This window comes from Paralichthys olivaceus, chromosome 15 (genome assembly GCF_024713975.1).
Source record: "Paralichthys olivaceus isolate ysfri-2021 chromosome 15, ASM2471397v2, whole genome shotgun sequence".
NCBI lineage: Eukaryota > Metazoa > Chordata > Actinopteri > Pleuronectiformes > Paralichthyidae > Paralichthys > Paralichthys olivaceus.
The window spans coordinates 19999596-20251360 of NC_091107.1; the positions used below are offsets into that span (position 1 = coordinate 19999596).

Consider the following 251765-nt stretch of genomic DNA (forward strand, 5'->3'; position numbering starts at 1 on the left):
TGCCTGTCAGATAGTCGGTAATCCAGGAGACGGTGGATGTGTCTCCTCCCATAGCTCGAAGCTTCTCCCTCATAAGAACTGGCTGGATGGTGTTGAACAGTGATTCTCACTGTGCGGCCAGCCTGGTCCAGATGTGAGTGGGCTCGCTGCAGCAGGTAGATAATTGCTTCATCCACTCCCAGATGAGGCTGGTAGGTGAACTATAGAGGGTCCAGTGATGATTTCACCTGTGGTCTGAGGTGGGCCAGGACCAACCTCTGCAGAAGTTTCATCACACGAGAAACAGGGCAGCTGGTCGGTAGTCATTGAGGCCAGATGGAGTCCAGGCAGGACGTTTTCCACAGCAACGGTATCCTCTCCTGATGAGGGCTCAGATTGAAGAGATGCTGGAGGATAGCAGCTAGCTGGTTGGCACAGGACCTCAGAACACTTGGGCTTATACCGTCTGGTCCTGGGGCCTTGCTTTGATGAAGCCTCTCCAGCTCTCTCTTCACCTGGCCAGTTGTCACGGATAGGTGGGGGAGGTGGAAGGAGCAGCACTTTGAAGGTGGGGGGTTTCTGTCCAATGAGCACACCAGGGGGGGGTGCACAAGCTTTGGAAGCAGTGAGGGTGTGTGGAAGTCTGGCAGTGTGGTGGGGAGGACAGATGAGGGCAGTGTACTGAACCTATTGAAGAACAGATTTAGTTCATTTGCCCTCTCCAGGCTGCCTCCTGGCTGTCTGCTTGAACCCAGTTATTTCCTCATTTCAGACCACACATCCCTCACATCGCTCTGCTGGAGTTTGGCCTCCAGTTTCGTCCTGTAGGAGTGTTTGCACTCCCTCAGCTTTCCCGTCAGGTCATGGTGTATGACCCTCTGTTCTTGTCTGTCCCCAGACCCGAAGGCTTTCTTCTTCTTGTTGAGAAGAACTTTCGGCACAGTGGTGATCCAGGGCTGGTTATTCAGAAAGCAGTTTACAGGCTGGGCTGGCGAGGTGGTTTGTTCACAGAATTGTATGTATTCTGTTGTTGTCCTCCCTCCATGTGGCTCACAGAGCAAATCCCAGTCAGTGGACTCGAAGCACTATTGATGAGGACTTATAATTTAGATTGCTGCACAAGCTGAATACTAATCTATTATTAAAATAAACAGTTTATTCTTCATCATCATCATCATCATCATCATCATCAGACCGTACAGGTTCCTGTTGGTTTGAAATCTGTCATTGTGTCATTTCTGAGTTTTCCTTTTGTGATTTACAGTATGTTTGCAACTTTGTGTCTCTGTGGTGGAGGAAGTAATCGACATTGTACTGAGGTAAAAGCATTAATTAAAAGAAACATGTACATGTATCACATTAACTTTCCTTCTTAAGTGAAAGTAAGTATTTGCTTTTAAATATACTTAATCAAAAGTAAAAATAATTGCTGAGTGTAGCCTTTTCCCTAAGGGCTGCTGCACACTAGAGGATTTTCACCTTGACAGATTTTAAAAACATGCAGGACCACAGTAGTCACATAATCTTTGAATCTTCAGAACGTACACATTGGACAATTTGGCCAGAACATCAGCCCACACAGTTTTCAAAGTGGTGATTTCCAGAGACTTGAAACCAGTGATATCTTCTTCTTCAGTTTATTTATGGTGGTTGGCAGTAAGTGTGGATGTAAACGTGACTTCAGAAGAAAAACAAACATGTTTTGCTACAAAGAAACAAACTAGTTACAGCTGTAGAAGTACGCAATCGCTCTCTCTCTGTCTGCGGGTTCTGATGGAGCCGATATTTACGATTTGAGATCGGGGAGGCTCCGCCTCAATCGGTAGCATTATTATTTAATTATTTGAATATTTTGTAAACCCACCACACTTCAGGATTATTTATCTCCAGTTTGGAATGCCCCTGTAATTTTTGGAAGGGGCAAATCGGGTCTAAAATCTGCCTGATTATCCTTTAGTGTGCAGCAGCCTCAATGGTCTATTACATCATCGAGGCCTCCTCACTTTCTTCACCAGTGATGCTGCTGCTGCAGATCTGCATTGCTGAGTTGAAGGAAGTGGGCTCTACCTGCCCACTCTGATTGGATCATTGGACCTGTCCCCCTCTCATTATTGATTACTTAGTGCCTGGATATAAATCTACTTAAGTAAAGTACAGATACAGATGGACAAATACTTCATCACATCCCACCACTGCTAAACACTTCTCTACTTTATCAAAAGTATGGGTGGCAGACACTGCTCTGCTCTCTATGTTGGTGTTAGTGGGATTGTTTCTTTCTGCAGACTCACACTTAGTGTCAGGGAGAGAGTGACGTTACCCTTGGACTATGTTTGTGTTTCGCTTATCACTGAATGTGATAAGCGAAACACACAAAGATATGTTACATCGACTTTTTAAAAGTACACAGCACCTAATGTGAACCAATTCATAAAACAGGTATTTGTGCAATGCAGTGAAGTCAAACCCTGTGCACCCTCTATTCTTATTCACTGCCCATAGGTTTGCACTGAGAGGAGACATTAAAATATTCATGATATCCTTGGTGCAGGTTCTTTTGTTAACCTTCAAATTTCCGCCGGTTTTGTTTATTTGCAGGTAGAGCATTGTTTCTTGGTTGCCTGATCCACTACTCTGCAAATCACAGTCCCATCAGACTGAGCTGTACTTTGTGTTTAGTGCCAAATACAAAATCGTATCACAGAAATAACCTTTTGTACAAGGATCAATAAAAATACTGGATGTAAGTCATAAGTCAAATCATTTTCTGTTGACTTCTCTTGAAAACTCTTGTTCATGATTTATTTATAGCTGTTCTTTGTTATGGAGGCGTCCTGTACATGAGGCTCAGCTCTGTCTCATCCAGTTCTGCGTTTTGTTTGAAATGTTGCATCACAATGTCATTACTGTTATTTATATATGTGTCATATCACAGGACATCACTGGGAGTGTGGAGGAGCATGAAGCCTTACATATCTCCACATTTCCCCACATATATATATATATATATATATATATAGCTCAGCGTTTTAATTACCTGAATACCTTGCAATATAAATCTCATCATCTGAAGTGGTTCCATACAGTATGGGTAAATTTGGGCACATACACCAAAGTTGATTATTTTTCAATCATATTTCACTTTTGCATGCCTTGCATTTCATGAATGCACCTTATATGAATTATGCACAAAAATCTCCTCAATAATACATGTAAAATGGACAGCATTAAATATAAAGAATACTTAAGAGAGGTGTTGTCACTGCTTTGCATGAACTTCATAAATACTTGATGTTGTGCAGCCCCTGAACCTCACCACCTTCCCCTTAGATCCTAGTCATTGGTCATACCTTTTGAAAACAACCTGCAGTTCTACTCCTTCTTTTGGAAAATGATGATGGATTAAATATATTTGGTTAATAAAGGGGCTGCTGTTACTGCAGTATAACACTGCACTGGATTATAGTTTCTTGTCAGATAAGTGGCCCAGTGGAATGCCGTATATCTAATACTATAAATAATTAATCTGAAAAAAAGCACAACACTGAAAATACTCTGTCAGTTTTGGTTTGTTGGCATAAATGTGATATAACTTCACTGTAAACACATATTAGATTGATTTTCCTGCAGACATAGGGACTTTTGTATTCCTTCAAGTCCAACACAATCTCCAAGATATCTTGGATGGTGCTGGATTCAGCAAATGTAATCTCATACATAAGCAAACAAAACCAGTAATGTTTGAGCCGGTATGAGTCTTCTATTCACCGTTACACTCATTCCTGAGGAAGGCTGGTAGTATTAGGGCCTGGTGATACAAATGCCCCCTCGCTTACACAGAGATTGGAAGAGAACGGGAGGCGAAGGTTCACCACTGATATATTTGGGCATGTGTGACCGAGCCCCTATTGCCTAAAAGTCCACTGTGAACTTGTCACGCCCTGACAGGGAACCAAACCTCGGCTCCACCAGATTCCATGAACAACATGTGAGATCTCTGTCCAGAGGAGTGTAATCCTAAAACCGGCATCCCACTAACTGCACTTCATCACAGGTGAAACTTGTCTCATCATTTCATCTCACATGAAAATGTCGGATGGTCCTTAACAAACTGTAGAGAGCAGCATTGAGATGAGATGAGTATTTATATGGCTGTTCTGCAAAATCTACACAGTAACCTCTGTTCTCTGGTTACTTTTAAAAACACAACTTACAACGTCACAGGATCTTTTAACATTCACTGAACCTCTCGGTCGAACTGAACTTGGAAAAACTGCATTCAGATAGAATGTGTCACTGAAACATTTGAAAAGGTTACACTTGTTTATGTTACATCACACAAGTTTTCTTAAACGTGAACATGTATAAAGTATGTTTGTGAATTATCTGCGTTTCAGTCCGTGTTTAAACTTTATTTATTGGCTTTTTTTAAATCTTATTATCTGTCTGTCTCAGTTTTTTGGTGGTTTGTCCTTTTCAGGCCACAGGTGTAACCACATGATGACAAACGGTGCACGGATTGTAAAGCAGTTTGAACTTTGTAAAACTAACTTGAGCTGCGTCAGTCCCCAACGTTTCTACTGTGACGTGTTTGAAACCAGCAGAAATCAGGTCCAGTCATTGCTTCTCCACATGATGGATAACACTTGTCCCATATGCAGCTCGGAATAATCAAACGAACAGCAACAGACTTAGTCACTTAAGAATAGAACTACTGAGACTGCAGTGCATAATGTTGTTGGCCACAGTTTATTATTAATAATTGTGTCACATAATTATAACATTGTGTTACTCATGCAAGTCTGTGTTTACTCGTGGTACCCGCAAGAGCAATGCAAGAAAATACAATTCACGACTATTCCCCTGTTCTCTGACAGAGGAGAGGAGGACTACTGAGTGAAGTGACTACAAGTGACTGTTGTGGAAACGCAAGAGAAGCTTGGGGAATTTCCCAGTGTTCTCCAGGAGGTGCTTCAGGATGTCGTTTCCAGTGCTAGACTGACCAGTGGCCGGTTTGATCACCTGCATGATCCATTTCGTCAAAGTTTTTATGAGTGAAAATATTTCAACTCAAGCGGGTGAAGGGAATTACCCGAATTTCACGTTTATTGCACCGTAACATTCTTACTGTTCACAGCCTTCACAATGTTCACATCACAAGGCACGAGTGATGCAAAATTTGCATCTTTGCATTGACTTTGTAGGTAATCTCATCGAGCAGAAAATTTGCTTCACGTTTGGTGTGATTGCACCACACCATGTAACAATTTACACCCCCTGCACTCCTCTAAATGCAACAACTCATGTCAACATATTTTGTTATTGGGTTTTTTAAAGGCTGATATAAACTTTATCCCTAAAATATGACAGACTGTGGCAGGGTAGATGAGAGAACAGGCAGCATTAATTGTATTTTCATTTTTATACACAATTTGTTTCACAGGCAGTTTGACAATAGTGCAGTTGTGTTTAAATCTGCTTACATTGCAGCTTTAGTGCACCAGCCTCATGTCACCCTTTGTTACCAGTCAACAAAAACATACACACCTTGCAAACGCCTGTCCACCAGTCTTTGTCAGCCTGTCACAGATATAAGGGTGTCTGCCTATATAATGTTTGATGTGAAAATATAAGGTGATCAGAAAAATGGTGAAGATACAAGATACAATAGTTCCACATGAGGCTAAGACCCGAACAGATGGTCGGGTGAAGAGAAATGATAAAACACAAAGCAAAATCTCCAAAAATCATCACTACACAACTGGATGAACGTCCAACAACCTCGACCAGAGTGAATCTTTTTAGACTCCGATGTCAGCGACCGCCTCAAACATCCAGTATCAGCCAGGCTCAACTCCAAACTGTCCTAAGTTACGCACGTGCACAAAATGAAGAAGCGCCACATCAAAACAGACCCTCTGCTTTTATTTCCACGTCCTCCCACAACATGAGGAGACAAACAACCTTGTTTTTAATAATGTGAGCCTGAGCGAGAAGACCTTTATCTCTGGAGGAGACTGCAGAAATAATGGCAGTAATTAACTGAGCGTTACTCCTCACTGAGACCTCCCAAGAACCCCCACAGTCCTTCCAGCGCCACATGTGCCACCTCCTCCTCCGCCTAAATTGACACTGCTGCCTGGTTTGACATGCTTGCTCACACAACAGTTTTCACATCGGTGAACAGGAAACTGTTTTTTTACAGAGAGCTGAGACTGCACTCTTCACGCAGTCAAGGATCCAATACAGATGCAAGTCAGCCATAAAGAATGCATTTTTTAAATTATGATCACAATAATCATTAGCATGAAAAGAAACAGATCGGTCGTCACTGTGGGATCATAACCGATCATTTAGTGCTGTAACTTTGCAACGTGCTCATCTGCATGAAGCGCATTTGTTCCAGGGGTTGCTGCTGCACACTTGGTGCCACTGTGACAGCCTGCAATAAATCACTATGCCTTGATAATTTATGAACACGAGCAAAAAGAAAGGGAGGCGTGATCATTATGCTCTGACGGCTCGTACAGTGACTTTGCACATGCAGCACAGAAAGTGTATTACCTCAGCCAGGTTACCACACTGCACCCAGGCCCTTTGCAATGACAAACTGCAGTGCACAGCCGCATGCAGGGCCCCCCAACAAGGAGGATTCAACAACAGTTTTATCTTCTTTGTTTGTTTTAATAACACCTGCCCACATGCTCAACTAGAATATCACTCAATAGAGCACATTCCTCTGCAGGGGCCCAACAGTCCCTTTAAATTCAATTAAGCTGCACCAAGCTACCAATTATAGTCTGGTATGTGATCCATGGATTGTTCCCCTATCTGATAATGTCAAAGAAAGTGATAAGAATTCTTGGATCAGCCCCTTGATCTGAGTCCGTTCCTCCCCCGACCCATAATGCATCCTTCCACCAAGTCTCATGTATATTTCTGTTCTGGTTTTTGTAGAGCCCATATCTGCCAAGACCCAACCGTCCCATTATGAAAACACATTTAAATTCACTGGATCCAGGATTTGAGTTGGACACGCTCACAAAAATCAGTCTGCTGAACATGTCTGATATTGTAAATCACGATCCATGAATTACTGCCTGGACGATGTTGAATAACATTCTGTCATGTTCCTCAGCTCATGTCCCATTCGTCCATCGAGTTTTGTCTGCCCAGTGGTTTTTGTTATCACAAACAAACAAACGGACAGAAAATCATCAAGCACGGGCAGAATGTCTCAGGGAGAAAGCAGAACAGGTCCACACCAATGGGTTCTGCCGTGGGTCATGGCCCACACCTCCACACAATTGAATGGAAATCAGTTGAGTAGTGTTTGCGTAAAAAGCTAACAGACAAACAAATGCATCACTTCCTTGCCAAAGGTAAACTAGCACAGTAACCTGCATGATATATTTCTCCTCTGAGCATTTAATATTTAACTTGGACAGTCTTTACCAAAAGGCTGCAGTATTTTGACAGGTTTAAATCAGCTGTTGAGAAGCAGGTTATTTTTGAAAGGACAAGCATCTCCTGCTGTTTCATAAATCCCTCTGCTATCGATGGTGGAAACAGATTCTGCTGAAAAAGACACATCGTCACTGTCTTTCCTGGAAACTGTTGACGCTGTCGAGCAGCAAGCACAGCTCGCACTGTTCTGTCTTTTCAATAACATCCTCTCATCGGTTTGGATGATTCAAGCAACAATCATGTTGTTGTGAGTCATTGTGTTGTGACAATCATCTTTTAATTTGAGCTTTGAGACTGACAGAGTCTTTTAATTTGAGAAAATGATTTTCTCTAATACAAACAAGCTCGCTGTGCTGAGTGTAATCAGTCGATTGAAACCAAAGAACCAGAGAAGCTGACAGGCGTCACATCAGCAGCTCGACAACAGACGGGTACGGCTGGTGTGACGACTATTACCCCCCCCCCCCCCCCCCCCACACACACACACACACACCCCTCCTTTTTTTCCTCCAGAAATCACACAGGAATGATTTTTTTTTTAAATAGTACAATTATCACTTTGCTGTGAAAATGGTAAGATAAGAACTGATGCTGGATTTGTTTAGATTTTGCGACAGTGATGCACTTGTGATTATGTTCTCATCATGTGCTCATGATTTCACAAACGTCTGTGTGGCTCTGGGGTCTCCCCAAAACAGCCAGACACCAACCATTCACTTCTCAACCTTTATTTTCCAAGCAAATATAAATTCAGACTGGTAGTTTCTGCTAACATGGCAGCTCAGCTCAGCCTCTTGCTCCTCATGTCTCCTTGTGTCTCTTTCCTCATGTCTCTCTCCTCATGTTTCTCCTAATGTCTCTCCTTGTCTCTCTCCTCATGTCTCCTTGTGTCTCTTTCCTCATGTCTCTCTCCTCATGTCTCTCCTCATGTCTCTCTCCTTGTCTCTCTCCTCATGTCCCTCCTGATGTCTCTCCTCATGTGTCTCCTTGTCTCTCTCCTCATGTCTCTCTCCTTGTCTCTCTCCTCATGTCTCTCCTCATGTCTCTCTCCTCATGTCTCTCCTCATGTCTCTCTCCTCATGTCTCTCTCCTCATGTCTCTCTCCTCATGTCTCTCTCCTCATGTCTCTCCTCATGTCCCTCTCCTCACGTCTCTCCTCATGTCTCTCTCCTCATGTCTCTCCTCATGTCTCTCTCCTCATGTCTCTCCTAACATTTCTCGTTGTCACTCTCCTTGTCTCTCTCCTCATGTCTCTCCTCATGTCTCTCCTCATGTCTCTCTCCTCATGTCTCTCCTCATGTCTCTCCTCATGTCTCTCCTCATGTCTCTCCTCAGCTCAGCTGCTGTCTTTTGAATCCAGGGACAGTTGATTGGCCAACTAGTCTCTGCTGCACCAATCCTGTCCCCCTGTTCCCCTGGAGGTTCTCTGAGCTCCTCCACAAACCATCATGAAGTCAGGTGATGGGGGTTCACCACAGGCCCGTGGCTCAGGACGTTGCCACCGGGGTCTCCCCACAACATCCCAGAGAAGAACCAGTTGCTTTTCAGCATCTTTTTATTCTCAGACACAGGTGAATAAATAAATACTCTTAAATTCTCCAGCAGTTTCTCCATCTAATTCTGACGGAGCTCCGGAGCATCAACACAGACCAAGTAACAGAACATTGTACACAGGCACAGCATTAGTTTACTACATGTTAGAAAATATGTACAAATTCTGGTCTGAGCAACATCAATCCTCCTTTGTTGGTGGCTTCAGCTATGAATTCTGCCCTCATTTATATTTATGATACAACTGTTTGTTTTAAATATTCTTTACAATATATTGGGTGTTTTTTTGGCGGGTTATAATTCTTGAGGTCATGTTGTGAACTGCTTTCATTCAGGTAAACCAAAGCTCATATATTCAGGTTTCTGGGGCAATAGATTATTCACAGGCCTCACACGTGTGATCCATTCCTCTGACTGTGCCCACATGACAAATGACATTACAGCCCTGGGCTCCATGGAAACATGAAAACCCATCTAACAAGACAAAGCGGTTAAGCAACAGGGCTGAAGGACTCATTCTTACCTGACAGTGATAGTGACTCACTGTCAGAAAGGCTGTGCTATAAATCACGCCCAGGGTTTCACATTTTCCACAGGAAGAGGTTTTCTGTCTGGTTAACAAGATGCTGCATGTGGTGGAGACACAGCAGCAGCAGCATATCATCCTGTTACTACCAGTGGCAGCATCAATATGAGATGTGCACTTTATACAGTATGTGCACAAGAATGTAAACCAGACACTGGCTGGGTACAGATGACAGTTTCTCTTGTCGTTTGTCATAACACAATCACTTACGACAGCGCCGAGTGTCAGTTATAAAGTGTATGTTGACAGCAACATGGCCCCTAAAGACATTTTGTTATATGTAGGTAACATTTAATGATTTTATATTTAGGAATAGAAAGACAAGACAGGCATGGACAGTTGTATTTTTTGTATCTCGTGTAACTTGTTAATGCATCGCACAAATGAAAAATATATAACAACAAAATAAATAAGTTGTCAGTTTACACTAACAGAAGTTGGATGCAAAGTGTCTGATGTCCTCTCTGCTAGCATCTTTCTGAAATTTGAACATACAATTTTTGAATGGGTCCTGCATGAAAAACTGCAGCCCACTCATTCACCAGTTCTCAAAACAACAGTGATGTTAAGGCTCCACTAAAAAAAACAAAGGGTCATCAACCAAAATAGTCAAACAAAGCTCAAACCTTCATCCAGTAAAACACAACTAAGTGCATATGTAGTAATACTAAAGGCCATATTTCCGCTGTTTATCGCTGAGTTGGTTACAAAACATTAAATATTTTGTCACTTTACACAGTTGTATAAACTTGTGCCAGACTATGATTTATTCATGTATTCTTTTTTGTATTAATGTTCTGCAGATCACAGGCTCAGAGACAGATGCAGCTTTGGGATGTTTATTTCTACAGACTGGTTTCACAGAGGCTCTGGACTGGAGACTGTGCTCTGACTGAAGAGCTGGGCAGGTGGACAATGTCTCAACTGAGGTTTATAAACCAGGCAGGATTTGAGTCTCTGTGAGACCGACAGAGACTCCAAATGGGACAGGCGGGAAAAGATTGTGGCTGGTAACTGATGGATAATGAACATGAGGTGCAGGCAAACAAGTGTTAAACCGACGCAACCCATAGCTCACATCAAAATGTCAAACCAAAGGTAAATGTGGCCGAAATGTTTGAAGGAACAACCCGAGGTTTGAATACTGCAGCTGTTGAGAGGTTGATGGAATCCACGCTCAGCTTATCCACAACAGCAGGATGGCAACTCTGAACACAAAACATGAAGTAACTAATCTAGCATGTTCCAGCAGAGGCCTTCAGTCTGCTTAGGTCAACCATCTGTGAAACAGCATTTAGGTCAAGCATCATATAAGTGTGTTTTACTAACATATTCCCTGATAGCAACAATCAAGGTGTGAATGAGAAATCCCAGGTAGTGTAGAATAGATTTAGCCCCACAGCAAATGTCTGGATCATCTGAAAGCTGCTAATAGAAGGGATGGGGTGGCTTTAATCACAAATGATCCTTCCATCCATCCATCGTGCACCTGCAGGAATGTCCGTTGTACTGGTGGCCATGTTTGCCAGCTTCAGTACAATTAACTGATGCCTGGTGTGAACAATGCGACCATGGAATGAAAGCATTCAAAAAGCTAAATGAATGAAAGAAGTTTACAGATGACACAGCTTGAATTAGTTAGTTCTATAAAGTGTAGGAGGCTGCATGGTCGGTGATAAGGACCAGGCTCACGGACAACAGGTGGCAGGGATGGGAGTCCACAGCTTGAGCAACACAATGCGACACACAAATCACCTGGCAACTGACTGGAGAAACTGAGGTGGTGTAATGAGGGAAATGAAGAACAGGGAAGGAGGAGGAGAACAATCTGGAAAGAAGCCCGGGGACATCTGGGGCTGGGAGAATGACAGGAGGCCAATGCACAGGACTAAAACAGAAATCACAACAATACCAAACAAAATCTCCTGATGTGTGGTTTCCATTTTCAATTTCTTAAAGGAAACTACTCAGTGTGATTTAATACTGTACTGTGGAACTGTGTACCACCTGCTTTAAAGCACATGGCTGTGGTGCTTTAATGGAGGTGGAAGAGTGAAGGTTGTCATAAACAGTCTATGGGTGGAAGACAATGTTCCAGTATGAATCAGTCCAACATTTGTAAAGACTGGATCACAGCAAGTTATTTCTGAGACGACAAAGAGCCAAAAAAAGACAAGTTATGATATTTTGATTTTAAAATGCTCTTGACGACGAAACAGGTCCCTCCAAGCTTCTATCACTGACAGGTGTCCAGGAACTAAAATAGTCCTGAGATTGTCTGGTGTTATTTCTCTCCCCCTGCTGTCATTCATGCAGGAGCAGCTTGTTTTCAGTCTGTACTTTTCCATTGGAACACTCTGCAACTGCTCTGATTGCAGTGTCCTTAATGGTGAATGAGGAAACACAGACATGGCTTTGGATTCAACTTTTCATTTATTGGTAATAACCAAAGGCCTTGCAGGGAGGCATTAGAGCTTTTATTAGAGTAAGATGGTAAAAAAGAGCGAGGAGACTCAGGACGGGAGCAGAAAGGCCTCACACCATTAGAACACGTCATGGGCACAGTGTTATATTGGTTATGGTTACGTGTTGTGTTGATTGTAATGTCTGCAGGGTTTATAGCAGGTCTTGGACTTGCAGACTACAGTCTATGCAGCAGTGAGGTAGAATACAGATGGTCTGGAGAAAAATAAATATTCTGCCACTGGTCTCCCAGCTCTGATACAGCTGAATGAATCATAGTGAAGCATGACAGCTCAACAACCGATTCAGACCCTCCACAAAATGATATCACTGTCTGGATGTTGCAGATCGGAACTGATTTCAACAACAACAAAGCTTTTTTCAGTATTAATTGATTTCGTGCAATAAATTTTGACATCATACCATGAAAATGTGGTAACCTGGAAAAAACCTCAAAAGTGTTTATGAATGTGGGTATGAACTTTTTCTTTTACAAAAACTCTCTCCTCGTTTCCTTTTCAATTTGTAGGAGGCTCTTCTTTGTATAATCCAACTCAAACAAGTAGGAAGTGAAATGCATCATCAACAAAAATATTCAGCTGTAATAGTTTCTCTCAGTAAAATCTAAACTCCTCTCTCCACCTCTCTCTATCAATCACGTTTCCACCTCTGTCTCCCTGCAACAACCCAAGCGTCACAAGACTTGAGAGTGAGTTTCACTCCAGGTCTTGTGATACTTGGGTTGTTGAGGACAGAGGTGGAAATATGAGTGAGAGTCGGAGGCAAGAAGCAGTGGAGGGACAACAAGCTGCTGTACGGTAGAGAGTGAGACATCTCACTGAATGAGACGTGGGCATTGCTGTCAGACTCTTGACCCAGAATAACAATTTGAGCCTTTTATTGGTGAAAATGTTTAGTGAATATTTTCTGAACTGTCGCAGTTGCCTCTTAAGATGACATTATAGCCGATGTAATTGCTGTGTCTGCCCGTGGAGACCATCTGCTGGACTGACTGAAGTTGTTGTGAGTACCATTCATTTACACATCCTCATTTTAAAACACAGGACCCAGGATAAAGAATATCATGATTCCCCTTCAATTGCTTTTATGCACCAGACTAACTATGACATCATGTAGTTCACAAATAGCTTTAGCAAAACATTCCCATGACTATTACAAGTGTTTGTGAGAATTTACATTTCAGTGCTTTGTTTAAAATCAAAGCCTAATGATTAAATGGGGTTCACGTCATTAACTGCTGTGAACACCTGCACATTGCTACACAAACAGAAATACAATGCACCTCCAAACACTATTAAAAGTGAAGGATCAGTGAAGGATGATCTTTTTTTTACTGGTGGTATTTGAAAGAAAAGATAGATTTCTTTGGCTTCCAATAATTCAGATATTTTTTATGTGTACTCCTGTTTCCATTTTGTGAATTTCCATTAAAATCTGCAGTGGTGTTTTTGCATTGCTGCAGAAAGACAGAAATGCTGCAGCCTCAGCTTCTGTCTTAGCTTCAGTGACCAAGCTGCTGACAACAATCAGTTACTCTTAAGCTTAATGTTAAAGTTGTGATGGGACCTCTCCCAAGTACATTATTGGCATCGGCAAGCATTTAGCCTGTGTTTACATTCAAACATGTATGTATTCAGAAAATGCAGGTTTTTATGTCCATGGAAATAGTTTGGGCTAGTGTTTTCAGGACGGCTAACATGTGTTGTGCTCATACAGTATGTTGAGCTGACACCTGACACTAATGCTGTAAATGTCAATAGTAATTAATGTGAACTACCCCTCTAAATATACTTGTAAATGATACTGGAGAAGGTCTGGCAGCTGAGTCCTTTCAACAGGACTAGAAAGAATGAAATGTTCAAATGTTCCACACATGTCAGTGTGATTAAAATGACCGTCTTTCACGAACATTCAAAGATAAATATATATTTGCATGGGCTTTTAACATATACACAGGATATGTATCTCGTGCTAGAACTGAAATGATAGACTCACAGTAACAGAGTCTTCAGCATCATCAGGGGAATTCAATTATGGTAAATATAAAAGAACCAAACGATCCTTTATGACATTTAGTATATACAGTATTTTTAGGGATGCGATAATTAATCAGACTGTCTTAAGGTTAGACAGTCAGTCAAAGGGTCAGTCGGTCAGCCAGACAATCAATCAGTTAGTTGGTTGGTTAGTAGGACTTCATTTTTTCAGATGGTATGTGAACAGCAACCCTGCCATGAGTTTATTAACAAATAATGAATATTAATGATTCACTTTATTCCAGATTTGATGGTAAACCTGTTGATGTATCTCTGTCCTTTTTCGTCTCCTAGGCCTAATAGAAGACACAATGATCAATACACTTTAAAGTCCATTCATCCATCACCTATACCACTTCTCCTTTGAGGGTTGGAGCTGGAGCTCATCCCAGTGGTCGCCATCCCATCACAGGGCCAACATGAGATATACAGAGATATATAACCATTCACACCCACTTAAATTTAAATGTATTATTATTATTATTATTTCTGCTCTCTTTTGGACCCACTCTAATCTTCACAATGTTCTTTTTTATTGACGGCCTGAGATACAATGCTATAAATAAATGGCATTAAATTGGTTATCTTCATTTACTATTCATGATATAGATAGACTGTAATTCCAACAGATACTCAAGTTCACCCTTAATATTCATTAAAATTTACTTTGTGAGATAAGTTGGAATCCTGTGATTATTTCAAACGGGGTGATTTCTTCTTTTTCTTCCTTTGGTAGAATTGAAATGATTACATTCATCTCTTAATTTAATTGCGTATTTGTCTTGGAAAGCATACTTCACTAGGGACCAGCCTCTTTAATGATGTGTAATTATATAGAATGTACATAATGGCACTGGCAAGCATAGACTGTGTAGTAAAGCAGAGAAGAAGCTCTCACAATGCACACAGGGCCACAGCTCCAGTGTATGGTTAACTTTTGTTCTTGTCCATAGAAGAGAAGCATCTTATCACCTGAACAGTGAAGCAGAGCAAAGAGTGAGAGAGCAGAGTGAAGCAAACACATCGCAGGGCTGTGATGTGTGTGGAAAACGACTGACCATCAGTCTGCTGGCCTGTGAATATTGCTCCTGATTCCTGCTGCCTGCAGACAGACTGCCGCAGTTTGGTTAAATTATGCAAGATGTGAAGAGATGACTGGGATTAATGTGAATAGTGCAGCCAACAACAACAACATGGCTGTGTGTGAGAACTGTAATCTGGTTTACTCACATCAAATCCAGGAAAAGTTGATCAATATCTGTTGGTCATCCCAGTCTGAGCATTTCATCTATATACAGGCACCCTCTACTATCTGCTACTGCAAAATTACAGATCACCTTAGCTTGTAAATAAATAAATAAGACCGAGCTGTCTTTTACAGGATGTTCACCTCTTGTGAGTGAATAGAGCAGCGAGAGTTCTTACAAAAACTTGAGAGTATGAACACATCTCCCCCATCCCAGTCACGCTCTGAATTGATTTTAAAATTGTATTGCTAGCTTTTAAATCTCTTAGCGGCTCTTATATCACTTCTTTATCTCTTCCTATTTTTAATGCTGAGCCCAGACATCTGGCAAAGAGAACTGTAGTCTCATTAAATCAGTCATACACACAGTAATATCCAACTTCCTTCTCGGCACATGTATCTACAGTCTTCGTACATGCAAAACAAGCAATGTGTCATTCAGCAACTATTGCTGGCAAGAAGTAGGACGACAAAAGTGTTCTTGGTTTTCCAACTTGCTGAACATGAATGCATTCGATTCGGGTGGCATCGCGACTTCTGCGTTAAATGGAGCACGTCAGCTTCATCGAGCTGCTGCATAATGGAACCCGTTAAAAAAAGGTTTAAATACAGATTTCTAACCTGACCTACTTTTCACATCCACGTTTCAAAGTGTGACAGTGTAGGAGGGGGGAAACTTTTCTTTTGTATAAATGTCAGCTCACAGCTGCTGGACTGGGAGCGACAGGTTTAATATTTCAGTTTGTCCAAAATATTAGTGAGTCGGTTGGAATAAATACTCCTGGCATGACATGCCACGCTCTCCAATGACATTATTGTTTGATCAGTGTAATGGGGAAAGACTCTGACTTCACATGATAATTATATGTCAATATAATTTCTCTCAGCACACAATGATTCCGTGCTTTATGATTATTAAACTGGGAACAAGCTCCTTTTGTATAGATTTGACTGAGACTGATTGTTTCAGAAATGGTAAACCACAGCATGCAATAAAAAGAGCAGCCCAAAATTGTGAGATTGTGGGATAATAGCTTGAGGGTCAGAAAAGAAGGTGGGCAGGCGAAACAAAATTTTAAAAAAGGAAGAAAAAAAATACATGCTGGTGGCAACATAGTTTCTCCTCACCTCTTACTTAAAGTATGCTGAACTTAAAGGTTCAGTGTGTAGAATTTACCGAGATCTAGTGGTTGCATGTTTCAGCTGAATACCCCTCACCTTCCAAACATGAAAGAGAACCTGTGGTAGTCTTCAGTTTTCATAAAAACTCAAAAGTTGTTTAGTTTGTCCGGAGTATTCAAATGTAAAGGGCCCATTCTAGGGTAAATAAAACCCTAACCCCTTACAATTATTACAATTTAGACGAAACACACTAATGAAAACATCACTGGGATTATTTTATATTCAATTTCTGACAACTAAAACTAAATTAGTGTTGTGTGCTGCTCTACATTACTCATAGATCAATGTGAACTGTAAAGTCTTGCCCAGACACTCCAACCTGAGCTATATAGTAATGATGCAATGTTGCAAAATGGTAAATTATAGTATAATGAACTTATGGAGAAACTAATGAGTGCACTGTGTAATGTGGTCAAAAGATGCCAGGGACAAATAGTGAGTAAAAAGGACTTCTCACCCACTTTGTCACAGAAATGATTATGAATTATGCTGTGTGAGCGTTTGGAAAAAGTCTTAAGTAAAATCTACTTTGAGAAATCGAGAAAAGCTATAGCTCCTACCTCTTTCCATATTATTGTTCACAGTTCACCAGTCCACCTTCAGTCATTTTCTCATTAGTTTTTCTGTTGAAATATACATCACTCTTGTTGTAGTCTGTGATATTTCTGCATGATTTAACCATGGAAGCCAATGATGGTGCAGCTATCCAGTTATTAAGGTCTAATCATAATAGTTCTGCTTCCTGTTTATCATTACACTTTGCATATAGAGAAGTAATTTATCGACTGTCCAGCACATGTCTAATCAGTCTTTGATTACGAGTGACAGGCCAACTCAGTGTATTTTACACAATGTACACATCACAGTATTATAAGTGCTGCACTGATGTGACCATCCGTCCCCATGTAATCATTGCTTCTGGTGGCGTGTTCACAACCAACACACCAGGGTTTTAATAGCTCAGGAGGCTAATACCGAGACGCTCTGCCTCAATAAACAATCACCTTCAGCCCATCAGCGTGCTTATCCCGTCCAATTATCCAAATGTTGCACTGCAGATTCTCATATTGCTTCTTATAACTCTTGAGAGAAATTTACATTTTTATTAAATTTCCATCTTTTTTTCCATTACAGCACCTGTGATCTGCCTTCCTCACCTCTCATTGGTCTGTGCCCCGCAGCTTCAGGTGGTACAGAGAGCCGGATAAACCTCATGTAGAGTCGCTCAGTGTGTCCATCGGCCTTTGATGTAGAAGAGAGAGGCTTCACTTTCAAAATTTTATAAATACTGACAACCCATGTATTTGTTGCTATGAACCTTCAATGAAACACACATGAACCCACGGACCCCCACAACAAACACTTTTCATGTAGGAGAGCATCATGTGTATTTTCACATATTTTCTATGTAGGCTACATAGATTCTAATTTCAGCTCGCAGGGTTTCATTAATTCCCCTTCCTCCCCAACACGATTAAATTGAATTACCGCCTCTCAGCACGATTTCAGAAATACTGTACATGGATTTTCACCTTGCAGTGTATCAGCTTGAGCCTCTTTTCTTTTCCTCTTACTCTCATCTCACCTCATCTGTTAACTCTCTCTTTGCAAATCTGATCTTTGATTTTTGCCTTTGTTGGACTACATCCGCACTTATACGTTTTAGACGTAGACTTTTTCTACATTAAAATCTCTGAGCCCCTAAAATGGAGAAATATTGAAATGTTGTTGGCCTTGTTTTAGTTGTGAAATTCTGGGGCTGCTTTTAGTTTGGATGTATGTTTTGTTTTTTGGTGTTTTTGCTCATCCAGTCTAAAACTATCTGTCAAAAAATCTTACTATGGTATTTTTTTGCAAATTTGTTGAGAGTAACAACTTAACAATTCAATTCCTTGTATGTGTTCACACTGGGCCAATAAAGCTCATAGAGAATGCAAAGTTTTGACATGACAGTAGACGATGCTTCAAAAGTAAATGTTGCTGTGAAGAATCTAAAACTTCTCAAATATGGACGCCTGACACACATCTTCAACCCTGCAACACAGCAGTTTCAGTTTCAAGGTGAGCACCCAACATTTGTGTCACCCATTATCTGAATATTTCAGAAGTGAACCTTCTCCTTCCAATCTGTGAAAGCGAGGAGGCAAATAATAAATTCTCTTCCTGGGGCAAGGCAAATCGTGTTTCGAGAGGAATTCAACTTCGGGGAAGAAATTCACTAAAAAATTCAAGACGTTCCTGAGATATTGTGTCCACGACAATGGGATGAATGGGCCACCGGTGCAGAGGGATGAAGAAAAAAAAAAGGGTGAGCACAAATGACATTTCCTTGACAGCATGACTGACACAGCTGCACGCAGGTGAAATTGGATGTGCAGGAAATATGTGTAACTGCAGGGAGCAGTTTGTCACCTTAAACAGACAGGCAAGGAGGAGGGGATGGGTTGGGAGCCATAATGGCTCTGCCAAGTCTCCAGCATCAGGGGATGAGCTTGATGCATTAATTGTGAAGTGAAGCTGGTTCCTGCTCCGTGTCTCTCCTGCTGTGAAACTGAAATCACTGCTGGTAACAGTCAAATCAACAAAACTTTGTCTCTTCCCTTTTCGTCGCTCATCTGGACAGATGTGACAGTCCTATTATTTCTCTGCTGATGTGCCATTTGAAGTGTCAGTGCAGAGAGTGTATACACAGAACAGCAGTTGTGAAGTTGTGTAATTGAGTGTTATTTAATCTGGAAACCTCAATGTTATTAACATGTGTTCAACATGAGGACCAGATGAGAGAAAATACTATGGACATCACATAAGCATTTATGATTTCATTATTGTGTGTGTTTGTGTGACTGAACTAGGATTGTGATGTGCTATAGATTATGTATAAAGATGCAACTATGCTGGATATAGGTGCCATCATCCACGATGTTATTTGAAGCCAGAGTCTTTTCAGTAGTGATCCTGGAGTTGAGCCATGGTATCTAGGACCAATCGCAGTCAGTCTTATGCGATTAAAACCAAACTTGTCAGAAACAGTTAGATGACATCAGTGTGATAAGAACTACCTGAATTAGAAAAAGAAAAATGTATGTGACACGCATTTGACACTTTGGTTTGCTCCTTGTCCCATCTGCTAAAATGGAGGAGGTGGGATTTATGAGCAATATTGCAGTCAGCCACCAGGGGACAACCAAGATGATTGGGCTTCACTTTTGGGGAGCTGTCATGTTGTCCATCTTTACATTGTCTATGGGTACATCAGAACGAGAGTTCATTTAATTTCAGTTTTTGCAGTGCAAACTGTAATCTTGTCCCCTATAGTTCTCATGTCCTGACCATAAGGCTTTATGAATGTCAGTGTCTGGTCGATTCCAGAACTCATGGTGTGACAGATGTCTGCAGTAATGAATCGAATGGCACACTGTGGTGAATGGTGTCCATGGTTTTGAGGGTTGTGTCAGCAGGGAGGCTGTACACAATATTTCCATAATTATGTGTAGATAGATAGACGGATAGACAAATAGATAGATAGATGGATACGTGGATGGATGGGTGGATGGAAAGGGGGGATGGATAGATAGATTGAAGTTTGATTCCTAAGCCTATAGTAAAACACACAAACACATATAACATTCTTTTTTGCCATTTGGGAATAAATTAATCTTTAATTCATCCCCAACAGTTACATAGAGACAGTCTCCTCAATCATTTAAAAGCAGGTTGAGGTATGTGTTGCGTTATTGCATTTGAACATGGTCTCCTCCCCAATGACCAGCATAAAAATAGTACGAGAACCTTGTTGTTATTTGATGCAGTGCAGTAAAGTCCCCCTCTCTCGCTCTCTCTGGGTCGCCTACTGCAGACTGTCTCTAATAATCAATACGGGCGTTGTGCAGGTTACAGAGTAGAGAGACAAGTGAAAAATGGTTTGCAAGCTAGTGCATATCAGCAGTGAATGAATACTGACAAAGACAATGTAGGTCAAAACATCAGTCATTAGGGGTGGCTGTGGCTCACGAGGTGAATGGAGCGGGTTGTCCACTAACCAGAAGGTCAGAGGTTCAGGCTCCCCCGTTGTGCGTGCCTATGTTGGGCAACATATTGAACTCCAAAGTGCCCCTGAAGGCTGTGTGAGTGATGCGTAATAGAGAAACATAGAATACATAGCTGCACTGTATGGATGTGTGTGTGAGTACTTTGGATAAATACAATCCATTTACCACTGATGATATGGATCTTACCACAAATTGTCAAAGGATTTGTATTACCTCCACAGATTACGATTTCGATTAAGATTATGGTCCAAATGAAAAATATGGCCGTGTATATTACAAGCCTGCAGGGACCACAGACACTGGCTTTATCGAGAGGAATCCAGCAAATAAGATCAAAAAGTGTTTCAGAAACAATTTAAAAACTCGACCTGTAGATATGAAACACTTCTTTGTTACAACTCTTTAAATCTGCTCTTTAAGCTTTGCTTGTTGGGATTGAGAAATTGTGTTGTGCAAATTTGACTGTGTGAGGAATAATATAATAATCTATGCTCAGCTATTCATCTACAGCCTTTATATATACGTAGAAGTTATGTGATGATATATTTCTATTGAGGGGATTCTGAATAAAGCTACAACTTACAAAGAGTCATATAAGGGGGGGGGGGGGGGGGGGGGGGTGACACTTTGTGCTTCAGTATACAAGCAAGACATTTATCAGTCTTTATTATTATTATTTTGTTTATTGGGTTCAAGAGCTATTAATTGACAATAACTATTCTTTATTTTTATTGTGAAAACTGACTTTACTTTATCAAGAAATGTGGGGATGTTTTAAAAACGAAGCACAAAGAGAAACAGTTTATGTCTACCAATATATCATACTGACTAAAGCCTATTAGTCAGTGCACCGCTGTTTCCTGGGATCTAGACATTTTTCTGGCATACAATACTGCTGAAGTCACTACACTGACACCTCACCACAAACATCCGGAGTGAATTACATTATGAATTTTTATATGAAGAGTAAATACACAGAGGTCATGTTTAGGTATAAATCATCCCTGGAAGAATCCTTCACAACTACCTTGAGGTTTGCTGTGATATGTTGAAGGCTCTTGTTGTTATATGAGCTTTCAGTCTGTCAGCGTCAATAGATGAAATGGTTACAAAATTACACACTGTAACATTTGTCCTTTTACAAACTATGCAACGTGAATTAGAAAAAACTTTGATAAGAAATGTGAAGTGCCCATGACTCAATCCTTTGGTTTTCATTTGTTTTTTTGTTTTTCTTCAGTTTACCAGTCAGTTCTTCTTCTGTGCCTCTCAGTCTGTGCGTGTGGTCATTCCAGTAAATGGAGAAACTCTTTCTTCTGCTTTTCTATTGGTTCAATAAATTGTAAACAGTCATCCTGCAGTGAACTCTGGAAGGTGACCACAGACAAGCCCTTGGAACATCTGTCCAATTACTGTGATGATTGAACACAGGAAGTCACACACACACACACACACACACACACACACAAATTGTGTCCGGAAAAACCAACTAAATCCAAACCCAGGCAGTAAAAGCTTTCAAAATAATTTCAAATTCATACATCACATTGTATCTCTATTTTCATGCTGAGGCAGATTCACAATCAAGCGTTTAGTTTAACGACAGATAGAAAATGTTTTAAATGAATGTACCCATGTCACCCATGACTGTTAGGTTCTTCAGCTCCAGGTTACACGCTGTTATAGCGCCATCTGTTGGCAAGAAACGACACAAACAAGTGTAAAGGAAATGATAAAGAGATGATAGGAAAATAATCCTTAGCAGCTCTCTACCCACATGAGAAGACAACTGTGCCCTCTCTTGTAATGTGGCTGTAATTCATAGTTTGTAATTCTTTGTAATTCATAGTAGCTGATGGAGGCTCTAAAGCACAAGTCCATTTGTGTTGCACTAATGCTTGTGCTGGCCAAACTGTAACATTTTACCCCTATGTGGATAAAAACATGTTTTACAGAACATTTTAAAAACATGCATAGGCATTATTCACTGACCAGTAGGTCAGTGGTTCGATCCCTGTCTCCTCCAGTACGCATTCTGAATTGTCCTTGGACAAGATACCGAACCCCAAATGAGACAGGTGACAGGTGTGTGATAGAAAAAGCACTACATATAGAAAAGCTGTATGAAAGGGTGATCGTGACTTGTACCCTCAAGTACTTGCTCACTAACTTGAGTGATAGGACTGGAAAAGTGCAAAAATAAATACAGTGCGTTTACCACCATGATCAAAAAAGACTGAAAAAGGAAAGAGTATCTGGCACCGATATCAGATATCAGTTAAGAGAGTAACACTAGAGGTCAAACTAGTAGAAATGACCTTTACCACAGCAGATCATTTTACATGTCACAGTGGGTGTGACTGATGACATTAACCATGGCTCTGTTCTGCTCAAGTGTTTCAGTGAAACATGAACATGTGACAGAGCCAGCATGAACAACACCAGGCCCTGAAACTGAGCAGAAGTCAGCCACCTTTCATTTCTAGCTTACTTTATTCAGTTGCTGATGATCTTCTACACTCAAGCTTCATATTTAACTAATATGAGATTGTGAAATATGAAGCTTATATAAGTTGGGGCATGAGAGTAAATTAGTTTCTTTCCCAAAATGTCAAACAGTTTTTTTTAAATTATTGAAATATAAGCAGTTTTCGGATATGACCTCTGGAGGATTTCCAGGAAAATTAGGTCTGGGTGTCTGACCGTTTTTTGTCTTTTACATATAAACAACCCAGCAGGAGAATCTCTGCTCAGACACGTTCACAACAACACAGAAACTCTGGAGCGTTCAGGTGAGGGGTGGAGCAGCAGCCAGAGGCAGGATGTAACATCAGCATAGACTCTTATCACCAAAAGCTCTCTTGACATGTTTGTTCATGTCTTCTACGTGTGTTTGTGTGTGTGTGTGTGTGTGTGTGTGTGTGTGTGTGTGTGTGTGTGTGTGTGTGTGTGTGTGGACCAGCTTTTTCATTCTGAGATATTTATTTTCAACCTGACCACTCACTCGCAATGAATCTTGCAGAGGATTTCCTGCTGTGGTCTCACATAAGCCCTGCAGACTTTATACTAGGGGGGCTGGCCTGAGAAAATCTACAGGAAGTCTCAATTGGACATTTGCGTTCACACATATTGCCCCTTCTGTGCATGTCTAAAGCAGTGAGTAGATCTTCCAAAACACAAGGACTGTTGTATCTTACCATATAGGAGCTTCTGTCTCCTCTGGATTGTCTTTTGCTGCCACCACTGTTTCACATGAGGTCAAATCTCCTGAGCTATTTTACAAAAGCTCTATGGATTCAGCTGGATATACTGCATTTATAAATCCCCCAGCAGTTTTTCATTCAGTTCACTGTCATTTTGGTTTTAGCTTTGTGTTTGCCCTCAGCACCATGACCCATCTGAGTTCATTAATCCTGCTTTGTGAGTCAACCCCAGATGTTATGTGTGAGGTCATCTCACTTTGAGGCCTTACAAACATATACAGGAGACAGGCTTGGCTCAGAGTGACTTCAGCTTTGAATGTGACTGGCAGTATTATGAGTAAAGTGAACCTTAACCCTAGAGTCACTTATACACTGCACTTAATAAACAGACATGCAACAGGATTATATGATTACTGCCAATTAGTGGAGTCAGTGGAGCATGCAATGTTTCACTGCAATGAGTATGTTAGAGAATGAGAAAAGCTAAAGAGGGAAATTACAAAGCATGGAGTGGAAGAACTGGGAATAATGTTTACCACTGGAATAGGGAGTATGCTCCATTGTCTGAGAGAGACAGGATTGGACAATATTGAACAGTTACACTTTCACACTTCTCAGTCAGTGCGTTGCATGTGTTGATTCAATGGACACAGGGAGGCGACAGTGAGCTGTGTGAGCTAATGTTAAGACCTCATTGCGCCGGGTTTGGCCGAATTAAACTACAGGCCCGCGTGACCCCTGAACAGCACGTGGACGAGTTTTAAATCCTACTATGAGATGTTACAAATGTAAAATCGTAGAAATCCAAATGGAGTTTGGCGGCGTGAGAGACGTTTTTAACCGAGGGCTAATATTAGACGCACTCGTGCAAACTACACCCTGCTGCAACGTGCGTGTGCGTGTGATTGCCACGGTGGCTCGCTGTTGTGTCACGGTCACGCGCTCAAAGAGCTGCAGACTCGTGGACGCGCCTCGCCCTCTCGCATGGATGGCAGCAGCAGCGGGGACGCGAATGAAAGGTAACAGCGGCTTTCCTCTGTCCTCCACACCGCGGCACCAGGCGGCGTCGAGCCCCGGACAGCGTCGCCCTTTGTCGGGGTGTTGTTTGAATGTAGACCCGTGGGGACATCCACGTCCGCGGAGCTCGCTCGCCAGCAAGTAACCGGGGGAGTAGTGAGTTTGAGGCGATGAGTTTGAGTGAATCTCAGTCTGCTGTGGTTTGTTGATGGATGCTTTGTCCAACAACAGGCCTCTGGTCAGTGCTGCTGTGGTCATAGCCTGTGACATGTCAGTGTCAGAGCCGAACAACCCTCTGCAAAAGATCTGCATGCACGAACTACTCACGAGCATGATCGTTGTGTTTTAATCTCAGTTCTGTTTCCTTAAAGACATGGCCACACTTGGTCACTGGGTCTGCTGAGCTGAACTTGTGTAACAGCGGCTATTTTGAGGGTTGCTGACTGGACACCTCAAGACCTCCTGCAGCAGCTTCGGTATTTACATGACCAGTGGAGTTACAGAAGGAGCTGAGGTCACAGTGTACGATATGTGAACCTGGTGGTGTTTGATGACTTGTTCAGCTGATCATCACACAACATCACAGCCAACAACACTTGTAGGAACATGCATGCTCAATTCCTTACGTCACTGTTTTCTCGAGAGATTTGACCGAAAGCACATACTTTAAAAAAGTTTAGAAAATAAATATTCTTAACACATTGTCACGAAATAATTTTTATCTGACTTTTAAAAGTGAAAGTATATCTTGAGTGACTAGTTGTATTTGCTTTTGTCTTAAATCTCATTTTTTTGATTTCCAGGCTGGTGCAACTTCTCCTTCATTTGTCCTTGCCCCTGCACGCAGCAGCCTCACAGATAGACAGAGCAACCAGTCTGCAAGAAGAGTGCTGCCAGGACTGTTTCCTCATGGAATATATTTAATCAGTGCCACCCAGCCAATGCTACGCATTGTTTCTCCATTGTGCCGGTCCAAACACCTATTTGATAACATCGTCCTGAGAACAGTCCTCAAAACAGCGCCGCTCCACTCAGCTAGATTTCTTATAATCTAGAAGCCAGAGGACCCAAATAAGAGACGCTGCTGAAGAGAAGTCAGAGGACATAATTATTGTTTTTCCTCATCATCCTTGAAGTTCGGACAAAGTGCAATCATGGGGGCCACGGGCTATGGCTACTATCGTGTAGTCATCTTCCTGTGCATGTTCATCGGCTACTCGCTGTACTTCTTCAACAGGAAGACCTTCTCCTTCGTCATGCCCTCTGTGATGGAGGAGATTGAACTGGACAAAGATGACTTGGGTAAGGAGGTATAACTGTGCTTTCTGAGTTTTCTGGCTCTGTTGAGGCCCATAATGACGTTGCCAGCCAGATACACACAGTGTAAAAGTATTACTATACTTTTTACTAATGACAAACTGAAAACTACTGGACACAGGTGACACTGCGTCGAGTCATAAACTATTTATTCAGGGGTGCTACATTTTCAGCTACACCCTCCAACTTCTGACTGCACAGAAAATGTATTATGTCTTATTCAGCACCTTGCTATTGCAATTGTTCTCATTACTTATAGAGTTATAACACTTTAAGAGAAATAATAGAACAGTCAAGGCCGTTGGATGGAATCTACTCGTGAGCAACTGAGAATCTGCCGCCATGCACCTCTGAAGCTGTGCACAGTGACGTTTGTTGCCAATGTCATCATATTTAATAGTGAAGCATGCAACTGCTTCTAATACTACTGAAGATTAAACTTTTATATTGCATGGACTCTTTCTGCTCAAAAGTAACCCTCATGGTGTGTCTGCAGGTCTGATCACCAGCAGCCAGACAATGGCCTATGCCATCAGTAAGTTCATCAGCGGCGTGCTGTCTGATCAGATCAGCGCCCGCTGGCTGTTCTCCATCGGCCTCTTCCTGGTGGGGGGGATCAACATCGCCTTCTCCTGGTCCTCCACTGTATCCATGTTCTCACTGCTCTGGTTCATCAACGGCCTGGGACAGGGCTGTGGCTGGCCCCCCTGTGGGAAAGTGCTGCGAAAGGTAATAACAACTGTGAAAGCGACATGGGAGGGAGATTTTTCTCTCCACAGTCGACAAAGTGTTTGCTCGTATTGGGAACTGTTGGGTTTCTCTAAAATGCTTAAGGTCTCCACCTTACTATCTAAAGTGCATTGAGATAATGTATAATATGATTTGACTCTATGCAAATAGAACTTAATTGCATTGAACAACTAAAGACCTGCTTCTGGACTCGGTCCACAGAACCCTGAAGCACAATTTGTACAATTCAATGTTTATTAATATTGAACATATCACACCAACTTGACTCTGCACTTCTTTGGGCCATAAACAAACCACACGCCAAGTGTGAAGCTGATAGGAGGAACAGGTCTGGAGGTCAGCTTTCCACATACAGACAGAGATTTGGGGAATTAGTAGATAGATTAGCAGATGCTCAGAGACAAGAGAAGTCCCAGTGTGTGTGTTTGCACCCTGTAGTCCGAGAGAGAAAGTGGAACTGTCTGCTACAAGGTGGAAATAGTTTGTCAGGCAGCACAGTCTTCTTTGAGAAGATGTCAGTTGTGAGAGGCACTGATAGTTTAAAGTAACTTCAGCAGAGTTAATGTTAAAATCCAAAAGATTTTCAGTCTGCTATTAGTATGTTCAACTTGAAACACTTCATTCATTTCACATTGCAGTGGAATTTATGCATTATTGGCAGGACTGTAAAAGTACATATTCTTTAAGCAAAGCCTGATGCATTCTGCCATCCAGCACTTTTTGTCTCACAAGAAGCTGCTTTAAAAGCAGCAGTGTTCAAAAGGTGGGGAATAAATAGGCTTTGGCATGTGCTCAGTGTGCGGTGGGGGATCAGATTACAGGAGAATGTATTTTTAGTAGATCCTCAGTAGATCTTTCCAAAAGAAAAAAACACTTTAACCAAAGGTGTTTTCCTTCTTCAAGGAGAGGAAACACCTTTAATCTGGGAACTTTAAGCATGTTGCTGCAGCTCCTGTTCCCCAGCTGAGCTAACAGCTACACACTGGATCTAACTGTGCTTCCAGCCTGACTGGCTGTTTTAAGTGTTTAAGAGTTTGCTCAGTGGTTTGTCAAGTTATTAATTGCTCTGTGACTCTGTTGCGTGTGCTGACTGTGAGGAATGTTTATGGTCGCCCTCAGCTGTCATGATGTAATGACAGGGTCAGACAGTCATTCTAAATGTTTGTAATGTTTCTGCTATTTTTTCTGGTCACTGTAAATAAATTGTGTGAATCATGAAAGTAACCAGTAATACAACACATGATAGTTGTAAACATGCATATGAGGGAAAAAATAATTCAGCTTTCTTTGACTCAGTCTGTAGTGTATGATTTTGGAAATCTGACCGTTCTCTGCTCTCTCTCCTGTGCGTCTCCCTTCCATCAGTGGTTTGACCCCTCTCAGTTTGGAACATGGTGGTCGGTGCTGTCCTGCAGTATGAACCTGGCCGGGAGCCTGGGTCCAATCCTGGTCACGGTGCTCCTGCACTACTATGACTGGAGGACTATCCTGACCATGTCGGGAATTTTCTGTGCCTCCTTCTCGTTTGTTTGTCTGGTGTTTGTAAAGAATGAGCCAAAGGATGTGGGCCTTCCCAGCATCCAGCCCGCGGCCAAGAAGGGGGCGAAGGGAGGTAAGCAATGAAAAGCGGTGCTGGCTAGAATTATTACGAGTAACTTCTTCCAGTGTAGCTAAAGATTGTTACCTCAATCAGACAGGAATTATTGATTATGATCAAAAATAAAAAAAACATAGGAACTTAGAGGTGTAGGTCACTCAATGATGCAATTAAAGAAAGCATGATTATATTAAATGGTTTCTGTCTGGTAAATATTAAGGGAAATAAAGGAGTTTAATTAGGCCTTCAATTTTTTGTTGAGAACCCAATTTGTTGATTAACAGAACATTTGGATTTCTGGTTCCATCGTGTGATTGTTTGCTGCTTTCTTCATGTTTACAGGATACACATCTAAATTTATTTTGGTTTTGATTCCTGATAGGACATTCAAATTGTTGGTTGGGGAAATTAGATTGCAAGTGTAGTGGGTCAGACGCAGCAGCGTGTATGATAATCACTTTATCCCACTAGTGATATACTTTTCATCTCACTGGAGAACCTGCTGGAGCTCAGTTAAATCTTTGTGCTATGAAGAAGATTTTATGCATCAACTAGAAAAGGCAATATTCTGATCTGTCAGTCTGAAATGATGTCCAAGAACTGCAAACTAAAAGTCATATTATTAGCAGTATTATTTAGACTTTGTTATTCCCCAATCAACCACAATGATCACTACTTTAACGATCTCAGTGAGGAAAAGACACAGTCATGAATGCAGCCCCAAACCTGTTGTCACCATGGATGTTATAATGATGACCCACATTAGACAGAGTTCTTTTTGTTTTGTCTGGATTCTCTCTTATATCATAGCTAAAATACATTCCCCAAGAAACGCTGTGACATATATTTTTATTTTGTGACCCCAAACCTACACTTCAGTGTTTCCCATCAATTATCTAGACTGTGGCATCCCACCATATAAGACCTTTTAAGTCTTAATATATATATCTGACTCTTTGTCGAAGATTTGGATGTTGAAAAACTGATGTAGTATAATCAGTCTGACTCCTATAACCAAACCCCAGGACACACTTCAAAGATACAGTACATCTACTGATTTATGTTGGACTAGCCTGCACCATGTGACGGCCATACAGTGTGCTGAATGATTATCGAACAATGATCTCTTTTGTGAATGACTGTACCAATTGTGGCTGTACTTTCTTCACCAGGCAGCAACGAGAGCACCCTGAGTGAATTCCTCCTCTCCCCCTTCCTATGGGTGCTGTCTCTGGGCTACTTGGTGGTGTTTGGGGTGAAGACAGCTGCCACCGACTGGGGACAGCTGTTCCTCATGCAGGAGAAAGGCCAGACCGTTCTTATGGGTACACGTCCAACTGGTTTGCTCTCATTGGTTTGCATGTAATCTGACCGGTTAAGGGTACTGACCTTGTCTGTGCTGCTTTACAGGCAGCACCTACATGAGTGCCTTGGAGGTGGGAGGATTTGTGGGCAGTCTCGCATCAGGCTTCCTCTCAGACAGAGCAGTGGCTCGGGTGAGTAATGGACGCAGATCAAATCAAAGATTTAATCGATCGATTTGTTATTATCGCTATAAATGTCCCCACGTTTGATTTTTCTCCAGAAAGGCTTGGGCACCCATGGAAACCCCCGACATGGCCTGCTCCTTTTCATGATGGCTGGCATGTATGTGTCCATGTACCTCTTCAGAGTCACCATCACACCTGAAATCCCAAAGGTAATTCACCATCCTGTTCTCTACAATCATTGTGTACAATATTTCCATGATTACAAGAGTTTCTTTTCTCTGCTCAGGAGGCTCCTCTTTGGGTTCAAGTCATTCATCCCTTGTCTGTCCTCATCGGGGTGTCAGAAAAAGAGGTATGTTAAAAAATTCTTAAATTCATGGGGTGAATGCAGGAAACTTTGAAGAGCACAGTTTATGTATTTTTTGTCGTTCACAGATCTGGATCCTCTTCCTTGGTGCCATGTTTGGATTTTCTTCTTACGGACCAATTTCCTTGTTTGGGGTGATAGCCAGTGAAAGTGCTCCTTCAAACTTCTGTGGAACCTCTCATGCTGTTGTGGCCCTGATGGCCAATGGTAAGCTTCTGGTTCACGTGACCAACTTCACATCAGTATTATTTAAGTGTACCATGTGTTATTTGTGCTGAACAAACTTTAAAACATATTTTTAACTAGAACATGCTGTATCCTTTAGGACTAACAAACAACAGGGAGGCCTCTTTTAAAACACTAGTGCAGTACCTGTTCTAGACACGCCTGTTTGGAATGGCCTGTAATGATGTTGGTTGCAGCTTTGTTTCTGAAAGTGTAAAAGTCATCTGCAGTGATTGAGCTGCCGCAAGTGAAGACCGGCTGTAACACTAAAGTTAAGCCGCTGCTGCTGCACAAAGCTCGACTCAGTACGCTTTGAATATATAACATGTTTAAATCATACCAAAGACATTGCACTTCCTTGGGCCCTCAACAATACACATACCAAGTGTGAGGAATGTTGAGATATGCGTTCCACATACAGACAGACAGAGATTTCTGGAAGTAGTAGATTGACCCACAGCTCCATAGGTGTCCTCATCTTTAATTTGATGTTCCAGCATTGCCCATAATTCATTTTCCTTGTGTTGCAGTGGGCGCTTTTATGGCGGGGCTTCCCTTCAGCACCATTGCCAAAAAGCACAGCTGGGACATGGCTTTCTGGGTAGCCGAGGTGACGATGGGCATCGCAACCATCGGTTTCTTCCTGGTGCGTAACATGCGCACCAAAATGGGACGGATCACGGAGAAAATGGACTAATGTACCTGCCTGAGCCAACGTCAAAGTTCTTTGGTGTTAATATAGAGAGACTGAGTTTATGCACTGTTGAGTGCTCTGTATACAGAATACAGCGCATTTATACAACTCCTATCTGACCAACACATGTAGATACTCAGGGTGGGTGGAGGTTGTCAAATAACTTTTAATTCACAATCAGGCATTAGATCATCATTGTTAATCACATGCTTACATTTTAGTGCTTCCACGTGATCGAGAAGCCATTTTCATGAACTGTAGAGATATTTCAAAGTTGCTTTATGACATCTGTGTGCTGAAGAGAACAAGTTAAGTCTTTAAATGTTGGGTGGATTCAGTCGAGATTGTGTGCCGCTCAGTGCATACCCTGCCTTCAGTGGAGGTATTTAACTTATTGAATGTTTACTGATGGTTCTGTATATTATAGACTTCTATTTGCACAGATGTAGCATACATCATGGTCATCGATCATTTTACTAATACCTCAAGTATTTGTAAACATGTAATAGGTTCATTATGTCACTGAAGTTAAGTAACTGGAGATCATGTGATTTTTATATTAATGCTACAGAAAGAACTTTGAAGCAATATTCTGAGGCCATGTCCACTTTTTTATGTGACTTGTTTGTAAGGATCTATATACATAAGACATGAAACCTTTGCTACAGGTGTTTAGTCACTGCCGTTGTGGTTGTGCACTGCACTAACAACTTCTATATTCACAACTTTCTCATGTCTAGAATCTGAGTCGTGTCAAGTCCAGTAATAAAGTGGTCAAACAGAACCACTCGGGCAAATCTATATATTACTGAATTTGTACAAAGGCCTTGAAATGGTGAAAGAAATCTGATATTAAATGTGAAATTAAATCAAACTATATATTGCCAGTGGTTCATCTTTCCACCTACACCCTTACTGTGAGAGGTTATTTACTTTATTCTCTGAATATACCGAAAAATGCAGTTCATGTGTGAAACCCTCCACATGCAGAAAAAATCGCATACGCCTTCTTTTTCCCTCTTTGTCCAGTTTAAAGGTTCAGTGTGTAGAATTTAGTGTCATCCAGTGGAGATGTTGCATATTGCAGCTGAATGCACCTCACCTCACCCTCCCCTTCCAAACATCGGTAGCCTTCAGAGGTCTGTACTAAAAATCGAGTTCAACATACCTTGGAAATATTTTGCGAGATCCGAACGTAACCTAACAATCGCAGTCTGGAGGAGGTGTTTACTGCACATGACCAATCACAGACATGGACAAGTGTACTGACAGCAGAGCCGCATATTTCACAACGAGGACCAAACTGTTATATTAGATATATCTTAGGAGAACAAACACATTATCCAGGCTAGAAGAAACACAGTTACAGCTGCTGAATGCAGAGAGAACAGCTGGTAAGACGTCTCTGATAGTGTGAATGTGTAAGGAGATGAGACATTTGGGAAAAATATATTACGTGCCCACGACATAATGTGTGGGAACGAGATACATAACTTGAAGCCGCAAATAATTAATCTGCTCATTACTAACAAGACCTGTCAAATTGAAGAGAATAAGGGATGAGCGATGAAACGTTTCACTTAATCACATGATAGCGTCTATAATGAGCTTTAGTTAGATACACACTGACTTTGAGGACACGCTGTAGTGGAAACATTTGCAATTACCAGTCAATAAAAACCCATAGACCTATTATATGTGCCATGGCACACGCCACATGACTGTGTGCATTTGGTGTGGTTACAGGGTGCATCTGGAAACAGGGAGAGATTGAGATGTACTGGGTGTGTTAGCAGTGGAGATCGACTTAACCAACCAGACACTCTTTTAGACTTCCCTTATCTTTGGTTTTAAGGAGAGTGTGCACCACAGAACAGTGTAGTGTCACTTTGGTGAGGGCTGAGAGAGAGAGAGAGAGAGTGGAGAGGGAGGAATGAGGGCTGTCAGAAGGTACATCTGGTAACTATCTATCCCCCATTCCAAATAAATATTTAATTTCACAGGATAAAACTACTTTAAGGGAAGGATAGAAGTATTAAACTATGTTTAGTTATCCTGCAACTAACCCACCCAGACTTCAATATCAGTAACTTCAATAAAGAAGCGTAGAGTGTTGCAGACAGTCTGTGTCCCCGTGAGCACATTGCTCCTACGTGTCAGGTTGGTAAAGTTCGGTTCCAGCAGCTGAAAAAGTTTTATCATTCCCTCCGATGAGAATCTACATCTTTCATAAGACACTCATCAGAGTTTGTAAAAATGATTTTAAGACCATTGTCCTCCTCAGAGACTCTAACAATCCACACCCAGCTCCACAGGATCCTCTAGGAATGCTGATGTTTCAAAAAAAAAGATTGGTCAGTGGGTGGAGCCTTTATACTGCTTGATCTCTTAACTCCAATTTAACTCTGCCCCAGAGCAGGTTAGCCGTTCAGCATTAGTTACCATGGTGATTTACCCCGATAAGACGTGAACAAGCTTCGTAGGATCAGAAAATACAGATATGAACCAGTTCAGCATTATTGTGATTGGTGTGATATGTCTTTACCATTTGTTACATCATATTATGTGTCAAAAAAGGCAGACATGCACATCACAACATGAATCCTATTATTTTCTCTGGATATGAGTTAGATATAAACTGTTTGCTCTGTTGAAACACAGTTAAAAAGAGATATTTTGGACATCCAATATGGTCCAAGTCTCTGCATTACTGATATTTTTGTACAACGTATAGGCCTTTGGCTTCATTTCACCATGCTTTCAAGAGAAGACTTCTGCTGTGCTAAGAATGATGAAGATCAGTTTCATTAAGAATGCTTAATCAAACAACTGTAAATTACTACGACTGGTGAGGGGGGTCAATTAGGAACTGTAGGCTGATGACAAATCCTGAGCAAAACCTTGTGGTTACAATCATGTTCCTGGGGTCCTCACCCTTAAATAAATTCAAGTGAAGCCTTTGAAAACATTTTAAAATGTCATTAACCCTTGTGTGGTGTTCATGTTTTTGTCACTCAGCCAATGTTCGCGGGTCTGGTGGACCCACCACATTATTGGGTCTTTCAATCAATACAGCTATTACAATTTAGGTAAAAATATTTAACAAATGTAGGTCAAGGGGACCTGTAAAAATCAACACGAGGTCAGACTTAAAGAAAAGTTTGAGACAAAAAAATCATTCAATCAACCAATCAAATTTTATTATTATAAAAAAAACCTAGAAATGTCAGAGTCACAAATAAGGGATTCCTCTCCAGGGAAGGTGGGAAGTTCAATAGATGCCACGTGTAGCAGAGCACATCAACATAATAAATATATTTCCGGCATTCATGACAAAAAGGTTGACTTGCTGGTAAATAAGTCACCTTTGAACCTCTTGAAGTTGAAGGGCAATTGTCAGCTAATCAGGGACTCACATCCGCCAACCAACCTGCAGCTGCAATGAGGAGGGGCTTGATGCAGCTCCACAAAGAGTTCCCCTCATCAAAATCATATTGTCCTGCATCAATGAGCGGCAAAGCGTGCTGCTACGATCACCCTAAGACCATCAACGGTGACAGGAAGACTGTCAACATGCTGATGACCGAGGCTGATTCAACATCCACTCCTGAGGTTTTTTAACAAACAAATTTGATCTATTTGACAAAGTTCACTTCACCCAGGAAGGAAACCGTGTGTTTCTGTCCTAAAGAAGATGATCCCCCAAAATAACTCACTTGACTTCTCCCTGTGAGAAAGTTGTTGAATGTAACTTGATGTATATAAAGCAAACTTCCTGATCAGTCAGGAAGCAGTGAACTGATAACACTTTGTCAGAGTCCTTCTGTTGAGATGACTTGTAACCTGGATCACAGGATGTTGATGACAGCATGTGCTTCACACCCTGAGGATGATGTAAGTGTAGAATGTCCACCGTGTTAAATGAACTGTATTCATTAAGCATTTTTCCAGTCAAAAAAAAATTACAGTACATTCACCATTTCACACACAGTCATCTAGGCAGCTTTTTTTCAATCACACAACACTATCGACACAGGGGCAATTTGGGGTTTAGTACCTTGCCCAAGGAATGTAGGTTCCCCTCTACATATACTAACAAAATAGCAATATTTGTAACACTGTTGAGAAGAGACAGGGCCTTACAGAAAAGGAGAGGTTTATCGATGTATAAGTATTTTTACAAAAGAAATGCATTTACAATTGCAATGATAGTGGTATTGTCTGAGATAGTTGATGGTCTAATAACCATCTTTAACTATAGTGTTTATATCTAAAATAATAATTAAAAAGCATAGGCAATAGGCTAGAACAATGTAAGATAAAGCATAAATGGAAATATTCAATGAAAAGCAGCTTTATAGTAGTCTTAAGTACAGTGGGCTGCTTGTATTTGTCACATGAGACCAGTTTAGATGCAGAAGTGTACATGCCTACATTATGGGGAAAGTCAATGCTCTTACACGGTTTAACCATTCCCTGTAAACAACTGAGTGTATGTCTTAATATGTAATCCTGGGAGGTTACACGGTGACACATTTGACAGAAGATTGGACTAAAGCTGCTCAGGTGAATCTCCCATGTACCTTTCTCCTCACGTGTCCTCTCGACCAATCACAGCTCGTGTAGGTAGGACGAGGAGCCGTGGGTGCGGAAGAGAACGTGCTGCCGATCGGAAGTGCATCAAGGACGTACGACGTCACAGGTCTGTTTACTAACAAGGAAGCTCCATGTAATGTAATGTGATGTAATGAGTAGTGATGAGATTGAGACGACGATCGATGGGAGAAGACAACAACAACAACCTGCAGGTCTGTGTGAAGCTGTCCATGGTGCTGAAGAGAGCACTGTCACTATAACAGTGGGCTATTTAACAGGCATGATTCATCATAGATGTTTCTCTGTTATTGACATGTTAAATCACAGACTGGACTTATTAAACTAAATCGAACCAGTCTTGAGTTTGTGTGTAAAAATCAATTAAGGTTAGGGTTATATGTCTGTGTCATAGATATGGTTGCAGCACTTCATTTTTCTGAATATTTGATTCCCACCTCCTTATTCTTGTTACACTGCTCTACTGTGATCTTGGATTCTGAGTACTAGTGTATCTGGCATGCTTTCATAACTTTATGATTGAATTTAATGTTATCTGCTTGAGTTTATAACAGAGCCTTATTTTTTTTACTTGTACATTTCCAGTCTTGTATCAGAAACCCAATTCAGTGACATTCCAGAATGAAACAGCGTAACAACTACCAACTGAGTTTTATTGGTTTGTTGATAACAATCATTACACAGGTACATCTATAAACAGATAAAAAGAAACTGCACACTTGTACTTGATACAGATACCTAAAACCCACATGAATATTGCTACTGCTGGTATGCATTTGACATCTCAAATAAATGTACAGTTTGACTGCTGGCCTAAAAATCCAGTCTCAACAGTGTTTTTTTATGGTTACACATCTCATTAGCTTTGCTAAGAAAACAAATTCCATTTTTACCATCCTTACAATGTACCATTACACACTGCATATAGAAAGATCAGAAACCCTTTTCACAGCAGCTATACAAATTTATTGCGATGCTATCACAGGACAGAGACACAACCAACACACGCGATGCACAGTTCTGATAAGGAGAGCTCCAGTACTAGGAATTTTAGGTTTATTGATCAGGTTCGTTAAGAAAAACTGCATGATTACAAGAGTTAACATATAGGAACAAAGCTTACAAACATTCTAAAACAGTTCTTCGTTATAAACAATAAAACAAGTTGCCCTGTGACTTTGTCCATCCCCACCCCAGCACAGATTACATACGCTGTCCCTTATAAAGCATATGGAATGTAATCCACGCAGACAAGTTCTTCCTGATGTTGCCCCAGCTCCTGGTGAACATCGTGCTTGCGTGTTGACATGGTAACCTGTCCTGCACCCTCCCTGCCTTCACATTTAAAACTGAAATGAAACCCACTGACAGCAACAACAATGACCGCAATATTCATGGCAATGCAAAATTGTGGGATGTGATGAAATTCCCGTCTCCAAATTGACTTTTTTTTCATTAAAAAAAAGTGTTCTCTACAATCAAACTACTAAAAAACCTGCATTTAGAAAATAGTTGATAAAAATATTCCCCTGAATTGTACAAGAAAAGAGGTACAGGGAGCACTGGTAAAAGACGTGTTTTGAGAAATGTTATTCTGCGTCATTTTTTTCTTCAGCTGCGTCTGTAGCTGGTGCCTGTAAGACAAAAGTTAACAGTGTCACTTTCACACCACGTGGGATATATTAACTTTATGATGCACAATTATATTTGACAACGTAACACTTGCCTCTTCCTCAGCTTTGGCTTCGCCATTCTCAGCAGGGGCTTCTGGTGCTTTCTCCTCAGGCTTGGCCTTCTCCACCTCCTTGGCTTTCTTAGGCTTAGCAGGTGCCTTCTGCAAACACATTTTTTTAATGTTTATTATTATGTTTAACAGAATCATCAATCCAGAGAGTAAGAAATGAGTAGATTTAGAAGAAATCAACGCGAGGTCCCACCTTTGGCTTTGGTTTGGACTCTGGCTTTGCAGATCCAGGTCTCTGTAGGGGAGAGTAACATTCATGTAAGCGCTTAAGACATTCTGAAAACATGCATATTTTTTGAGACTGCTTTTTATGGATGCTTACCTCTACCAACCTGGGAGATCTCCTTTTGGCCTGCAGAATGACACAAGAGATAACAGAGGGATTAACTCCAACAGACAGTATCAGCCAACAGCTCTCACTTTATGGGGCTTTACTGACCCCTGGTGGGTGAATTATATCCTTTATATTGAGGGTGAATCAAACTAGAAGAAATCTAAAAGAAATGAAACGTGTGTTAATGTGTTTATTACTCACCACTAAATCACCTGCAGATGTTGCCTTTGGAAAAAAAAGAGAAAATCAGGTTAGTGATTTAATGGATTCTTTGGGGGGAGGGCTTCAACTGTTTGTTATGTAATTCAAAAGTGGGCGTTTCCTTTCTGAGAATAAGCCCGTGGCAGCACGTTCAGAATGTATGTTCTCAAATCTCATCTGCATAACAAGCGATCGCACGTGTATGGAAGAGAGTCCGTGGACGTACGAACAGAATCATGTAGTTTGAGCGGCATCGTGATGCTCGTGCTCCTCCTGCTCCTGTAAGTCACTTCCCTACAGTAACACTCCGCCGGAGCAGGAGGAGGAGGAGGAGGGGGCGGGCTCCGCCTCCATTCTCTTGTAATGAATGAGGATCGCCAGCGAGCGGAGAAAACCGAGCCGTGCAGGCAGCCTTCCCGCCATTAGTTTGAAACCGAGTGTCGGTGTGGAGGCAGCAGAATCTACCACAGCCCCCAGCAACAGGAGCTGCGCTGACGGAGGCCATTGCATAACCTGACAATACTCAGAGAGACAGGGGGCAGCTGACACGACGGAGACAGCTCACAGCGACGGAAGCCGCGCAGTCACAAACAAAGCACATATGCACGATAGGTTAGAGAACGAGTGGCTGAGAACGTCGTGTTTAATGTGGATCTGCTGCACACGAACACACAGGACCAATAAATAACACCCGTAACACCGCCGCTCCAACTTCCACCGAATAAACTCGCCATTACCGAGATCCACGCTCCTTCGTTTCCCTCCATTTTCCCCGCGAGAAACTTTAGCATCCAGCGTGACGACTCGCCCCGCCGCTCGAAACGATCGATACGCCGCCAACTTTCTCAGCGGAGCGGCGACCCCCCATCGCCGGGAGAGCCGACCCCCGCTTTGTCCCGCACGCTGCGAGGAGACGTGTGTACACAAACACGCATGCAGCCGTGCACCGCACCGAGGAAAATCCCGACACAGGAAAAAAAAATAATCTGCACACGAGCGATAAGAACCGAGACCCGAGTTTGAGGAGGAAATCCACACAGACGGTAGATCCTCTTTAAACCGAGCTGCACCGTGCTCCACTGTTGATAAACACCAGCTACACAAAACCGACATTTGTACCCACATCTCAACAACTCCGATCGCAACAAGAGCACTGCTGCACTTGTGTGGTATAAAGCCTGGATTATTACTGAATGCATGAAAGATATATCGGTGTACTCACTTGTCTCCTTTTAGGCATGGTTGGTTAGTGTGTGGTGTTTTGAAAAGCTTACAGACTGGAACACACAGTGGTATATTCTGGATAAAGCTGTGCCAGTACAATCTAACACAGCGCTGAGACTTAATGTTCCATTGGAAGAGAAACTAGCTCAAACCGGATTGGATTCTCCCTCCCCATTCAAACCGTTATCGTCCCTCAGTGACTGACGGCGCTCTGGCCCGCCCCCGCCGCGCGCCGATTGGACGAGGCGCTGGTCAGCGAGACGATTTCAAATCCAGCCTCCTCTCTGTGTGGCCGCGTCGCACGTCACTCAACCGACGTGGCGAGCCATTTGTCTGTCTGTGCAGCCATCTGCTGCAACAAGGCGAGATTGTCATGGAGTCGTCCCGCTCACCTCGCCTGTTAATGCTTTTATTTCCCTGCAACGTGTCGCACCGTGACTGAAACAAGCGCAGCTTCAGAAACAAAGCCGCGGTGCGTCCTCGGCGCTGCAGGGAAAAGACAATGTGGCGTGTACGTCAGGGGCAGGATGGAGAGAGAGAGAGGGGTGTGTTCTGCAGCCCGGCTCTATTGTAGTTCAGCTCGGGAAAATGGCGACAGGATACTTGTGGTTGCAGCTCTTAGCGTGTCTGTGCTTCTTGTGCAACCGCGGCCCCGGTGTTGTCACCGTCGGTTTTGCGCCATTTGTGAGCGTGCAGCGCTGAACGCGACTGCAGTGGAGAGAGCTGCAGCAGCCTTGTGTTGGAAGACATTTCATTCATTTCCCCCGAGTGGACAGAACCAGTGATCGTCTTATCCCTCCTCTGTCCTTAAGCACAAATAAAACTGAGCATTTTGTGGTGTATGGAGGTAAACTGCACAGAAAACATGAAATATTCATGTTTTTGAATCTATTTTGCTTTTAAAGAGCACTTTTCTGCAAAAAGTGCGGCTCAACATAAAACAACATCATGGATAAAAACATGGAATTATGCTGTATGTGTAACTGACACACACCAATAGCGGGAACTGACTTGAATGGCTGCAACACTCTTGTGGCAACATACTGTTTATTTTGCAAGACAAGAATTAAAGTTGCATATTTGTTATTTTCACCCAGGTTTGTATTTGACATTATAGCAGTGAGCCAAGTCAAGCCTAATTGACTGAACATCAAATGTAAAAAAAACAAGCTGAAGAAAATCCCTTTAAATCAAACCATGTGTCATTATAATGTTATAATAGAAATGATTTGTGGTAGTTTTAGGCTTAATTGCATTTTAGTAGTGGAGAGGTTCTGTACCAAAAGTTTTATAATAATCCTGTGTGATTTTGGCTGAGCACTGTATAAAAAAAACAACATAACAGTACAAATGGCTTTGAGTCACCACAGACAGGTCATTATTGTCTTATAGATTCAATGTATTTTTTGTAATTTTCTAAAAAAATTATAATCTGTATTGTTTGATATTTGAATGCAGTATATCACTCTATGTCTTGAGGTCAGTTTCTTTGAAGGCGTCTGTGAACCGCTCTGCTGCTACTAGAACTTGCAGGCTCCTTTATCTGGTGTGAACAGCATTACAGACCTGACTTCACAGTGCAGTGGTATTTCCTGCAGGATTGCATTCAACAACCGCCTGCGAACACACCAAATATGATTTTGTTTGGGGAGCCCTCCCAACTCATCTGTGACACCTTGCTACTAACAAATGTTGCAAAAAACATGGAGATCTGATGTTTTGATAAGACTTTTGAGGCTTTTCCTCTTGGTAAGTAATCCAGGTACATTGTGTAATGCTGATGCTGATTCATCTTTCCAAAAATAAATTGCAACCCATTTGCTGTTGTTGATTTGATCAAACAGTGAACAAGGGCCCAAAAAGCATTTCTGCTCCTAGTGATTATTTTATTGTCGGAAACACACACACACACACACACTTATTTTCATTTAATAAGAGTTATAACCTTTGATGTCATAGTGAATTCCAATTACAGTGAAAGATTCATAGAGGTGCTCATATGTTGGTGCTGTGCTCATGCATCTGAGTTTCTAATTTTCTTTTCCTGCATGGCCACAGTAGCAAAATATCACACTATGTCACAGGTAAACCAACAATATACAAGATGAAACTATATGACCCAGACTGCACGTTACAATAGTCAATAAATACTGTATAAAGGTACTTATATTTTCTAAAAGTGTGTTGCAAGTTTGCAGTAGAGACAATCAGTCCCTCCCCCCGTGTGACACCCTGTAGATTCACCCACTTTGTCCAAACAAAAGCTTTGTGCCTGATGCCTGATGCCTGCGGGCAGAGAGGTGTTAACAATTAGACCAAGTCTATGCTGATGCTTGCTCGTATTATAATGGTAATGACAACAGAACTTTACTTCACCCCACTGCCCCATTCATCAACAAGGGACAGGGGGGTGCGATGCATAAATTAGGTACCTGTATCTCTTGTTGCCACTTAAAACAAACAGCTCTTAAGCAGCGTCAACAGTTTGCAAACGAATCACACTCGGTAGTAAAAGTAACCAGTTCTACAAGATTCTTCTGAGCTGAGGAGCAAATACATCCAGAAGAGTATTGAGATACACAGTTTCTAGTTAAGAGCTGCAGGGGAAATACAGTGCTGGAGTCCTGTCCTTCACATTTTTACATGATGTCCGAAATTATGACCTTTCTTTCACAACACAAATGTGGTCAGTGATGCAGATATAGATGTAGGCCCTGGTGTATCATATATTATATGATGTGAGGAGCTGCTTCATGATATAGATATGTTCTAATCAGTTGGGCCTTCACATTCAATTCACAAGGCAGTGTTACTGTGTCACAGGTATTTTGTGAGTCTCTTTTATGGTTTTTTCATGTTTTGTCTACGCTGTGTCCAGCATAACAGATTTAAACAAGTAGACAGCTGATATTCTAAAATAAGAATCCAACTATAATATGTGTGCTGCTAAAAAGCAACTAAGAGGAATGAAGAAGATGAATTACTACAAGTGAGATGGAAGTATGATGCTTCAATAAAACAAAATGTGCTCTCATAGGACCTATCATATAATAAACTCTTACAAAATAATTTCACTATTATTACATTCAAGGACATTACAATGTGTTGTAAACCATTGGTCATATGTATACTTATGAAAAAGTGTTACCTGTTTTATGTAGTAAAATATTTTATGTGTAAAATATGATTCAATCTTAAAGATCAAACTACTCAACAGTATGTAAAAGTACTTTTACTCATAAGTAAAGTCAGTCTGATTACTTCCTCCACCACTGATTATATAGTGCTGTATATTGACCCATAGATGTTCTTTTTTTAACAGGAGTTAATCTGGATTGTAACACAGTAGCAACATAGTGATCTGCTTTCACTTTAGAGACTGTTTTTTTTTGCTTTCTTTGGAGACTGCCTACTCTGTTTTTCCTTTGTGGCAAAAACTTTTCTAAATGAAAGGACACTGCAGGGAGGTTGCTTAGATAAACACATGATCGACTGCAGCAAAAACATGATTACATGATCATGGGGGGTTCTAAACGACATGCTAAACTGTGGTGTGACTCTATATTTCTACATGTAGATGTATGTGTATGACCGAGGAGGGCAAAAATGACGGAAGGGCAGAAAGAGGGTAAAAGCCATTAAGTAGGTGTCGGATAACAATGCTGTTGTTGTGTTAAGCATGGAGGAACCCTTCCATCACAGCTGCTGCCTGTTGCTGCTGCTGCGGTTCCCTCCATTTTTCACTCGTCCTCCCACATGAGTCGTCACAGTGCAGAGGGGACTGTTGCTCCGCCTACTAATTCTCTGAGAAAAGACTGTTTCGACCCACATGGAGAGGTAATGAACCTCCTGTTCATTGTGGATTTTTGTTGTTGTGGCAGAAGTAATTGAGTTCTTAAAAGAAAGAATAAAAGGAGCGGTGAGCTGCCTCAGAGGTAACTGGACAGAGACATTGGCATAATCCCCAGGGGAAGGTGACAGGATGAGGGTAAAGGTGACCTCATCCAAAGCCTCTTTGATGGACGGCAACTTGTTCATCTGCAGTGTCTTCTACACTCCCACTTGTACACACACACACACACACACACACAATTGCCACTTGTCAGTAGCTGCTGGTTTTACGTCTTGTGGACCAGGAACAGGTGAGGCCGAGCAACTGTGGCGTGCAGAGCCACACTTGTATTTCACCACAGTGTCACCTCTCCAGACAATCAGTCGTTGGAGAGGTCACAAAGATGACTGTGAATGGATCAGCTGCACGTAAGGAAAAGCCGAGTCTCTCTCTCTCTCTCACTAAGTGGATTTCTCCCGCCCAGCGGATGGTGGCCTTCCCATATGGAGCAGTATGGGTAAAACCAGATTACACCAGTTTGTGTTAGAGGGGCTGCGGCACCACCAGAACTCACAGCATGAATCAACACGGACATTAAGGCCTGATACTACAGTTCGGCAACTGTCTGGGCCTTTAGTGCAACCACTTGAGAGGAAGCGATCTGTATGTTATCAGTGTTTATTGACAAGACAATTGAAAAGGAAGTCAATAACAAAGATGAACTTGATGCTACACAGAAATCAAATGGTTTTCTCACAAAGATAACAAATGAAAACTTGTGTTACGCTACCACAGCTGATGATGTACATGAGCCTGCTGAGACACTTGTTATGAATATTTAATGATGATACATTAACTGTGACATACAGTAGAAACACAGTGTCCAATGTCTTTCTAAAAATAACATTAAGGGTTGTTTTTGTCCACTCAGCCTTGTGAGGAATGTGTTGCCGTCTCAGGAGGGAAGTGCCCATTACCTGCCTTCACACAGTATTTTAAATGTGAAAGAGGGCGGAGACTTGCCCCGATGGCAACAAGGCCTAATAAGCTCAGTAACAATAAACCTGAGTCGGCTTTAACCATTGATTAGCCAACTGCTGACCCCACAAAAACAAATCCCACAATAGTGATGAATGCATGCTCTGAAGGCGTGCCCTTTTCTCAGGGAGGTATTGTGCATTCATATCTTATTCATTCAAATAAAAGGGGCAATTAAATGGAACTAATCTGTGGTCTGCAAACAATGACATTAAACAATGGGAAGGTTTAGTCAAGAGGCCAACACGAGGACAAGCATGATGAGTTATGACTGATGATCCCTGACACAGTGTCTGTCGTGGCAGAGGAGGAGGAGGCCTCTGAATCACTTCCATCGCAGGGCCACATGCAGGGGATCAGAGCGCTGACCCTCCCCCCACTATCTACTTCCTGTTTTTCATGGTTGTCTGCCTGTTTCTGCCTATACAATACCAGCTGTGTCTGGAGACATTCCAGCTCCTACTATACTGCTGCCCTCATCAAGCCATGAGTGTGGGCCAGAGCAGCTTATAAGCAGAACAGTGGAGAGGCGGATCACATTGCCAGCTTCTCTGCTGCATTATATGAGACCTGCTAATCAGGAGACTGTTCCACTGAAGGCCGTCTCTGACACGCTTTGGCTGCCAATTAGTTCTCCCGCCTCAGCTTCAGTACACTGTTGTTCTTGTCAGGTTTTTACACAACACGCTAACGTAGAACCATGTGACGTAAATTGTGTTGGAATAGCTGCACTGTAATTTATACAATGGAACATATTGGTCATTTTGTCTGATAATCCACATTTAAAGTGTGAAACATGTGCTCTTAGGATATGCATGTGTTTTGGACACAGCAAAAAAAAAAAAAAGGTTTCAATGCTTACATTGGATAATTGTTTTCTTGCTTTTTCAACTCATGTATGTGCAAAGTGTCCATTTTTACCACTTCGTCTCCAAACTATGTTTTCATAAACATGAGTAATTGTTAACAATGTATTATCCTGCTCCCAAAATAAATAAATAAAGTATTTAAATATAAAGGGCCCATTCTAGGGTAAAGACAACAACAATTCATACAATTTAGATGAAACACACTCGTGAATACATCAGTAGGATTATTTTATATTCAATCTCTGCCAATAGATCCCTTTCACTTAAATCAAGTGAAAAATCTTTGGCACCACATTATAACAGAGTTACTTCATAGAAACTTCAGCTATACGTGATACAAACTATCACATGGTAAAGTTGCACAAGTGTGCTAATAGACAAAACAATTGAAATAAAATGTAAGAGCATTTAAAATGAACAAATTCTCTAAATAAAATTTGCATATCTGTATGAATAGAACGCTGCATTATGTATGTACTCAACATAGTCCTACAGTGACATCTATTGGTCAAAATGTAAAGCATCACTCAGTTTTTTGGGTATTGGATTTGGAGCAGTCTGTATGAAACTCAACAGTGGAGAGGAACTTGATGGTGAATATGTTGTTGCAGTGATCCCAAAGATCCAAAGTCCACAGCTGGAGTCTTGTTCCCTCTTTGTTCATCAACCAGCTGCAGGTCAACTGACCGATAGATGTATTTCCAATGTGTGTGGTAGTGAAGACGACACAGGATGTTTCTGATCAGTGCTCAGAGAAGCAATGTAAATGAGAAGCTGAGTAAATTATTAATATTGGTGATCATGCACGTTAAACGTAATCACATTGAAGCTGGAGGCTCTTTCTTCTTTTCTACCTCCAGCAGGGTCAGAGGTCAGAACTCACTTTGAGAAAGATGCTGTTATTATGACTATATCTAAAAAATAAAAACAGTTTACACTTTTATTTAAGCCTGGTGTGAGGACGGATTTTTTGGCCAGAAATTTAACAACTGGAGTGTAAGAGTGTAATTCAACTGCTGTGCACATTGTACCAGTGCACTGGTGTATTTAACACAAACTTTTTTTTGGTAATCACTACCGTACAGTAGAATACCATGTGTGTGTTGCGTTTTTTGCACTCTTTCATTCAATATTCAGAGTATATTTTTGTTTGATGATGAACAAACTATTACAAACATTTGATTCAGATAAAACAAATGTGAAAGTGATTGTTTGTGCTGCCAAAGCTGAGGAGAGAAGATGAGTTGTTAATTTGTGCTCAGTCCATCTGAAATGCTCATTTATGTGAATCTCTTTTCATGTTGCTCTGATGTGCAGTGATGGAATGAGGGATCAATTAACACTGTTGGAACCCAAAGGGTCTTTCTTGACTTAATGAAACCACATGGGTCTCATGCAGCAAGGACACATTCAGCGGTTTATTCCTGCAGTATGGAGGCATGTTATAGTTTTTTTTCTGTTGTTCTTTTACATTAAAGATGTGGTCACCAGTTACTTCAAATACTAAAGTGTTTTGTGAACTCAAACACTTCATCCTCCCCTTCATAGGCATAGTGTTGAGTAGATAATGAGGGAATTTTCCTTTCTGTGTGAACTATTCCTTTACCCCAAACTAACGCTGAGCACTTTAGTTACACTGTGGTCTCAAAGCTTTTTGGTTTTCAGAGGATATGTATGGATTTGTGCTGCTGGCTGTGGTTACATGTTACTCTCTGTTTCAACGAGTCATGTCTTTAGATTAAAGAAGATTCAACAGTAGAAATAAATGCATAGGTCGGGTCAACGTGGATGAATTTCATGTTTGCATTTTCAGACTTGTGGACCTCTGCTGTTTAGCCCTTTTGCATTCGGCTCAGCCCATTTCCAGCAGCAGAAAACAGTGGAGGGGCCCAGGGAGGCTCTGCTTAACGCCATCGCAGAGATCAACTCTCTCCTTCTGGAGGAGAAGGTCCAGCAGCTGGAGAGCAGTCGGAGTCAGCTCAAGGCTGAGCTCAAAGACCAAGATCAACTCATGAACAAAATGAAGAAAACGAGGAGCCATCTTATCAAGGCCCACAACTGTCTGGCGATGCTCGCTGTCAAAGACAAGGAGCTGCAGACGTGTGAGGCCTGAAACAAGAAAACGAGGCTATGAAAGAACAAGTCTCCCTGCTGGAGACTGAACAGAGCCAGCTGAGAGACGAGCTCCACAACAATGAGCTCATCAAGAAAAACAAGAAGAAAAACAAAAAGCCCAAACAAACGCTTACATCGACTGCCTTTTGCACACACTCATAGACAAAAAGACAAGGAGGAGTGAGGCAGAGTGAACACCTTGAAACCCTGGAGGTCAGAAGCCTAAACCTGGAGCAGACTCCCATTTAACAACCCTGCAGCAGACATGTTCAGCAGAGGAAGCTGCCCCCTGGTGGAAGGATGAGGAGGACGGTGGAGGAGGAGATCAAGTGCGGTGACAATGAACTCTTTAATGAGAAACACCCAAATCCCCTAAAGAAGAGAGAATGGGCTGGAGGTCTCTCCTGACACTCTGGACTTTTCTCTTTCTCCTTTAACCTCCAACCCTTTCCCCTCTCCCCTTCTAATCTTACCCACTCCCCACCATCCCTTCCCCCTGCTTACCCTTCATCCACCTGCTTACCCTTCATCCACCTGCTTACCCTTCATCCACCTCCCAGTCCCAACCCTCTCCTTCCTACCCCCCTTTTACCCTTCAACCCCCAACTCTAACCCCCACCCCTCCGTGTCTTATGTTACACAGTGTATATCTTTATCTATATATTGTAAGTCATGTAAATATTGTAAGCAATGTAAAGTATATAAACCATATATCATATCATTCAATAAATGTAATTATGCATCATACCTTCCTGTGTGTCTCTCTGAATATGGTTACAGGATTCATCAATTAGTGCTGTATTATAGTATCACAGTGTCCTAAGACTGCTGTCCTACATGATTCCATCAGAACAATGATCATTAGCTACGTATTTGTCTTTTCTTTATATTTTACTGCCAGTGCCTGTGAAGAGAAGCGATGAAGGAGAAGAAGACAGAAGAAATGATGGTGGGAGTGACTAATGTGTTCAAAGGGGCAAAGCACTGCACCTCTGAAAGCAAAATCAACATAGACAATAAAGGACAGAATATATAGACTTAAATTGTGTGTTAAATGAAATTTACGAGAAACCATTGATAAGTGAGAGTTTCATTTATATAGCAGGTGAATACAAAGCCGGAGTTTCAGACACAGGCCACTTGTATTGTGCATGTACTTCCTCTCTTACTCTCCATAACAATTGGTTGAGTTCACCACATTATGCAACAGTATTGTTGTGTTTGTGGTCGTGAGACAGCAGAAAGTAAGTAAAACATTTCTGACAGCAGACATCCACATTTTAACTTCAACAACTCTATACATGTCTGGTGTGAAGACAATTACATTACATGTGAACAGTGTCTTTATTTAAAACAAACACACACACACACACACACACACACACACACACACACACACACGCACACACACACACACACACACAGGAAGTCAATATCATCATAACTCTCTGACAGATATGCTGTGTTGATTATGGGTTGGCTCTGGCAGTCAGACTTGAACCTTGCTCCCTGTCAGTGTCACGGCCACAGGTGGAGTCGTGTTGCTCACCTGCTGATCCAGGAAATGAGGGTTTGATGCAGTCCACACAGCAGCCACTACCACACAGTAAGTTTGTTTAACTGAAGATACTGAAGGATTCTTTTTCATATGAATACAAAGGTTTGATCATTCAATTAGAGTTATATGTTTTGACATCGGCACTCTCAAAGGATGAAAAGACTGGAAAAGTGTAGTATGTGCAGACGGTACGTACCACCCGAACTGTGGTGAGGAAGTAACAGTTAATTCAGTTTGATAAAAAAAAGGGATACAAGTGAATAACATAGCTTTTCTATGTTTTTGATTCATTTTGTATGAATGAGAGACTGAATGATAATTATAAAAAACATTATATTTGCTAAATTGTCTTTGTTGGTGTACAGATAAGAAAAACTTTTAGATTTCAATAAACCCTTTCAATGTTTAGAATATTTCTGCGTTACAAAATCCTAAATTTACCAGTGTTTTTTATTGGTGAAGCACAAATTATTTTGAAACATGATATTTAATTAAAGATATTATTAAAAATAAATAAAGATTTCAGTGACTTTACATCAATCTGTGCAGTAAGATCTTTGCAACTCCAGCTGATTAAAACAAAATAAAACTTTACCATTTACTTGCCAAGAATAATCTCTCTGTTGCTCATGTCCTGGAATGAATGAAACCACACTGAAAAGCTGGGGATGTATTTAAACGCACTTCAGCCAAGGCGACACAGTCATACTTAGCTAAGAGTCGACTCGTTTCACAACAAAACATTCCATTTGAAAATGAGTTCGGCCAAAACTGTTGAGAAAAACCTCAAACTAAAGGTTTTCATTTAATTATTTTGATCAGTACATGAAAGAGGAAGAGGGGACATGACAGCCAACATCTATACAGCTACTCATTATCCATCTCCTGCTTTTCATTCAAATGAGATTTTTCTTTTTCTCAGTATCCTTTTCCTGACATTTTTGTTGCATAACAGCTGTTTCTCTTTCAGGAGAACACTAGCATGACCATCTCCTGGAAATCATGGCCCACGCTCCTTCACATCTGCTTATTCCTGTGCACAACTGGAGGTCAGTATTTATTCTTCAAATAACCAGCGAAGTTAGAAAACAGCCTGCTTTATAAGGTCAACAGTGAAGGATATAATAATATTTGTCCAGTAATTATTAATTAGTTGTCCAAACATTTCCTCACCAGTTTTCAATTTACTGTTCATGTCAATTAAAACTTTGTATTTTATACTACATTTTTAAACTGAATTTAATGATCACAGTTTTGAAAGCCCTGTGGGATGAATGGTGTCAGGATTAATTTAGGTTAGGAAATGATGTGAAAGGAAAGGTAATCCAAGAATAAAAGCTAATCATTACTCCGTCATGCTGTCCTGAAAGAAAAAAAACAAGAACCAAACCAAACTGTACAATCAGTTGTTCTCATCTAAATGTAAGCAGTCCTTTCATTCCAGACCGTTTTCATTCTGCTCGCTCTCACTTAAAAGCAACAATAGTGAGAAAATCACACAAAAATTCTACCTCAGATTTCAACAGTCGACCTGTGAGGGATAGGTGTTGTGTTTGAGTTTCAGTCTTGTCAAAAACCAACAAAACAAAACCAATGCCCTTTGTGATATTTACGTACCTTGAGCAAAGTCAAACATGTCTCAAGTTGTGTTTCAACAACATGCAGGTCATACCCAGTGCCCTGAATCAAGAGCTTTAGTCTCTGATTGCATTCCAGTGTATGATTTACTGGTGTTATTGCTTCACCTCAGCAGGGACACCAACACCTGAATGTGCTGCCAATTAAAATGTAGGGTTTTTTTGGCAATTAAATTCAATACTGTATGTATTGTGTACATTTAATATAGAAAATGTCAGAATGTCAAATTGTCCTCAAAAATGAGCCTGACGAGAGAACAAAGATAAATATCGAAAAAGAACAGATTAAATATATGAATCATCATTCCCCCCCCCCCCCCCCCAGCAGACATTTGGTTTGTAACAGTGTCACAGGCGTATGTAATATAATGAATGACGGCTGAGTTCCATTTCGCGGCTTCAGTCTGAGCGTCCTCCTGCTTTTTCTCACCCTCACTGATGCTCCCTAGGAGACATGAACATTTCTTGTTACATTAATGTCTGTGCTACTACATGTCTGTAGGAGCCATGCATGTAGTTGCTTGGAATACTTTGAATTGTTATATGGTCTGGTACTGTTACAGTGCTTGGTAACGTTGGGTCATGTGCATACAGGTGGTGATAATTCCAGTTAACATAAGCACAAGCTCATCTGACATGTTTATTTTCTTAAACTAACAATAATTAAAGAAGGCAGAAATAAAAATGGGGTATAGTTAAATACATTTTTCTATATATGTGTTGTGAGATTAGTCTACATGTAATACTCACCAGTAAACATTATATTGATTCTCACATTGAAATTTTTCATAAACAGAAAATCTAGGCCAGAACCAATAATCAATCATAATCAGACCAAACAAAACAGCTGAAAACAGTTCAATGACCAAGTCCCAACTGTTTCACATCAGTAACAGGAAAACAAAGATGCACTAAACAGGAAGTAAAGAGGTGTGTGCTGTCATAACAAGAACCAAGGAAGGAGCCCATGTTTCTGCTGTGAGAAACGTCACGGCAGTCACGCTTTACATTTCATCTTTGTATTTTCAGTGGAGTCCCAAAAGTTCCAGCTGCAGCCTCTGAACCGAGCAGTGCTGCAGGGCTCGGATGTGCAATTCAGTTCCACCGTGGAGGGAAACTGGCAGGTGATGACCTGGCACGTCCGAGGGTTTCTGGTCCTCACTGTCCCTGCAGACAACAACGTGACCTCATCCTCAACACAGTTCTCTGCCAGATTCTGCTCTGCAGGTGACCCACGCTGTGTGGAGTTCACCATCCACAACGTCACCCGCAAGGACGCTGGGCCGGTCATGTGCACCGTGCAGGGGGAGTATGGATCCAAGACTGCACAGCTTAGTGTTCAAGGTGAGTGTCACAGTCATATATCAGGCTGCACGTATATGTGTAGTATCTGCAGGGGCGGATACAAAGGCGGGGTCAGAGGGGCACTGAATGATTGGCCCTTCAATTGTCCTTGTACCGTCAGTGGTCTTCTTAAAATATATTTTAAACAATAAATATGACAATTTGTAAATCATTTATATTTTCAAAGCTTTTTTCAAGAACACAATGTGCTTGAACAAGGACCAACAACAACAATAATAAAAACTAATTTACATAGCACCTTTATAAAGAGCATTTACAACATGGTTTGACAGATAAAGCAGATACAGGATTGATTGATTAAAACCAATTCATAAATAAAAGCAGTAAGAGGACAGCATCACGTAAAAGCAATATTTACAACAACCAAAGAAACGATTAGGACCAATACAAAGAAGAATAAAAAGCAGATAAATACAAATAAAAAGAATAAAAGCAATGATAAAAATTATCATCAAAATAAAGATAAAATCACATAAAGGTAAGTCTGGACAAATGGGTTTTAAAAAGCTATTTAAAAAAAAGTAATTGAAACTGCATTTGGCCCCTCTGTGTAAATTGGAGCCCTTGATATAGAGAAATCCTGGATTCACCTCTTAGTCTGTCCTTCACTGTGTATGCAAACAGGAAGTCCCATTCAAAAGCCACTGATTTTGAGTTGTCTGCACTCTGCCCTCACTTAGAAAAAAAATCTGACAGTTTAGCTGTAAGGAAAGTGTAGCTACTGGGATGTACTGTGGGGGGCAGCAGTGTGCTCCCTCTTGGAAGAACAGAATCACATTTGAAGAGATATAATATCCAACATTCAGCCTGAGCTTTCTGGTGCTGTGGACATTGTTGTTGTAGGAAAATCAAAGTGTTCGTGCTGTACTTGGCTCAGCGGGGAAGGAAGAGTGATTAAACAAAAAACACCAAAGAAGCTTCAACGATGAAATACAATTTCACAAGGAAAGAAATACACATCACACTCAGCTGATAATTAGTATATGCACACACTCACATAATAAGACACACACACACCCACACACAATTGCTTGGCTTTGCTAGATGGCCTGTGTAGGAGTCATTATCTCCCCGTTACAGCCATTGGAGAGCGTTGTCAGAGAAACTGGGGGCTTCCCTGGGTTGGTGGGAAAAACCTATAACATAACAGCTTTTTGTTCAGGGAGACATGGAGCAACTATAATTGCTTTTGTAATGGGGGTTGCCGATTTAGTTAGATGATGTTAACGGCCAGTATCAGAGAACTGGATTTCAGACACATATACAGATGAACAAAATAGAACAAATAACATAAGGAAACACATTTTGTGGATTTGTGGATTATTTGTAGAAATTAAACCAAAGAAAGCAGAAGCAGGTCCACTACTTCTAATTCCCAGTATGCATGTTTTTCATCTTGGACTGAAATCTTTCATCAGGAAAAAAATCCAAAGAATCTTTAAACAAGAAAAAGGATGCATTTATATTGTAACAGAGATAAGATGTATGCATAATGATATAAAATGTAAATGTGTTGTAGATCGTGTCATTCATATTTGACCGCAGTGATTATTCCTTTGCATGAATGACCCTCAAAAAGAAAATGGTGACTAGTTCGATTACAAAATCAATATCCATGTAACTTAACGACATAAATTCAATGCAAAGGGTCAGATTTAATTAAGTGTTTTCTATCTGTGAATAAATTGTGTGCGTAATGTATATATTCAAGTTAAACTGTATTTAATTAAATCACTCTCAAGTTTGAATTAATCACATTACCCCAATATGATAGAAAATAATTAATTAACTGAACATATATTGTAAAGTTACGTGGAAATTTAAAATGTAATTAAAATACATTAAGTCATAATTATTTTTTAGATTTGACCTCATATTCAGAAATGGAGAAATGTGGCTTGAGAGAAAATCTCTGACTCCAATGTTTTGATCACTCAGCCTAAAACAAAACTGAGAAACATTTTATTTCTCCAGAGGGAACATTTCCCCACATCTGCTCTACTCAGCCTTTCCATTGAGCAGTAGCCTCAGCCTCAACCTCTGGATTAGCCAGAGGGGGGGAAGTGAGCACTAATAGCAATAAATAATTGTGTCTCTAAGGCAGTTTTATCAACCAGCCTTGAACCAGTGCACTTCCACAACAGTATAAAGAAAATCCAGCAAAACACCACACCTGCCTGCTTCCCAGCGTGGCAGTTATCTGAAGGTGATCTCACTGTGAAACATCTGGGCCCTGCTCCCCGGCTGTGAACGAATATTGATCGTGTAGGTGCTGGAGCTCTATCTCATGCTTCTGATTAGGACCTCCATGATTACAGACATATTCTCCTTGCATGGAGCTAATGCTAATAAATCCAGCTAATAGACCTGCCAGCGGAGCACACTGATTGCTTTTCTGCAAGACCGGTGTTAATGAGGGACACTGACAGTTCAATAGCAAACAGAGTTTACCAGCAAACTTCAGACAGGCTCATGTCATATTAAAGTCTCATGTTAACAACTGTAAGATCGTTCCATTGGTTCAGCTGATGTCAAGGTGATCCCTTTACTCTAACGTTACAACAAATGGCATTAATTATCCACCATGAAAAATGATCAAACATTGTTTCATTTCTCTTATTGTTTAACCTATAGATAATCCATAACCATGCAGCAGCAGCCATGTGTTAATCTACTGCACAGTTATATTTAATATGTTTTTCCATGTGTAGTATTGTGTTAGTTCAGGCAGGGCACAGAGGTCACACTTATATAAACTGACTGTCACCAGCTGCTTTATTCATGCTTCACCATCACTGCCTCATCCATCAACGCAGGTGTACACAGTGACCTGTATAACCTGATTTCTCACTGGATATACTGAGCTCATGCCAACACACATCATGTGCCACCACAGCTCCTTCCACCCAATTTTTGATTTATGCACTGTCTGTGAGTTTAAAGGGGGATTCATTCTTTTAGAAGAATCCGCTGCTCTAATATCTCTCACCAGGCTAATATTTCATGAATATACAATGTTTATTTGAATATCAACAAACAGCATGTCCAGATCAGTGTTAACTCTCTGCAAAAGGTGCATGGCTAGCTAGCATGGAAGTATGCAGACTGGATGTTCACAATTTATACTCAACATGTAGCATGACAATATAGGCTACATAGTTTGATTAGCCTCTGTTGTTCATCCTATCACAATCAATCACATCATACCCAACAGTCACACTAGCTACAGTGACAGCCACAAACAGAAAAGGAAAACCTGGCTCAACTTTGTGGCCACAACATAAAATAACTATGGGAGTCTGGAGGTCAGGCCAAAAATAACAAAAGATGAGGAAGTCTGGGCCAGCCCACAGGGACCGTAGGACCCAGAGCTTCCTCTCCAAAACTAATACACCCAAACGTCAGCCTAAACTAGAAATAAATCCCGAAAACTGTAATACCAGACCTCCAGCCTCAAACAGAAAGAAACCCAAAGAACCACAACCACATTCTCTAACATCATCATAATCCTAATCAAGCTGCTGCTGCAGATAGAGAGAGCAAACCTCTTCTGCACCCTCGCTTAAATACCGGGCAGAGCCACAATCAGCTGATCCGTCACACCTGTGAGGAGAGGAGAGCAGAGGAGGGGGGAGGGAAGAGCGTGGGAGTGTGTAACACTACATTACCAGTAGCCATAAAACATAAAACTAGTCTGAACACATAAATATTAAAACATCATTAAGTCAGAACATTAATACATGAACACAACAAAACTATAACAGTTATATTTAAAAACTCAAAACGTTTTTAGTTTGTTTAATCCGGATGACTACAATTAACATGGTGGCCTCCGTAAAGAGGGTCCCCTCGATGTAAATATAAAGTATTTAAATATAAAGGGCCTTTTCAAGGGTAAAGAAAACTACAATTTAGATGAAATGAACTAGTGAAAACATCATGAGGATTATTCTACATTAAATTTCTGCCAATAGATCCCTTTCACCTAAATCTTACACACTGGACCTTTAACTAAGACATTTTAATAATCCCATGTGCCTTTGCGTGTGGGTGGATGTGGGTACTTTGAGAGGAAATCAAGACTAGAAAAGTCATATATAATAACCATTCACACTCAGAGTGACCTTCTTACTGATCGGTACATAATGGCTTCATCCATTATAATAATAATAATACTTCATATTTATATAACGCTTTTCAAAGCTCTCAAAGTCGCTGTACACGGTGAAGGATAAAAATAAGGAAACAATAAAATCTTCAATACAAATGACGACAGTGTGGTATACTAAGAAAATAAAAATAAAGAACAAAATAAAAACATGGGCTGGGGGGATTTAGTTAGGGAAGGCAAGTCTGAATAGGTGGGTTTTGAGGACCTTTTTGAATGATAGCAGTGTGGGGGTATTTGATAATGCCCTGTCACCCCAGGTTTGGCGCTTGGTCCTAAGGACCTGAAGGAGGTTGGCATCAGCAGATCTGAGGTGTCGGGTGGGGGTGTGCTGGTGGCAAGAAAAGGGAAAACACCCACAAGGGATTAACTAATGTACGAACAAGATGAACTACAACAAGGGATATGATATTCAGCTTGTATAAAAGATGCCATGAAATTGTTAATTTACAACAGATAACATAGACAGTGAAAACAAAGATTAAATAACAACACACAGACGCCCAGGCTGGTCTGTCACACAGCTCTCAGCACCAATCCTATTGAGCAGGAACCCAACGGGTGCACTACCTCAGACCACTGGGTCAGATGCCTAAAAACTCACTGATCCTCTGACCTAACCTCTCCATTGTCCTGTTCTCTGTTTCTCAGAGAGTGGCACAGTCAACATCCTGGGAGGGAACATGACCGTGGACCAGGACCAGCAGGTGGAGTTCCAGTGTGTAACAATTGCTTGGTTCCCCATACCCACAATAAGCTGGACCCAAAACAGTCACGCCGTAAACAGCAGCCTGTACAACACCAGCAGCGTGAAGGATGGGGACTACTTCAACTCCACCAGCGTACTCAAGTTCCAGGCAGTCAGAAACACCATGGTGGAGTGTCAGGCAACTGTGCCAGCGCTAACAAACCCACAGTCCAGCTCTGTCTCCTTGGTGGTTGGTAAGAAAGTCGACTTGTCAGCCTCCTCCGACACATTCTGCCTCCGTGCTACATTCAAAGGTTGAAAGAATGAGCTAAATGTATTCTAATTTCATTCTATGGTTCCCGTGTTGGTAATAGCAAAAACAGCACTAATTCAATATAGTACATCACATTGCAATGGAAATCCAGTTTACCACTACACTCCCACTATACAATATCTTAAATCTACATCAAAATCCACAGTTGTGATTATAAAGACTTCCTTAGGGAATGCTGCTAAATCAATGTTATCGACAGGCTCAAGGCAGCAACACACCAAAAGATTGAAATAAATTCATATCAACAGTTAGATGTGTGTATGACACTGGAGACCATTATATAGTCCAAGGCCTAACTTGTAACCATCGTGCGGATATTGCCAGTTCATACACTTTTTACTACACCTATACGATACTTTATTTTTAGAAGTAATTGATTAATTGATTATTGTTGTGTTATGGTTGTCATCTCACAGCAAAAAGGTTCCCAGTTCATATCCTAGTTTGGCTGGGGTCTTACTTCATGTTCACGCCATGTCTTTGTGGGGCTACTCCCATCACTCTGGCTTCTTCACACAGTCCAAACACACAGCATAGGTGTAAATGGTTGTGTCTCTGTATGTTGCCCATATTGTGTGGGCTTGTCCAGGCCTCTTGCCCAATGTTGGCAGGGACCTATGGCTGGGATCCTATAGATAATGGATGGATGGACCGTCTCACAGTGGCGACAACAAACACCCATCAGGTGGTGAGACTCACCTGTCAAAGAAGTGATGGACTGAGAGACTCGCCAATGTAGAGCACAGTTATATAGTTAGCATAGTTATTTTAGTATCATTAACAAACATTACTGTCCTAATATTAAAAGAAGACGTGAAAGAAGTTAACATTACTGCTTTTTTCTCAAGGCTTTGTCCAAGGATGATGTGATGTGTTTGATACCTCTCCTGAATGTAACGATGATGTGCTCACAGGTAGCAGCGACCATATCTGTCAGGAGCTCCAGTTGATAACTGTGAAAATTCTCAGAGACCCAGGTCATGGTATCTTTAGTGTACGTAGTATGCTGGGAGCTGCTTCAAAATACACAAGCAAGTCCAGTTGCCTACATACACTTGAACAACTTCTGGAGCTTGGGTTAATATTCCAGACAGGAAGTGCAGTAAGTGCTGAGACATTATTGTGTATGGTAATTGAAGGGGTTATGGTGGGTCAGCTCCTGTATTAACCCCATCACTCAGTTGTGTGACTGAAATCTCAGAATGGTTCAGTTAGTGGAAATCTACATGCATCACAGACTGTTTTCATATTCTGTGTATTAATGTGGACATTTAGATTCCTCTCCTAGTTTTGTTTGTGTCTAGTATTTTATTTTGACAATTAACATTTTTATCTCTTTGAGTGTTCTGTTCTGAATTCCGGTCTTTCCTCTTGCTGCAGTTCCCAAACCTCCTGACTGGACTGTGCTGATAGCTGTGGTCGTGTCTTTTGGAGGTTTGGCTCTGCTGGTTTTACTCATCATCGGAATCATCTTCTGCTGCAAACGCAGAAAAGAAAAACGTGAGGCTGTCAATTCTAACTCACACCATGTTCAAAATCAGAAATGTCGTGGTACTAATTTGTTTGCAGGTAGCAAGTGCTGGAAGGTATTAATGAGAATGGGGTCGTTACTGATTCTTTCTCAAAGACGATACTGTAAATCTTTGCAAAGTGAAACAGTGGGAAGACGGATTAAGAGCAGACTGAGTCATAGTTGTCTATAATCATTTGTGTATGTCTTGTTTACATATATATTTATAGATTAATTTGGTATCTTATGGTCCCCTTTCAGAATCCAACTATCAAGATGAAATGAGGTGAGAACAAGAGAACATTTTGTAAATATTCCACCTCTACAGCTCTGGTGTGTTTCTACAAACAGTCGAATACTGTGTTGTCACTCGTGTGTGTGTCGCAGGAGGGTGAGGACACAGAGCCAGATCAGTACTGTCAGTGCAGCCGGACTGAGACGGGCTCAAGTGAATGCCGGATTTGTGCCGGAGGGTCAAACAAGTAAGAGCGATGGGTGAAATTACACTAACACAAGTTCTCGATGAAAATCTGTACATTTGAATTTGAATTTAAAAGTTGAAATGGGCACTCTCACATTTCGCTGCTGTCACCAAGCCAAGTCCAAAGTCTCGTCTCTGTCCACAGGTATCGCTCCCAGTGAACTCACCGACAGTGACTTTTGCCAGGCAAATGGCCCCAATGTCTTCGAGGTAGGGTTGTGGGGTGGTTCTGTAATACACAATGACAATACACAATACAAAGTAGAAAATTATTGCATGCAGCGGTGTACAAAGACCATTTAAGCTATTATGCGATAGAGACACAGCATCATTTGGAGGAAACAAAGCAAAGATCTGTCACAAATATCTTCTTCTGTTCCCTTTTGGCTCAGGGCCTGTAGACGATTAGCTACTCATGGTAGAACAATTTTGACTTACGATATAACAGTAGTGATTAAGTGTTTACAGCCGTGTTAGAAGCTCTGTGAAGCTGTAATTAAAACAAAGCAGTGCTTTGATTTAAATGCTAAATTCAACATGCTAACATGTAGACAATGATAGTGCTAACATGCTTAGATACAGTAGTGGTAAAGTGTTTTGTTCACCAGCTTAGTTATATGTATATTATATCAGTATTCTAGTGTTTCCTGCAAATTTCATGTTATCCAATAGATCACTTTAATCACACCAGCTTCATGGTGCCATTAGAGAAAAAATATCCTGTGATCATCACAGTCACCAAAGTTCTACCTCTGACCACCTTAAATGTCTGTATGTTTATGGCAGTCCATCAAATTGTGGTCACAACAGTGGTCTCGACTAGTAAACTAACAAAAGACATAAATATGGACGACATGATGACTCCCCAAAAGTGCAACCAAATTGTCTTGATCGTCCCCTGGTGGCTAGCTACAAAATAGGTTGTAAAAACCCACCTCCCCCAGCGAGGAGGACATTAAGGGCCAAACTAAGTATATGTCAAATACATTGTAAATGTGTTTTTAATTATTTATTTGATGGTATAAAAACAGGGTGAAACATCATGATTGACAGCTGAGACTGACTCGCTATTAGTTGGGCGCGTGCATCGGCAGGACCTTGATTCCCTGTGGCTCCATCCCACAATCATTACTGCACTTACTCTGGGTCCAAATAATGTCTTTGGTGAAAGATGGCAGCATTGGATATCTGATTACTAAATAGTGGGAGGAAGTGGAGACACGTCGTCCATCTTTATATTCAGTCTACTGCCCAACATAACAGACTATCCCATCCATAGTCCCCTAACTAACATGGCTTTACAATCTGTACATAGTTATATATTTTAAACGGACAATTTATAAAAAGACAAAAAGGTTGGGCAGCCAGTTCTTTACCATGCACTGTGAAGGAGAACACTTCCTCACTCTGCACCCACACTGCCATACACCACACACAAAGATCCCTCACAGTCAGTGTGCAGCGTTCACCTTTGCAAAACGTTGTAACAGCTCAGAGCTCATGCTGGATTTTGCCATTAGAAAGCCTGAGAGATTATTTATATGGACCCCTTTTCATTGCTCCTGAAAATGAAATAAACAAATTATCAGCCACGTGAATTGATCATGTTTAACCATTAAGCTGCTAATCATTTAATGTGTCATTTATCAGGCATGCTACGTACACAGCATGAATAATTCATTGCTGATCACTGTTGGTCATTCAACTAATTCAAGTACTGTGATGAACGAGGTAGCTCATGAACAAACATGTCCTCAATTACAGCCAAGTAATACCAAGCTGATCTATCTCAGCTGAGCAATGTACAGTAGTTACATATTTCATGGGTTATATAAACACTGTTTTGGTGGGGGGGGGGTTAACAGCAGCTTGGGTGCAAATTGGATGCATTATTGATGTGACATTTGTTTTGCCTTCAATTTTTAGATGCCTGATATCCTTAACACTAGCCAGACTGGAAATAGCTTCAACAGAGCCCAACACACTGTGGACGGATCAGGCTTTAGGAAGCACAGACATGTCACCATCGTGTAAGGACAGACAGTAAACCACAATGAACTTGCAAAGCAACCTGAAAGAGGTTGAAAAAAGGTGGACGAAGGCCTGGATCTGCCGAGAACAAAGACGGATGGACTAACATGGAGTGGATGGAGTCACACGTTGAGGCTGGTTGCACAGGAGACCTCCAACATTTATTTTATGTTCTGCTTGTTATCAGGTTCTATCGGCAGAATGTCAATCTATGGATGATATATTTATATTGCAAAACTTCTGGGCATTATATCTGTGCTCAAGTTAGGTCGCAGAAGCAGCATCATGACAGATTAGCATGAAGAACAAATCAATGATGAACATCTCCAGCAGCCTCTGACGCTCCAGCATAAAATATTTAGTTTGCTCTCACATGATGGACTAACAGGACTAACTGCTGTTTATCTAGTCCATGCTAAACTATATCTTTACATTAAGTTAAATTATTAAAAAGAGACCATGTTAGACTTCCTTTGTCCTCCTACATCTCTAAATGTCTTATAATGTAATACACTTACTTGCCTGTTCTGTGAGCAGCTTATTTTTCAAATGTATGATTTGTTATAAAAAAACATTTTCATTTATATTTTATTATCGAGCCATTTGTCTGCATACACTCGTATAAATGTGTAATATGTAACATTCAACTTTAAAGGTTCAGTGTGTAGAGTTTTGTGATACTGAGTGTTGAAATTGCATGTTGCAGCTGAACACCCCTCACCTCACCCTCTCCTTCCGAACTTGAAAAAGAACCAGTGGTAGCTTCAGTTGTCATAAAAACTCAAAAGGTGTTTAGTTTGTCCAGTCTGGCTTCCGAAGAGAGGGTCCCCTCAATGTAAATATAAAGTATTTAAATATAAAGGGTCTTTTCTGGGGTAAAGAAAACTACAATTCATACAATTTAGATGAAACTAACAAGTGAAAACATCATGAGGATTATTCTACATTAAATTTCTGACAATAGTTCCCTTTCACCTAAATCTTACACACTGGACCTTTAATGTTTACTCCTGTTTTAGCAGATTCATGTCATTGGTATATCATGAATAGTATTTCCTTGTCATTACTTGTCATCATGCTGCATTGGACACAGTAGTGAAGCCTAAAAGAAAAACACTGACTATAAGGCCTAAAGATAAAGGTGCATTTATTTTCTCTCTAATGTTTTATTTTCCCATTCTCTGTGGAAGCAGGAATGGATTGATGGATGGTTGACATATTTTACAGTTAAGACCATAAAACTGAGATTGATTATTTCAGGTTTCCATCCTGGTTGGGCCTCTGGTCCCCTTACATTTCATGTGGGACCATATACGACCCCATTGAGATGAACTAGATATTGAATGTTTCCATCAAATCCAGTGAGATGAGTTGTTCACACATTGATTCCAAACTCAAACCTTATGTTTCAGACCTCCCTCTAATCTCTGTCCAAGTCTCTGGAGACGGAGGCTTTCTGAACTTTCTGAGACCAAGAAGAGGACACAAACACAAGTTTAACCTAGTGACACTACTGAGCCAGTTGGATGATCACACCCCCGCTGTCTTGAGAGCAAAAAGAAGTTAGACTAACTTAATTTATAAAGAACAAGTTCAATGATTACATATTTAATGGAAGTTCAGACTCAGATGTTTAACTTTTCAGATTTTCCTCTAATCTATGATGTTTTTTTCTGAATTACTGAACTCTTTTAGTCTTTGAGACACTGAAATATTCACTTAACACAATAAAAGTGGTTACAACAGGAGGCCTTATGCAGTGGGTGACAGGGTCCCATGCAGATGTTACTTCACGTGAAGGGCTCACAATTTTTAATGGATGGATATACATGCACTAGTTTGGTTTTCATGCTGCTGAGTCAGATAAATTCAGATGACCTTTTCCTGGCTCGTAAACAAACTAAGCTTAACATTCTGGCTAAGATGCACCAGCAGGGCACAAGCTCACCCGGGCTGAGCTTTAGGATCAGATACAAGCCAGTGATGGCATCACTCAGCATGGATCAATTAGCTGATAACATAATGTTTACTGTGCTGGGGCAGAGTTTGTCATTATCTTTCTTTGCTCATTAGTGCTTTAATTTAATTTAATTTGTGATTGAATGTGACTTTTTTCCCAAAGCACTGCACATCTGAGATGAGGTTCAGAGGGTCGGCCTCTTGGTTAAAAGTTTATTGAATGAATGCTTCAGGCTTGAGACTCATGTTTGACCAATCAGCAGATTCACAAGTTCTCTGGGTTCCTGGAAAAGTTCCTACAGTGGAAAACTCCTATCACTCTAACTGCTGTTGAGTTCCACACAGTTACTTGATAGGTGACACGTGCCAGTGTAAACTGGATTTGTATCAAATCAGTATCTCACTGTTTATTTTGTGCCAGTCCCACAAATGGGACAGTGGATACAAAACTCCAGTCTCTGGTGGGACAGTGATGAGCATTCATCACCCACCATTCACCCAACGATGACCACAGCTTACACCACTGAGGGTAAAGCCCTGTAGCTACAGTGTATAACCTTAAAATAGCCCCAATGGACATTTGGCTTTTAAATTGCAGCCTCAGCTTTTCTGCTGCATCTGGAAGCAGCACTGATGAGAGTGCTGGTTACTGAATCAAACAGTAAAGCTGTGAGCTGATAAAAACAAAAACAGTGACCTGAAAAAATCCTGTGAAGCTTTGTAGAGTTGAGGAGAACAGCAGATCAGAGAGGTAATGTGACCCATTTCACTTACTTACCATTGTTGATATTATATCAGCTTAAAGAGTACAGCATGAGCTATCTTGGCTTAGTACTACAGTAGATTCCAATAAGTACTATGAAACACACAAGCGTGATGAGAACTATCTAAAATGACAGAAACAGATCTTTCGGAAAATTTCATTTTACTTTTTTGTTTGGTCCATGATTTCATCGATTAACATGGAGGAGGCAGGTTTTTTTAATGATTTATTTTATACAAGAGATATTCTCCATCTTGTCCTATGTTCTAAAATAAAATAACTTGTGTAAAATAAACTCTGCGTAGAGGAAAAACAGAAGAAAGATGTTGATTCTCTCGTATTATAACCTAAGACAAAGCATTTATACATGATATCAGTGCATAGGTCACAGCATATAGGGCTTTGGAGCTAATTTAAGGAGAGTGAGACACAGTGAAGGGGAAGAGGAGAGGGTTTCTGAATATGAGGATAATGTAACTCCTTGCTTGTTGGCTGCTTGTGGTGCATCCTCTGAGTCAAGCTCATCTGCAGATTCACTTTGATGCAGTCGACAGCTGTGTCAGCCTGACATGCTGAGGATGTTTGTCCTGTGTCTTAATAACAGGCAGTGTAGGAACCCTTCAGGTCTGGGAATCACAACACTAAATCTGATTACCTGCTCTGTTTATGTATCCACGTGGGAAGTCCCATCAGTGTCAGTAACGTTGTCCTGCATTTAGCTTCTCTTATACTGGATAAACGGCATAAATATAGAAGATCCTCTCCGTGTTACATTTTATTTTCTCTAAATGACACCATACTGTTACATGTTACTTTAGTGTGCCTGTTTATGTAATGGCAGCAGTCTGTAGCATTGTAATCAGATCATGTTTGTGGCAGAGGAACAGTGCTCTCCTGGCTCTCATAAATACTGGACAGATAATTACTTAAGCAGCAAGCTGGCAGTGGCTGGATGAGTTAATGAATAGAACTAGTAAAATGAATAAATAGAGCTGTGGTAATTGCTATTGATAAGCCATATATAATGTGGCTTGTCTAGTCATGCAGGCTTTCAGGGCCCTTCCCTAAGCAGATTTACCATTGCATAAGGAATGTCTAGCAAATGAATTTCCCAAAGCAGACCTTGGTCATCAAATTGGCCCTGCAGGGAGCTGGGATGGCACACATGCCTCCTGCTGGCAAGACACAGGCTGGCAAAGCATAATGGAAAGTAAATTGCTGTAAGTTGAAAAGACAGGCTTCAATTGTTTAATACCGGCCAAAACTATCCTTTTTTGAGTGAATTCTTCCTATTCTTCCTCCCTTAATGCAGGTTACATTTGAAATCTATATTGTAAAAATGTTAAAGCTGTATTTCAGTGTCAATTTCAATTTTGAACTATTATAGATTTTATTTTATGTTCTTCTCTCATAAATGTCAGTGTGATGCACTGATTTGTAGAGAATGTCATTGTGCAACACATAAAGGTTGGTTAGAGTAAAGTTGCCATGGAGATGATGCAAGTGTCTTAAACTGCACAAGGATTTATCACAGGGAGCAAATTTGCAGTGGTCCCTTTACAATAGTCATGTGCCACTGCATAACGTGCTGTACGAAATTATCCTTATTATTATTATTATCATCATTATCATTTTTATTAGTGTATATGTGTCAGCAGTAGTTATTTATTTTTAATTATTTTTAGATAGAATTTACAACATTATTCTGCAAATCTACGCTGACTTATCTCATCAGAGGCAAACGTAACTGATTTAGATGTTACCTCATGTGTTATGTTCCACTGATCAAGTCAATATTTTCCTCTTTTTTGAAAGCTTCAGAGAAGCAACACTAAAAATAGAAGGTCTTCAGGAAGCAGATACTATGCTATAAATGTAATATTATAAGAGTCAGACTGAAGCAGCGTTACTGTCGGACTGAGGGAGAGAGGATGCACTTGGCATGTATCTAGTAATGGATAACCCTCCAACTAATCTTGCAGAGGCAGAACACAGCAGTGCTCTCACTCTGTCAGATTGTCAATATGTCTTCAGGACATGGAGGCAGAGTAAGTTTAGAAAAGATTTGCAGGTTTGATCCCTGCTACAGCCAATATGTCCACCAAGTGCTGAGCAGTGGTTGAAATCTCACTCACTTCTATGCACACTCTGTAGATACCTGTGTATGGAAATACAATCCAATGTGGTAGACACATGATCTTTGTTTTTAATACTAAAGGCTTTAAATGTCTTTTGCATAACTGTGTTCATGATGTCGCAAAAATAGAGATGAACCCATTTCAAAACATATTGGGTTGTTTTAATTCTAGTGTAAATATACAGTGTCGATTGTATTTTAAATTGTCCACAGAAAAAAATATTGAATTCTGTTCATTTGTCCCAAAACAGCCACATGGTGGCAGTGTAAATGAGCAGTGAGCACAATATGGACACATTGACTGCAGTTGAGTTGGGGCAGCTGAACAGCAGAGATGAGATGAGGCCGATACGGAGCAGTGGTGATGACAGAGCCTCCTTCAAACACCATCTCCCAGAAGCCCCTGATATGTCAATGTTCGTTAGATAAGGTGATCCCATGAGGGAGTAGGGTCTGTGGTTGGTTGAGACGTTAGAATTAACAGCAGAGAGAGGACTGAACTAGAGAACAGCAGCGGCTATGAATAGTCAACTGACAAAAATACTTTAGAAGAGAGTGTTGGTGAGTTGCAAGCTACATCATTGTTATGCGCTCACACTAATCGTTTTCTTGGTGTAGTGGATGGTGATTTGTCTTAGCTACATGGTTTCAGAGACTGATTAAAGAAATGCCTGATAACAGGTTGTATTGATTTAAGAGCTAGTGGAGCACATAGTTGCTGGACATGCATGACTTTGCTATTTGGTGATGCAGGTAAATACTGTTTGGTGGGTTTTTACAGCTTGTAAATAAATGTGCTGCTGCTAAGCTGAAGACTCGAGTGAAAATTTTCTCTCAGTTTTCCCTGTGGGTGATATCTTTGATATATTATCCACATATAGTCTTTTGAACCATTGTTCATATAAAAAAACGAGGATCATAGCTGCTTTAAATATCAAGGTAACACATTTCTAAGTGATAAACTGTGAGTCACAAAAAGTCATATTCTTCCATTATCCCTCTGCAACACAACAGTGCTGGAATTTAAGAATACAGTATAATCCTGTATGACAGCCAAACATTTTCAGTATACGTATATTGTATATTTATAGTATAATAAAATGAGGAACTTATTAAAGGTATAGAAACATAACAAAAGGTCTGTTTATGATAATGTGTCCTGTCATTTCTGAAGCCTTTCCCTTCTTTGAAACATTGATCCAAAAGACTGAGCAGCTTTAAATAGAAAACATCAGCCGGTTTGAGTACTTTTCACAAGCACCGAGTTCAAAGACTTACAACCAGAATGAACCAAAATAATCTTGCGCTGACTTTTTTAGCAGCGACTGATGCTTTGAATCCATTCCCTACATTTCTTTCTCATAGCACCGTGCTGCAGCCTCCACTGCAAAGTGAGACATTGATTAACTTTACACTGTTGTAGGAGTCAAGAGCTTTTAAAAGAAAATCACTGCTCTTGTTAAACACGTGAATTGAATACTAATCAGATAATAATCGAGTGGCTTTGCAGCAAAAATATAAAGATATGAGAAATGGGAATAACTGTGATAATAATGAGGTAAGCTCCTCAGTACACTGTCACTGCGCAAGAGATAAGCTTTAGTTCAATTCGTTGGTGAGATGCTGTGTATAGGCAGTTCAGATAAATCAATGCTCAGACTGACTGGTGATCAATTAGTTCCAAAACAAGGATCCCAAGGGACCCTGGCTCCACGGGATCTCTGAGCAGCAGAGTGCTCTGATTAAAAAGTGACTGATTTATGCCAGTCAGCCTGATTAATGACACACACACACACACACACACACAAATAGAAAGATATGGGTGTCCGCAGCTAAATCAATACAAGCAATTTTCTTTTGCTGCTTTAGGATGCGGAACATGTGATCACAGGTGGAGTTTTCTTCATTTTGATGATTTGCATGACCAAATTATTGAGTCATACCTTTGAATTAATAACCACTACATAGTTAAACCCCTTCTGTTAGATAAATGATGTGTGCTCTCACCGTGAAGTCATTATAGCAGCAATAACTGAAATTACAGATGGTTGTGTCTAGTCAGAGGAGCGTCCAGAGTTTCAGCAACAGTCACAGTGTGGAGATGCACACGAATTACTGATTGTACTGAACATCTTTCCAGTTTTGACAGATGTCTGCAATGGAAAAAATACAGTAAAACAGTGTAAATCGAGAGGTTAATCCCAAACAGGCCATTCTGTTATAGTTTCTTTTTATTGTGCTTAGTTAAAATGATTTTTTTCTTATCCCTCTGCTACAAAGCTGAAAGCATATAAAAGAGCCACACTGTTGCCCTAAGTGACAAATTCTTCCATTACAATCCATATGGTTTGTGTTGTTTCCTCTGCCAAGGAGGTTATGTTTCCACCCGTGAGTTGGTTTAATTAATGGTTTGTCAGCAGAATTACGCAAAACTCCAGAGCAGATTTTTATGAAACTTGGTGGAAGGTTGGGACATAAACCAAGAAACAAGGCATTACATTTTGGCTCAGATCCAGACAAACCAGTGGATGCAGGATTTTTCCCCCCACTTACTTTGACGTTGCAAGGACACAGGACTTTAAACATTTTCACCTTTTTCCAGATAATAATCTGACATATTTAAGGAACTAATATCTATGAGCTTCTGAAATGTGGTGCAGCTTGATTTACTTTAAGGGGGCTGATGGGCTTTGGGCACAGCTCAGCATTTTCTCAGAGCAGAGAGGTCTGGAGTGGATGCTGATAGTAAAAACAATGTCGCACCAGCTTTATGGTTTAATGTTAGAGTACAAAAACGTCTCTTCAAATGCATCCAAATGAGCCCAGATTTAAAGTGTGAAATAAGTGCGTAAATCTTTATTCCCTTAATGGCAGGAGATGGGAGGGGCTGTGCATTACAACGGGTGGCATGAATACTGTAGCTTCTACAGAGACATCAGAGATCAGTGATTCAAACATGATCAATTCTCTTCGACTCAAATACTGCACAGTTGGTGTATGTACATGTACTTTGAATGCATAGTTTCTCAACATTTCAGGGAAAAATACTGCACTTTTGTCTTAATGTTACTTCATGTAGCCTATTTGTCAGTTGTGGTTATTACTTTGAATCTTATGCAGGTGCATGTTTTCAGCTGCTCTGGTTAGTTAGACCTGAGAAAGAATCTAATTGGACTCTAAGTTGACTTTAGGTGTGAATGTGAGTGTGACTGACAGAGACACACGTCTGGAGGTTCAGTTCCATACGATCACCCACTGAACCACATGTTCAGTTACTTTCATTTGCAGTCATTAAAGATCACACAGCAGTTCAGGTTTAGAATATGTTCATTAGCACCGTCACAATGAACAGTTTATACATTAGTCGATATTCTTTTTGATAGCTGGTTTAAATTGCATTCATTTATTTGTCTTTGTTTTGAATTACCTGACTGAGGTTCTTCTTCCTGGTCCAGCAGAAGACCTGAGCTGTGGGCGGAGCTTGCAGAGGACAAAACCAAGAACTGATATTATGGGGGGTCTTTAGATTTAGTTACTAGTTTCTGTTGAGTATTTGTTGCCCTTATGACTAATAGAGCAGACTTATGTTTTGGAGACCTGTCCAGGTTGTGCCTCTTACCCAATGTCAGCTGGGATTAGCTCCATCTACTTCCCTAACCCTTCAAAAAGGTAAGAGGTATAGATAATAGATAGAAGAATCCTAATGGAGCAACATGAGTGAAAATGCATGTGTGCAGAATATGCATGTGCAGAAGCTCTAGGGTTTTGCATGAAAAATATTTGATCACTATCAAAAAAATTGTTATAAATCAAATCATGTCAAAATCGAAATAAATCTGTCAAATATTTGGAATGTCCAGAATCCTCAGGATTGATTCACTCTAAATTCACTTTAGTCACCACCCTGCAGTCTATGGTCACCACGCACCAACAGAGAAATTAATCATTTTCACAAATCACCCTTGCCTCATAGGGCTTAACAAGGTGCGACTGCTCTGCCTTTAACCCTAAATTAAACACACATTTATTTGAAAGTACACATTAGTCAAAGGAGGATTTCTCTCCAAATGATGAAGCCAATGGCTGTGTTGATTCTCTCATAATCTATGTGCAGACTTAATTCACACTCATTATTTTCAGATGAATTTATCCAACAGGGGGTGTATTTGATGATTTTGCTCACAATTTCATCATCCCATTATATCTCACGCTGAGCAAACCAAACACGAGGCAGCTGAGTGGACAAAGGAGGAGGCTGGTGTTCAGAGCAGAGCTGGAGACGAGCAGAGCCTGAGCCTATTGGTTTTTACGGAGGCTGTGCGCGCTATAAAAGCCGCCTGCGCTTGTGCGAGCGCAGCAGCGTCTTGGAGAGGACTGCGCCTTCAGCCGGAGCGGAGCGCACCACACATCACTGGACCCACACGCAGACACACGCGGCGCAGCCATGAGTGAGGTAGGTGCCTGATGGGTGATTGAATAAAGAAAAGTTCACAGAACAGGAACAGAAGAAGACATGCGGCGACGCACAGGTATCATTTCAGTTGAATGCGCTCTTAAACGTTTGGGACTTTGTCCAAATACGCACAGAATTAAAGCTCGTTGGTGAAATCAACAGTGTTTGATCAGACGATTAGAATAAAGACTGGGCTGAGGGTGGGTGTTAAGATGTGGAGATTACATAGAAATCATTTTCAGGATACCAGCATTTCTACGTTTCCCATATCCACCGTGTTAGAACGTAGAATAAGTATTTTAATACACAGTTTATTTTCATCATTACTCTGTATATGGCTACTGGACCATAACATCAAACCTGCCAGTTAGTCAGTGATTCCATCTGTGATGTGCTGACACATTAAGGACTGTGATATTTTTGAGGGAGGGTCTAGCAAATCATAAGTCACAAATCTCCCAAACTTCCAATGGCAAATGACAGTGAGTCCATGAGACTTGAATACATCTCTGTTGGTAAGTATGTTTTAATTCCAGCATGAATTACTGCGGGATGAAGCATAGTTGAGCCGTGCATCATTTCATGAGGCTGAGCCAACTTGTATGTGGACGATGAGTCAATACCAGAGTGGAGATTAGAAAAGACCCTGCAAGAATCTTCCCTTAAAGACGATCCACTGGCAAAGAGCACATAGCCACTGAATTATTCAAGGATGGCTGCTAAGCCAGAAAAATAACACAAGGGAGCGCAGGCTCCAGTAGGACCTCATCATGAGTTTGTTCACCCCGTGGAAGGGAGCTTACTAATATACTGTATAATCCTGCTTTAATTTGTGTCCTGTTATACATGTCGTGCTGCCTGTGGTGGATGGTGTCCAGCTGCAGCGTGGGGTCCAATCCTGGAGCTTATGATATAGTTGCAGATGTTCAAGATCAAAATGAGAATGAATCGTTGGAGAATGAGATATTGTCCCCTGATCAGAGCTGCCTCAACATCTACACTGCCGTGAACACCCTCTGCCTCGTCGGTCATTATGAATCTTTTATCGTAGGCTTGCGGTGACTTTTTGTACGGTGTCACACGGCGCAGTCGTAGCTGACTTCTTCTCTACCCTCTACAGTGGAGCTGGAGTCTTATAAATTACACATTACACAGAGAAAAACCCAGGAAATTCACTTGCATCTCAATTCAGCGATGGATTCATGAACCTATAAAGAACTAAGGCCAAGACAAGGTTGTTGCTCTGAATGAATAATTTATAAAAATAATTTAAAAAAAATCAACAACAGGCTCAATCTAATCCACTGCTCTCCGTTGACTCTATTCTGTTCAGATCCTCACAGAGTTTTAATGGTGCCCTGGTGCTCATCACGATTATTGGCACTCCATTTAAATTTTTCTACACTAAAGAGAGAAAACCTGCTTGATTATACTTCATTTCCTGCCGTCAAACCCCATAGTAGGGTCTTCATCATATGGAAATACAGTCTTAATTCTTTAGGGACACTTGAATATTGATAATATCATAGCAGGTGAAGTAGAGGTAACTGCACCAACAGCTGTCACTTAATCCAAACTGCTTGACAGCCAGATAGCCCTGCTATGATTTAGTTACATACTTAAAAAGAGCTCCCACAAATGAGCCAACACTGTAGCTGCATGGATTGGGAGCAGTTTGAAAATCGATATAATTAATTTTCCTGCGCTTTGATTAATGTGAAGAAATTAAGGCAGAACTAGTAAGACATGCCACTGAGTCATCTCTAGTAGGATCCATAAACGTCAAGCAGTTTGAGGCTCCTGCTGTGAAAGTAGCTTAAATGGGTTGCCTGTCTCCATAGTAATGAACAATGCAGGGTTTCCAGGCTGCACTACCCGGCAAATCAGACACTGAGAAAATACAGTACCAATACTATTCACTACTTATCCTACATGTTTTGAATCATATTAAATGATTTGTCAAATCTGCTTATTCCTATTTATTCTAATTTAAGACGCTACATCTGTACAACATTATAGTTCAGTGACGCCTTCTTGTGCTATTCCTAATCAATCCAGTAGTCATGGATGTATTGAAGTCTGTTTCAGTCATTGAGTTCTTTAGATTCTTTTTCAACTTTCATATGTTAAAAAAAGCATATTTTTCTACACAGCTGGTGTAAAGAGTTGTGTGTCACCCCCTGTCAGTAGTGGCTGCTGTAATGTTAATGTTGTTTGTCTCACATGATGATCTGGAGACTTATTCCTCCTCGATTTGGGCCTCAGGTTGTTCAACAAAACTTTAATTAGTTGGCAGTCAGTAGAGAGGCTGCAGCCAACTGTGTGCAGCTGCCAAGATATGTCAGTTCCACCGCAGTGATTTTCAATAAAAGATTTTTTTTTTTCGTACCCAATTACCAGTTGGGTTCTCACCAGGAGATGCATCTATAGCACCCTGGTGGATCGGAGGGGTAAAGGTACTCATCACGGGACTGTTGTTTGTCATGCATCATCTCTTTACTGTCTGTGTTCTAGTAAAACTGTCCAATGGATCAGTATGTGAAGGAATATGTTGCAAGGAGGCAAATGGAGGAAAGGGACTTTGTGAAGTTAAATAATGCTCATGGTCAAAACAAAGATCATATCTGCCTCAACGACCTCAGATCAAAGTTGCATTTTATGAATTCAACTTAAAGTTTAAACTTTAATCAGCTTCTTAGCTCTGCTGGGCAGCGATGTCACTGCCGGTCAGTTGTGCTCAGATCACTTTGGTCACATGGAGTGTGAGCAGCAGCAGCAGCAGCAGCAGCAGCAGCAGTGCAGCCTCTGGGAGCCACTGGCAGGGCTTTTAGACTCACACTGTATTTAGACTGCATGTTTTATAAAGCCTATCTGCTGACTTATTCAAGGAATCAGTGGCTAGTTTACATGAACGCAGGGCTTCAATAGCAAGTGTTGAGTCAGGTTAAATGGATCTTGTTTGGAAAGGCTGAGTTTAGATAAACAGAGAAGGAGGTTATGATTTTGTTTGTTTTCTCTGTTAGTTTGCAGCAATATGGAAAAACAACTGGACAGATGACCATAAAACTTAATTCAATCTGTGTGTGACAGGTACAGACGAACTATGGATGCTAGCGTCAGCGTGCGGGAAAGCACACGGCAAATTGAGCTGCACACAGCTAATGCAGCAATGGAACAAAACACACAGTTCTCTTATGATATTTTGAAAATTGTAACAAAATGAAGGAGAAATTAGAATACGGCAGGCCCGCCACACTCAAGGTATAGATAGGACATTAGCCTTGGAGGAGGTATTGCTCTTAGAGTGACCTTCTAGTTCCTTGATTCAGTGATGTCGTTCCATTAGTTTAACTGAGGAGTATTGATGAAAGCTGCCAAATGCTGATGCACACAACTCTGTGGACACGAGCGGAAATATGAATTTCTTGTGAGATCGCTGTAATTCTGCAGGTTCACTTAAGCACACTGTGCTCAAAGTGCTGATTCTACATTAGGGTTTTCACTGGCCTTCAGGATGATGTTTTTTATGGTGAAACATTGATTGTTGGGGGGGGTGGGGGCACTGTATGAATAATTAAATGGCTATTCCTCACTCATCTGTTTAAAATCAGTGTAATTATTGAAAGACTGCCATAAGCAGTATTAAAGGAGATATCATAGACGACCTGTCCTTCAATCAATGCATCAACATGTAAGCGGTCTCTGGCTGCGTTCACCTACCTCGTATTTTAATTACTGTGAGAGTGGTGGCTACTTGGCAAAGCCATTTGTTTCATCATCCAAAGTGGACCAGAGCCCTTTTATCAAATTAATGAGATAAGAGTGTTAAAAGTTGCTGATCGACGTAAAAAGGAGCTTCGAGCTGAGATGGAGAAAAGTGGTTGGAGAAGGATTTTATTTAAAACTCCATTTTGCTGACTTCCGACTGATGAAGTGATTGAGACTGAACTAAAGTGATGATTAGAAACAAAAAGCTTGCAACTTTGGAGGAAAACCTTCCAGGACCATGTGAAATGTGTTGATTTAATATGAATTATGATTTTTTTTTCTCTTACCCATTGACCTCAAATGTAAACACATTTTAATCTGCGACTCTCTGTGATTTGTCATGAGGCATGTTGACTGACCTTAATCCAAGTTTAAACAATGAGCAGAGATTACACTGAAATAATCTGTAATCCATCTAAACTGACAACAGGCTTTGGTGGAGCCTTCATTCGACATAACCCGGCCTCCGGGGTAATCCTGGCTTTTGCGGAGGGAAAATGACAAACATCAGTGACAGACAGTGGGGATGTGAACGGTCCATGCAGGAAAAAATAGAGCAGATTACGATAAAACTGCCAAGAACCTCACCCCAAGGCTTGTGTACATAATTTCTGAGGAACTGCATATACGTTTAATCCTGCAGACAGAAAGCTGTTGACGTTAAACACTTGAGACCACCACCTGTTTCCAGTCTGCAATGTGAATTTATCTTAAAAGCGATAGAAACACACAACATCATCCCTGTGTGCCTTGTTCACAATTCACCTTTGCTATTCTCTCTGGTTAACACTGAGGATTAAAACAATAAATCCCAAAATAGGATTTCTAGAATCGTCTGTATGAAATAAAATCTTCCAGTCACAGCCTCCAATGTCCCAGGATTCACCCCTCACCTGTCTCCACCTGCTGTAATCGCCTGGAACTGACATAGTGCGACAGATAATTAGAGCAGAGATGCAACAGAGGCAACACATGACGCCAAAGATGTGAATAAAAATACCTCCTCATCAATTATTCATTTATTTATTTAGCTTGAGACACAATGACGTTTTTGATTTTGTCTCTGAAATTGTTCACCACGCCACTCAGTCAGTCAGTGACAGCGCTGTCTTCAGTCTGTGATCAGAACACTGTCTGTGGTTGGTGTCTTTTTGTACCTGAAGAACAGGACAGTCCCTGAGCGCAAATTCTGCAGACAGTTAACAAAGCAGTAAAAATGTTGCTTATTCCCCCTTTTAATTATCCCTTCACCGATGTGTTTACAGTTGCTTTTAGAAAGAGAGAAGACTTTACAGTTAATGTATTCTGCTACTGTGACCACACTCTGCCTAATGCATGCTAATGTACTTTGCTGACACCATGCTGCTATGCCATTAGTTTTAGTTGAACGACTCCAGCTGGACGACAAAATGTACCCACCTCATACTGTAATGATGCTGCCAAAAGTTGCCACCGGGTGTATACAGAATAATCTGATGAGATTTAAAGGGGCATTCTGCTCAAATTGCAAAAAGAACAATAGTGCCAATGACAAATCTACTTCAAATCTCACTTAGTGGTATCTATACATGTGGCTGGTTGTGCTTTTATATATCTCATAGAATACTACCTCCAGTGTGAAGATGAATGGATCTACCACAACAACAAAACAACTCTTTTCTGAAAAGTTATTGTAGCATTGTGACTCCAGACGTTTTCTGATCTGATGACCCTTTCAGCAGGGAAACATCCTTTGTCTACACCAGCTCTCTTACATACACTGGACCTAAATTATCCTGAGGGGCTGTGTGTGTGAGCGCAAACAGATTTTCCTACTTTAGTAAAAATTCAGCATAATACAGCAGGATATTCTCTGGAGGATTCAGGGAGAGTGGGTGTGCCTGTTGATGACGTATTCAAAAATAAAAAAACAAAGACAATACAAATATGTCAATATAACAGATTTGGAAAGATAAAGAGATTGGGGAGCGTCTGGTGATAAGAGCCAATGCTGGTGCAATCGTGCCGTAAACAAAGACGTGAATAAAAAGATTTGTACGTCTTGCCTCTGGATGTCCGGCCTGCTGCTCCAGCCCTTACCTGAATGTTGTTGTTGTGAATGAGTCTGACCAAGAGAATGTGAAAAGCAAACTCTGGAGAAAGGATCACATAACCCACCATCCTCTAACTGTACTTTATTATTAATATTATTGTTACTTCTACAGTATGGTGAAAATTCTCCAAATACGTCCCTGGAGAGCAGGTAATTCATCTGAGTTTGTTGTCATTGTTTCTTGTATTATTGGCAGAAGTAGTATGTGACAGAAGTGTTTTTCTCTTTGCTGTGGACAGCTAATGAGCTGGAAACTGAAGAGGGTCTTAGAAATCCAGAACAATGGAAAGAAGCTAAACTCAAAGTCTTCACTTGAACTAATTAATCATCAGACACACTGCGGAGCTAGTTGCCAGTGAGGTGGTACAATATGTTCACTGACAGCTGATACTGTGCTGGAGAAAGTAGAGATGCACTGACACACAAGTTGAATCTTGGTCTTTTCAACTCACATTACTCCAGAAAGTTAAGGCAGCAACTTTATCTTTTGTCACATTACAGGATAAACGGGAGAAATACCATGTTCACGGTAGACAGTTATCTACCAGAGGGATGACACTACATGCATGTGATTGTACCTCCATCAGATGATATAATGTTTTCTTGTGGCAAAGGTTTGTGCAAAAAAGCAGCCCACAGTTTGCTCTGCTGTTCGGACACATATCTTGCAAACCATTCATCTTATTGACTTCACACTTGGCATGTGCATTCTTAGTGTCCCACGGAGGTGCAGTGTTGGATTTGGACACCCCATGATGTGTTAGACATGTCCACGTGACATTCGTGCCTAAACAACCTCAGTGGTCTGCAACTGGCAGCCTGAGGCCAATGATACCTGTCCCACCAGATCATTTAAATAGTCTGATTATTTTATTTTTATTTTGGACTGACAGAGACATTCAGCGGTGCTGCGAGTGCTGATCTCCATCATGGCAGCAACATTCATAGAATCACTTCCTCATTAGCAGGTTGTCTTCGAAGGGAAAGCGTGACATTCTTTTAATGTTATGGTTTTTTATTTTGAGGTGAATTAGACATCTTTTATTTTGTCGAATGCTTAAGAGACCACGTTCACTAAATAATTATTAACTCAAAGAAGCCACACGTGAACAGTAATAAACAGACCAAAATAGCAAATTCTGCTTAATCTTATGGAAAACTTTGACTATAAAATCATTGCATATGGTAGGACAAACACAAAGTTGTCTAACTTCACTCTGCACCATAGACTGTTTATAAACAGCTCCAGCACACCTATGACAAGGAATGTTAACTCTGAAGCATTAACACAGGCTGAGAGAACAGCACTAGTTCATATAAACGAGAGGGAATTTAAACCAGTTCTTGTTTTAACAAATGTTTTATCACTTATTGAAAAGAACGCCTGTTTAAACTTGGTTGTTCCTGCACTTCCTCTACAGAACATTACACCAGCCAAGAAACTCAAGCTGCAGTTTATATAGACAAGCAGTTAACCTGCTTTTAAATGAGCCAATTGGTTTAATAAGAAACAGAGAGTTGTTTTAATTACAACGTACAGTGTAGACCACGGTGACTGCCTGCAGCGCTGCAGCACGCAGCTCGTTCTGTCAATCATCCCTCAGCGGTGTCACTCTTCCATGCTGTCATCCCTGTTTCCGGTCTGGTGGTGGGGAAGCTGCTGAGGAATTGTAATGGTGCTGGCATGAGCTGTCTCTGACCTAGTTTTGCTGTCTCCTCGTTAAATTGTTAATAGATCCCGAGTGCAGCATGGAACCTCTCTGGGGAGCCTGAGCTGCCATAAGCTCCAAAAATAGCCCACCACACACTGGGAAGGTAATTTATTTATTTTACCAATTCCCTCCACGCCGACAACTATCATATCAGAGTTGTGTTTTATCAACTCATAATACAATATTTGGCTGAAAGGGACCTCTTAGCAGAGATTGAATAAAAAAATCCTAGTGATGTTTTCACTAGTGTCTAATCATCTTAATTGAATGAATTGTTGTTTTCTTTAAACTACAATCAACCTTTTTATTTAAATACTTTATATTTACATCAGGAGCGGGTCCTCTCTATGGAGGCTGCCATGTTTTTTACAGGAGCCCAAACTGGACAAACTGAAAACCTTTTGAGTTTTTATGACAATAAATCCTACGACAGGTTCACTTTCATGTTTGGAATGGGAGGGTGAAGGGAGGGGTATTCAGCTGCAGAATGCAACTTCACCACTCTGCACCAGTAGCAGCCCAAGTATCACTGACACACCAATCACACCAAAAAGGTTTCTTCTCTTTCAACTTACTTCAGTGCAAAACATCACTGAAGATCGCACTAAAAGTTTTATTTTCTCATCTTTATTCAAGAGGCTGGTCTTTCAGTTCACATGCAGGACTTACTGACTTCAGGTCTAGATTTACGATATGAATGCTCTCACTCAAAACCCTCAAATATACCCTGCTTGTGCTTGGATTTCCATTTGCTATACATTATGCTCTAGCTTCAGCTCTTCCCCTTGTGCTCAGGCCGCTTCATGCACACGTGAAACGTCTGCTCTTGGCAGGACCTTTGCCCTTGTCAACACTACGCCTGGCATTATGTTGGTAAGGGAATTTTTTGGGGACTTCTTGCACAAAGAAATCCGAGCGCAGAAGAAAAATCTGAGAACAAGGAGAAATCTGAGATTAGACGTTTCACGTGCACAAAGAAGCAGCGTGAGCGGGAGGAGACGAGCTGAAGCCGGAGCGATGGACATCGAAACACAACCATTGTTTATTTGAGTGCAGACGCAGAGCACTGAAGTTCAAATGCAGCAAAAACAATCAAACAGCATTGGAAGACTAACCTTTTTTCTTGAATTGTCTTCTGAATCAGGGTCATGTCACATGGGCTTTAAAGAGTGGTATTGATATTCTGGACAAATGTCTATCTATCTATCTATCTATCTATCTATCTATCTATCTATCTATCTATCTATCAATCTCTTTATATAAAGATAGATAGATATAGATATATCTATATCTATATCTATAGATATATCTGAGTGTGGTCCACTGTGGAAAAGGATCTGAAATCTTGTGAAAAATCACTGGATTCTCATCCAGAACAAAAAAACACAATCTAGTATATCAAGCTTTGTACATGGTCAGTCAACCATAGCACACAGACCCATGTGGCACACACACTTTTACAGAAGGACATCATTAGCAACATAATTATCAACATTGCTATCCATTTGTCAAGCTCCCTCTGTCTTCAGCATATGGGAGCAGAAGCTGGCTCCTCCTCTAGGAAAGTGAAATCGCGGCATCAGCTGCACAAGCTGCACACAACACGTTCAACCACCAGCCAGCAACACTGTGCAAGGTTCACTTTAGCTCTCCATGTTGTTGGCACTGAAGGCGTGGGAGACTTGTGATCTCCTCTCAGCTTCCCAATGTGTGTCCACGTTTGTGTGTTTGTGCATCAGCCTGGAGTAAAGCAACGAGTATAATCACTATTAGAGTAAATGCAGATAGTAAAGTGATCTGCTCAGTGAGCTCGACTCGGGACAAGGGAATATTCAAAGCATGATAAAGCAGGATTGTGGTTGTTGTCATATATTTTTAAACATATAGTACCAGCAGCAATGTTCTTATGATGTCAGTTGGTTGGTTAACTAATTAAATATCTCAGCAAATATTGACTGGATGAATGAGACAATCTTAAATGAAGCAGAAATTCATATATTTAAGGCCTTACGTGATGCCCTGTACTTTTGTACTATGGCACTATGAGGTTTCTGTTTCTGGTTTTCTGTGAGAGGTCTGAACAACTGTTAAATGGAAAAACATGAAATGGACTTTTCATTTACCTTCATGATCAATTGAGAATTTGAATGTGTCCAACTAGTGCAGTGCCTTTTCGAAACCTGCCTGTTTAGAATGGGCTGTTTACTTGGCCTGTGTTGATGCTAGTTGCAGTTTTCTTTCTGAAACTGTAAAAGTGACCTGCAGTAACGAAGCTGCTGCAAATAAAGACTCGACAAGATAGATGGATGGATGGATGGATGGATGGATAGACACTTGCTGACATGTGTAACTAAGATGAGCTGCTGCTGTATAGACTCTCAACATGATTTCAGACAGTGAGTGGTTCCTGCCATGGTGGCTGCCTGGCAACTGGCAACATCACCACTGACACACTGTTAAACACAGAGGATTGTTTCTTAATATCAGTAAAAAGAAAATAATCAGTGATATGAAATCATTAATATGGCAACCTTCGTTTGCTGTTTATGGTCCCATACCAAATAATGAGACTGATGGCTGATGTTTGAGCTGATGTTGCTGCAAAACCATTTCTCTTCCCTGATGTGTATTTTCTGTTTCGTCCTTCAGAGAACTCGGATATACTAAAATCAGCTTCTTCTTTCCCTCACCGGTTTCTGTTGTTGCCATGGTCACATGGCGAGCTGCAGTGGCGAAGCTGAAAAAGTTGTATCATTATAAACCCCAAAGAGACGTTCAAATTCACAGGAGCGGAGGCTGCCCTCCCTATAATTGCTGCCACCACTGACCTTGCCTGTGTCTGAAAGAGGTTTTTTTCTCTATTGTCTTGTTTTATTCAGAATAAGTTCACCAAGCATGTTCAGCTCTTTAGTTTTTATATATACTGTGGCTTTGATGCTGGAGAGAATCTTATAATGGTAATATGAAGATTGTTATATCACAGAAGCAGGATTTTAATTGGAAACCTCGCATGAAAAGCTGGTATAGAGAAGAAAGGTAGTAAAGGTAAAGATAGTAAAGTATACACTGTGGTATACTCTGAGGAAATCAATTTGGGGAGGAGCTTTGCCATTGTTGTGACTGTTTGTCTGCAGTGGCATCCATGAGTGTAAGACAGTAGAAATGTGTGATGATCACTGTGTGTACAAACTAACTGACAATACTAAATAACCTCCTCATTGATACCCATTCAATTACTGAGGAAGTCATGGAGTTCAGCATCCACAATCTGTGGATTGTAAACAGTAGGCTGCTAATAACCATACCTGTATATATAAATATCTACAACATCTATTTTGACCAATCACGTTTGATCAGGCTTTGATTGTCCCCAGTTAAACAGTATGGTTTGTATTTATATTCCATTTTTCTATTCTTGATGATCACTCAAAGTGCTTTACAGTACAGTTTTGCCAATCACCCATTCACACACATATTCAATGTATGCATATATGTGCAGCACATAGTACATGTCACTCACACACTGCCTGCACAGCTGTCAGGGGGCAATTTGTACAGTAATGAGCAGAAGTGCTGTTGCCCCCAGAGGCTGATTGGTCACGAGGCTGAAAACATTCACAACGTGGTATGAATAGTGTTGTGTGACATGCTGTTGCACATACCTGAACAGACTCTAAACAACATCAGTCCTTTAACTGACCCAAACAAAATGAGCCATATGAGCCATGACTCCACCCAACACAAGCCAGGTTTTCCTTTAAGAGTTCACCTCAGGAAACACAGCTGACTGTCAGACAGCTGGTTTGTGGAGTAACTCCTCCTCTGTTTGGGAAACAGTTTGGTGTTGTAGCTCTACAACTGGCACATTCGAAAATTCATTTGTGGAATAACCTACAGGGTGATAGGATGCAGTTCTCTGTTGTGATTTAGGCTGATACAGAGCTGGCATTTTCAAATAAAATGCTGCTTTAAGTCAAGGATAAGGATATTTCTGGAAAGTCATTACGTCCCACTTCTTTTTACTGCGTGTGAGCCCAGCAGGTTCCTACCAGCTCTTCCAAAGCCGAGATTAAAAGTATAAGATCCCAGTTGGCTGCTCCTAAATGTAAATTAGAAAGAGTCCTCTGTCACCAGAAGTTACACAGAGACCTGCCTGAGACTTAGGTATGGCTGATATCATCTTTTAAATCACATGTTGAAATCCTTGGTTTGTGTTCGGATTCTATCTAGATGTGATTTTAACATCATTCCATTTACACCTTGACTCCAGTGTCCACATTAAAATCTGATAAAGATCTGATCATCGTTCAACTCTTATTAAATCCATTTCTTGTTTGTCTTTGTTAAGGAAGATGGTAGCTATTAATTACACTTTGTTATTGTGTTTTTGTGCTTTGCGATTGGTCTCATCTTGACTCCTTAAATATGTGTCCTGAGTAACAGTCCTCTAACAGTCCCAGCTGAGATCCCAGACTCACCACTGGTCCTGAGGACTGAGTAGAGGACGGCTTCTCGTGTTACCTGCTGCCTGGCTGTTGTTACCTCAATGGTGTGGAGCAGTTGTGTGTGATTATTATTTCGGCCCATGTAGTTGTTGCATCTGGATTCACAACTAATTTGCATTTACATCGTTCATTGTGTCCCTGGTCATCTCTGGAGGTGGTTTGTCTGATCAGACTGGAATCTGTCCCGTCTACTTTCAAATTCCATCAGACTGCAATTTGATCCTTTTAAAATCGAGGATTACTTCAGGTTTCCTTGTACGATTCAGTACAATTCTTCATACTAAACCTAGAGAATGGCAAAACTGTGCTGGGAAGTGTCGCAGTGGTCATCTCAAGAATATTTCTATGGCTTTGTGAGGTGTTCGGTTTAATGCAAGCTTAAAAAAATTAACTATATAATATATAAAAATGTGTAAACATTAGAAATGAGAACATGGTCACATTGTTGATTTTGAGTCAGGACATCTTTCTCATCATCATATCTGATGCTGTTTTCTTAACATTGGGTTTAAAAACACTAATACACACTATCAAGACAGTCAGTGTCCAACACAGTGAAACCTCTGCCAGCTGTTGTCCAGTGACCTCTGACCTCTGACCAGAAGATTAAAACAGGTTAAATTGTTACACATAAGTATGTTATAGCATCAACAAGTAATAGGTACTTTCGCTCTTCTCTACTGGATCCAATTTCATTTTATCTTTGGTCATATTCCTCATTGTTAATGTCACTTGGCGGATGGCGTAAAATAATAATATAATAATCACCCAGCCGTTTCTCATATCTGTTGTTGGCTCTAATATGGAGGTTGTTTCCTATCTTTCTTCAAGAGCGTGGTCTTTCAGTTTGAGCGCTTGATTTGTTGAATTGTTCAGATTGTGTTTTACTTTTCATCAAAACCCTGCCCATGCACTAAAATAGCTAGTTTGCACTTTGCAAGGGGAAGGCCATATAATAAAGCTGTGGAGGGTGGGAGTGGATGAATTGCCCGCACAGGACTCTCTGAAGTAAAGCGAATGCGCCCGCAGCAAGGCAGGGATATCATTCATTTCATTGGTTGACCAGTGGTCAACACGACACCTGGCATCCTGTTGGTTGGGGAGTTTTGACAGGGTTGTCACACAAAAAATTCCAAGAGCAGAGAAAAAGAAGAAATCGGAGAGCAGCCCGAGTGCAGAGAAGGGCTGAAGCTGGAGCGCAGGAAATCTGTGTGAGTGAATATGTCTGAGGGCAAGCACACAGTTTGAGCAGAAGCAGAGAACATTTAAATACTAAACAGGGGCTATTTTAGTGCAAGGGCAGGGTTCTGATGAAAGGTAATACACAATCTGAACATGAATTCAACAAATCATGCGCTCGAACTGAAAGACCACGCTCCAACCTCCATAGTCTAAAGCCATGATCCATCTTCTTAAGGTGCATGAGTTCTAGTTGAAGCTAAGAGAGACAAAGATGATAGAAGAGTAGAGGATGGAGTGAAGATGAAACGAAAGAAAATGGAGTCAAACAACAGAAGCAGACACCAGAAAGTTCTGCCCTGCAGCAGCTTTTTAATATCAACTTTGTGCATTTGTCTTGATTGCTCGAAATTGCATTGCGTCTTCCAGCTGCACCGAGACAATCGCTCACACGTTATTGTTCGCGGACTCTGGCTGCCGCTGAATGCTCGCACATGTTCTGGTGGGTGGAGGTGCAATGTCTGGCACCGTCCACCGTGCTGCACTGAAGCGGACGAGAGTCTGCGTGTCGCTGGGAATCCCAATGGTGTTCGCTCACTTCGATTTGTGCGTGTAAACAGAAAAGCAGATGACGGCCACACTGCAAAGCAACTGTCTCTCCCTCTGGCTCTCTCACTCACGATGGCACATGGGACTCGAGGAGGAGGATGTTCGAGTGTCTTGAGTCAGTTCAATATTTGCTTCGCTCACACTGAACTCGATAACATCAACACCACTTTGGCATTTGAAATTCATTGAACACACGGGATTAATAATTCAGGCTGCGGGCTGAGATGGAAGGACGGTCTCTGAAATACAATGTGCTCTAAATCAAATCACACCCACACGGCTCAGCTGTGTGAGTGATGCTCTCGTACTAGAAACATTTTTGCAGGAGCAGAATGTTAAGTTACAATTTTTTTTTCTTTGCACGAAAGCTCAACGTGATGCAAAATTATCTTTCTCCAGGAAAACACATTGAGGACGTGAGCGATGCCACCGATGCAGACAGGACTCCTCCTGTGCGCGTGGTGGTGTGGAGCATTTGAAAGCTGTCTTATTTTGGGAGCTGAGTGCTTCTTGTAATGTTGCAGAGCAGCACCAGTCTGTCAGGGGAGAACAGTTGGGAGCTGTTAGGGCAGAGCGAGCGTGCCTCCGCGGCAGAAACATGGATTATAGATCACCACAGCTCATCCTGTCTGCACTCACACAGAGCAGAGGCTGTGCTCCAACATGTTCACCGAGACCGACTGTAGTTCTGTGTGAGCATGACTTCCCATCATGCTTTTCCTGTTGGGAGAATGACTGTGTGTTAAAACTTGTTTTGTGATCACTACTGTAAATGTGCATTTTGTGGAATAAATCAAAACACATTCTAAACGGAGGAAAGGTGGTTTTTTTCTCACCTATTCACATGTAATGTTCTGATGAGGATGTTTTTCTCTGTTGTCTTTGCAGAGACAAGCATCTGGAGCAACAACTGGAAACAGCAAACCATCTGCTGGCCAAGGTATTTTTGACCACCAGTCTGAAACCCCCTCCCCCCAATTCATTTAAATACAATGCAAATACAATATATTATTACAATATTCTTAATGTAATATTTTATAAAGCTCCAGGTAATTTTTTTAACTCTTGTGTTACCATGCAACAGCAGAATGCCATTATCATGTTTCACATTTATTACTGATATTATCATCATTGTTGTTTTTATTTAGTATTATTAGTAGTAGTAGTGGTATTAGTATTAGTATTATCATTATTATTATTAGTAGTAGTAGTAGTAGAATTACTGAACTGGTTTTACTGATTCGTTGATTTCACATCTTATCAATACACTGATAGTAACTCAAGAGAATGAAAACCTCCCGAACCCCATGAGTGAATGCAACAAAATGTTTAAATCCAATATTTATATTGTACAACAATAACTAGTCCTATACTTTCTGATTCTATTCTTAATACTATGGTTAATGGCAGTGGTGGAAGAAGTATTATCATATTAGCAATAACACAATTTAAAGAATACTCCATTACAAGTAAAACTCCTATTCAAAAGCCCCCGAATCACTGCACTTTATATGTGCATCATCAGCAGAGGAGTAAAGTGTAGCCACAACATTTCCACCACCCTGTGAAGAAAGTAAACTAAATATCACATAAGGTTCTTTGTTTGACCAACCAGCCTCAAAGGACCACTGGATATGTTTAAAAGCTCGGATTACTTAATAAACATGCAGGATACTAAAATGAGGGGGAAGCATCCGGGCTTGTGGCAATGTTCTTATGTTTGAGTTGGTGAAATGAGAGGAGGAAACAGTCAGAGTCACAGTGGGGGGGCAAAGGTCAGGGTGGTTGCTTCCTCAGAATAGATATTCAACATCACTTGATTACAGTCTTCAATAAATCATCACTGAGGACAAGGCTGACAACACCATAAACCTTTAAAGAGCCCAACTCTGTCTTAACACTGTGTGGCATGGACCTGCACACAGACGACCACACAAGGACCTGAGAGGTCACTATACACATATTCACTTAAGTCTCTCAGGAATCCTACTCCCCTTAGCTGATGAGGTGCGAGCCCTTTCAATATTCATATGGTTCAGTGTCTCGTGCACAACATACCTGCACACAGAGAAACTCAGGAGGAAATGAGGGACCGCAGTGTTTGTTGCAGGTGACATGAATAAACTACTGAGTGGAGGCACCTGCCTTCAATCAACACACACATCACAGCCATTGGCTCAGAGCAAAGTATCTCTCTCTCTCTCTCTCACACACACACACACACAGAAACAAAACACAAAATCACTATCAAATAGTAAGCAACCAATTAGAGTTACAGTTCTATCCTGTTAGAGTAGTGCATTAGTACTATGAATTGAAATTTGGGCCTAGTGAGTAAATGTTCTTTGTTGATTCCTACCACTGGTTTATTGTAAGTACTACTGAGGCAAGAGTTGTAAACAAGCTGCAAAATGACAAAGTAAATAGAACTGGGTGGCTTCGTCTGAGGGGGTAGAGCGGTCGCACTCCAACAAGAAGGTTAGCAGTTGAATCCCAGGCATCTGCATGCTGAAGTGTCCTTAGGCAACATGCTGAACCCTGAATGGCCCCTCATAGATGTTGAAAGTTGTGAGTCACTTTGGATCAAAGCCAGAATAACGTAACTGGAGTTGGCGCTGATCCTGTGATCCTGAGTCTCTAAACTCAATGGAAATGTGACCCTTATGTTTGATTCCCAAATGGTATGGTCTTTACGCTAAAGGGCAGAGATGTAAGAGCTTTGGGAATCACAACACTGATTTTTATAAAATATTTATATTGAAGACATTTATTTTAATCACACACTGAGTAAAATATCAGTGTAATAAAGATCACTCATTCATTTAGAAAATCAGACAGAAGAATAGATTTGAACACGCCTCTCTCCTGTTCTCCTCGGAGGACCAACACACCTCAGTGGTTATGGTTTCCTCCACCATGGTAGCAATTTACAGGAAGACCTACTTTGAAAACTAGGCCATGGTATTTTTGGCATAATAATGTAATTCAAATCCCTTGAGTTAGAAACGGTGAAATTGGACTCGCTGTACTTGGCAGGACCCTTTGAAATTCATAAATGGTGTTAAGTGCAGAACTGTCATCTTGGCAAAAATGAGAAGAAACAGGAACAAAGGGCTGTTTCTAATGAACCTCAGACCAGTGAACTGCTTTGTTTTCACGGCCACAGCTCAGGAGAGACGCTCGAGAATCACTTTGACATTCTCCTCCCTGCTTCACAGAATGAATGAGTCTCACTAGGATGAATATACATTTATCATGATGGGATGTGGGTTTCTCTACTTAAAGGTCCAGTGTGGAATATTTAGGTGAAAGGGAACTATTGGCAGAAATTTAGTGTAGAGTAATCCTCATGATGTTTTCACTAGTTTTATATTTTTATACTAGACCCTTTATATTTAAATACTTTATATTTAGAGAGGACCCTCTCTATGGAGGCTGCCATGTTTTTTTACATTAGTCCTAACTGGACAAACTAAACACCTTTTGAGTTTTTATGACAACTGAAGCTACCACAGGTTCTTTTAAATGTTTAGAAGGAGAGGGTGAGGTGAGGGGTGTTCAGCTGCAACATGCAACTTCAACACTAGATCTCACAAAACTCTACACACTGAACCTTTAAGATACTTTAAATCCTTTAAGCACTTCCTGCAGTTTGCACCTTTAAAACTTAGGTTTCATGGCAGCGTGCGATGCAACACACAGAGGAATCGGACTAATCTCCTCCTCACACAATGGCTGCAGCAGGTTAATAGGAGCCTGTTCACTGTTAAATGGCTCCACACACCCATTCAGCAAATAAAGCAGCTGCTCCTGTGTACCTGGAGACCACGTGTCACCTCTCGTCTCTCTGGGGCTGCTGATAACACTGTTAGGAGCCGAACTGAAATGGATTCCTGTCCCAACTTCTGGGATGATGAAGTGTAGTGCGGCTCAGGCTCAGTCCGCTGGGAAACACCCCGGCAGAGATCGGGAAAGATTTTAGGACGCTTCATTGAATTTGATCGAGGCGTGAATCGCATTCATTTGACGTGTGCCCTCTTTTTTTTTTTTTATCTCTTTCCATTTCTCTCCAATTTCTGTTATTTTGAGTTTTAACTCAAAATAAACTCAGTCTAATTAATGTATACATACTTTTATAAACAATCATTTTATTGCATCATACAGTAACATTTCTCAATATAATATAATATTATAGGCATTAGATATTAGAGAGAGGAGGGAGTGGGTGGTACAACAAGTGATCACACATATCAAATATATTAAAACAGACACAATATCCCTCTGCAGACAAATCCAGTTGTCATATGTGTTATATAGAAAAGAGGAGATGTTTGTCGAGCAGTAAATCTTCATGAGTTTCCGTGTGGCAGCTCCAGTAAAATCCAGCTCGGATTGTTTATATTGTACAGTGGCACTTTGGATCACAGCCTGCAGATTATAGTGCAAATATTTTGAAAACATGCAATGGATTAACTGGAGGATAAGAGAAGGTCAGGGAACAAATTAGAATTTTGGTGGGATAAAGAAATAAATCACGCTGTGGACACTTTTTATTTTTTGTTTGGAGCAATATCACCAGTTGTAAGAAATCTGAGGTTTATATCAGATTCTGGTCTTCGTGAGAACAATGTTGGTTTGAGGAGTCACACACGGTTATCCAGGTCTTTATCTTTTTCTGACCACATTTCTGTAAACCTCTCTACACATGTATTACACAGGCTTGGATAAAAACACTTTTATCTCTGTGTGAATTTAGATTTAGACGTATTGTATTGTTATCCCTTCGTGAAGCACTGTTAAGAGAAGTGCTATAACTTATTATTATTATCATTATTTTAGAATAAGTTGTAAGTTTAGAATTACAATGTTAAAGTATACACATTCTAATTCCATTCATTTCATTATTAAATCAACATGTTTCTTCATTTCCCTGTTTACCTTAACTCAGTGTCAATATGATGATACAAAGTTGATCCTTTAACATTCTCCATTTTTTTTGAAGCAATTATACAAAATCAGTGCACACAAGTTCCAGGTTTGAAATGAAAAATCTTCAATTAAAAATGGAAAAGGAAAATTTGTGGACTGAAATATTGTTGTCATCATAAAATAATGAAAGTCTAAAAGGCAATTATCTGCTGTCTGCCTGCCAACTGGCTCACAGGCCAACTCTGATAAGGGAGCTATAACATGTGGAATCACCTGGAGAGCATCATATCGGTATTAAAACCACCAACTCACATGACCACAGAACACGAGGGAGACGTGTTCCCACTTAGAGTCGCACTTGTGGTTCAGTGTTCATTGATTGGCTTCACAGGTCGTGTCTGTGTGGTTTTTTCTAGCCGTCATCAATCATTGTCCGCATACTCTCAGGTTTCCTTAAATCTCACAGGAACCAATTTAAACATGACCTTTCACAAACCTCTTATGGAAATAATCCCATCATCCATTGTGGCAATATGATTCATTCGCGCTGCAGCACAGCACATTGCTGAGAGTGTGATGTTCCTGGCTCATGAAGTCACTCTCTGTGGTGTAAAGGGTATCGACCCTACGGGGCAGGTTTGACTGTTGAGAAAGTGTGTGTGTGTGTGTGTGTAGAGGAGAGACAGAGAGGTTTGTGTGGCTTCTGCAATCATGAAATATGAATTTGTTTTCACTGTCACGTGTGTCATCCAAGGGCCTCAAGGTCAACCAAAGGTTCCATCTAAACGTAAGTAGGTCACTTGGAAAAATCGCTGTTTATGGCGGAGCGCACACTTTGCACGTCAGGTCAGCACCATCATGCACGGAGCACTGTACTGCATGACGACTGTGCTGCTTGAATAAACTCCTGACCTTTAGGGAGCACTGAGCTGTGTGTCAAATCAGGGGCTGCATCTTTCGTTGGGTTTCATTTGAAGATCGATTGCGTCACAGTGGCGCTGCCGGACTGTCCCATTTCGATGGCTCCTGCAAATGCGGCCGACAGATGCGTCCTTTCATGTTCGAGAAGCGAAGGCTCCAACGGGTGGATCCCTCCCAGAATTCACTGCGCTTCAACAAACATTTTTTAAGAGGGTTATTGCGCTGTCTAGTCACGAGACGTCCGAGGCTTCGGCTCAACCGAACGGCTAACAGGGAACATGTTAAAAAAAAAAAAACTGCAGCTCTGTTGCTAGGCGACAGCAGTGAGGGCGGGACGAGCTGGTGACGCAGATCGCAGAAATCCCCTGTAGACCAGACCTTCTCAGTTCAGGTGTGTGGTCCACGCGGCCCAGGAAGACCAAGTCTTAATGAGCCGCGTAGACCGCATCCTCTGAGGACACAGCCCCTGAAATTGGACACAGCTAACACAATTTTGTCTTCCTGTGTCTCCTTCTTCTGCAGTAAGAATTGCAGCACAACCTTTCCACTTGTGTCAGTTGCACAGCGCACGTGTTTGAGTCGCTCCACGCCGACTTGACTTCAGTCTTGTACTCACTGTTTTGCCACTTGAACACTGACAGTGCAAATGATAATGTCTCGATCTGTTCAGAGGATTAGGGGACAGTGTGAGGAGTAACACAAGTGGTCTGACAATATCAAATGATCTGCTGCTTGTATGAAGATGATGACAGTTTATTTATAAATGCAGGATTAGAGGAGTTTGTGTTGTGTGATTAAAGACTGACATCTTGTCTGTGGAGAGCAGTTCTCTTGATTTCTCTACTGTCCTGAACAAAGTCCCTCCCAGTTTACTCTCCAACAGAGTAAACTGTCTGTAAATCCTGCAAATACTTTTTAGTTTAATTTGAAGAGAGTTTGTGTTCGGTAAAATAATTGTTGTATTATAGACCAGATATTATTTAGCCTTTGTTTGAACAGGTTATGCTTTTCCTTTCTGATAAGAATAACAAATGTAGAACAAAAATATGGGATAACTTATTTGGCATGAAAACAGAAGACACTCAGCACGGTCTGGCCTCCAGTGATATTACAGAGATACTAACTCCATATGCTCCAAGCTGGAATCTAAGATCCTCCAACCAACCCTTACTAATAGTTCCTCAGTTTATGCATTCCAGTCACTCTGGAATTCCTTGCCTGAAAAGATTATTATGTTGTATTTCGGATATTTGTCTTGATTTGCTCTGTGTTGTGTTATTCACATGTATTTTGTAAAGTACTTTTTAACCTTATTGTGTTCTACATCATATTAAGCATTTAAAAGCTTAAAGCAAGTCAACTTTATGTTTGGGTCTGAGATCAGGATGAACATGTTCACGTTTACATATAATACACAATAACAAGTGCACTCTCTAATTCCTAATTGGCTTGACTTTGTAAATCTAGTCTTTGAGCTGGTCCAACTCTAAACCGTGAATGAGATGCTACAAACTTAAACTAGTTAGCTGCAAGCTGCAAGTCAGGTGGAGGAAGGATGCAATGCAAATGACTTCAAATGTAATCGTCTCGAAATATGAATCCTCACAATATTCTGAAGAAGGTAGAAAAATGGGTGCACTATGCATTTCCTCAGCTGGAAACTGGTTATTTAATTAATCCGAGCATAGCATATAACTCCCAGTATGTATATCTTATCAGCACTCATCTCTGAGCAGAGAAAACAGCATGATCCCTCAATTGTTGAATCATTGAGCTGACACTTAAGGTACAATTGAGACACGTCAGTCGTGACTTTTTCTCGCCCCTGTCCTCTCTGTAGATGAGAAGAAGAACAACGTGCCGGAGGACTTCGACATCGACATGAAGGACCCCGAGACGGAGAAGGCTGCCGTCGCCATCCAGTCGCAGTTTAGGAAATTCCAGAAAAAGAAGCAGGATGTGAAGTCGTAGAGCGAACATGGTCCGCTGCGTCCTCACATAATTTGGGCCTGGTCTTGCATGTCAACCAAAACTGCACTGTCATGAACTGAGAGGGAAGGGTGGAGGGTGGGATTCCTGAAGGTGGGGGGGCTAAACAGTATCTTTGTGAAAGTCTGTGCAAAATGTATAACTTAAAATGATTATTATTTACGACAATGATACATGATCAAATTCTGGGTGTATGTATTTAAATCTTTCCTCTAATTTCTGTATCATTTTCCAGTTTTTTACTTGGGTCACACTTTGAGCTGATATTGGTGTTTCTTATGGCACATTCAGTGTAATATAACCATGTAAACAGAACAAACATCATAAAATGTCACTTATTCTCCTTAATTCAGGGGTAATTTAAAGCCACGTGCATTTCTGTGATTGACACTGAAACTCAGCTCATGATTTCATCTTGGTAAAACATCATAATCAAAATATGTCGGGCTTCACTGGAGGTTTCCCTCTGGCTGGTAAAATCGTCTCGTTTCCACTCTGTATGATTGATGCTTTTAAAATCTATTCACTGTTTCTAATTCGCCAACATGTGTGACTCTAGATGTTTGTGCTTGTGGTTGAAATCCAATTGTGTTTCTGTCCTTGTTTGTGTTCCAGTGTGATTTAATCAATATCATTGTTCAATTGGCTCACACGTGTACTGTATACTGTACAAGCACACACACGTATGCATGCAAGCTTGCACGGAGGCACACGCACACGCACACACACACACACACACACACACACACACAGAGAAACAAATAAAGAATTGTAAAGCAGTGCAAGTTGATCTACTCTCTCATTTCACTCTGTTTAGGCTGCAGCGAGTCAGACAGAAAACAGTATGAAGTGACTGAATAGAAAAAAATGAAGCAACAGAATTTTAGAGATGAAAATCAATATCAATCTCATCGATGTGAAGCACCTTCATGAAATATGGACCCAAACTGAGCACCTGCTTCAGGCTTCTGTGGAGGGGGGCACACAAGAGTAGTTGAAATGTCCAACAAGGAACAGAGCCAGACGGCCCTGAACGCTCACTAAACAAGTTTGCTGGGCCCCTGAAAAATATGCAAGGGCCTCACCTCCCCCCTGGTGTATCGTTGGGCTACAACTTCAATTAGGACATAAAACATCAATCTGGTCACAAAGACGCTACTTGAGCTGTTCTGTGATCTTGTGCATAGTAAAGAATCCACACTAAACTGCATACTGAAATACAGTGAATGATTCAATTTGATGAACAAAAACAGGCTTTTGTGTTTCTAAACTGTAGTTCAGGAAAGATTTTTGCAGGATAAACAGCATACGGGCACAATGACACTCCTCACGTCATTTTAAAATAAAACCATGATTATCTAGTCTTTCCATCAATGTTTCTGCAATAATGCTAGATAGAAAGAGATGGACTGACAGTGAATATTCCAAATATCTATTAGCTGGTCGTACTGAGCAATATGTAAACAATAACCATCATGTTTTCAGCTGAGCCATAAAAAGCATTTTATCTTTGAAAATGGATCACAAGGTTAATAGATTGAGGAGCCCCATGAGGTCAGGACCGGCTCAGCAGCGGGTGGTTGATTAAAACCATTTCAGATGTGTCCCTGGACATCATACAGGTCAAAGTGGTGATGGGGAGGTGGGTCACATAGAAAAGAAATGATATTTCAGAATGGAATTCACTCAGTGATTGGTTCAGACAAGATCAGAAGTCAGACTTGGTGACATCAGGACTGTGAATGAATGAATGTGACAGTGTGGTAAAGACCATTGTTAACTCATAGAGGAAGGTACCTCCTGTACTTACTAGCTTACATACAATGTAATCACCGTGTTTATTCACATGAACACTCAGCCGTCACTGATCAGACCAAAACGTACCAATCTTCAAGTCTTCATTTTGATCTCTGCCTCACATCTGTGACGTTTCATGACTACATCTTGCACGTTTGTGAAGTTTACTGGGACAAAATCTGTCCACAGACAAACACATACAGAGCAAGGCAGGACATGAGAGAAGATATATTAATAATAATAATAATAATAAGCTTCATAAGATTAGAGTAGCCTACTGTGTGTGCAGTGGGTGCAGTTGATCAGATTTTCAAGGATTCACTATTTGTACATCATCTGTCTGTTAATAAGTCTCTCAAACAAGAGGCTGGATATTTAAATCAAATTATTAAACTGACATTTTAGATTTGCTGGACAATCTTACACGATCCTATAATGACTGCGATGCACCTGAGATCATTGTAATCACTGCAGTTAGATCCTAATAGAGACAATAATGTGTCCTCATGCAGTTTTTACAGAAGACTACATGCGTATTGCACATTTGCAAATTTTGATTGATTTGAGGACATTTAAAGTATTAAATGTACGTCCCCTATGGTCCAGTTTAGATTATTACAGCTCTGACTCTTGAACAAGTCGTCCATCTTGCCTGTCCACATCCTGTCCACATCCTGTGAGCTCCTCCACTTACATTTTGCTGCATTATGAACCTGGAACCAGTTTACTCACTCCACTACACTGTGAGCGAGACAGATGATGAGCCAGGTTTTCCTCGTTTGGTGTCCCTGATTGTTACCATGGAAACATAGCTCTTAGAGGATGGGGGTAGGGTGGCTAAATAAGCAGGCTTTAAAAAATCAGTGTCCAAGATCAGATTTAGAAGTAAAGTACTAACACAACAGTCTTGTGAAACCATCCACATGATGGTCTGTATGTTCAGTATATAGAGCTTTATACACTTAGCTCTTTACAGTAGTTTGACCATACACACATTCATACAGTGCATCTATGTGCAACACTCACTCACACATCACTCTGCCCTCACAGCCATCAGGGATAATTTGGGGCTCAGTGTCTTGCCCAAGGACACTTCGGCCCACGAAATGGAGGATGCGGGATTGAACCGCCGGCCTTTTGGATAGCGGATGACCTGCTCTATCTATTGATCCACAAAGAAGTGTCTCCACTGCGTCCACTGTGGACAAACATGACACCGCACTTGCTGCTTGAATATTTCTAACATGTGTTTTTTTTTCTAAATTAATCAGGAAATCAACACAGCATTTGTTGTGTATGTGGTGTATGTGGTGTGCATTGATGAGTGGACTGCATTTGTCTTTTAAATTGAAAAGAGAAGATGACTGGAAGCTTTTCTGTACCAGATTTTTACAATCATTTATAGGTCAATACATATGCGGGTGAAAAACTAATACCCAAAATCTAGAAACAATAGCAGCTGTCTACTGCAATCTGCTCAAGAAGCCACACTGCTCATTGAGACATGGATCCATGTTTAGCTCTGTAGATTCTCAGAGTCAGTTCCCCCAAACTTCTCTGAGGGAAGACTCCGGTTCAGCCTGAACCTTATTTATGTCAGCGTTATCCACCGAGTGTTGGGGGGGGGGGAAGTAAATCTCTGTCACCATGTTTAATTTGCTGTGGACTTCAGAGGGAGATGGCAGATACAGTTGTCATGCTGAGTAATGTGGCCTTCTGCTAAACCCTCTGTGTTGTCATCTAAAACCATGGAAGCAATTTAGCAGGAGGTGGGGTTAGAGATGAAAGTTAAAGGAAGACGATGGATTAGTGAGCAACACAACTCTGGACAACACTGCCACCTGCAGGCACGACAGCTACACAGCCACAGAGGATGAACAAACTGTACTGAGCGACGCTGGAAAACCATCTTCTCTGAGGCCTTCAAGACGATGACGCTGTCGGGATGAAACTGCAGCGATTATTTAGGGCCTCCTGTTGACACTCACGACCCAACGGACCGCCGGAGAGCGAAGCCTGGACCCGCTCTCCGTGCGTCCGCCTCATCTCCACACCAACCATCAGTCACTCATGTCAAAGCCGTGGAGGACACTTTGGGGAACAGCCATTTTATTAATCAAATTTGAACTTTTGTGTTAGTTACTCTTTATTCCAGTGCCACCATGGTGAACACTCATGTTAAAAATAAAAAGTGACATTGTTTTTTTACCTTGTTAAAATGTATAATCATAATGAAGACAGTTAATCATAGAAACTAATCATAGAAACTGACAGAATGACCTCACAGCATTTTGGATCAAACTCTTCTCCCTTCAGGCTAACTCAAAGAAACAGAAAGAACAGAAATGGGCCAGGGCAGACAGGAACAAAAAACAGCTTCTTACGTATATCCACTTTTTTTTTTTTTTAGATATTTCCCATAGACATTATAGGTTTGGTTTGAAGGGGGGATTCTGCTGGATTGTCTCACGTTTTTTTTTTTTTTCCCTGTAGAGGAGCATCACTGCAATGCAGCAACAGTAAATCTACTGAGGACAGTGAGAGCCTTGGAGACTCTACCTAGTGCACTGAGAGCAGGGGGATCTATCTGGACACACTTGAGTCGGGGTGTTGTGAAGTGCAAACCATCAGTTCTCTAAACCCTCCCTGTTCTAGCTAACATCATTTACCACCCTGGCAAACAAGCAGTGGTAAACTACACCTGAATACATAGCTGGAGTGTGTCCGGCCCTGTAAGTATACTCACAACATAGTTATTTTTCATCATTACAGTACAGTATAGAGCAATTCTTTTCATATACTTTTCATATCTTTTTTCATATTGCACCATCAGAGAATGGGACACAGAGAAAGATCAACAGAGACTCCATTTCCTAATTAAAACAAGATATGTGCAAACATGACTAAGGACTTTATTAACCAAATCAATTCTTCCCTGTAATATCCACAAATAAAAGTGATTTCTCTTTTTATATATATATTTATAGTAATAAGAATAATAAATCTTCACATTGGATCATTTCATAGTGTGACAAAATGCTCGACTGGGCTGTCCAGCCACGATCGTAATCCTCATTGTCTTTTAATTGGTCAGTCCCCATGCATCCATAGGAAATAGATTTTTTTTTCTTCAAAAAAAGTAACAATTGGAGAGCAGCTGAAAAGTTTGGACTGGTGTTAATTGCTTTCATTCCAAGATTTCTCCCAAGTTTCATTCAGTGTTTGAGAAGGATATTCCATAGGAAAAAACATGACTCCAAATCGTCATCTTCCACTCCAGAAACAAAAGATGTCCGGCTTCTTATGAAAACATCTTAGCAATGATGAGAACAGATCATTTGGTAATCAATAATTAATGATCATTAATAGCTGACAACTAACAATTAATAATCACTGATTAATTATAAAGAATTAACAAGAATGAAGAATAAATAACGCTCCCTCGTTACTCAATTAGTTTGGCAAAGCTCCGTTTGGAGTCGTTTCCGATGAGTGAATTTTTTCTGTGAAAGTGAAACAAAAAGAAAAAGAAAAAAAGAAAAAAAAAGAATTACAAACGAGATAATAAAGTTCTAAAATAAATAAAAGTAGATTAGTAAAAGTGACCCCGCCCTTGGAGGGAGGGGACATATATACAGAACTGCGTGGTGAAAGTCATTTTACTGCACTTGAGTGTTAAGTCCAGTGTAAGAGTGAGTTCCAGTCCCGCCCCAGGTGCCCCTGCTGTTATACCAGCGTGTAGGACTTTGCGTAGGGGTTGCTGCTCTGTTTGAGATGTCCTCGCGAGTCCAGCAGGGACTCCTGGGAGGTGCTGAGCTTGGCGGCCTGGGCCAGCTCCGAGCCCTCTCTGTGGGGGAGCGTGGCTGCAGAGCCAGGCTGCCACTGGGCCACTGGGTCCCTGCTGGCCTGAGGGGCCTCTGTGGGCGTTGGGGGCGCCATACGAGAAGGCCGCTTCAGCGAACGACTCTTCTGGGGCTCCAGACACGCCTGACCCATGGCAGCTCTCTCCCCACTAGCTGTGCCCCTGGACGACCCCGAGCAGGACATGCCTCGGTTCAACAGGAAGTCCATGCGCAGGTACGGAGGAAGGTGAACCAACTCGCCCCCTGCAGGTCGATACAGAGCACAGAGTTTAACATAAGAAATAAAACTTCATCAGCTTATATAAGCCATAAACCAACAGAGTCTATTCAGTATGATCTTCTCGTGTCCTCGCTGACCTCCATCCTCTGACACTTCCACTCAGTATTAAACTCCCTTCGTAAAATGCGTAATTTCACTGCACAGCAGGAAGTTTATATTAATCCTGTCAAGCTTGACTTTCAACAGTTAAGCATGTTACGCTCACACAAACCAGCACTGACACTTGTTAACTGCAGATCCTGCACATTTGTCACATTTTTAAAAGTCAAAGAACATGAATCCCTCCAGCAGTCATTACTGTTGGAATGAACATTACCTCTTTATCACCACAGTGTAAATGATGTTTGCTTCACAATGGATGAGGTTTAATACGTGCTATCCTGAAAAGAAGATTTTGGATCTCCCACATCCACAGTGGAAACAGTTTCTGTCTCAGTCATACAAGTAGCACAAGAAATCAAACTTTAAAGTTTAGAGCAGCCAGAGTTTGCTACCTTAGACTTCTATTTACCGATACTTGTCCTAATCAATTTTTACTCTGTGGTTTGAAATGATAATTTCTTATGTCCCGAATGTCTAATTGCATTTAACTCAGGTTGTGTTTTTCATTTCATGGCTGCACATTATCTCTGTAAAAGAACTTAACCGAGACAATCATCATTTTGTTAAAAGAGTGAGTTTAGTAATTAGTGTTGTCAGCTTCATAATGAGGCCAGTTGTAATTAAAGTTAGCATGCCGCTGGGTTTCAGGCAGACAGACAGATCTGCGGTCTTTGGACAGTGTGGCCTCACCCGGTCTGTGGGCCTTGGGCACGGCCATGTTCATGACCCGGCTGACGTCCTGAGGCTTGGGCGGGGAAGCAGTGAAACGGCATATGCCTGATTCGGACGGCGTGCTGGAGGTCAGGCTGTCGGTGTAGTCGTTGGTTCCTGCCGTCATCTGCTCTGAGGAAGTGTCAGAGATGAAGCATTCGGTGATGGTGAATTTGGCGTGCCGCAGCTGCTCCTCCATCTTCGCGTGCTCGTAAGCTCTGGCAAGCTCCTCATAGGTGGACGAGGCGCTTTCTGTCGACACCATGCTGCTCCTCGCTCGGTCTGCACGTGGGCCGGAGTTAGTGGAGGGATTAGTGACAAGTGTTAGCGACAGAATTATTGGAATGTGACTATGTTAAAGTTGTATGACAGCTTATATTGGTTTGTTGTTAGAGATGAAGAGAAGTGTTGCGGCTTAACAACTAACATTTAAACATTTACCTGTATCCTGAGATGGGCTGACGCTGTAGCTGTCACTCTCCTTGTCGACCGAGCCCGCGACTCTGGGTGTGGGCAGCCTCCAGTCAGTGCTGAGGGTGTGGGAGGAGACAGGGGGGTGTGGTCGGTTCAACGTCCATTGGCTGGCGTAGCGGTTGCGAGCAGCTGGGCCGGCTTTGGCTGTGCGGCGGGCTGTGGGGTCTGAACGCAAAGAGGACGGAAAGTTCAACAAAGATAATGAAGTGGTCATCAAAGCCCCTACAGCCACTGTCATCATCAAGTGATCCAAACCAGCAACGTCACTTCTGGACACAAATAGACTAGATTTTATTAATAACCAACTCACAGCTGACAGACATTTAAATATAATATCAATATAAACAGACATGCTGTGGATGTGTGGAATATAAAATAAATGAACCTCTAGAATATCCCACTATGCTTTCTTACTTATTTATTTAAAATGATAGATCTATTTACTAATTCCAGAGATCTGTCCGTCTGTATGTGGAATGCTTATCTCGAGAACCGTTCATCATATCTGCTTCACAATTGGCATGTGTTCAATATTAATAAGTTTGACTAAAGAGGCGACCAGCGTTCTGTAGCTGCGGCGGCTGGGAACTCCTCAACGTATCACGATCGATCGTGACACCATCACCTTCACGACCACTGATTCTCCAGTTCAGGGTTCTGCGTGCTTTGAGTTGAGCTTCACTGAACTTTGGAATGAGTCCAGCAGCTTGTCTTTACTCGCCACGGCTCAAATACTGCGGGTCACTTTTACATTTGACAGGTCTGCACTAGTCTACATGAAGGGAAGGAGGCTAAAGGCCATACTTCAGTTAGTCATCTCATGTGGAAATATATTTGTTATTTGTAAGAAGAATCCTCTGAGCTCATTAGATAAGAAAACACAAAGCTCAACACAGCAGGTGAAGATGAGACTCCTCCTGGAACGTGGAGTACAGCTGCAGGCAGATGCTGTAGAGGTGGAGCTAATGAAATGCTACATGAAGAGCAGCGGCAGTAAACAACAGCGGAGGTTTCAGGGGAGCGGTGAGGCAACATGTGTGCAGCATGAACTAGCTCACTTCACTTTGTTCTGTGCCGTCATCAAAACATGCAGCATGCACAAGCATAAAGAGACACACCAGAGAAACGTAACAAAATCAAAAGGTTCTGGGAAACAGAGCATGACCGGACAACAACAGAAACAAAACACAACCGTACGCACAACTTATGTGTAATGAAGTTAAAAAAGGAGTCCGTACTGGACTTACTGGTTCCTGGTCTGGCATCGGACACGTCTACCAGTGGACCAGTGGCCTGGGACAGCGACTGGTAGTGGACAGTGTGAGTGACTGTGGACGACTTCTGTTTCTGGGTCTCCCCGAAGTCGTTATCAGTCAGTAACACAGTGGACCTGTCGTCTGTGGGACAGAAACGAAAACAACCTCAGGAATTCCATAACCAAGTTCATTTCCTGTGTGAATAGAAAAAGTTTTCTTGCTTGTTGTTCGGCAGAAGCAGAAAACCATCAGTGTGCGTACCAACAGTCTCCATGGTGTCTCTCTCCTCTATCAGCAGCTGGGCTCTGGGGATGTCGATGTGCATGCGGAGCGTCTGTTGCTGTTTGTTAATGGGCTCAGCGGGGCGTGTGTTTTTACTGTGAAGGACAAAACAAAGAAAAGTGTGATTAACGTGTTCATCCTGAGACAATAAAGCAAAACAGTCAAATTGTTGAACAGCTTTACCTCATGAGCATCTCAGCCAAACTTTTAGCATCTGGAAAACAAAGAGAAAATGTCACCTCCCTTGTGAAACATTCAATAACAGCAGCTAAAATATGTCACGTGAGCTACCAGAGGAAAACATCTCGTCTCACCTCGGAGCCTCTTGAGCCTCTGCTCCCTCCTCCTCCTCCTCAGCACCAGCAGCCCGATGAAGATCACAACGATGCCCACCAGCACACAGGAAATGGTGACCATCATCTTCAAACCTTCGCCCCCGCCTGAGTTGTCCTCACTCACATTGGGTGCCTTCACCAGAGGTGCGATGGTACCTGTGCAGGAGTCATATGTTCTTATGACAGATGCTGGTACTTCTGAATGACAGAACGGTTGTTTGCAGCTTTAAACCTTTTAAACCTGTATTCAATACATGAGCGTCGACCACTCTCAGGGGACTGAACAACGCTCAAGTTTTACAGCACCATAAAATGAAAGATATTATTTTATTTCACCTGATACAAAGTTTTACACTTAATGTCCCCCAAGAAAACCAGTTGTAGCACGAAACCTCGAGTAAACCATGGCACGACATCTGAACATTATCTGTGCCACATTTTATCTTAAAACAGAGAAGCAGAGTTGTAGAGTTTAGGACTAAAACCACAGGAATCTGTGAGTCTGGAGCTCAGAGAACCTCCAGGTGAACCAGGGAGAGGAGATTGGTGCAGCTGAGACTAGTTGGCCAATCAACTCTTCCTGGATACAGAAGACAGCAGCTGAGCTGAGGAGAGACACACACATACACACAAACACACACGAGAGACACAGAGACATGGAGACGCACAGAGACACAGACACACACGAAAGACCCGAGGGAGACACAAAGACACACGAGAGACACGGAGGGGACACAGAGACACGTAGATGCACAGAGACATAGGCACACACGAGAGACACGAAGAAGACACAGAGACATGGAGACGCACAGAGACACAGACACACATGAGAGACACAAAGGAGACACAGAGAGAGATGGAGACACACGAGAGACACGAAGAAGACACAGAGACATGGAGATGCACAGACACAGACACACACGAGAGACATGAAGGAGACACAAAGACACACAGAGAGACACGAAGGAGACACACGAGAGACACGAAGGTGACATGGGGACAACATGAACAGAGACAGAGAGCTGAGCTGTAAAGCCTGCTGGCGAGTTTAGGTTGAATTTATGTTTGCACCTGTGAAAGAAAAAAATAAAATGCTGAAAAGCAACATGTTTGTCTCTGGCTGTGTGTGGGAGAACCCGGTGGCATCGTCTATTGCCACATTGTTGTTGGCATGAAGTAGCGTGATCATCTGTATCCACATGCAGATTTAGTTGCTTTGTGTTTGGTTTCGGTGCAAATGGTTGTTATGGGCTTTTAGACAAGGTATAGTATGTCTGGATTAACAAGCTTTGTTTCATTTTAATGATCTTTTCACTGTCTGTAATATCAACCTGCAACCTGTTGAGCGTCAAGAGGTTAAAAAGACGAAGATATTACAGTGAACTAATTTATTTTATTTTTTTACTGTGAACTTAGTACAAAATTCTACATTCAACATGAACTAGTTCGTTTTATTGTTTAAGAACTGAACTTTGAGCTTGCTCTTTTAAAGTGTGAATTTCAAAACACCACAAGAAGCGTCAATCTGCTAATATCGACCTTTTGCTGAACTGAAAGTAATACCTGGCTCCTATTCTACCCAGCTGTACTCAAGAATGAACCCATCCTTCAAAGTGACGTGCAGAGCCTGATGTTACTCTTCAGCAGCTGCAGTGTTTCACTGAGGCTGGGAACAAAGTGGCAGGTCTTCAGTTCAGAGGTGGTTGTGGCAGAATACCACTGATCTCCCAGGTTTGCCATTATCCTTTATTACAACAGAGATCATGAAATGATCTATTGTGATTGCATTCAGAGGGATTGTGAGGGTGTTGTCATACGCAGCGACATGCGAACTAAGCTACAGCCACTAAAGTCAGCATGAAATATTAACTTACTGCCATCGTAGCTGAGCGTCGCAAACTTGACTCTCTTCTCAGCGTAGCCGGCGCTGTTGTAGACTTTCATCTGCAGCTCGTACCAGGTGGCCTCCTGCAGGTCGTACAGGATGTAGCTCTTTGTGAGGGAGGTGCGCTGTGCTGTGGTCCACGTGGGAGCGTCTACGGACCGATACTCCAGGGTGAACGAGGTGATGGGGCACCCACCGTTATTCCAGCCATTCAGGTTTATCTTGACCCGGGTGGCGTTGATGCTTGTGAAGAGCTCCTGTTCTTTAGAGTACTGAGGTTCTGTAGAGGGAAACAAGGCCTCAGTGTGTGAAGTCAGGAGGAATGCGTCCTTGAAAAATTAAAAAACTGCAAATCATGGACAAAAGCTTAAGTGAATCCAAGGATTGACACTAAGAATGTGTGTCAGAGCCTATATTTTAGAGTTACCTAATGGGTGTTTGACGCACAAAATACTACAAACTGAAATAAATCCTCTGTGTTTTGCACATCATTGGAAAAACCTTTACCACAGTCACACACAATTTCAGTTCTCTACCCTGCAATTAAAAAAAAACCCCATACCTTTCCCATGAGTCTTTGCTTCAATGATCTCACTGATGCGCCCTGGCCCCACTGCATTCTGGGCAGTGAGGGTAAACTTGTACCAGGTGCCACACTTCAGGTTCTCCAGCCGATAGGAGCGTTCACTGGGACTGATGGCAAAGTTACCCCACTGCTCACTGTTATCCTCCGAGTACTGCAGAATGTAGCCTGAAGAAGAGCACAGGTGGAAGGATGAAGTCAGATTGACATGGAATGAAAAAAAGAACAAAAACAAAGAAAAAGGTGAAGAAAATACATAGTAGTGAGAGTCTGACCTCGTATGGAGCTGCCTCCGTTGTCTCCTGGGATCCAGGAGAGTGTTATAGAGGTGGTCGTTGTCTTGGTCACAGTGAGACGAGGCTGGTCAGGTGGAACTAAAGGAAAGAAAACATGCAAAGTTCTAAAATTACTTTGATTATGGTTACCAAGATCAGTGTCGAAAAAACAATGTACAATAATCGGATCATACACAGAGTTTCATTTGCCTCCAAAAAAGGTTTACAAGATGTATTAATGAACCAATCCACAGGTGCACTTCCTCCACTTTCTTCCACTATCCAGAAATGAGTCAGAAATATCCTAGATAAGAACACTGCCACCTTCTGGTAAGGACTTTGTATCCAGAGACTGCGCAGTAGCAATCGGTTCGGGCGAGGTCCCACGTTACAGGCGGATGACCGATTGCCAGTCAGTCTCAGATTGAAATAAGTAACCAAAACAAAATGTACTGAAAGAATTTACATTCGGCAACCATCAGAGTGATAAGAACTACCTAAAATGTATTTGACGTTTACTTTGAGTTTTTACTTTAGTCCATGTCCCATCTGCTAACATGGAGGAGGCAGAGACACTTAGACATCGATTTTTGGGGAGCCGTCGTGTCGTCCATCTTTAAACAGTCACAGATGTGCCACTTGTCCACACTTGTTTCTCACCTTGAACCTGCAGGTTGAGGACGATCTTGTCCGACCCAAAGCTGTTACTGGCCACGCAAGTGTAGTTCCCAGAATCCTCGGCTTTCACTGTGCGAATAACAAGGCTGCCGTTACCGTGGACGCTGCGTCGACTGTCAATCACAACAGGTGCTGGGGTACCATTGCTGAAAAATAGATGTAATTAGAATAAGCTGCACGTTTTTGAAGAGAGACTAATTGAAATGACGCAGAAGATGTACGCATGTATTCAGTTAAGTTGAATTTGCAGTGAATCATCTATTACTTCGTAGCTTTAAGGCTGATAGATACTCACATCTCCTTCAGCCACTTGATGGTTGGGGATGGATCACCTACTGCTTTACAAGGCAGCACTATGTCCCTCATCCAGGGGGTCGTCACGGTCCTGTTGAAGGTCAGAATCCGAGCCGGAGCTACAAAAGCACACGCATGCTTCATCAGGCCTCTCAGGAGATGCGTCAGCAAATAAAAATGTTGTAGTTTTCTAAATGATTACAGACTGAGTTTTTCAGCTTTTCACATTTGTTGTCCTCTCTAAGCCCCTAACGTCACAGACTCTGGGGACAGAGTGCGATGCTGTTTCTCTCTCTCTCAGAGCCGTGGAGCAGAGAGGAGAGAGCATTCATCACCTAGACCTCAGACAGGGTGTGCATGTCCCAGGAACTGTGGGTCCTCACTCCAGACACTATGGGACCTATCAGCATATGCAATCAGCTTATCAGCTCTCACCAAGCATGATAATGCTGACAGGGCCAAACAACTAGTTATTTACATTCAGCTCATGCTCCCCTGCCACTCTACTTTTTCAGCCATCCACATGGGTGCAGTGAGTTGAGGAGAATGGGGTCACACAGGGTAATCACTATCAAGAGATCCTGTTAGCGTTTGAACTTTTGCACCGTGCAGTCCTGGTAAAACCTTAGACATTGTAAACTCTCAAATAAACTCGGTAGAGTCTAGCAAACTTCACCTACCCTCAGCCATGGGTTTGACAGTGATGATTTCACTGGCGTTTCCACGGCCTGCAGCGGTGACGGCCACCACCCAGATGCTGTACTGCCGGTTCCTGCTCAGGTTGGGGATGCGGTAGAAGAACACATCTGGGGCAGCCTCGAACTCACTGCTCACCTGGGTGGGGAAAAACATCCGCAAGTGTCTCACATGCAGCTGCAGATAAAACCCTTATTTTCCATGTTCATTTACTTTTAAACACAGGCCTAATGACAGCATTTCCCATTAATTATCTAAACTGTGGAGGTCCGCCATCTGTCCCATAGTTTCATAATGAACCCAAAATTATTTTTACACCTCTCAAAATAACTTAAGAGATCTCCAACATGGTGTTTTCTACATTGCTGCATTGTTTTGATGTGTGCAGCACTATTTGCCATGTGCTTGCTCACATTATGGTAAACAGTCTGTATTTATATAGAGCCTTGCTGTGAGTAATGACCACTCAAAGTGCTTTTCAAAGTGCTGTTAAACCTGTCATAATCATTTTAGGGGGCAGTGGAAAACACTGATAAGATGTGTCATGTCTCCTTAGCATTCATTTGGAGTCATGCTTCAGGCTACCTGGTCAATCTGAAGTCTCCAGTATTCACATTCTTTTTACCTCTGTTTTTCTTAGCATGTACCCTTGCATATTATATACAAAATATTTAATTAAAGTCAAAACTACTGAATATCTGATTTCTTAAAGGTGTTACCGTGGGGTGTGGGTTGGAGCAGAAGACGGTGTATTTCCTGATGATGCCGTTCACTTTGAGAGGAGGAAGCCAGGACACAAACACCACTGAGTTGGAGGCAGCTGCTGCCTTCACGCCTGCCGGAGGACCAGGAACTAAGAGGAAACGATGGTAACATACAGACAGATGTAATATTCATCAGGAATTTCTGCTTCATGCACAGTACAGCTTCGGTCATTACTCTACAATATTTTCAAAAAGATATTTCCCCATTCTGAAGAGATACTACACTCAAATGTGTTTTTTGAGCTGTTAACTAAAACATATGACTGTTCTTTGATGAAATGCTGGTTTTAATATCACATTAATTACCAAATTTATAAAAATCTACATTTATGGTTCATATCGCCACCCAGTGTTTCAAACTGTCTTAGACCTTGCAGGGCTGCTTACGTAGAATCAACCATTTGGAATGTTTTTAATGAAATTTTTATATATATTCATTATTTCTTTCTTTATTATATTAATTATATATTTGAAATAGTTGACGCCCTCTAATCCAAGGGAATGGCCTTGGTCGTCTATAAACTCTTGAGACGAGAAGGACTCAACTTCCTCCATAACTTAGCTTTATGTCATGAAGTCATAATGTCATTGTATGTCATATGTCTTTGTTTATGATGTCTGTGTATGTGGAGGCTGAGGGGTAGGGGGTGGAAGTTCTCAAGGCATTGTGACCCCAAAGCAGCGAGTCAAACTCCCAATGTAGTAAGTAAGTCTTAATTTTCCTACCGTCCTCCTTGGTGCGGGTGTAAATCTGCTCACTGCGAACACCATCTCCAGCTCTGGTGAAGGTCAACACCTGGATGCTGTAGTTGGTGTACTTCTCCAGTCCATCCAGCTCCAGAGAGGGCTTCGAGGTCGTCACGTTCCTGATTTCTCCGAGCTCTGATGAGCAGGAAGCAGCAGAGGAGAGAATGGAGGGTTAAATGAAATTCTGTGATGACACCTCCAGTCAAAGGCCTTATCCAATACAACTCTCTTATCGTAAATAATCCAGTGATATGACAAGATGACACAGGTCCAAACATGTGACTCATATATCATAGGGCAGATCACATATATAAATAGATGACTGTCATAGAACAGGCTTGAATATAATTTCATATTCAGTAACAAAGTTTAAACAACCCTACATCCAAGGTCTGCTGTGGTGTCAGGCCTTGAATGGCAACCTGCTACCTCAGCTGTGAGGGTTTGAATTATTGATGTGTCACTGCTCTCTGTCCACATCCCTTCTTCATAGCGTTTACTTCTCCCTCCCTTTTTCTCCTCTCCAGAGACCTATGAGACCAGCTGCAGCTCTTCTCCTCTGGCTTTTAATGAAACATTAAAACAGCTGGAATACCATCTCACCTGCAGGACTGCAGACGTTTTACCAGACAATAAATGCATTTTATGCATGTGTGTCTGTCTGTGTGTTGCATATGTGTGTTGAACTAATGTCTTGATATCAAGTCATGTTACCAAGACAATCAGTTGAAGGTTCTTACGTGTTCTTACAAAACAAAACATGTAAATATGACACTTTAAACTAATGTGATACACATGAGACTGTTTTGAGGACATGCCAAATTACAATGACAACAGTGTATGCAGCCAAGTAGTGATAGACCCCCCCCCCAAAAAAAAAAAATGATTTGACCAATCACTCAGAGTTACAGACTGTTACCATGCAAGCTAGCCCTAGCTGTCACGTCCAGAGAGTCTCTATACACAGGCCAACATGATGTGACAGTGCAGGGGTCAAAGGTAATCACACTGTCACAACCAATCCTACTGACACAAACCTGGCATGTGACAATTGCATGCCATGCTGCCTCACTTCCACAGGACCACACAGACGATGGACCGACGGTAGAGGTCACTCAAATACCCACAATCCACTGTAAGTTAGTAGTTTATATAGCGTACTTACTTCACAGTAAGCACAATTTATTCTGATGTAAGGACATTACGTATTCATGTTTCAGTTGGACTCTACATTTACCAGTCAACAAGTAACGATTGGCATGCTGGTCAGAAAAACAATGCCATTTAAACCCTTTAGGGAAAGCAAAGTATTTGTTAATACTATTTTTTGACTATTATAAGACTCATGTATACCCTTTTATTGAATTTATGTTACAAGTGAATTGTCTTTTTTCAGTTGGATCATATACATATGTATTATGTATCAGACTGTCTGATTGGTCCAGAGTAATGAATACTCTGGTGATGATTGTGGATTTCTGGCAACATAGGTATTCATAGCTAAAAATGTGAAAGGCTGGTGTTATTTAATGTAAACTCAAATGCTTTGATATGACTTATTATCTAGAAATATGAAGGTGTTACTGTGTACCTCCATCAGGCAGGTTGGCCCAGTAGATGACCCTAAAGCCCAGCAGGTTGCCGTTCAGAGCGTCTTTGGGGGGGGTTAGCCAGGACAGGGAGATGACCTCTGGAGACGTGGCTGTGGCCTGGACATTCTCTGGAGGACGACTGGGCACTGAAGAGTTAAACCAGAGAACAAACAGTGAAATCAGTGGATTTTGAGTAAGACACCACTGGATTGACCAATAAGTTTTATGTGGCAGTACCCACTGATCTCCACTAGGTTGTAATATATCCTAACAAATGAGATTAAACCACACTGTGTCAGTCACACTGGGGTAAAGAGAACATGAAATAAATACATCACGTGTTTGGTGCAGTTAAAACTTTAAGCATGTTTTATATTTAAATTCGGACATGTTTTATTGTAAAACTTTTACTTGCATATTCTTCTCATTATTTTTTTGTATACAATATTCCACTTTAAGGTCTGTCTCCACATCCTCTCCCTCTTGTCTTACCGTCCTCTAGTGTGGTAGCAGCCACCTCTGTGGAAGAGGGCCCAGTCCCGGCGCTGTTGCTTGCCTGCACCACGACTCCATACTGGGTGAACTTCTTCAGGTTGTCCAGCACCAGGCTCTCTGAATTGTCCCCTGTGGTTTCCACGCTGATCACACTGAACTGGTAGTTTCCACCTGAGCTGTACTCTCTGTAGCCCACTTGGTAGCCTCGGATGGCCCCATTCTGGAGGTGCTTCTTGGGAGGCTGAGCGAGGAATGACAAAGAGTATTCGAGACAGTTCGGGTGAATGTCCCAGTTTTCTCTTACTTGGGTACAAAAGTACTACATTTTGTTAGATGACCAATTTACAGAGTCTTTGGACTCACTGCTGGTATTAGTTTTATCAGTTTGTAACAGTAAAATATCACAATAACTCTATTCCTGGTGTTTTTTCTCTCCCTTGAGCACCTTGTCTTCCCTAGACCTTTCAAATCCAGGGAGGTACCCTCAGTTGTTTTTCCTGTTCTCCCCTGACACTGAAATGTATCCTGGGTTATCCAATTACACGTGGAGACCTAAACACACCTGAATACACCCAGAATGATGCATTCAAATCTGACTGTTGAATGTGAAAAGACAGAGATGGTCAGGGATGCTTAGCACCACATAGTGCATGTGTTATAGATACACTCGGGTGCCACATGTGAAATGAATATTCATTACATAATTTTAGCAAATCAGCATGACACGATCTACAGTTTAAAAATGCACACAACTGAAAATGAATAAATGTGTTACCTCCCCTAAACTACAAGAGAAGAAGACTGATAATTCCTCAAATACACTGGCTACTCAACACATGGCTACACAGTGTTTATACAGGAACCACCAACTGAGCACACGTGCTGTTTGCCTGCTTTACATTCATACAGTAAAATAAAGTCACACCTGGGAGCTTCAGTCTTCTCCAGTTTGCTGCTGAGCAGCTCCTCTGGAGCAGCAGTAGGTTAAATGACTAATTGATGTCCAGGCGTTAAACAGCACTGATTTATTTTGCAGATTTAAAAATAGTAATTCTTGGCCGCTAACGAAAGATCAGTGCTGTCCTCTCTAATTTTACTTACTTGGACACAGCTACATTCTCACTTCACAGAAACACACACACACACATTTTGAACCCAGAGCGTTTGGATTAACTCACCCTCCAACTGACGCGGATGCTCTGAGAGGAGAGGGCTTCCAGCTGCACGTCCTGAGGTGGTCCATCAGGAGCTGCGATCAGATCACCAACACATGAACGTCATAAAACTGTTCACATCCAACAGCTGTCTCAAAGATTACAATGAGTGAGTGTGGCTTTGGGAGGAGGGGGCAGAGGGGGGAGATGAAGGCATAGAGGGCTTCAGCCTCAGTCTATTGACTGTAGTGTGACATTTACTACTGAGGCCTCTAATTGAAAAGTTCTGCTTTGAGTGCGGGGTCAGCGTGTGTTCAATAATGCAACAGAGCCAATGGAGCTGATGTCACCGGGCTGTTAATGAATTGGCTCTGTTGGCCTTTTACCTCTTTTGGCCTCTTGTCTTTTACTCACCACCTGCTCCCACATCTCTCACCGCTATTTCTCTTCATTACTGTGATTGTCATTACAAAAAAATATCTGCAAATGATTTGTGCTCTTCGAAATCAGACTGTAAATATGTTTGAGGGCGAGTGCACGAGGAAATACTCGAGCTCTCCTGGTTCCTTCTCACCTGCTTCGTCAGTGGTGATGGTGAGCTCGTTGCTGGCCTCGCTCTTGCCGATCAGGTTCTTTGCAAACATGCGGATGTTGTAGGTGGAGGAGGGGTGCAGGTCAATGATGGTGGCCTGGTTGAGCTGGGGTGAGACATCTTTGGTCTTCTGAGCGGTATCCCAGGAGGCTGTGGAGGGGAGAGTGCGAGGTTTATTGGGGTTGCCGAAGTCAGGGGAAGAGGTCAGATTCAGCTAAGTGCATTAGGACAGGCTGAATAAATTGATGGTGCTCAGACAAAGGGAATGCAGAGATGATTTATTAACCAAAACCCAGGAAAACACCACAAGCCTACATATTTCAACAGGTTCAATGTGAAATAAGTATGCGTGCATTATGGTAAACTATCATCTAATCACAGAAACATGTTTTCTTGTACCTGATTTGTTCTTGCTCTCAATATCAAAGCCTGTGATTGGGCTGTTGCCATCAAAACCCATAGTCCAGCGCAAGGCGATGGTCCTGTCCTTCACCTCTCTGATCTCCACCTCTGGGGGGTCCGGGGGCTCTTCAAGTCACACAGTTGACAAGCAGATTGTTATTTCACTCAAACCTCCACCATCTGTGATTTGTAAAACCGTTGACATGCGCTGTTTTGTCTTTTCTCTGGGCAGTTTAGATAGGTGTATTTATACCTTGCACTGTGAGCTGGATGATTCCTCTGTCTTCACCGAATGAGTTGATGGCGTGGCAGGAGAAGAAGCCAGAGTCCTCCCTCACTGTGGGCATGATCTGACGGATGCACAGGTTGGAATTGTATTATTGATGCTAAAAATTTTGCAAAGAAAGGTTATTCTTGGCATTGTTAGAAAAACATCTGAAATACTATTTAGACAAGTAAGCGCAGGCATCCTGACCATCAGGGAACCTCTGATTTAGACCCACATAGAACTCAAATTTAATTATTTTGCCCGTGCAATAGCTTCATTTACTGTATGTAATGGACAGTAGCAATCCAATGAATGTCCCCAAATCAAATGTTACACATGAGTTGCCCATTCTCCTACCTGCAGGGTCGAGATGACTTCATCGCCCACCTCCTTGACAGAAACCACGTAGCGGCTAGTCTCTGGGTTGATGATGCGTTCCTCCTTCTCCCATCGCACCATGATGGGTTTCTCACCGTGAGCCGTGCAGCTCATCTTCTTCTCCTCACCCTGCGTGGCCAGCGTGGTGTTGGGGTAGGATGTGATCATGGCCGGGACTGGTGTGAAAATAAGGTGGAGAGAAAGAGAGGGCGATGTCTTGTTTGATTTGTTTCACATTGAAAACATTCAGACGTGTTGATCGAGGACACATAGTGTAAGATATACAAACATAGCTATAAAACATAGCTTCAAACTGTAAAACTATGTTAAACCCTAACCTTTTATTATGAAAAAAATATTATTATTTTTCACATAAGTGCCTCCAGGTTTGCTGTTCTCATCGTCGTTACCAAACAGACCGACGGGGACGGCTGCAGAATGATTGTGTTTAGAAACATGGATCAAGGAAGAAGGAAGACTGAGCAACACTAAGCACTTCTTTCTCTCTGCAATCATTGCTGCTGACAAATCTAAAAATACAAACAAGTTTAGACTTATAGATAGAAAAGGATAAAATAAAATACAAATATGTCTAACTCAAGGATGGATGAAGTTAAAATGCATTGCATTCATCAAGGTAAATGGACCATACCTTGCACTGTTACTGTTAACCAGTCTGCTTAATGCTTTTCATTATGATAGAGCTTAAAAACAACTGTTCCTGGTCCCTCACCTCCTCTTCCCTCTCCTGCTCGCTACACAACCAGTCGAGCCAGACGTCCATTGATTGTTTTGTGTTTTACAGTCCGATGCAAAGGTTTCCTCCCAAAGGAGTGAGAGATGCACAGGATATTGTCATTGTTGACATGGTGACGAGGAATAATACTACTTTTACTACTGCAATATCACTTTTAGGAATTGTGAATATGGTAAGCACAAAGAAAATTGCCAACAATTAGGTTCTACTGAATGACAGATGAAAGGATGAAGCCTTTGTACTCCTGTGATAGAACTCAACTATTAAGTTATGTTCAATAACCGAAAACGGGGAAGATACTCAGCTATGAATAAGAATGGGAATAAGAGGATCAAAAAGTGGATCAGTGTATGTTAGAGTAATGGGGATTGAGGAAAAGCAAACTCCACACACACAATCATCTTTGTGAATGAAACTTTGTGGATCAACATGATAAAAACAAGAAATGTGATTGAATAGCATCCATGGACGTCCAAGGCCAGAGAAAAGTTAACATCACAATGTGTGCAGCTCTGTCCAATGATGGTTTGTTGTTACACAATCCACTCACGAGCTCCCACAACACATTTCTTTGAATGACCTGCATTATCCACTTGTGTCAGCAGAGGAGAGAAGTCAGGGAGCGAGAAACTCCCTGACACTTGCTGTTGTGTGGGGTAATGTTGCATCACCACTCTACTACAGTCACAGAGTAGTTTAATGCACAACCCAGGATACGGGTTAGTACTACTCTTGCCTTCATATTCTGAACCCCACAGTAAGAGTTTTTCTCTGCATGGAGATGGAACGTATTTGACCACCATGCAAAATGATCAGATATCCTGACTGGATGTCATGAATGCAAGGTGAGGACATATAGTACTTTAGTGTGGTCAGCAGCAGCTTGTGTTAGCTGGTTAAGTCCTGGATAATTACATTGGTGTGTTGAGGTTATTCAGAATATTCCTCAGAGAAAAGCTCACACCTCTGAAAAAACACATTTGTGTTTCTCTTTGGGTTGTTATCCAGTTAGTTGTTGAAGTCATTGAGAAAGGCAGGGAGAATATAAAGATGAAGGGAGGTGATAGATGACTACTCCTCCAGCATGAGAAATATCATTTTTTCTAAATAACCAGATAAAACCCTTGTGGTTGTGAGGAGCTTTATGAGAATAAAATTTTAATGAATTTTACAAGTCTTTTGTGTCATGAAGTCATTTATTTTTTATTTTTTATTTACTATTTTTGTGGCATTTTAATGTAATACCAAGCTAGATGCAAACTACTCATCGAACCATTATGCAAAATTCTATGCAAAATTTGTATTTAAATGTGAACATTTAATGGACTAAAAGCCAATTACAGTAGACAACAAACATTGCCCTTCAATGCCGTGTTGAAGCCAAAAGCAGCCCTGATGTGTATCCTGTATCTGAGGGTCCTAAATGGTACAGTGATGATCTAACAACACTCTGAAGACACAACACTAAACACACACTAACTATATACATGCCTCATTACACCCACAGCAGAGTGTATAACAACCCACTGCTCCCAGATGCTCACACACACTCAGACAAACACACACAAAAACATGCAATCTTGTGCTTGGTCTCATTTTCTGTCTTTTCTGCGTGCGCACACACACACACACACACAAAGCGTGACTCCAGTGATGTGATGCGAAGTGTCAGGCAAGAGGTTGCAAACATTTAAGCCTCATCTCTTATTCACTCTGCAGCCATTTGGGGCTCGGCTGTGGAAAAGAACGCTGATTTATTTTGCATGACAAGTATGAATTTTTTGTGAGAGACATTTGGATAAGTGAGGGGAAAAAAATAACTGCTGAGGCTTTATGTAAACGTTATCGTATTAGAGCACAGTTACTTTCATTTTGCCATGTAAGTGGCTTGGAGGTAGCACAGGGCAGTGTTGTTGACACTCACACTGGCACATCGCGATACTGTGCTAGGTGACAAAAAGGAGGACAGTGAAAAGAGGTGTGTCGAGGATGTCTGTGCTGTAACCTCTAAAAGCACTTGAACATACAGGATGTGGAGGGGAAACACATTCAAGCTACATATAACTTTTATACTGTAGTTCCCATGACTTATACAGCTTAAGAGAGTGTCATTAAATTTAGGAAAAATACATGTTGAAAAATGTAATAAATGTGAAATTTAAATTGAAACTCTACACACCCATTGGATGATTCTAGACTCAACAGAAAAAAACAATCCACATCTGAGCACAACAATAAACTGAAAGACAAAAAAACCTACATGTATTTTCAAAAATAATCCTTGTAAGCAGTGATGATACTGAATTAGTTCAGTTGTTATGCACAATTAGACCTGAATAATATTCAAGAAAATGATACGAGAGAATACGATTTGAAGGCTGGGTCTCTCTGTAGCACCACAATACCTCATTTATATTATATAGCATATTGGTATGATGTGACACATCTTATTTTTGCATGTTCCACTTTGCCTTTTTGCTTTTTAGATAATATTCTGATTATTTATTAAGCACAATGAGCAATACAACTGAGGCCCAAAAAGGAAATCAGAAATTTGCATGACTAGTTCTAATAAAACAGACCCTATACCAAGCTGTTCACACTTTCTTTCCTTGTCCATCAACAATATTCAATTAAATGCTGCATCATTCATCATCATCTATGTTCATTTAATGTCCCGACTGAATACAATGCATTCCCCACAAGAAATCATTTTGCAGATTACTTAATGTACCTCTCTGGTCAAACTCCGGATGTCTCTTTCAGTTCTGCTATTCATATGTTGTTCTTGATATGAGATTTATGTCCCACATACAAAAAACAAAGAGTGTCTACATGCAACATGAGGCGCATAATCTGAGTGTGTTTATGAACGCAACATGTGTCTGTGTACATGCATGTGAACGAGCATATTTATGTGTGCGTGTAGCCCAGCTGAGCCAGCCCTGAGGCACAATTTGTGCAGCTATAATTGTTGTGTTGATGTATTTCTTTAATATTGACTGGAATTATGAGAATACGACAGAAGGGAGAAAGAGAAAGTGAAGAAGAAAGGGTAAGAGACAAAAGGAAACATATGAGACAACACACAAATGGTTTAATCCTAAACATGAGTAATTTCAATTTATATCAGTGTTCAGTTGGTCTCAATGTTTTATCAATTATTTTCACATAAATACCTATATTAGACACTACGATGAGCTCAAATGAAGCATAAATAGATAACTAAATAGAGATCACTACCCTTCACACATGCAGACACACAGAGGACAAGCAAGCTTTGCACTGATTCTGTATGTAAAACCAGTTCAGTGTGTTTATGAGAGGAGGATGGATGCCAGTTGTGTGTGTTTCAGTCCCACACGTGTCTATTTTCATCCTAGGATTATTCCTAGAAATCTGCTTCTGTATCTGGAGCTCACTTAACATAAAAAAGAAAACATCACCACTGCAGCTTTTGGGAAAACCAAAGAATAACAGCGGAGTGCACAGTGTGTGTTTTCTGCACGGCACAATGTGTCTTTTATGTGGAGGTGAGGAGAGCCCTGTTCCTCCACAGCAACCCAGAGGGCAGTGATGATACATTTAAGCCTGCAGGGGATTGTGGGGGATAGGCTGGCTGCTGATAGGCTACTCCCGTGAGACAAAAGCATCCCCCCTCCCCGCCACCCCCACCCTTCTCCCAGGCTCCCTTTCACCTGGCCAGGTTACCATGCCAACCAGCATCGGACAGTCTCTCCTCTTCTCTCCCCACCTCACCTCCCTCCCACCTCCCTCTCCTCCTTCCTCTCTAGCTCTCTCTATCTCCAGGCTCCACTCTTCGAAAAAAGGGCCATTTCTAGTAGCCAGGAATAGAACATGGACCTGCCATTGATTTTCACAGGAGTATGATGATGATTACACAATCACGCCTTGAATGTCGCAATGCAGGGCCAAAAAAATAAGACACAAATAGAAAATGTTTCTAAGTCTGAGTGAACAGAATTAGCCCAATGGAGGAGTCAGGCGAATAATGTTAACACATAATTGTGGCAGAATTGCTTCTTCAGCGTGGGGCTGTTCATCAGAGATCATAGAATGAACCACAGCAGAGGTTCAGTGAGATGTGACAGGTGATGAAAAGCATTACAGTTACCTCAGCAAAATTGTTATTAGCAAGACAAAGGGCTGAAACGTCAAGATTAATTTTGGAAGTTGCATTTTTTGCAAAAAACGAAAATCATGTTATCATCCAGTCTTATTAAGTTGTAATTTATTGCTTTTAGGATATCTGAGGTTTGACTGATTGAATTGCTTTTGATTTCTCAATAGGGGCATTCATTTCTTTCTGTCTGTATGTGATTCTGACATTATCTTTAAATGATGATGTACGTCAGCTTTTCTTTCCCTCTGTCCACATTAACTGGGCTCATCATCAGTAGTATCGCCCATGTTGAGAACACAGGGATGCTCGTCTGCATTTCACCCCACACTATGTCACTGGCTATACCTGGAAGGTTAGTGTATAAGCCACGGGGCACGCCCAGCTCAGTGGGGCCAAGAGGGCCAGACAACAGAAGAGGAGCCGGGTTGTGTGTAGCTCCCTTGCCCTGGAGGCACACTGTAAGTGGGCGCTAGGGGAAGAGACGGGCTGGATGGGTGTGGGGGGAGGGTTTTTTTTTGTGGTGATCGCACAAAGATGACTGGTTCACTGGCAGCCTGCAATGTACTGAAATAATTCTCTTAGCTGCACAATTGGCTTGGACATGGAGCATGATACCAAATGGATGCCTGAAGACTGGGTGGACTGTACTGTACAGAGGAGAGAGGGAGGGGGGTGGATTGCAGATGGGTAAATAAGATAAAAGTAATAGAGACTAGAGGAAGAAGGGATATCCTTATAGTTAGTCTGCTGGAGACTGCACAGTGACCACAAGAACATTTAGCACTTCTCCTTAGTGAGGCCTCATTATGTGCTCTGGCCTCATCACTGTCTGCTGACATTATGATGCCTAATAGGCTTGATTGGTCTTAATTGGCCCTGATAAACATTGAGTGGCTGTTGATACTCTGATAGCATCCACCATGGATTGGTAATGAATGGACTGAATTGCATGCGTTTTGGAGGTAGGGATGCTTGACTGGAAATTGCCAAAAAGTGATTTATTTAAGCAGCCACCTGCAGCTGGTGCTACTACTGCTCCTATGAAGAAGCACATGAAAGCATAAACTAAACATGACATCAAAGCTGCAAGCAGCGCTGAACCAGTGAACACTGTGCGAATGAGTAAGATCATGCACCGAACATGCATTTTGTTAGTCTGTATAGCATGTCGACAATTTCATGTTAATGGAAAGATGATTCTGACATGAGACATACTTTTTATTGCCAGTAGGTGGCGCTATGACTCAATATTGGCAAGTAGATAACTTCAGACTGGGACTCTTATCAAACATGAAATTTGGAGCAGATCGGACACTAAATATTTTTGTTACAAGTTCCTGTTTCATGGCGAAAAGTCAAAACTTGTTTTATCAAAATTCACAATTTTAACAACAAAGCATCATCGTGATGTTGAGGCTTTTCTAACTAACTAAGAGTTGGATATTTAGCTTATTAACATTTACATGTCAACAGCATTTGGATCTGGTCGTGTAATGTAACACTGGGGCTCTTGCAGCAATGTACAATTTAGTCCTGGTGCATAGAGTGCAACCTTTTTTTCCCGGCTGTTAGTGCAGTGGCTGTGTTCACACAGGATGATACATGGTGTATTATGACAAGACATTAGCCTATGCACAGACACTCATAACAATGAAAGTGCCGAGCTACGACATCACAATAGCTACAATTCATTTCCTGCGGAGGCTGCCACAATAGCCTGGCAGAGTGGGATCTATCTAAACCACTGCATTAGCAGCCTGGCCCATCAGTCTTTTGTAATAGCTGCACTGTGCTGCACTATATCTGTGCCTTTACATTATGTCTTTGCATGTGTGCGGCCCTTTGTGTGCTAATGTATGTCCTTGTGTGTGCTTATGAGCATGTTTGCTCATCTGTGTCACCTATGTAACCTAATACCATTATCACCATACATGTGTTTACACTGTAGAGCTCAGTTTCTATTTGGATCTACTGATTTTTCAATATATTGATATAAGAGTCAGGCATAGCCAGACCTCTCTTCACAAACTCACTCCTTATCGTTCTTCTAAAAACAATAACTAAAATGTTTTGGCATGTTTGAATTTCTATTATCCATTCACAATTGTCTTGGGTGGAGGATGCAGTAACATTGCACATGCAAGATAGTGTTTAGGCGGAATATTTTGCCATTGGCGACTCGACTGCTGTCATTAAAATGGCAAACTCTCTAATGCACGATGGGGATGCAGGCAGATAGTGGAAGGGGAGAAAAGTGCTGTGTGAGAAACGCGGCCAATGGCAGCCTTATACCTGCAGTCTATATCCGGTGAGTCACATTGATACATCAAGCTTCACTTGGACAGCTAATAATACACAGTGGAGATCATGCTATCTATCACATGAGCACTTCAGCATGCGTCAGCTTGTGTGCTCTCTAATTGGCTCCTAAGCCTCTTAAGTAGCTGACACTGCTCAAGAGGTGTAGGCCGGCCAGGATAAACAACATGAAAACACCACAGAGTGTACAGAACATCACAGTGTCCGACATTACCGAGCATTACAGTGGATTCAACACTGCACCTATTATGCACATGGAGAGGCTTTAAGGGTTAACAAGCTCCTTGTCTGCACATTAGGACATGCACACACACACTTTACAATGAAATAAGGACACTCATAGATATAATGCATTGCTTAGGTCTCTTACACCAACATATCCCAAAGTGTCCTCAGCCCCTATTTGTCTACAACGCAAACAGGTCCTTGTTAAGACAGAAGCAAAAGTGCAGAAATACACACAGCCTTAAACACATGAAAAGATCATTAATACTTTGTTATAGAAGAAATCCAGATGTTGCAAAAAAACTATACTTAAATTCTTTGAGGTGTTTATCTCAGAACTAAAATTCAGATGCAGCTGCCTCCACCTACAACTTCACCTGAGACATACATTATCCATAGCAAATAGTTATTGTAAAGTCTTATAAACAAAAAAATTGCTCTGTTCCCATATTTCTGGTCTATTTGTAGTAATCAGCATTGGAAAACACTAAGCAAAATTACGTCAAAAAATACAAGGTCACATTTATGCTGTCTCTCAAAAATGTGTGCAAAACAAGCTGACATGAAATATTAAATATGCAGTAAGGCTGCAGCCAACACTTATTTTATCAACAATAAATCTGCTGTCTGAAGGTGACAACTTCAAATCCTTCTGTCTGATCAAATGTCCAAAGATATTCAAAGTATCATGTGAGCGAATCCCCACATAAGAAAAGCTGCAAACAAAGAATGCCTCAAAAGGAAAGAAATGCTTAAAAATTAACTATATGATTTAGTAATTATCAAATTGATTACACAACTAATTGTGTCAGATCCAATAAGCAATATGAAAAACTGAAATCTAAGACAAGATCAGATTAGGTGAGTAATCAACACATTTACATGACTTGTGGCTCAATTTGCAATTTCCTTATAAGCAGCATGTATTTGCCATAAAGAGCTTATGCACTTTGAAGCCATTATCAGGACTTTGTCAAATGAACAATTAAATATATATACATACAATATTGTCATATGTCCGTATGTTGCAATATTGCTATCCTGCAATATGTTAATGTTACTATGATTGACAGTATGGTATATATCATATATAATATATGATGTTGTCATGAAGTGTTGTCAAATAACAAAGTGTGGAGGATTTAATCTGCACTTCAATATACATAAATGGACAAAATGCGGTCAAGTATTGAAGGACTTGAAAACCTCTTGATCTGGTTTTTCATACATTATTTTAGCAACTATTAAAAGATTATCACAAGTAGCATGCTAGAGTACCAGATACCAGATAATTACAGATACACTTCAAAGGGATGTTTTCAAAGACATGAACTGTGAATAACACTTGAATGACATAAAGGACTAAACAGAGTTGGTTTGAGTTGGTGCAGGCATGTTTGTGAGGGAGCATGTTGGGCTGGAGTCAGACAGAACGGGTCATGTCGCCTATTTGGCTGCGGCAGGCAGACAGTGAGACACTCAGCAGGGAGTACTCTGCTCGGGCTTGATAAGAGCCACAAGGGCAAAAGCCTCATCTTGCAGTGACAGATCAAAATGAGCACCCAGCCACAGCAGACACACACACACACACGAAAAATCCACGTTCATAAGCTCCTACAGAACCATGAAGAACTGTATCTTCATGGAATTGAGACGTACATTATTTGTGACACTGTCTGTGCTACAGAGGAAGTACTGATGCATGTAGACTGTCAGATCCATGCTTTTAGCATCTCTGTTTTTGAGAAGATATAGTGAATAATCATGTATTAGACACTCATGGTTTATTAAGTGTTCTTTCAACCTGAAGAGGGCAGTCTTCCTGTTAAAAAAGTGAAATATTACTAGATTATTAATTCTCATTGAAATGAATGAATTTAAATGCCTTAGTAAAAGAAACTGCTTGATTTATGTTATCATACGTTATAATTATGTTTGTACAAGACACATCTCAACAAATACAATACAAGTTACCTTAAAACTATTTTTTTGTGATCTATGATTGGTTGAAAAAAGTTGTTGCATAACTGTATTTCATGCATGTGTGGTAATGTGAGCATGATGTGTGTTAGGTCTGATCATTTGACGTTGTGATGTAGTAGCCTAACATTTACATTTTACATTGGATAAACATGATGGGAGGGACATGAATATACTTAGAGGAAGAGAGAGTCAATAATATAAAATATCAAAAAATATATATATAAATGGCTTTATCAAATGCAAAGGAAAGAAGGGATGACAGAAAACAGAAAGAAAGGTACAGGGAGGAGGATTTGATTCCTCTTTCAACCCCCTCTTTTCCACATGGCAGCTTCTGTCTGCATGCAGAATTCAAGGCTTAATGGAGGAGAGCTAAGTCCTTAGCCACACAGCAGATAAATGCTGTACTTTCTTCCGAGAGATGTGGTGGGGACGGATGTGTGCATGGCTTTCGTGGGATTCAGTCAGGCAGAAAGCACAGAGCAAGCACCATGACGGCATCTTGCTGGTGGCCTGACTGTCACAGACAAAGCCCACCTCAGATCAACCAACTTGACCTCTGTGCTTCAGTGAGAATGTTTTACTTTAATGTTACCAGCACCTGAGCCCACAACAGAAGAGTGGACTAGATTTTAGGTGTAACCATTTTGTGACACCACATATGAGACATTACCATTAATAGTAAGAAAATCCAGAGCAGACAGGACCATCTATAGCACTGAGATCCATGTTTGAATTTACCCTCCTCAGTGTAGAAAGGTGCTGTTTTCCCATGACACTTACTTTTGACATTGAGATACATGGACTTGCTGACATCAGCTCCGACATCGTTGCTGACTCTACACAGGTAGAAGCCACTGTCTTCTTCCAGCACATGCTTAATGAGCAGAGAGCCGTTGACCAGCACCTCGATCCGAAAGCCTGAGTTGAGGGCGATGGGTTTGAATTGAGGGACCCCGGCACCTGTCACAGAGCAGAGAGCGAGTGTTAATAGTGTTTTCTCCATTCTCATAGAAAAGTATAGAGCTAATTGTGACCCATTTACCATGAATACTGTATATGATCACTATATATAGGGTTATGCCCATATTTATATCAGTGTGTATATATATATATATATATATATATATATATTACCTCTGCCAAGGAGGTTATGTTTTCTTCTGCATTTGTTTGTATATTAGCAGAATTACACAAAAATTACTTAACTGTTTTCCATGAAATTTCATGGAGGGGTGGAGCATGACAAAAGACACAATCACATATATTTGCCTTCACACTTGTTAGAATTTCATTTAACATTACTTGTCAAAGACTGCATGAATCCCAGTTCCTCGTCCACCAGTGAATGTAATGAGACAAGTTCCTGGCAGGGTTAAATGATTTGTCTTTGATAGTAAACTATGTAAACACATAAACCATGTCACCATCTGAGCCTCAGTTACATATCATAAAGTGTAACCCAATGCCAAAACGGACAAAAGTAAATGCAATGGTCATTAGAGGGGAAATCCTTGTTTCAGAATCACTGCTACTGTGTCAGAATTGAAACGTGTAGAATAAAACCCTTGCTGTCTCTCATTTCCAAGTTCTTCTTTGGACCTCAAGTGAGTATTTTTATGTCTACAACCTCAAGGCTGTGGACATTATATTTGTTGCGTTGGCATTCAGAAATAAGTCATCTACCGCAGAAAATACGTTTTGCCGTAGGACAAAAAAATCTAAACATATACAAATTCAGCACAACTGTCAACAACACTTTCACCAAACCTGGGGGATGAGTTGTGTGTTTATACAGAATGTAAAGTGTATGTGGTATACAGTATGTTACCTTTAGAGTACTCCCACTGGATGGTGGGGACAGGATAACCTTCTGCTGAGCAGTTTAGTATCACAGCTTTTCCATAGATGCCATCCTGGTCCTTAGGTTGTACCACAAATTTGGGAGGGACTGTAAGACAAGTGACAGTATGATTCAATGGTTGTTTTATTGTATCCAGGGATAGAAATCAAGTGCAAATAAAGGATTATTACTGGCTGTAATACTCCTAAGTATTTAAAAATCTGACACAAGTATCATTTGCCAACAACAGTTGGACCGATTCTCTGCGAAAGTTGTATATGGAGGCAAACAGCACAAGACGCAAGGAAAGATTAACAGAGAGTGTCTTCTTTTTTCCTCATCACCTCAGTCCCTCCTAGTTCATGTCCCCTTCCTCACCTCGGACAATGAGCTGGCTCTGGTGTTCCACGGCGGCCGCCTGGTTGCGTGCGATGCAAGTGTAGTTGCCGTTGTGCATCAGTGTGAGATTAGAGATGCGCAGGGAGCTGGTAAAGTCAATGTTGTCTATGGTGACACCCAGGCTGGCTGGGATCGGCCGACCGTCCTTCTGCCAGGTGATGAAGACGGGCTGGTCGCCAGACATGACCACGCAGGGGATGAAGACTCGTTGGCCAATGGAAAACCGAGGGAACTCAAAGGGGTGGATGGTGGGCGGGACTGTGGAGGAGACATGCAGATTAATATCCCCTTTTAGAGGGTACCTGTGGTTTACATGTACATATAACTTAGCTTTCATTTTATCAACAGACAACAGGTTTAGGACTCCAGCCTCAGAAGTACCTCAGCCGAGATTCTGTCATGGCTGGGCTACTTTATAAAGCACTCCCATGGCAACTCATTAGTGACAATTTTTTTCTTTATCACCCTCTTCTCCATGTGCTGTGATTTTGCACGAGACAAATATTTTATTACCCCTCTCCATGTAGAGCAGCTGAATTCCCTCTCAAACAACATGCATGTAACATTCTCTCTCACTCTCTTTTCGCTCTCTGGGGACACCGTAGCCATCGTGAGAACCAGATGCTTTGGAAAATTAATGATTTAAAATAACATTGGAATAAGCGGCACTTCAGCGCTTATTTAATTCACAACAAAATAGGGATAATAGGCTCCTGGGGATTCCCTCTCGGCAGCGGTGGAATGCTAAGCAGCTGAGAGGCAAATTAGCTGAGGCGGAATGGTGCCATAGCTTTGTCTACGGTGTGTGATTTCCCCCTCGCACACTCGTTAGCACGTCAAGACCCGCCAGAGAGAGAGAGTGTGAGAGAGAGGTGCAAGGGGGGGTTGCCCATCCGACATTTCAAATTATGCATCGTCACTGAAGAAAGAAGAGCCATCTGAGGTTATCATCATCTGGCTCAGCTCGCTGCCACTGCATATTCAGATGAGCTTCAGATAAACTGGCTGGATGATGGAGATGGTGCATTGCTATCAGTGATGTGTGTGTGTGTGTGTGTGTGTGTGTGTTTTCATGGGCTGTGATACACAAATATCCCTTTACATATCTGTGTTTTCTACAAGGAAAGGTAGATACCAAGGTGATGCTTAAATGTATCTCTTAAATGTGACATACAAGCACGTGTGCCAGATGGAAGACACACCAGGGTCAGGATGCAGACTGATAAAGTGATTCTGTTTTAGTAACCGCAGACTGAGAGATTAATGATGGACTACCCTGAATGTACTCAACAAAAACTCGGGTATATTATAGAGTGTCATTGCCCATCTCAAATAAATGGTCTCAGCTGCTTACTTGACACTTGAGATTGCTAATAATCATGATGGAGTAGCTGAGATTACATGCAGCTCCAGCAACTAAATCTTATTTAATTTTTCTGAATGTTAGTCCCAGGTTTATTATCCAGAGTTCCGGGTGACTGAAGACAGATCAGACTGAGGCTCATACCTTTCACTGTAACGTAGACGCTCTGGTGTGTGGAGAGCTGAGGCTGCACCAGCACATTGCACGTATATTCTCCTTCGTCCACATCCTTCTGCACGTCAAACAGCTTCAGGGTGCCGTTGTTCTCGAAAGCCCGTTGCCGGTGATTGTACGGCAGCAAGTTGGAGTCCTTGTACCACTTGATGGAGTAGTACGGGTAGCCAATGACACGGCAGTGGATGTACATATCCCGCCCAGCGATGGCAGTGAGGTTTTTCATTGGTCTGATGCTGGCAGGCCCTTGAAGGACACATTGGAGAGACAACTCTCTTAAAATGATTTTGAGGCAGGGGGGTGGGATAAAAGATAGCTTGTGCGTGTTTTCAAGACAACAAGTTGACATGCCTTAATTCATTCAAATAGTAACAAATATAAATATTACCAGAGAGGAGTTTCAGACTGCCTGATTAAGTAACATCATGGAAAATTGTTTAATCAACTCTAAAATAAAATTAGACATGTTCTGCTCTGTTTTCTTTTGAGATTGCTCAAAGAACTAGGAATCCACAGATGAGCCCTGCACCAGACCATAAAAGAAACATCAGGGACTGCAGAACGTTACAGCCAATGGCTCTGGATCAGAAGGAAAGATCCAAACTGGGCCCCAAGATGTTACGCACGCACACCCAGGTCTGATCAGCCTGTGGTGGGACTGCCTTAGCAGAGGGGGTCTTGTGATTAAATGGCTAGAACACCAGAACACCATGTCCCTAATATGCTGTTGATCCCTGCTGGTGGTTTCACAGCTTAACATTGAACTAGTGAGAAATACCTTCGAACATACAAAGGATATTCACCATCTTGTCCTATGTTCTAAAATTCAGAACCAGGGTCTCATGTACCCTTCTGTCTGAGCTTGTAGTGAATATTACCTTTTTCTCCCACCTTGTCTGCTCTGGCTGTGAAAGCCTCTGACTCTCTAAGTATTAGAGTAGAATGTTCCCTTTCTCCACTCATGAAGCGATTATCAAAACCATTACTTAGGTTGCTGGCTTTCATGCACACATAACACACGTGAAAAACCTGCAGAATAGCCAACAGGCTTCCATAGCTCAATGCCTATCAGGGAAATGGACTATTATGTTTCTCTTTAAAGCACTGCAGAAGACAGTTTAACTAGGCTCTGTAGTGTACTTTGAGCACAAGCATATCCTGGGTTGCTACTCTCTTTAGCACGATTAAGGAGCCAACGATGTGAGAAACAGTCATTACACTTTCTCCACAATGGCACCTGTGGAGATTTATCTTCATTGCTTGGCTGCATTTGGCATCCATGGACCCTCGCTAAAGGGCTAGAGGATCACCCTATTTAGCCTCACAACATGCAAGAATGAACACAATCAAATTAAACCAATCAGTGTACAGAAAGTACCCCTCCCTCTCTGCAACAGAGCAATGCTAATGACAGTGCACTATGCACAGAAAGCTTGAGTGCCCCAGTATTACTGCTACATGACAACAGCAGTCCAGCCAACCACGTCCCTGTACAGAGCAGACTGCACTGCACGAGCTGACAGTGAGTCACCTTAATGGTGTCCCAATATAAAGCTATCAGCAGGTGTAGGGAGCGGGGCATTAGAAGTTAATGCTGACACCAGTGACTAATGGCGGGAAGAGCTACTACAGGAGGCTGTGGACGTCCCTGTCCTAGTCTCATCAAGTAGACACAGACCAAGGCTGCACCATCAGGTTTTAAGACAGAGAAACAAGCAATCCATCAGACTTAAAATCTAAATATCTTGACAAACTTAGTCAGGCATTCTTTAAACATCTGCACATCAAGGCCAATTAAAAATGCATCAAGTTTGAACAAATCAAGACATGTTGATGTGTATATGTGATGGTGTGCTGGAAGAGTTGATCTGACAAGCACCTCTTACGTTTATTCGCGCCTGGTAGGAAACTGTCCCGGCCGAGTTGTTGCAGATGCAGCGATACACCCCTCCGTCGGGCACCTGGGTCTGGCTGATGTTGAGGTGGCTGACTACGTGACCCTCTGCATTGGTGTAGTGTGAGATGCGGTGGCGGCTGTCCCGTATGACAGGTTCGTCATCCAGAGTCCATGTTACCCGTGGCTCAGGCGTTCCCTTCACAGTGCACGACAGCGACACAAACTCAATGATGTTGTAGACCTTCTCGCTGAATGAAGCCAGAATCTTGGGGGTGCCATCTGGTCAGTGGAAGGAGAGTCACATGACAATGGACATTTTATTCTTCTGCACTGATTGCCTTAATTGAAAATAATAATAATAATACCTTAATAATACAATAAATTATACAAATGCATAACTGAAGCTTGAAAAAAATCTAAATTCTTTCAAATATCCAGTTTGATTTGCCTTTTCACTGCAGTGCTTGTCTGTGGTATAAAAAGCAGAATCAGAGCAAAGCAGATAAATACAGCTCCTTTCTCTGGCTCCACAACATCACTGATTATCAATATTCTACTTATCCTGGTGTGGTCATGGGAGGCAGACACTGCAGCACCCCCAGCCTCTGTAACAGTATGCAAGCTTCTTTCAGAAAATCTAATAAAATAGGCTGGGCCTCTGCTGTACTGCAGCACTCTAAACAACATGTCTACCCTAGATGAGGCAGGGACATGCTCATACACAGTTTTCATTTACACAAATTAAGGAGAAAAATACTTGCTAATTTACCATATTACAACACTTCCAGCACATATCTTCTCTCAGAGACACAGTGAATTCTGACCTTCAAGTATGACTTGGACAAAGTCCTGGGCTGACATCTTGCCATGTCTGGCAAAACACTGATAGGCTCCTCCATCACTCTTGGCCATACCAGCCATAACCAGGTTCTCCCTGTTCTGGCCTGTCATGCGAACGCTGTTACTGGGGTAGATGAGCTCTCCGTTACGATACCAGGACAGCTGGTATTCCTCTGAACCGGTTACACTGCAGGACAGTGAAACTTGGCTTCCCACGCTGCCCTTCACCTTCCGCGGACTCACCACCACCTTAAGGGGCTCTGTAGGATACAAAGTTCATGACTGCTTTTGACTGAAAATTGCAATATTTTGTCTCACTTGTTTTACTAGTATTACCATGGTATCATATTTGTTTTGTCAGTAAAATGTGTTAAATATGCTACCAGAACCATAAATATCTCAAGCACCGGCTTTGCCCTGTGTGGCATCATACTACTGATAGAAATCATCCACAATACCCTACCAACAACCCAATGGCACTGACCTTTCACCAGCAGCCTGCCAGCCACCTCAGCATTCCCGTAGCCATTCCACACCTCACACACATACGTCCCCGTGTCACTGGAATGGGCTCTCTCTATCAGCAGGCCTGTCACACTCTGTCTGAAGCGTGTGTCAGGCTCCAGAGGCCGGTTGTCTTTTAGCCAGCGGTATTTGGGTGCGGGGTGACCAGAGGCCTTGCAGGGCAACTCCACTCGATGAGATGCCATCACCTCACGACGCTCGAAGCTGTCCAGGATGTGGGGCGCTGAGTTGGTGGGGTCTGTAAGGTAGGATTCAGAATAGCAATTTCTACACAAAAATGTTGATGCATAACATGAAAACACTGCAGGGAATTTTAAATTGTATGATTGTGGATTAGCGTATCCCTTTTGTGGCTAAAGGCTAGTATTTAGTTTGGGCCTCTAATTTAGCTGAAATATCTTGACTTGTGGTGTTGTGCATGGCTAAAGCATAAGATCCTATATTTCCAGTAGCAAGCTATGCCTTGTAAATTCCTTTCAAACACCCACACTCTAAGTCCAGAGCAACAAATGACAGTGCACAGCTGTTTTCACAGTTTAATAAATATTCTTCATGACAAGTAAACTGAGCTTCATGTGTAAAATTGGTGGCGTGTTCCTTTAAATGGTTTAAGGTAAGAGGGGGCATTCTCTGTGCTGGCACAGTTCTGATGACCTTTAGCACATGTCAGCCTCTCTTTAATTCATGTGTTTTTTCCTGTCACTCTCTATTCTACTCACATTATCCAGATCTTTTTTTGCAAGCAGGATTTTATTTCCATATGTTCCTCTGTTATTTTGCACACACAATGTTTGAAACCAAACAAAAGCAACAGTTAAACAAAAAAAAAAAAATTGCATATTATGTATTTAGGCTGATTTTGAAGACAGAGATCATTGAGTAAATATTCCATGTCTATATCAACTTGTTTACTTGTGTTGAGCTGTAGCATATAGTAAAGAACCATCATAAATTAATATATGATGCAGATATTTTGGCGTTGCTCTTACCTGAGACAATGAGGCGGGCACTATTGCTCTGTCGGGTCTCTCCTGTGTATCGATGGCGTGTCATACACCTGTAGTTGTACAGCCCATCTTCCATTTGCACATCCAGGATATACAGGGCTCCCGTGGACGTGATGAGAAACCGAGACACTGAAAATAAATGCACAAATAAATCATGTTGAGTTACTACACATAACTGATTTAAAATGACAACTTTTGCCAATGAATACCTGATGTGTCACCTTGTTGTGACCTGCAAGTACTGCATATTGTCTCTGGTTAATCAGTACAATGTAGAACATTGTGGAGGAGCTATTTGTAGCTTGCAGACTGACAACAAAACACTTGTCTTTGAAAGCACCTTTGCAAACAGCAGACCACTTTCTCAGCAAGAAAATGCTGAATCCATCACTTTCTCATCTTTCGTTGATCCCCACCGAATAACGCACACAGCTTTACTGTCTAGGGTTTTATAAAAGAAGAGAAGAGAAGAATTGCCATGACTATACACATCCTAACCCCCCCCCCAAAAAAAACTGATGTTTCTGAAACAGTGTGTCACGTGACAGGAACAAAAACAAGGAATGTGGTCTGATTTCATCACGGGAGTTCACACCAGCATTTTATAACAAATCCTATTCTACAGTAACATGCTGCTGAGAAGAAAAAAGCGAGTGTGTGCATGCGTGTGTGCTCATTTGTATGCACTGGAATCACTACCTTACACATTCTAAAAGAAGAAAATACAGAAAATCCAATATTGAAGTCTCTTAGCAAATATTTGCAAGTCAAGTGAGGTACGCAGCGCTGTGTGATTGTAGTCACCAAACATCTGCTGCAGCCCATTTAGCTCAGCACAGCTCTGAGGTGCTGTGACAAGGCGGTGTGTTGTGTAGCAGTGTAACACAGCTCGTTATCATGTAGCTCATCGCTCTCTTCTCTCTCTCCCTCTCTCTCGGGGGAACTCTCTCTCTCTCTCTCTCTCTCCCGCTCCTTCTCTTTCTCAGCTCCAGACTAAAGCACAGGCAGCCAGGGATCACAGAGCACTTTGATAAGGCATGGCTGCGCAGGTCGGCTGTGCTAATATCATGCTAATGTTATGCTAATTTGTGTGAACACATGGAAGCGGAGAGAGGTAGTCAGTGTTTATGAGGAGTGATGTGTGCTGTAGCTGGTGGCTGCTGGGGAATTTTCATGTCCCCTGATGATGGAGGAGCCAATCTGAGGTGGGGATCAAATGGGGCCACTGCAGGGTGGGGGATTCTGGCAATATTGGTAGATATCATAATGTGGACTTTATGGGCTGTTGAATTACTCTCATTTAGTCCTGTCACGACAGTTTAACACTGATTAAGACTGCTTGTACAGGCCTGTGCACAGAGCACGTTGAAATAATGGAAAGAGGCCTAAAAGTGCAGCCAAATCTCCAATACGTACAAAAATATATATATTTCAGCAGAAAATGAGACAGTCTACAGTCTACAGACAGTGGTTGGAGGGAATTACAGTTGGCTTCCAATATATTTACAGATTACATTAATGGTGCAATAAGAAAGGGGTGACTGAGAGGACAGAGGGAAATAAGAAGGAGGAGAAGAGGGAGGAATACACAGAGGAGCGTGTCGAGGATGCTATTGTGAGCAAGTGTTGACCTAGTTAGAAATGAGAGACCATGGATTTGATATCCTGAAGGGTTTTTTTTCAGCTTGTGGTCGAGATGCTCTCATGTGTGACCGACAACCGGTGGTAAAAGGAGGGGGACAGGGGAGGTAGTAGACACCCATACTGTACGCGTAAACCTGAGCTCCTTTATCACAGAGAAAGGACTTGAAATGTAATCAAATCTGAATTGTGCTGGTTGTGATTCACTTTCATGGAAAAGAACAGTTCCACGATGGAAGATATCAAAGGGAAGAGAAGTGCAGGCTCTCTCTCCTGTCTTTCCTTTCTCCTCTTTCTGTCTTCTTCCCCTTCTTTCCCTCTGAAAGTTGCCTGGCATGAAAGGTTGACAAGGCAGGCCTATGAATGAGCAGAGCTTTCATTAGAGCAGACTGGCTGTCACTGCAACAAAGGGGCCGGGGCTGGGAGAGGGGAGTACGCCTGTGTTTTAAATGAGCGTTAAAACAGACACATCCTCACACGTGTTTACATATGGGAGTGTGTGGTTGTCTCATGTCTCCCAGTGAATCAAACTGGCTCAGGATCATTATTCAGTTTCTTACTCAAGCATATGTTAGATATATAAAGATATAACAAATACAAATCTGAAGTCTGTTATTGATCACGAATCATGTGATGTGGAGTCAAAATCACAATCCCTTCTCTCCTCCTTACAATGGAGCTTGATTCCTCAACTTTGGGTTTCTGCCCTTAAAAAGTAAATTAGCACCTTGATGCTATTTCTTATTCTCTACAAAACCTGGCATCATCATTAAGTGTTTGAACATCTACGTCTTTACCAACAACATGTGTACAGCTGCTAGGGAAACTCCTGTAAAGTCTGAAATGTTGAGTTTTGTTTTACCTTAGAGGAATAGTTGCCAGTAATGACTTCAGATTTCAGTAGATTCTGCACCTTACAGTTTGCAAACGCAGCAGGAGCTAAATCAACATGTGTAGCCCTACAGCGCAGATGAGCAAAAAAAAAAAATAGTGCATGTTTTAGTGCTGCGATGAGAAGTGAAAGTTGTTGGAACAAAAAATGTTCAGGGTCGGTGTAGTTGATTATATTCTTGATTCCTCAATGAACCAGCTCATCCTCACTGCCAACAAACACATTGCACATAGCTGTACTATGGTGTGTGCATGTCCTTGTAGCTGAGGGCATTTTCTGTGTGTGCTCGTACCTCTGCAGTTCTCTCGAATCCCATTGGCTTATGTGTCCGTATATTAAAGTCTTTGTGTGTGAACATAATATGTGTTTGGGTGCATGTGTCTATGCAGCACACAGCCGCACGCATGGTCAATAATAACGATCGAAGGCGCTCCACTACGCTTTTCCCTGCTCCTCTGTGCTCCACCTACTGCATACTAACACCGCCCGAGAGACAGCCTCCACTGTTCCTGCAGTGTGCATGTGTGAGCGAGAGAGAGAGACAGACATAGAGAGAGAGAGAGAGAAAGAGAGAGAGAGAGTATACTAGGCATATGAGCATGTGTTTGTATTAGTGTATATTTCTAAAACCATGGCTTCACTTCACCCCAGGTGGCCTGCAGGACTATCAGTCCTCTCCTCTTCCCTTTCTCTGTCCACCCAGCTGCTCTGGCATCAACGATGCCACAAACACAAGTCCCTTTCTGTGGATCCTCTCTCAATAGGTTCAATTAATCCCCATATAAGCCACACTGAGCCTGCAAGTGGACTCTTTGTTCATTCAAACTGGGAGGCTTTGCAGTTTTTCCAGTGAAACCTAAATTGCTTGTGCGACACAATAGAAAAAGTGAGAAAAGGCTGAATCGTGTCTGTGTGACATCTTTCATCGAGGACAGTTCACATTGGTGTCATCACTGAACACACATGCAGGTGAACATGTGACAAGGACTGAGAGGGAGGGCTGTCAGATAAGGTGGGACATGATGACACATGGTGACATAGCGGAGTACGTTGACCTGTGCTTGCTGAGCGGTCATCTGCCCATCTGGTTCAGATGAAAGAGTTAGCTCGGCTCCCTGAGTCATTCCAGTGTTTGATAATTGAGATGTGAGCGCAGGAAATATGAAAATGGGAGGAGGGAGGGAAAGAGAGAGAGAGAGAGAGAGAAAAAAAGATCAAGAGGGAAAGAGCACTTCTGGGATACAACCACTCTCTGTCATCTAAAATGACTTACAAATTAGCTTACAGCGGTGTGCTCCCAGTGAAGGGGGAAAAAAAGACACAACTTTCATATGCTAATTCAGATCATGTAGAGCAATTATCAAAAAAATGTCAGCTCGGTCTGACAGATCTGAACAGGAACCCAGTGCCTCTGTCTCTGCTCCTTGTCTGTTTTCCTCAATTTCAAGAAGCTTTAATACTTATTTTTTCTGTATAGAGATAATCCATTGTACATACTGCAGGTGTGCATATACACAGCAAAATCCTCTGAATACATCATTTCAACAATGGAAAATGTTGCTACATAACCACTAACTCTGTTTGTTAAACTATGTTATCCCATGATTTTGAACAAACCTACACTCTGCAACTCCCTCTGAAGAACAACTCTGGATGCCACTTATGGAAAAACCCATGGTGTCAGCTAAACAATGCCAATAAAAAATTGCTTCCTCATCACTCTGCTGGCTGGGTCCCTATTGTACAACTGTCTTCGAGTGTATTAGTGAGTAGAGTGTGGTCCCTGGAGACAGCAGGAGCCCACAGTGTCACTGTAACCTTGGCCACTAAAGTCATGCAGCTTGACAAAACAAATAAATAAATAAAATAAGATAATGAATAATCCAGGCCACGGCTGCAGACGAGCAAATCATCGGCAATCTGCATCTAAAAATGTTCTCGAGTGTGCTTCTGGTGGTTAGATGAGGGTGCATGTGGTTTTCACTGAATAGCTTTTGAAAATATGGCTGAATATCGTTTTTAACTTCAACCAAAAAATGGATATACGAGTCAAACATTTGTTGAAATATTGTGTGTATTAATACTGAGAGTAGATATTAGCGAAGGTGTTAGGTACAACACAGCTAATGGTTTCTTAAATAATATGCAAAACATCATTCAAAGCTGTTGACAACGATTATTCCTGTGACTGGGGGATGATGATGATTTGTTTGCAACAGTTACAAAATTAATTATTGCATCTTTCCATTAATGAAAAAACCCTGTCAATTTAATTCCTATGTCGTAAAATGAAAATTTAGGGAGCACTGTCTTTTTAATAATCTAAAACTGCCACTATCTTACTGCCATATGCGACGCCATACTGTTTCTCACTATGAGAATGTCACACACTGTCTGGCGCCAGAATTGCCGGTGCAGTCTGTGAGTAATAATGAGTGTATGATGAGCCCAGGAGGGCCCGTGTTGTAATTAGGCCCAGTTAGAGTTATTGGCAGAGTGACTCTGGTTTGATCAGGCTAGGATAAGCATCTCTATAGAGAGGGAGATCCCACCAATTTAGAGCCCCTTTAATAAAAATCATTTGTCATTCTTACAGGAGGCACACTGACAGCTGCTGGGGGGTTGCCATGGCAACGTACTGGCCACCATTCGCTTAGCAAGCAATCCTCCCAGTGCTGTAAATGGCGGAGAGAAGGAAACACAAACGTGCACATACACTGTCCAGTTAAGATATATGCAAGAACAGCAGCGCAGACATTCTTCAGCTAAAATCTTAATAATCTTATAGTGATATTTTGATTTTGATATACTATAAATACTGATTGCAATGTACCTGCCTAATATTGTCATTTAAAATCTCCATATTTATAATGTACTGTTGAATTTTCCCTGTGGAGTGAGCATCTTAACTGTCTGAACATGCAAAGGTTCTTCTACGGAGTTGTCTTGGTTCCTTTTCTGAATATTTGTGTCTCCCATCAACAACCTTTTCCAACACCCAGCCTGCCATGAAATACTGCATTTAAATCACCATTAATCAGTCACAATTTTGATATTAAATGAATCATTGTATGCACTTATTTAGCAAAAATGCCACATATCATCTGGTTCTATCATCTGGTTTTCACTTGTAAGGAATCACTGCTTTTCTTTGACTTCAGTGAATATCTTCAGTGAATATCAAACTAAGACATTTGAAGATGTCAGTGCATCCTTTTAGGCCTTTAAACGTATATCTCTACCCTTCAGATAACCTGCTAGTGATCTTATCAAAGAGACAAGCTAAGTCAGATGATGCTAAACATACTGGACCTAATTTAACTGCACATGGACACGTAAAAATGTTTGCATTAATTAGTTTGACTCAATTAGGAAAAAAGCTAAGATGGCTCTTCAGTACAAAAATACTGGAGTGTAGGGAGACACACACAAACTGAGCACCTGCCTTAATGTCTCATCACACCTGGACGACAGAGTTGAAGCAGCGTATCCTGGGCCACCTACAGTATCTAAGAGCCGAGTCAGAGTAGGAGGCTGTGCTTTTTTTTTTTATTGCCGCTCCTAATCAGCAGCAGCCTCCCTCTGCTCATTAACTAGACACATGCTAGCCTGAGGCTAACGGCCTCATATGTCAACCACAGATAAAGATGTCATCTTCTGCTTGACTGACTAAACCACTATTAAAACTAGATGCAAATAGACGTTGAACGATATTCAAATCAGGAGACAACAGGGAGGCTTAAACCCTGAGGCGCTTGGCCTCACGGTTGCCCCACATTCCTCTGTCATGTTAGAGGAGATTTTAGATACTGTCTGTGTGCAGAGTGATGTTCCAAACGACATCTGAGATCTCCAACACAGTGTTGTCGTTTTTTGTAGTAATCTATTAGAAATGTGTTGGTCAGTTATTTGGGTTCTGATATGGATGTATTGTATTTTTTTTCAATGTGAACTGAAAAACACCTGTCATCTATGTACCCAGTAAGAGAGCAGCAGTGGTGGCTATTGTCAGCATCATAAACTGCAGGCACACTAGCTGTGTGGACAAACTGATGAAACTATCCCATCAAACAGAAATCGAATCAAATAATGGACAGAGTGTGAATGGACTTTATTTGTACACAGGATTCATTTGGCAGACACTGTGTCTATTCTCCACCAGTCTGATGTGAGGAAGCACTTTCCTCAAATAAATGTTTGTCTTCTGAGGTCAAAACTGAGAATTCACTCATTGATCACAATAGCTTTCAAATCTCTGCCTGTGTGTTTCATTCAGTGTGTGTGTGTATGTGTGTGGTGTAATTAGCCAGTACTGGAGTTGAGCTATTAAACCCCTCATGCTTGTGTGTTTACAATGCTATCATTGGCCCCTCTCTGGCCAACACTAAATGAGCCAGTGTTGAGCCTCAGCTGTATAATCATGAATATTCATCTCTGTTTGTGAGAACCTCTGTGTGTGTGTGTGTGTGTGTGTGTGTGTGTGTGTACTGGCAGGCATTAAGGAAGCTATTACTATCTACTCAATCACAGTCCTTTGCTTTATCTGGATAATAAGTCAAGCTGACAACAATTCTACTTATCACCACACCAAAAACAAAAGATTCTTTGTTTTGGGAGTGAGACAGAGTTGAGCCTGTTCGCTGCACCAGGTCAGGGTTATCCATACAGTGTTTTCTCAATGTTTTGTTTCTCCTTTCACTTACACTCACTGAAAGCTTAGGATTGAAGGAAAAACAAGGAACGGCTTGATTAACCCTGCAGCACTTGGGGAAGACAAATATTAACTATAACAAACAGTTTCTTCAACACCACAGAGACCTACTTGTATATACTATCTATGCACACACAAGAGCTATCTCCAAACCAAAGTAATGTGATTTTCAAATAAATGCGCACATCACAACATGATTATTAATTACATTTCCTAAGTGAGAACGAGATGAGCCTTCAAGCCCCTCGCTAAACTGTGACAACCTGAGTGTAAAAGAGTTACTCCCACAGTGCAATTCCCCTGAGTCTTCGTGGCACTGCATTTCTGCTTATGGACAAGGACTTAAACACAGTGCTCATTGGTGTTTCATGGTAATTTGCAGTGGCAAGTGAAGCAGGCGATGCTGCTGTGTGAGTAAAGCAGAGGGGGCAAGAGGAGGATTAGATAATCAAACAGTGTGCCACTTTAAATAATCTCTGGCTCCTCTGGGGGAGGTGAGACTTAAAGCTGGAGCCCTTCTGCTTTAATTGTCTGATTTTCCCGTCATTACTGTTGAGGGCCTCAGTAATTCAGGCCTATTAAATATTCAGAAGCCACACTAGGGAGGGGTGGGAAGGAGGGAGTGGCGAGAGAACGATGATGGTATAGGGGAGTGAGAGAAGGCGAATGGGAGGAAGTAGTGGCAAGAGGGGCGCATGTGGAGGACTGAAACAGAAATATATTTTGAACTTTGAAAGAGTGAACAAGCCCTATAAACAAATACAAACTGAATAACATAACTGCTCTGTAGAATCCCATTTTGTGCTCACATATTGGCAAATTCACTTTTACACAATGTAAAGATTGATTGGCCCGCCAAAGTTAAAAGCAACCGATCACACTTATTTCCTCACATCAAAAATAATAGGTGGTGAATTTAAAACCCCCATTAACACACACAGAAACATTATTAAAAAATGATCTGGTATGTTTATGATCTTTCCCTTTTTGTTACTTTCAAGAGGTACAATATCAAGTGATAGAAAAACTGAGCACTAAGACGTGTTGATCTAAAACAGAACTGTTTTATTCAAGTAGCATCAATTATGAGAAAGAAAGAAAGAAAGACAGACAGAAAAACAGAAAGACAGAAAGACAGAAAGAAAGACAGAAAGAAAGAAAGAAAGAAAGAAAGAAAGAAAGAAAGACAGAGAGACAGAAAGAAAGAAAGAAAGAAAGTCAAATCTCAGCAGATTCTACTGCACTTCCTCGCAGTACTGACTGGAGCTCTCCATGGTGCTGAATTGTGCCACAGACATTAAAAACAACAAAACCACTGGTTTTAGTGCAGCTACACTATAAAACAAATGTATTAATGGAATCCATTTACGCTAAATGAAAAGGTGAATAAAGATTGAGATTTACTGGAGACTGTTAAAATGAAGTTGCTTAAAGAAAACCTCTTCCTCTGCTCTGTATTATACTGATGATAATTATCTATTGATGAAGCAAACGGTTCTTTCTCTAATTTAAACATAAAGAAATACAGTCAGGTTAAAACCGCTGTGACATGTTGTGTGTATGAAAGTCTATAAATGAAAAGACTGAAAACCACATTACAGTGATTATGTTGAAGGAAATGAAGAGACAAAAGTGCTGCTCTTTTATGAGTCACCCTGTCTGATCATGGCCCTGAGCTCCAGCCTGCATCTACAACACTGCATAAACTACATGTTGACATGACATTTAATCTGGGCTCCAGTCTGTAAATCCCTATTTTCTATAAAAAGATGCTCAGAGTCTGCCAGTGGAGCGAGATGATTTTACTTATCTACTGAGAAAATCAGCCATTAGCCTGATTTGATGCTGCAATGCTTTATCTCAAACTGTTAACTAAAACCGAAAAATCCTATATTAGAATGAAATTATAAAATGTAACTGTGAAAATTAACCACTTGTTCAAACTTTTTTATTTTGATATGACACACACACATGTTTACTGAGTAATGGAAGAAGTAACTCAAACCTGTGAAAATAGTAATAACTACAGTGTAAAAATACAACATTCAAATTCATCGGTTGAAGTACATATAATGTATTTACATCAATGAGATGTACTTGAGGTATTTTATTAAGATTTGTTATGTTGGCAAAAATGTCTCTGCCTGTTTTTGTATTATATAACATTTTATTGGATTTTTATTCTTAGATACATGTGAAAGCAGCATTTTAATGTGTTTTAATGCTTTCCAAGTTTGAGCAAATAAGTAATTTATGTATAGTTAGGTTTTTCTAAAAAGTACAAACTGAAAATGTAGTAGAGGAAAAATACCATTTAAAATAAAATAAAAATACTAAAGTAAAATAAAAGAACTTCCAAATAGAAAATAATTACAGGACTCTATTAAACACTTCCAGCACTAGTGAATCTTGATAAATATAATCCCAGCTGAATCGCGAATAGACACAGAGTAAAATAAAAAATTCAGTTTTATTTTACAGACTGTAATAATAATAATAATAATAATACTAATAAAACTTCTCCTCTCTCTTCTGTCTCCCAGTAAAACCTGTAATTATAATTTATTTTGGCAAAACATCTGTGTCTATTGATGCAAAGCTGGAATAAATATTGGTTAAATGTTCTTTACAGTGTATGTGTGCATTTCATTTCACAAAATGAAATAATTAAACAGGCGTCTTTTCTCCACTCCATAATAGCTGATTATCAAGCTTATGAAGAATGTTTACATAAACTGCTGCCTGATTTACCTGCTTATCAAGATAAAAACCTGGTCCAGCAATAACAACCAATATTTATAGGGATGTGTTGAAGGCTCATAAATGTGTACACATGTTGAAGTAATTGTGGGTGCTGATGTAAACTGATAAACATGTGTTCTTCATGTGTTCTTCATGAGGCCTCCCTCCTCTCTCACCAGCACTGGCTTCAGACCAACTTCCATATCAAGGTTTCAGAATATGCTGCAGCAACAATTAGACAAAAATCTCCTTTCACTAAGACCTACAATTATTTATAATCCAGCTTTATATTAAGGGTCCAGCTACACACATTTAGAGGACCTGCATACTGACACACAATTCTTAAATTAACACTAAGACGTGATGCATATTAATGTTGGAATAATATGAATTTTAAGGATGGCTCAAAGACCAATAGGTTTTAGTCAAAACCTTAGAGTATACATTCTTAGTTGGTTTAAATCATGCAATATTTTTATAATTCAAAATGTATAATTGTTGTATGGAAACTGATTGAAAAAAAACTTGGTTTAATAAAGATTAGACTAGTACTAACCACAATCAAACAATGATGAAATCTGTGATGTGTTTTATCATCAACCAACACCGAGCTCATGTGAGAAGTCTTTAACACTTTGACCATCTTATCCCAGTTACATCTCCAGTGGTTAGAATGTCGACGCTTGTTTACAGGAGGACTCGACCACCATGTAATCAAATCCTCACTGCAGCCTCCTCTTTTCCTACAATGGCTCAAAAACCACAATGAAAAGATATCTCTCCTTTCCTCTATATCATTGCTTTTCCATTCCATCTCCCTCCCCTTCTCCCTCTTTGTTGCTGTCCACTCTGTCTCCTTGCTTTTCATCTCTTGCCTTTTTCCTTGGTAATTCCCTCCCCCTCCTCCCCCCCATCCCCCTCTCCCCGCAGAGCATTAGCTTGCAGTGGTCAGGCCGCTTGACAGCTGCTCCACCTGAAGAATATCAATCAATGTTGCTGTGGAGACAGAAACAGGCTCTCCTTTATTTTCTAACCCTTCTTTCACTTCCATCGTCTCTGTCTCGCATGATGCTGCTGGTGGGCTGAGCACAAGCAACTGTTAGTTGTTTTTTTTAATACATTTTGATATTTAACAACGTGAGCTGAGCTGATTCAGGAGCATCCTTTGGCATATTTTGCCGCTAATTTCTCTGAGGTGTGACTAATTGAGTTGCGGATGCAAGAACCCAAGATGTCTCAGACTATCACTTGAGACGAGCCAGGCAGACAGGCGTGGGACGGAAGTGTCTATCACTGCGAGCACATGACAGAGGAGTGAGCACTGTACAAATCAAGCTGCTCAATATAGAACAACACTCAATATGCTATGATCACCATGAAGCCCTTCATCCATGCAGAAAACACTTAGTGTTGAAATGCTTTTGTTATGAAGTTCTATTATGTTTTCTTGTATATTTAGCATTTAACCAGGTTACTTTAAATACAAAAAATAAATACAAATAATTCCTATTGTTCTGAAAACAGGTTGTGATTATATCACCTAGCAACAATTCCACCTCGAAACCCGAATTATCAGGAGACCAATCAAGTTCCTCTGTCTAATTGCTCCAATCTACCTTCTCATACAGCTCCCTCTCCCACTACATGGCTCCAGCCCTGCTGCTGCACATAACAGCGAGCAGTGAAATGGCTCCCCACAGACGCATCGTCAGTGGCACCGATGCCAGGCCCGCCAGCGGAGGGTTAAGTAAATATTGGGCGAAGCATCTGCTCTCAAAGTGCCATTGTCTGCCTGTGCTCCTGCCTGGTCCCAGTCTGGTATAAATCACACACAGCAATTAGTGCCACGCTATCCCCCTGCCCTCGTTAAACAACCCTGCCTGCTGAGGAGGCCCATAAACACCAGACACCAGCCTGCATGGGTGGAGGAGAGAGGGATGGGATGGATGGATGGATGGATGGAAGGATGGATGGATGGGTAGATGTGACAAGTGTTCCCTGTGCTATTTTACAGCTAACACTTAAATAAGAGTCAGTTAACAGCAATGCTGTAATTGACAGCTAACAGTTTAGCATAATGTTTACCATGCATGCTCCCCATTGTAGTTTAATTAGTTGTTAGTGTACAAAGTGTAGATAAGGATCATGGGAATTCCTTTAGTTGCAGGTATTGGCTTATAAAATTGAAGCACTGGACAAATTGAAAGTTGGACCTGATGATGGGGCAACAGAAAAAGTCAGGGGATTTTTTTTAACTCCTAAAAAGTGTGCAGTCTTCATCGAGGAGGAGAGTAGAGTCTGGAAAAAGATCTGTGTAATTAAAGCACTGATGTGTGGGCCTACATCTAAAAATATACACCTTTCCATTAGTCAATGACATGAATGTAGTAAATATTGTTATTTAGTTGCTCTGTTACATGTGACATCTATCACACTTCTCCATCCTTGGAGAGGGATCACTCCCTTGCAGCTTTCTCTAAAGTTCTTTTTTTTACTGCGGGTTAAGGGCAGAGAATGTCGCACCTTGTTAGGAACTATGAGGCCAATAGTGATTTGTGAATATGGGCTACACAAATAAAACTTGATTGATTGATTGAATAAAAATACCAAAGGAACAATAATCCCAATACAAAATTACAAATGTTAAGGGCTATTAGCTGAACACAACATGTTCTGTTTTGCACACACGTTCTATTCAGTATGCTATTATTATTATTATTTTATTTTATGTATATAATTCTTTTGAAGTATGAGTCATAGTCAATTTTTTTCCCCCAAAGAAATGTCACTCACGATGTATTCAGATTACAGCTAACATGTCTTATTTATAATTGAAAAACCTTTCTACATAATCAATAACAAATCATAATTAGAATATACTGGCTGGTCTACGCAAACCATTAACAAAATTAGAAAAGAAAATAATTGTTAGTCAGCATGGAGGTTCACATGCCTTTAAAAACAAGGGAGGCCGTCTATTCTTATTTAACTTACACGAGTATAACAGCATGCGCCAATGATCTAGTTTATGATCTAGTTTATGATGCACACCCTAAAAAGTCATAACCAATGATCACTTGGCTGATTTTTATCATTCATCAGCCAGTGATCTGAAATATCTAATTAAACCTTCAATGTAATTTAGATGACAACAGCTGATGAAAGGACAAAAACAGCGGCTGGTGAGAGGAGAAATAGCCATAAGCACCCCTATTACCATATTGCTCTAAATTACCACAATCACAGGGGGAGCATTTAACATGCCACCACCCAGTGGAAAAAAACGGTCCCACAAATAATCAGAATGAATGTAAGTGATTTACATTCTGCTCTCTTTGTGATTGTGCTACCAGTTGCTGTTGTGTCCAGGGTAATTAGGAGATAATGAGAGTGTTATTGGGCAGTGGGCTCATTTAGAGAAGGAGAGACGTAGAAGAGACAGGGAGGGCGCTCGGGTGCTCAATGACTTGTCTAAGGGACGATGCTGCACGGGCTGACTCCACCACCATGACCACCTGACTGCCACTCAGTCACGACAAGGCAGAGGAGAGGGGAATGAAGGGGACGGGGGAACTGATATGGAGGAGGGGGATATGGAAGTGGCTCCAGCAGACTGGGAGTGCTGGTTAGCAGTGTTGCTCCTGGAGCAGAAAATATCAGAGGAAAAAAAAATGTCATTGAGGGAGCACTTGGTTAGATTTATTTTTTTATGTCTTTGTACCCTCCTGCTTTTCCCCATTTCTTTTCTTACGCCTTGCCTCGTCTGCTCTGTGCCTGTGCAGAAAAGACTTGCAGACAGGACGACAATTGTGCAACAGCAATCCTACTGAAACACGCCTCCCTCTGATTCCCCTTCTCTCCCTCTCTCCCAGACTGATTCTCCTGTTAAGGTGCATTGTGAGAGACAGATAGAAAGACAGGGGGGGAGAGGTGAGCTGGTTACTGTGGCAACCAGGAGAGTGACTCTTAGGCAATGCCATATGCATAGGGAGGTAGAGAGAGAGAGAGAGGTAGAGATGGAGTGTGCTGATGAAGGGATGTAAAGGGAGGGTGTAGTAGAGGTGGTGTTGGGGGGGCTGGAGGAGGTAGAGTGCAGGAGGCAGATCAGAGGGAGGTGTCAGTGGGTTACTGCGCACACAGAGATTCACCCTCTATTTCTACCCTGGCAGAAGAAAGGGAGGCAGAAACAAAAGGAGCTGTCTTTTGAATGGTCGCTGTGCTGGATTGGACTGTCAGCGCTTCCTCCTAACAACCTCACTTAGCTGGTTGCTGCTCCCACTCCCAGACACTTCCTTACTCTCTCTCTCTCTCTGTCTCTCTCTCTGACTCTCTTTCAGAATGTGCAGTCAGTTGCAGGTAATTCTCAGATTCAATTTTAACCACTATTAAATGTTCAACTGCTGGATTGGAGCGTTTTTTTTCCCCCTAGAATCCAAGGTGGCATGAATAAATAATACATTTTGTCCAACCAGCAGTCCAAAAAGATAATCAGATTTCTACAAACTTATAACTAATTGGACTGTGATAAACACGACCAATCGTTTCATTCAGACTAAACAAAATGACTGGCTGGCGTTCTTGTCTTTCACTAACATCCTGCTCGTCTACACTGCTGAAGTAGCGTCAAGAAACGGAAAAGTCGGCTTCTAGCAGTTGTCAGGCACTGTCGTGTTATCTTTGACAAGAGGACAGATGAGAGGCCTGGGATGCTCTTGCTAACTTTTCCAGGATTAGCCTTCCTCCACTTGTCCTAATACATTACCTTGAAGCAGTATTTATTTGATAAAGTTCGATTAGGGACACAGTGGCTAAAGTTCAACTCAAGTTAAATTGTGACACTATGCAATACTTCTGCTTAAAAGCAACCACTTTAGCCACAACTGCCAAATGAGGGATAATTATTATTCGTAAAACATGGTGCTACAATAGCACAAGTACATGACCTAACATTAGCTAATTGGTCATAGCAGAATGAGTAAGACTTCAGCAGCATGACCCATGTGCACGTTCAGGAGTGCATGTTATTAAACATGAATTCAACTATTTATATCAATGAGAAGAATGTTGCAGCTGATTTCAACGATCTGTCTGAATCTCGCCATGTCTGCACGTTAGACAACTATATTATTACAGATTACAGCTATCACAGATTATTACATTTGCCCCATTTCTCAATACAAACTCGGCACTTTGTTTAGAAGAGGCCAATTGACCTTTTAACTCTTTCCAGAGGCGTTGTGACTTTCCCGGCCTGTTGTGAAGACAAGAGGAGGATGATAGTGAATAGCCTCTGACCTTATGACAGGAGCCCACAGAGAAACAGACTGCCAGAGACAAACAGAGCCATGGGGTGGGTGTAATGAATATGCTGCCCCCTATGGTGGGGATGACCTTATAAACAACAACAAACTGTCACTATGGCCAGACCTGCTGGGAGCTGCCCTATGTGCAAGGGCAAATGGCCCGGAATCCACTGGACAGGATTGCCAAAGCTCACAGAAGAGATACTCTTATTAGCTGTTATAACACAGGACAAGCTCTTAGACTGCTGGGGTTTTAACAATCAGTCAGCCTCAGTCAGGAATGAAATATTGAAATGAACCAGCTGACAAGACCGCATCAGTCAATTTTGCACTTGATGTGAAAGGTATTTGTTGTATTTACCCAGATAGATCATCAAAAGTCTCATTGATGCTGCGGTGGTAAACGTGCTCCCACTGTGTCGTGTAACGCTAAGTGACTGCTTTTATTATACAAGACAAGCTACACCTGCGATCGCTGTGATCTCAGCAAGCCGTTCGGAATCAAACAGCAGAGGAGAGACATCCTCGTTTTTCAAGGGGGACTTTTATGTCACTATGAAGGAGACGGGAGGAGCAGCGGTGGAGGGTTAGAAGTCAGAGCGAGACATATGGCATCTTGAATTTTGGGCAATGAGATCTGACAGGTTAACTGAACATTTGGCGAGGGGGTAGCGGGGGGTAGGGGTGCGTGGGGAAGAAAAAGGGTAGAGGGGAGGTGGGGAAGAAGAGGTGGAGGAGTGGCGTGTGGGTGTTGGCATGTGCGTGTGTGTTTTGGATGAGAGGGGTAGGTGGGTAAGGTTGCTAAACACTCCCATCTGTTCATATCCCGAGGCGCTACTCGGGCAGTTAGCTACAGTCTTATGCAGATGAGGTGTTGCTGTGCCAGCTCCTTCCACTTACAGCGGATATATTATTCAAATATATTTGAATAATGGGAATGACTGGATAGGGAAACAAGCAGGGTCAAGCTGTTTTCTGGGGACTGTTTGCTTTTAACCATTAAATGATCACAGCTTCACCAGGCTCTCTGAATACCCTAACTATGTCCTCATTAGGGTTTGCCTTCCTCTGGGCCCCAAGCCCCGTCCCAAGAGAGAGATCTGCCAAACAGGGGTCCTCTATGTGCACTTACATGCCTTATTTGAGCTATTAGGATATTTTAAGATGCTAAGCTATACTCATTATGTAACTGTGTACAATTGTATTGTAATATAAGGGAATGATACCTTACAACAGGGCAATTTAAATGTGGTTAATGTATAGTATATAAAACCTGCCTATAAACCCCTACATTGTAATAAACCTGCAATAAAAGTATTTACATTTATCATTCTAAACACTCTGCTCCAAGACAATTAGCAGAATTAGATAATAAAGTTCTTGAAAGATTTCTCAGCATCATAAACTCTGACTGCAACCTACACTGCTGACTGAAAAGGGGGTTTTAAAGGGTAATTGAGCGAGATCTTTGCATCCCCCGCATCCTTGTTCTTAGACACAGTCATGTCATGTGGGTGCTCCCCCTACGTGATCACATAGTCAAATGAGGATAAGGAGCTTTTGATGGAATGAGGGGGATAGGAGGGGAGGGGGAAAAAAACGGCTGAAGAAGTGGAAGGAAAGCAAAGCTCTGAGTGATTTGAATCTGGTAAACTGTCAGAGAGAGGGATTACCCCACCAAATCCCTGGCGAAAATAGAGGCCCAAGTTATTTACTAGCCTTACAACCAGCTGCAAACCATCTGTACTTAATTGTAAGACACAAACTTTATGAAGATCAACTGGGGATTTGACCACAAAGCCTCTTACGCCACTCAATTGGTGTCCCTGCTTCGAGGGAGAGTATGGGAGGGTGCTCGAGACATGTCACATGTGCTTTGGAGGACAGTCTCGCCACATCCCGACAAATACATAGACAAACCTTGTGTATTAGAGTAGGGGGTGGAGAGCAAGGGGAGAGAATTAAGATGTGATTAACAAAGCATGTGTGCTTACAGTTCTGTATGCATAGACACAAACCTAAACCGAAGTACAACACACACACACAACCACGACTGACCATTAAGGTTCAAAACATTTAATTGGCTCGAGCATAGAGGCCTTTTAACATAAGGCCAGTCATTGGTTCCCAATTAGGTATGTAAGTGGCCAAGTGACCTACACTTAGCCATGGAAATCAGCATAAGGGAGACACTACTGACACTGACCATGAGATTTAAGCCCAGTACAAAACCTGCATGTGGCATTGTTTAATGTAGGTTGTTGTGCATTATGTTGTTCTTGGCAGCCATCTGAAGACAGGAGATAAGAGGTCCTGTCCAAGCCAATGAATGACAGGTAGCCAGCGTAATCCTATTTAACAAGATCTGGGCTGAATCTGGGATGGGGTGTGTTGGTGGGGTCACACGAGGAGCCCGTGGGGGTCAGGCTGTGGCTTTGTGGGTGGCTTGGTCCTAAATATTGTCTGTCTTTAAAACAAAAACTGTGAGCAGTCCAATCAGAGCAAAGTGTGCATTAATAAGAAAAGAATGGGTTTTACATGTTTCTGAAGGGAAAGAATGAAAATATAAGGATTCAAGACTTTTCTCCACGGTTGCCTCACTTCTAGGAAAATCACAGACGAGTTACCCAAGAATATTGTGTGATCTAAGCTGCTGGCCGCTTTAACTCATTTATTTTCTTCCACTGCACTAATTCCTCCCATCTCCATATGTTAAGGGGGGGAGAGGGAGGGGGGAGTGCGTGTGGGCAAGTGTGTACAAGCAGGGGTGAAGGGGAGGGGGTGTCAGGGATTAGACCATCCTGTCTGGACATACGCCTTGTGTAATCATGCTGAAGCGGCTGGTCATTGTGCATCTCCGTCCAGTATGGTACTGTTGTGCTCAGGATTCTGTGTTATAACCTCAAAACCAAACAAAAAAAGCTTTAAAGCATTCTGCCCTGCACCCACACAACAAAACACTGAATACAGTGAGCACCAACCACATAACCAGTGATCTGAACTGTCTAAAAAGTCTAACAAGTCCCTTAAAATACAAAGAAAATGTAATTAAATTACATTGTATTGTAACTTCTTGTGTATCACCTATTCGGAATTGTTCTCTCTACATTTGTTTCCAAGCTGTTATTGGAAATTCGCGAAAAAGAGTCAAATATGCCAAGGCTACAAATGTGATTATAATAATGTCTTATTTTTTAAGTCATCTGCATGGCCATAGCTAAGACCTACACCAAAATTCATAAACTGTCTACTTAAAAATAATTCCAGTCCCACGAGAAGTTTAATGCATGGACAGCCTGTAGCCTTGTCGGGGGTCTGTCCTCCATCCACTCTGCATCGTCAAATCATAACTTGTAATAAACCTCCGCCCCCCCCACCTCACTCCCCCCACCCCATACTCGTCCACCTCTCTTCATTAGCAGGTATAATCCCAGATGGCCCATCTGCCAAAGCCACAAAACACACACAGAGCAAACAAGGCACGGGAGAAGCTGGCCATTACGGGGCCTGTTTGAATGGGCCGACCAATCACTTACATGGACAGTGTGTTTGCTCAGGCTCCTACAATGGCACCGGTATTTTCACACAGATAAGGAACTATTTGAACTCCAGGAGAATGAGGCTGATGAGCAGCGCACCTGCTTCTGTAGATAGATGCTCTCAGCTCCTCAGAAATCCAAATACAGACTTGCTACCAACATGAATGCAATTTCAGCTTAAACCTTGAATTGAAACCCAGCCCTTTCCGTGTATCTAGTTTCCCCAAACAAACTGACTGATTCAACCCCAGCATCACTGTGTCCTGTTACTCTGTCTGAAGAGCTTCACCACATTAATAATGCATCGCTTCACTAAATGTTCTTAATCTGAACAGGGCCTTGGTTAGGAATAAAAAAATAATACTGTTTTCAGATCAGCTTGGCTTTTCACTGTGTACTGAGAACCAGCACTGTTCCAACAACTCAGAGTGGCTGACACAAAATGGCTGCCTTGGACTGAAAGAGGCAGTAAGAGGGAGCAGCAGCAGCAGAAGCAGCAGCAGCAGCAGCAGCATCAGCCCAGACGGAGCAAATCTTTTACTGGTCTCCCTCTGCTTCTTCACGCTTACTGAGAAAAGATTAGCAAATCACCAGCAAACCACCACTTGATTGCACCCCCCCCCCCATAAGACTTCCACAATATCCCCATCACAGCAAGACATTTGGGGGGGTTGCGGTGCGACCCCCAGGCCGCCAAACCAGGATTACATTGTGGAAATGTAATCCTGGTTTGGGGGGGCTGGAGGGATCAAGGCACTAGAAGACACAATGTAATCAGAAGGAACGTCTGCACCCCAAGAATCAGACCATGAGATAAATCCACGCAGAGATTTATCCACGATATCAATTAGAACATATGCTCGGACACATTCAATGACAAATGACACACTCAGTGACTGTTGGTCACTGAGGGCAACACACATTTTACATTTAGAAGATGCTCTAGTAAAATACACACACTTTTAGCAGCAGCTCTTTTCACAGTCCTGTACAATTATTCTTTTTTAGGATTAGATGTCATTAGAGTTATTTTTAGATTGACTTCATGGTTGCAAGAATGTCAAAGGCAATTTCGTTTCATAATGTATTCAGTACTGACACACAGTACATGCTTATAATAAATTTATGCTCACATGTGTAGGAGGGTGCTAAAATCAACAAAGCTGATGAAGTGAGGACATGTGTGTGTGTGTGTGAGACGAAGTAGCTGCACAAGGTCACATGATTGTGTCTTCATTTTGGGACCTGGGACACACAAACATAAACGCACTGAAACTTTAAACCTGCGTATCGCGGACATCGAGCGCACAGAGGTGACATCTTCAAAAAAAGAAAACACATCAAGCTGAAGTGAAAAAAAAAAAGAAAAACTGGCAAACATACAGTGAGCTTAATAGCTGCTGAGAGAGAGGAGCTTATCTTCCCACCACAGCTAATATGAGCTTCTCAATTAGATGAAAGGCTCTCTCTCTCTTTCTCTAATTTTTTGTTCTATTTCTCCAGGCAATTTATTTAGGGTGGGGAAGAAAAAAAAAAAAAAAGGAGCAGAGCCTGAGTAAACCGCATTGGCCAAACGGATGACGAGTCATAGCACGATCCAGCCAATCAGGTGGAGCTGACGGCGTAAACTCAGGCCCTCAGCAACAACATGACTATTTACTGTATGCAAGAGAAGAATGTCTTTGGGATTCATCACGGCTCGTCCAACAATCCACACCCGCCAGATCATTACATTTAAATATAAATACACATGACTGCATTAGATTTGTTTCATTTTAATATCATATTTTTCACTCTTATTATCAATGAGTTTGGGACAAAGAAATGCAAACACAAGGTCTTATATTAACATTAAAGAACAGCAGCATCTAACATGCTAATTTAACATGTTTCCTTCACTTTCAGAAGGCAGAGATATTTTTATACAGTGTATTCTGTATTTTGCTTCATAGATTAACTCGTATTATGCAAAGGACCCTTCATTCATTCAATTTTATTTCTTTGTCCTTCAGTATGGGATCTCTCTATATTTGTCAAGTGGAACTAAAGGATTAAGCTGGCGTTTCTTTAAAAAAAAAGAGATTAGATTAGACACTTTGAACATAATGCTTCTATAAATATTGTTTTATGAGTGAGAGTAAAATTATTTTAAGCCATTCAGTTCAAATGAATAAATATAAACAGAATCCAGTATAATTTTAACATCTTGCATTTAATTAACAGGAACATCTTTGCTATCACCAGAACAAATGGCCCTAAAATAAATGTACATCCAACTGTTGTAGATTTCACTTTTTTATTAAATTATAAAAATTAAGAGTTCTGTCGACATTGTTTTTTGTCAAATTAAATACAAATTAATCTGACTAATCCTCCATTTAAGAAAAAAAGGCCTTGGTACAACATTTTATTTTTGCCTTAAATATGCAAGAATAAGCTGTTAATAATTGTAAAATATTTCAGTACAATAATTGTATTTAGATTGTTTGTAAATCTAATTGTAATGTAGCTTTCAGTTAACCATAACTAAATGACATAATGATAAATGCTGTTTTCTAGTTACAGTCAGTGAAAAAGAATTAAATAACAAAATCACCTTGAATAAACACATGAAGTGTCTCCAGTCTTCTCAGACCTTCTGGACAAACCTGACTCTTAATCATCCTTCCTCACCATCTGCTCCTCCACTCTTCTATCAGGAGTCAAGGTTACACATCACAGCTTGAAAAAACACTGCTGCAGGAGCGAGCCGATACATGACAGTGCACCTGGACAAAAATGGTTGAGGTGTGTGTGTGTGTGAGGGGGGGGGGTTACAAATCCCAGAGTACCCTCTGCATGCAGCGTGCATTATATGCAGTACTCGAGGATATCACTGCCTCAAAGCTGCCTGAGACGTCCATCTATCAAGGTGATTTCCCATGGCGGCTCGTCTTTAACATACCTTTCCACAGGTCACCTTTATGCAGGCACCAGCTCCCAGCTGAATTAATTCACTTCATTATTCCAAGTTTTGATTAGCATCATAGGAGCAGGGAGGGGGAGCTTGTTGGTATTATCTTCGAACTGACTTGTGGGACAGCTAAGGTTGATAGCTCTGTCTTTGCGTCTTCATTTTTTTATGCTTTATAAAAACAATCCTTCTGCAATGTATTTTTCCCACAATGTCAATATCTCTACGGTAATTTTGTGAGGAGAAAACAATCAGATTCACATGAATATTAACACACTTACAGGAAACAAAGAAAGTGATTAATCTCTGAATAATGCGACAACAGCAAAAGCCACATTTTAGACCTGTAGACCTCATGCACTTTAACAGCCATGAATTATTGAATTATTAAAACGTTCAAATGTCTGTGTGGAGAGAAGGAGACGCTGGAAACAATCACACGTCAGTCAGTCGGGGCGATGTGGTGATGTCCAGTGACATTTAATTTCTTGCTTGTCCCTTATTATAAGAATCATCACGAGGATGTGAAACCGAGGGGCCTGTACTTCATGAGTCTGCATCAAAGCTCAAATCTTTCTTTTTCTTTCGCTCACTTCCTTGCTGTAAATCGTGGTGCAGACAGGGACAGAAAGACAGAGAGAGAGGGAGAGAGAGGGTTATAGAGAAGGAGGGAGGCTGTGAGTGGCATGCATGGACAGCCCCTCTGTCTCTCAAAGACACTGCAGCAGCTGCATGCACGCGATAAGAGCAACCATTCACAGCCAGCCCCCTTTTTTCCTCCTCCTACACACCAGCACACACTAATACACTTTTCTCCTCTCGCTCTGTCTCTCACGCTGCACGCGCACACTCGCAAACATCATTTATATGCACATCAACATTTCTCCAGGTTCCTCCAAAGACCCATTTCAAGCTGCCTTTGTCGCCAGTCAAAAGTAATTCCTGCAAATCATTTTGTTTTCGTTGCTTTAGTTTTTTTTCCTCTGACGTCAAAATTCAGCAGGGTTAACCGTGGATGAGATGAAGAGGTGTGGTGGGTGGGGGATCACTTTTCTCTTTTATCATTGACACTGACTGACACTCCTCTAGCTGACTTTTTTTCATCCAGCTCTCTACGATAATCTTACATACGAGTGAGAATTGGTTAAATACCTGAAAATCACTGCCCCTTAACGGCAAATTACTGTCACTGTGCTGCACACACGGCTCTGTCATCCTTGTGTAATGTGCTGTGGAATTGGCTCCGATGTTCACCATCTCTGCACCAAAACTGTAACTTGCATTATGTCACCTTGCGTTCAAAGGAATTTTAGGCCTGAATGCATCACCCGTGTCACATTGCCTCCTCCCACCCCAGACAGGAAGAACATCTCTGCGTATAAATATCCACCAAACAAACACACAATCTCAAACACACATAACTGCCCCAGTGCAGCCCTCTTAGGAGTTTAATACACTCCTCTCAGCTTTACATACAGCTGGAGCTTCAGCCTCTTTATCACAAGATGCATCCACCTACACAATTTTTTTTCCCACTGTGTGACATGTGAATACATGGGCCCGTCAGTGTCACCTGCGCCCATCACTGTGATCCACTGATAACATCCAGCCTCAAATCTATACAGTCCATAGAATGTCTAAGTGCTAATTAATTGGTGGCTCCTTCCACGATTAGCTCATGTTGCGCTTATAGCTAATCTGTATTTTGGCAGGGAGCCATGCGTGACCTGGCTTCTGTCCAGGTCTGGGTGTCACGGAGGCAGTAGCCTTGAGCTAGCACAGCCCAGCCCAGCCCAGCACTGGAGAAGATGTGTCAAACTGCAGCGGCACAAAGGAGACCTCACTGTTTATCAAAGATTAAGCAGCGTTTAGTATCTCTCCCCCAACCCTCTCCACCTCCCCCCTCCTCCTCCTCCTGCCTGCAATCCAATATACACACATGCACACACACACACACACACACACACACATGCACCACCACCTCCAGCTCCCACCCTAATTGTTCCCAGCCCCGAGAGTTTAATAAAGAACAAATTGCGGTTATTGGTGAGCAAACAGCACAGTACGGAGGAGGGAGCGCGATCATTGCAGCGTCGGTGCAGTAAAGGGAGAGAAAGGGCATCACCCAATTTAATTAATATCTCTGTCAGTCTCAGGCTAAGACTGGAGCAAGCTGCGTGGAGAGGGATGTAGTGAGCACACACATACTACAATCTATTGGTGATGTTTCACGGTACTGGACACTTGTAACATATCTGTAACATATTGACAAGTATGACATATAGCTGCGTCATGTTTTTTATCTGTTACGTTGTAATAAATCACTCATAACATAAACTGCAATGTCTAACACAATCATGATACCATCAGACTGAACGCAACTGAAATTACTACATTATCAATTTGTTGTTTCCATATTTTTGTGATGTACATGTGAATGGTAACAATTATTACATAACTGAATTACAGCCGGCTATATAATCTTACATTATATTTTCTTTAATCTCTGATAAATGCATTTTCTATCTTTCTATCTATCAGCAAGTTTCTGTTTCTCTTTCTTTCCTATTTTTGTTTATTTTACCCATATAGCTTATCATGCAGCCTGCATGCTGCCCAGCCCAAGTGTATCTACCCGTCATGTTCCCATAATTCTTTGTGGCAGCTGCAGCCAGATTCATGCACACAGGTATTGATTTTCTTCCCAGTTTTTTTTTTTTTTTTTCCTTCAGCACAACCCTTTATTTATCTTGCTAAGCCCCTGCCACAGGGTGTGAGGAGAGAACCGGCTCGTAGCTTGTGAGAGGACACAGTGAATTCAACATGTGAGACGCTTACCACATAACCTGGATTTATTTTCGTTTATCTGTTATTTATCTGCCAGCGCTGCTCTGTATAGTATAATCCTGCTCTGTGTGGGATGCATGTAGAAAATATGCATGTGTATGCATGTGTGTGTGTAATTGTCAGCGTGTATATGCACGAGTGTGTGTTTGTGATGTCCATCCATCCGTCCGTCCATACAAACACTCCATTCTCCACAGGCCACCTGACCCATTTTCTGTGTGAATAACAATACTCCAGCCAATCATGGGCAGACAGAATGACGAATGCTGGAAAAAGACTCTACATCCAGCCTGTCACACGTCAGAGTCCCAACCCTGCCTGTCGACAGAGCGAGGCAGGGATGGAGAGGGAAAAAAAAAAAGAGAGAGAGAGAGCTAGTTATCCTCTCCTCTCTCTCCCCCTTCTTCCATCCCCTCCTTCTATCTCCACCACACAGGGACCAGTAAAACCATTACCCACCCACCCCAGCCCCCAGCTCAAGGTTGTGCTGCACCAATGGCTGTGCTTCCTACGTAGCATTCTAAGAAAAGCGAAAAACTGACAGCAAGCGAGCTGCAAGGCTGCTCCCAACAAAAGACATTCATTATTACATGGTACCTGTAGGCTACAACAACACACAGTATATGGCATATGATTAACTCCCTCTCTACCTTGGAGGCACATGTTTACATTAGGGCAACATTGATACAGGAAAGTCCCAAACTATCAGAAAATACATTTGTTTTCATGCAAGAATTTGAATCTGTAGAGATTCAAATTCTTCCTTTTATTTTCATTTATTTTATTCATCTTTAACTGTTGCTGTACTGCCTCCACAGACCTCTCAGGGTTGTTGACTGTGTGTTTCAATAGTGGTGAGGATGAGTTCAAAAAACAAAGGTCAGCTCAGTTTTGCCGTCATCAACTGTGCAAACTCTTAACTCTGTTACATTTGCATGGCTTCATACCAGTGCGTCGTTTTAGCTTCCTTGAAATGAAGGAGGACTGGAGGAGAAACAGTGGGCGCTGTGGAAACACAAGATAACGTCCAGCAGCCTTTTGATAGCAGCTCTTGATATTTACTTCAAAGCCCCATTATACACAGCCAATTAAACTGGCATAGTGCGGCTGGCTCGTCTTCCTCTCGGCAGTGGCTGCAGGGAAGAGGACTGGCTGCAGAAATAACTCCAACACATCCCAAATGTCAACAAACATGAAAGAATCTGTGAAACATACAAGATGGCTCAGCATTTGGCCAGACGCAAAGTGTTAATTTGCAATATCCTGAAAAAACTAACTCCACACGCAACCAAACCCAGCAGCACGGAGTGAGGGGTAATTAGAGACATTGACCATTAATTAATTCATTGGATTTTGTGTGTGATATAATAAATAGAAAGAAATAGGATATTAAAGGCATATGTCAACCAATGTAATCATTCCTGTATGTGTGATGAGGTAGTAACAAAAACAAAGTGAAATAAGGAGAATGACTTAAAGAGGAGAAGATTGAAACGAAGGAGAGATGAGGGCGGACTGAGCAGAGCAAAGAGAATCTATGGTGTGATGGCCGACGGCCCTTGTGCTTGGCTCGTGTTCTGAATGAAAAGAAGCCCCTGTGTGTGTGTGTGTGTGTGTGTGTGTGTGTGTATGTGTGTGTGTGTCTGCAGTATAGTGCTGGGGGTTTGGCCCCCTCTCGGCCCTGCTGGTGCTGAATGCAGAGCAGGCAGCATCAGGCCAAGGCAAATGACTACAAGGCCTCCTCAGTGACTGCAGCACGGGCTGCACCTGGGGGATGGCCCTGCACAGCAACACAGCCGCAGCCACACACAGTCCATCACAACTCATCCCTAAGAGCAGCCCTACAGGAGGCGCACACGTGTCCACGTGTTTTTACTGTTTTCTAATAAGTCTGAATATGATCACATGATCTGGGCCTTCGCATGTTTTAAAAAAAAAATGTACCACCTCATTTGATGCTACTATCTTCAAATACAACTGATGTACAACCTTTGATGCCCATACTGATACTGATTTTTGTATAAAGAAATCACAATGATATTTATTCATATGATTTTTTTTAAATAAAAAGAAAACAATCAGAAACAATATATTGTTTTTTGCAAGACCTTCTGTGGTTGAAAAATAAACTTGCCACTATTCTGGTCATATTATAGAATGGCTTCATTGTTTTAAAACTAAATCACTCAGGCTCTATTTTAAAGGGAATCCAGCTTTTATGGAGTCACAACACCTGCACATATACTGCTCCACTGCACCATTACCAACAGCATCCATTTCAAAGGTGCCTTTTCATACTGTACTATGATCAAAATTCTGTGCTTGTATATCTTGTATATGATCAAGATGAATAAAATGTAGTAGCTCATGTTTCTCCCCATGACATTAAACAATAAGGACAAACATTTGCTATTTCTAAAGCGCGAAGCCTCCAAATGAACATTATGTTATTTCTGACATCATTGTTTGTCCGACATGTTCCATTTCAACAGTCAATCCCACCACTCACCCGCCTGTTGTGAAGGTTTTGATGTCAGAGTTTGCTGCAACCAAAAACTTTGACAAACAAGATGCCCACTGTTACTGTAAATGCAGCTGTATCACAAAACAACCACCTTGATATTCTACTGGCCACTTACATCCTCTTCTTTTGGGCCTGACCTCTGATGATCATTTTGAAAAAGATGAACTCTGCTGGTAGGAGACACTGGTCTGATGTACAGTGTAGTTACATGAATGTGTTTGTGGTGCTTGTGTTCAGGGGCTTTAACTTTGTACTTATTTGGTGGATGCATTTATCCAAAGCAACTTACAACAGAGGGACAACTGTAACGATTCAGTACTAAGCAGCAGTATTAAGTGCTAAATCTGTTCAATAAGACAAAGTGCAGAGATCAGGTAAAGATGTGAATTACAGTAAGTACTGGTTAGACATTTGATTCATTGTTGAAACAATGTTTTTTTAATAATAATATACTTTATGTGAATATAATAGTGGAAGTCATGATTAGCCATATTGACACCACATTTTATTATGTAAATATAGTCATTGTATGTCAATGAAATATCTGAATAATTATATATATATGAGAGGGTAGGTGCTGACCATTGACGACTTGGGCTATGACAGTTCTTTGGTTTGAAATGAACTATTCCATTTTCATAAATCCTTAGAATGGGCGTTCTTTAAAAGCTTAATCATACGACAACAGATTTTCCTCTATTGTGTCCATAAATCATAGTAAACCATCACAATCAGACGTGGTCCTGATTGGCTCCCTGTTCTAAACAATAACTCAAATCCTCTTAGTCTGGACAGTTTGCAGCCTTTAAACCAATGAATTCCCCTAATTTCTTTGATGCGCACATTGATAAATGACTGTTTGTGAGCATTTTATAGAATAAAAACACTGGAAAATGACACACAACTACCTCTACACAGCTGATTTAGTCAGCGCAACCCCTGGTTTCCACACGTGGTTGAGTTACTGCAGGTGGAAACGACATCCTGCCTAGTGAAATAATTAAACTTGTTTCCAAAGCAAATCAACTTGTCAAAAAGAGAAAAAGAGAAAATACAACAGAAACATTAAACAGTACAAATAAAAGAGTCCATATTGGAGCAGAGAGTTTATATTTCTGCAGTGCTTCTGTTAAAACCCCAGCCTACTATAAAACCCTTGCATCAGACAGCTTTACTGAGCTGTTACTTTTATTGGACGTCCTGACTAAATGCATTTTTCAACATTATTTTCTATTCTATTCTAATGGACGCCAGGGTTCTTTAAGTGGTGCTTTGTTAGTCTACCCTGCAACAGCTCAAAAAGGTCTACGTCCAGTGAGACTTCCAGAGGAGCTGTCTGACAGGCGCTCCACATCATGCTGCACCTTCCAAACTGAAGAGCCAATTCAATTATTCATGTCAGAGACAGAGAAGCTACATTTCACAAAGTTTTTTGTTGCAAGTCCAAGTGTTGATATTATTTTTATTCGTTAAAAATTAAAATGTTGAAGCTTGGTCATCGAGACGAGGGTTTGAGCCATCTTGCGTTGAGCTGTCAGTTAGTGTGCATATAGACGTGGGTGCACATGCACTCAAAGTGTACTTAAATGTGTGTACTATGGAGGATGAGTGGAATGGACGGTGCGTCAGTAGGATGCGTGCACTGAGACGTGAATAAAGACCATTTGCTCATGGATTCATAGGCTTCCGTCATCCATTATTTATCATGGAGAAGAGCAGTGGATTGGTGGCTGGGTGATTTTTCTGACAGCGTTTACATGGCTGACGGCTACAGATGTGACGATTTTTACGGCTCAAGATAAACACTTTGTTTTGACAGTACAGAACTTAGAAAGGATTGAGTGAAAAGTGAAAAAGCTGCAGGTTTTTGGATGACCTGATTTAGTATATACCTGAATGGTAAGGGCTGACATGGGCAGAAAATACCCAGTGCAGCAGGGTCCTGGTTCGATACCTGGCCTCCTTACTGTGTGTCATTCCTCTTCCCTCTACTTGTTTCCTCTCTCATTCTCTGTCCATAAACTGACGGTATAAAAGGCCAAATAATATTATAAAAAACAAGCCTACTACTTCAAAATGTTTTGGTTTGCTTCATATAAAACTATTTAACAATTTGGTTATTACATATAAATGAATTCAAAATGAGAAAACCTACAGTATATATGCCAGAAACGACATAACAATTGTATATCCCCATATAACATGCTTGCGGCAAATCCATTTGTGGACAATTAAGAGATTGCTATAGATTTCACCATGGCTGATTTCACCTCAGTGGACAAATGTGAAACGTCAACAAAAAAGCAGTCGCTAGCCAGCATTTGCCCTCCATCCAAAAGCAAAATGACATTAGCTCTTGTCTATTGAGTTTGCTAAATGCCCCACATAAAGTGAATTTGCCCCCCAGGGCTGGGAAACAATCACGCAGGCGAGCATTCCATTTAAGTGATTTGAATGATCGGAGCACTGCAGTGCTTCCTATCAGCCAGAGAAATGGGTCAATACACTGAGACTAAGTGACACGGCTGGCAGCCTGCGCTCTCATGGAAGACCAGGCAGAGGAAGAGGAGCGGGACCTCACTGTCATTGGGTCAGACAGACGTAGATACACAGACACAGACACACACACAGTGACCGAGCATGCCCCTCTAGCTGGTACAAGGTAGGCCTCTGTGTGGTCTAACAAATACCAAACACACCTCTGGTGTCACAATGCTCATCACCTCACAAACAGTAACTGTCATTGGCCAGAAAAAAGTTCAACTGGTGTTAAGCTTTTTCAGAGGGCTGTTTTTTTAGAAAAACTTTGAAACGTTCACTTTAATTCCACTGTAAAATTATGATAAAAGAAACTGGGAACATTTAACTTCAGACCATAATAGTTTTCCTGAATTTAAAGATGACAACTTCATGTATTGTACATTTGTTGCATCAACTTTTCAGTATTTCCATTGTAATTGTGGCATAAAGTGTAATATACAAACCCATTCAGCACCAATGACAAATTTCCTTTTGTGTTGGAAAACCTCTCAGCACATTTCAAACCATATATGAACAAATGGCACAGACTGATTTGATCTGATTGGTTTGTAAACCAATATGTGTTGTAAATATAGTCTGGGATGTTTCAAGTCAGTTGTCCAGACTGCGTTTATGAGTGTAATCTCTCATAAAACTGAGACAAAATTCAGCAAAGAAGAAAACAAGATCCTCAGTAATAGCATCCCAAATATCAAACTACCAACTAGTGTAAGGTCTCTTGGATAAAAGAAAGAAAGATGCTGTGACTTACTTTCAGCGTTGATTGACATTGTGTCTTTCTCCCAGGACACAACAGTGATGTAGGCCTCCACTGAGGCAGGGATAATGCACTTGAAGACCGCCACATTGCCTCTCATGGCTTTCTGGTCCTCCACCCGGACAGTGTAGGGCTCTCGAAGGACTGGGAATAGGGGACAGAGAGGTGTGTTGTGCATAAGGTGACAAACTGCTAGTACTGAGCTAAGACAAGCTATCCCTCATAATTGAACATGATCGTTGAGTGCAGACATTAAAACTGACCAGCCTTAATATGGACATCTTGGCTCCTGATTCTCCCTGAGGGGTTCTCCGCTGTGCAATAGTAGGTGCTGTCGTGGATGAGTTTGCTGAAGCTGGAAGGGGGGATGTGGAAGATCTGAAGGGTGCCATTGGGGTGCACATGGCGGATCCCTGGCACGTCGTAGATCTCCTCGCCTGTGGCCAGGTACCAGCGCAGTGAGACAGGGGGCAGGCCTGCGGCGGGACAGGGCACCGATGTCCCTGTGGTGCTGGCGAACACTACCTCTTGCACAGATGCATTGACAAAATATAAGCTGGAACGTAGATCTTCACAGAAAACTGCAGGGAGAGAAATAAGATCACAAATAAAACCATTAGATAATTATGTTTTTTATTTCCTACAATATTTGATTTATTATTGCAGACATTTTTAGATGATCAAACTGTGCCCCATCCACTGTTAAACCCCCCCATATCACAGAATCGCTAATACATTTGACAGAATTGTGCGATCCTCTGTTTTTCCCTGAGTGTTTTTTTCCCTGGCTGCCCGTTGTGTTTGTGCACACTGCAGTGGAGCATGGTTGTAGGAGTGTATCTCTTGTTGTCTATGAAGAGTCATTGCAGCAAAGCTCTGGGAGAGCAGCAGTGGGTGTGAAACAGCCAGCAGAGCATCAGAGCCAGCATGCCTACAGAACATACCTGTAGCCACACCCTTTCTCTACAACATACACACGAGTGCATACATCACACACACACACAGATAAACAAACTACAACCCACTAGAAGTCTCAGAAATCCAGTGAGTCATTCTCAGAGAATAGAGGCATGTCTTGGTAAAGGTATGGAACAAAAAGCTACCAGGAACTAAAACAGTACATTTATGAAAGGGCACTCAGAGTGTGCATACTTCTGCCAAAGCTTATAGGCATCTATATCTTCATATTGGATAAATGTAACAAGATTAGATACATCTGAATTATGATCCAGATCCACACCAAGTTCCACCTGCTAATAGTTATCAGCACTCTCTTCATGACTGATTTTTTCATTGAGATCTCTGCATTATTTCTTGATAAACTCACCTAAAATGTCAAACAACATCCCATCTTACAATGGAATTCAAGTTCCTTGGCCCTTAACCCATCCTTCCATCAAGTTTCAATATTATCAGTTCGGTTGGTTTTACATAATCCTCCTGCTGACAGACACACAGCAATACAAACTTGACCTCCTTGCAGTGGTATAACAGAAAGTGGTTACATCCTATTTTGTGATTAAAACTGCTATAGGACATAATGTTTTTTTCAAGGTTCTTATTTTTGGTCTATTTTGTGTGTGTTATTCTCAAACAACCAAGCAAATATTCTTTCTTGAAATAATAAAATGCATATCTTCTATCATCGGACTTGTAAAAAATGTAAATCTACTGAATGATGTTTCACCTTGGATCTAATCAATCGATTATTGTAGCATTTAATTTGGTGCTGTGGTGTCAAACGCACATTGAGAATCAGTTTTCATTATTACATTTTAGATTTTGGCGTAAAAAGCAAGTCAGTCTTATGTGATGCACTTGTGTAAGCAATGCAACTCTTTGCTGTTATGGACAACCTACACTGTCGGCACAAAGCCAGGATATGAGAACTGCTAGTTCCCAAGCAAGAGTGGATGACTTGTTTTATACTTCTAGTGCCTGTTTAGATTTAAGTTGTCCAGAATATGTACAGTCATAATGAGAGATAACTGCAGCAGATCTGCAGCTTAATAGTTAATTAACAACTGATATCTGTATCTTCTGCACACACCTCTGCAAAAAAACAACCTTCGACAGTGGGTCGTCCACTAACCACCGGGTCGGGGGTTCGATACCCGTCTTTCCTACTCTGCTCCCCGAAGTGTCCTTGGCCAAGATACTGAACCCCGAATTGCCCCTGCTGTGCCGGCAGTGTGTGAATGATGTGTAATAGACAAAAGGCAGCACATAACGCACTTAATGAATGTGTGAGGGAATAGGTGAGAGGAAAAACTGTTCTGTAACGAGCTTTGGGTGGTAGAAAAAAACACCATTTACAATTTAAATGCGCACAAAACATGACTTGCTTCTTTTCTGAGGGACAGCTAACTTCATAAACTCATTAACTAAACTACATAAACATATTAATAATAACAAACTAAAGGAGCAAATATTGATTAATCATTAAGCAGGTACAAGTAAGATTAAAATATGTCTCGATGTATGTTCTATGCTGAGCTGCGAAGTCTGCACAAAACATTTATAGAAACAGTTTTTAGTGTTATTGTTGTATTGTTTCCCTTCAGTGCCGTTAGTTCTAATAAGCTGGAATTTATTTTTTAAACAGTCATTTTGAACAAAATCTAAACTTCTGAAAATTGTGCACTGCTGTTTGCTACAGTGACTAGCACTCTCTGCAAATGTAAAACAAGCATAACAATGCTTTTAATGTTTCCCCGTTTTCATATTTTCCCCTTTTACGAGGGTCCTATGAGTTTAATGCGCTACAACTAAAGCAAATATGAAAAAGAGAAAATTCAGATGAAGTAAGCATCTTCACCCGTTTGACAATGCAGCAAAACAAAACATGCTGCCGACAGAGAAACACAACAAATACAAGAACAAAAACGAATTAGAGACAAAACCAAAGAAACTGCAGTGCTCGAGTTGTTGTCATGATTTGTACTGCATGGCATTATGCAGGAAATTTTAAAACAAGCTAATTTAGCAAATGATAAGTCCACAACAAACACTGATGTACAAAAATGTACAGTATAGCCCTTTAAAGCTAGTCCTCTGTGTCGCCTGTGTGAACAACCTCTGCCAGTCGCCAAAGGTAAATATTTCAGGAATCTCTACTGTATCTCTCTGCTAATGTAGGCTCTCCCCTCCTGTCGCCAGCTTGCCTGCCTGTGCGACAGCTGCCAATCCCCCCTCCCCGGAGACCAAACATTTTAGCGCTCCATAAATTCCTAATGAGCGTGCTCAAATCACCGGCCACTTCCACCCACTGGTCGCTCAACCTGTTAGGACAAACAAACATCATGGCGTACACATGTTTCTGCACATTACTGGCAGCACTCACTTCACACGCGCGGTACTCAGAGGGCCAGGCCTGGAGGTGTTGAAAAGAGAAGGGTTGTAGTTGTCAACAGCTACAAGGCTGTAGCATCTTATCCCAGAGGTGGCGAGAGGAGGCGAGAGGAGGCAGAGGAGCCACAACACGGGACGGTTCAGGGCAACTTTTATTGATCGCTTGACACCTGAACATTAATTACCTTCAAAACACAAACCTTTTTGAAATCAAACATTGAAGAGACATTACCAATGTAGAAGTAACCTGTCCACAGGGCAGACCTGAAAAACAAGTCTTCAGATAAACTACGTGTGCATGTATGAGGTTGTATTTGTTACGACAGCTTGTTGTCATTGTGACTCTTGTCTCTACGTTTGTAAAAAAAACACTGATCAATCAGCTGCATTTTAAAACGTATTGCAATGATTAAGCATGGGTGCATTTTAATAACTAGTGCAGTGCTCGTGAGCCGTCCTCAAACAGTTCTACAATAAATCACTTTTATATTGTTTGTGTGCTGGACATTGTTTGCAGAGCTTTTTATTAACAGTCCGTGGTGCAGAGAGGCGATAGAAAACTTAATGGTCATCCAACCTGGTTTATCTCTAATGAAGATTTTATAGTCAATGTTTTTACAAAAAACAGACAAAACTGAATCTGTTTAATTATTGTTCATGTCCGAGGCGCATATATATGTATTATATATTAGTATGATTGATTTACTAAACTGCTGTTATTTTTTCATACACTGCATATTGGCTATTTCAGAGGTCTACTAAGCAATCAACACGGTCTTCAAACCCAAGCTGAAAACTTTTAAAAACAGAAGCTCTGTAATTCAGCTTGCTATAAAGCAAAAAAAAGACTGTTGTGCTTCCTAAAGAGAAAGTGATTCAACATTGACACCTGTGAATGTCTGTGTCAGTCTGATAAGGTGAAGTAAAAATGACTTAATTGCCGACCGCTGCTGTAGTTTAGTGGAAGACATATTCAACTCAGTCTGCAGACTGAAGACACACTGACTGCTACAGAGCGCTGGTCGTCTGTTTATTCAGTTATTATTAAGATTTAACGTCTTGCATGTCCTAATCCCACCAAACTCAGCACCGTAAACATAACAAATGTGAAGCCAATAAGATGAACAGTTAGTGAGATATGCCTTCCACATACCGACAGACAGTGTAATTGGTATTTAAATTATTATTTACTACTTATATTAATATGTCTTAGTCCCTCAAAATAAACAGTTCTTTGTAGAAGTTCTAAGAATAGCAAAGAGCTCTAATATACTGTAGCTGCATTGCCACATTAAATTTACAAAAAAAGAATCCAAATATCCTGTTCAGACTTTTCTCTCTATACCGTTGATGATGCATGGAGAACTTTAAGGGGTTAATTTACTGCCATGTAATCACCCTGAGTAACAGCTTGTCAGTGGTTTTCTCAAGTAGGAAAATCTGCCGTCAAGATGGTCATAAAATCTCAGCATCTGTTATGAAGAGTGGGGAGCCGCTGTGGCTGTGTGAATTATCAGCAGAGTAAATATTTCAGCACAGTTTAGTTAATTTGGCTCCTGAACAGCCGCTCATCATCTGAGTGATGATCTCAATTTCCTGCTAGTGCGATATCCCTTATAGTTATCATTTATAATGCACTGATTTATCAACAGTTTATTTTTATTTAAAATTCTTAAGGGACAGTGTGGCCCAATTTAGATCTCCGCTGTGGCTATATATATATTTCACATGTTTTAGACAGACTCAGAGTACGGTTTGACATGCATGCATGTGTACCAGTTAGTGTTTCACATTAGATACTGTAGCTCATGATATTGTAACTCCAAAAATGTATTGAATAATAAAGCACTTTTGTATTTGAGCCAAAGCTTTCAGAGCTGCATTGGGAGGTGGAGTTTAATTATACGTGTATTTGAAATGTAAAGTGAGGCCCAGGTGACACTTAAGTTAGTTTGAAGTATCTTTAAAAAAAAAAATTGAAATATAGAGACACAAATCTGAGAGGCTCTTTTGAGACCCTAACTTGGGTAAATTGGTTTCAGTCTAGTGTCAAGGACTCAGACTAATCAACTAATGTGGTGAAATTTGAAATAAATGATCAAGCGATGAACCAACTGAATGTCAAAAATGGAACTTTCCATAATTTACGCCTTGTGTTTTAAATTCTGATTTTGTCAAAGCTGCATCATTAAAAAGTCATGTGGCTTTGGTAACACTATTCCAACAATGATTACTTTGAGACTCAGGAAAAAGACTCAATGTGAAAAGGCACATAGTTTTGAATGTTTCTAACTGATAATGTATCCTCTATAGACATCAGTGATCCTGGCTGGGTGAAATCATTTGATCTGTTTTTAAATCTCTAGAACAATGCTGGCTGTTGTATAAGAAGTTAGGAGCCATGATTTTGCATGAGAGGATGCCATAGTTGACTGTTATCGCTGATCAGAGGCTCCTGTGCAGAGAGTGTGATGGCTGCCGCGTTGGCTGACACTGTCTAAATAAGACCAAACTGCCATCATGCATGCCTGTGGTCTGAGTGCATTTAAAAGGTGACGGTGGCGAAGACGAGCGGCTGCCTTATAACTGCTTTTGTCTCAATCGACTTTGCACCAACTCATAAAAAATTGACACCTCCACCATCACCACCACCACCACCTACTTCTGGGTGGCTGATTTCTCAGGGAGCGAACGCCTGATGGACACAAAACCCTGACAGATCCCAGTAGTTCAGATGGATACAGTGGGAGTGCATTTATTTTTCAGTGCAGTGCCAAGGAAAACAGAGAAGGCGGGGGTTGAGTGAGGAGGAGGGAAAGCACTCAGACGGCAACACACAGGGCACTATTAACAGAGAGAAAGAAAGAGGATGTAAAGACAAGAAAAAGGGAAGGGAGAAGGTATGACAGAGGTCAAAGGTATCCTCCATCTCAGTAGTATTCCACAACTTTCCAATGTATATATTTTGTTCTTTTCTTATTCCTCCTCTCTACCCTCTCCTTTCTCATCATTTCCATTCTCTGTTTTGTATGTTTGTGCTCCTCTCTAACCTTGATCTCCCCTTCACGCTTCTCTCACCACGTCTCTCTCATTCAGACTTGCTCCACCTTTACACGGGAATACAGGTGCAAAACAAAAACAGTAAATGTGCAGGGACGCTGCCAGAGAGGAAGATGCTGTCAACTAACACTCCTCATCTGTGTTTATCATCCACTGGACCTTCACAAGTCGCGGCTGCTTGAAGCATTGAAGTCTAAAAACACAGTGCTGTAGGGAATATATAGAAAACAACCAGCAACACGTACACTCTGCTGTGTCCTGGTTTGACTGTAAAGGGTACTGTTAGGTCGGTGTATTGATTAAAAAAATCCCCTCCCTGGACAACTTGTCCGATAATACATCTGATTCAGGTTAATTCACATCACTCCTTAATGTTTATTCCCTGTGACTGCTCACTGATAGTTATCTAATAGAAATTACATGAACATAATTTCTATTTCAGGGGATTTTGTTAGAATATTCAGTTGTAAATTAATAACCCAAGACAAACCGTCCCAATTAATCATAATGCTAGTTTGCAAGCAAAGGAGACAGTACGTGGGTGGCTGTTGGCTGTCATCAAGTGTGTTTGTGTACGGCACCGTTAAATAATAATCTCATTAACGGCTGTCATAAAATAGTAAGATGTAACACATACAAATGTGCATCTCTAAGATGTGTAACACACTGGTTGTGCATACAGCCGAGGCTCACTTTGTAGGATCTATTGATAACACGCGGGAGTCAGATCAAAACAAGAGCTGACTGAATCTCTAAACAGGAGATAAAAGATTTATGTGGACCCTATCGATAACCGGTCAGCCGTCAGCCGAGCTGGCAGATTAAGGCTGCAGTCTGCAACACTTTGGTCCACGTCTCAATGGATCATTGTCTCGGTTGAAAGTGCTGTTTTTCTGAAATTTACTTTAAAATGAATAATCTCTAGATTTTGCAGCTGCCCTAAAATGCCTTTTTTTGTTCTATCCCATGGTGCACATGGAGCCAGAAAACAAAATTTGAAATAATATAAGCTGTTTAATTTTTAATTTTTTAATAATTAATTTCTCAATTGTACAAACAGTTTCCTTGATAACGCTTTGACATCACAGACGTAATATTACAAGACCATGCTGTAGGAACACCAACCCACTCGGCTGTATATCACACACACAAATGCTCTCACTAACAGTCAACGTATAGCAGCCTGTGCAGAACCAATCTTAATCGACATCAGTTTTCGATGAGCCCAAACCACAAAGAGGAAAAAGTGATATTGTTCAATTATAAATCTCACTCATCTATAATAGATGGACTCTCTCTGTGTCTTCTGTCTTAGAAAAGCTGAGAGGAAAGGTAGGGGAGGTGGGGGGTCCTTTTCAGTTTAGTGAAGTGTGGTCCCCTCTTTTTGCTGTGTGAAATAATGCCTGGCAAAGTCCAAGATGTCAGCACCTATTGGTGGCGTGCTCTGTTGAAGCCCCTAACCATAGATCGCAGGTGACTCCTGATGCAGTCGTCCTATTGTGGAGCCTCTGCTGCTACGTTTGTATAGCTCAAGGGCACCAGACATGCTTCGGTCAAGGAGAGTGCACGCGGGCGTGTCACAGAGATGTGGGGGGATGAGCGTTAATGTCTGAGAGCCCACAGACATAAGGGTTTGGTTGACAGGTGAGACAGAGACGAGTCAGCTCAGCCATTTTACAATATTGTATGTACTGCATGTTGAAGAAGACACTGTAGGAAGGACATATCTCCATGTTTGAAGACGCACCTGGATCCTCAGTGAAATTTCTCCTTCAAAAGAACAAACTGAGTCTCTCATGTTAACTATAATGTTTCTTCTGTAAGACCCACGGACTTCCATTCTGACAATGCCCATCAGTGGTTGCTTCCCAATCACCCAGGCAATTTATTTAAGTAAATGTCTGATCAATACAGGTCCCACTAACACACAACATAAATAGGCCTATGCATTAGCCTGTGCATTAGCCCACTGATGTGTCAGGGGCTTTTTGCTCAGCCTCTGTTTACCTCAACCAAACACCATTAATCAAGCCTAGCTGAAAGCGTTTTGGAGCTTCTTGTTTTATTGTTCAAGGGACAAAAAACTCATTGATGCTTTATTCTATTTCATATTATCCTGGTTGACTGCTTGGCGTTTGGCAAAAATAGCCTGATATTCACTCTCTCCCTCTTTGCGTTTATCACTCTGAATTAACTCTTAACCACAACATGTCTGCCCTACCCAAGGCTGCTAATGTATTTAAACATTAGAGAGCACATTGGCTCTCAGCCACAGTGTGGCCCTCACCAGGTCAGAGGTCTGTGTGGTGCTACAGTGGGCACGGGGGCATCAAGACATTAGGGCAGTTCCACTGGGGCAAACAAGCACTGAGCCACACTGACAGCTCATGGCAGGCGATGCAGGTAATTAAGGCAGTGCTCTGCAGAGACTGCCTAGGGAGGGGTGAGTGGGGGCTGGGGGGTTAGAAAAGGGGGAGGGATGGAGAGAGAGGAGGACAGGATGGCCTCATGATGACAGTGAGTAAGCATCCACCCCGCCCAACCACGCCACCCCACCCCCACAACCTCTCCACCCTCCTCTCCTGCCCTAGGGGTTTACACAATAAGCGTAAAGCAAAGTGCTGCGCTGAGCCGAGATGCACAGATCAGAGAACAGGGTCCCCTCACTCTCCCAAATCATCGGCTCCCAATTTGCCCTCATGAATAATGTTGAGCGGTGCACTCTGTGCCATGCAGCCGCTATGTAAAACCAATGATACCCTCCTCTGATGTCAACTCTCTGGAGGGCGAGAGGGGAGTCACTGTGGAGAGGGTTAGTGGATGCATATGAATGCTCATTTGCATATGAGCTCCTACAGGAGAGGAGGGAGTTCCCACGTACTGGGTACTTTGAATACCTTAATCAATTACATCACCAAGGTGGAAATGGACAAATACTGCAAATCAACTGCGACAGAGGGAGAGAGAGAAACAAAAGCGAGTGAGAGGGGGAGAAACTCCTGTGAGTGGGTAAACAAGCTCTAGCTGCTGCCTCTGAAGCTAATATGCAAAGGAACAACAAGAGAAGGAAGAGAAAGTGATAGAAAAAAAGATTATAATGGTCCATTATCCCTCTGAAATGACAAAGCACTGAGGGGACATAATGTACCTGATGCAGCAGCTTCCAAGAATATCAAAGTATGAATCCTATCTTGATGTAGATGCTTCTCAAAGCTCTAGAGCCACAGAGGTTAGTACAAGGCCTTTATATACAGCAGCTATGTATGACTGTCCCCTGACACATGACACTAAATCAGATGTTCAGATGATGGAATCGAAGGTTCTTAAAATCCTCTAGGCCACAAACAACTGTCGGAAATTACCATGGTAGATTTCTACCCACTGGCAGCTCCAAGTCAACCTAAGAAGGCAGCTCAAGTTCCCAGGGAACATTGCAACCACTTCGCTCCGCCCCGACATGGTGTTAACATCGGAGTCTACAAAGCAAGTCGTCCTGATGGAACTTACTGTCCCCTGGGAAGACCGGATCAAAGAAGCCAATGAATGCAAGAGAGCAAAGTACTCAGATCTTGTCCAAGAATGCAGGAGCAACAGCTGGAGAACTCGAGCCAGTCGTAGTTGGGTGCCGGGGCTTTGCTGGACACTCTCTACTGAAGACACAGAAACTCCTTGGAGTAAAAGGACTGCAGCAGAAGAGCCACAAAGAACATCCTGGAAGATGGTTGTGGATCCAGAGCAGGGATCTGTGGTGTAGCCACTTGGATACAAGCAGGGGACTGATCAACCCACGGCTGGGTCGCCCGGGCGAGAATGTTTGATGATTAAAGACATGAAACACCCTATGACCCCGGGTCCATCACTGAAGACGTGTCCAAGTAAAAACTCAAAATTGTCTTTGTTATTGATCTGTTATTGTTGTTATTCAGCCCTGTCCTTGCTTTACCCTTTAATTTGAGTTTCCAGTCGTGCTGCACTGACAGTGATGAATTCTGAAGAATGTGAACAAGCTTATCTACCAAAATGCTGAGTGTTTATTTCTTATTTTAATATAACTAGAAGTTGTACTAAATCTATTACGTCTATGAAGTGTAGACTTTCTAGTTGCTGAAATTCTGTGATGTAAAATTTCACGTCTTCATTCAACACACACACCCACTTCACGTAGATCATTTATTTTTGTTAAAGCTGTTAGTTATTGACTTTCTTGTCTGAACAGTTCTACAGTACTTGACTCAACTCTCCATGTAACATACTGCAGTATAATATACGCTGTGCATGCTTTCAGAGAGAGGAAGAGTGGCATTATTTCACTTTCAGTAAAATTTCAACCACCTCTGCTTGCTGCTTCTGTCAAGTGCAACTCTGAATGAGCTGACAGAGAGGGCGGGGGGGGGTGAAGAGAGGAGGTGGATCTCAGGTGAGCTGAGAGGGACGACATTAAACCCTGCAGGGAAGGATGAACAGGGAGATTAACTAAAGGAGGAAGGCTAACAGCTTGAAGATCATCTTTATACAGCATTGTATAGCACAACTAGAGAGGCTATATCCATACACATATATCACATCCACCTGAACAGGAATGGAAACTCTGCTAAGTAATTAATGACTAACCTGTTTTTCCTTTAATAGTTTATTTATTTTAAAATGTTTTTTTGTTTTTTTAAATTAGATATATTTTGACATTTTACTGAGGAAACATGTTGACATGAATGACTGAGAGCTGAAATGCAACATGGATGGTGAGTAAACCAAAAAATGTTTGAGCAACATTAATGGGTTCACTCCTCGATGACAAGGGTCCGTTTAACATGTGACACAGGTGATGTGTTCACGTCTGCCACATAAACAGTTAATCAGATAGAAGACATAAGATCTTGTTACTCACAGGGCTCGATGATATTCCCAAAAACATTATTACAGTAAATAAAATCTATTTGAATTAATAATTCAAATTATTTCTATAAACACTGTTTGCTCCAGCAGACAGTTGATTGTGGTTTTAAACTCTTCTTTATGGGCAACACTCGCTAAAAAAACCCATTTCCCATATCTGAGGTAGAATATTCAAAACAAGTGTGTGACTTAAACTTCTCACCATGCATGCATTGCTTGAAAATTGTATTGATATACTGTATATTACATTTTGTCTTCCTCTTTTTGGAACACTGGTTTAAAACCACAAATGATATTTATGATTTATATGAGCAGAGTTTTCATAGATGCTTATTTTATTTAATGCAAAGAATTAGGTCTGGGCTGTAAATTATGATAATTATCACAAAAAAATGAAAACCTATATTTTTTAGGGCCTGCCCTCATATGAGGTTTTGAACAAGTGATCCACACTGAGAATGCAGTGAGATTTTATCGGTTAAAAAGGGCCCATAGGGATGAAAACTATATATCTTTACATTGTTAATTGTTACAAAAAAAGAAGTTTGAAAAGAGACGATGGTCAACTAAATTCTTTCAGTGGTTCAGAAAAAGATGGACAAAGATAAGATGGAGAATTGTGCAGTATTCTGCATTTAGCACCTAAACCTGATCTAATGTCCTTGCAAGCCTTGGCAGTGTCTCACAGAATTTGGATGATATACATTCTGTGTTGCTCTTAAAGTTGCATGAATTACTTACATTGATTTAGCTTATAGTCTTATAAATAATGTTATAAAATAGACTTCCTTGCAGATAAATCATGGTGTTTAGTATGCAGTGCATTAGCAAGTAATTACAAAAACAATCCCAATGATTGCATCAAAATGGATAAACAGAGTAAAGCAATAAATAGAATATAACAGAATTGATGATGAAATAAAAGGTTAGAGAGATCTCTGAGTGCTTCTACGTCTGAAAAAAAAGTGCTTCTTGCTATGATGTTTTCGTATTTTGGGATAATGCAAAAAACGATTTGCGGGAGGGAAACAAAGAGGCAAAATGAGCTGGCAGTCGACAGTGGAGGGCAAATCAAAGTCCCGGGGTTAAATGGGATTGTGGGTCAGATGACTAGACATCGTTGCCTTTCCGCTCACAGCCATCCTCAGCTTCAGAAAAATATCACCCCCCCGCCCTCCTCTCAACAGCCCTCCATTTGCCTCAAAGGCGAGAGTATTTCATCTTCCGTAACCCCACTGCAGGAGAGGCCTCCCTCACTGCGACTATATGCACATACAGCAAATAAATGCATGCAAATCCGTGTCACATTTTGTGCAGCCTTCCTTCAACTCTTCAATTTACCTTTAATCAAGAAGCATGACAAGACTGGAAAGATACAGAGCACCATGTGACACACTGAATCCCATAGTGGACATACAATATAGGGTCTACTAATTTAGTCCTATGGAGGCTGTCTATTATAAATCACCCTGATAGATACAAAGTCAATCGAGAGCAGCAGAGACAGGCGATAGCTGGGAAAATGGCAGCTATCCGCATTAGTGCTGCACTCAATCTACACACAGACAAGATTCATGCTTTATTAACCATCATGTTTTCTGTGATTACTAGACCACGCTACATCAAAAGCAGCATTTCATTTATGTTCATAACCACCTCCCAATACAGCCTTACATTTATCTCTCCTTGTCCTATACCTGGATCGTATGTAGCCGACCGCCTGCCTGTGACAGGGGGGCTTCTGCAAACACTGCCAGGCTGCAAAACACACATCAATGTATTCAGAGCGTTTACTGCCCGGGATTAATCAAATTATAATTTAATCATCTGATCAAACAGCAATTAGCATAATCACTTCTGGGAAAGGCCTGATAGCGTGGAGACTAGAGCGGAATGGAGCTGGGGGCTAGCAACACTTTAATGGAACATTTGCCAGAATGTTTGAAAATGTTACACATTTCAGGCAACAGGAACAGAGCGGGATCTCGAATGCTAATCAGCACAGTTTGGTTATGCCCAATGAATACATCCAGTGGGCAGCCACCGGGGAAGCAATTGCCAGCGAGGTCCTGATTTGATTCTTTTTTTTTTTGTTGAAAATGTTTGATTTACTCTGCAGCTATTCTTCGCTACAATTCATCATAAAGGGCAAGATCATTTTATTTCTAGAACAGTAATATTTTACTATAATTCAGTTTAGTTGATTTGATGGATATTAATAATATTTCTTACTCTTTCCTTTTTCTTTTACTCTTTACATTTTTCTGTAATTCCATTTCATTTTATTCCACCTTATAAAGCCACACCCTGTGTTGTGTGTTTGGAATATCCTCTGTTTCGTTGTGAAGACTGCAGCACAGGGACAAGACCACTTGAGAGTCTCAAGGTTCAACATGTTCTGTTCTTTCATTATCTTCATGCCTTAATTAGGCCTCTTGTCCATATTTACTATACATAGAATTCAAGTTGTTTTATTTTGTGGATATTATAATAACCAATTCACCAGTCTACATCTTTGTGGAGTCAGCAAAGCAGCCACAGACTCATATATTCTGGGATATTCACACTTTCCATTTTACAAATAACATTCGACTGTATGGCCTGAAGCAGGGTTGATCTGTTCTGAGTGGAAAATACAAGGCATAAATATGTGGGCAGCTCCAAATGTCATTTACAATATGAAACATATTACTGAAACAAACTGTGCTGTGTTAGACTCTAAAGAATTGAAGACACTAAATGATGTGCTCCAATCATTGCAGTGTACGGCAGCCTTTTGTAAATTTTAATATTATGTTGATTTGTAAGAAATTGTTCAAAATGATGAAATTGTATTGAGGGTTTTACAACATTTGGATTTCAGTAAGAGTTTGGGTTTCGGGCCTCAACAGTCAACACTGCACAAAGGTAGGGCCCCCTAACACTTGTACGTGACTGTAAATTATAACTAAAAAGGGTATGCATGTTTACAATATGACATATCAATGGGATTTAAGTGTTTTTACTGTATATTACTGTATATGAATGTTATTTGTACTCACACAGATATTTCTCCTGCACCATCTTACTGTACCTACAGTTTGCAGCTGATTTGATGGCAGGGGGAGGGTCTCTCTGTGCTTCACTCATTCTCTTTTTAGGGATATACATAAATAACGTTAAATCAGGCACATGCTGTAATAAGCTGATCTCTCTGTATATGGCAGGTGTCTCTACATCCAACAAGGACATGAAGAAACCCCACCAGGCAGAGCCTCTGTGGGGGGGTGTTTGGCAACAACTCCATCACCTCAGTAACCGACAACTTCTCCCAAGAGAGTACCTTTACAGCACATAATGCAACTACAATAATTGGCTTTAGAAATACATATCAGGGTGGTTTAGGGAATGTCGACAAATGAACAAGTGAGACAGAATATTCTAAACTTGAGTAGTGGAGATGTATTTTTCAGAAACTGTATGTTCCAAGAAAAAAACACTTGATTGCCAGACTGATCTCTGGAGTAAGGTCAGGCACTGTGTTTGCACGTGCGGCAGCACTTTCTGAATGCCAATGTGCATCTGCCAGCACACATACATTACCGTCACAATTGCACAAACGTGTTTAACAATACATAATGTACAAATTACATCAGAGAAAGTCTCTTCATTCTTCTTACATTTCTTGTCTCAGGGTTTCATAACTTCCCATCTGGCAACAGTGGCTGAGCGTATCTGTTTCCATGTCTGCTGTTAAAATGACTGCATTTATCATGATCCCAGAAGAGGCCACGTCCACAACAGGAAACCATCTCACAGAGGCTCTGAGCTGTCGCAGTGGGTCACCTGAGCAAAGCTGCACCTGCCAACCAGACTCTCATTGTATCAGTCTAAACGCAGAATAACAAGCAGCCATCTGTGTTTGACTTTCTCTAAATCAAACACAGTCTGCTGGTACGTCTTTATCCGTCATATTAGATATCCAGTATTCTCATCACAAAACATTTCAATAGAGCTATACAGGTTTAGGTGTGAAACTCATGGCAATGAGAAAACAGAGCTGGTCAGAGCCATTTAAAGAATAACCTGAGCTCCACTCGGCTTATGTCCTACTGTACCTTCGTGGCCACAGCATTAACCTACTGCCCTATTTTATAATGAAAGCCTTCAGACACAAACAACACAACTAATTGTTATCTTGTTAAGTCACTGGTCCGATCAACAGACACAAAAACTATGGTCCACCAAGACTCTACCAATGTACTTTAATACATTCAAGCGATGCCATTAAAAAAACATTAGAAATACATGTCACACAAAATCTCAAAGGGATCCTATTTACTGTGACTATTCTGTCAGATGGTACCAACTGATAAACTGTAAAACTAATTCTGTGATTGTGACGTCTATGTGGAATGACAGATCGTGGTCAGCATTCTGTGAAACATTCACAAGCCTGTTGACCTCTGTAGCATCTGACTGTCCAGTGATTGCAGTTTTTTCTACCCCGTTTGCCTCGACCTTATTCCACAATGCACTTGTTATTAAATGTACGTACCGGTCTCATGTCAGTTTAACCGCTGATTATCACCATTGTTTCGTCATTGTCTGACCACACTGTGTGTGACACTGTGATGCACAAAACTCTGAACTATCTTGACAAAATGATAAAGTAAATGCTTTGTATACGTCCTGTTGGATACACAATAAAGACTGTTGTGGCTTCATCAGTGTCCGACAGTGTTACTGTCTGCCTGTGAAATAGGCTTGTCTCTAAATGGAGAATCACACTGATTTGATATGATTCTTTGAGCTGTAGATACAAACAGCCCCTGTGTGTCCTTCCTCCCCCTCTCTTCCTCCTCTTTTTCTGCCTCAATACACCCTACCATCTCCTTAAGCATTCTAGTCTGGGTTAAATGAAACCTTTAACAGTTCAATGTGCATCCATTAACATATGCTTGAGTCTACTCTTGTCTGAGCAGACAAGCTCAGGTTCAAGAACACACACGGTGGAGCGACACAAAAATCTTGACCCCATGGTACTGACAAATCCGGGAGTGATTAGTGAGCCCACGAAAACAGCATTTCACAAATACCTTCTGGTATTCAGTCTTATGCATAATTCTAAATAAAAGGGAAAAAATCATTACAGTGACCTGTAAAATGTGTGAATGAATGAGATGATATTGCTGATATTTCATGGAATAAGTATATTTAGAAAACAATTTCATTTCGAATTTCCAGCTTTATGAGGGTAAAGTCTGGTTTTGGTCAGGTTCTAAAAAACATTTATGACACTATAATATGGCAAAGACATAATTAACATAACAAACAAAGTAAGAAATGCGGTTTAACTATTCAACCATGTAACACAGCTGAACACAGCAGCTCTGTTCACTAGAACACATCAAGATGATACAAAGAATAATCGCAGAACAAACACACTGGCCTACATTGTGCTGATATTAACGTGCATCTGAAGAGCTGAACTTGATTGTAGTTGGCTGATGTGTGTTGCTGTGACTCTGTCAACCCATTGTGGCTCTATGTGAAGTGACAGATGTATACCAGAAGACACTAGTCTGCACATGTCTAGTTTACCACTGGCCTTAATGTGACCTCCATGCTATGCTGTTTTGACTGGTAATTGGTCAAAACAAGGCACTGGCACCAAACTCGGTGAACAGAAGGTGCTCCACTGATGGACAGGATAAATATTTCCCTTTTGGGACGAAGAAAGATAAAAACAACACAGGTTTGTAGGTTGAGACGCAATGTTGTATCTTGAGGAAATTGCTATGAAGGCAAAAGAGGCTCTCTCAGTGGTGTAACCTCATCTCTGCCTGTAAGTGTACTTTATACTACTAATTCTTTGGTTAAATGCATTTTTTGTGGGGAATATAATCGCTGCCAGGATTATGTTCAGTGACAGAAGGTTTTGCAGTGCGAACATTCTGGAACTTTAGAGGTGCATTCATTAAAACCTTTCTCCCCAATATAAATCATATATTAAAATCAGTTTCCAAGTGATATGGTGATGAAACATATGTTTTGAAACTTACACAACACATTAAACCACAGAGTTGTCCCCCTGGATGAGTCAGTAAAGACAGAAATTAAAATCAAGGTATTCTTAATTGGTAAGAGATGGATGCACATCACTGAACGCTGTCCATATATTTGATATCTTTATTGCAAACCCAGGTGTCCTGATATTCTCTGTTCTTCTCGAAGTAAATATATGGTGCATGCTTTTCTCTTGATAAAAATTAGCAGTGAAACAGCTGATGACAGGTACTCAGATGCTCGGGTGTTTTGCATCTTTAATCCTTGCAATATCAGCATGGAGGAAATATGACAAGTGATGATCTGAACTGGAAAAAAATACGTTGAGGGATTCTAAATTCTCCATAATCATTAATCATGTTTGATGTCTGGATTAAGTCATACTGAAAATGCTTACTGCATGTTTTAATAAGTGGAGGTGCCATTTCTCCAGCAGACCCTCGCCATCCGAAGCTGGAAGCTAAAAATACACATGCACAGAGTGATACTAAGAGCCAATTGAGGAGCTTTGCTGTATATTTACACAGCTTATTAGTGTCCAATTGAGCATGTGTCAGATTCCCCCCCTGGCGTAGCTGTGCAAAAACAACATTATGCCATTTCCCCAATTTTATCTCTTCACAACTGGAATATGTTGTTCCTGTTCCATTTAGGTTTTAATAGACACTTTTGCAAGAGCACTTTAAAAGCTCAAGCACCAATGAAGTGAACTCTTCAGCATATTTTACTCTCCACAGCAGTGAATTGTTTATATCTACTGTAGATGTGCTTGAAAATGTGTCCACAAACGGAGAGTCAGAGCAAAATGGAGTTTGTACAGTAGGTACTATACATAAATGACCACTACGAATGCAAACTAGAGCTGCAGTGCAGTAAGGGGGATAGGAGGACAGGCGATGCAAATATGAAGGTCTATATAAAGAGATAAAGGATAATATGAATGATGAAAATCTCTCAGCATTTGAACAATCACACATTTAAATCTGTGTTGAAAGCTTGTTGAAATAAAATGTTATTCCCATATCATGAGTAGAAAGTTACAGGCTGAATGTATCAGGAAGCATTGCCAGGGTCACCTGAACAGAGTGCAAAGCAAGCCTAAAGCCCACACTGCAACAACGCTCATTAACCAGGTCTCCATAGAGACAACCTCAGCAACCTGTACTGGACCAGAGCCGTAAAGCCTTTATTTCAGGAAGCTACATCTCTGGGTTCCAGAAGAAGTGCAGAATGTACGATTCTGATGGAAGCTGCTCATTAAGAATAATCTTTGCCGGACTGTCCAGGGAGAGCAAATATGCAGCAGCAGAAAGAATACGGTCTTATATCAACAATGACGGCCCTTTAATTCTTTCTATACAGTCGATTTAGCGTGGCACAGACAGAAGCACAACACAAAGAGAGGTTTGTCATAATGCACTCTGGATTATTCCAGTTTCCGCCACAAAAGCAACATTTAAATCTTCAAATCAATAGAAAAGGTCAGCGTCAAATGAACCAAGTCCGTCGATATGAATGGCGCTGCACCCGCAGCGAGCACATACGTAGCATTCATCACAATTACAAGTGCTATTGCTGCCATTCAAAGTTTCCATGTAGATGTCTCTAGCAGCAGCCATTTTGCAACGCTGTTGCCTGGACCAAAGAGACTGAAAAAGCCATTCACAAGCAAAGCGATAGATCGTGCTCAGCAAACAGACAGTTCAGCACAGCACTGAGGGAGATTTGAAATGGACATCGGTGTCCTCTCGGTCTCGTGAAATTGTCTTGCCTCAGTCAAAGAAAGGACTGTTTTGCTCCGCCATTGTCACTGCTTTTACTCTATTCTCCCCTATAAATAACCGCTGCCTTCATTGAACCCTTCAGCATGGCCACAAAATGGTTTTCCTGTCATCTTTTCTTGACGCATCGCTCTCTACTCTCAGTTCACAGCATTGTGTCCACTTTTGATTTTATTTAAACCCCTTTCCCTCCGTACGCCTTTCAAAAGACCTCCTTAATACCCCAATTTTCTTTTTGAGCTGATTTCTGCCCCCCAACACGCGCACATCCCACCCCTTACCCCGCAGCCCCTTGTCCTCCTCATACCCCCCCTTTTTTACACACCCTTCGTGTATTTGCTGTAAAAATCAGTCAACGTCAATCCAAAACAAAGAGATAAAATACAGTGAGGAATTAACTGTACAAAATAAACAATTTCTGCAACATGTGCACTTGGGCATGGGTGATAGGGCTCGTCTTGTTTTTTTTTCCCAATCCAAAATGACTCCATGTCTTTGCTTCTAATATGGCGGGTGCAATGCCAGAAAAAGCACAGCCAACCTATTTAATCCTTTTGTTTCAGAGTAACTTAAATACATCTAACAAGATGTACAAGAACATACAATTATACATGTAAAAGTTATTCAATTTATTACTTATTTTTTTCTTGAAAATATTATGACATGCCAATAAATACTGTACATTTTTATCAATATACTTTTTGGTTAAGGAGATGGTTTTTAAATAAAATATTTACTTAATGTGAAAAAGAAATATTGCAGTGTTTTTAATTGACTAAGTGTTTGAATGCAAATCATAAACAAACTGATGGTGAATCCATCAGTTAAACACACAAATCTGTTACAGCTAATTTATTTAGTCTGACATAATTTTCCTCATAAGCCATATTCAAGAGAATATGTTAGAAAACTGTTCAAATGCTCATTGAGCACATACAAATAATGCAGGAAAATGCACCCAGACTGAGGCCCAGTGCAGTTTGACTGGAGAGAATAAATAGTCATTTCAGGAATCAAGAGAGGATGCAACAAAATAATTGTGAGGTTTTATTTGAGGCCTAGAATGTCCTGAAAATGTATCATGCAAAAACTAAGCTAAAAATGCATTAAAATCTCTTGTTCCTGTGCCGTACAGGCTGCACCTATATCCTCAACCTACATTTCTCCTCTCCTCTCTCTCTCTCCCCCCCTCTCTCTCTCTGTCTCTCTCTCTCTCTGTATATCAATAGGCTATATATTTGAGGAAAAGGTCAAACCTCAATCTTGAAAATGCATGAGTGGTTAGCCATTCTTAGTCTTAGTCCCAATTAATGTTAATGTGGATGTATCGAACCCTAAGCCCATACATGCTGCCTGTGTCAGGACATAGCAACAGCCTGTTCCTCCGTTCAGTTTTCCAGCACAAAAATAATGAATCAATATCTTGAATGTGGAAATGTTTAAAGACTATTTCTACAAGCATGTGTACACTCAGTCCTCTGGGATAATCAGCATAAAGTTGAAGTTTAATGTGCACAAATGCATCACCTACCATTCAAGATGCACTGGGAAAAGATGAGAGCCAATATCCACATGCCCCGCTCCGTTCAATATCCAAGCTTATGCTTTTTCTTCTTATCTCCCCGCACTCTTTCTTCTTATTTCTTTCTTTTATTTCTTCAACAAGTCAACCGCAATGCAAGAAGAGGGAGCACGCAAATCTCTCCTTCTCTCCCTCTCTCTCTCTTCTTCTCTCTCTCTCTTCTTCTCTCTCTCTCTCTCTCTCTCTCTCTCTCCCTCAATCCTTCACGTTGGGAGGAAGATGAAGAGGAGGAGGTTTGAGCTTCTTCCTGCTACTGATTGTCTCCGGGTGCAGCGGGGGGATAGTATATGATCCACAACTGTGCGTCCCCCTCCAACCTTTTGTCGGACTGACCGCACCGAACCGCACCGCACCGCACCGCCGGGCCTTAGTGCAGCCGTCCCCCCGTGTCGGAGCGCTGCTCTGCGTGGAACATGAGGGAGGTGGGCTCGGTGCGCTCCGGTCCAGGTGAGCTGTGCCGCTGCTGCTGCTGCTGCTGAGTCAGAGGCTGGAGACGCAAAGGACAAGCAGCCAATGCGCACACCCAACTCCACGGTTAAACAATAAAAAAACAACAAAACTCAAATCAAAAAGCCTCGGAGTAAAGAAACGAATCAATAAATAATGAATAAATAAATTAGAAGTCTATGCGCGGACAAAAGCCAAACGTTTCTTCTCATGCGTAACGAAAAATGCGTAAAAGTTGGATTTTTTCCCCCTCAAGATTAAAAAAAAAGCGCATAGAGTTGATTGTTAGCTGCGCTGGAAACTCATTCTCTCTTCGCCGCCTCTCTCCGTCCGGCGAGCAACAAGCACACGCATCTTCCCCCCGCAGCCGCACACACAAACTGCGCACACTGGTCCCTGCGCTTTAGAACCTGCCGTGCCTCAGAGCACTGTGGAATAAACCCTCGCCTCCTTCTCCGCAGCCGCTTCTCTCCCTCTCCATTGCCTTAAAGGTGCAGGGGTGGGGAGATGGGGGGGTTGTAGGAGGGGGCGCACAGCTGAGCCTCTGAAGGAGAGCTAGAAAAAAAACAAACCCTTTCTTTTGTTTTACCACTGAGAAGACTGGTCAAAGTGTCCCACTCTGAGAGGGGGGACTGTGTATTAACATAAGTGAGAGAGAATTAGTCCGTGCAGGACATTTTTCTATGGTTTTCTGGCACTGCTGTGGTGTAGCATGCAGGCTGGAGGATGGAGGATGGATGCTGAGGAGGGAGGGAGGGAGGGAGAGAAGCAGGGAGAGGGAGTGATGTAGGCTACACCTGACTGGATACTATGTAGGCATTCGGTGTGTGTGTGTGTGTGGGGGGGGGGGGTGTCTAAATTATCTTAATTGGAAGAGATCAAGTCCTGTCTATTAATGTGTTTTCTGTGGATAATTTATGAGCCCTGGGGGTGTTTTGGGGATCCTGCCATCCTTACCCTTGCATTCATTAATTGACCTTGACAAATATAAGCAGCGACCACCCCCAATGCACCAGGGGGCATCAAACGGCAGCCATGTCAAACATCCACAGCCCTCTGCATGTGTTCACCTCAAATCAAACCGCAGAGGAGGCAGTGGATTAATAAACTAGAGCTTGCATTGACAAGGGAGGAAGACTTGTGAACATATTTTATTTGAACGGATTAGATGTGACCTCCAGATTAACAATGTAAATAACAACAATGCATTTTGAAGGGCGGTGCAGGTTTGAAAATGGTTATTTTGTATATGGAGAGATGACAAGAATATGAAGACTGTAAATGTTTCCTTTTATCTTCAAGCATCCATGTTACGTACTTCAGGCACAGTGTTGTGATAAGAAAGTCACATTTGCATTATAGGTTGAACGTGAAATGATTTTACAGCCAGTGACACAACAGTAACTGCAGTGACATCCACTGCAATGTGACTGTTTGAATTTAGCGTGGCCCATTTATGGTGGAATAGCAGGCGAGCCAGGCTTTAGTCCTCCTCCCAGATACAGTGTCTGTCTCTTAGACTTAGCGTCCACATCAGACCCACACATGAACATGCTCTGCACCAGGAATGCAGGACCTGTCACCGCCTGTCTGGCCCCTGCATGGGCTTCCAGCCAGGCATCCCCAAAATAAAACAGATCATTATCGCAGACGCCAGGCACCCAAACATGCTATTCCTCACACGTTGTATACAAAGTACGTTTTTGTTTGTGTTGATTTTGCCAAATCCCCCTCCCTGTCAGTCTCCTTGGCTCCCAGCAGTGACGGGGGTTTGTTGCTCATCCAGTTATGGTGCCGTGTTCGTTGTAATGTGCACGCCTCCTTTTCCTCTACTTGCCTCTGTGCAGTGCTGATCTGCAGCGTGGCAGTCTAAATGCCCCACTACCCTATTTCAAGCAGATGACTTTTAGAATCATAGAGTTGCTCTAGTTGCAGGCAGCTACCTAGACTACCTGCAATTACAACGGGGTCCAAAAGTCTAGGACCAGGTCTCAGACTCACTAACTGTTAAAGATAATACTTTATGTGCTTACTTACATTACATCAATTCTTTACTTCTGAATGAAGAATGAGAGCTCAGTGACTTACATGTTCAATAGAGGAGTATAAAAACCATCCAGCATTGGTATTTATTAATTTCTTAGTTTGAACAACTTTAAAATTAAGTAAACACAACAAAATTTGAAGTTTAGGTTAATAGTGATATTTACTCACCTCTTTCAGGGCAATCGGTTCCGTATATCTTTTTTTTAATTATAAAATATAGTATAAGATTGAAATGTTGACACACACACGTTGAAATGAAATGTGGCAACTCATTAGATAAACTGGCTTACACATCAACACCTAATTTAATGTTTGCCATTTGGATCAGATTTCTTCCCAATATTTTAGTCAAACTCAAGAAGCTTTAAGATTTGGATTTCATGTAAAATACTTGACAAAATCCAACAGAGACATAATTAGGGGCTTGTGTTGTTGACAAAAGAAACACTCAAACACACTAGTATATGAATTAACTTTGCATTGAGTTACATCTGATTGCCTTTTTGGTTTTGTTGTGTCCAATCATTCTGCCATATGGTGTCACTCCAGTGGACTGTTTGGGTACAGAGATTAAAATCTGACAATATGGACATAAAGAGCTTAATCCTTATGTCTGTAATCCCTGATTTAACTCCATGATATGTTGTAAGGTTATGAGGAAATCAAAGGTATTATCCCTCAAACCCTTCTGTTATTTAAATGCTCAATCTCTGCAGCTGTAAACACAGTTTCATAGGGTATACACATAGCAGCCCTTGTTTTTTTTTTTGTCAAATTGTCTTCATCTGTGTTTTTTTGTTTTCTAGCAGGGTTATGCAAAAACAACAGGATGGATTATGACACAGCACAAAAACCTATTGGAAGGATGTTGTATGGGTCAGGGAGCAACCCATTAAATTTTGGTGCAGATTCAGATTAGGGGAATAAGAGACTGATATCTTATTGTGTGAAATCCAGTGCAGCTTGCTTGAATTTAAGGGGACTATTGGGCCTTGGCGGAGTGAAATATCATATTTCATTCATCAGACTTTTAAACAACATGCTAAGAGTCCCGTTCATCTATGGAAGGCTTGAACTCTGTGACTCTGTTCGAGTAGAAATACAATTCCCCCTACCAAGGACATTATGTTTTCACTGCAGTTTGTCTGTCTGTCTGTCTGTCAGCAGGACTGCGCAAAAACATCTCGACCGATTTTCTTAAAACTCAGTGAAAGAGTGGGGTGAGGGTCAAAGGTGCTAGGGATGCATTCTGACTGCCCTTTAAGTAAAGAAAATGTTGTTTGCAGCTTTATGAACAGTGCAACAACAGACTGTTAACAGTTGATTTTACAGATCCTACGCCACACTGCCTATGAACTGTTTGTTTTTAAACACAGCTGCATTTAACTAATCTAGTGTTTGAGTTACCCAACAAATTGATATCTTAGAGATATTACAGAAATTTAGAATAGTGGTTGTAAAACGCAGAGACAGAAAGTTTACCAATGGTGTAAAAACTATAAGTGAAATGTGAGTACACTTGTACTCATTATTAAACACAAAGACGAGAATGAGACCTATAAATATCCCACATGGGACATATTGTGAGGAACACTCACAGGTTGTGAGCATCCAGGCGTTATCAAATACACTAGAGCTTAGAGTATATCCAAGAGTAACTAGAGACACAAGAGGAATTGGAAAGCAGTTTTATATTCTTTATATCAAGCTTTATATTCTAGAGTTTCAAAAGGACAGTTAATTAAACTATTTATGGGTGTTGTACTCTTTACTTTCATTTATGTGGTTGAAGTTTGCAGCAGCTCATAATATATATATATATATATGAGTATATAGTTCAAAACAACGCCAGTGTTCAGTGGGGAATAATAGTTTCAATTAATCGCAATTACAAAGGGTTGGATTCCCCAAGGAAAACCTTATGGTTCTTATTAGAAATGCTTCCAAGTACTTTGGTTATATTAGAAGTACCCAGTAAAATAGATATATCATAATGTCTTTAAGATGACCAATGATGGTAGGTTCATCATAATCTATGGCTTATAAGGAATATGAGGGTTTTGCTGCCTGGGTCAGACTCCTGAATAATTCAAACCACCTTATACGATAGCAATGAGGGAACAGCCTTTAACGTGCATCCTGAGACCCTCATTTTATTAGATCATCTTTGAATTCTTCTCTCTGACCATTAATTCTGAGCAGAATGTGAGACAATGTCACAATTCAAGTTTAATGAGTCGACATGTCTGCAGAATGAAGAAATGGAGAAACCGTGTTCCCTCGGAGAGTAATTCCTCGCCATTAGAGGGTGGAAAGTGCTGTGTCTGCTTGAAAATAAGCTACGTGCCATAAGCTTTCCACTGCAGGTACTTGCACGAGAAGTGATACTCTGCTCTAAAAGCCAGATCGACAAAGAAAGTAAAGGACGAATCCACTCTTCAGTCCTCAGAGGCTGTTCATAAACTGTACAGTAGCAATCATTCAGTCTGCTGATGTCACCCATGCAGCCTTTACCTAAACATTTGTGGATGCATGTTATTGTTGAAGTCCAGCTCCTATGGTTTGGTGGTGTTTAGCCATTCACAAATACTTCCATAAGGCTTACGTTTCTACGACTATTAGCTAGTTTGTCAGGTTTGTTGATTTATGTTCATGTGACAAAGCTTTCATTTTGAAAAGTTGTGAACTTGGGTCAGAAGATTGTGTTGGTTGCTTATCAGACCTCTGAAATAACCTCTGAAATATAATAATAATGGTATGAAAAAAGAAGCATTTGAGTCAATCTTTCAAACTTATATATAAATTACATGCTTAAAAAGTAATGAAGCAAATTCAGTTTCAGTTTATGAAATAAATTGACTCTTAAATCTTCATTGCAGATAAACCGGGTAGGATGAACACAACGTCCAGCATGCAAGCAATACAAGAGTGACAGTATATTGTTAAACTGTTTGAACAGGACTCACATAATTACAAGGAATAATTCTGAAGTAGCCCCGGAGCATTACCACAGACAGTACTACTTGTAACATATTTAAAATATGTCAAAAATAGTAGAGAAAAAGTTCAAATTCAGAAAGATGAATAAACAAACAGATAGGAGTTATCAATTAATACATTTCCCTATATGGTGGTAAACACCTTTTGATGAAAGCTAATCCTTCTGTGCAGCATTATAGCTCCTACAGGACTTTTAAAATAGCCTTGACTACGAAAAGAGTTCACTAAGAATTTTGATACATTTGGGAGTTGTCCCAGTCTAGCTCAATTTGGGCTACAATCCTTATCGCATCCTAACAACTGTTTTGAGGTGATTTTCCTTAAATTCTTTAAAATACTATTGGTGGAATATAAGAAACTTACTAAGAAATGGTTAAAGACAGAAATACCTGGTGTTGATGGATGTATTGACCTGGTGTTCAGTATGTATACAATAGAGAGAGAATTACTTTTAACTCTATAGAACCCAGAAAAATACACTTGTTGAGAACTGGCAGAAGTTGATTTTTTTATATCTCAACTTTCAGACTGGACTTTGTGTTAACATGAACCAGTGATATTCAGAGTAGGCTCTTGGCTCCACGCATGCATTTATTTTGTCCTCCTTACAATGTTGCCGATGTAAAGTTTTTGTTGATTGTGTCAAGTAAGTAAAGAGAACTGCACAGAATAGGTTGTGAACCATTTTACAATAAAATGCTGAGTCCAGTCAGTGGCATTATCGGTATTAAAACTAACTTTGATGTGTATAATACTTTTCCTTGTATTTAGTTGTAGTGGTTCTTATATATATGGTTCTTTTCAGGAAGTGAGAACTAACTTATTGTCTGGTAGGAACCTAGTTAACAAGCCTGAAAAACACTGTTACCGCTATTGTTTCCCATAATCACTGTGCCTCATAAGGCAGTGACCGATCGCGTGGACAGTTGCTGATTGTCCACCTTAACAGATCGACTTATTGATTCCTTTTATTGACGACTTTACATCTCACAGGTCGATGCAATCCTGTCCACACCTGACTGAGAGCACAGCCGGGTCACCCTCAGGTTTTTGGATTTAAGGAATGATTTTATAACATCTGCGATTATTGAAACAGTGCTTCATAAAGACTTTGAGAATTTTATTTTGTAGATCCAGGACATTGTTTTTTTCAGCAGTGTCATTTGACAAAGTCAGGAACTAACAAAATCTCCTTAGTTGATTGAATCATCCACAAATGACTCAAAACAAGTTTAAGTGTTATTATCTGACAATTTTAAGGTTTTGATCATTCAGATTTTTTACCTCAAATGCAGAGCAAGCTAAAGTTATCAACTTAATACAAACTACTGGAACAAACATTTCTGTTTAAAATAGTTTAAAGGGACAATTCACTCATTATCTACTCATCACTATGCTGATTGAGGTCCCAATTTCCTGAGGTGTCTTTTTTACATTTGCTCTTGGAACAGCCAGTATTGTTAACATCTTTCTTGGGGAAAAAAGTGGATCGAAGACTTCACCAGCAGCAACTTGCATAATACTGAAGATGAAAGAGGATCCACTACTTTCTGTAAAGCCTCAGGACATTGACCATGGATCCTATATATTACTGGAATTATCAAACAAATTAATGTCACTTAATGGTAATGTAATAGTCACTGTTTCAATTAAAATATAGTGCATATTTTCACAATATATTGGACGAGGATGTGGCACTCTAATCATACGTTAAACTTTACAAGGCATGTTCTGCCTTAAAGCTTAATAAACTTTTTTTATTTACTTTTCATAACAAAATCACTGAATCACCTCAAGACATTAAGCTGCAGCAGCTTTTCATAATTTGATGCACAATTTCATCTCATGGAGACTGTGATGTTGCACTGACCAGAGATCTGGGCGACAAGAGGCTGCTCGACTGTCATTCATACAGCAATGGCAGGCCTAACCTCTGTGAGTTTGACTCTTCTGGTCCGTAACTGTCTAACATGGGGTGGCAGCGTTGCTTAGTAACCACAGCACATGACTGACCTTATCGGTGCGGTCATAAAAATGTATGAAGTCCTTTTATTCATTTTCTCTTCTCCGCTGTGCTCTCTCTCCCTCTCTCTCTCTCTCTCTCTCACACACACATAAACACACAGCAATCCACACACAGTTCTGATGAACACATCCTAAATGTATTGTCCTTGCGTGTGTGTGTGTGTGTGTGTGTGAGAGAGAGAGAGTGAGAACAGCAGGGAGGTAATGAAGGGCCATACCTGACACATGCCACACACTACATCAAGCAGCATGAAGAGGGAGAGGTGGGGGGGCCATGCAGTAACAGGAAAATCAGCACTCACAACCCACACAGGAAATGTGCACATGATGCAAGTGTGAGAACTGCTTCACTTTCACTAGAAATATTTCTATTATGCCCGTGAAGAAAAAAAAAAACATGCAGCAGATGCAGATTTAAAAAATATAACGATATTTGGATTATATGTTGTGTAACCTAATTAGGGGTGCTTTCTGTATCACATCACCGTGATCTACTTAGTTGATGTAAATTTGTCTAGTTTACAGTGTCTTAATCTGGGTTTGAGCCTCTGAACATATTTATGGAACGGTTAAAGTATGTGTGTGGGGTTTTCAAGGCTTCTACAAACCACGAGCAGCGCTGATGATCCCCACACAGGACGTTAAGCAATACGTCTGTCAGCTCATTGACACAGTATCACAGAGACGCGCTTCCTCGCAAAGTGCTGCTCTGTTGTTTCCACGGGGAGCACAGATGTTAGCCTCGCTGTCGCCCTGACAACATCTGCACAGCTGTGCTGTCGTCTGCCACGCACAGGCAGGACTGCCGCAACCAGCTCTTGCACTGGTGACAGCCGGGGGCAGGTCGGGGCAGATGGTGGGAAGGGGTGTCAGGAAAGTGACACGGGGTGGAGCGGGTCGCAGGTAGAGAGTGGGGCTCCCATCTGGCCTCAGTGCTGGCACTCTGCCCTGGGGCATCTTCGGCATTTACTCGACAGAAAGCCTGTCAGGAGTTGGAAGTCACCTTGTGCAAAACATTGTAATCTCTGGGCAGTTTCACTGGAGTTGGGGAGGGTGTGTGGGGAGTTGGAAATCAAACATTGCAGTCTGCATTAATTTGAACAGACAGTGGAAAAGAGCGGTTACTGACTAATTAATCCCAAGGCAATGGCTTGTTCAACTTTTTTGCCTGATTCTTTTCAGTTTATATGTTGCAATCAGCAACCGCAAGGTTAATTAACTGTGTTTGGTCAAACACTCGGGCGAAGCAAAAGAAGTTTGAAATGTGGTTTATCACGTCAGGTGGAGCTGGCATTGCTAAGATTTAAGGAGCAATTATAATCATGTTTAGTTGGTGAAAGTGGCTTTTATTATTCTTATAAAAGCATGAGGACAATGTGCAGAGCAGCATGTGCAAAGCAATGATTGTTCTTTCTCTCATGTTTCTCCTAATATCTCTTTTTTACTTTAAAATGCTGCATAAAAGATCCTTGGGACACAATGTGGGAATATGCCTGTTCAACAAGAGTTTTGTAGCACTTGTGTTGCATGATGACAGAGCTGGTGACTGCACTGATAATAATACTTTTTGGGATTTCTCATTAATTTGAAGCCCAATTCAGGGACTAATTAAGTTAACTGACCTGAAAAGCATTTTGTTACTCAAATATCATATATTTATTCCTGCAAGGTATGGTTACCTTTGACTTGCAACTAACATTTTCTTTTCTTAAGAAAATAAAAGAAAATAAAAGACCTATGTAGAGACATTTATTCATATTAGAGGAAGCAGATATTGTGTCAAAAATTATTCAGGAAATGTATCAACATCAATGAAGTGCTTTAAGTTATTAGACAATGAGCAGTGGAAAAGAAGTTTTCCTTTTGGGGCTGTAATATTTAAATGAATCAAACCTTAAGTAACTCTTGTACTGTGGCCCTGAAGTTGAAATCATAGTGGCCAATCACAAAACACAACAGAAAATAGTGACAAGCCATGTTGATAGCCTTTTACATTTTAAGTTGATGCTTCCCAATGCTGTAGAGCTACAGCAATTGGTCATTTAATCAATCAGTTGAAAGAGGGGAAATTAACTACTTTCATCCACTTTATCAAGACAAAATCTTGATAAATCTTGTTTTATTCATATAAAAAGGAAAAACAAGTGAAACGTAAGGATTTGACGCTGATCTCTGTCATTTTAAATATCTAACCACCTTAAAGGTTTAAAAAACTAAGTCTGAAAACATCACAACACGCATTTTTACTTTCACCAAGTATGTGAATTTCACCATTTTACTGCTAAAGTTAACTTATAGAAACTTGTAAAATATGTTTTAAGAAATTCTCACAAAATAATCAGAGGTCATGAAATTTCAAACTAACAAACAGATAATAATGATGTTTCTTGAGCTGCTGAAGAGGCCGTGTAACGCCTCAACAGAAAGTCAATTTCACTAGCAACACATTCAAAGATTCATATTATCATTAATAACAAGCTGTGGGGTTATTATTCAGCTCTCTTGCTTTCCAGGTCTTTAACAGTCAACACACTGTTCAGCACTGAGTAAAGACTCAAGGTGCAGACCTCCAAAGATGAAGCCTGAGACACGAGCGTCAGACTGAGCAATCGTGCAGATCACAATGACTGTTGACTGCAGCATGGGACGTCGCTCAGAGGGGGCTCTGGGTATGACCTGGACTGGCTGTCCGGGGCACAGAGCCAGCGCAGAAGAAAAGCGCTTTACGGAAGGAGCATGTGGTCAGGTCATCTCTTCTCCTTTTCTCCTCCCCTTCTTCACAGCTCAGCTCCCCCCTTTAATCCCAGCCTGACGCTCCCACCCTCCCTCCCTTCCTGCCTTCCTCCCTCCACCTCCTCACCTCACCCCCCTCCCCTGTATCCCGCATATCGCTAGGCAATACCAACAGATGCCCTGTGTCTAAGACAGGCATTATGTTCTTAGAGGATGTCCTGGTAATTCTGGTTTTTGCCAGGCTGCTGATTATTACCGTGTTGTTTAGAAATGATACGAATGGGAGGCAGAGCTGAGGACAACAGGTAGCAATATCTGCTGGCTGTGTCATGTGGTGCTGCAGTCTATGCAAAACAAGACCTTCAATACCCAGAGGGGACATATGTCTGTTTGTAGTATATAACAAAGTGATGGGTTTAACATTCACAGAATAAACAGATATATGTGATACACAGACATACAGATATCCTGTCATCGTAGTTAATAGTAATGGTGTCAGTGTAATCCAGGGGATAACTAAATGGTATTCAGGGATATCTAAATGAGAGTGTGCCAACAGCAGCATTTAGTGCTGTATTTTATAACATGTTACTCATCAAGAATTTAAAACCGGAGGAGCAGGACTTCGTTGGCTATAAGAAAATGTGTCAATCACGGGGACTCTGGGAGAAAGTGGTTTGTCAGACCCTGAGGGGGCCACACTGACCTAAATACCAAATTGTCAACAGAAATCCTACACTGACCAACTAAAGAGAACACGGGGGAAACAAACGTTCAACTCTGCAAAAACACTTCAAATACCTCATCTGGGAACCCGCATCTCCGAAGGCTGTTTTAATGTTTCATAGGACAAATTCATGGCCGTGACCGGTGAGACATGAACCACAGCAGTAAACAAACTAATGCTGATGCTTCCTGTGCGCAAAATACCTGTTCATCCTCAGTAACTAGCTGGCTCACTGCTGTAAATCCCTCTGTTATTCCTATTGTTTTCTTGTCTGAGGGGTTTAGACAGATGTTTTTGCCTTATGTTTTTTTCCGTATGTTTCTTTACATGAAGGGAGAAAAGAGATTGCTAAGATTAGAGTTTAACCCTTCCAGTAAAGAGGATTTCTCAACATTCAGCTCGTCAGAGGAGCCGCATTCATGGACTGGGTCACTGCATGAGGACTGATGCCACCATGTGGTCAGGAGTGGTGGAGTCCAAAGGAAATCCTGCAGTATTATGTTTGTTGTTGTTACAGTTTTAATAATCTTCCATAATCTTTGGAAAGCTTATCCTAAGATCAAGAACTCATTTTCTTTGTTATGATGTTATTCCATTACACTGTGACAATCTGATGATGACACTATTTTTAATTCTTAAATCTCGTCTCAGCTAAAATAAACTTTACAAGGTTATGATGCTGTGATTAGAGTTAAGATATAACTATGCAACCAGAGCGTATTAATATACACAAGACCATCATGCAATGGGACCAAAGAGTACTCAGTAGTTATTACTAAATTATACGTGAGCACTACAGTTACAATAAAAACTAAATGTTCAACGCTGCATGTGTTAGTGTTAGAGATGTAACATTGAGGAGGTATTAATCTAACTGTGTCAGAGAAAATCTTCACACAAGAGAAGTTGAAAAGGAAGAAGTTGATTATTGCACAATTGTCAAAATAATTGGTGAATCATTTTCTACTGATTAACTGATCTCTATTCAATTACACAGCAATGTAAAAAGTCATTCAAATAAAATTTACTTCATTCAGCAACATTACATTTGGACTTAAATACATTATCAAATCATTAGTATAAGAATATGTTGCTCTTAGTATTTAATTTTACTTCTATCACTGGTAATGAAGTCAATATGTTTGAATTCACGATGATTGGTAAATGCAGTAATGGTGAATACAAATATGGATACATTTGAAAGACATTTTTATTTTGTCATTTTTTAAATATAGTAATAAAGATTATAAAATACACTAATCAACCCAGATGTTACACACAGGAACTGATCAATGGGTTTTTTGGTTACATATTGGTGTATTTCTTTACCTAATCAGGTCCTGAAGAACATCCGGGATACATATTGATTACAACTAGTGACCAGTTTTAATGTTATGGCAGATCTATGATGTTATGTCATCCCTCAAAGGAGAGCTAATTGATCCACAAGTAAAAGTCATGATTTCATCTATTTAGAAATGAGATTTGCAGATTTTTGTTTTCTTCCCCCACTTCAGGCAATAATGTGGATGTTTGTAAAAATAAATGTTTTAATGACCTTTGCTCTGTGTATAAAAGCAGTGGACACAAGCACATGTGTTGTGAGCTGGCCTGCACCCGTAGCTCAATACTGGTTGACCTACAAAACCAGTGAGAGTGCTGACGTTCATCACAACCGCAGGACCCTGGTGTGTCGTAAAGACTCATGCTGATCTGAGAGTCTATGAGGCCTGACGCATGACATCGACCTCGCGAAAGAATTGGGAAGGAGGGGGGGGGGGGTAAACACATAGCTGCCCAGTAACAAGGGCTCTCTCCTCATTGGCTGCGGCTGAATGTTGCATTGATCACACTCTGTGCAAAATGACACATGGGTTTGATCCATGCACAGGCAGGATTACAGTAACATGCTCACACTCACAGCAGTGTGTGTATGCACGTGCACAGTGTGAGGCTTAGAAATGCACAAACTCATGCACCCGCTATCACCCTTGCGCACAAACAGACAAATACACACATACACGCATGTGATATTTTCACACTGACAAAGTGTTGGTGAGAACTAGGGCAGAATCACACATGTAAGCCTCTTTTTTTCTTTAAATATCCTCTGAGAATTCATTTTTCCCCCCACCTAAGATTAGCACTTAGCCCCTAGTAACAGCGCTGTCATCATGTTGTTACCCCTCACTCACCATGATTCATACTTTGTATCAACACCCTTTTCTTTCCTCTGTCATAATTAGCTGCTTTTGACAAAAAGACCATGACTAAGAACTGAAATGCCATTTTTCCAGTCAACCTCACTTTTTAACTAAAACGAGATTTGAAGTTATCTTGACCCCATGAGTCACTGAGAAATGAGTTCATAGGTAAATTCCAAGATCGGACTTTTAATAAATCATGTCTGATATCAGAGTATGTCCCGTATAGAATATTCCAATTATATAATTGTATACTGAATGATTTTAGACCAGTTCCAATATTTTTGTCCATGTCAGATAACAAAGAACTTATTTCCATTCATTTTTAAGCCACCCGTTTAGCAAATCAGAAAAGAAGCATGACAGCCAGGATCTTCATGAGTAAAGGATGGGACTCAGACAAACTGATCAGCTCTCAGTGGCTAAAGTGTGTGTACTGATCAGCAAAACTACCGAATGATGCTGCTGTAGCAATGAGTGTAGTGCAGCCCTCTGCTCAAGGAAGACAATATTTGGTCTTTAAGCTCAATTTAAATGAAATCAGAACTTGCTCTTACAGCCTGTCCTGTAGATGCTCTAGTATAATATAACCACAAAGGTTACAATAAAAACTAGAAGGGCAGTCAGAGAGCACATTCCTTTGCCAAGGAACCCATAGTCCCCTTTAAATTCACTAGATTGAGATTTTTATTCAGATCTGCACTAAATGACAAATTAATATCAGTCCCCTCAACATGCCTGCCTCTTTTAAAATCAAAATCCATGAATTCATTCAAATGAAAAAGTCCAATTTCACAATGGTAAAGAAGGTATAATTAATCCAACCCCTGATCCAGGTTTCTTCCCTGGCCCATACCACATCCTTCCTATAAGATTTGTGGTAATCTGTCCGGTAGTTTTTGCGAAACCCTACAAACCAACAGACAAGCAAACAAACAAACAAACAAACAAACAGATGAAAACATAACCTCCTTGGTGGAGGTAAAACTGATTAAATTAGTCAAGCTCATAATGATTTCAATTTAGCGTGTGACAAAGCATCAGCTGCAAACAGTTAGCTGGGTCAATATACACAAAACATCCTAAATGTGTGTACGTGCAAGAGCCCCCGCATGCCATGCATTTTGCCATGCAACTCTGCAGCTTCCCCTCGCTGCAACGGTGAGTGTGGGGATCTCGTGAAACGTCTGTTTGCTCAGCACTCTGGTGTTACCTGGTCTTCCTATGCCTCATTTGAGAGGCAACAAGAAAATAGGCAAATAGATGAAAGGTGGTCCCCACAGTGGGAGATGATGCAACAAGAGTCCTCACGCTAAGCAGGCAGCCATTCAAATGAGTGGCTAATTGTAGCATCTGTTAACCCATTGAAGAGGTGTCAGTGCGGTTTCACCGGTCTGTTAATTGGTACAAACAGGTAGCAGATGCAGGCTCTGGGATTGAGCATCTGCCAATTAGTGAGCCAACCTCCATGAGCAGTGATTAAACAGCCAAGATGATGGAGGGAGATCACAGAAGAGGAGAGGAGAGGAGTGGAGAGGGATGCTGAATAAGATATGACTGACTGTTCTCCGTCAGATCTCCTGGTGGTGTCAGAGCAATGAGTCTGTGCCAAAGAGTCGAGGCAACCATGATTCGCAACCACAACTCTTCCACTCTATGAAAACCACATTCCAGTTCTTATTTGAAAACCCTCAGTGCCCTAAAATACACCCACATTCAAAAATCTCAAATAATGTTTAAACGTTCTAAATAGCAATTTGGTAAGGATGCAGCCACTGGGTGATTATTATTGCAAAAATGCTAAGCTAAAAGAGGCCAGTTATCTCCAACAACTTAATCTGACTATTACCTGAAGATGTCAGCGCTGATGTTGCCTCTCTTAATGTTTTGTTGGCCATGTAGGATTTAACCTCTTCAGAGCTGGCTAACATTGACTGAAGCTGCTGCAGGGGATTTGGTATTTAACACTCATCAGCATTAAAGGTACAGTGTGTAGAATTTAGTGATATCTAGTTCATGTTGCAGCTGAACACCATACTGCTCCTGTCATGGAATCCAAGTGAAGCCCCTAAATTCAAATTCAACTTGAAACGGAGTCATTTGCACCATGCTTAATCCATCAGACCTCTCCTCAACCGCTTCACTCACAGCTTGTCTTGCAGCCATAAGGTCCTTTATGTCCTGCAACTTCCTTCAATTTTACACTTCTTAAGACCTTTTTAAGACCATAATGACTGAAATTTAAGATCTATGTGTGTGTGTGTGTAACAGAAATTAAGGAATATCCTAGAATTACATTTCCCTATAATTGAAGAAAAGCTGAATAAGCCTAGGAGAGAATAGCCCTACAAACGCCACGTTATCTCACAAACTACAGACAGAGACAATGGGTATCCATAATCTTTACCATTGCCGAATCTAAATGTTAAATGAATGTTAACACAATTAAGACTTATCTCATGGTAATTCAGATGTGTTAATTGTTTTTATATATTTCAACACATTTAAGACTTCTTAAAGTGAATGTGAAATTCAAAATATTGAATTTTTAGAACCCAGAGGAAACCCACAGGTACAGACTTACTCCTTACCTTCCACTGCTCTAAGATTTCCTTCTCCGAAATGATGCTGATGTGGTTCATCTCTTCTGCATGGAGCACTGCTTGGTTCTTTGTCCTGGCTGTTTTTTCATGCACAGAATGATGTAACAGTTCCATTGTTCTTCTGCAAAATGTAAAACTAAGTCAGTCTGATGGTTATTTCACAGGCAGATCATAAAGACCCACGGTCCAAGGTGTTTTCACAATAAAGGCATGAGCAAAATGTCATTGACTGACCTCCCCCCACTCTCCAGTTGATATGGTGGGATAACTAACACGCAACATTTTCACTGTAGCTTTTTTATGTTGTCATTTGGGATATGTTTTACTAAAGACACCAACAATAACAATAGCTCCGTACCATTTAGGTGTCCATTCGCCCAGCCAGTGAGCCTAACCGCTCGATTCCAGGGACCTTGAAAGAACTAAATGGAACAAAGCTGAAAATAATGTTGGCAGTTAGTAGAGAAGCAAAAAAACAACAGTGCACTAACTTGACTGTGTTAGGATGCTCTGTCAACTCACATGTTGACTCTTGAGACTTTGAGTAAGACCAAATCAGACCTGGCATATTGAAACATTGTCTAATAAAGTCTAATAATCAGGGTGGAATAATAAAGAAAACTGCAAATACAACAGTTTATTTACATTTCGTTTAGGTAAGGCTACAAGACATAGTGTACTCACTGTACTTTTGTCAATTCAGTTCATCTTGAGAAGGTATTTTTTCTACTGAGTAGCCGATGATTTGACTTAATCAGGCATCTCTTGGGTTGACTACAGTCGTGTAAGTTAAATCTGTGCTTAAGCTACTGTGAGGATTCAATGAGGTTTTCAAAGCAGGCCCAGTAAATGGAAGTTCAAAAATATCATTTGATCATGTGGAACAGCCTAAATGTGTGTGATGGGATTAAAGAGATAGTTCGGATACAGTGGCAGCAGCAGAGTCAGACACTAATAAATGTCTTGGAACAGATCTTTTTTCTGTATTTACTGCAGTCTGGCTAAATAACCGTCCTATTAGACTGACTTGGTTAAATTGTTGAGTATCTATGGGATCAAATGAAAAGAGGATGAATCTGTGTGGTGAGGGAAGGTCTACTGTGTTTAGACACACTGATGACCATCCCAGCATAGATCCAGTGCTTTATCAGAACAATCTGTGAGTGCGTCTGTGTGTGCGCACCATTTACAATTTATGGAGTGAGGACATTTTGGGAAAGTGAGGACATTTTGGCTTGTCCTCACTTTCTGACCCACCTTTAATGGACTGTTTTGGGGTTAGGGTTAGAATGAGGTTTAGGTTAGGGTTTGGCATTTAGTGGTGGTGGTTAAGGGTAAGGTAAGGGGTTAGGGAATGCATAATGTGAATGAGTGTCCTCACTAAGACAAAGTACAAACATGTGTGTGTGTGAGTGTGTGTGTGAGGACAAATATATACACAACACACGGACCAACACTCAGGTTATGATACAGACCCTTGTCTCTGTGACACCATGTAAGTGAACGTGCAGGGACACAGCAGCTGTTTCCCTGTTGGTTTGCTAGCTCGCTAACGTTCAAGCTTCACCTTAACTTTAAATGAAGAAAACGCACATGGCGGCGACAACAACACGAAGGAGCAGCAGTGAAGGGTCGTCGTGTGCTGATCTCAGACCAGCACCAGCAGCTCACCTGTTGGTTCTGAGGAGTTAGATTTGGATCAGCTTCAGTTTCCTCACGGACATCCTCCACTGTCTGACGCACAGGACGACACTGACACCTGCAGGAGAGTCACCGGTACTACCACTGAGAGATCCATTACAGTTTTTTTACAACCGCTATGACCAACACTTTTAACGCTTTTTCAAAACTCTTCACACAGTTACCACAACATCAGCCGGTGTGGGTCTATACAATTAACACAATTCTTCTTCTTTCGACACAAAATACACACATTTTAAACGTTAAGAAGGAGTTTTAACTCCTTTTACACACAAGCTCAGATGTTAACTGGTGAATTTTCAATTGCTTTCACACAGTTTGTCAAAACACAAAACCTCATGTTCAGAACTAATGGATTGAAGACTACATTGATCACAGCTGATTCCTGTCTCACCCAGCTCAGGTGCTGGGCTTTCTTCAATCACATCACCTATATTTATAGGCGTATCTTGATTAGCTTATTAGATTAGCTTTTTTATCTTCCTATTTTACAGTGATTTCTTCTGCTCCTTTTTCTTTTTGCGTATTTGACAATACAGTAATGAATGACGGCTACATTTTTTGCAGATTTTTTTTCCCTCTTTACTCTACTGTAAGTCATTTTCATTTGCAATACAGTAAAGTGTTTACTGCAAATCCTGTCATTTACTGTCTTCTTCTTTCATAAACATTCTGCAAAGCTGCTCTGCCATGGGTCGTTCACTTTTTGTACTGAGTGTTGTACAAAAAAAGGAACAAAATTCATGCCCAACAAATGAAAAATGAAGAACATCATCACAAACATTAATTTACATGTATGATCAATACAATAATCTGTTGATTGTAAAAGGAAAAGGAAAAAAGTAGATTTGACACATGCAAAGTGATTCAGTTTGTGTTATTCCATCAGTTGTCAGTGTTTTTTATGACACTGGGCTGTGACTCACTAAATGTTTCTGTTGGAAGACAACGTGTGTCAGTGCTTTGGTAGATTTGGTGAATTGTGTTAGTGTATTATTGTATTTTGGAAGTGTGTGTCTGTGTTTAGTTACACTGCGTGATTTTGAGCATGAAATTAACTGTTTGGGGAATTGTGTGTTTCAGGTGTGATGTGCATTAACAGTTTTGAAAAAGTGTTTAAGGTTCTGACAAACGGGTCATAGCGGTTGTAAAAAACTGTATTAGCATGCAAATGCAAAACAGCAAATCACAAATACTTGAGAATTTGTATCTGACTTCTCTGAAGATTCTCTACTGCCCTCTAATCTCTGACGTTTGGCATGAGGACTTGCTGACAGTGATTGCAGCTTCCTTCTAGACATGATGTGTGTTGTTGATTTGTTTTCAGTTGCAGTCGTATAGCACTGCTGGTCAGTTCTCTTCTTTGGTCCAAACTGAAATATGTCAACAACAACAATGAAATCTTCTATAGAAAATAGACTGTATATGAAGATAGACGACACATCTCCACTTCCTCTAAAAATATCTCAGGTAGTGATGCTGCCATCTCGTGCTTTTGCCGTCATTTGGAACCTGAGTTTGAGCAGCAGTGATCATACAATCTCTTCTCCAACCTCCATTCGAGAGGAGAACTTTGGTTGAAAAACTGTGAATTGTTGAAATCAGACCAGATCATGCTGATATTAAAATCAGCTAACAAGCCCCGTGAAAAAGGTGAAACATACACCCCTGTATTTTCCCGTAACTGGTTCATTTGAAAGGCTTGGCTAGCAGGTTGTATAGAGTATGAGTCATAAGATATCCAGCAGTATATGGCCTTTTATTTTGTCTTGATAGTGTTTGTTAATAGCACTGTGTGTGTTTCAGGAATGTGTACTTAGTAAACACTAAGAACAGACTCAGTCTGTAGTCTAATGATGCATACTCTACTCACTATCTGAGCACACGGCAACAACTATTAATAATTGACATTATTTATCAATTATATTATCATTATTTTTGTATATATTATTTTGATTTAGTTTTCGAAGTTTAGTTTTTTAAAATTGGTTTGTACAGTATGCAGTAAACTGTTAGCTATCTGTTTTTGTGTAAAATGACTGACATGTTTATTTTTGATTATTGATTCATTAAATACCTACTATTTCACAAAGAACTGGTATCCTGCAGTTTGTATTAAATCGTTGTGAGATATCTTACATCCACGTCCTTTATGTAGTTGTTTAAGTTCACACAAGTTCGTGGTCTCTGAAGGACCAAGGCCTGAGAGACACTTTTCAAACTCACAGGGATTTTGTGTTGAGTTTTGTGTTGGGTTATTGTATCAGAATAACAATCAGCTTCCACTGTGAATGTGTTAGATGTAGAAACCACTTTGTTGGGATCAGACCAGTGTGTCAAATAAAAGAAAATGTTTCGGACTAAAACTGTTTCTCGCTTCACGTCTGTAACATTTCACTGCTCACTGCAGCCACTAATGACAAATGTACGACACAGAAGGCTGCAGTGTAAGAAATCATTGAAATACTAACATGATTCTTTATCTACAGTTTTGTGCATGTTATTATAGACAATGTTAACTTTTATGGGAGATTGAATTGACTCATTCCACTTGAAGGTGTGGCAGTCGTTTATTGGTCCTGGCACAAACACTCTATGCACTGGCATCCATCAGAGAGAGAGGAGTGTTCCGTTAGCTCCTCTGACTCTCATGGATGACATTAGTTGTCCTGCATTTGAACTAGGAAAACTGGTATTTGTAGAGTGGATTCATATATTTCACTACATCAGAGAAAATATTGGGGGGAGGGAGTGATAAGCACCGTTTTATTTCCAACAGTGTCAGTTCATTTAGAAAAGAGCTGAGGTAAGGTCAAAAATATCCAACCGTGTGTGTCTTATCTCTGTGAGCAACATTCTGCATTTATTTTCCAAAAATAGTTTCAGGCTAGAAAGACACATTCATTAATAAAGATTATATATTTTACAGTATTGTACAAAGGTTTGATTCACTTCACGTATTATATCAGTTTCTCTAGTTTGATATGTTGCCTTCATGCTTAACTTCAGGGCCACTTGCTAAAACATTTGGTTTTGTCATGGCTGCTTGTTGTATGGGGTACTACAAATCTACGGGTCATGGCCTACACACACACACACACACACACACACACACACACACACACACACACACACACACACACACACACACACACACACACCTGCTAATCCTTGGAGACAGGCTATACTCTGGACAGGACGCCAGTGTATCGCAGTGCCAACATACAGAGACAAACATCATTGACTCTCAAATACAAACCTACGGACAATTTAGAGTCTCCAATGAACCTCACATGTCTTTGGACGGTGGGAGGAAGACAGAGTACCTCGAGAAAACCCACGTGAACACGGGGGAGAACATACAAACTCCACACAGCCAAACTGGGATTCAAACCAGTTCTTTGAACAGTGCTGACCATCACACCACCATGTTGCCCACAGTTTGTCCAGCTATCCTCATTAGGATTTAGCTTTGACTTCTATTCATTATGGACAGCCCTGACAAAACCCTAACCGTAACCATGATCAGTTCATTCCTAACCCTTAAGTCTCACATCTTGCCCCTAACATTCACAGGAACCTCAGAAATTATGTTTAGGTGTCCCATCATGCTCTACTGCAAACACAACAACACAAACAATACATCCCTGCGTCTTCTCTGGATCCCACGGGCAGTTCCTTGTGATTGACTCATTTCACGCAGGAACTCAGAGAGTTTTAAAAACAGCGACTAACTGTTTGAGAGAGGCCGGCTGATGCATACTTTGAGCTGAGTCCACCACAGACCAGGGTTATTATAGTTAACGAAAACTAAGACTAAAACTAGCAATGAAAAAATTATTTAGTTAACTGAAATAGAAATAAAAACGACAATGAACAATGCAAAACTAAATAAAACTAAAGTGAATTGCAGATAAATTCAGCTTCGTTTTTCATTTTCTCCCTGGATTACTGCCTGTCCTGCAGGTGATGGTTAAAGAATGCAATTAAGGGACTTGATTAACCATATTTGGTGTCACACATTGTTTCATCCTTTTTCAGCTTCTACATGTCAAGGCTTTCTCTTAATACCTGGAAAAACTAAAGCTAAGACTAAAACTAAATAAAAACTAAACTCAAACTAGTCGATTCCTCAAAATAAAAACTAAACTAAAACTACAAAATCACTTGTTGAATTAACTAAAACTAAACTGAAATAAAAAAGCTAACTGAAAAACTAAATAAAAATAAAAACTAATGAAAATTTCACGTCCACAGACACGTTGTTTTACTAAGGAACAAGGCCACAGTGTTTTTTTTGGTGTTTGTGGTGATGAAATGATAGATAATAAAATCAGCACTTCCTCAAAATGGTAGTAACTCTTGTTAATGAACTCCTCTGCTAGGTGCAGTTCAGAGCTTCCTGTGGCTCAGTGTGACCAAACATCACCGTTTTGACAAACATTACTTCACAACTTATTCACCAAACCATACAACACTTGATATGGAGAGATTGAGGAAACTGTCCTTATTTAGAAGACATGCTGATTTCATTTTCTATTATTTCATCACCAACACCTAAAAAAACCCACTGTGGGCTTGTTCCTGTAAGATTATTACGTTTGTTTTGTTGTGTGTGCAGTAGAGCATGATGTGAACACTAAGATAACGCATAATGACAGTACACAGGGAATAAAGCAATATATACCACAATATAATGGTACAAGTTGTCATACAGGTTGTATATTGTGATACATAATATTTTAACATGGAAATAAGCTGCAAAGGGCAGTGAGTGAACATACGTGACTTATTTCCTTTACCTTTTCAGCTGAAACCTAATTTTGCTTCATGAGCCACAAGGGCAACGCACTCACTCACTCTAATTCCCAGATACTTCTCACATATTGACAGACACCTACTGGGAATAACAGAGGCATAACATGAAACGAACAACCTGAGCATAAAGTCACAACAAAGAGATTTTGTGAGGCATCATTTCCAACAGTGTTAGAGTCAAACTGTGTAAAATAAAACAAGTAAACTGACGTGCTCTGACAAGTCAAACTGTATATTACTTGGCTGCAATTGTCCTCCGTGCATCTTTCAGTGTTGTGTGAGAACAGCAAGTTTTGACAAAGAATAATTACAACATCCTAAGGCTGCACCGCATTCCTCCCAGGACATTGTATATAAACACTGTTCTGAAAAGGCACTCAGTGCCAATCGTGCTATCGTGTTATGAACACACACACATCCTTTCAGTGTCAAATAATTTGCAACAGCATTTTGGTGTTCAGTAAGCTGTGAAAACACAATGGTCATACCACAGATCCAGAAAATGTCATCTTTCTGTGCACACATCAATCAGACTTTGACTAACACACATGCACACACACACACACACACACACACACACTGTCGATCAGAGGAATCCTGGAGTTTACAAAGACAATAAACTGTCATGTCATCACAACTATGGCGAGTTTCTGCAGAAAAACATTGACACATATATATATGACTCAACCTCACTCATGGGTTGAGAGGAGGTGGAGGAGAAGAGCAGGTGACCGATCTGTTAAAATCCCTAAACTCCCACATATAAACATAAACATATAATGTAAATGGAGAGAAATCCCAGATGTGGGAGTTTTTATTTTGAGTTGCATTTACCTGTTTATCAGGATCTTTTAAATAATGTATTATTTTCTGCTCAAGGTGACAAGAAGGGGGAAATGACAAATGCTTAATGTTTATGCATTTATGCAACAGATTTAGAGCAGTGTGCAGAGTCATGTGAAGCACAATCTGTTCATGCTGAAAACAAACAAACATCAGACATCATCTTGTAGAGAGAACTATCATTTTAAATCAAAATGATCTTTCAAAACGACGGCACTTCATTCATATGATGGGACAGAGTTTTTTGGAAACTTCAAATCCAGGGTTGGCCTGCAGGGACAGCCGCAGCAGGCTGTGAGTCAGTGTCAATGTTTGTGTAATAGAGTCTTAATGAGCGCCATTAGCAGGTTTTTCCCTGTGCTCCCATTTCCTTTGACTCGAGTTTCGTTGAACCTGGTGATTAGATTGTGATTAGTCACTGAGGTTCTGACCCTGCTTCAGGTGTAAAACACAGCGAGTCCTCGTCAGCGCTGAGGTGACTCATGTTGGGAATGCCAGAGATGCAGAGGCTGATCAGCTGAATGCACTTACTGAAACGCTGCTGGTTCTGATGTCACTGGTGAAGTTTTGGCACAGATCCAGAGATATCGAGAATAATGTCTTAATATATCCCGAGGGTAAAGAAAAAAAAAGGATACTCCTTCAGTATCAAAAATCTTTTTGTTATCAAGCTAACAGCGAAACAGTGAAATCCCTTTGACTACTGCACAGATTGAATACCAAACATTTCATCCTCTGCAGAAGAGGCAACTTCCTTAAAGTCCATCTGGTTCTTTCTCTGGAATCAACTTAGTTTCTTTCACAATCTTTTCAAAGTCCTGCTACTTATGATAATGTGGTGCTGATGTGCTAAAAGAGTATTTTGTTATTTGAGAATCCTTTACTAAAGTAGAACTAATGATGCTTCACATTCCTCATTTTAACACAGGCAACAGGGTGATCTTCTGAAGTTTCTGAAGCATTCTTGAAGTGTGCTACAGGATGCACACTAGCAACATTCTAAACTTGAGTGCCAGGATCATTACATGCAAAAGAAATAAAGGATGCAGAGCAATAAATCTTCATTTTTCCACCTTGCAGACAGTAAGACAGATAAAGACTGTAATTTATTCATGTCTGTAGGCTGTGAGCCAGAGTGCCTATCTGTGTTTTTAACCCCTCAATTTACTGCTGCCATAAAATAACACTGTAATATTCCATAACACCACATTCATGCAAATCCAATGCACATACCTTTACTGTAACTACATGCTACTTACTAAACATACACATGTATACATACACACACACTGTATCCCAACCATGTGAAACATGTGTGCAGAGGAGAACTGCAGAACAGTACAGGCCTAAATACCTGACCACTATAGGGTATGTGGCTCAGGAGGAAGAGAGGGTTGTCCACTAAGTGTACACAAGTTGCTGGTTCGATCCCCGGGTCATTCTGAAGTGTCCCTGGGCACAGAAGCCAACCATCTAACTACGGATAGTAGAGCTGGATGCATGTGTGTATGGCTTGTACTTGTACTTATGCTTTGAGTGGTTGCCTTGAAAAGCGCTCTTTGAATAAATTTCACGAGGGAATCTACAAATGTAAATTGTGGTTCAGGTCCACTTGTCCTCTTAGAGGGAACAATCACTGCAAGTAAATATCAAGTTGTTCTGAGAGATCACTTCTATCCAAGTTCTAAACATTTCTCTTCCAGTGGAGCTGATCTCCTCCTGGATGTCAGCTCCATAGGGCATCAAGGGTCACTGAATCTGTGGCCTTCACAGTCAACACATCTCAACTCTGTTCCAAGTTTGTGGACTGATTCTGATTGTGGACAGCTCTCTCCACCACCATTTTCCAAACATCAAGTGAGGAATATGTTTTGTAAGAATTGTGTTAGACCTTTCGAATCGATGCCAAGAGGCCTTGAAGCTGTTCCGGTCGCCCAACACCTCACTAGGATACATTATGTTGGTTTCTCTTTTAGTTTGTCTGTCTGATCCAGCTACATGATTATACCTAACAAAAACAAAATCTAGATTTCATCTTTGTAGCATTCCTGTTTTTATTTCAGTTCTTCTCATGTACTGTCTTTGTCATCTTAGCCAGCTGTAGGCTCTGGCAGCCCTTCAGTTCCCATAAACCTTGGAGGGGATCTACAAGGTAAGTATGCAGACAAAATGTTTAACTACTACATGTGAACATATTAAGAAATGCTGCTAATAAGGCTGGTCACGACTGATTACCTACTCTGAGATGCTTTGTGAACACTGTTCTGATTTTTTCTTTTGAAGAGACATTAAAGAAGACCCTGTTATGTGTGGAGCCACTTGCAGTTCTTGTTGGGACAGGAGCAGTTACACATAATTAACAGGTGGTCCCCACTGCAGCTCTGCACACAGCCCTGTGTACCAGCAGCAGCACGACTCAGACTGACTTGCTGGGACAAACCTGAAGATGCTCTGGCTGAGACTCCTGACTCTCCTGATGTCCGGCCTGGCCCCTGTGATGGGCCTGCCTGTCCGAGCCCCTCTTCCTGCACAACCCCACGCTGCAGCAGCTGAGGCTGACCAGGAGTTTGCAGAGGTATTTGTCATTTTGTACATTTCATACGATACCTGTTTAAAAAAGTAAAGACAGTCTGTTAGATTTACAGGTCTGTGTTCGGTGTTTTATTTATGCAAAGCTCACTCTGGATTTAGTGAGGCTTTACAGCCCCATTACCTCAGGCTGGGAGGTACAATAGTGATTTGTTACATTAGTTAAGTTTCCCTAGAAGCTTCTTTAATGACTGTTGACCCAAGATGCACTTCCAGAAAAATACTGTATCATGCATGTTTTCACAGGTCCACAAGCAAAGTGCTTATAGAACTGTTTCTGTGATAGAAGATAAACCATGCAGTGTTCATACACAGAAAAACATTTCTCTGGAAGTACCTTACTCCCTATTGTTTTGGGATGTTAATTTATTATTCTGGTGATTGATGAAGTTAATTGACTAGGATTTATTATTCACAGTGTTTACTGTAAACACACCTTTTCTATAATGCACAAAGTCATGTTCCAATCAACTATGTGTCTGACACGCTGGCCCCCTGTGAAACCACACCTGAAGTAAAGTACTGATAGTGATTCTTTACGAGGTCTCCCTGTGAACGTCTGCAAGAGTCCGCACACCCATTATCTGGTGGATCAATAACAGCAGACCAAACTGCAGCCACACACAGAGCTATCATAACAGACCATCAATCCTGTGATTCAATGTCAGATTGGCATCGCATTGACATGGATTAAAACATTTCCAGATAAACTTCCATAAAATGTCCAAGTTAACTTATCATAAATATTGTTTATAATGGCTTTGTTAACTGAGATCACAGATTTTCATTTTGCATTTTTAATGATATTATCTGCAGATTACTCCCAGGAGCAAAACTGTGGTCGTTTGATTAGCCTAGACATTGAAAGTCAATAAATTCTAAAAAATGACAGCAGCATGTCAAACTGTGAAGAATCAAAAACTGGTGATAAATAGTCATTCATATATGTTGTTTGATCAAACTTATCCAACTTAAGAGTGCATTTTATTAAAGTTGATTCCTTGTTTGTCAAACATTAATTTCATATTGTGTTCAATGAAAAATTTCAAATGTGTTTATATTTGTCCAATCCACCAATATCAACCCCCGCTGCTAGTTTTTTAATAGTTTATTAATTGGTCCCAAAGTAGTCAAATTAATATGGGTTTTATTTGCACATATTTTGTGTGCGTAACCTTTAACTGAATGATTTATTGATACGTGGATATGTGTATTACTAATATTACTTCCAATACAGCAATTATACCACTTGTTTACTAACTCGTTTCTTTTCTGTATTCATTAACCATATTACACATTTTTGTCTCCAATTATCAGCACTAGCATTACAGGGCTGGTGGAGTAGAGACAGTAAACAACATCTGGCCATAATGTACAAATGTTTACAGAGCTGCAGGCTACACAATCTTTGTGTCTTGTGTAGCTGCTGTCAGCACCTACAGTCACGCGAGTACATCACAGCGTACCGTTATTAAAGGTGGGAGAAAAGGTTTGGAATGTGTAAAGACTGTTTTTTTGTCATTTATGTTACTCCTCAACCAGTGTGGCATTCTATGTTACTCGACAAATAGTTTTCAAGCAGTTATTGTCAGCGTGTGTTTTTTTTCCCAGTTCAACAGATAGAAATCTCAGCATGCTGACTGACTAATCATTTTCAGGAGTATCTACGGCACTTTTACGACTACCGGCCTAAACCACAGAGACAGAGGAGGAGTGCAGACTCAGGTGGAGATGCAGAGTGGAGGACTGAACTCTGTGATAAGCTGCAGAGCATGCAGCGCTTCTTTGGGTTACCTCCGAGCGGAGAGCTGACCAAAGAGACTCTGGCAGCTATGAAGAGGCCGCGCTGTGGTCTGTCGGATGTGGAACCATTTGGACAAACAATCCGATGGAAGAGGAGCACCCTCAGCTACAGGTTAGTAGTGATCATATGCAGCAGTGCAGTTAAAAGGTGTAGATGTGACTTTAACTGAAGAAGCCATCCCATCCCATTAGGTCAAGTCACAGACTGCAGCAGTTTTTTGATGTGAGCTAAATGCTAATATCAGCATGCCATGTTACGAATTCACCAAAAACTGAGGTGCTCTCTCAACTGTGTCTGGTTTCCGTCAATGCCCATCAGAGCCGGAGTTGATAAAAATCTGTGTTGACCCAGGTTGTCATTTGACCTGGGAGTTAATGCTGATTGAATCCATTCCCATTGCAGAGTCAAAAGCCAGATGTGTGCAGGTGTTAGTGTGTTTCACTGACCATTGGAAAAGAGGTTTGATAAACACAACCAATCATTTCACTCGGAGCAAATGAAATGATTTGCAGGCATACCTGTCGGTCACTAACTGACCTGTCTGTGCGCACCCTGCCAATGCTCTCACAGCACAGCACTCTCCCAGAGTCTTCAGCTGGGGAGACACAGCCTACACTGCTGAAGCAGAGGCAAGAGCCAGACATTGGAGAGCGAGTCACAGATTAGTCGGCTTCTAGTAGTTGTCAGGCATTGCGAGTTGGGCGTGGCTGTGACGAGCTATGGTGTTCAGGTACTTGGTTGCAAACTACGTGCTGGATGAACTGAAAAAAGAAGATAAAGTACATCAAGTAGTAAAATTCTGCATATGTGCCTCAGGATTGCTGACTCCAACCTTCCCATCTCAGCCTCTAAGGTTCACAAAGCCGTCAGGGCAGCATGGAAACTCTGGTCCAGCGTTGCACTGATGAAATTTCGCAAACGGAGCAGGAAAGAGGCTGACATTGTCATCTCCTTTCACAATGGTGGTAAGATCTGAAGAGATCTCCCAACACAAACAACTTGACACAGCAATCCTGACACTGACATATGTCATACAATTTGCACTGTTTGTTGCAGACCATGAGGATGGCTCACCTTTTGATGGCAAAGGAGGAATCCTGGCTCATGCCTTTCTGCCTGGCTCTGGGATTGGTGGGGATGTGCACTTTGATGCTGAAGAAGACTGGAGCTTTAATTCTACTGGTACAAGAGTGAAGAACCTCAAAAGAGACATCTCTCTTTAAAGTCTAGTCTTTTGTTAAATGTCAAGAAATATCCTTTTTTTTTGGTGAGAGTAAAGCACAGAGCCTGGAAATATAGTTTGGATGACTCCAAAGCTCACCATGAAACACAGGCCACAGCAGCAGGCACATGCTTCAAAAGATTTGTACTTACTTACTCTTAATTAATAATGGGTGTGTCTTGGGCGTACTGTGCAATAAACCCATCTGAATGCCATCTACCACACCTGCAGCTCGGCGGATTGCTATTATAATGGTGGATTTGCCAACACTTCTCTGCTTGTGACACTTCTCTGCTTGTGAAAGTGCACAATGTGTTTTGGTTGGGTTATATGGGTACCTCAAACCCTCACATGGCTTCTCTTCCTGTTCAAGGTTTCAATCTATTTGCTGTGGCAGCCCATGAATTTGGCCATGCTATTGGCCTGTCCCACTCATCTGACCCTGGAGCCATTATGTACCCAGCATACAGCTTTGTCTCAAATTATGAGCCGCAGCTCTCCTTCCGCGATGTCAAAGACATCCAACACCTGTATGGTGAGTTCAGCTGGTTTCAGGAGCACCTTTTTTACTGCTTGGATTGATTTGAATGCAGAAATGTATTTGGGTTATTTTTGACCCGTTACATATTACAAATATTGTCAGTTTAGCCAGGTGACACTTTTGTGACACATTTGTGTAGATACGAATTTTGTGTGTTTGTTCACATTGCAGGGGCGTGGGAATAAGCTACAAACCACAGCATCCTCCTTCTGTTTCATCATTATACTGCTGAAATCTGTTTAGTACCAGTGAAGCAATTTGTCAAGCATCAACAATTTATTTTGAAATCTAAATTCAAAGGTTTATATTATCTACTTCTGTCTGTGAAAATGTACTACTTGCAGGCAATCAAGATTTTGTCTTGAAAGTGATTCTTGCATTTACCATGCAGCTATTATTTGAATTTACCTTAGAGGGAAATGTGTTGGGAACAAGTGCAATGTGTTTTCATCTTTTTTTTTACCGGGCTGCAGGTATCAGTCCCGGTTTTGCTTCATTATTCTCAAAAAATCCTCCTCCGAGAACACCTGATAAATGTGATCCAGATTTGTCCTTTGATGCTGTAACAGAGTTACAACAGGAGGTCCTGTTTTTCAAAGACAGGTATGTAAACTCTTCCAGTGTGTGTATATAATGAAAGAACCCGACTCACATCTGGTGTTTCTTTGGTCTAAGGATAATGAAAAAAAGAACTTCCTGACCTTTCAGATTCATGTGGCGCAAACATCCTCAGTTTGAGGAGACAGGGATCACTCTCATTAGCAGTCTGTGGGCGGACATTATACCTCCCTTCTTGGATGCTGTCTATGAGAATCGGGAGAGGAATGTAAATGTGTTTTTCAAAGGTAACAACACGATCATTTTTTCTACTAAAGAATGTATATACTTCAATACCTGTGTATATGTAAGAGTAGTGTTTTTGTTTCAGGTCATCAGTACTGGATGCTGAAGCGGCAGAAACTGGAGGAAGGTTTTCCTAGAAACATCTCAGACTTGGGCTTCCCCTCCAGAATAAAATCAATAGATGCTGCTCTTCATTTCAGAAATGACCACTACACTGTGTTCTTCACTGGTCATGAGTGTTGGAAGTATGTACTGTGCTACAATCTCCCACAATTCTTTCCTTATTACCAGACTCATCTTATCTAACTCTAAAGGGCAAGTTTTACAGAGATATCAAGTGTTGAACTTGCATGTTGCAGCTGAACACCCCTCACCTCACCCTCTCCTTCCAAACATGAAAAAGAACCTGTGGTAGCTTCAGTTGTCATAAAAACTCAAAAGGTGTTTAGTTTGTCCAGTCTGGACTAATGTAAAAAATATGGCGGCCTCTGTAGACTGTGTACTTTGTCAAGTCAAGCAGCAGTGAGCTCTACTTAGAGTCTTACCCTTCCTTGATAATCGTCTCTGCCTTGGATGGTTTGTGTTACTGTAGGTCAATAATACATATAAAGATTAATTTACTAAGTAAGTATATTCTTAATGCCACAGTTTTTAATGCTGTTGTTGAAATACGTTCACATTGAACACTACCATGCTGTATATTGAGTAGACCATACTAGACATGTCCACACTACTTCCTTATTATGTTTTGATGTAATAACAGCTTTGCCTGTGTGAGTAAAACCCAATGTCATGTTGTCACCAACTCAGCTGTTTCTCATACAACTTGGGTACAATGATGCAATGATGTTGGTATCATAAGACACAACATGAAATCTGTAACCATACTCACCAAAGATTGTCCCCTGTCTGAGGAGTGTGTTTTAACTGACAAGCAGGACAAGTTCTACCCTGTTTGTTTTATGTACCCAGGTATAATGAGCAGCAAAAGAAGATGGAGGGATCCCCTGTTCTCATAGAGCAGCTGTGGCCGGGGATTCTAGCACCCATAGATGCAGCTGTCTTCTATGATGGTAGTTTCATTACCTTCCTTCACAACTACCATGCATAGGATTTTAACAACATACTTGGATTAAATTAAAGGTTCAGTGTGTAGAATTTTGTGAGATCTATTGTTGAAATTTCATGTTGCAGCTGAACACCCCTCACCTCACCCTCTCCTTCTGAACATTAAAAAGAACCTGTGGTAGCTTCAGTTGCCATTAAAAACTCAAAAGGTGTTTAGTTTGTCCAGTCTGGACTAATGTAAAAATCATGGTGGCCTCTGTAGAGAGGGTCCCCTCAATGTAAATACTTAAGTATTTAAATATAAAGGGTCTTTTCTGGGGTAAATGTATAATTCATACAATTTGGATGAAACTAACTAGTGAAAACATCATGGGGATTATTCTAAACAAAATTTCTGCTAATAGTTCCCTTTCACCTAAATCTTACACACTGGACCTTTAAAAGTAGGAGAATATTTAGATATAAGATGTTGCGTTCCTGTCCAATAAAGCACAGGCATTACTTTGAAGAATATCCTGATGTTGAAAAAGGTTACACATTATATAATATACATTATACTCTTGATTTGTATTATTCCTGATGATGAATCTTGATTCCCCACAGGATTTGTGCACATCTTCAAGGGAAACGTTCATTATAAATATGACTCTAACACAAAAAGTGTTGTCTCCACAAACCCTGCCTACGACGTGCTGGAATGCAACAGGGACAAAGAAACAATGAAATACTGATGGAGAGGAGATGATTGAAGGGAGGTGCTCTATGAAGCTTGATGTGTGATGATGCTGTGTGTCTGCTGTCAGTGAAGAGTTACAAATCTCCATTTAGCAACAAATTACCTTGGAACTGTTGAATAATAGAGAAGTGGATGTGTGCCAATGTGTCATACAATGCTGTAATAAGGGTGTGCAATCACAGTTTTTTATGTTGTGGTCACTTTAAACATAGAAATTAAATGTGCTTTATATGTTTTCTAGTTTTTCTTGATGTTACTCATGCTCCTTCTACTCCATAAGGTTGCATGCATGTATTTTATGGTTTCATGTTTGCATCACTATGACACTGTAATTAATTGGTCACTGATTATGGGGAAAACATTGTAATGTTTATATTTGTTATCATTTTAAAAATGAATTGTTATATTTTTTGATTAACACATGCTTATTCCTTCTGAGATTCTGGGTTTTACAGCTGTTGCTTCATTTACGTGAGACAATACGTTTCACAATTAAATAATTACCGTTCTTGTCAATCTCCAATATTAGCTAACAGTGACAGCACGGTAGCTTTCCATTAACTGTTATGTATGAAGTGTAGATGGAGTTTTACAGACACATCACACAGCTCTTCCAACAAGTAAAACCCAATTAAAACGTATATACAGTACAGCACCGTGACTAAAATAATGTTTCTATCAAATCAATGATACAAGATTTTATCATCTGCATTGAAACATGTATTTTAATGAATAAAGTTCTGTGTTGGAATAATGAATTTGCTTATATATATAGGAAATAATAAAGTAGCCTCTGTAGTTATCACAGGGAAGGATGATCTGAGTCCATCAGTGCATGTGCTTTGTTCCATCACACAAACATAACTACTTATTTTATTAAGTCAAACAATAAATGATTTTTTGACTTTTTACGAGGCATCGTGACGCCACAGGCTTGGCAGAGGCAACAACAGCGTCAGGTCAGGAGAAGAGAGGTTGTGATTGTAAGGTCCAACTATTGAAGAAAAGAGTAAAGAACATAATCCACAAAGAACTGAAATAAGGAACTAAACGTAATTAATATATGCACTGGGCAAGTTCCACTGTGATGATACACGACATATGAGAAAAGAAAAAGCTGTTGGTCCCTGAATCTTCATTCATTTTACATTGTGATCTAGATCCATTGCATGCCAACCTTCAGTGTGATGCACAATAGATGTTTTTTCAGGTTTTGCTTCTGCCAAGGATGTTTTATTTCAGATATTGATCTTTTGTCTCTCTATTATTTATCTCTTTTCAATCACTAGTCAAGCGTTTCTTTTGATTAAATACAAAATGAGGTCAAAACAAAAGGACTAATGTTGAGAATATTTTTTTAATGACTTTTGTAGATCCAGACGTATGTTACTAAAAACAAGATGATGTAATTGTGCCTCTGGGGTTTTTGATTATATTTTGCAATATGCCATAAAAGATGGAATTATGGCACCTTGTCAGTTAGGATATATTTTTCATACATTTTAACATGAATATCTACAGTTTCTACGATGCAAACATCTACCTCCCCTCAGTGTTTCCATTTTGAATCACTTCTGGATGCACATACAGACTTAAAAATTCTAAATGTTTGTTTTATATGATTTTTATTTTTTGTAAAACATTTTCTTTTCATTGATATACAATAAAATCTCTGTTATACATAGTAAACCTGACGTTTCATCATAATTGCAGAGTCTGTTTTGGAAATTTTTTGGTTGGATGAGCAATCAAAGTTGCCCTTCCTCTTCTGTACATATAAGGGATATGAGTCACTGACCCCAGAAGTAAGTTGCTCCACCTGGCCAGTCCCCAGCCTATAAAACATCAGCCTCCAGCAAGTGTAGTTCAGTGAATTCAACGAGGAATCATGACGACTTTCACCCTGAGCATTCTACTAAGCCTGGCAGCTGCAGTTTACTGTGTGCCAATATTACAGGTTACAAGTCAGGATGAGAGTTTTGCAGAGGTATGTATAATTGCTTTGCTCCTTAATGCATGTATAGTATTCTACAAAATAAGATCAGTACAACTGATGCACATCACTATGAAGAATCTAACACTTGTATTTTCTTGCAGAACTACCTGAAGACATTTTTCAACCTGACAGAGGAGAGCGGTCCAACTGTCAGACGAGGGATCAGTCCATTGACCAAGAAGGTGGCTGAGATGCAGAAATTCTTTCGCCTCAAAGTCACCGGGAATCTGGACACTGACACCATAGCCATGATGAAGAAGCCCCGCTGTGGCGTTCCAGACGTCAAGATCGCCCGTTACTCCATTACTGGAGAAAACTTCAAGTGGAAGACAAACAGCCTTACCTACAGGTGAAGGATCTGAAGAATGTGTTAGAGAGAACTGTGAGCATAACTTGTGATGATACTGAGCTTATTCTGTTTTTTTTATCGTCCTACAGGATTGAGAACTACACACCTGATCTGACCATCTCAGAGGTGGACGACTCCGTGGAGAGAGCCCTGCAGGTTTGGGCCAAAGTCACTCCCCTGAGATTTACGAGAATCTACAGTGGCACCGCTGACATCATGATTTCCTTTCAAAGCGGAGGTGAGTGTAAAAGCAACAGGAGCAGACTCTCTGTCAGTTTACTGATAGGTCTAGGTGTTTGCTGATTCTTGAATCTCGTTGGACAGCTGATCAATGATAGCAGGATGCAGAGGATGCATTTGAAAAAAAACTGGTGTCATTTGTTAGATTTACAGGTTAGTGCTTTGAATCTGTATTTGGTTTAGAGAACCTGACCTGAATGTGCTCCTTCTTCACAGATCATGGAGATAATTCCCCCTTTGACGGCCCTGATGGCACGCTCGCTCACGCCTTCCCCCCGTCTCCTGACATCGGAGGGGATGCTCATTTTGATGATGATGAGACCTTCACCTTCCGTTCCAACACAGGTGAGTTTGCCGTTCATACAGAGAATAGTCTTACTAACTACTCTATCAGTGTATTTGACTTGAAGCTGTAACTCACCTGTAAATCTGTGTTCTCTGCTGTAGGCTATATCCTCTTCTTGGTAGCTGCCCATGAGTTTGGCCACTCCCTGGGCTTGTCTCACTCTACTGACCCTGGTGCACTCATGTTCCCTACATACACTGACAGTAACCCTGACACCTTCGTTCTGCCCCATGATGATGTCAAAGGCATCCAGTCTCTCTATGGTTAGTATTAGCTGGATCACAAATATTTGGCCAAAATCCCTGATAGAGGACTTGCTCACAAAAGTCAGTGAGTTCACACGCAATATGACTTTGGTTTTATTTTACCTCCAGGTCCAAACCCTGACATAGTTCCTAGCCCTGGACCTCCACCCCCCACCACCCCTGATGTCTGTGATTCAACCATGGTCTTGGATGCTGTTGCCACCCTGAGAGGAGAGAATCTTTTCTTCAAGGGCAGGTAGCTGAATGCTCAAATATCTAAATGCTGATGTGTGTCAAGAATATTTATTTCTCCACTTAAGATCTGACCTGTGAGTTGATTTCTGATTTGAATGTGGGTCCTCAGATTCTTCTGGCGTAACCGCTTCGAGAGCACCAAGACTGAGCAGAGACTCATCACAAGCTTCTGGCGCCGTGCCCCAGTCAATATCGACGCTGCTTATGAGAGCCGTTTCTTAGATAGTGTGCTTTTCTTTAAAGGTATTTGTTCTTTGTGTCCACCTAATGCTCCTATATCGCACTGTTTTCAAGTCAAGATCATTTATCTTTACTTATGTTCACTCAAAAATATTCTCTTTTGATTTTTCACTTCCGCAGGTCGCCAAGTGTGGGCGTTCAGCGGCTATAACCTTGTACAGGGCTACCCAAAGTCAATCTCTAGTTTTGGTCTGCCCAAAACCATGGAGAAAGTTGACGCTGCTCTCTACAATAAGCACACTCGCAAGGCTCTGTTCTTTGTCGGCAGGGAATACTACAGGTGTGTTCATTTCTGTGACTGCCTTAGGTAGGATGTTAATTTGACTCTTTAAATAGTGAATCATTCTAATACCTGTCTATGTTCCTTCAGTTACGATGATGCCAAGCAGACTATGGACCAGGGATTCCCGAAAAGAGTTGATGAGATCTTCTCTGGACTGACCAGCAAGGTGACTGCAGCTTTCCAGTACAAAGGTGAGCGGCAATTCAAATTCGTATATACTTTTCCAAGACAAAATGAAAATGTTGACAGTTCTGATTCTTTCCAGACTTTTCCTGAAACAGTAACTAACATCCACCATCTGTGCTCTGCAGGTTTTGGTTACATCTACAGTGGACCCAACATGTTCGAGTACAGCCTGTTGACCGGCAAATTGTTCCGCGTTCTCGGGAACAACTACTTCTTACCATGCACAAACTACTAGACCCCTTTACTTATGCTGTGAATGTAGCTCCTCTGCACCAAGATGAAGGCACCAAAGATGAAAAAAAACATCCATGATATGTAAATTATATATTTTATAATATATAATTATAGTGTTACACATTTATGGGTATACTGGCTTAATGCCTGTTTCCAGAAAAGAGCCTTATACCTTTTTTCAAATCTTTTCTTAAATGATCATTTTGTGATTTCAATCACAGTTTTTTTATTTAACTTTAAATTTGTTTTACTTTATTCAAGTAATATTCACTGTTTTAGTATTGCTGTTGTGTTTAATGAAGTTGAACTGAATGTATGTATTCAGGATGTTTACAAAACTGTGACAGTCAAAATTGATTGTTGCGTGAATTAGCAAATAAAAATTGTCAGCTTATATTTTGATTGTGTTTTGTTGTTATTTAGAATCTGCATGAATATTTGCCATGAGCTTCCTCCATGTTTGTTTTATTAACATTTTGAAAATTGGTCAGTCAAATTCTATATATTGGCTGTTTGACAATTTATTGGACACATTTTTCATCAAAAAAAACCAGTGTTAATATATGGAATCAGTCCTTTATGAGCCACATGTACTTGACGAGGTTTACACATTACCATCACCAAAAGCCTGTTCCTTGTTCTTGAGGTGTAAGACAACTGCTGAGTCTTGGCCTGAGGAATTAGCAGTTGTTTTTGTATGTGTGTAATGCAAAAAATATATCCACATTTTATATTCCCCTGGAGACACAACAGAAATAATTGTTTGCATGGATTAAATAACAGGTTTTTTGCTTTACTGTCAATGCCATGTTACAAATTGAGTGAGAAATGAACATTGTTTTTTCAAAGGAGTATTTAATCTTCCATTTGTAAAAAAAAAAAATTAAAACAAGGTACTTTTTTTAATACACAGCACAGACCTCAAGTCTATTTGGTCACAGATTTTACCACAAACACTTCAAATTTTGTGGTTGTAAAAGGGAATGTATTCCGTGGTTGTATTCAGAATTAATTCCTTTTTTAGCTTTCTTCTCACTACATATTCATTTTATTCCATCAGCAATAATATATCTACAAATGTAACATGAATAGATATAATTCACAGATCCTAACCCTAACCCTAGATCATGACAGACATAAGGATGAATAAGAATTCCTTGAAGTTTGTTCAAAGGTGATCTTGATCTGCTGAAACTTATTAGGGATATGATGAAGCCATATTAATAATGAGTCATAAACACAAACCTAACTGTTACATGAGGAGATAAGTTGCTTGGCTTGTTGAGTGATCCCCAGTGGTTTCTACAATTCTACGTAAGGACTTTGTTATGGCTCTAGTCTGGTTGGTTTAAGGCAGAGATAAGAAGGACATGACCCAGCTTGTCGGTATTTACTCACAATGGACATCTTTATGTTAGCAGCAGAAACAGTAGCCTGAGGGATAAGGAGGGTAAAATTCACATCATTCAGCTTTACGAATCAGCGTAGAACATCAGCATAGTACTCATATTATGATTTAAGAAACAAAAACATCAGCAAACATGTTTAATACACAATGACAAGGTATCTGATGAGATGATGACATGATTACTGGCAGCTAAACTTCCACATGACTTATTCTATGAATACTCTTACAATTTTAAGATCTATTATTTCAGGTCAAGTGTCATGTCATCTTCACAGGATCACTGGGATCTGTTCTGTCGTTTGAGCAAATCAAAACCAATCCATAAATGGTATACTTCCTACTCCCTGTGTCAGAGACTCAAAGAAGAAGTTGCCCAACACGCCCAGTCCTCAACAGTTCCTCAGCCTATATAACAGCTGGTTTCCAGTGCAGACACACAACAAAGAAGGATGAGGGCTTACACTGTATGCGTTTTACTGAGCCTGGCAGTGGCAGCTTACTGTGTGCCAGTAGCAGAAGTTACTGTGCAGGATGAAATCTTGGCAGAGGTAAGTGTGCATTCATTCTCAATATTTTGCAGTTCATATACATTCGATTGGTGCATTTTGGGAGGTGCCATAGCTCCACAAATTCAAAAAGACCTTCAGTAGACAACTCATTTCTCATCATCTTTAACAGAGCTATCTGAAGACATTCTTCAACCTAACAGAGGAAAGAGGTCCAGCATCCAGGCGGGGGATCAGCCAGGTGACCAAGAAGCTGGCTGAGATGCAGAGATTCTTTGGTCTCCAGATCACCGGGACGCTAGACGCTGACACGGTCTCCATGATGAAGAAGCCCCGCTGTGGCGTTCCAGACAGCAACATCGCCCGTTTCTCCACGTTTGGAAGCAACCTCAAATGGGAGAAAAACAGCCTTACCTACAGGTGAATGGGCTGAAGAGAGGATTTGAAAGGAAGAGTAATAGTAGTAGATCCATTTAATAATATTGCTGTTGTTCTACAGGATTGAGAACTACACACCTGACATGTCCAGGTCAGAGGTGGACCACTCCATGGACAAAGCCCTGCAGGTTTGGGCCAAAGTCACTCCCTTGAGATTTACGAGAATCTACAGTGGCACCGCAGACATCATGATCTCTTTCGGCCGCCAATGTAAGTGAAAAAGAACTTTACTCATGTAAAAGTATAACACCAAGACATCCTCAGTGTTACTTAGGAAAAAGTATCAAGTACTCAGCATAAAGATAGTTCCTTTCAGATTATTTTATTAATGTTGGACATGTGTTATTATTACTAAATCAATGTATATAAGCACTGGATAAATGTCATAGTGTTTACTTAACTTTTGATCACATACTCCTAAGTATTGTAGGGACACGATAAAATAGCCCTTCATTATACTTGATTAACTCAAATTAAGTAAAACGCCTATATGTCCCTCTGAAATGTGGTGGATTGGAAGTGTAAAGTATGCAGAGAAACTAGACAGTATGAATCAATTACTGGCATAAGTTTTGTTTTGTACTATTACAGCATAGTTCTATAGTGCACATCACTCAACACAACAAAGAGACAACAGTCATTCCACAGTGGCATGTCAGTGCCCCAAGCTATTTTTCCTCACTGTTGTTATGGGTCTGTAAGTTGTTGAAAAAGTTTCTTTCCTCAGCTCATGTTTGTGTTGAAGGAATATTAAGACATATTTTTGTGTTGTGAGGTGCACAGACTCAGAGATGATCCAACAGGGAGCAATGGGGTGTGTTCTAGTCATCCTCTCTGATGCTTTTTACAGAAATGCAACAATTGGAAGATTTTGATTTGCATTCAAAATCTGACCTGAATGTGCTCCTACTCCACAGCTCATGGAGATTATTACCCCTTTGACGGCCGTGATGGCACTCTCGCTCACGCCTTCGCCCCGTCTCCTGGCATCGGAGGGGATGCTCATTTTGATGATGATGAGACCTTCACCTTCCGTTCCAACGCAGGTGAGTTTATTTACGATGTGCATAGCGAAATATTTAACAGAATCTGTCAGCGTGTATTTTGACATGTTGTAACTTGCCGGAAAATCTATGTTCTCTGCTGTAGGCTACGTCCTCTTCTTGGTAGCCGCCCATGAGTTTGGCCACTCCCTGGGCTTATCTCACTCTGATGACCCTGGTGCACTCATGTACCCTATGTACACATACAGAAACCCTGACACCTTCGTTCTGCCCCGTGATGATGTCAACGGCATCCAGTCTCTCTATGGTTAGTACTGATTGACTGGACAGTTTCCTGTTTTCACAACCAGCACTTTGCTAAGATGTCTGCAGATCTCTTGCACAATCTGTTGTGGTGCATTAACTGTTTTATGCAATGTGATGGAGGGCTTTCTAAATAATTGGCGCCTCAATTTTCTAAAATTCCAGGTCCAAATCCTGAAAAGGATCCTTCTGGAGATAAACCTACTGCCCCAACCACCCCTGATGCCTGTGATTCTACAATGATATTAGATGCTGTCACCACCCTGCGAGGAGAGATGTTCTTCTTCAAAGACCGGTTTGAAACATTTTGTCCAACAGAGTGCTATCCAAATCTCTGTATCGATTGTTTCTCAACAGAACACTTGTCTTTACAGCTTCTTCTGGCGTAGCTACCCTCAGAGCAGGACACCTCAGCAAAGCCTCATCAGAAACTTCTGGTCCAGTGCCCCTGTTAAAATCGACGCTGCTTATGAAAGCCGGCAATCAGACAGAATCTTTGTCTTTAAAGGTACGTGTGCTCTTTGACAGACGACATGAATCTGATTCTATTTCAAAGATGTCGAAGTTATGAGTTTATAACTTTTTCGCTCCTACAGGTCGCAAAGTGTGGGCATTCAGAGGCTATGATCTAGAGCGTGGCTATCCCAAAAGACTTACCAGTATTGGTCTGCCAAGACACGTGAAGAAAATCGATGCTGCCCTCTATGACGTACAATCCAGCAAAACTCTGTTCTTTTCAGGCAACTATTACTACAGGTGTGTTCAGAGCACAAATTATTTTCTGATTTCAGAATAATGAATTCTTTACCCTTTACCCTCATTGAATGTATCTAATTACTGTCTGTTTCCTCAGTTATGATGATGCCAGGAAGACCATGGACCCTGGATTCCCCAAACGTGTTGATCAGACCTTCTCCGGACTGAACAAGGTGACTGCAGCTTTCCAGTACAGAGGTGAGTAGTGAAATGACAAGCTGTTCACAGTTTGCCAGACAAATGAATCAGCAATCCTCAAAATGTTTCAGCTTTTTCAAGAAAGGTTGGACATTTTTTGCTTCATACAATGACTTGATATTGATGAGAAGATCAATACCACTCACACATCTGTGCATTGAGGAACAAGTTACTTTATCTACCTTGAGCCGTCTACTAGTACCTCTAAAGCCCCCTCTGGATCATGTTGTATATCTTTTTTAATTTTTTAATCAAAAGTGTATAAAATTACGATTTTATATAGTGCCATAGCGTACTAGGGTTACCATTGATTGCCTTGTAATCTCATTGCAATGACTGAAGGAAACCCCCAATATCGATCAATAGCCTGACCCATAGCCTCCATCTGAGTTCGGCATCAATCTTCTCTAACTACTGAAGCCATGCATCGTTTTACTAAACTATTCCCATCACAGACACTAACAATGAGCCTCTGTTCTGCAGGTTTCACGTACATCTACAGCGGACCCTACATGTTTGAGTACGACCTGAAGACCGGGAGGTTGTATCGTGTGTTAAGGAACAGCTACTTCTTGCGCTGCACTAACTTCTAGCACAGTTTATCATCTGAGTTGTTATAGTAACTCATGTGAATGAGACTCAATGTACAACTAACAGTGTTACAGTGTTATAAACATTATATTTTGAATATTTATCTTCTATTTTACTCTCAATATTATAATTAATATATTTAAGTCTATAAAATCCCCTTATTTTTGAAAAGTTTAAATATAAAGTTACACTTTATTTTTATACTTCTCTACATTTTTATTTTCTTTATGTGTTAAGTCCACACATCACAAAGCAATTTATTGGAATTAACTCATTAACCTATGATAATATGGTTCATGTAGTTTCAGTCTACTTTTTCTATGTTTCTAACTGCTTTAGAACTTATAAACGTGAGTTCTAAGTTGAGGTTTTTGAGTGGTAATGCTGAGTAAATACATCATTAATAGTTCAACTCTTTATATGAAGTCTCTAAAGAAACTAGCATATTGGCAGACTGACTCCCCAACAGACTCCCCACATTGAGTTGAAATGTCCTCTTTTGAGAATATAGGACTGAATTCCCTACATAGTATCAGTTCATGATTGAAATCCTCTTTAACTTCTCAGGATCCTTCAAAACTTGTGAAAATGTTGTATGTATGCATTTAAAAAATTGGAAAAGGTGTCATAAATAAACAGTGTAGCATCATTGATTTACGATAAAAATGCCTGAAGAACAATGTAAATATGTACATTTATCAGGAGATGTAAAAAAATCTGTAGAGACAACATGCCCTTGTATCTGTTATGTAATGTACTCTTCATAAAGCATGTAAGACTAAAAACACAAACTTGTATTCTGCAAATTAAAGTACAAAAAAAGAACAAAGGAGGAAATGGAGTTAATTTCAGGTTATGTATGTTTTAGTTGACTGAATAATTGGTCATTCAGCAGGAGTCCGTGTTGCCACCTATTTCCTTTCGTGCTTACATTTTACTGTTACATTTAACGCAGCGTGTGAAAGTGTGGAGTCCTTTAACATGTAAAACAAAAGCAAACAGTGGACTCAGACTGGCTGAGGAATTGTAATGTAAATGTAAAAATGTAATGCTGTACCTATGCTATGTTTCATTGGGAATCCTGAAGTTTCAGAGTGAACCGTGTGTTTTTTTCTCTCTTAGAGAAACTGGAGACTTGGTCAAACAAGTTGATTCTGGGTTGCAGCCAGTGTAAATGTTAAAGCAAACAGTAATATTACAGGATTTTACACAAAAAGAATGTATAATTATATTTGTTGTGACATTGGAGATAAAATCCAACTCAACAAAAAGAACTCAAATCCTCAAAGAGCGATTCATTTGTGTGCACACAGTACAGGATAAAATATGTATACTACATTTGTCCTGCTCTGAATGTCTGATAATCACATTTAATATGTATAAAAGTTTTGCTCCTCAAATCCTTATGAGGTAATTTTCACAACGTAACAGCAATTTAAATCAATACATTTTGTATGTTGGTATTCACTGAAATTAAGAGAAGGATCTATGTGAGGTGAGGTGTCAGAGCAAAGTGCAACGTTACTTCACAGAGAAAAAGCAGATGTTAACTCTTGTCCTCTCTTGTCTTCCTGTTGATGGTTCGTTCAGTGCATTTTCTGATCAACGCCATGTCCTCACAGGCCCACGGTTCTCCAAAGCCCTCTAACTCCACATCTCAGTTATTATCCCCATTCCTCTAATGGGCCTGTACAGACACTTGCAGGAATGTTTTATTGCCCTATCATGCACCCCTCGCATCCAAAACACTGAAATTGACCATTTCAGGAAATAACAAATCAGTTGCATTCCAGCCCCGTATCAGAGCAGAGCTGAGCAGACGTGATTAATAAAGAGAAGAAAGGAGCCATGGAGGGTGCGCTGGCTTTTAAAACAGTGATGGTAGTGGTGGTTGTAGCCCTCTGCAGAGCGGTGCCCACCCCTTCACCCAGCCAAGAAGAGCTCTCTAAAGCCCAGGTAACATGAGGTCAAATATTGCAATATTTGTTGGTGTTATTTAAGCTGCTGATTTGGGAGAGAGGAGTATTTCGCTTTTTGTTTGTAACTCTGTAAAAACTATTGATTTCAACCTTGTTAAACATTGAAGTCTCACATGTTCTAATTTTAACATTAAATGAATAATGGACTTTCCAATTTCAGAAATATCAAGCCTGTAGGCGGGCTGGTAGGGCTGAGATAAAATGCACAAACAGTATTTAATCTAGTGTTAATGCTTTATTACACTCTGAGTGCCTTGCAGGAATGTTGAACTCCAGCAGTGAAACAGTGAAAAGGAAAGTAACTGGATGTAAAAACAGTAAATGGCTATTGCAGAAAAATACACGGAATAAAGAAAATTTTGGAGCCAACTAAAAAAACTCAATACACACAAATTAAAGATGTTAATTTAGAATTAAGTTATATCCACACAATTAATTAACTTAATTTTTTTCAGCAGCCCAATAACATTATCATAAACAAGGTTTTAATTTCATGAAAACCTGAACTAACTTTTCACTTATCTTTTCACAAAATTATTTTATCATAAGCTTAGCTGAATATGAGAATGGTTTATTTGGGTTTTTTTTGTCTTCGACCAGGACTATCTGTCTCAGTTTTTCTCTGAAGTGGGCGTCAGTGCACCCAACAGTGTCTGGCGCAGCTCTCTCGACTCCTTCGAAGACACTCTGAGAAAAATGCAGGAGTTTTACGGCCTGCAAGTGACAGGGCATTTAGACACCAACACTATGGAAGTGATGAATCGCCCTCGTTGTGGCTTCACAGACGTCAGCCAATACAGCCACTTCGACGGTCGACCAAAGTGGCAAAAGACTCTGGTTACATACAGGTACGACGCAAGATCCCCATGTCAGAACAATAGGTTCTGGCTGCAGTTCACACAAACACAGAGCACAACAAAGCTCTTAAATACTTAAAGCCTTTTCACTCTCACTACATGCAGGATAAAAAACTACACGCCGGACCTGAGTCAAGTTGACGTGGATGCCACCATAGCCAAGGCTCTGAAAATCTACAGTGACGTCATTCCTCTGGATTTCAAGCAGATTGACAGCGGCACCGCTGACATCATGATCATTTTCAAGAGTGGAGGTAACTCAGTACCTTCAGTGCCTTTGAGAAAATGTTTGATCTAGTGGTAACTTTGCTCCTTGTTCTCACCAGACCATGGAGACTTTGCTCCATTTGATGGGCAGAGTGGGGTTTTGGCCCATGCATTCTCCCCTGGAGAGGGTCATGGGGGTGACACCCACTTTGATGAAGATGAAAACTGGACTCTGACCTCAGGAGGTGCAGCAATATTGAGACAATATGATTCCATAGCTAATTAAGTACCCACAGTAACTTTCTTTATGTGTATGTACAGGAGCCAACCTGTTCTTGGTAGCAGCCCATGAGTTTGGCCATGCACTTGGGCTGGCCCATTCTCAGGTCCAGACAGCGCTGATGTATCCCACCTATAAGTATGTGAACACAGAGGGGTACAAGCTGCCAGATGACGACATACAGGGAGCACAAGCTATCTACGGTGAGATGCATGGTGTAATTACATTCAAGCACTTTTGATGAATGTCCTGACAGAATCTGTTTTTTCCTTTAAAGGAATCAGAGCAACATCAGTTCAACCAGCGGCTGAACCTGAACCAAATCCACAGCCTACCATAAAACCTTTGCCAGAACCACAACCTACACCTGAGCTAGATCCTGAACCCACACCAGATTGGTGCACAAGGGACATCGTTTTTGATGCTGCAACCTCCATCCGGAGAAACCTTTACTTCTTTAGAGATGGGTAAGACATTTATTCAATTTTTTTTCTTATGTTGTCATTTAGGTTTGATGTTAAAACTAGGGCTGGTAAGCCTAGAAATGTCAAAAGAGGTGGCTACAAAGTGCAGCCAATGACATTGGCTCTCTCTTCAAAGCTACGCCCCCAAAACACATGAACGTGCTCTGTCTGCCGACTGCTAGAAGCCAACTTTTACATAAATTGCCCACTTACTTCTGACTATTGTTGCTGCTTCAGTCATGTCTGCCTCCTGTGACAGCCCATAATTCCATTCAGTCTGAATGAATTACAGGCTTTTTTTCTTTTTTTTCTTTTTTTTTGCAGACATCTTTATTTATTGATGGCTATCTGGGTGTGAGGATTTGAACAATTCAAAAAAGTGTTTCAACCTACCAACCCTAACATTAACATGTTGCCCCTCATATGACAGTATTTTCATTTTGTTTTTGGTCAGACATTTCTGGAAGAGGAGCAGCTCTTGGGACGGTATCACTATGAAGAGTGTCCAGTCTGTCTGGCCTGGAATCAGTAAAGTTGATGCTGCCTATGAGTATAAGAATACTGTCATTTTCTTTGAAGGTACAAAATGAAACCTTTTTATTTCGTTATCAATAAATGCCGGTCCATTAAATATATAAATGTGTCCAGGAGTATACCACATTAGTAATTGTCTATCTTTTCATGCAATAGGGGACCATTACTGGAGGATCAGTGGAAACACTGTCCTACCTGATTATCCCAAACCTCTCAGGGGCTTTGGCCTCCCTCCATACGTCAAGAAGGTGGACGCTGCTGTCCATGTGCCATTTACAAGCAAAACCCTGATCTTTGTGGGGCGCAAATACTGGAGGTTGGTACTGGGAAAATCCATATACATATAGGCTGAATCCCTACATAGACTGATGTATTGATAAAAACCCTTTCTCATATTATTCATAGCTACAATGAAAGGAAAGGCAGAATGGATTTTGGGTACCCAAGACTCATAAAGATAGAGCTCCCTGGGATTGGCTATCGAGTGGATGCTGCTTTCGCGAACAGTGGTAGGTAACGGGGGTGACAGCGGGACAGCCCCTCTAATGCAGTATGATGTTTCTGTTTGGCTTGATGTCGATGATGTACCCTTCTTTTCAGGTTACCTGTACTTTTCAAGTGGACCCAGACAGATTGAGTACCACTACCAACGAAGAAGAGTGATTCGCACCCTTTCAAACTATGCATGGATGGATTGTGACTAAAAAAACAATATTCCATTCACACAAACACACACACACACACACACACACACACACACTGGGTGAAAGGATTCTTCTAATCAGTTTGGTTAAGATCTTGATTTCTTAGACAATGAATCAATAGATACCTTTTTTAATATTTTGGATGAGGTTCCCTACCTTTTAATAGAATAGTGATTTAGAACAGAATGATAATTTGTGCGTTGATTAGGAATTGAAATATAAATATTAAAAGAATAAAAGAGATCAGCAGGCTGCTGCACGGTGTTGCCAGTTTTTGTTATAACACACACACACACGAAGCGCTAGCGTTCAACAAAGCAATGGCTTTCCCTTAACTCATCGTGAGTTATTGTAGCTTTATTCTTTGTTACATTTTCTGTTTCTTTGTTTGTAAGGCATAACTAAACATTCACTGTAATCAAGTTTTAAATGTGAACAATAAAGTTAAAATACAATGCATATGTATGTGAGTGTGATTTTTCCTCATGATTAAAACTCCGGTCCAACACAACCTCTACTCTTATTTCTACAGTTGAATCTACTTTTGTCTAAGGATAGGACTCCTTGAAACAATCCTCAACAGAGAGTAACATGTTAACACCCACTGCATTTATCAGACATGGATTGTACACACTAAGAAAAACTGGTTCTTCATAAGTGCTCAGGAGCACTTTGAATGCTCTGGGTAACCTTTTCTCACTATAGAACCTTTTTTTTTTGCTGTTTATGGCTCTCTGGGGAACTGAATATAAAAGAAGAGTTCTTCAAAACACACCTTACAGCACTTTTGGCACTTTGAAGAACCTGTTCATGTTAAATTATCTTTTTTGTTGTTGTTGACAGCTCCTTAGACTACTGAATTCAGAAGGATTCTTTAAAGGTACAGTGTGTAGAGGTTTGTGATATCTAGTGTTGAAGTTGCATGTTGCAGCTGTACACCCCTCACCTCACCCTCTCCTTCCAAACAGGAAAACAAAACTGTGGTAGCCTTTAATTGTCATAAAAACTCAAAAGGTGTTTAGTTTGTCCAGTCTGGACTAATGTAAAAAAACATGGTGGCCTCTGTAGAGAGGACCCCCTTGATGTAAATATAAAGTATTTAAATATAAAGGGTCTTTTCTAGGATAAAGAAAACTTCAATTCATACAATGTAGATGAAATAAACTAGTGAAAACATCATGAGGATTATTCTACATTAAATTTCTGACAATAGTTCCTTTTCACCTAAATCTTAAACACTGGACCTTTAATGCTTGTTTTTTTACCTGTTGTTGTAGCTGCTATATATAACACACTAAATATTTGGGTGACTGGAATCATGACATAAAATATTGATATATTTTCTCCTGTACGAATTTCTCACATGACATAAGTTTGCTTTTTACTGTCTCCTCTTCCTGACAATAGTCACATGATCCAGTTGGGAGTTTCCCCATAATGTGTAGTGTGCCACTCAAATTACTGTGCTTGATCCTTAATCTGCTTTTTGTTACTTGCTCCTTCCTTTTATTCCCCCTGCTTCTTCACTGATTTGCACTGCTCAGTACTGAATGCAGATGTCTTCCTTTTGTCTGCGTATCCCAGTTCTGCTCTCTCTCTCATCCCCTCCAGCTGCGTGCTCTTGCCAGCACCTCCACTGGCACAGCTGAAGCCACTCCGAGACAGGGAGAGGCAGAAAACATTGAGCCAAGCTTGAGATGTTGCCAGTGGACCAATGGGTAATTTGTGTGTAATGTGTGTCTTGCTCAAACAAGCTGCGAGTGAACGGAGCAGTAGTTGGTGTATTTGTGCATATTTTAACTCTGACTCTAACTGATGAACTATTGTTTGTGCTCTTCTTGTCGTCCTGGTTCATCTTCAGTTTGTTGGAGATTGTTTTCAGTGGTTTGTTCTTTGTTGGCTTATCCCCTCTTCAGATCTGTGAAGAGCGTTTTGTGCAGATTTTACATTTGTCAATAAAATACTTGATTTTCCTTTAATGCATCCTGCTAGTCTCTTGTTTTTCCTCCAGTTGATTTTTGTATTGTTTGTTCCTCATCCCATAGACCTCTTAGGGACGTAACACTGCTGAAGCCTCCTCCACCCTGCGGGCTCTTCCTAAGCCACACCATCTGACCAAAAGTCATCATCATCGTCTTCGTCCAATAGATCCTGAGGGCCACTTCTTGGAATGTGTTTATATTTAAAGCCTGTGCATGTGCAAATGTCTGCTCCTTTGAAAGTTTTACTTCGAGATATATAGTGGAAGAAATCTCAGACTTTTTTTTTACTTGGCAATCAAAGCTTTTCTGATTCTGATTCTAAAACTACAACGACCATGATGCCCGGCCAGCCGTGACGTCAGAGGGAACACACCTCTCGCTGTGATTGGCTGCTGCGGGTAGTCCTGTAGGCTGAAGGTGAAGTGAGTCCGAGCGTGGGAGTCACAGTCCTGTCCCTCGGTCCAACATGTCCTCCGGTGGACTTTTAACCATGCGCGCTCACGCCTGCAGACGCCTGGTAAGTGTGGGTGTGTGAAATCACTCGATGCCCTGTAGCATGCTAGCTGTAGCATCTGTTTGACTGCGAGCAAACCTGCGAGTAACCCCGGCTGAGTCACAGCTGCTCGCTTACGCTCTTTGTGTTTGTCCTTGACCATAAGAACGAAACAGCCTGGAAACAGCCTGTAACTGCAGCAGGTGTCTCCCAGTGAAGAAGCTGAACCATGTCACTGGTGTAACTCAAGAACTAGCAGTTAGAATACCAGCTATGTAGCTTAGTAGCTAACTGAAAATACAAAAGCTAGTAGACCTAGCTTAAGCAAAAGCTATATTAGCCACTGTTAACATCATAAGCTGATGTCCACTGCTTCTGCTCACTCTTAATTTTACCATTGCTGGCACATTTTATGTTATATGTTATTTATGTTTAACAATTAGCATTGCTAATACCATATATCCTATGCTAACAGCTGTCTGGCCTGGGACCCAGCACTGATATGGAAGAGCTCCAGGTTAGACCTGACTCTTCTTTTATGAATGTTACATGAACTCTTTGTCTTTGTATTGCAGGCTCACAAGTACCTGTCAAGAACCTACACGTCTCGGCCCTCACTCAATGTAAGTCAATGTCACTCACTCTTTAAAGGTTGGATTTAGGAAATGCATCTATTGGCAGCAATTAAATATAAAATAATCCTAGTGATTGTTTTTCATTTGTATGTTTCCTCTAAACTGTACAAATTTCTTTATCCTAGAATGGACCCTTTATATTTAAATACTTTATATTAACATCAGGAGCAGTAATCTAGGCCGCCGTGTTTTTTAAATTAGTGCAAACTGGACAAACTAAACATCTTTTGAGTTTTTATGACAACTGAAGCTGCCACATGTTTTCTTTCATGTTTGGAAGGTGATGTGAGGTGAGGGGTGTTCAGCGGCAACATGCTCCACCACTCGTTGTCACAAACTATTACACACTAAACCTTGAATGCAAACTTCTCGTGGCTGGTTTCAGGAAGTCGTCATCGTCAGCGCAGTCCGCACTCCAATGGGCTCCTTCAGAGGCAGCCTGGCAGCAGTACCAGCCACCAAACTGGGCTCCATCGCCATCAAAGGAGCCATAGACAAAGCAGGTATGTACAAAGGGGTCGTTTCTAGTATATGTATTCATCCAGTCATTGTATAAGTCGTGATTACATGTATAACTCAACTTCCTCATGGACTGAAATCTCTCTGACATTGGGCATGATCATTTTCTGAAGGGGCATTGGTTAATCATCATCAGCAAATATGTCAAATTATGACTAAGCTAATACAACTGATGTAAAATATTAGAAGTAGATTATGAATGGGTGGATGGCTGTGTATATTTGGTGAGTTGACTAATTGCTTCTTGTGTTTAGGAATCTCTCCTGAGGAGGTGAAGGAGGTCTATATGGGCAATGTGCTTCAGGCAGGAGAAGGACAGGCCCCCACTAGACAAGCCTTGCTTGGCGCAGGTGTGGACACAATTTTTAATTTTTTTTGGACCACAACATATAAATGTACATAAATCAGCTGCACATGTGTTGTCTTCGTTGGCACAAAACCAGCACTGTCACCTCTCTCCAGTGTAAGACTGACTGTACGCAGCCAATTGATGGTGTCACACAACGTACATGCATGTCCAGGGCATCAAATTTTGTTAAATATACATCTCTATATTGTGATAGAATGATGCACACAAACACACAACTAAAAGTTGACAATTTTTATATTTATTTATTCAAATTCAAAAACGTCTCCGATTTCATCTCCAGGCTTGACCCTCGGCACTCCAGCGACAACCATCAACAAAGTCTGCGCCTCTGGGATGAAGTCCATCATGATGGCAGCCCAGAGTCTAATGTGTGGACACCAGGTTGTACTGGCACTAAAAAAACTGCAGCTTTGATTGATCAATGCAATGTGCATAGTCTATAGTGTTGGAAAAAAAGAAAGAAGAGCCATCATAGATTGTTCTCACATATTGCATCTCTTGTATATGTTTATGTGTGTTAAAAACACAAATCTGATCCCAGGTAGAATAGAATAGAATGCCTTTAATGTCATCACACAATGAAGCATGGCGAAATTACAGCAGCTACCACTGAAAGGTACATTTAGTAAATAAAGAAATAAAATATGACAATAAAAATAAACATGTTTACAGGATGTTAAAAATGATACAAAATAGTGCAAAATGAGGTGCATGAGGAGGTTGTTATGGTTGGATTGTATAAAAGCTATTTTATTGAGGTCAGTGTTCTGACAGTCCATGGATAGAAGCTGTTCCTCAGTCTATTTGTTCTGCATTTTAATGACCAGAGCCGCTTCCTAGATGGCATCAGGTTAAACAGTCGTAAAGTAAGATAATTGAAGACTTTATTGCGACCAAAAACAAACTTTGTTTACCCCAAACTCTTATAAAATAGGTCATCACAGAGTTTGCCTTGCTGAGGTAAACAGACGACAGGAATTAAAGTGGTGTTGTAAGACATACAGCTCTATTGACAGGCTGTCGTGACCGCTAACAACAGCAACAGCAGAAAGTTTACTGTTTCACAATACGAGATGGGTGTTAAACTTCTGGTTTCCAGACTGTGCGCGACTCTACAGTTAGAAGTCTGTCACTGCAATTAATTCCTGTTGACTCATACTACTATGATGCAAAGAGTCTATTAGTGCTTCATCACGTTCTTTAGCACAACTCTAAAAAACTTAGAAGGGGGAGGCTGTGGCTCAAGAGGTACAGCAGCTTGTCCCCTGACCAGGAGGTGGTTCGATCCCTTTCTCCCCCATTAAACATACCAGAGCGCTCACTCTGACATTTGCATTCACACATGTACGTCCTCTGGAGAAATACGGAGGAAGTGCAGAGTTCAGTGCATATTTGAAAGCAGCTATAGAGTGTTGGACATAAATACACTGCATGACTGTGTGTCACTGGGTGAATGGTAAACCTGTAATGTGCATTTATTTATAACCTTTTCATTTTTCAGGATGTGATGGTGGCAGGAGGAATGGAGAGCATGTCCAACGTACCTTATGTAATGACCAGAGACACTCCAGCGTACGGAGGACTGAGGGTGGAAGACCTCATTGTTAAGGATGGACTCACTGATGTCTACAACAAATTCCACATGGTACCTGTCAGGTTAATTGTCTCCTTACTGAAAATCTTCAGCGTTTATGTAGTTTTACAGCATCATCATTCTGGAGACAATTTCTTCTATACTTTGTAGTCGTACATTTGAAAATAATATATGATTACATCTTGCTTCAGTCATTGGATTCAAAGTCTTTCTGGTGATGTTTGGGTGGGAAGTGACTGAGCCTTTTCAGAAAGTGAACATAGGGTTTACCTTCTTTATAACATGACTTTCCCCATGCCCCAGTTATTTCTTATGGTGAAATAGGTGAATTTATAATTTAGTTTGATTTGTATATATTAATTTTCTATTGCTTCTAAAGGGAAACTGTGCAGAGAACACAGCCAAAAACTCCAACATCACCAGGGAGGAACAGGACGCCTACGCCATCAGCTCCTACAGCCGCAGCAAAGTGGCGTACGACTCTGGAGTGCTGGCAAAGGAGATTGTACCAGTCAGCATTCCCCAGAGAGGTACAGGCAAAAAAAAAAGTTTCTGTTGGGCAGCATAGGGACATAAGTCATTCACCCAGCAAAGCATGTCTGATGATGGGATTTTGTAGGCAAACCTGATGTGGTTGTGGGCGAGGACGAAGAGTGGAGGAGGGTCGACTTCAGCAAAGTCCCCAAACTGAAGGCAGTGTTCCAGAGAGAGAATGGTAATTATTTAGTTATAATTGATTTTTATTTCATTGATTGATTCACTTGTGAAGTGTCAGCATACACATACACTCCAGTTGTTTCCAGTTTTACAGAGTTACTAGTTACTATATATATAAAAATACATACATAAAGAATTATTTGGCAAATGTAATTTGCTGAGTCTTTCAGAAATTTCTCCTGACTGGTTTACATTTTTCTTATAGGCACGGTGACGGCAGCCAATGCCAGCACGCTGAACGATGGAGCTGCTGCTCTTGTTTTAATGACAGCAGACGCTGCAAAGAGACTCAATGTCACTCCACTGGCAAGGGTGGTCTGTAAGTTTTACACACAGAGACACACACATAGAGTTTAACTGAAACTCAGGCTGGAACATATTGTAGATTTCACAAACTACTTGTCTTGGCATCTTGAACATGATATCTCTAGACTACTAGGGGGACTCTTCAAATGTTCCACAAACATTCACTTGGACTCAGGAACTGATTATATATTGTTGGTAAGAAGTTGAAGTCACTGTGAAATCATAACACACGTTATTGTCTATAACTCTGTGCAAAGCAAATTTATATTCTAATCATGCCAATCTTCAGTCTTCACTACATATTTACATACATGTATGTAAACTGCAGTTTTACTGGTTAGTGGAGGCATAAAACCACAAGAAGGTACAAGTAAGTAAAAGTTAGTTAGTAAGTTAAAAGTTTTGTAGTTTGAAAATTCAATGAAAATACACTTGGATGATTGTCTGTATTATTATTCTCAGGTTATCACAGTTTTAGATCATTGTGAAGTAACAGAATATGTTGATGTTTTTTCCACATAGCTTTTGCTGATGCCGCGGTTGCACCCATTGATTTCCCCATTGCTCCTGCCTATGCTGTACCTAAGGTGAGTCCAAGGATTTGGTCTGGTGCATTGTGAGATGACCTCTGGTTTCTGTCCATGGTACTTTTAAATTTGGAAATCTGGAGCTTGTGGCAGAACTGTGATGTTGCAAGTGCACTTCCCTGTCATACAGTGTTGTATATTTTTGTATGGTGTAAGTCCAAAGCCGTGAGTTATTTGACTAAAATGATAAAAACGTAAAGAGTCCATTTGCCCTGTCCTTATATCTGTCCTTGGAGGCAGATACATTAAAACATCTTAACAGTTCCATGTGGGAATTTGTGTCAGGTGCTGGATGCTGCAGGGTTGAAGAAGGACGATATCGCCATGTGGGAGATCAATGAGGCTTTCAGTGTGGTCGTCCTGGCCAACATCAAGATGTTGGACATTGACCCAGAAAAAGTCAACGTCAATGGTGGAGCTGTGTCCCTGGGACATCCAATTGGGTAAGGAGCTGAGACTGATATAGTCTGGCTTTTTTTCGTTTTTGTAAATCAAGGATGTGACCTGGAATTAAGAGAAAAGCACAATTGTACATGCTTTTAAACATTAGCTTTTCCACCAGTTACTGAGTCAACATGAGGAACAACGTGTGTCCTGTTTTTTTCTCTTCCTGTTTCATCCTTCTTCCTTTGCTCTGTGATCTAGACATCCATTTTTGTCTGGTTACTTTTGAATCTGTTCCACAGGTTGACACAAATGAATCAACTGTAATCGATGAGGCAGTTCAGATAATCAAACTACCTGAGTATATATTCAGAATTTAAAGCCTATATTAAAAGTTGGCCGATAACATGGACTTCAAATCATTTACAAGACACTGACTATGTTTACATGGACAGGAATTGTTACTTTATTAACCAGACTATTTTTAGTCTTACTAATTGCCATGTAAACAGTATTTTATTACTTCCTTAACCTGAAGATCATACTCTGAAAAAACAATCATTAAATTAAGACAAGTATTCTGACATCACTCACATTATGTTGATATGTTTATGTCTCAATTGCATTATTACATCCTATTTGATTTTTCACAGCATTCTATGATATCGACATACAGCAGTTACCAAATGCTTGTTGGCACATGTCCTGGGTGCAAACCAAAGGACAAAAAAGAAAAGGAGTTGCTGTTTCTGCAAAATTTGGAAAACACCCAAAATTGGAAACAGTAGCTTCCTACATTAAACTATTTCATGTGAGGGTTTTAAAACTGGGGGAATAACGCCTGATTTAATGTCACAGCAGCAAAATGGAACTCAATAAGTTTTTTATTTTTGCAGGTGCATGTCATCTTTTTATGGATGTTTACTTATCACTCAGCAGTACAAGCAGTATTTATCTGTGACCCTAATCATACCATTCATATCTGTTACAATCACAATGTTTCAAAATTACTGTTTGTCTTTTCTAAATTCTTTATTTTGCACTTTAATTAATTCATTAATTCATTAATAACTGTATTTGTACAGCTCTTATCTAAACAAAGTTACAAAGTGCTTCACAGGAAAAATAATACAATCCATGGCTAGAAGAAGAATACATTATAATAAAAAGGCCCTTTAGAAAATACAACAACAACAGCCCTTTAGAAGAGACCCTTTTTAAAGAACAGTCTGTGAGCATAAATCTGCTGTAAACTCTTGGGGGTCCAGCAAGCTAACCTGTTCCAGTGTGTACCCTCTGGCTCCTGGCTCAGATTGCCCCCTATAAAAAGCAACAGATTCATACACATTCATTCCTACTGCCATTTCACTTCTGAACTCAGGGAGATGGCATTCTAGCACATTGAATAGTAGTTATTAGTCTAGTTTCCTTTGTATTTATTCATTAATATTGTATTTATTCAGCAATTTTAGGGTCAACCTGGGAACATTATTGTTCTCCCAAATCTGACATTCTGTGCCTACCCCCCCCCCCCTTCTCTGTTATGTCATGTTTGTTATTTTCCATTTCTTGCTGCAAAACCAATTGATCTCCAGTAACAAGGTCGAAGTTAAACACAACATCAGGTCATCAGCTGGGGTGTAAAAGCAAAGCAAAACATGTTGTGGATTATTACCAATGCTTTATTTGTCTTTCCGTTTGTCAGGATGTCTGGGGCGAGAATTGTGGGCCACATGGCGCACAATCTGAAATCAGGTCAGTACGGGCTGGCAGGCATCTGCAACGGAGGCGGTGGAGCTTCATCTATTCTCATCCAGAAGTTGTAGGAAACTCGAAACTTTTCTCTTCCTGATACACTCGATGAAGTACATGTGGATAACCTTTTGATTCCAAAAGTTAAGACACCTGTAAACTCCCTTTTATCTGTAAAGAAAGCATCTGTTACAACTGTGGCCTTAGTCAAACATGACATCATGACTCCAGCATTAAACACTCCCTTGTTTGTCAAAACGACCCGTGAAAAAAATGGATTAATATTTAACTCTGTCTTGAAATGGATGAATAAATACTGTAGTTTTTGTGAAACCACTGAAATGGAAAAGTTGCATATGACCTGAGCTTGAACTCTTTTCTATGTCTGATCAATGCTCGTGTGCTGTGTTCAACAATAACTCATATAGAAACACAATTGTGCTTGCATATGAGGAACTGCCTGGCGTACGTGCAGACGGACGATTTAAATTTCCACCAATAAACTTGGAACAGGATCCCTCGAAAGATCGTCTGGACCCAAGAAGTCTTTGGCGATTGATCACCCGGGAGAGAGAATTTCCTGCCTCTACCTCCAACAGTGAAGAGACGAGAGGGACGAGATAACTGGGGTTCCGGACCTTCTTCACTGGGATCCAAAGACCTCTCTCTCACCACTTTTGTGTTATGGATCCTTATTGACTCACTATGACGTTGATAGACAGGTTTGACAATTAACTATTCAAATTTGACAGCCAGCTTCATTGTTGTGGTTTAATTTTGTAATGCTTAATCTAGAATTTTAAATACAGTAAAGTAACTGTAATGTTCAATTTGGCCACAAGATGTGGCCATTTTCCTTGAGATAAGTGTAATACCTGCAATAATACATTTATATTATTGCAGGTATTAAATTACACACCTACAGTCTATTATACTAATTAGAATCCATATATATTATACATACATACATATATAATGTTAATTTCTGTCCCATACAGAACATTTTTCTTGACCTTAAACTAACCTTACACCAAAGCAAAAACAGTGCTTGACACTGCCACATTGCTACTCTATGAGGAACATCAACTTGAATAAGGGCCTGTTGCACTGATTACAGTGGTCAGCTGGAACAAGCCAGAGACTGGGAAATGTTGACGGATGTATGCTAGCGTAACCTGATACTGTGGTCCAACAGCCTGCGTGTCACTGTCTGCTTTGTAGAATTGACAGTTCCCTGGACGGATGCTGTGGTATGCAGACAGGCCATCTGAGGTGGAACAATAACGTGGTGTTGTGATTAAAAGGCTAAAACACTCCATGACACTAAGTTACACAACTGATGGCATGTCCCTTATATCTGCTGGCCATTCATGACATCTGGTGGTTGGAAACTTCCAATCAAACTAGTGCAGAAGACCTTAGAGTTATTCACCATCTTCACCGTCCTGTTTTAAACTGCCACTCATCCTTTAGCTTTACACCCAGGGATGAATTTATATCACGTTGTCTACCTCCGACAAGGAAGTTAAGTTTCGTCCAGCGTTTGTTTATTTTGTTTGGGTCTTTGTCAGCAGCTTTATGCACCAAACGAGATGAAGGACTTGGAGATGAGTTGGGGAAGAAGCCATCAAGGTTTGGAAGGAAATAATGTATTAATCTTGATGTAAAAAATCATGGTGAGATCAAGGAGTTTGTACAATTTGGTGCAAATTAAGGGATGATAGTCAGGCTCCTGTAGAAGACAGTGCTTGGCCTTGGCAGAAGTATACACCTTTCTATTTTTATTGAACTAAATGAGAAAGTTGGGTGGCGGTCATTCGATGTGGGAAGAGAAAAGCATTGCATTTTACTTATTTACAAAGCAACCATGGTTCAGTTCCTGTTTGTCTTCCAGGTTATCAGTCCCAAGACTCTTTTTATGTTCATGTTGCCTTTGATTGGAAGTCGTCCTATTTTAATGTCTGTGACCTATTTCTTTTATAACATGCTGACGCATAGGGAAAGGCTATGTGGTTATCATTTACCATCTTTTATATTTTTATACTGTAGTAATGTGCTGCATCCTTAAATAGGGACTGTTCTTGTTATGTGCATCACATTCTATTACTTGATGAATGGTCTTTTTTTTCTAACTGTTCCTGCCAGTTAACACAGGGAAACCGAGTTAAGTATTAACAGAGTCTGAAAGTCATTTGGCCATCAGCATTTGTTGGCCATTTGTTTGGATGTTACTGATTAAACACAGGAGGGTGAGCTTCTCTTTAGGAGGATGGACGATAGCATGGAAAACGTAAGAATCTAATCTTTTACAGCTTTATATCTGAATAATATATCTACATAATCTTGAGGAAGCAGTGACCGCTTGCCCCAGTTTAATTAGCACATTGGTAACTGGAAAACATGTGACCTAGTTCCGATTTTTTAAGAAACTGACGCTTCTTCATAGGTTTCTCTTGATGTGTACGGTTTCAGGTAGGAAGAGCAGATTTTGTTGTTTTGCAGTGAGCAGTAATCAGTGTGTGCTTGGCCTTGAATGTCTACAATTTAAAGAAGAAGACAGAGATTTTTTATGTTTTAAAACGCTGCACAAGCTGCCCAATGAAATCAATAAGACAGAGCTTGGTGATTTGCTAGGGAAAGTCACTGGTATGCAAACTTACAAGCTAAACATACCAACTTAGATACACAAGAGTATCATGCATGTAAATCACTGTAGACGTACATCACCCTGCTGAACTGAGCTTCTATATTAGCTTTTCCTCATTCCTTTGATTTGATATTTCTGTATAAGGACAAACACAGCCATGTGATCAATAATTCAATCCCCTTATCTTCTCAAGACCGACATTAATGATTATCAGTGCTGACCCTCCTCAGTACCTCCTGTTTGCCCGTGTCATTGTGAAGTGTAAGGGCTGGCTTGTGCACACAGCAAAGGAAAAGGTGTGGTCCCACCTGTTGATTACTGGGAGGACTGGAACGGACATGAGACAGAGAGGGAAACAGGGAGTGGAGGTACAGATAGAGTCAGAGCGCTGAAGGAATCTCAAGGTAAGTAGTAAGTCAACCCGCTCTGGTAGTGTGAGCTTTTTTTTTGTGTTGTATTTAGAAATGAAAGAAATGTTTTGGGTGATGAGTGTTTCGGACATGCATTAATGTATTTATGTAGCTTTTATGTTACCACTTGTCACCTGAAATTCTAATAGAGATGCTTAAAAAATATAAATATAAATTTATTTGTCAGCTCAATCTCTAAAAATAAAATCATCTTGGTTTTATGAAATATTAGGTTTAGCATTACTAATCCCTACTTTGGAGACTTTTATATAGTTTTCTATATATTTTAATCAATGTTGTGTTGTTTTTTATCTAGACCCTAAGTCATCATCATTGCTTCAATGAACACTATCATTAGGTCATCCGGTGCATCACGAGCTAGCTCTGTGAGCAATACTTTCTTAATTTTTAACTTAAAAAACCTGTATAATGTTTTCCAGGCGTGACAGTATCCCAGCCGAGAGGCAGTGTGACCATTTTCAGTATGAATGATAATCAGGTACGTTCAGTTTCACAGGTAAAAGCAACATTTCTAAACGTCTTTTCACTTTTTAGCAACAGAAAACTCTTTCTATGATCTCTCTGTTTTCCCACCACACATTCTAACATCATGATTTTTTAAATTCTCCTTCTGTCATTGTTCTTTTCTCCATACATGTAGGGAACAGCTCCCGTCTATGAAAACAGAGGGTTCCAGCATGATGAAAGAAGACCCCCTCCATACAGCCCACAAAATGCTATGTACCCTGCCCTCCAGCAAGAGACCCCCACCTATGTCGCCACGACTCCCAGACCCACCATCAACACCCACCACACCGTCACACATGGAATGCCTCATAACACAGGACACAGCAAAGGTAAAGTAATATCTGAGTATTGAGTTATCTTGAGACCTTACGAGGTGGAAAAAGAAGAAGATATGTTAAGAATGACTTCATGACAGTCACAAGATAAAAACACACACTTATAAGAACAGAAACAAATACTGCAGCTTCACTGAATCATTTAGTCATCTTGACTTTGACAGTTTCATTTACTCAAAGCAAGTATGGAAATATTTTAAAACGGCACATTTAATTTGTAAGCTAGAAAACACTCACTCCATGCAAAGTCTTACTTGGTCTCATATTACTAAGCATAAAAATACCTGATGTAAAAAAACCTTTGAAATATAACACTCTGTATGACGAGTCCAGTTAAGTTGTGACACTCTACATCTGTTGCGGTCATTTCCAGTTGACATGTTTATCACCTGTGCCCACAGAGACCATTGTTACCAGGCATTTAGCTCACAAAGAGGCTTGTTTGAACAAATGGACGGCAAACAGGGAAGTAAATGGAAAGTACGTTAAATAACCTCAAGTACCCTCAACTTGACTCGGAAAATAAACATTTAACACCCACCTCCACAGTGCGTCAAAATAATTTACTGTAACAGTGATATATGTTGCAGTCATGAAGCAGAAAAACATTTCTTGGACATTAAAAACAGGATATGACAAGTTTCCTTGTGTCGCCTGACTGAGTCAAAATGATAAACTCTCCTCCCAGATGTCACTGGATGTAGAGAGAGTCTTCCAATTACCAGAAGGTTAAAGGTTTGATCCTTAATTGTTTGAATTTCTGAAGTGTCCTTGTGCAAGTTATTGAGCCCCAAAGTCCCCCCTGCGGACAGTGTGTGGTGTGATGGAAAAAAATTTGACTTTACAGCACAAGCATTATGTAAATGGATACTTTACATGATTTATTTAAATTCTTCATCATAATATGAATTATAATGTGAGTACATATGATCCAATTACTGTGAATATAATGCGGCAGGAAAGAAACTTAACTCTTAGTTCTGTAACCTTAGACTTTTCTAAAGTACTTTAACCCTACAGTGTGTTTAGGTTTATCTTTGGCATATCTGCAGTGCAGAGTCCTCTGAACCTGTCAGGTTATACTCTGCACATCTTGCAGGCCGTGCAGTGACCAGTATATCAGCCATGTCAGTGATTTGATTTTGTGTCCGTCTTCACAGGGACAAAGAGATGTCACTGGAAACATATCCTGTGCGTGTGTCTGTGTGTGGCTCTCATCATGGCAGTGGTCGGCATCTTGCTCTGGTACTTCTGTGAGTTCAGCTGCAGATCTTTATGTGAAGCGATCACCTCCGGACATCCCTGTGTGCTGTTGTGTCAGTGCCTTATACTGTGCATGTGTGTGTGTGCGTGCAGTATACTACCAGTGTTTGCTGGGGAAGTCCTGCAGAAGCGGTGGGACGTGTCTGAGCTCATCGCAGTGGTGTGACGGTGTCACGGACTGTCCACACGGAGAGGATGAATCTCAGTGCTGTAAGATCTGCACCTCACAAAGCACATACCGTCTTAGTACTACATGGGTGAGCAGCCTGGTTTTCTCTGCGCCACAGTTCGTCTTCATGGGACCAACTTCATGCTGGAGAGTTACTCATCAGCCTACCAGATGTGGATGCCTGTGTGCGCTGACGAGTGGAACAACAACTTTGGGAGGACTGTGTGTGAGCAGATGGGCTACCTGAGGTGCTGACTGTTCTCCTCGCCGCTGTATAAAAATCCACCCTAGGCTACATCACCTAGGGTTTTCTCAAAGAGTTTATATTTCAGCTCGATATAGAGCATTATAGCAACAAATCAAACGTTGTGCTTTTATTTTGTTGGCAAATTGCTGTATAGGAAGTGATTCTAGCAGCACCCCTGAATGACAATTGATCAAAATATCAAAATTCCTTCCTGCAGCCGAGCAATGCTCTTGTTTATCATATCTGCAGATTGAAGACACACTGCCCTGCTTCACTGACTGACAGGAGCTGTTTGCCTGTTTATTCATGTTTTATTTATGAAATAGTCCAAATAGCACCAAATGTGAAACAGCACCTCCCTGGGCCATTAAGAATACACATATCAAGTGTGAAGATGAACAGTTCTTGAGATATATTCCGTATACAACCAGTTAGAGAGACAGACAGACAGACCTAGGTTTGTGGAATTAGTAGATAATAATAATTCTGTTTTAATAATGAATTCTTGTCAGACAGGAAAAGCTTCTGAAACAACACTGAGATTGTCACGTGGTGCTAAACACAACAACAGTTGTTTGCAGCAATGTAAGGAGACATTCCACATTTAGCTTGAAGACTTGATTCAAGAGAGGAGCAATATATATTTCTCGTTCAATACAAATTTGTCAACACAATCTTCACACTTGTAACCAAGGAGGGACCTCCATCATATCGTTTAACACTGGATGACATGACTGGCTAATGTGTCCTCCCACAGGCAGGATTATGTGATGTCAAGCCAAATCAATGCAGGTTCTTTGGCCTCCAAAGGATACATGAAGCTGAAGCCTGAGAGTACCCATACATCTGCTATACAGTCACAGCTCACTTACAGGTATTTTTACACCCAGCGTTGATGAGATCAATTTCCAAAATGTGCTGAGTCATTGTTACTTTTCTGTCTAATGTGGAACTCTTATATAAATGCTGAATATTTTGTTTCTGGATTTTTTTAGTCTCAAACATCAGTTTCTGTTTTGTTTTTCTTTCCAGCCAAAGTTGCTCATCCAGAGCTATCAAACTCCATTGTATAAGTAAGTTATTCTTTTTTAACTGGGACATACAGTAACTGCAGTGCTGAAATGTGCATGGGATTATGTGATATGTGCGAAGCTGTTCAGACGGATCGATTTAGCCCGACAGACACTGGGACCTCCTGTGGATAAGGGCACCAAACAGAACAGAACTTTATTTACCTCCGCTGAGGAGGATGTGTTTTCGAACCCTGTCCCTTTCTTTGTTCGTTTATGAACAAGATTACACACAAAGGATGTGGTATGGGTCAGGGGAGAACTCATTCAATTTTGGTGCGGATCTGGAGCAAGATCCATTTTTTTTTGCCCTGTCGTTAAAGGTACAGTGTGTAGAATTTTGTGAGATCTAGTGTTGAAGTTGCATGTTGCAGCTGAACACTACTCACCTCACCCTCTCCTCTCAAGCATGAAAAAGAAACTGTGGTAGCCTTTAATTGTCATAAAAACTCAAAAGATGTTTAGTTTGTTCAGTCTGGACTAAAGTAAAAAACATGGTGGCCTCCGTAGAGAGGACCCCCTCCATGTAAATATAAAGTATTTAAATATAAATGGCCTTTTCTGTGGTAAAGAAAACTACAATTCATACAATTTAGATGAAATTAACTATTGAAAACATCATAAGAATTATTCAACATTAAATTTCTGCCATTAGTTCCCTTTCACCTAAATCTTACACACTGGACCTTAACATTGCGTTATAGGCTTTTCATGGTTCTGAATGAAAATAATCAAACATACTTAGGGCACTGATTTCTGATATCTGTGAAATTTGGTGAAGCTTGATTGAATTTAAGGGGACTGTTGGGCAGAGGTATGTGCTCTTAGTGCCATTCTACTTTTACCTGAATTCATTTTATTTTGTCTTGGACCCATGAAATATATGAGTCACATATAAGTGTTTTATTACCTTCGTCTTCAGAATGTGGAGAGAGCTCAGCAGCCCCCAGTACTCGTATCGTAGGTGGTACGGAGGCTGTGAATGGAGCGTGGCCGTGGCAGGTCAGTCTCCAGATTACGGGTCAACACGTCTGTGGAGGCTCCATCATCAGCCCGCACTGGATCGTGTCTGCTGCACACTGCTTCCAAGAGTGAGCATCTACGCTTCACACCAATAATGATCCCATTGATTTTGAATGTACTTTAGGTAGATATTCAGGAAGCTGATCCATATTTCACATCATTCTGTTTCCCATAACAGGTACTCCAATCCTTACTCCTGGAGGGTTTACTCTGGTGACGTGAGCCTCCGTAAAATGAGATTTGGCGAAACTCTTGTTAAAATCATTAATCATGAAAATTACAACGCAGAAACGAATGACAATGACATTGCTCTGCTAAAGCTTGATACACCTCTGACTTTTACAAGTAAGTGCTGGCCAGTCAAAATCATATTTCATTACATGGTATAATGACTGATAATGACAACTCTTAAGTACTTGGTTATTTATCTCAGGAACAGTGAAGCCAGTGTGTCTCCCCAACTTTGGAGTGAACGCCTCTCCTGGAAGTCAAGCCTGGATCACAGGATGGGGAGCATTGCGCTCGTCTGGTGAGCTTAGTTTCAAATGCTTCATGAGTCTCCTGTTTTTTAAGTAAGGCAACAGCGCTTCAGAATGCTCGGCTTATCATCTAACTGTGGGTGTTCAATCATTAATTTTTCTCAGGATCATCCCCTGACAATCTAAACCAGGCCCAGATCACCATTTACAGCAGAGAGACCTGTAACTCTCCTGAGGTGTTAGATGGACAAGTGAGTCAGACCATGATCTGTGCCGGGAAACTGCAGGGAGGAGTCGACACATGTCAGGTGAGTCTGTTACACACACACCCACACACACACACACACACACACACACACACACACACACACACACACACACACACACACACACACACACACAATCATGTCACCATGACTTTATAAATGTCCTGGAGACTTTCTCTACCTTGACTATTACTACTTGCCTCACCCTAAACCTTAACGCTAACGTACGCCTAGATTGTGCAGCTATCCTTATCAAGTCTTAGCATTGATGTCCATTCACTGTGGAAAACCTGACTAAAACCTTAACCCTTAACCAGAGACAGAAATTAGGTTTAGCCTCTTTAGAACTAGACTTTGAGCCTCATTAACTCCACTGGTCCTGACAGGCTCAATGTTTATAGAAGAACAGGTCCTAAAGTGAGAGCAAAAACAAGTAAAGATGCACCACACACACACACCCACACCCTTAAACCTGAGATATGATTTCTCTTGCACACTGCAGGGTGACAGTGGAGGCCCTCTGGTGGTAAAAGAGGGAAATGTATGGTGGCTGGCAGGGGACACTAGCTGGGGGATTGGATGTGCTTGGAGGAACAAGCCAGGAGTCTATGGCAATGTAACCTACTTCACTGACTGGATATATCAACAAATGCAGGTACAGTATGTTCATTCCATAGAGATTTGTACCTCTTATATCGTGAGCTTTGGAGTTTCACATACACATTGTTGCTCTCTTGGCAGTTATTTTAGTGTTTGACGTTTTTGCAGACACTGTAGGTCGTCTACTGTTAGATTGGAGCTCAGGTAATTCAAGCTCAGTTAACAACAGTGACCCAGCAACGACTAGTTAGCAACCTGATCATGTTTTTTGTGCTCGCTATGGGTTGAATTCAAGTCAGGTTTGATAAATGGGTTTAATAGTTTAGCGTTTAGGGTACGTCACAGCTCAGTCTAATATGCATGAGTGACAAGAACCTGACATCTGATTCTAATGTTTCCTCTTATTCCAACAGGAAAACTGATGGAAACATCAACAAACATGAAGAAATACCTCTTTGATTAATCAGTGGTACTCACACACTTTGCACTTTCAATCTGAAGCAACAGAAGGAAGAAAGGTTTACACACAAAAAACCCTGATCATCCCATTATTTTTCTATAGCGGTTATGACTACACATTGAATCTTTGTATTAGAACCAAATCAAATTATTTGTTTTAATAAAAACATTTTCAGAAAAACTAAGTTTGACATTGTGTGTAGATTGTCAGAGAACACGTGTGCCTGCTGTCTCCTGCTCAGTTACATAACTGTGAAGCAACACTGCTGCTGTTAATGTGACTTTTAGAGCAGATCCCAGGGCTCCACACTTCTGCATCTAATCCACCTGTTGGCTCTCACCTCAGTACAGTACACTACAGTGCAATAATAATAATCATACATTGTATTTACAGGAGCCTTCCACAGCAAAGTCACAAAAGTACAGTACAATAATAACATTACAACAATGTATTATAGTACAGTATAGTGCAGTGCAGTATAGTTCTGCCCAGAAATGTATAGTATAGTTGTGGAGGAGACTCAGAGAACCTACAGGCAAACCAGGGAGAGGTGATTGGCACAGCTGAGATTAGTTTGCCAATGATCTCTCCCCGGATTCAAAAGGCAGCAGCTGAGCTCCCACACAGGAGGAACACGAGCAGTGTTGCCAGTTTAGCAACTTTTCACCTTCCCTTGCCAAACTTATCCAGCGGCAAGTGACAAATCTGGCGACTTTCTGCTGCTTTGGCAATCTTCTTTTTAATTGTTGAGCAACAGCAAAATCACATTCACTGATTTGTGTCTCTCCTGTGTGCCTCTATGTGTCCTCCATGCGTCCCTCCCTGTGTGCCTTTTGAATCCAGGGGGAGTTGATTGGGCAACTAACCTCTGTGACAATCAGCTCTCCCTGGTTCACCCGGAGGTTCCCTGAGCCTCCTCCATGGCCACAAGATCTAACACGCAGCTCAGTTATGTGATTGGAGGGCAGAGTGCATTGCGACACAAATCACCCGTTCATCATCCCCACCTGTTCTCTCCACCCACATTCCACTGAAAAAATAATCAACGACCGGGCAAAATATCCAACGTGCAAGAGAACGGCGTGCCGGTCAGCTGCGCAACGTATGGAAGTTAGATGTATCTATGCAACGAGTGACATCATTACGCAATCTAGCAACTTTTAGCTAAAAAGAACCAAAGGCTACTTCTGGTGAGACTTGTTTGGCAACACTGGACACGAGGAGAGACAAAAGAGACCTGTGAGAGAGTGAGTGGTTCATCTCTGGCTGTTGTGGGGAGACCCCGGTGGCATTGTCAGTTGCCACAATAGTGAAGTGCAGTACAGGATAGTTCAGCCCAGAAAAGTATAGTATAGAACTGTACAGTATAGTATAGTGCAGCACAGAACAGTACAGTGGAATGCTGTACCCTGTAGTACAGTATGTGTACAGAAGAGGAACAGCAAGGTCAGAGTCTGTGCACATTCACTGCTCTGATCAAGCACTTTGTTAGGAACAACCTGTACACTTGCAGATTGCACTGATCAGCCAAGAGGTCAGAGGGGAATGGTCACACTGGCTGGACAGGAAAGCTATGGTAACTCAGATAACCTCTCTTTACTACTGTGGTGAGCAGAAAATAAAAGCTGATTGGCCACTTTATCCCCATATTGCTCGTACTGCCATGTACACAGCACTTTTCCTCTATGTCAACAAAAAAACCCTCAAATAACTAATCTCAGTGATAAAGAATGTAAAAAAGAATCCCTGAAAAACACTCTAAAAGTTAATGGTTTCTTATTGGCCCACACTCTTCCACCAAGTTTGAAGGAAATCACTTCTGTAGTTGTGTAATCCTGCTGACAAAGATATTTAGACAAACAGCAATAGAAACAAATGGCGGAGGTTATGCTGAACCTTGACATGGATGCAGGACACAGACTCAACACTGGACATTTAAAGACTGAAAAACTTAGTCTGGTCTGATGGATGGGGATTTCTGCTGAGGCTGCAGATGCTCTGCGTAGAATGTAGTGTTATCAGCATATTTCCTTTTGCTGTACACCTTGTTCTCGAGTGTTTTTTTTCTCACCGGCCTGAATGGATCAACCTGAAAGAGTAATAAAAGTGGAACGTGTTCAGGAATGACAATAATAAATGTGACTAACACCCTGGCCTGTGGATTGAAGCATATCGTGAGGAGAGCTTCACTCAGTGAGTGGCTGAAGATGCTGTGGCAGCTGAGCAGCGTGTTGCGAGTTGGTTTTAGAAGAGTTTTTCATGTCCTTTGACTCTCAGTAAAAATAGAGTGTTTCTCCCACTCAGTGTATGCGTCTGTGCATGGGTGTGTTTTGTTCATGTGATAACTGCATGTGTTTTCCTCAGCAGGGTGCAGTACAGAGATGAGGGCCTCTTGACAGCACATCTATTTAATTTCATTAGGTCATTTATTTGGTAGAGACAGTGCTCAATAATCAACAGACATATACTAAAAATTAGCTATAGTTAGCTGTAAAAGCTCATTTCCAGCTGTTGTCCCTTTAGTCACTTCTTACAAGGCAACCTGCTATAAAATAAAATGACATATTTTATATAATTACAAATAATTATGGATAATTCATGTGCATTTTACAAACCATCCAAACTAAATGTGCAAATAACCCATGAATAAAATTGAAATCAAACAATACAATGCTACACATAGATACAAAAAACCTACAGATACACATGTAAACTCAATCACATAAGATAGTAGATTCATTAGTAGTAGCAGTAGATAAATACATGATCACAAGTTTGCTTTGCTTTAAGCTATGTCTGTAGTTTAAAGTAATTACATTGTTTTCTAAATCAACTGACACGTTACTCCAGTGGTTGGTGTTTTCATTATGATTCAAAGAAGACAGACACAGCCTCGATGTCTCATGACCTCGGCCCAGTCAGATGTGTTGAGAAGTGAGTTTATGGATACAAACTTTGACAGTGTTTTCACCTGTGTTGACAGAACTTTGACTTCAGGGCTTTTTTAAGTTTTCAGTTGCAGTTTTGTGTTTTAAAGGCAACAAAAGTACTTGGTTAGGCTAAAAAAAAAGATCATAGTTTAGATTCTATCAGACCCTGACATAACATTTACCACATGCACATGCTGACAGACAGAAAGCCTTGAAGCTAAACTTCCCCCATGTGCATTTTCAACCATCTTTAGTGGATGATTTCCATTTATATAAATTCATTGTCAACATTATTTCCACGGACAAGTTTTTCTTGTAAGCGACGTCCACCCATGAGCCGCTGTGCCCTTTTCTGTGAATTTTATTTTTCACTCCAAATTTCAATTTTTCTTTCCTATCGCTATGATGACATTCATTTACACAGGCTTGTCTATAGATTGCATATGAAAATGGACTTAGCCTCTGTGACACCACCCATAGGTTACACAGCTGCAGGGTTGGAGTTATAGGTGTGGTTTAGACTGTACAAACAACTTATTGTTTATGATTATTCTGGGATGAATGCTGGGAACAGAAAAACAGTGAGTGGATAAATTGTGTGTGAGAGTAGCCTCTCTCCTCCAGAGCCTGCTCTGTGTAACAGCGCCACCCTGTAGCTGCCACGCATCAATACACTTCAATAGCTGTGTTTTACACCCTGCAGGTTTGATTTATCATTAACATGTCTCTGTATATATATATATATATGTGTGTGTGTGTGTGTGGGTTTGAGCCACCTGTCTGATTGAACAAAAAACAAATAAGAGTTATTGTGCTCTGTCCGAACAGATCAGAACAAAAGAAGATGCTAAACTGAACATATTTAACAAAATAGATAAACAGGCAGACTAAATAAATAAATAACATGTGTGTTTTCTTCATTTAAAGTTAAGGTGAAGATTGAAGGTTAGTCATGAGGTCTGCCACTGTCATGAAGCTGATTTTTGCAGTAGTCAGCTCAATGGAGAGAGTAAGGATGGTGTCACTGAGGAGAACTCTCTCTCCAGTGTTCTCCCTGAGACACCAAATAAGACTTCACTCTGGAAGAGAATCCGCCACGCTCTGGGGTTGAGAAAACCACAGTGTTGGAAGAAGTCAGCAGCGCCCATCAAACAGCACCTGAGCTGAGCTCACCTTCTTCACCTGCTTGAGGACCGTCAGGGTTAATGGAGGGATTTACGATGTGATTAAAATAAATCATTATTATTCTTACAAATACTTTAATGGTTTTTGTGTGTTTTTTAAAGGAAACATAAACTTGAAGAGCTTTTGTTTGACCTTCGTGTGGGCACAGTCATGGAAATCGCAGTGGAGTGCTGCTTAAAGCTGTTCATTACTGTATACATTTGTCTATCATTGTGCGCTGAATACCAATGATGTACTCATTCCGATGAATACTAGATGGTCAATGTCCTTCTCCAAGTGGGTCTAGAACTCACGCATGTGTAGGTCTAAAATGGTGGAGAACACGGGCTCTCCGGCTCTGCAGGTTGATGATAATGAGGAAAGTAGCAGCACAAGTGAAAAATATAGAAAGACTGAAAATATGAGTGCAAATTGAAACATTATATACAAAAGTAGGGATAATGCTTTATATCAATTCAAGTGCTTATTGTCGTTGAACAGCTGTACAAGGAAACTCAGTGGTACATAGAGACAACAAAAAAAGTCAAAGTGTAAGCCCTCATCCTTCTTTGTTGTGTGTCTGCACTGGAAACCAGCTGTTATATAGGCTGAGGAACTGTTGAGGACTGGGCGTGTTGGGCAACTTCTTCTTTGAGTCTCTGACACAGGGAGTAGGAAGTATACCATTTATGGATTGGTTTTGATTTGCTCAAACGACAGAACAGATCCCAGTGATCCTGTGAAGATGACATGACACTTGACCTGAAATAATAGATCTTAAAATTGTAAGAGTATTCATAGAATAAGTCATGTGGAAGTTTAGCTGCCAGTAATCATGTCATCATCTCATCAGATACCTTGTCATTGTGTATTAAACATGTTTGCTGATGTTTTTGTTTCTTAAATCATAATATGAGTACTATGCTGATGTTCTACGCTGATTCATAAAGCTGAATGATGTGAATTTTACCCTCCTTATCCCTCAGGCTACTGTTTCTGCTGCTAACATAAAGATGTCCATTGTGAGTAAATACCGACAAGCTGGGTCATGTCCTTCTTATCTCTGCCTTAAACCAACCAGACTAGAGCCATAACAAAGTCCTTACATAGATTTGTAGAAACCACTGGGGATCACTCAACAAGCCAAGCAGCTTATCTCCTCATGTAACAGTTAGGTTTGTGTTTATGACTCATTATTAATATGGCTTCATCATATCCCTAATAAGTTTCAGTCAGATCAAGATCACCTTTGAACAAACTTCAAGGAATTCTTATTCATCCTTATGTCTGTCATGATCTAGGGTTAGGGTTAGGATCTGTGAATTATATCTATTCATGTTACATTTGTAGATATATTATTGCTGATGGAATAAAATGAATATGTAGTGAGAAGAAAGCTAAAAAAGGAATTAATTCTGAATACAACCACGGAATACATTCCTTTTTACAACCACAAAATTTGAAGTGTTTGTGGTAAAATCTGTGACCAAATAGACTTGAGGTCTGTGCTGTGTATTAAAAAAAGTACCTTGTTTTAATTTTTTTTTTACAAATGGAAGATTAAATACTCCTTTGAAAAAACAAATGTTAATTTCTCACTCAATTTGTAACATGGCATTGACAGTAAAGCAAAAAACCTGTTATTTAATCCATGCAAACAATTATTTCTGTTGTGTCTCCAGGGGAATATAAAATGTGGATATATTTTTTGCATTACACACATACAAAAACAACTGCTA

The 251765-nt window shown here is 40.9% G+C and overlaps 10 protein-coding genes and 2 long non-coding RNA genes across 28 annotated transcripts; 9 read left to right on the top strand and 3 right to left on the bottom strand.

Moving 5' to 3' along the window:
• Positions 1-12665: 12665 nt before the first annotated feature.
• LOC138404838 (uncharacterized) lies at positions 12666-14781 on the top strand. The gene is made up of 2 exons (XR_011238600.1): positions 12666-13069; positions 14398-14781. It is a non-coding gene; the product is annotated as an uncharacterized lncRNA (long non-coding RNA).
• A 9863-nt stretch (positions 14782-24644) lies between these two features.
• LOC109628810 (glucose-6-phosphate exchanger SLC37A4-like) lies at positions 24645-32114 on the top strand. Of its 9 annotated transcripts, none has more exons than XM_069510030.1 (11): positions 24712-24802; positions 25172-25398; positions 25604-26102; positions 26614-26846; positions 28233-28479; positions 29637-29789; positions 29875-29960; positions 30050-30163; positions 30241-30306; positions 30390-30528; positions 31077-32114. In XM_069510030.1, the coding sequence occupies exons 3-11, from the start codon at positions 25955-25957 to the stop codon at positions 31241-31243; spliced, it is 1353 nt and encodes a 450-aa protein (XP_069366131.1). In that variant the 5' UTR covers positions 24712-24802; positions 25172-25398; positions 25604-25954; the 3' UTR covers positions 31244-32114. The 9 variants fall into 9 exon arrangements, with proteins under 9 accessions (XP_019941762.2, XP_069366131.1, XP_019941764.2 ...); XM_020086205.2 differs by having other exon boundaries at positions 25172-25276; XM_020086209.2 differs by lacking the exon at positions 24712-24802 and adding an exon at positions 24809-25070.
• A 4372-nt stretch (positions 32115-36486) lies between these two features.
• Positions 36487-39921, bottom strand: hmgn1b (high mobility group nucleosome binding domain 1b). Of its 2 annotated transcripts, none has more exons than XM_020086147.2 (6): positions 39356-39921; positions 38134-38157; positions 37921-37950; positions 37792-37833; positions 37581-37688; positions 36487-37488 (listed from the first exon to the last, which is right to left on the bottom strand). In XM_020086147.2, exons 1-6 carry the CDS (start codon positions 39371-39373, stop codon positions 37444-37446), a joined length of 267 nt encoding a protein of 88 aa, XP_019941706.1. In that variant the 5' UTR covers positions 39374-39921; the 3' UTR covers positions 36487-37443. The 2 variants fall into 2 exon arrangements, with proteins under 2 accessions (XP_019941706.1, XP_069366068.1); XM_069509967.1 differs by lacking the exon at positions 39356-39921 and adding an exon at positions 38871-38915.
• Positions 39922-48763: 8842 nt separating this feature from the next.
• On the top strand, positions 48764-62137 carry igsf5a (immunoglobulin superfamily, member 5a). The gene is made up of 9 exons (XM_069510274.1): positions 48764-48817; positions 49740-49818; positions 51436-51750; positions 56591-56881; positions 58342-58461; positions 58733-58757; positions 58859-58953; positions 59098-59162; positions 60879-62137. The coding sequence occupies exons 2-9, from the start codon at positions 49752-49754 to the stop codon at positions 60984-60986; spliced, it is 1086 nt and encodes a 361-aa protein (XP_069366375.1). The 5' UTR covers positions 48764-48817; positions 49740-49751; the 3' UTR covers positions 60987-62137.
• Positions 62138-70086: 7949 nt separating this feature from the next.
• Positions 70087-92784, top strand: pcp4a (Purkinje cell protein 4a). Of its 2 annotated transcripts, XM_020085450.2 has the most exons (4): positions 70087-70295; positions 85049-85100; positions 89844-89876; positions 91851-92784. In XM_020085450.2, exons 1-4 carry the CDS (start codon positions 70287-70289, stop codon positions 91979-91981), a joined length of 225 nt encoding a protein of 74 aa, XP_019941009.1. In that variant the 5' UTR covers positions 70087-70286; the 3' UTR covers positions 91982-92784. The 2 variants fall into 2 exon arrangements, with proteins under 2 accessions (XP_019941009.1, XP_019941010.1); XM_020085451.2 differs by lacking the exon at positions 89844-89876 and having other exon boundaries at positions 70090-70295.
• On the bottom strand, positions 84557-86797 carry LOC109628371 (uncharacterized). Of its 2 annotated transcripts, XR_011246220.1 has the most exons (4): positions 86219-86797; positions 84997-85118; positions 84800-84880; positions 84557-84696 (listed from the first exon to the last, which is right to left on the bottom strand). It is a non-coding gene; the product is annotated as an uncharacterized lncRNA (long non-coding RNA). The 2 variants fall into 2 exon arrangements; XR_002202651.2 differs by lacking the exon at positions 84557-84696 and having other exon boundaries at positions 84743-84880.
• Positions 92785-95883: 3099 nt separating the features above from the next.
• Positions 95884-181460, bottom strand: dscama (Down syndrome cell adhesion molecule a). Of its 4 annotated transcripts, none has more exons than XM_020086258.2 (33): positions 180493-181456; positions 160092-160409; positions 159823-159972; positions 129361-129507; positions 128331-128609; positions 127831-128106; positions 126989-127285; positions 125080-125355; positions 123552-123830; positions 123162-123281; positions 122114-122293; positions 111882-112078; positions 111510-111606; positions 111254-111382; positions 110837-111004; positions 110287-110357; positions 109106-109349; positions 108613-108759; positions 107001-107156; positions 106230-106363; positions 105495-105648; positions 104816-104933; positions 104503-104666; positions 103843-103941; positions 103547-103735; positions 102974-103264; positions 101079-101255; positions 100948-100978; positions 100744-100859; positions 100474-100623; positions 99194-99391; positions 98732-99034; positions 95884-97902 (listed from the first exon to the last, which is right to left on the bottom strand). In XM_020086258.2, the coding sequence occupies exons 1-33, from the start codon at positions 180533-180535 to the stop codon at positions 97523-97525; spliced, it is 6078 nt and encodes a 2025-aa protein (XP_019941817.1). In that variant the 5' UTR covers positions 180536-181456; the 3' UTR covers positions 95884-97522. The 4 variants fall into 4 exon arrangements, with proteins under 4 accessions (XP_019941817.1, XP_069395961.1, XP_069395962.1 ...); XM_069539860.1 differs by having other exon boundaries at positions 100465-100623; XM_069539861.1 differs by lacking the exon at positions 98732-99034 and having other exon boundaries at positions 100465-100623; positions 180493-181457.
• Positions 181461-202683: 21223 nt separating this feature from the next.
• LOC109628421 (neutrophil collagenase) lies at positions 202684-214189 on the top strand. Its single transcript, XM_069510266.1, is given in 12 exon segments — positions 202684-202689; positions 206054-206122; positions 206125-206265; positions 207938-208194; positions 208900-209048; positions 209140-209265; positions 209679-209840; positions 210320-210449; positions 210555-210691; positions 210775-210934; positions 211662-211762; positions 212361-214189. Coding segments are annotated over 12 exon segments (1566 nt in total). The 3' UTR covers positions 212489-214189.
• A 116-nt stretch (positions 214190-214305) lies between these two features.
• On the top strand, positions 214306-217263 carry mmp13a (matrix metallopeptidase 13a). The gene is made up of 10 exons (XM_020085519.2): positions 214306-214480; positions 214591-214838; positions 214928-215076; positions 215295-215423; positions 215526-215687; positions 215799-215925; positions 216034-216167; positions 216285-216444; positions 216535-216638; positions 216759-217263. Exons 1-10 carry the CDS (start codon positions 214382-214384, stop codon positions 216866-216868), a joined length of 1422 nt encoding a protein of 473 aa, XP_019941078.2. The 5' UTR covers positions 214306-214381; the 3' UTR covers positions 216869-217263.
• Positions 217264-218666: 1403 nt separating this feature from the next.
• LOC109628329 (uncharacterized) lies at positions 218667-227555 on the top strand. Its single transcript, XM_069510267.1, has 20 exons — positions 218667-218823; positions 218954-219201; positions 219281-219429; positions 220137-220265; positions 220369-220530; positions 220692-220821; positions 220901-221034; positions 221123-221282; positions 221380-221480; positions 221964-222059; positions 223888-224027; positions 224651-224898; positions 225013-225161; positions 225234-225359; positions 225436-225597; positions 225672-225861; positions 226313-226437; positions 226549-226708; positions 226798-226901; positions 226993-227555. Exons 1-20 carry the CDS (start codon positions 218725-218727, stop codon positions 227094-227096), a joined length of 2916 nt encoding a protein of 971 aa, XP_069366368.1. The 5' UTR covers positions 218667-218724; the 3' UTR covers positions 227097-227555.
• Positions 227556-229444: 1889 nt separating this feature from the next.
• Positions 229445-236784, top strand: acat1 (acetyl-CoA acetyltransferase 1). Its single transcript, XM_020085287.2, has 12 exons — positions 229445-229595; positions 230147-230194; positions 230592-230709; positions 230980-231075; positions 231376-231476; positions 232597-232740; positions 233069-233219; positions 233309-233404; positions 233612-233725; positions 234235-234299; positions 234585-234742; positions 236389-236784. Exons 1-12 carry the CDS (start codon positions 229545-229547, stop codon positions 236507-236509), a joined length of 1263 nt encoding a protein of 420 aa, XP_019940846.2. The 5' UTR covers positions 229445-229544; the 3' UTR covers positions 236510-236784.
• A 1515-nt stretch (positions 236785-238299) lies between these two features.
• tmprss2 (transmembrane serine protease 2) lies at positions 238300-246116 on the top strand. Of its 3 annotated transcripts, none has more exons than XM_020085543.2 (15): positions 238300-238725; positions 239368-239486; positions 239933-239991; positions 240154-240349; positions 241516-241608; positions 241712-241828; positions 241906-242035; positions 242792-242908; positions 243067-243107; positions 244027-244195; positions 244306-244472; positions 244561-244656; positions 244772-244914; positions 245375-245527; positions 245886-246116. In XM_020085543.2, the coding sequence occupies exons 1-15, from the start codon at positions 238661-238663 to the stop codon at positions 245892-245894; spliced, it is 1674 nt and encodes a 557-aa protein (XP_019941102.2). In that variant the 5' UTR covers positions 238300-238660; the 3' UTR covers positions 245895-246116. The 3 variants fall into 3 exon arrangements, with proteins under 3 accessions (XP_019941102.2, XP_019941104.2, XP_019941103.2); XM_020085544.2 differs by lacking the exon at positions 238300-238725 and adding an exon at positions 238770-238907; XM_020085545.2 differs by lacking the exon at positions 239368-239486 and having other exon boundaries at positions 238651-238725.
• Positions 246117-251765: the final 5649 nt, after the last annotated feature.

What these genes read in the sequence shown, in the direction of transcription:
- mmp13a (XM_020085519.2), top strand. Translation starts at nt 214,382, where the DNA reads ATGACGACTTTCACCCTGAGCATTCTACTAAGCCTGGCAGCTGCAGTT. An exon ending in AGGATGAGAGTTTTGCAGAG is followed by an intron (nt 214,481 to 214,590) that starts GTATGTATAATT and finishes ATTTTCTTGCAG; the next exon opens with AACTACCTGAAGACATTTTT. An exon ending in ACAAACAGCCTTACCTACAG is followed by an intron (nt 214,839 to 214,927) that starts GTGAAGGATCTG and finishes ATCGTCCTACAG; the next exon opens with GATTGAGAACTACACACCTG.
- hmgn1b (XM_069509967.1), bottom strand. Translation starts at nt 38,900, where the DNA reads ATGGAGGGAAACGAAGGAGCGTGGATCTCG. An exon ending in GATCTCCCAGGTTGGTAGAG is followed by an intron (nt 37,834 to 37,920) that starts GTAAGCATCCAT and finishes TCTCCCCTACAG; the next exon opens with AGACCTGGATCTGCAAAGCC. An exon ending in AGTCCAAACCAAAGCCAAAG is followed by an intron (nt 37,689 to 37,791) that starts GTGGGACCTCGC and finishes ATGTGTTTGCAG; the next exon opens with AAGGCACCTGCTAAGCCTAA.
- pcp4a (XM_020085450.2), top strand. An exon ending in CAAACCATCTGCTGGCCAAG is followed by an intron (nt 85,101 to 89,843) that starts GTATTTTTGACC and finishes GTGTCATCCAAG; the next exon opens with GGCCTCAAGGTCAACCAAAG. An exon ending in ACCAAAGGTTCCATCTAAAC is followed by an intron (nt 89,877 to 91,850) that starts GTAAGTAGGTCA and finishes TCCTCTCTGTAG; the next exon opens with ATGAGAAGAAGAACAACGTG.
- igsf5a (XM_069510274.1), top strand. Translation starts at nt 49,752, where the DNA reads ATGACCATCTCCTGGAAATCATGGCCCACGCTCCTTCACATCTGCTTA. An exon ending in ATTCCTGTGCACAACTGGAG is followed by an intron (nt 49,819 to 51,435) that starts GTCAGTATTTAT and finishes TTGTATTTTCAG; the next exon opens with TGGAGTCCCAAAAGTTCCAG. An exon ending in TGCACAGCTTAGTGTTCAAG is followed by an intron (nt 51,751 to 56,590) that starts GTGAGTGTCACA and finishes TCTGTTTCTCAG; the next exon opens with AGAGTGGCACAGTCAACATC.
- tmprss2 (XM_020085543.2), top strand. Translation starts at nt 238,661, where the DNA reads ATGTTACTGATTAAACACAGGAGGGTGAGCTTCTCTTTAGGAGGATGG. An exon ending in TAACACAGGACACAGCAAAG is followed by an intron (nt 240,350 to 241,515) that starts GTAAAGTAATAT and finishes CCGTCTTCACAG; the next exon opens with GGACAAAGAGATGTCACTGG. An exon ending in AGAGGATGAATCTCAGTGCT is followed by an intron (nt 241,829 to 241,905) that starts GTAAGATCTGCA and finishes TCTGCGCCACAG; the next exon opens with TTCGTCTTCATGGGACCAAC.
- acat1 (XM_020085287.2), top strand. Translation starts at nt 229,545, where the DNA reads ATGTCCTCCGGTGGACTTTTAACCATGCGCGCTCACGCCTGCAGACGC. An exon ending in CTCACGCCTGCAGACGCCTG is followed by an intron (nt 229,596 to 230,146) that starts GTAAGTGTGGGT and finishes TTTGTATTGCAG; the next exon opens with GCTCACAAGTACCTGTCAAG. An exon ending in TCCCTGGGACATCCAATTGG is followed by an intron (nt 234,743 to 236,388) that starts GTAAGGAGCTGA and finishes TCCGTTTGTCAG; the next exon opens with GATGTCTGGGGCGAGAATTG.
- LOC109628329 (XM_069510267.1), top strand. Translation starts at nt 218,725, where the DNA reads ATGAGGGCTTACACTGTATGCGTTTTACTGAGCCTGGCAGTGGCAGCT. An exon ending in GATCTCTTTCGGCCGCCAAT is followed by an intron (nt 219,430 to 220,136) that starts GTAAGTGAAAAA and finishes CCTACTCCACAG; the next exon opens with CTCATGGAGATTATTACCCC. An exon ending in GGGAGCACAAGCTATCTACG is followed by an intron (nt 225,598 to 225,671) that starts GTGAGATGCATG and finishes TTTCCTTTAAAG; the next exon opens with GAATCAGAGCAACATCAGTT.
- dscama (XM_069539860.1), bottom strand. Translation starts at nt 180,535, where the DNA reads ATGTGGATATTGGCTCTCATCTTTTCCCAGTGCATCTTGAATG. An exon ending in TGCCCGCCTCATTGTCTCAG is followed by an intron (nt 128,610 to 129,360) that starts GTAAGAGCAACG and finishes CCTACCTTACAG; the next exon opens with ACCCCACCAACTCAGCGCCC. An exon ending in AAGTCATCTCGACCCTGCAG is followed by an intron (nt 111,607 to 111,881) that starts GTAGGAGAATGG and finishes TGCATCCGTCAG; the next exon opens with ATCATGCCCACAGTGAGGGA.
- LOC109628810 (XM_020086203.2), top strand. Translation starts at nt 25,955, where the DNA reads ATGGGGGCCACGGGCTATGGCTACTATCGTGTAGTCATCTTCCTGTGC. An exon ending in CAAGAAGGGGGCGAAGGGAG is followed by an intron (nt 28,480 to 29,636) that starts GTAAGCAATGAA and finishes TTTCTTCACCAG; the next exon opens with GCAGCAACGAGAGCACCCTG. An exon ending in TGTGGCCCTGATGGCCAATG is followed by an intron (nt 30,529 to 31,076) that starts GTAAGCTTCTGG and finishes CTTGTGTTGCAG; the next exon opens with TGGGCGCTTTTATGGCGGGG.